The sequence below is a fragment of the Carcharhinus amblyrhynchos genome, chromosome 22 (assembly GCF_965287045.1).
Source record: "Carcharhinus amblyrhynchos chromosome 22, sCarAmb.v2.hapA, whole genome shotgun sequence".
In the NCBI taxonomy this organism is placed as follows: domain Eukaryota; kingdom Metazoa; phylum Chordata; class Chondrichthyes; order Carcharhiniformes; family Carcharhinidae; genus Carcharhinus; species Carcharhinus amblyrhynchos.
In genome coordinates this window covers 5,811,366-6,060,645 of record NC_137345.1, presented here as the reverse complement: position 1 = coordinate 6,060,645, position 249,280 = coordinate 5,811,366, and the positions used below count along the sequence as shown (strand labels likewise).

Sequence of the window (249,280 nt, the reverse complement as noted above, 5' to 3'; positions counted from 1 at the left end):
ACGTGCTGGTTGGGTGCATCAGCCATGTTAAGTTCTCCTTCAGTGTACCGAACAGGCGCCGGAGTGTTTTCACAGTAACTTCATTGCAGTAAGCTTTCTTGTGACAGTAATAAATAAACTTAAAGAGTCATTCACACTCCAAACCTGGCTGAATTTCCCTGACATGGCCTGCGGCTGGCATTATCCAGTCCCGTTGCTATGAATGGAGATTTGGCTGAGCGCCAAATTATTCTAGCTCTTATGTTTCTATAGCTCCAAGGGCTACCAGGATCAAAGGGTATGCAGGAAGGCAGAATCAGGGTAATGAATTTGATGATCTAAATGAATGGTGGAGCAGACTCAAAGGGCTGAATGGCCTACATTTGCTTCTAGTTTCACGGGCAGTGGTGGCAGGTTGTACGAGAGCAGAGAGTTCTAGCTATTGTCTCTATTCTCTCTCCACAGGTGCTGCCAAATCTGCTGAGATTTTCTGTTTGCATGTCTGATATATTTGTCCCTATTTGACCTGCTGTGCTGTCTTTATTTTCAGGCTAGCTGCTTTGGATTTATGGAACGGTTTCTATTTCACTGAACTCCGTTCCATTGCTGAGGTGGGATTTCCTCAATATTTTCTTATTAAGATGGATATTGATTATGGATCAGCACTCACATCTCACACGACGATGCATTTGAGGTCATGTAATTTGCCAAGTATTGATCAGGTTTATCTTTTTGTTCAGTATTCTGAATGTTCATTAACATCAAAAGTTGCAAATCATGCGTCATGGGGACATTTTTAAAAATTCATTCATAGGGTATGGACGTTGTTGGCTAGGCCAGCATTTACTACCCATCCCTAATTGTCCTTGACGCTTTTTTGAACTGCTGCTGTCCCTTGGTGTAGGTATAGCAATGTTGGGGACGGAGTTCCAGGAATTTGACCCAGCAACAGTGAAGGAACAGCGATATATTTCAGGATGGTGAGTGGCTCGGAGGGGAACTTGCAGTAGTATTAGTTGCAGGCATCTGGTGCCTTTGTCCTTCTAGGTGGTTTTGGGTTTGGAAGGTGCTTTCGAAGGAGCCTTGTTGACTTCCTCCAGTGAGTGCTGGTGGTGGTGGAAGGAGTGAATGTGGTGTCAATCAAGCAGACTGCTTTTTCCTGGATGGTGTCAAGCTTCTTGAACGTTGTTGGAACTGCATCCATCCGGGCAAGTGGAGAACATTCCATCACATTCTTGACTTGTGCCTTGCAGATAATGGACATGCTCTGGGGAGTCAGGAGGTGAATTACTTGGCACAGGATTTCTAAGTCCGAACTCTAATGCCTCGCTCACTCGAGAACACTCACCTGATAAAGGAGCAGCGCTCCAAAAGCTCGTGATTCCAAATAAACCTGTTGGACTTTAACCTGGTGTTGTGAGACTTCTTATTGTGCCCAACCCAGTCCAATAATGACATCTCCACATCATAAAATATAGGAGCAGAATTAGGCCATTTTTGGCCCATCGAATCTTCTCCACCATTCGAACAAGGCTGATATGTCCTCATCCCCAACCCATTACCATCTGTCCAATCTGTCCAACTCCTCCTTAAATTTACTCACTGTCCCAGCATCCACTGCATGTTAGACTGGTGAATTTTGTTTTTGTTTTACGCAATTGAAGCAAGATGTCACTACTCCTGTACTTAAACTCTCTAGTGATAAAGACCAACATTCCATTATTCTTCCTAACTGCATGCTGCACCTGCATGTTAGCCTTCTGTGACTTATTGACGAGGATCCCCAAGTCTTTTTGTACATCGACACTTTCTAATCTCTTACCGTTTAAGAATACTCTGTACATCTGTTCCCCATATCGGAGTGGATAATCTCAAATATTATATTCTTGACCACCCAGGTCTGTCCAAATCTTCTTGAAGCCACCTTGCATGTTCCTCACAACACACATTCCCACCTTGCTTTGTATCATCTGCCAGCTTGGAAATATTACATATTGCCCCACATCCAAATCATCGATATATATTGTCAACAGCTGGGGCCCAAGTACCGATCTTTGCAGTACCCCACTAGCCACAGCCTGCCAACATGAGAATGCCCCGTCTATTCCTACTCTGTTTTCTGCCTCTTGAATCTTGGGGCAGCACACTGGCAAAGTAGTCAGCCTCACAGCGCCAGGGACCTGGGTTCGATTCATGGCTTGGGTCACTGTCTGTGTGGCGTTTGCACATTCTCCCTGTGTCTGTGCAGGTTTCCTCTGGGCGCTCTGGTTTCCTCCGGGCACTCTGGTTTCCTCCCACATTCCAAGATGTACGGGTTAGATGGATTGGCCGTGCTAAATTGCCCAAGTGTCAGGGGACCTAAATACATAGGATTATGGAGATAGGGCCTGGGTGGAATCGTGGTCGGTGTAGAATCGATGGGTCGAATGGCCTCCTTCTGCACTGCAGGATTTTATGATTCTATCCTAGCAATGGAATTTCCTCACTGAGCTTCACGTTTCTTTGCTGTTTTAAGACCATCCTTAAAATGTACATTTTTGCTCAAGCTTTTATTCCTCTGCTTGAAAATCTCAGTGTCCTATTTTGTTTTATAACACTGAAGTGCCTTTCCTGTTCTGTTACATTAGAGGTGAAATATTTATAAACAAATTATTTGTTGTTAAAATGGATTGAGCTCGCTGCAGAAAGTTAGGCAGTACTTCAGAGAATCCCTATGGTGAAGAAAGTGGCCATTCAGCCCATTGAGTTTGCACTGATTCTCTGACAGAGTATTTCAACCAGGCCCAGCTTGCACCCCCCCACCCTATCCCATAACCCCAAGCATTTACCCTGCTAATCCACCTAACTGCACATCTTCGGGGCCACCAAGGAGCAATTTGGCATGGCCAATTCAGCTAACCTGCACATCTTTGAACTGTGGGAGGAAACTGGAACACCTGGAGGAAATCCACACAGACACAGGGAGAACGTGCAAACTCCACACAGACAGTCTTCCAATTGAACCTGGGTCCCTAGTGCTGACCACTGTGCTACTTAATGATATAAGAATCCTTTTAATTAAAATACTCTGTCAGAGAATGCAGAAAAGGTTTACCAGGATGTTGCCTGGAGCGGAGGGTATTAGAACATAGAACAGAACAGCGCAGTACAGGCCCTTCGGCCCTCAATGTTGCGCCGACCAGTGGAACCAATCTAATGACCCTCTAACCTAAACTATTCCAATGTTATCCATATGCCTATCCACTGACCATTTGAACGCCCTTAAAGTTGGCGAGTCCACAACTGCTGCAGGCAGGGCATTCCACGACCTTACTACCCTCTGAGTAAAGAACCTACCTCTGACATCCGTCCTATAATTACCACCCCTTAATTTAAAGCTATGTCCCCTTGTGTTAGCCATTACCACCCGAGGTAAAAGGCTCTCACTGTCCACCCTATCCAATCCTTTGATCATCTTGTACGCCTCAATCAGGTCACCTCGTAACCTTCTTCTCTCCATAACCTCAAGTCCCTCAGCTTTTCCTCATAAGGCCTTCCCACCATACCAGGCAACATCCTGGTAAACCTCCTCCGCACCCTTTCCAATGCCTCCACATCTTTCTTATAATGCGGCAACCAGAACTGTACACAATACTCCAAGTGCAGCCGCAGCAGAGTTTTGTACAGTTGTAACACGACCTCACGGCTCCGAAATTCAATCCCTCTACCAATAAAAGCTAACACACCGTACGCCTTCTTAACAACCTTATCAACCTGGGTGCCAACTTTCAGGGAGCTATGCACATGTACCCCGAGATCTCTCTGCTCGTCAACACTACTAAGAGTCCTTCCATTAGCCCTATATTCTGTACTCCTGTTATTCTTACCAAAGTGAATCACCTCACACTTTTCTGTATTAAACTCCATCTGCCACCTCTCGGCCCAGCTCTGCAGCTTATCTATGTCCCTCTGCAAACTGTAACATCCATCCTCACTGTCTACAACTCCTCCGACTTTGGTGTCATCAGCAAATTTACTAATCCATCCTTCTACACCCTCATCTAGGTCATTTATAAAAATGACAAACAGCAGTGGCCCCAGAACAGATCCTTGAGGTACACCTTTTGTAACTGCACTCCAGGTTGAATATTTCCCATCAACTACCACCCTCTGTCTTCTATCAGCTAGCCAATTCCTGATCCACACTGCTAAATCACCCTCAATCCCATGCATCTGCATTTTCTGCAATAGCCTACCATGGGGAACCTTATCAAACGCTTTGGTAAAATCCATATACACCACGTCAACTGCCTTACCCTTATCCACCTCTTTGGTCACCTTTTCAAAAAACTCGATAAGGTTTGTGAGGCACGACCTACCCTTCACAAAACCGTGTTGACTATCCCTAATCAATTTATTTCCCTCTAGATGATTATAAATCCTACCCAAAACTTTGCCCACAAAGAAGTAAGGCTCACTGGTCTATAATTCCCAGGATGGTCTCTACTCCCCTTCTTGAACAAGGGGACAACATTTGCTATCCTCCAGTCTTCCGGCACTATACCTGAAGCCAATGACGACATGAAGATCAAAGCCAAAGGCTCTGCAATCTCCTCCCTAGCCTCCCAGAGAATCCTAAGGTTAATCCCATCCGGCCCAGGGGATTTACCTATTTTCACACTCTCAAGAATTGCCAACACCTCCTCCTTATGTACCTCAATCCTGTCTAGTCTACTACCTGGTATCGCAGTATTCTCCTCGACTACACTGACTTTTTCCTGTGTGAATACTGTCGAAAAATACTCAGTGCCTCTCCTATCTCTTCAGGCTCCACACACAACTTCCCACTGCTGTCTCTGACTGGCCCTAACCAATCTTTTATTCTTGACATACCTGTAGAAAGCTTTAGGATTTTCCTTGATCCTATCCGCCAAAGTCTTCTCATGTCCTCTTCTAAACTCTCTCTTTAGCTCCTTCCTGGCTAATTTATAACTCTCCAGTGCCCTAACTGAGTCTTCACGTCTCATCTTTACATAAGCCAGAGATGCAACTTCCTTAGTACACCAGTGTTCCCTCGCTCGACAACTTCCTCCCTGCCAAACAGGTACATATTTATCAAGGACTCGCAGTAGCTGCTCCTTGAATAAGCTCCACATTTCAGATGTTCCCAGCCCCTGCAATTTCCTACTCCACCCTACGTATCCTAAATCTCGCCTAATAGCCTCATAATTACCTTTCCCCCAGCTATAACTTCTGCCCTTCGGTATATGCCTATCCCTTTCCATCACTAAGGTAAACGTAACCGAATTGTGGTCACCATCACCAAAGTGCTCACCTACCTTCAAGTCTAACACCTGGTCTGGTTCATTATCCAGTACCAAATCCAATGTAGCCTCACCTCTTGTTGGCCTATCTACATACTGTGTCATGAAACCTTCCTGCACACATTGGACAAAAACTGACCCCTCTAACGTGCTTGAACTATAGCTTTTCCAATCAATATTTGTAAAGTTAAAGTCCCCCATAACAACTATCCTGTTACGTTCGCACCTATCCAGGATCATCTTTGCAATCCTTTCCTCTACATCTCTGGAACTTTTTGGAGGCCTATAAAAAACTCCCAACAGTGTGATCTCTCCTTTCCTGTTTCTAATCTCAGCCCATACTACCCCAATAGACAGGTCCACATCAAATGTCCTTTCTGCCACCGTAATACTGTCCTTGACTAACAATACCACACCTCCCCCTCTTCTACCTTCTCTGCTCTGACTGAAACATCTGAACCCTGGAACCCGCAACAACCATTCCTGTCCCTGCTCTATCCATGTCTCTGTAATGGCCACAACATCGAAGTCCCAAGCACCAATCCAATAAGTTCGTCCACCTTATTGCGTATGCTCCTCGCATTAAAGTATATGCACTTCAAACCACCCTCCCGCCTGCCAATACACTGCTGTGACCTAGAAACCTTATCCATAACCTCCCTATTCTCATCCTCCTGTACATTGGAGCTACAGTTCAGGTTCCCATCCCCCCTCAGAATCAGTTTAAACCCCTCTGAATAGCATTGGCAAATTTTCCCCCCCCAAGACATTAGTACCCCTCTGGTTCAGGTGCAGACCATCCCTCTTGTAGAGGTCCCACCTACCCCAGAATGAGCCCCAATTGTCCAAGTATCTGAACCCTTCCCTCCTGCACCATCCCTTTAGCCACAGGTTCAAATGTTCTTTCTCTCTAATCTTCTCCATGCTATCCCGCGGCACAGGTAACAAACCAGTTATCTGTTAAGAGTTATTAGTTATGAGGAGAGATTGAATAAACTGGGATTGTTCTCCCTGGAAAGACGGAGGCTGAGGGGTGACCAGATAGAAGTTCGTAAAATTATGAGGGGCATAGATAGGGTGAACAGATGGAAGCTTTTTCCCAGGGCAGAAATGGTAATTGCAAGGGGGCACAAGTTCAAGATAAAGTGGGGGGGGGGGGGGGGGGGGGGGGGGGTGGTGGTAGCAGGGAGGGTCAGTGGAAAAGTTTTTTTTACCCAGAGGGTGGTGGGAGCCTGGAATGCACTGCCCAGTGAAGTGGTCGAAACAGACACGTTAGCCGCATATAAGACTTATCATGATAGGCACATGAACAAACGGGGAATACAGGGATGCAAACGGTTAATTTAGATGGAACAATGTGATCAGCGCACGAAGGGCCTTTCTTGTGCTGTACTGTTCTTTGTTCATTTTCTTTGTCCTTATTTTCCTGCAATGATACTCAACACAGACAGAAAACATTACAAACATTATAATCTCTTTTTGTAGGTAGTAAGTTGTTTGAAATGCGTTTTTAATTTCGCCTTTTTTTCTCTCTTCCAATCCAATATTTCTTTCCCTTTCTTTGTTTCTCTTTCTGTCCCTCATTTGACATCAATTTCCTTCTCCATTGTAGCTGTTTCTTTTCCTATCTTTTAATCTCACAGTAGCCCCCCGCCCCATGCCCTGAAATCCCAGATGCCCAGTTCGTTCCCCTTGCTGCTCTGTTACAAGTTCACGCTTGTTGCAATATCTAGAGTCGTGTTATGTTGAGCTGTAGGGGTGAGGGAAGAAATAGCCTAAGCAATGAGGCATGCAATGAGATGTACTGCTCCAGCAAATTCTGGGCCAATTGTTTTCACGATAGATGTAACAGAACTGTCTGAGTTCTGCTTTCGCCCACAAGATAAACTGTGACAAAAGTTTCTACAGAAAATACACAGTCCGTTTCACACACAACATATGATGTCACAAACCTTAATGTTACTCAACTGCACGGCTGCTCATTTTGTTTCAAAACTGAACGAATAACAAGTGTACGCAAAGACTTCAACTGGGGTAAGGAAAGGAGAGCTAGACGTTGTATAATTAAGATCTGTCTGCCTTCAGGCACAGCCGGATTGCAAAGAATGTCTAGCATAACAAATCAGTGCCCTTGAACTTGATCCCAGGAGATATTCACTGGCAAGAATCAGATTCACTTATATCCTCATACCATTAATAACTCAGTCAGTTCTGTGCTACGGGAGTGGGTAAAAAAATCATCACCAATTCTCAGAGAAAACACAAAATATTACTGTGTGAATATGACATTTGGAGCTGCGTTGGCGAAAAACAGCCAAGTGCAAATACACCATTTTACACATTTTATAAGGTTAGAGATAATGGAATTTATTATCCCTGTACAAACACTTCATGCCTTGTTGCTTTACTCACTAACAGACCTGTTCCATCAAATGAGTTTCTTTAATTAATGGATGAATTGATTTCATGGTGTTTGTTCATCAAAACACACAATGTGTACTCCAAGATCCATAAGCAACATGTTTTATATCGTGACTTAACAAGACAAGTAGGGATGAATGAGGCCACTCAGCCCATCTTAGTTAATAAATTCAGGTTGATGCTTAAACATTCCTCCAGCTGTTTCCCTTTCGTGAAGGACATTTGCTCAACAGTTGGAATTTTAACACAAATCCGATGTTAACCCACAAACGATCAAAATTACTAAATGAGGTTTCACAGCTTGTCACAGTGGGGGTATTACTTTGGAACTCCAGCTAGCTAGTTTATTCCTAGTGCCCAAACTATTAAACTACTTTAGACATTTTAACCCTTGCTTACTCCCTCTCTGTGACATCTTATCAGAAATAATGTGGCATATCTCCTCTTACCATTACCATTGTAAACCCATGATGTGGAGATGCCGGCATTGGACTGTGATAAGCACAGTAAGAAGTCTCTCAACACCAAGATAAAGTCCAACAGGATTATTTGGTAGCACAAGCTTTTGGAGCGCTGTTTCTTCATCAGATGAGTGAAGAATTGGTTCAAGAAGAGGGCAAATATAGGCACAGACTTAATTTACAAAATAATGGTTGGAACGCGATTACCATTACCATTGTCTAAGCCGTTATCTCTTCTACCCCAAATGCAAATATCTTGAATATCCTTAATTGAGGACCAGAAACATCATTGGTCTTTGCTAATGTGTCAGCATTCTATCACTTTGCTACATTTTAGAATTTTTAAAAAAACTTACAAAAACCTTTGAACTTAAAAAAAACTTGTTACAGTGCCACGTAATAAACTTGTGAGCAAAAATATATCTCGTGGAACAAAAGGAAATGTAGCAACTTGGGTATGAAATTGGCTGAGTAACAGGAAACAGAGGGCAGTGATTAATGGATGTTCTTTGGGCTGGAGGAAGGTTTGCAGTGCATGTTTCTCAGGATCAATAGTGGCAGCCTTGCTTTTTTTGACATATATCAACGATAGACCATAATGTATAGGACACAACTTCAAAATTTCTGGCTGATAAGGAACTTGGAAGTATTGCAAATTGCGAGGAGCAGCACAGTGACACAGTTGGTTAGCACTGCTGCCTCACAGGCCAAGGACCCAGGTTTTATTCTCGGCTTGGTTCACTGTCTGTGCGGAATTTGCACATTCTCCCCGTGTCTGTGTGGGTTTCCTCCGGGTGCTCCGATGTACAGTTAGGTCGATTGGCTATGCTGAAATTGCCACTTAGTGTCCCGGGGTGCATAGATTAGAGGGATTAATGGATAAATGTGTGGGGTTACGGGATAGGGCCTGGGTGGGATTGTTGTCAGTGCAGACTCGATGGGCCAAATGGCCTCATTCTGCACTGTAGGGATTCTATGATAGTGTTCAAAGCAACACAGACAGTTAGTGAAATAGACAGCTGAAATTCAATGCAAAGAAATGTGAAGTGAATAGTTTTGGTAGGAAGAACATGGAGAAACAAAGGAAAATAAAGAGTTCCATTCTGAAGGAGGTGCAGGAGTAGAAGGGACTTTGTGTATGTGTGCATAAATCACTGAAAATAGCAGAATAGGTTGAGAAAGCAGTTAATAAAGCATACAGTATCCTAGGCATTATTAGTAGGTGTATAGAGTACAAGATCAGGGAGGTTATTATAGAATCCCTGCAGTGCAGAAGGCAGCCATTTGGCCTATTGAATCTGCACCAACCGCAATCCCATGCAGGCCCTATTCTTGTAACTCCACGTATTTACCCTAGCTAATACCTCTGACAACAAGTATCAATTTAGCACGGCCAATCAACCTAACCCTCCAGGTGCTCCAATTTCCTCCCACAGTCTGAAGGACATGTTGGTTAGGTGAATTGGCCATGCTTAATTTTCCCTCAGTGTACCTGAATAGGTGCCAGAGTGTGGTGACTAGGGGATTTTCACACTAACTTCATTGCAGTGTTGATGTAAGCCAACTTATGACACTAATAAAACTTAAAAAAACAACGCTCAAGGAATTACTCATTTGGAGAGCCAGGGGTAGACAGGATGGTCCGAATGGCTTCCTTCTGTGCTGTTAAAATTTTATGATCTTGAGGGTGGAACACTGGTTAGCACTGCTGCCTCACAGTGTCAGGGACCTGGATTTAATTCCAATTCCAACCTCAGGTCACTGTCTGCACGTTCTTCCCATGTCTGCGTGGGTTTCCTCTGGGTGCTCCCACACTCCAAAGATGTGCAGATTAGGTGGATTGACCATGCTAAATTGCTCCTCTTGTAGATTAGAGAGAATAGCCAGGTAAATGCGTGAGATTACGTGGATAGAGCAAAGGGTTGGATGCTCTGTTGAAGAGTTGGTGCAAACTCAATGGCCTCTTCCCGCACTGAAGGGGTTCTATGATAAATCTATATCTTGGGTCTTGGATCCAGAATAAGAAAGCTCCTTTCTGACCCAACACACCTTCGGCTCTGCCAAGTGTGCCGTACTTCACATCACAGACTGTTCTAGCTGTGTGAATAACAAGAAATACTGTATTTATATTTTGTCTGACATTATTATCACATCGCACTGCCCACAAAGCTGCACAGCACAAAGGAAGCCCATTCTCCAGATCATGTACAAACCTCCAGAATGTTTGAGGATTTCCCTATACACCCTCAATCCAATATATCTGTCAGAAATAGGAACCAGAGAGCCTGGAAAGACCCAGAATGTCTGGAAAAATATGAAAAAAGAAACTGAAAGAAACCATAGGTGTTTCCCATAGAGGTAACTGACAATACTGATTCTTTATGCTTTTTCGTTGACATTTCTGGATTTGAAGACACATAAAAGTGATCGACACCTTATTACTGCACTGGGTCTTGTGGAAGTAGACCCATCCCTTACCCTCTTTAATGCAGGGTAGCACATTTCAGAAATAATCCTCCCCCTGCCCCACTGCAGAGAAAGAAAAAATGATATCACTACGTTTTTCCAGTTCTTACTGTGGCTAACACACAACCATATCCTCCCTCCCGTCAGTTCCATTAGTACATAGCACTACATCACTGCTGCCGGCTCCTTTACCACAAACAAAGGAGCAGAATTAGGCCCCTTGGCCCATCGAGTCTGCTCTGCCATTCAACCATGGCTGATATTTTTCTCAAGCTCATTCTCCTGCTTTTTCCCCATAACCCCTGATCCCCTTATTAATCAAGAACCTATCTATCTCTGTCTTAAAGACACTCAATGACCCGGCCTCCACAGCAAAGAGTTCCACAGATTCACCACTCTCTGGCTGAAGAAATTCCTCCTCATCTCTGTTTTAAAGGATTGTGCTTTCAGCCTGACGTTGTGTCCTTTGGTTCTAGTTTTTCCTATGAGTGGAAACATCCTCTTCAAGCCCACTCTATCCAGGTCTCGCAGTATTCTGCGAGTTTCAATAAGATCCCCCCTCATCCTTCTAAACTCCAATGAGTGCAGACCTGGAGTCCTCAACTATTCCTCATATGACAATCTCTTCATTCCAGGAATCATTCTTCTCTGGACCCTTTCCAAGACCAGCACATCCTTCCTTAGATATGGAGCCCAAAAATGCTCACAATGCTCCAAATGGGGTCTGACCAGAGCCTTGTACAGTCTCAGAAGTACACCCCTGCTCTTGTATTCTAGCCCTCCTGACATGAATGCTAACATTGCATTTGCCTTCCTAACTGCACTCCTCAGCAGGTGGGCCTGTATAATATGCCTGAATAGTATCTCCTTTCTCTTCTCTCCCCCTTTGCCAACATGTACACAATAACTTGTATTTATTTAGTATCCTTATATACAACAGCTCCGTTATGATTGTTATCGAATAAAATTGCAACAGAAAGGCATATTAGGACTGATGAGCAAAAAAGTGTGGTCAAGCAGGGCAGCATGGTGGCATAGTGGTTAGCACTGCTGCCTCTCAGCTCCAGGGACCTGGGTTCAATTCCCGGCTTGGGTCACTGTTTGTGCAGAGTTTGCACATTCTCCCCATGTTTGCACGGGTTTCCTCCCAGAGTCCAAAGATGTTGATTGGCTATGCTAAATTGCCCCTTAGAGTCCCAGGATGTGTATGTTAGAAGGATTAGCAGGGTAAATATGTGGGAGGCTAGGGATAGGGTGGGATTGTTGTCAGTGCAGACTCGATGGGCCAAATGGCCTCCTTCTGCCCTGTAGTCTATGAATCTAATAGGTCAGACTCTGAAAAAGGTCAACAGGAAACTGCTGTATTAGCAATGGTTAAGGTGCAGTATTGTGAGACACCCACATGAGGAGAAAAAAAATCATTCACTGCACTGTGTTCTCTGATGTTTGAGATGCAATGGCTAGAGAGTCCATAGCAGTCTTGTTTTGTGCAGTTTTCTTACTTTACAACAGCATCAACCAATTACATAGCAAGGACTCTGGACTTGTTGTGATAGCAGTGAGCTGTATTGCCACAGCTCCCAGAGCTTTGCTGGACACCAAAATAAGATTATGTTTGTAACATCAACCATCTGCGCTCAGTGATCCAACCGGTAAATCTAGATTTTGTACATCCACCCTATGAGGCATAGCATGGGCAGTGCAACATTTTCACACCACAAAACCACAAAGTGCAAGCTGCAAATTGCATTGAAAATCAGCTAAAGACTCTTTCACTGCCAAGGCAAACATATTAGACCATCATCTATTTCTCTCTCCTGGTGCCCGAGCAGAGGACATTCCTACATTTACAAACATTGAAATCAATTTGGAGGGAGAAACAGTAGGGACACTAGTCTGATGATGGCAAGTTCAGTATCTGCAATGTTGTAAATTATAAACTTTATTGAATTTAGAATTTGTGTCTTTTGTGAAAACTTTTCCAGCGGTGCTTTGTCCCACAGAATTGGAGGTGGTAGGAGGTTTAGTTTAATTATTAGTGTCATAAGTCAGCCTACATTAACACCGCAACAAAACTTCTGTTAAAATCCCCTAGTTGCTATACTTCGGCACTTGTTTGAAAACACAGAGAGAATTTAGCACAGCCAATGCACCTAACCAACTGTGGGAGGAAATCAGAGCACCCAGAGGAAACCCACGCAGACAAGGGGAGAATGTGAACATGCAGACTCCACACAGACAGTGGCCCAAGCTGGGAATCGAACCCAGGCCCCTCATGGTTTGTAAACTAACCATCCTGTGAAGAACCACAGCAAACCAAGATTGTCCCAAAATAAAACATGGAGATCTGTTCCATACAACCAGGACAGCTAGCCAGAATGGCTACAACGCTGAATCACCACATTAACACCAGCCAAGAAACAGTTAACTGTATTCTCCGGTTTGTAAACTAACCATCCTGTGAAGAACCACAGCAAACCAAGATTGTCCCAAAATAAAACATGGAGATCTGTTCCATACAGCCAGGACAGCTAGCCAGAATGGCTACAACGCTGAATCACCACATTAACACCAGCCAAGAAACAGTTAACTGTATTCTCCTTTGTTTTGTCTGTTTAAAAAAAAAAATCCCATAAACCTATCCACGCACTCTGCCAGCTGTACTCGTGCTTGTGTGGGCCCTTTGTGTGACTGTATGAATGGTGGTTGCATTTCAATTTTTTTTTGAGCTCGGGGAACAGTTTAAAAAACATATTTTTCTTTATTAAATCTAAGGAATTTTGTCTGAATAATTTTTCACAACCTCAAAGTGTGATTACTGGAATGTTTACAGAATTGGTGAACCACATCCTCGCTAAAGATTCAGTTATGGTCAAAGCTGGAGCGGGAGAACAGGGGAGTCATTTCACTCCTCCTCATGTGGTCATAACACCATATTGATGATGTTTGTTACAACAAATCTTAAAATGCAAAATATTGTACTTCAGTTGGTCGTTTAGGCAATTAATTTCTTTTCAGTAGTTATCCCTCAATATGGGGATCATAACAATTGGAAAATGCAGATTATTCAGAATCTATCAAGCAGTGATTAGAATTCACACAATATCTTGGAAAGGTCCATGTAAATACAAAAATTACTGAGACCAGCGTTATATGGAATTTCCCAATTTGTAGTTTAGACTACACACCTTCTAGCCCAAGCTGAGACTTTACGTCTGAATGGAAAACTTAAAATGCCAGACGACTTCTTTCAACTACCACCTTACACTCCAGAGTGCAGGAATGAGGTAGAGAATCTGGTGAACTGGTGCAGGAACAATAATGTCTTTCCCTCAAAGTCGACAAAATAAAGGAGATTGTCAGTGACTTTAAGAAGCATAGTGGAGAACATGCCCCTATCTACAACAACGTGGATGATGAAGTAGGAAGGGTCGAGAGCTTCAAGTTTTTAGGTGTCCAGATCACCAACAACCCCATGCTGACACTATAGTTAAGAAAGCCCACCAATGCCTCTACTTTCTCAGGAGACTAACGAAATTTGGCATGCCCACTATGACTCTCATTAACGTTTACAGATACACCATAGAAAGCATTCTTTCTGGTTGTATCACAGCTTGGTAGGGCTCCTGCTCTGCCCAGATTACAAGGAACTACAAAAAGTCGTGAATGTGTCCCAATCCATCACGCAAATCAGCCTCCCATCCATTGACTTTGTCTATACTTCTTGTTGCCTTGGCAAAGCAGCCAGCATAATTAAGGATTCCATGCACACTGGACATTCTCGTTACTCCGTCGGGAAAAAGATACAAAAGCTTGAGATCATGTACGAACCGACTCAAGAACAGCTTCTTCCCCGCTGCCATCAGACTTTTGACTGGACTTACCTTGCATTAAGTTGATCTTTCTCTACACCCTAGCTATGACTGTAACACTACATTCTGCACTCTCTCTCGTTTCCTCGTCTATGAATGGTATGCTTCATCTGTATAGCACACAAGAAACAATACTTTTCGTGGAAGGTTGATACATGTGACAATAATAAATCAAATCAAACATATACCAGGAATTACTTATGGGATAGGTAAAATAATTATTGCATTACCATTGAAAAGTTACATGAATTATTCTTCAATATTGGTTGAAGAATTCAGTTAACTTGGGAAGATACGGAAAAGTATTAGTTGCAATAGACCTACTAACACCATGTAACAATCTTTGCATCAAATCTATTATTGCAAACTAGCCTGTTTAGGAAGAGGAAAATGGTCATTAAACCCATCATTGATTTGGTAGAATGATGCTATTTATCTTCTCATCGTATCTATCCTCCCTTCCAATAGACACTGACCTGATCTGATTTATATTGCTGGCTTTAATAAATTTCCATAGTAACTCCTGAGTGAAAACATTTGAATTTTCTTTCTTACACTCAACTATCTAATTTTTTAAGATTACATCCTGTTTAAGTGATTAATTTATTATTCCTAGTCCTGGCTGAAGTTGCATTGTGATCAGGAAAGAAAAGGATTTCATGATGTGCATTACTGAAAATAAAGGTCAACGTTGAAATAACCTCAATTAAAAAAAACACTGAAATTACAATTAAGTATTTGTCATTGCAAACTTTACTAATTATAATTTGGCTGCAAATTTCTTCCATTCCCAGAGATACGCCTTACAGCAGTCACTGAGAATGAATTCAGCTTCAGGCTTGCTAAGAAGTCTCAAATCACTTACTAGTTTGATTAATCTTGGTCAGTGAGCTGGAGGTCATATTAAATACTTCCACTCAGGGGCCCATGCGATCTGGTGTCCAAGGAATAAAAACTTAAGTGAGTATTCACATCTTCACTTTTGCAAAGATTAATATTTCTACCTGATACAATTAGTTTGTAATCATATTTGCCCTTGCCCTGAACCATTAAGTTATACAACGAATTCTATACTTTAATCAACTTGAAGCCGAATGTATCTAGCTCTAGACTTCAAATAAAACTACACTTTAAGCACTCACCCATTTGCATCAAATTGTTATTGCCTGACCTTATGAAAAGGTTTCTTTTCTAGCCTCTGAAATCTGTTTGTGTTCTATTGTGGAATTGGCCCAATTACACAATCAATTCTCAATCTCACAGGAGTGAGAAGTGTGCTAGAATAAGATGAAGCTATGAATCTTGATGAGGATTGTTGTTAAATGAGTGTTAAGGATGTGTTGCACCAAGTGGTGTCTGAAGTTAGTCGTACAGTTAGTGGGATACAGCATTTGAAGTTTCATTCACAGACCGTGGTCACTCAACTTTTGCAGCATCAAATCCACATTCTTGGGACTTGACTCCTGGCATCGATAGTCAACCTCCTTGGAATCCCTACAGTACAGAAGGAGCCTGCACCAACTTTTACCCAGGACCGTGCTAGTCCCATAATCCTACACATTTACCAATCTACTTCACCTACAGATCTTTGGACATTAAGGGGAATTTAACATGGGCAATCCACCTAAGCCCCCACAGCTTTTGACTTGTCCCACTACATCTAGAGTCCTTTGAGGGTACATGGCATATCTCCTCAACCAAGACCCTTGGTGCAGTATCGGGAAATCTTCTACGTTGTGCCAATTTTGAATATTTCTCCAAATTGGAGAATGGCTTACAAAATCTGCTTCAACCACTGTGCACTTCCCCTTTAAGAGTTGCAGGATGGCTTTCAGCAGTGCTAGCTACCTTAAACTGGTGCTAGCCTCTCATGATTTCAGGACCACCCCAAGTAAAAAGCACAGCTTGGTTAGTGTGGATTGCGCGCTGCAATCATGCAGCATGAAGTTGACATACCACCTATTCCTGAAGCAATGGCTGGTTATCGCTTCTTGGACTTTTGGCTAAGATCAAGTGTAGTATCGACATGCTGCACTTGGTTGAAGTCATTAGGTTACACTTCAGCTTCATTTGAAGCAATTTTTTAAAGCAGCATCTGGGGCCTTTTGGCTAAGATGCAAATTAGATCAAGCCTTGGAGGTGGAGCTACACCTACTCCAAACAGCTTGGATCATGTAGGTCAAGCCCAAGACAGGAGGTGAGAGCCCTGTCTTGTCAGCTTGGATCTGGAATGTCCCAACTTGTTGGGACTCTGAATTGGCTTTAATTTGACTTGATTGGATTGGAATAAAGTTTAAAAAAAAAGGGTGGTTATCCCTCAAGATCTCTGTGCATATTTTCAGAGTCTGCCTAATTTAGCCCCCTTCTCTCCCAAAGATGCTGACCCCTTGTTGGGGGATAGCTCCATAGATACCAATCATCCTCCACTACGAAACCCACATCGACCTCCATTCATGTCTAAGCCTTAAGAGTGAGTGTTGGCAGGTCATACAACGATTGAGGTGCATCAGTCAAACTTGATTCTGTCCTGAACTAATACTTACACTCAGACACCTGCAGTATAGATTGCTGGATAGCGAGCAACTCTAGCTAATTATACCTTGCTTAACTCAAAATAGTGTGGGAGTCAACTACACTGCCTTTAAGTCAGGACGAAACATTTTTGCAAGTCAGAATTTGAATTTGAAAATACTATTAAACCTGACTCCGAACTTACCTTCAACTATAGCACATATGAATTTTTGTTCTTTTTCTTTGTTTGGTCTATACCATTCCTTGATTCAGTGCAGCAAGTGTGATTCAGTACGCGACACATTGAATGATTCAGGATTAAAATGTTAGATTACTGAAAAAGATAAACATTTAGCAAATAGCAGGCCCAGTTGCAAGTTCTTTCCACAAAACATACTTCCACCTCACAGCTTGCCAATTTTACAGTTTACTGATGAATTAAATATACTCTGCCTCATGACTGCTAGATTATAGACCTGCTAGTTCAATTTATTTTTCAGAGTAAGTTTGCATAATCACAGAACGCAATAGTTTATGGCTGTTGATTCACCTGAAACGGTAACATCCTTAATTTGATCTCTGTCCTGTGGAGATTTAGCTAACTTGTGCCTTGGAAAGAGTGTGGCTTGGAAGGAGAACAATGAAGCTTCCAAGATCATGCAAGCAGAAGATTGGAAATGCAACAGCAGGAAGCAGAAAAAAAAGGGATAGTACCAGTAGTATCCACAATTTCATTCCAAGTCAAAAGCCCACATAAACCAAGTTTGTCTTACTCAACGAACAAGTGTGTGCAACACAGCAAAGGCCAAGTTTGGGCAGAAGCATGGGATTCCTGGCATTCATTCTCCATGACCACAGACATTAAAAGAAACGGTCACTTGGAAAACACGAAAAGGCCACTGTTGTTTAAATCACAAATTTAGAAACACAATCATGTTTTGATTGTGAAAAGATGGACAGTTAAGATGCGACAGTGGAACTAAGACCTTCCGCTTGCGTGGTTTTGTTAGAAGACAACTCACATAACATGAGCAGTCTGGATAACCTAATCCTCCCTGTCTCGTTATACATACAAACATATATGCATAAAAAAATGAAGGCACACTTTAAATGTACAAAACTTTATTTAAATGTGGATAAGGAATTTTAATAAATAAGGCACAGTTAAGACAAGAGCTAGCATTTAAAGCATTTCAAAACACAGCACTTCATATAGAAACATCACCAAATGAGAAGGTATTTCACCAGGACCTAATTGTGAGCTTTGAAAGGAGATTAGCAAAACAGCTTCAATAGCAAATACACCCACTGAGCTACATTTAGAACAAGTCCACAAAGGTTTGTTTTCCCAATTATCCATCGGAACGAAAAGTAGGCGTCTTTTAGCTGCTGAAAGCAGTTTGGAAACCAGGAACAACTGCAGGAAATACTCAAAACAGGAAAAGTTTGTGTTTGGTAACAATTCTCCATTTTGGATGTAGACCAAACATGCTCAATGTGTCCAAAAAGCACACTTCAGAGTAGCAAGAATTAATCATTGCAACATTTTTTAAAAAATTTCTAGAATGCAAATCTGCATATTAAAGAGTGGAGGAGATACTTTCAAATCTGCAATTCACTGAAAAAAAAAATCAATTCTTATCTTAGTTTTACTCAAAGGCTACAGATGAAGATTTTTTTAAAAAAGTTGCAAACTTGCAACCATTTGGAGATTTTTCACTTCCGTAATTACATTCGTGCTGCGGGCTACAACAAAGTGTAGCCCAGTCTGCGCTCAGAATTTGGAATCTGTCTGCTCAACAAGCTGTGTAGTAAAGATCTTGCGGTCTTAATACTATTTAACGGAGTAGAGCTTGTTGGTGTGACACTGTGCGTCTAATTACATTAACTGTCGAGTTTCACCGATTAAACTAAAGACAAGTGATTTCTGCCAGAACTGTGTCTTTCACCAGTTGAGGATAGAATTGAAAACTGCACAAATTCTTACTGAGATTCAAAATCATTGAAAATTTATTCTTCCTTCTCCCCACTGCCCCAGAATAAAACAAAATATATAATATAAAATAATCATAGCGGCGTATCTTAACACAATGAGAAACTGAAACAGACCTGGATGGTTAACAAAGAAAATTCTGCTGCAATGAATCATATTTGCAGGAGTCAAAAAGTGTTTTTCCTCACTGGATCAGCTAATCTTTATCTAAATACACAAAGATAAAATGCTTTTACAATGAAGACTGAGCAGGGCTCATTGCAAAAAGAATGCCTACATTTATACACAGTAAAATCACGAAAAGGTATCAACAGGAGAACAGTATTTGTAATTCAAATATCCAGAGACTGAAGCTGCTGCTTACTCTAGATATAAAGCATTGTGCATTAGTAGGTGCAGTGTCCCAGTAGCATGGTTAATATTGATTTGGCATAAAGGTAAAACTTTTTGGTGCTACTCCCAGCAAAACATTTGTCTTTGGAGAAAGGAATACCAGAATATTAATGTCTTAAAAGATAATTTACAGGAAGCAAAGTTGTGTTCCAGTTAACTTTAAAAGGTAGATGTTCAGAAACTCAGGATGTTACTTTGGAACTCTGCTCTACTGTGCACGCTACAGCCTCGCTACAGATGTGGATGCAAGGAGCTATCGTAATTATGAAGATTATAGGTTATTTTGGAGTTGGAAGATCACCATGACTTGTGCTGGTTAAGTTTATCCATCTGTTACAGTAAATCGCACCCTCTAAAAAAGTTTAGCTGAAATGCTTACATTACAAAAGAGGGATAGTTATTTAAAAACTCAAAAATGCACAACAGAAATTTAATGGGTTTTAAAGTACATGTTTACTAAAACAGATCATGTAAACACTGCTTTCAAGAATTCCTCTCTGATTCTTCACAAGTTTATACTTTTAGCTTTTTAAAGAACAGGAACTGGCAGCATGTTGCCTTTGCAAGGTCATGAAAATATGGAGTATTAATAATAAATGCAGATTTTATTTAGTTAAAGAGGCCCATTTGTTTTGGTGGTCTATACAAGTTCCCATGCAATATAAAGAGAAGCAGAACAAATAAAATCCAAAACCATACAAGGTGTTCTCAACGTTCAGGGTACTCAGCTATATGTAACATTTGCGGGGGCGGGAGGAATACAAAACATTGGGGTTTTTTTTAACCCCGCCCCCCTCCCCCCCACCACCACCATATGTTGTAATAAAACTCCAATGATAAACATTCCAAAGATCTAGCTCACACTTTGCAGAGTCTCATGTCAGAGGAAAGCTTACAAGGAAATTGGTAGCAACAAACTGAGCCCATCAAGAAGACTGTTAAATTTCTGCTTTTCTTGATCCAACCTCCACACTAGAAGCAGAGTCTCTGAAAAAATTGTTGATAATATTTGAAATTCAAACTTAAAGCAGGGAGATATAGGTAAGCTAATAACATGAAAGATGTCCATTAATAAGACATGTGACATAGCATTACAAGAATTACAGCAATTCTTTTTCTAAAATAAAAACAAACACGAGTTTCTAAAATGTACAAAACTATTGGAGGCTGGACACTTGTCAATCTAACCAACATCCAAAAACCACATTTTAACTGGAAGAGCTTGACCGATGCATTTGTTGGTCATTTTTCTCTCCACATTCCTTGCTAGGTAGGAATGCTGCTTGGGCATCTACTGCTATGTAATCTGCTACTACAAAGGGGCAAGAACACACCTTGGGTAATTTGACCAGTTGGTTCCCTCTCTCAGAGGCAAAGAAGTTCCTACCTCATTGCTCTGGTACAATTAATACATCAATTATCAAACACACTGCATTAACATCCTTCCTGTACATTTCATCTATCTCAATAATGATCAATCCAAATATTGCAGGTTTTGAAACAATTTATAATGATCCTATTACACCAATCACGGATTTGATCATTGTCTTGACATGTATATGTAAACAATAAGGAACAGAGCAGTGGAAAGGAAGACCAAGATTTACAGCCTGAGAAATTATGACATTTTTTTCTTTACTAATTACGCACTGACAATAGCAACATATGGAAAAACTGCAAAATGAAAGCAAAATACTGAACTGGGATTGTACCACTCTTAAAAAAAACTGCAGCAATCGGATGATGGTTTGATGTGCCCAATAATATTAGATTAATGAAGAATATATACACTTCTGAATGCAAAGAATTTGAATTAAACCATGCAATAAATGCAACAAAATAGATGTGCGAATGATTATGAATAAAATTTAAGAAAATGGAATCTTTCAATAGTTTTGATGTTTATTTAATTGGGAGGGCTGACTTCCAAGATATATCAAAATGAACCTGGTTAAGATAATTCGACCCATAAATCTGACAACTTGGAACAATTTTCTGATTAAAAAAACAAAAACACTTTTGAAAGATTATTCTGAAGTTTCAATTATAACTTAACTCAGAACATTAAAAAAATCACTACAGATTTGAGTACATAATAAGCCAGTATTAACAGTAAGTTATATGTATCGTTGTCCCTATATATGACAGCACTGAAAAGCTTAACACTTGCAAAATCCATTTTTTTTTTAAAAAAAGCTATTCTAACCTCAAGATTTTCCCTCTGTCCAATATTAAAATGACCAAGACACCATGTTAGAAATTTGCAGTAATGTGTACATACTAAATGTCAGTGTGTAAATTTTATTTCATTATTGTGGGACTGGCACTACTAAAGAGTAAAATTACTAAAGAATGAAATTAGAAGGTCTGTTAGGGGTGGAGTGTTGACATTGTAACTTAGCCTACAATTTAAGACCGGTCAATAAGAAGATTAGGGCTATGGTGTCCTGTGAATCAGATGGTATTGAGACAGAAGTTGCACAACATATACATCTAAACCACCATTTTATCATTTTTCTTTCCAATTCAGTTTGAATAATTAGACAACAGCTTTCCGTACATTACAAATTTAACAGCCACTTCATGGTTTGAATCGGTGGTGGAAGAAAAGTTTTATTTTTTTTTAGACAGCAACTGGCATGTCTGGATATTACAATTTAACCCAAAATTTGGTTTAAAGCAGTGAAGTTCAACAATGCTTAACTACTTTAATACTTTAACCACTCAATTCTTAGACCATTGCTGTTTTGACATGTACACCTACTCTGGAGCCACCTGTGGATCTACGTCTGGTGTGGTTAGAGTATCCAGCTGCTCTGGCTGAGATGCTGCTTGGCTGTCTGATTTCTCCAGGAAGTATGCAAAAGGATTTTCTTGATTGCTTTCCATGGCTTGATAGACCAGGAAGAGGAGAAACACCACAAAGATGAACAGCAGGATCTGTAGCCATATCGGTACAAGACGTTGTGATGGCTTGTTCTCCTTTGTAACCAAATAGGTTTTTCTTTCTTTATAGTTCTGTCTCTCTGTGGCCCGTGTCAGCAGGTCATCAAAGTTGTACTGAATTGGTCGACCCGCTGCTCCTTTGATTGGTCGCCGCCGTGTTGCACTGTGCAGAGAAACAAAACATACACGTAGATTTACCAGTAGAGTTCTTTGCTCCTCACCTTATCCCTCCCAAACTATTGATATTTGAGATCTTTAGGCTTAACTAAGGATATGTCCTTACTTGATTCCTGATGGAGAATTCATTTCATCTGGAAACATCTGGGTCAACACATCTCCCATCTCCTTTGGCTGCAATTAAAAGATAAATTATTTCTAAAAATTACTTTAATCCTTGTGATGTGCTAGCTAAGTATAACTAGCTGAACTACAAATATTAAAATGTGTTCTGCCCTTTTCCCCCAGCCACATTCAGATGTCTGCAAAAAGAAATAATCACTTCACATCTAATGTGTAGATAAGAACTTGTATGATGGCTCCCTGAGGCACAGCTGAATAACAAATACCAACATTGCAGCAATAATTTCCTTTCATGAATGACTACAGTTTATTTAAACCAAATACCAAAACTCCAACAACACACTGAAAATACACAACGCTGACTAGACTGAAGCTTTAATTATTTTATAATAAACAAACTCTGACAGCCCTGCCAATTGTTTTTCCCTCCCTTGTAGGTACAGACTCATCCAAAGCCACTGATTGACAAATAGAGTCAGAGGTTTACAACATGGAAACAGGCCCTTTGGCCCAACTTGTCCATGCCACCTTTTTTTTAAAGCCCCTAAGCTAATCCCAATTGCCCGCATTTAACCCATATCCCTCTATATCCAACTTACTCATGTAACTGTCTAAATGCTTTTTAAAAAGACAACATTATACCCGCCTCCACTACTACCTCTGGCAGCTTGTTCCAGACACTCAACACCCACTGTGTGAAAAGATTGCCCCTCTGGACACTTCTGTATCTCTCCCCTCTCACCTTAAAACTTTGCCCTCTAGTTTTAGACTCCCCTACCTTTGGGAAAGGATATTGACTATCAAGCTGATCTGTGCCCCTCTTATTTTGTAGACCTCTATAAAAGATCAGCCCTCAGCCTTCTACACTCCAGAGAAAAAAGTCCCAATCTATCTAGCCTTTCCTTATAACTCAAACCATCAAGTCCGGGTAGCATCCTAGTAACTCTTTTTTGCACTGTTTCTTGTTTAACAATATCCTTTCTATAATAGGGTGACCAGGACTGTACACAGTATTCCAAGTGTAATCTTACCAATGTCTTGTACAAGTTTAACAATATGTCCCAACTCCTGTATTCAATGTTCTGACCGATGAAACCAAGCATGCTGAATGCCTTCTTCAGTACTCTGTCCACCTGTGACTCCACTTTCAAGGAGCTATGAATGTGTATCCCTAGATCTCTCTGTTCTGTAATTCTCCCCAATGCCCTACCATTAACTGAGTAAGTCCTGTCCTGGTTCAATCTACCAAAATGCATCACCTTGTGTTTCTTTAAAATTAAACTCCATCTTCCATTTGTCAGCCCACTGGCCCAAACGATCAAGATCCTGTTGCAATCGGAGATGACTTTTTTCACTGTCCACAATGCCACCAATCTTGGTATCACCTGCAAATGTAACTATGCCTCCTATATTCTCAGCCAAATCATCAATATAAGTGACAAAGTGGACCCAGCACTGATCCCTGAGGCACATCACTGGTCACAGGCCTCCAGTTTGAAAAGCAACTCTCTACAACCACCCTCTGGCTTCTGGCAAGAAGCCAATTTTGATACCTCACCCTGGATCCCATGAGATTTAACATTATGCAACAATCTACCATGCGGTACCTTAGCAAAGGCCTTGCTAAAGTCCACGCAGACAACATTAACTGCACTGCCTTCATCTACCTTCTTGGTTACCCCTTCGAAAAACTCAATCAAATTTGTGGGACATGATTTTCCACTCACAAAGCCATGCTGACTGTCCCTAATCAGTCCTTGCCTCTCAAATGCCTGAAGATCTTGTCTCTCAATATACCTTCCAAAAACTTACTTATCACAGATGTGAGGTCCACTGGCCTATAGTTCCCAGGCTTTTTCCTTCAGCCTTTTTTAAACAAAGGCACAACATTTGCCACTCTCCAACCTTCAGGCACCTCACCCGTGACTATTGATGATTCAAATATCTCGGTTAGGGGACATGCAATTTCCTCCCTAGCCTTCCACAATTGCATGACAGTTCTTCTTAAGAGGCTGGATGTACCAATGACCAAGCCAATTCCATTGTTTAGATTTTCTCTCCATCAATTCCCCAGCCAATTCCACTCAACTGGCAGAGGGGAAATTTAAAGGTTCTATGTTTGCCTTTAAATTAATAAACCATAGTAATTACAGGTAAGCAATAAATAATCACAACAGGTTTTGATTCCAGAAAAACTAGGAGCAATATTTACACATAGTACATTAAAACTGTTTCTCATCAGCCAAAAGTCATACTTGTCACACAAGTATATACAGTAAAGAAAATGCTTTTCTGGAAGCATTAATTCTTGCTAGGGAACAGTTCCTTGAACTGTAGAAGTCTTCCTGAATCTTGCTAAGTGAACATTATGAAATTGCAGCAGGCTATGTGACTAACAATGAACATTAAAGCTGTGTCATATTTAAACTATCACAAGAGAGGTCAAGAATCAGAAGCAGGACATCAAAGGTTATTCTTTCTGGTCAACGCCACCCCCTGTCAGGCAGAAATCAGTTAACAATAACCACCGCAATAAACATTTATTCCTATGCTCTTTAAAAAGTGCCCATAATATCTTACAGCACTTCACAGAAGGAGATTAGAATGGGTAACTAATGAGTGCTCACAGAAATTAATTTTAAGGAAGACATTAAAAGGACGAAGTTTAGATAGGATGGCACGGCCACTAACGGCAAGGTAGGATGCACAAGAGATTGAAGCCAGAAGAATGGACAGCTCTTAGGTGAGTTGGTAGGAGTGAACAGAGTGGCCATTTGGCCTATTGTGTCTGCGCTATTTCTTTGAAAGTTATCCAATTACTGCTATATCCCTAATCTTTCACCACAGCCCTTGGGATTTATCTTTTTCAAGTAAATGTCCTTCTGAATTACTATTGAATCAGCTTCCACTATTCTTTTTTGCAATGCATTCCAAATCATAACAACCTGCTCCATGAAAAACTCATATTTCCTCAGGGATGTTTTGCCAACTGTCTCAGATCTGTGTCCCTTGGTTACTGACCCTTCTGCCAGTGGAAATAGTTTTTCCCTATTGACTCTATACTTTTGAGCAACATTAAATCTCCCCTTAACCTTCAATGCTCATGCTGTACAGGGAAAGAGGCAAGGAAGAGAGAGTGGTGAATTTAAATAGAAGCGAAGAATTGAAAATTTATGGTGAGTCGGAATGGGAGGGTTAAGAGACATGTCAACAAGAACATGAAAGGACTCAATATGATGTGGTACAGGATACAAGAAGCAGCTTCAGATGAGGTCACTTTATGGAGGGGTGACAAGAGCACTTAAGCAAATCTAGACATGATAAAATGAATAAGTTAGATTAGGAATCAAGCCAGGGCACTTAGCACAGCAACTTGCATTTTTACTTTCATACTGGAACAATATCATCATTTTAGCACACTGAAAATGAAGACTACTGTGAAAAATACATGCCTCACATGATGCATGTACTAAAGGAAGAACAATATAGTCATGACAAAAATTCATTTTATTTGGCAAAAATAGTTACTAAGGTTAATTTCACAAAGATTAAAGTATTAAAATACAGAACTGAGTTCTTCAAAAAAAATTCAATAATGCAGAAGAGGAAGATTGGTAGGGAATAAATACTGTGTCAATAGTTGACTGTGAGCTATTTATAGGCTATCTGTAACTCCCTCAGACAACACTGAATACTGTAGAGTTTCCTCTGCTTATCAATGTTCTAAGGAAAACACGTATCAGCACCCTGCAGTCACTTCAATTTACATCTGCTAAAATATTAAACCAATATTTACCTATGAGCCCGACCAGTCAATAGCACAAATAAAGCAACGTGTGCTGGCTAACTGCTTTTTGTCACAAATGTGAAAAGCACAAGACAACTCTCAAACACCACACAATACTCTGGGATTTTTAGACTGCTTTCTGTACTTGGAAGGAGTACAATTCACATTAAAACAACAACATTTTGGGATCACATGATGTGAGTGTGGGAATAGCTGTGTTTCCATGAGCTCTGGCACTACTCATCCTTTAATCCTTTCGTTTATAACACTCATGCAGCCTACTTACCTATTCTAGAAGTGAAAACGCCATATTGTCCCTGGAAGATTTCTAGCTAAACACTGACAAAATGCCAAGTAGTATTTTAAAAATTGTCAAAAAAAAACAGTCAGAAGTGGGGTGGAGCCAACTTCTCAACAAGGCCACTTAGTCTACAAACAGGTTCTAGATCCGGCACTCTTGAAGGCAATACAGCTGATGACTGCTCATTGATGAGAAACTTCGCTTATTAGCACACAGTCTTATGCTGTAGAACTGCAGAATACAAAAGGTAAACGGCTTTTGATGAAGCTGAGGAGAATCTTTTCTGTCAAAAATGCAACTTTCTTGGTTGAGGCCCACTTAGAATCTTTGGAAAAGTAGCAACATGGTCTGTCAGAATACCTGGATGATCTGGAGAACCAAGGTCAGGGGAAAACTGTTCAGGTTGCAAGTTTACCAGAAGAAGCAGAGGGTAAGTTCCCAGTTCAATTCTTTTGAGAGCTGGCTACCACGTTTTCTTAATCTGGATTTGAAAGCTGGATGCATTAAATTAGAAAAGGTGCCACATATTCTGTCTCTGAGGCCTAGGGACAATTGGTGACCACAGCCCATAATTATGCATTTCCAAACTTCAGAGATTGCTAAAGAGTACTGCAGACAGCTAGACTGAAGGGATCTTGCTCTATGATGGGGCAAAGGTCTTTTTCTTGCAAGATTTCTCAGCAGCACCATAACAAAGATGCAAGAGTTTTGATGAAGTTAGAAAACAGCTGAAGGTTATCGGTGTGCCATATGCCTACTACATTTTGCTATATTGAGGGTGACATTCGACAACTTCAGCAAAGGCCATGGCTTTTCTAACCTTAATGGAAGGCAATAATTTGGAGAAGAATCCGCAGTTCACTGTGAATTTTGGACTCTCTTGTCATTGTAATTTCTTCTTGATTCTGTGTTGTTATTTATCAAGCTGTCAGGGGTGGTCTAGTAATTTGACACTACAATGAGTTTTTTTTATCCTGAAGAATACTAGGGACTTCCATTTGTCTTTAATGGAAAACATCCCTCTGTACGCTATTTCTAGTTAGAGAGTGCACTAGAAAGACTCTACTTAAAATATTACACCTGCATATTACAGCAAGCTTATGACACAGGATTATACTATACAACCACATGCTTCCTATGCCAAAAGTGCAAAGTAGTCAAGGGAAACTATATATATTCTGCTTGATCCTGTGTCAGAGTTAAATCCCACTGGTCTAGCATACTTAGAGTTTGAGAAGACATTTGATACAGTCTTATAATTTGTTCTGAAATAAATGGGGCACATATCTCAAATAAAAAGGTTCTGTAATGCCTGAGTTGATTCGCTCCTATAACGTTTTCCATACGCTATGTAGCGCTGCCTTTAAATGCTGTAGGTTAGGGTGTCCATCATTTTGCCAAGTTTTCATGGATTTATCTTCTTTTCCCCCATCCTTTTGCTGGTCTTTTCAATTTTCTTCCGTATAAATGGAGGTGCTGGGTATAATGAGCAAGCTGTGCTAACTACGTTGATGTTCTCCTGTCTTTTTCTGTATTCATATATGGAGAAATCATCACACTGCACTGTACCAGTTTTGAGGGCGTGTTGCGTTATTTGTAATAAATGGGAAAATCTCTAATAAAAGTATATTTTTTTTAAAAAAAGCAACATGCCTTGTTTTTTGGTAAAGTCATGCAACATTACACCAGGCTACTATAAATCTAAGTCAGTTCTGGTGGTGAGGGGATTAGGCAAAGGAAAAATGGAAGGAAAAAGAGTTGAAGGAAGAAAAAGGTGTGGTTCTCAGTTAGCTCTATAGATCTGATGCAAACTAAGTTTGTGAAATCTGCTGCCATCTTTGAATGACAAACAGAATTTGCTCAATTTCTTTCTTTACACCTCTCTCGTCGTCCTCCAAGATAAGCTTTCAGTTAACATTCATTATAGAGCTGATTAACAGCACACAGATTTAGCTCCTGGCCTGCTGAGAACTTTCAATCTTTTTTCAAAATCTTTGTTCCTGATGCATTAATCCATAAAATGAAAACTATAGATGAAGACTGGAACATCCACACAGCAACTGTAATTATGCATTTAATACTGATGAGGTATAATTAAAGGTAGAAGATTGTCATACTGTTACTAAAATACATGTAGGTTCATTTCTTGAATGAACTGATTAATTTGATCGGTGATTATATTCAGAGCAATGCAGTTCCCAAAGCCTAGACTATATATTAGTTGTACCATAAAAAACTGTTTACAATTGCATTAAAAAACAGAAAAATTACATAGAATTCACAGCACAGAAACAGGCCATTCGGCCCAGCTAGTTGATGCCAGCATTTATTGCCTTGCATGAGCCTCCTCCTTTATCTATCCCGATCAGCATAACTTTCTATTACTAACATTCATTTATATCTAGCTTCCCTTTGAATGCATCTGTTCTATTTGCTTTTATTACTTCTCGTAGCAGCAAGTTTCAATTTCTAACCACTCTTTGGGTAAACAGGTTTCTCTGGTTTCTCTTGAATTCGTCACTGGATTTAGTAGAAACTATATTATGTTCAAGGCTCCCAGGTTTGGTTTCTCCTATACCCGCCTCATCAAATCTTTAGATAATTTTAAAGGCTATTATTTGGGCACCTAGAGAAAAATCTTCAGCCTGTTCAGTTTCATTCTTGTAATTTGTTTCTTCTCCAGTACCTCTATGCTTTTTATTCATAGAAAAAGAACAGAACAATTTTCTGTACACTCTAAACCAGATTTGATACAAATTTGAAATAGCTTCACTGCTTCCCAATTTTATTCCTGTAGAAACAAAATCAAATGTTATGATTTTTAAGATGACCTTAACGACAGGCATTACTACTTCTGGTGAGTTGCTAACCTGTATCTCTACATTCCTTTGTCCATTTAAGACTTATTTTGCAAGCAAAATGTGGCCTCCTGTTCTTGCTACCAGAACGTAAAAGCTCACTTATTTATATTCAATTTGATAATAAACTTGCTAAATGGCTATGTAATTATCTTTTTTGTTGCAGTCTTAATTAACCATAGCTGCAATTTGAAATATTCAAATTACAAAATTGTATCCCCGATTCTACAATACAAATCATTTATGCAAATTGTGAACAGCAGCAGTCCCAACGGAACACCAGGTTATACCTTTTGACAGTTTGTGTGGCGAAGCACAAATAAATATTACACCAAGGTAAAGAATATATCCACATATCAGAAATTTGCAGTTAACATTATTTCCTTCTGCTACCATTCAGACATTTTCTTAATGGGGATAGCCCATTTTAGAAATTTAGTCAGGCAAAATTGACCAGTGTAGTAGAAAGGATCCACTAGTTGAGCTGATCATACGTTTGGTTAGACATTTGCATCAATTTTATACAGCCTTCGTTATTACCTGGATAGGTTCAGATTTGCTTGTACTACTTGCAGCTGTGGCAGTGACTTTCATTGTGCTTTGTCTTTGATATGACGAATCTGAAGAGAAATACATTGATAATAATGATTGTTACAATTTCCTAAATTCAGAGTACAGTACAGCCAGAACATAATTGGGGATTGATGCCATTAGCCATACTATTCTAAGTGGCAGTTTTATAATTCAGAATCAGTAGTTGTTGCTGTTATACCACAAGTCCACACTACATTATGTCCTGTCTCCCAAATCATTACACAATAAACGGTGCCCTAAAGTGAACTAGATTCCATTTTAAAGACCAAAAAATAATGTCGAGACATTAATTTAAACGGTTGATGCCCTAATTGACAGGAAATTCTAAAGCAGATATTACAGGCCAAGGTGATTCAAAGGGTGCCATTAGCCAGTTGGACAAAAGTAGGGAACAGTTAAAGGCATTGCCTTTATAATTCATTTTTATAAATTGTTTCAGTAGTTCAAAAGCAATGCAAATTAGTTAAAAGCTGTGGCAAAATTATCTTGATTACAAGTGAATGTTGATTAACTTGATTTCATCATTTCAAAATGCTAAGAAGGTGAACAAGATCACTAACACAAATTGCAATTAAAGCTTGAAATTTGCATGGGTTGCACAGAATTCATGCAAATAAAAAAAACCTGTGAAATTCTTAGAATCAAAAGCACAGAACGAAAACCATGTCAGTCTATAGCTAGCTACATTAAATGGTTATAATCAATCATTTGCCAGAGTGCAAAGCTTCACAGCGAAACACTGCTCTGTTTCATGTATATTTTGTACAAAAAAAAGTATAAAAAAGGTACAGGTTAACACAACAGGTACCAGAACCCAAAGTTGTTCCATCTCACAGGCTCAGTGAGTGGTGGCTATCTGCAGAAATGGGAGACGCAGACATCCCTCCGGATAGCTGAGGTAACGGTACAGTATCTCTTTCATTTGTTGTAATTATTAAAAATAAGTTCATGACCTTCAGGAAAAATCCTCAACTTTATTTTGAATAAGCAGAGTATGTTTGTTTTACCTTAGTCATTACTCATTTTTCTAATTGGCATTATCTGGCTACATTTATTTTTAAAAATTTGTACATAACTTCTTGTGAGTAGTTGAGATATAGGGGCAAATATTACCATTCCAGCTGCCATGGGAATCCCAACAGGTGAGGAGCGGACCATAAAAAGGTCTGTTGACCTCGGGTGGGATTTTCCGGTTTTGGGGCGAATGCAGTCAGAAAATCCCATTCATAGAATCACAAAAATTGCAGGACGAGAGTCAGTTATTTAGCTCCTATGGCTGAGGTTTTCACGTCAGGGTAATCTTCTCTTTTCCAATTTCTCTACATTTGCCCTGGACTTTTTAATAATTAGATTTCTTTCATTTTCAAATCCTAGCGTCCCACATCATTCATCACAAAACTACATACCCTCTGACACTGAAATACGATTATTCGCCAATTGCACTTGTATGGTTCAGATTTTCAGGTGCAACAGGACAGCATTACTCTTCTAGTGTCTTTTTTATCTGTTCTTAGAACGTGGACATGGCAGCAAGGAGTGCCAATCCTAAATGTCCTCAAGAAGGTGCTGGTGGTGAGCTGTCTCTTGATCTACTGTAGTCCGTATGGTGTACGTACACCCACTGTGCTGCTAGGGAGGGAGTTCTAGGATTTGGACTTGCTGACTAAGAAAGCATGGTGATATACTTCAAATCAGGAAGGCAAAGAACTTGGAGAAAAACATGCAGGTGATGATGTGCCTATGAGTTCACTGCTGATGTTAATATGGGATAAGTCGGATGCCAGAGTGAAACCCGGCTTGATAGATCTTCAACTTTATTTTTGTTTAAGAAACTGTGGGGATCAGTTATTGAAGATATTCACAAGCGAATGCCACTGCACTTTTAAACACAAAGAACAAAATGTTTATTAAACAAGAAAAATTAATTATATTTCACTAGACAAAAAGGTTGTAAAGTTTTTAATACCAAAAAAAGACTCAAATTCACGCTATTCCTTTTATCCTAGCAACACCCTTACAGACACAAAGCTCCAGTGAAGATTTACCACTATCTCATGACCAAGGCTTCTTGATTGCAAATGGATTTTCTTCCAGCAGATTCCCAAGCAGTCCATGGTCATTATAGGTAAAGGAGGCTCTGTCGAAGGGGCATTTGAAATATTTTTGGCACTTCCAAATGTTTCTTTGAGACTGGCTGTACATTTTCTGTTCATTTTAATGTATTTTATGGACTTGAATGATGATTAAATGAGTATGTAACTTAAATTTTCATATTTAAAGTAGAATATACGGTATGGATTTAGCTCTTTTTATGTTGACAGCTGGGCATAAATTCTGTGTCATTAGGATAACTGGCTGTATTTTTATTCCCATGAATTCTGTGCAACCCATGCAAATTTCAAGCTTTAATTGCGATTCGTGCTCGTGTAATGGGCATGACACTGGGTCCATTTTTGGGTCTAGAATCAAAGTGCTGAAAAGGCCTTTTGGCCCTTCAAGTCTGCACTGGCATATGGGAAACACTTGACCAACCAACCTACGCCCATTTACCTGTATCTGGCCCATAGCCTTGAATGTTATGACATGCCGAGGTGCTTACCAGCTTCTTTTCAAAGGACGTGAAGCAACCGCCTCCATCAGCCTCTCATGCAACGCATTCCAGACCGTTACCGCTCTCTAATTAAAAATGTTTTCCCTCAAATCTCCCCCTAAACCTCTTGCTGCCAATCAATGTTCAACTGAGCACAAAGGTTCAGCAGACCTGGCTGAGTCAGGCAGTGCCGTGCACTTGCCATCCTGAAAATTCAGGCCATGGGTTTGCTAACTGATTTTCCCAGCAGCCATGCAGGATTTAATTTACAGTTTAGAACTCCTGGTTTCACTCTTTTGCATACACACACTGATTGAACTGCCCTCCAACTTTCCCTATGTCTGTTTGTGTCCCTGGACTACTGTCGCTTAGCAACAGCAGCTTTCCTACTTTGTGTTTTTTTTTTGTAACTTACCTCTTCACGTAAAGGGTTCAAAAACCTTATTAAAAGTGTACGTATACAAACAAGGTCTCCAAGCGCTAAGCATAAAAAAACTCAAAATGAAACTAGAACCACATTGCACCTCTCAACAGACAAATACAAATTAAACTTAAAGTTATACATTGCTCTTAACACTAGTTTCAACTCACCAGTTATGGTCCGTGACGAGCCCTCAGGGGGAAAATCTACAAACCAGAATTATAATTTTATGAAGGTTACAATTTATAAGGATAAAAAAATCTATCCTAGCAGATATAAAATCTAGCAGACATAAAATATGATGTAACGTTGCTGGCGTTAGACTGGGGTAGGCACAGTAAGTAGTTTCACAACAACAGGTTAAAGTCCAACAGGTTTATTTGGTAGCATGAGCTTTCGGAGTGCTGCTGATGAAGGAGCGGTGCTCTGAAAGCTCGTGCTACCAAATAAACCTGTTGGACTTTAACCTGGTATTGAGAGGCTACTTACTGAAACAAAATATGATCTACTTAATAAATGATCAAAACACATATATTGGAAAACACAAAGCCACTGATAAATATTTGGGTACTTCAACCGAACATTTCGCAATCTCTACTCTAAACACAGGCAAAGATTATATGCCTTTATCTGAGGTCCTCAGAACTGAAATCTTGAGCACATGAACTGGAAGAAAATTTTCAGCCCTTTGAACCTGTACTGTCCTTCAATATGATTATGGATGATCCTCTACCTCAACACCATGCTCTCACGCTCCCCCATACTCCTCGACACCTTTGGAGTCTAGAAATCGATCGATTTCCTTCCTAAGTATATTCATTGACAGCCTCCAAAGCTTTGTGTGATAGAAAATTCCACAGGTTCACCAGCTTCTGAATGAAGAGGTTTCTCCTCATCTCAACCCTAAATGGTCTACCAAGTATCTCGCCCTTGTTCTAAACCACTGTGACATTAGTGAAACTGCAAGGGTATTGTTTTTAAAAATCATGTTCTCTGTAGCTGACAGTCTCAGCTGATGTCACTAATGCTGGGTTATCTGCTAAGAGCCCTCTTATTGCTCCTTAAGTAGCTTAAATGGGGGATTATTTGTTTTTACCCCGGGTTGTTTTATGGTCCTGCACTGTCAGAAGGAAGAATGTTTGCAGATCAGGTGACAGGAGTGCTTTCATTTTCAGTTCTGAGCTGCAGGCTTTAGTTTTAGGAGGGACATCAAGTTGGAAAGAAATGTCCCTCTCTCGCTCTCTTTTATTTGAAATTCTGCTGGTTATCTGAAAGCAAGATCTTGCCTTCCTGGAGGAAGGCAGTTGATGTTTGTGGCTTGCTTGTTCTGGGAATTTCAAGACTGAGGGGGTCAGGGTTTAAGTTTTCCAACCAAAGGACTCAGTTCCAATATCATGTGAGCATTAGTCTTTGCTGTTTTAAACCTGTGGAAAAGGTCTGCTTATGGGACTGATTTGATTGGGACAGCTTCTATATTCATTAAGGGTTATACTATATCATGATTGTTTGTTTCTGGTTTGTAATTGATAAAAACTACTACTAATTTTCTTTCCATACTTGTTAACTATATTCTTATATAAACTTTGTTTGATGAAAGCTCTCTCGTGGTCAGCTGAATCATATTTGAAGTGAAACATCTTATGCTTACCCTAGCCAAAATTCAAGGTGCAAAACTTATGATCCAGGCAGGCTCCATAAAACACTTTGGAGTTTCTGACCTGAACCATAACACCAGAGGAAACAACAGATTTATTGCTAAAGGATATTTGATTTGGAGTACAGATGTATTTAAGGGGAAGTTTAGTTAAGCGTTTGAGGGAGAAAGAATAGTTACAAAGGCAAATTTTGCTGAGAAAAAAGTTTTGAGTGAAGTATAAATACTACACGGACTGGTTGGCCAAATGGCCTGCTTCTGTGCTTTAGATTCAAAATAATGATAGTGATAGATTTCACAAAGGACAGACAGGCTGGTGGACTACACTGAAGATTAAATTTCACACACGATAATGAAATTACAACTTTTGGTAGGGGAGGCAGGTTCGATCCCATCATGGCATATAGTGAAATCTGAATCCAATTAAAAAAAATTGGAATTAAAAGCCTAAAGTTGTGAAAACCCACCTGGTTCACTAATATCCTTGAGGGAAGGAAACTTGCCATCCTCATCTGGTCTGACCTAATGTGACTCCAGAATCACAGCAATGTGGTTGACCCTTAAAATACCCTTTGAAATGGCCTAGCAAGCCACTCAGGTCAAGGACAATTAGGAATGGGCAATAAATGCTTGCACAGCCATTGGCATTTGCTATGGATTATTTTAAAAAAGGAAGGGGTAGAGGCAATATAAATAATAAGATACAAATCTAAAGGCAGTGTAAGAATGGAGAAATCCAGGGATGTACATGCACAAAATTGTTGAAGATGACAAGGCAGATTGAGAACGTTGTTAAAAAGATAAAATGGAATCCTGAATTTTATAAACTGAAGTTATTGAGTACAAAGTGAGGAAGTTAAGATGAACATTGATAAAACACTGGTTCGACCTCAACTGAGTGCTGCATCCAATTTTAGGCACCAGACTTTAGAATAAATATGAAAGCATTGGAGAAAGATATTAAAGACCTTTACGAGAGCAGTTCCCGGGATGAAGGACTTTAGTTACAAGGTCAGATTAGAAAAGATGAGATTATTTTCCTAATTGAGAGGAGATTTGATAGAAAACATACAAAAATCACTAAGAACTAGACAGAACTGATAGAGAACAAAATGCCACCTTTGGTACAGTCAAGAACCAGTAGCTACCAATGTAAGGTAATGGGCAAAAGAACTAAAGATGAAATGAGAAAACATTATTTTACCCAGTGAATAATTAGGATCTGAAAAGTACTGCCTGACGGTGTGACAGAGGTAGAGTCAAAAATGGTTTTAAAAAGGAAATGAGATAAGCACCCAAAAGTAAAAAATATGCATGGTAACGGGGAAGGGATTGGAACTAGACGACACAGACTCAATGAACCCTTTTGTGCAGTTAACATTCTATGATTCTACAGATGGACAAAATGCAAAATGTGTACTCTTGGACTGTATTTAATCATACATTTAAAACACTAAACTCAATAACCAAACAGCTAGATGACTCCGTATAGACATCATCTTTTTATTAGGATTAGTATAAGGATTCTGTAAATGTTACAAATTCAGGCCTATCACAGATATGCTCCTGAGTTCAATTTTGCCAGTTATTCCTGTAAGTAGTCAATGCAAAGTTGACTTACGTGGCTCTATGTTTATTTCTCACAGCATGGTTAGGGAAGTAAGTTGTAACTTAGGTTGGGTATGCATTTCTTCCACAGTTAATCATCAATAAGTGTCAGTACTGCCTCAATGGTGGCACCCTTGCTTGAGTCTGAAGGTTATATGGGATCAAATTTCACTCTGGAATCTGGATTGGCAACACGGAATACTTGTTTAGTTGTGTTTTTAAAACTGGAGCGCACTTTGCTATGAAAGAAAAGCCAGAATTTAAAATAACTTTTTCACCTGATACATGGCCACTCAGTAAAATGCGCTCTCTTCTTCCATGATCACTTCTTCGTGATCAAAAGATTCTTAAGTCTACAGACTGGCCAATTGCATGATGTAGCGAATGCAAATTACACTCAAATTCACTTAGAGTTAGAGAAACAAGCTTGCCAGAGGGGAGGCTGGAGGCAAAAGCAGTAGCAAGAGTTACTGAAGAAACTTGAGCTCTACTGAGGGGGTGACATTAGAGAAAATTACCTGTCCTTTTCTTTCATGCGCTGCCTGGTTTGCAGTGCTTTTCCAGTTTTAGACATTACTACTTGCATGGACTGTGACTTCGAAAACATGCAAGATACTAAACATGAAATATAAACACTAAATGATCAAAACACACAGTAGGTAAAGTAGCATCTTTTGAGAGAGAAACAGAGCTAACATTTCAGGTTAACCTAATTATGCTTCTAACTCAACAAATATTACCCAACCTGCTGCATATTTCTAGCAATTATAATACTCTGCTTTTATACTGAAAATGAAGTTGACTTTACCGTCTTCCTCTTCACTGTCCGAGTACTGGTCAACATCTCCTGTTCCATTTTGTTTGAGCGGGGGCACAGCAGGACCTTGTCCCATCAATTTTAGTAGCTTCTTCTCATAAACCATCCTTGTAGTGGCTACAAGAGGACAGAAAAGGGAGCAAGGTCAACAAAAATCAACAATGAGAAATGATTATTAAATATGAGTGGCACAGTGGTTAGCATTGCTGCCTCACAGCACCAGGGACCTGGGTTTGATTCCTGGCTTGGGGCACTGTCTGTGAAGTCTGCACTTTCTCCTTGTGTTTGCATGGGTTTCCTCTGGGTGCTCTGGTTTCCTCCCACAATCCAAAGGATGTGCTCGTTGGGTGCATTGGACATACTAAATTCTCCCTTAGCGTACCTGAATAGGCGCCCGAGTATGGCGACTAGGGGATTTTCACAGTAACTTCATTGCAATGTTAATGTAAGCCTACTTGTGACATGGATAAATAAATAAATAGAAGCACATTCAAGGAAACTGACAAAATCAAAGTGATTTTGTATGCCTGTTTAGAACATCGAACACTACAGCACAAACAGGTCCTTTGGCCCACAAGTTGTGCCGATCATATCCATACCTACCAGGTCATAGAACTATCTGTAACTCCCAATCCCATTAAATCCCATGTACTCATCCAGAAGTCTTTTAAAAGACTCCAGCAAGAAATAGGAGCAGGAGTAGGCCATCTAGCCCTTTGAGCCTGCCCTGCCATTCAATAAGATCATGGCTGATTTTTCCTGCTTTCTCCCCATAACCCTTAATTCCCTTGTCTATCAGAAACCTATCTACCCGTGACTTAAATATATTTAGCGAGGTAGCCTCCACCACTTCAACGGGCAGAGAATTCCACAGATTCACCACCCTGAGTGAAGAAGTTCCTCCTCAACTCTGATCTAAACTGTCCCCCCTCCTTATCTTGAGGCTGTGTCCTCTAGTCCTGCTGTCCTTTCTAAGCGGGAAGAATCTCTCTACCTCTACCCTATCCATCCCCTTCATTATCTTACAGAGACATACAAGATCCCCCCTCATCCTTCTAAACTCCAACGAGTACAGACCTAGTCTATTAAGTCTCTCTTCATAGGCCAACCCCCTCATCTCCGGTATCAGACGCCTCTACCACCACCGACGGCAGCCGATTCCACTCATTCACCACCCTCTGAGTGAAAAACTTACCCCTAACATCTCCTCTGTACTTGCTCCCCAGCACCTTAAACCTGTGTCCTCTCATAGCGACCATTTCAGCCCTGGGAAATAGCCTCCGAGAATCCACCCTATCTATTCCTCTCAACATTTTATAAACCTCTATCAGGTTGCCTCTCAACCTTTGTCTCTCCAGGGAGAGGAGACCTAGCTCCCTCAACCTAAGGCATGCCTCCCAATCCAGGCAACATCCTTGTAAATCTCCTCTGCACCCTCTCAACAGCTTTCACATTCTTCCTGTAGTGAGGCAACCAGAACTGCGCACAGTGCTCCAAGTGGGTCTGACAAGGGTCTTATAAAGTTGCAGCATTACCTCCCGACTCCTAAACTCAATCCCTTGATAAATGAAGGCCAGTACACCATACACCTTCTTGACCATACTAGGATCGTTCATTGTGGAAGGAGGAAAAATGGAAAGTTGAGAAGACAAAAACAAAGTGTAGCAAAATGGCAAGGGCTTATTTGTAGAAGTTGTATTTTTCTTTAGCTAACATAGACTCAAATGTGTGATAGGGGAATAAACTTCACCATCAACTAGCATTTCTGTAGGTAGAACAAGATAAAAATCGAGAACATACCATGGAGATAAAATTACAGTGAAAAAAGTTAAATCATTACAGTACTCAAATCAAGAACATTTGTACAGAAACAGAGCAATAACAATAGCTGACTTTTATAATCATAAAGCACCCAAATGCACTTCAACGATATAAAATCTGACAGAATTAGACACTGAACTAATGGAGGAAATATTTGGGCATGTGGCCAAAGCTCGGTCAAAAGATTTAGTTTTGAAGCAGTCTTGAATGAGTGAAAGTGGTGTGGTATGCCAAAACAGAGACCAAACAGCTATTAACAGTCAGCATGGAGGGGATAAAAGCAGGACATACACAAGTTGCAGTTGGAGGAACATAAGTTCTCAAGAGTTTTGTAGGGCTGAAGAAGTCTGCAGAGGTGATGGATGAGGCCCTGGTTAGATGTGAACAGATAGAAAAGCATTTTAAAATCAAAGCATTGATGTTGTGGGAGTCAACATAAGAGAAGCAATAATCTTTCAACTTGCTTGAAAATCTGTATCTTGTTAAAGTCACACCAACAGTCCTACCACCTTAATATAAACAGGGAAAACTAGAAATGCTCAGGCAGTATTTGTGATAAAATGCATTTTTTTGTGTCCCATGTGACATTGAGCTAGCATTCTGTGAAAGTAGTAACATTTCAATGCTTGTTACATTTGTTCTTGCCTATTAATAAGGGCCTCTCTGGAGGCATTTTGATACGTCACCCAAATCTGCAAGCGAAAAGGAGTTCAGAGGCAGTCAATTTTCTTTTTATCAGTCAGGGAAAGAATGGGTTCCAGGCAGAAACAGTGCTGTTAGCGGTCCATGGAGTTGGGATTCAGAAGATCTGAGAGCCATTTGACATAAAGTAGTCCTGGGAACAACTGATAGTTCAGCAAATGGGGTCAAGGAAGCCCACGGCAGTTAAGAATGATTGGTGGTCACAGAAACACAGCACCAGCTCAGTGAAGCTAGCTGCTTGCTAATAGCTGAAATTGTGCATGTAAACAGTTTCTGGAATCCGGGAGAACACATTCTCAGAAGAGACTGAACAACCAGCAGTAGGTAATTATTAAGACAGTCTGAATTAGTGCGCTTTGGGGAAATTCCAAGGCTAGATCTTCAAAAGTGCAAAATTGGAATGTTTTGTGAAGATAACTCACAGTGTCTCTGGCATCTGCATGTGTTGCTGAGGAATCCATGGGATCTATAATGTGCACTGAGAGATGCAGATCCACAGTTTGGCAGCTGATTCATTTGTTGCTCAAGCTGACTTGAATGTTCGAGTGTAAGCTGTACATTGCAGACTGTTTTACTTCTCTAACTTTGGAAAGTTTGTTTGTTCAAAACAGTGGAATTTTGTGACCTCATTCTCTTAGTTCGATCTCAAACTTTGTCTACTTTAAACAAGTCGTCACTGGTCTCTTATTGGATCAAACCAAACACTTGGGGGTCTGGTCCAGGATCACAATAGGAGAGAGAAACAGAGTTAACAGTTTTGATTTTCAAATGGCTGAGGGGTTGGAGCCTGGTGCAGGGACAATTTTAAAATCGTTCTCCCTCAGGCTATCTTGGGACCCCAATGCCTCCAAGATACATCAATTTCCAAAGAGCTGGTGAGGTATGGAAAACACACTTGCTGACAACTAATGACTCAGTAAACTTTTATGGACTTGTTAAGGGGCATGTGAGGTTGTGAATGGAATTATGTTTTTCTAGCAAACTTTAACAGCTGGGTGCACGTTACTGAATGGAAATGAGGTTTGCATCAGGACTGAAGAAAGTTTATTTGTCTTTGGGTTAAGTTTAAATTTGATGGGCTCAGTAGTGCCAGATCAAGTACTGTACCTTAATCTGCAGTCCTTGGCCACATTCCACCTATTTCACCTCCTTACCTTCAAAAGAACTGTCTACTCTATCCTGCAAGGAGGCTGCAGCCTGCCTTTGTCACTGCTGTCAGCCAGACAGCTCCCATCTCCTGGAGGTACCTGATGCCTCTAACTGCATACTAAGCTCGCCTCCTGCCCAAATAGGTTACTTAACAGGTGAGGACAGGACAAGGAATTTATCTGGCTTTGAAAATACAGACCAATGTTTCAGTTCTGTGACTTTTGGTCAGAACTGTCTGGTCAGACCAGAAATGTTAGCCATATTCCTTTCTTCACAGGTGCTGCCAGACTGGCTGACTTTCCCGCATTTATACTTCCAACATCCTGTGTTTTGCTTTGCTACTGTCTTAAATAATGTCACTCACAGGAGCTCCTTGTAATTAAAGACAGGTTTATAGAATCCCTACCATTCAGGAGGTCATTCAGCCCATCGAGTCTGCACTGACCCTCTGACAGAGTATCTTACACACACTACCCCTGTAACCCCACACATTGACCATGGCTAATCCATCTAAATTTACAGACCTAAGCGGCAATTCACCATGGCCAATCCACCTAACCTGCACATCTTTGGACTGTGGGAGGAAACTGGAGCACTTGGAGGAACCACACGCAGACATGGGGAGCACATGGGCAGACTCCTCACAGATAGTTACCAAGGGCTGGAAATGAACCCATGTCCCTGGTGCTACAAGACAGAAGTGCTAACCACTGTGCCACCATGCTGTTTGAATTTTAAACAGAAGTATTATCAGAACATAGTCTAGCTGCATTCAACAGAAGTAGTCTTTATCCTATTGAAGTCTACAAGTGGCCACTTACAAATAAAGCAAAAAAAAAACAAAAAAATAAAAATTTTTGAAATTCCCATTGTTTTTGTATTCAGAAACAATAGGCAGTGACTGAACAGTGTAGAAGAATACCTTTCAATTTTGTACCTACCCACAACAGGACCAGGTGTAACTCCATGTTTCATAAGTTGCTCTTTTAATTCATCATTGCTCAGTTGCGCGACATCCATTTTGTTTATATAATTATCTTCAATCTCTTTTAGTTTAGGCAGTTCCTTAGTCATAAAAATGTAAAAGAAAAATCAAATGTACAGTTTAATTGTAATTGCAACAAAGGCTGGAATATCACTAGCCTTTAACAGAGCAAAAATTGTTTTATAACACAAAAGGAAGCTGACGAGAGATTATGAAGTACAATACACATGCAAAAATGATTTTTCCAGGATGGATATGTAAAATCAGTCAAACACTGTATGGCAAAGATATAGCCACACATGCAAATTCACTCAGCAAGTAAAAATCTAATTGAATACACAGCAGTGCATGTGTCCAATTTATAAACAGCAGAATTTGCATAGTCCAGTTTAAGACAGTCCATACATTTTGAAATGCAGCCATTCTGTTCAAAAACATGCCAACACTCCAAGATAACTATATTTTAATTCCATTGGCTGAGGGTGTTTTATCTTTCTGGAAATTCCACACAAAAATGTGAAGCGTGTGAAATTTTGAGGGGACAAATGATTCAACATTACATCCTATTAAGTTTCAGTAATTAAACAAAACTATCAAATGGCTAACTTTATAAAACAACCAGGACCTCAATAAGTGGCAGGTAGAACTGAATTTTGTAGTGTTAAAGGCAATAATTAAAAAGATGGATTTTGCCCCAGTGAACAAAACTTCTTGATTCAGCGTAATGCATTAAAAGAGTTAACATTCCTCACTGCTAAAGCAACTCTCATTTCTAGTGAATATATGAAGACTTAGGACACATGATGCCAGAAATATCTTTTTAAAATTTTTGCCAACCAGACAAGTTTTGAAGTTGAAAATTAGGATCATTCGGGGACCTACTGAAGGGGAAAAGATTAAAAATAAATGCCAAATCATTGTTTGTACCACTGTCCCCCCACTTCCCACCCTACAACACGCACATACATACACACTACAACATATTTAGTTATTTTTTAAATTGGAATGAGATTTACTGTTGGGGCAGTTAAAGAAATTAAAATGAAAAGCATTTGTCGGCATGCTGTTTCCACAAACATCAAGCAGCATGTTCAGAGATCAAGTCAAAAATCCTAAAGAAGTGTTTTATACATTATCACATGTACTAATCAGCATCAACATCTTTTCCAATGATATTAACTACATTACATAACAAGTCATAAGATAATTCCACACCAAATGCAGCTTATCACTATAACATGAACAGATCAACAACTCCACTACTTGATATAAGGTTATGATACCATCTCTGAAAAAGATGAACACATTACCGTATGATCTATTTATGGTCTTCCCACTTTCACATTGACTCAGTGACCCTCAGTGACATCATCTGAAGTTTTCACCAGGTTCTCTTTTATGGTGATGATACCCATCTCTATGTCATCGCTAATTCTCTTGAGCCTCCCACTGCTTGTATCATCAACCAGCTTGTCTCATCATCCAATCTGGATGAGTAGCATGTTTTCCAATTAAGGTGTAGGAAGATCAAAGCCATTTCCTTCATCCACTGCAACAAACTGTCCTCTCACCAACAATTTTATCTGTTCCCAGTCACTTCTCAGTGATGGAGACCATTTGCGAGCTCAACCTTTACAGATGCACCATAGTAAGCATTCTTTCTGGTTGTATCACAGCTTGGTATGACTTCTGCTCTGCCCAAGACTGCAAGGAACTACAAAAGGTGGTGAATGTAGCCCAATCCATCATGCAAACCAGCCTCCCATCCACTGACTCTGTCTACACATTGCGCTGCCTCAGAAAAGCAGCCAGTATAATTAAGGACCCCATGCACCCCGGACATTCTCTCTTCCACCTTCTTCCATTGGGATAAAAGGTACAAAAGTCTATGATCACATACCAACCGACTCAAGAACAGTTTCTTTCTGCTGCTGTCAGATGTTTGAATGGATTTACCTTGCACTAAGCTAATCTTTCTCTATACCTTAGCTATGACTATAACACTACATTCTGCACTCACTTATTTCCTTTCCTATGAATGGTATGCTTTATCTGTATAGGGTGCAAGAAACAATACTTTTCACTGTATACTAATACACACACGTGACAATAATAAATCCAATAAAATCAAATCATCCTTTTTGACCCAAATTGAGCTTCCAACCTCATGCTTTTCCATGACAAAGACAACCTACTCCCAGCTCTAACTTCAGCACACCTGCTGCTGAAAACCTCATCCATGATTTTGTAGCTTCCAGGCTCAAATATTGGAATGATCTCTTAGCTGTCTTTCCAACTCCTATAAACTTGAGTTTAAACAAAAATGTGAAACTTGTATCTAAAATCCATGCAGTTCCACTCATCTATACCCCTATTTACTGATATGAATTTTAGCATAAGTCTACCAACAGCTCAAATTTAAAATGCTCACTCCATTGTCTCATCCCACCCTATCTCTTTATCCAAGAATAACAAACACCTTCAACTCTGGGCTCTTAAGCATCTTCTACTCTTTGTTCCATTATCGGTGGCCAAGCGTTGTCCCATATTGCCACCCTGGGCCTCAGAGTTACTTTCTAAAACTTGCAACTTCTCCCTCCTCCTTAAAAACATTTGACCAAGCTTTGAAAAACCTTCAAAATAATTTTTGAGTTGGTATCAATTTTTATCTGATCATGCTGTGGTGAAGCATCGTGGCACATTTCTTTTTAAGTTAAAAGGTGCTACATAAATGCAAATCATACTTCTACAATCTAGCTTTGTCTATGCACCAAAACTGGCAGAGATACAGGTAAATTTTACAGACATTTCAATACCAACTAATGACATCAGCCTGGGCTTCAAGTTAGCATTCTTTAATTTTTGTCTGAAGATTGTGGACTCAAGCCCCACTACAGAATTTCCACAGTCTAGGCTGACACTAGTCATTCAGTGCTGAGGAAATGCTGCACTGTGTGTGGTGTCATATTTCAGCTAAGATGTTAGAATGAAGCTTTGCCGCCCATGGCACTTTTTAAAATCAGAACAGGGGAGGTCTCTTAGTCTTTCAATCACAAAAAACTCTGGTTACATACTGCACTGCAATTTGTGGAAGTTTGTGGAAATTGGCAGCTACAGTACCTACACTGCAGCAGCAACCACATAACAAAAGTACTTTATCAATAAATTGCAGTCTTTTCCTTTCTAACATACACAATATTTTAAACGATTCTAAAAGCTTCCATCTAAAGCACAATGCCTCTTACAGCACAAGGCCCTCCAGAACATTGATTTTTTTCATTTGTTGTGGCTTTTGAGCAAATCTATTGTTCCTCTGTGTTGCAGACAGAGTGTGTGTTTCCAAGATCAGTATGTCCGTACATAAGAGATGGGTGTATTCTTACCTTCAGTGTCTGTATCCCAATTAAAACAATTCAGACAGCAAGTTTTTTGAGAGTTTAAAACTAAAGGAAGTTATTTATTATCAATGCTATGTTTCACTCACTCATCTCAAATGCAAAGATTGATACAGTTGAAGGTAATATCTCAGTTTCCATTTCATTTCACGACAGGCCTCTAGTTTGTTAAGTTGCAATTGTAAAGTATGGAACTCTCAGCAGGCTATGAGGTTCCTCGTAATCCAACTTCTAGGTTGTTTCTCAGGTAAATTTTAACTGGAACAGTTGGGAAAGATCTGGCAAGATCTCCCACTTCAAGGCATTGCTTTGTATTACCACGGTGCTTGGGTGACTTGCAGCTTGTTCGATCGCTTTTGGTGGAATTGTCTGCAAGCAACTTCTTGCTGCTTTTAAAAACAGACAACAAAATGGTTTCCTCGAGTTTAAGTCCTTTTTCCAAACAAAGTCAGGTGTCTATGTTGTTTCTAACCAACCAATCTGAACTGTTGTTTGAGGTTCACCGAGCCTAGTTAGGATGAGCAGAACCATCTAAATACTCTGGAAAGTTGACTGGATACATTCACATGAGCCTCAATGATCCTTTCTGTCCAAAATGAAACACAGTCAGGTGAGCTGCTTGTTTTAAGGATAGATCAACACAAAAGGACTAAAGCAAAGATCTGCAAATTCCCCAGCCAACTGTAAATGTCCATATTTAATTAGATATTCGCTTGAGAATTAGGACTGCCTGAGTTCAAAACAAAAAAGGTCACATGATTTGCCATTTTAATAGTCGCTGTCCACTTATAAAGTACTGTATTAACTGAAAGTTCATAATATATTGGGACATGATACTCTGGAAAATTAAACTGGCTTGATCTGAAGATGACATAAATATATTTCTGTAATTGATACTGGAAGTCACAGAACCTTGCTGATATTAGAGGTGATGTGGAGTTAGGATAAGCGTTGTAAGTAGTCTCAATACCAGATTAAAGACCAACAGGTTTACTTGGTAGCACGAGCTTTCAGAGTGCCATAAGAACATAAGAAATAGGAGCAGGAGTAGGCCATCCAGCCCTTCGAGCCTGCCCCGCCATTCAGTAAGATCATGGCTGATCTGTCGCTGCTCAGTTCCACTTTCCCGCCCTCTCCCCATAACCCTTAATCCCCTCTCCTATCAAAAACCCATCAACCCGCGTCTTAAAAATATTTAGCGAGGCAGCCTCCACCACTTCAACGGGCAGAGAATTCCAGAGATTCACCACCCTTTGAGTGAAGAAGTTCCTCCTCAACTCCGTTCTTAACCGCCCCCCTTTTATCTTGAGGCTGTGCCCCCTAGTCCTACTGTCTTTTTTGAGCGGGAAGAGTCTTTCCACCTCTATCCTATCCATCCCATTCATCATCTTATACGTCTCAATGAGATCTCCTCTCATTCTTCTAAACTCTAACGAATACAAGCCCAGTTTATTCAGCCTCTCCTCATAGCTCAACCCCCTCAACTCCGGTATCAGCCTCGTAAACCTCCTCTGCACTCCCTCCAAGGCCAAAATATCTTTGCGCAGGTGCGGCGCCCAAAAATGCACACAGTACTCCAGTTGCGGCCTCACCAATGCCCTACACAGCTGCAGCAAGACCTCCCTACTTTTATATTCAATCCCCCTCGCTATGAAGGCCAGCATCCCATTCGCCTTCCTGACCACCTGCTGCACCTGCAAGCTGGGTTTTTGTGACTCATGCACAAGGACCCCGAGGTCCCTCTGCACCGTCGCCTGCTGCAGTTTTTCGCCTCGTTAAGTAATAGTCCTTCCTACCATTTTTCCTACCAAAGTGGACCACCTCACACTTGCCAACATTAAATTCCATTTGCCATTTCCTGGCCCATTCGCCCAGCCTATCTAGATCCTTCTGCAGACTCTCCACACCCTCCGCACAATTTGCCGTTCCCCCAATCTTGGTGTCATCAGCAAATTTCGACACTCTACACTCGGTTCCCTCCTCCAGATCATCTATATAAATGGTAAAAAGCTGAGGCCCCAGCACCGACCCCTGGGGCACTCCACTAGTCACCATCCGCCAATCCGAATAGCACCCGTTGACCCCCACTCTCTGCCTCCTATTTGACAACCAATCCTCTATCCACGCTAACACCCTACCCCCAACTCCATGTCCCTCGACCTTCTGCAATAACCTCGTGAGGCACTTTGTCAAACGCCTTCTGAAAATCTAGAAAGACCACATCCACCGGCTCTCCTCTATCCACCGCCCTAGACACATCCTCATAGAACTCCAGTAAACAAAAAAACAGTAAACAAAACAAAAAAGTTATTCAATACCTTAGCCATATCCCCATCCCCTACCACTAGGTCCCTTTTCTCATCCTCTAAAGGACCAACATTCACCCTAGCCAGCCTCTTCCTTTTTATATATTTATAAAAACTCTTGCTATCCTTTTTTATATTAAGCGCTAGCCCAGCTTCATAGTTTCTCCTACCCTTCCTTATCAACTTCTTTGTCAATCTTTGTTGACATTTAAACATCTCCCAATCCTCTTCTCGCCCACTACTCTTAGCTACTCTAAATTCCTCCGCTTTTAGTTTAACACTTTCCTTCACCTCCTTCGTTATCCACGGCTTATTACCTCTCCTCCTACTATCCTTTTTGACCATCGGAATAAATTTCCGTTGAGCACCAAGAAAGATCTCCTTAAAGATCCTCCACTGCTCCTCAACAGACCCTCCCTCCAACGCGCTCTCCCAGTCCACATTCGCCAATTCTTCTCTCATCCTACCGTATTTCCCTCTATTCAAACAAAGGACGTGTGTCCGGGAACCCACTTTCTCCTTCTCCATCTGCACCAGAAACTCCACCATACAATGATCACTCTCCCCAAGAGGATCCTTCAACACAAGGTCCCTAATTCTACCCGCTTCATTACATAGCACCAGATCCAAGATAGCTCGCTCCCTCATCGGCTCCAACACACACTGTTCGAGGAAACTATCCCGGCAGCATTCCAAGAACTCTTCCTCGAGCCCCCCACGTCCAACATGGGTCGACCAATCAATATGCAGATTGAAATTCCCCATAACTACGGCCGTCCCATTCCTGCACGCCGCACTTATTTGCGCGTTAACAGCCCGCCCCATCTCCAGATCATTATTCGGGGGCCTATAGATAAGCTTTTCATACTCCCTCCCCAGATCCTCAGTCTGCATTTTGCTTACGTCGCCGGCACCCACATGTACCACAACGACCGGATTCTCACCCTCCCACTCCAGGTTCCTCTGCAGCCCAGCTGCGACATCCCGTACCCGAGCACCAGGCAGACAACACACCCTTCTGTACACTTTGTCATTGTGACAAAGGACAGTGTCAATACCCTTCACCCCACTATCCCCAATAACCACTACGTTCCTTTTCCCTTTCTCTTTGCCTATGTCCTTCTGCAGCACTGTACCGTGTGCAGCTTGCTCACCAACCTCACCTACCTCGTTCTCATCCAACTTGGAAGCAAGAACCTCAAACCTGTTATGCAGATTAAGAGGCTGAGGCCTCCGCTCCTCACCCCCCTTCCTCTTCCCAGTAGCCCCCTCTTGTCCCTGACCCTTAGAGTTAGCCAGTCTAGGGGGGGTGGATGTCAGGTGAGACTGATGAAGGAATGGTGCTCCGAAAGCTTGTGCCACCAAACAAACCTTTTGGGTATTAGAGGAACACGATGTCTTCTCATAAAACACACAGGGATAGTCGCTCAAAAAAGTATATATCACGAATTATTTACTCCCCATTCGTAAAGGTGATCTGTTGAAAGACCCATCTGCCATCTACAAACTGGCACTAAATTCCTAAATGTAAAGAAGTGAATGAGAAAAAAAGCGATTCCTTACAGATGTAAAACATTTTTTGGGAACTGGTGACACTCATATCAAATAGCTAGACTTTTAAAATTTCATTAGGTAAGGCAATACATGTGTTATTTTTATCTGCAAATAAACTACTACTGTGCTCTGAAAGGTCATGAGAATTTGACTAGGACCAAACTGTAATTAAACCCTCAGGTATGTGCATTGTGACGAATTCAGAGCTTGTTATTTTGATAGCAGAACACAAGGATTTTTAGCTATGCAAATTCTCTGCTGGCTGAAAAAAGTGTGAAAAAAGGTTTCAGTCAGTTTTCATCTAGAATTCTTCCCTCTCAAACTTTAGAATGGGTAGCACAAAAATAAGTGGCAGGAAAATAAAGTCACAGGTCAAATGTCATGTTAATTAATTCCATTCAAATTTTTACTTGCATGTGAATTAAATTTGCATCGAACCATTCTTATGCAGGCAGCAATTTCAGGGAGATGAAAATGAAAAGGCGCGGTTGGGGGGGGGGGTGCGGGTGGCGGCAGGAGATGGAAGAAATTAGATTACTCTTGCTTATAGGCCTTAAGAAAGTGTCTCATCAGCATATTTCTGATGCAACCTGTCACTTCTGGGCCAGCTGTCTTGACAGAACTGGTCCACAGGCAAATTCCAGGTATTCAGAGAGAGGGTAGAAAGAAAATGAATGGAGATGTAGCTACTGTTCAGGTGGCATGGTGGCACAGTGCTTAGCATACATGCTGAATTCTCCCTCAATATACCCCTACAGACACTAGAGTGTGACGACTAGGGAATTTTCACAGTAACTCCATTGCAGTGTTAATGTACGCCTACTTGTGACTAATAAATAAACTTGAATGTTGGCTGGCACGTGATTAACAGTTTCTTCTGGTTTTGAAACAAGGGGAATCATTATGCCCCTCCCGCCTCCACATGAAGCCAAGTTTATCTCACCTGGGAGGCTTCAAGTCAATCTGCATTATGATGATTCCTTGCTATTGATTTATTTTATGTTTCTATACAGGGTGTTTAAAGTTCAATTTAAGTCTGGCGGGAAAGCAGCAAATGTTGGAAAGCAGGATAATTATTCATTTTTGCCATGTGATACTAGAGTTTACTTAGAGTAGAGCTTTGACTAAAGTAATGGGAAGTAAGTTCAGTATACAGAATTGTATAATCATGTGATACTAGAAGTGAGAGGAACATAGAAGAGTGCAGTTTGTAGCACAGAAAAACAGCTATGTTCAGTGCTGGAGGGGGCTGTTAAAAGATAGAAGCCTTCAAGCTGTGCTCTCTCTCTGCAAAGATTCTCTGGAAACTTCATAGTTGTTACCAAGTCAAAGCAAGTATATGGCAAGTATATTTAAAGTGTGTTTTAAGTGTATGAGAAATACTGCTTTATGGGAACTGAAAGAGTGATAAGTTAGAAATTAGAATTATTTCTTTTCAAGTATTGTTCAACTGTTAAAAGTTAAGCTACTTCATTTTATTTGAGCTATATGTAAACTATGTTGTATATGAATAAAACTTGTTTTGATAAAAGAATTTGTTTGTACAATCACGCCTGAAACAAAGCATTCTATCCGAGTCTAATCTGATTTCATAACATACCTTGGGGTTTGGGTCAAGCACCTGAACAACATCCAATAACCTGCTCCGAAAACACTCAAAAATTGTAAAATAGTCAATTCACCATAACTCCTACCACTCTCAAATTCTTCAAAAAATTCCAAGATACTCATCTTCGCCAAAACCTAATTAGTTCTTCCCTGGCCATACTTTTATCTATATAGCAAGTTTGTTCGATATGCTGCTCATAGACAAACAGATTTTAACAAATGGGGGTGAAAACATTATTTTCAGTGATAGAAATAACCAAAAGAAGGAATTGTTCTACGAACCAAAATCCAGTCGACAGTTCAGATTACCTTGCTCTCTCTCACCTCAATATTAAACAACAGCTTACTACTTTATTCTGACAGAATATAGCATCATCTTACATTTAATGAGGGGCAATAAAATGAAGATTTATTATGCATGTTACGGCTCAAATCAGAAATTCTGAAGTGTTTCATGGAGCCCACCTGGATCATAAGTTTTGCATCTTGATTTTGGCTAGAATAAGCATGATATAGATATGGTTCAAATGATCCACTAGGGAACTTTGATCAAACAAAGTTGAATTAAGAATGTAGTTAACATATATGGAAAGAAAATTAGCAATAACTTTTATTAATTACAAACAAAAACAAAACATCCACAATAACGTATTCCCTTACAAATATATGTAAGGTGTTCCAATCAAACTAAAACCGTCCATAGACAAAGCCCTTTAAACAAGTTCAACACAGTAAGCCTAATGTTAATATGATACTGGAATTGAGTCCTTTGGTTGGAGAACTGAAAACTCTGTTTTTTAAAAGGTCTAGCAGTGCTCTTGACAAGGAATTACAAAAGATTGTGAATGTAGCCCAATACATCATGCAAACCACCCTCCCATCCACTGCCTCTGTCTACACGTCCCGCTACCTTAGCGGAGCAGCCAGCATAATTAAGGACCTCATGTACCCTGGACATTCACCCTGGGAAAAGCATACAAAAGTCTGAGGTCACGTACCAACTGACTCAAGAACAGTTTCTTCCCTGCTACTGTCAGGCTTTTGAACAGACTTACCTTGCATTAAGTTGATTTTTCTCTATGCCCTACCTACGACCGCAACACTACATTTTGCACTCTCTTGTTTCCTTCTCTGTGAACGGTATGTTTTGTCTGTGTAGTGCGCAAGAAACAATACTTTTCACTGTATGTTAATACATGTGACAATAATAAATCAAGTCAAATCAAAAACACCCAAATCAGAACAGCTTCTCAGAACCCCAGGTAGATTCTGGTCAAACGACCAACAGCAGATTGTGTACTTCAGGAAGGCTTTCAGATAACTTGCAAAATTTACAAAAACAGGAAGCGAAGAGACACTTTTCAGCTGCTGTCCCTTCTAAAACGCAAACTTGCAGCTTCAAACTGAAAATCAAACAGCTCCTGTCACCTGACTTGCCAACCAGTTTTCCTCCAAACAATGCAGAATCATGAACCTAATCTCAAAAGTACTTGAGGCACCCATTTAAGTCACTTAAGGAGCAACGGAAGGACAGCTCGGCAGCAATGAGAAACACTGAAGCTGTGAGACTCCAGAGATCATGATTTAAAAAAAAACCCTTTCTTAAAAAGGTACACTTACAATATAGCTAATATTCTGCAATAAAAGCAAAATACTGAACACTAGAAACCTGAAATAAAAACAGAAGATGCTAGAAAAACCTCAGCAAGTATGACAGCATCAGAAAAGAGTTAATTCTTGGAGACGCTGCCAGACCAGAGTTTTTCCAGCATTTTCTGTTGTTACTTACAATATTCTATCAGCTACCTTCATAAAAACAATGCAAATTGTGATTGAAATCAGTTTTATTCTCCTCCCCAACCTCGATTGAAATTTATCTCCTCCTCCAGAAGTGAAATGTTTTGAAATAATTTACTGGTGCCAAGTTGTACTTACTTAACACCTTTAAAAGTAGTAAAAAGTTGCCGATTTGCTTCAGAGAGTGTTCTAAAGCAAAATCTGACAGTAAGCCACACAAGGAGATATTTGGATACAGGACTTTAAGTTGGTTAGATGTTAAGCAGAAAGAGAGATTGAGAGCTAAAACAGTGCAGAGTTTCAAGGGGGAAAGTTTGAGTTTAAGGCAGCTGAAGGCATGGTCATCAGAGAGATTAAAACTGGGATGCTCAAGAGGCCAGTATTAGAGGAGTACAGAGACCTTGGAGGGTTTTGGTGTGGAGGAGCCTACAGGGATAGGGAGCAGCTAACTACGAAAGGATTTGAAAACAAGGATGAGACATTTAAAATTGAAACATTGCTTAAGTGGAAGTCAATGTAGGTCAGTAAGTATAGGTGACCTGGGATGAGAGTTAGGGTATGGCAGCTGAGTTTATGAAGGAAAGGGTAGAGCGTGGGAGGCCAACCAGAAGTGGGTTACAATATCAAAGGGGGCGATCTTACTGGCTTGTTATGCTGATCAGTGTGGTGAGCTAGTAAGATTGGACGGGAGGCAAAGAATTGGGTTCGAGTCTGATTTTCAGTCTCCTGTGATGTTGTGGTGGTAGTTATTTCATATCTATCACCTCAGACTACATGGGGTGTGCTTCCACAGTCACCAGTAAAATGTGGTTTTCCAGCGGCCCAGCAAAATCAACATGGATGCATTCCCAAGGTCCTTTCGACCACATACACGGTTGTAATGGCGACACTTATGATACTTCCTGAATTTGAGAGTGCGCTATACACACTCCTGTCTTCTATGCTAGTATCAATGTTCGGCCGCCAGACGCAACTCCTGGCAATCTCTTTCATCCGTACCACCCCTTGCTGCAGCTGCTCCAGCACCTTCCTTCTCAAGGTGGATGAAATAATGACCCGTAAATCCCACAACAGCCATTCTGTTCCAACATTTTCCACCGTCGGCCTAAATAGTGCCTCAACTTTATCACAGTATGGAGTCTTTGCTTGTAGCTTGTTTAACGCTCGCAGCTGTAGTTGGAACTTTATTCTCTTACGAAAAATATATTATCTTTACAGTTTCCTCAGAATCCTCCCTGTTCCCTGGCAAGAGCAATCTTGATAACATGTCTGTGTTGGCATATAGGTCCAACAGGCAATAACGGATCACATACAGGTATCCTGACAAGTACCATACAGGTATCATCTTTGCAACCATTGACAGAATTCCTGAAAAGGGGCCTAAAATTTTGATGAGTGGCCTGTGGTCTGTCAGTTGACAAATTTCTGGCCAGAAATTGGTGGAACTTCATAACTGTAAAATGAGTTAAATCTAGGACTCTTTTAATGCCGTCTTTGCTGCTTGGTACGCCTTCTCACATTCTGGCATCCACTGCCATGTCTGACCTGTCATCATTAGTTGGGTGAGAAGCTTCACCACCGTCACCAAATCTGACACAATAATTGAGTCCCAGAAAAGACCTCAACTGGGCCACATTTTCCAGCCTAGGCGCCTTCGTCATAGCTCCAAGTTGGTTTGGTGCCTTATGCAACACTTCACCGTCGATGATATGACCAAGGTACGCAAACGAATCCTTGAAATTTTCACAATTGTCTTTCCCAATCCTAATCTCTTCAATGTCACTTCCGGGTTTCGTAAATGTTCCTTGATGACACCTGTGATCAGTACGCCAACTAAGTAACATTGGATCCCTGGAAGACCACTTAGAATTTGGTCCATTACTCTTTGGAAAACGGCTGGAGCTGACGTCATTCCAAAGGGTAGTCGTTTGTAACGAAACAACACTTAATGTGTGATAATAGTTAATAGCAGTAGTGAATCTTTAGCCACTCTCATTTGCAGATACTCTTGGGAAAGATCTATTTATTTTCGTAATTTTTGTCCTCCCAGCCAGGCCACTAAAAGATCCACAATGAGGGGTAATGGATACTGTTCCATGCATAAGTTCGAGTTCACTGTGACCTTAGAGTCCCCACATAACTCCCACCTGATCTATCAGTCCCCATTACTAGGACTATGGGCATGACCCACTTATTCATGGCCATTGGTTCCAATACCCCCAACTCTACCACTCTCAAGTTCAGCCCTTCCCTTGGGTCTAATTGCATACAGTACTGCACAAGCTTTCAGGCTCCTGGGCCAAACTCCCAGTTTCAGTCATATATTCACCTTCACTCCTTTCATCTCAACAAGGGTTTCATTAAACACCTTCTGGTACTTCCCCAATATCTCATCCAGGCAAAAATGAGCTTTTGTTAGTCTGTTTACCACTTTCCAATTTAGTCTCAATTGTTTCATCCAAGATCTTCCAAACGGTGCAAGGTAATTAATTATCTTTTACGGCGACAAAGGTAGACGTGCACACTGGTCCCTCAGGTGTACCCTCGTGGACATAACCATTTAAAAGGACCGGCCTAATCCACATTTGTTCTCAGAACAATATTTGTGGGATTCAAGGGAAGAAGATTCAGCTTACCTTTATATAGGGACTCCGGAATCAATGACACCATCAGCCCCATGTCCACCTCCATCTTCGCTTCCAGTTTGACTGCTCACTTCACATTGGACCTGAAACCCATAAAGCTTAAATTTCCTTTTCTCTGTCAGATCCCTTTTGTCTGCGATCCTGCCGGCTCACTGTTCTCCTCAACAGTGGCTACTTGCCACTTTCCTCCTAGTTGTGGGCCCTTGCCGCTATGTTTCACCCCTTCCTGGGACAGCGGTGGTCTACAATTTCAGGTAACGTGACCTGTTTTCCAGTAGTTCTAACATTAAGCTTCTCTCATTCAGCAACCGTTCTCCATATGACCCCCTTTTGCCACACTGACAACCCACCTCAGGCCTTGATTGACTTCCTGGGGTGTCCACCATCTTGTGCACTGTTACTCTCATTGTTCTTGTGTCTAAGTGTGCTACATCAGTGTCAGCCCATTCTGTGGATCTATGATCGCAAAAGCCTTGTTGAAATTCAGTTGCGCCTGCATTCCCTGGATTTCTTCCTGTTGTAACCCACATATAAGCCAGGCCCAAAGTATTTCTTAAAGAAAAGCTTCTAAAATCACAAAATTTTGCCAACCTTTTGAGAGACATTACAACTTTTATAATGTTTTCATCCTCCAGCTGGTCCCGTTCATAAAACCTGTAGTGTCCCTTCAAAAACTTGAACAATTCTAAATGATTTATCAGTTGAATTGCTCTGGCTGCAGTAGGACTCTGAATGCTTTACTCCATACCATGCTCAAAAATGCCAGAATAGCAAGGCATCTATTTTGTTCGCTGTTACAAAGATATCGAATCTCTCTACGTAGGCCAAGCAATTCTCGGCCTCTTCATCGAACTCCCTGATGTCCCGAACTTTTCTGTCACTTCTCCTTGGTGACAAGGTTTCCTACGTTTGCTCAACTAGGTCCGAAGCCTGTTTCTCTCGCACTGACTCCTGGCTGCTAACCAGTCACTCGACGACTGCAGGAATCCTTCACTTGCCCCACAGTCCACCAGCGATCAGCAGCAGCTGTAGTGAACAGCCTCATAGCTGCACCCACCTCAAAGTTTCCCTGCCCCAATGTCAGTCGGACGTCTATCATTAACAGGCTCACAGTCCTGAACGACTTCCAAAGTAACGTATTTGCTGTGGATCCCTCAATGATCCGTGTTGAAAAAATCCTTGCTCCTTTCTCAAAGTCATAGAACCAAGGCACCACCCATTGCTGCCAGTGTTATTACAGAGGCTACCAGGGTGGACCTACTATATATTAAGCTGGTTATTCTCTACACTCTAGTGTAACACTATATTTTGCACTTTCTCCCTTCCAGCTCCCCTATATACTCTATGAATGGTACGTTTTGTTGGTATAGCACGCAAGAAAAAAATACTTTTCACGGTATCCCAATACTTGAGACAATAAATCAAAGGTCACTCCCCTGGGTCACCTGACCCATCCACTTAACGGAGCTACGTCCCAAATACATTACATATGCGGTCTCAAGTTCATTTTAGGGTCAAATATGACATGGATCTTGTGGTTCACCTCAGACAATTACTAGGAATAGAAATGGATTAATTGCTTGGGAATGGAGTTTGTGACAGGGGCCAAGGAAAGTGGCTTCAGTCTTTCTAATTTTAGTTGGAGGAAATCTTATGTTCATTTAGTACTGGATTTCAGACAAGACTGTATGAAAAACCTCTAGTTAATATCAATTAGTTACACTGCATCAAATTATGCAATACCCAATTTATTCAATCTACAAAGTGAAATGGATGGCACAATAGCTTATGACAACACTTGAATCTATGTCAGACCAAAAAAAAAATGAAAAATTTGCTCCCTTTGCTGGGAAAATGAAATGGATTTGAATTCAGTTTTGCCTCAGCTGTTATTGTAGTGGGTGCAAGCCCAAACATAGCAAATCCAAAAATTGCTATAATTAAGATACATTTCTGCATCAGTCAGAACACTTCTAGTCATGCTATACCTGGCACTGAAGGGAATGATGCTCAAAAATGCTTAATGACAAAATTCTTGTCCCAAAATGTACATTCTGTACCTTGATAAGCAAACAAAAACAACTCTTTCTGCAATTAGAACATTTTCCCCAGGTTTCAAATTCTTATGTTAGATCAAGTTTTCAGTGATACAATGATAACAGTCCAAACTTATAGTTTTGGTACTTTAACAAAAGTCAGGTAATGCAAAAGTCAGTTCAACCTCTCCACCAAAAGGATATGAGAAATTTCAAGTAGTTCCACTTCACATTTAGTTTTGATACTGCTCCACAATTTAGCCTCAAATTGTTTCATAAGTATGTAATACATTATAAGGGGGATTTTTTCAAAGGATACTTGATACTTTTTCTCCAAGCTCAAGTTTTTTTGCTTAAGTCCACGCAGGGGCCTGAAATGTCCAGTCCAATGATTCCTGCTTGATGTCTAATACCTCAAGCAGCATTCTCTAGAAACATACCACACACGCTAAGAAACAAACAGAAGTATGACCGATGGTTTGCTGTATTATTCTGCACACACTATCGCAGGTTATAATACAAAATAATAGCTTTAAAGAGAAAACTCAACCTTCTCCATTCCTTTCCATCAGTGACTCTGGGAAGAATCCTGGGATACATTTACAAAAATTATTGTTTTCTCCAGTTACACTTAGAATCTTTTAAAATGAACTTCATAATGCTTTGACGTTGATGCTGAATATTTCAATAAAACTATATTAACACTAACAGATTTCTTGATGTTCATGGTGTGTCACAGGATACACTTTGTTAGGCAGCAGCATATCATTTTACATACAAAGGAGGAATTGTGGGTAACACAATCTGTTCCTTTATACTATAAAACGCCCAATTGGTGCAAAAAGGAAGTTAATTCCTGATGGGTGCATTCTGAGTTCAAATCTAGCAACAGTTTCAGTAGATTGGCATGTTAATGGTTCCTTCAAAGCTTTGAAGAAACCAAGATCTTTAAAATCACATCTTGCAGACATACTTGCTGATGAAAATGCATACCTAAGTTTTACCCAAAGGCCCTGGAGGTTCAGCGAACAGTTGTAGTGTTTGGTATGAGCCAATTCTAAGCTGAAAGCACAGTGATGGGCTGGAGAGAAATGTGCAATGGGTGGGACAAAACAAACAATGGAACAAAACACAGCAGAAGTGGATGAAGAAAAACAGCACAGCTGTGAGAATACAGTGCAAGGGAAGAACAGAGTTGAGGCATGCAAACATATGTGCAAAAACTGATCTTTTAAAAAAGATCAAGGCAGGGACTTACATGTTTACATCACAGTATTTGTTCTAAAATTTCCTCTAAGCTTTTTAACCTAAAACTGTATGGCATAAAAACATTTCTGTTCTTTCAAATTATAGAATTGGATATCCTTTTATTAAATAAAATGAATGAGTAAGAGTCTATTTGTTTCTGGAATGAGCTACAACTTCGTGTTAAGTGAGTGTTAACTGAGGCCCTGTTCTATCCGGTGCATGTGAAAGTACTATTCAAAGATCATTATTCACCATGCAAAATTACGGAGTAGATTTTCTGCACATTATCAGCGATCTCCTCTCAAAGTCACAGCAGGGAGTGGAGGAATCCCTGTGGAATTTCCAGGCCCCAAATCCAAACCTAATGGGTCAACTTTCCTACATGGAACTAGAAGGTATATACGGAAACAGAGTTAGAATCATAGGAAGCTTACAGCGCAGAAATAGGCCATTTGGCATATTGTGTCTACACCTGCCAAGAGACGAGCCAGCTAGCCAAATTCCACTTTCTAACATTTGGTCTGCAGCCTTGCAAGTTACGGCACTTCAGCTTCACATGCAGACAGCATCTTTTAAGTGAGTTGTGTTTCTACTTCTATTATTTTCAGTAAGAAGTCTCATAGTACCAAGTTAAAATCCAACAGGTTTATTTGGAATCATGAGCTTTCAGAGCGCTGCTCTTTTATCACATGAGTGAAGAGACTCTACTCACCTGATGAAGGAGCAGCACTCTGAAAGCTTGTGATTCCAAACAAAACCTGTTGGATTTTAACCTGGAATTGAGAGACTTCTTACTGTGCCCACCCTAGTCCAACACCAGCAACTCCAATGTATTATTTTTAGGCAGTAATTTTCAGACCCCTGCAACCATCTGGGTGAAAAAGAAACCTCATCTTCCTTTTAACTATTCTACTTTAAATCCAGGCCTCCTGGTCACTGCTTATGTAAATGGGCTATTCTGACCCACTCTTTCCAAGTCCCTGACAATTTTGCACGTTATGATCAAACCTCCCCTCAACCATCTCTGTTCCAAGGAAAACAACCCTAGTCTATTCAATCATTCCTCATAACTACAACTTTCCAGTCCTGACAACATCCTCGTAAATTTCCTCTCCAACTAGAGAACTAGAACTGCACACAGTACTCAGGTTGTGTCCTAAAGTTTAAATCCCCTGCTCTATATTCTATGACTTGACTAATAAATGAAAGGATTCACCTCATCAACCTGAAGAACCCTTCAGCGATCTATGGACATTCACTCCAAGGTAATTCTTCCACACCTCTCACATTTATTGTGCATTACTTTTGTCTCTTTTGATTTCCCCAAATTCATCATTTGATTTGATTTATCATTGTAATATGTATTAACATAGTGAAAAGTATTGTTTCTTGCATGCTATATACAAAGCATACCATTCATAGAGAAGGAAACAAGATTGCAGAGTTACATTCATAGCTAGGGTGTAAATATTAGCTTAATGCAAGTTAAGTCCATTCAACAGTCTGACAGCGGCAGAGAAGAACCTATTCTCGAGCTGGCTGGTACTTGACCTCAGACTTTTGTATCTCTTTCCTGACAGAAGAGAGAACCCCCGGTGTTGGGGTCCTTAATTATGCTGGCTGTTTTGCCGAGGCAGCGGGAAGTGTAGACAGAATCAACGGATGGCAGGCTGGTTTGCGTGATGAATTGGGCTACATTCATGACCTTTTGTAGTTCCTTGCAGTCTGGGGCACAGCAAGAGCCATACCATGCTGTGACATATCCAGAAAGAAGGCTTTCTACGGTGCATCTGTAACAGTTAATCAGTCATAGTTGCCATGCATAATTTCCTTAGTTCTTCTGAGAAAGTAGAGGCGTTGGTGGGCTTTCTTAACTATAACATCATCTCTCCTGGTGTAGTCAGTCAACATTTATCTCTCCACCAAGATCAAAAACAGATTATCTGGTCATTTATCTCATTGTTGGTTGTGGGAATTTGTTGTGCATGAATTGTTTCCCAACACTGCGACAGTGACATTACAGGAAAATAATTACATTGGTTGCGAATTGTTTTTCGTTGTCTACAGATAGTGAAAGGATCTATCTATAGTTGCAAATTCTCATTTTTTTATGCCCTGGCACCGACTGAAGACAGCAGGAAGCTTTGGGGAACTTTAGCCTTTCAGAGTGACACTGCTTCATTCTTGGCTTCACTCAAGGGTTCAGCAAAATTGCACCTCAGCCTTCTTAAACAGTGCAAAGTCTCAGCAACACTCAAGAAATTCAAATACATACAGGTGGATCATATAGGGAAGTTTAAATATGTCATGAATTACTTTTGATATATTTTCTTTTGTTTAAAAACTTTACTTTCATTAGGTCCTGAAGTGACTGCCATCAAGATGGTCCCCAAAATAATTTAAGAATATAAAAGCAAAGAACTACAATGATTTTCTTTAAAAATGTTGACAGCATTTGCTTCAATGATCACTTTTAAATTAGCTAGATATTAGTGTAAGACATATATATTATTAATGATGACATTTTAATACAGGAAGCCAAACACTTGGATGCTATGTGGTGTTCCCTGACACCAGAACAAAATATTATAGAATATATGGCAATAAAATGCTGGAAATTTATTGCAAAACTACTGGATAGATTTTCTGTGCATTTTCCTGAACTTCAAAAAGTCACCAAGGGAAAATGATAAAACCCTTCCAGGGACCAAATCATTTAGCTTACACAAAGGGCCAACATTCATAGAAACATGGAAAATAAGATCAGGAGAGGGCCATTTGGCACTTAAAGCCTGTTCTGCCATTCAATATTATCATGACTGATCATCCAACTCAAATAGTTTGATCACACCTTTCCAACATATTCTTTGAGCCCTTTTGCCACAAGAGCTATTTATCATACACACAGTGCAGAAAGTGGCCATCTGGACCATTGAGTCTGCACTGAACATAATCCCACCCAGACCCTATCCCCATATATTTACCGTAGCTAGTCTCCCTGACATTAAGTCAATTTAACATGGCCAATCAACCTAATTCACACATCTTTGGAGAGTGGGAAGAAACCCACCAGGAACATCTTTCTGCATCTGCCCTGTCTAAACCTGCTGAATTTTATAGGCTTCCATGAGACTCTCCCCCACCACCCTTATTACTCTGAACTCGTGAATATAATCTTAACTGGCTCAATCGCTCCTCGTACATCAGCCCCACCACCCCGAGAATCAGTCTGGTAAACATTTGCTGCATTCTCTCTATAGCAAGAACATTTTTCATCAGATAAGAACAAAAAAACTGGCACAATCTTTCAAGCATGGTCTCATCAAGCCTCTGTATAATTACAGCTGTAATTGCTCCTGTACTTGAATTCTCTTGCTATTAAGGTCAACATACTATTTGCCTTTTTTAATCGCAAGCTGCACCTGCATGCTTACCTTTGGCAACTTGTGTACGAGGACACCCAGGTCTCAATGCACATTTCCCTCTCTCAATTTATAGCCGTTTAGCTAATAATCCTATTTTTGCTACTAAAATGGATAAATATTACACTGCATCTACCACATATTTGTCCACCCGCTCCACTTGTTAAAATCACACAAACATCTCCACACCCTCCTCACAGTTCACCCTCCCTTCCAGCTTTGTGTCATCTGGAAGAGACGTTGCATTTAATTCCTTCATCTAAACCACTAAAATATATTGTAAAATAGCTGGGTCTTAACACCTGATCTCAGCAGTAACCCACTTGTCATTGCCTACCATTTGGAAGAAGACCTGTTTATTTCTACTCTTTATTTCCAGTCAGCCAACCACTTTTCTCTCCACCCCAATACACCACTCTCAATCCCATACGCTTTAATTTTACATGCTAATCTCTTATATGGGATTTTGTTGAAAGCCTTCTGACAGTCCAAATAAACCACATCCACTGAACCTCCTTCATCAACTCTACTAGTTACATCCTCGAAGAATTCCAGTAGATACGTCAAGCATAATTACCCTATTATAAATCCATGCTGACTATGTCTGATTCTGTCAGTTTGCCAAGTGCTCTGCTATAAAATCCTTGGTAACAGACTCCAGAATTTTCCCCACTACAAGTGTCATGCTGCTTGGAACTTAAAGTTTATTTATTAGTGTCACAAGTAGGCTTACATTAACACTGCAACAAAGCTACTGTGAAAATCCCCAGTTACCACACTTTGGCATCTGTTCGGGTACACAGGGAGAACTTAGCATGGCCAGTGCACCCAGCCAGCATGTCTTTCAGATTGCAGGAGGAAACCAGAGCACCAGAGCCATGAAACCCTTGCAAACATGGCGAGAACGTACAGACTCCGTACAGATAGTGATCTAAGCCACGAATTGAACCCTTGTCCCTGGCACTGTGAAGCAATGCTAACCAGCGAGAAAACATATATACAAATGTAATAACTGAAGGCATTTCTAACTGCAAACAATTCAGCCCTGCAATATTTAGCACTGATATTTGAAAACAACTTATGAATGAAAGCCCTGACTCATTTCTCCAACATCCCAACTCACAGCCTGAGGTCGCTCACTGTGACCAAATGAATGCTTTAAACCCAATAATTCAGTGCTCAGTTCACCTGATGTTTGACACCCGTCATCTACGAATTCATGAAATTTAATTCAACCTGCTGGTAATTCAGCTTTTAGCATGCAATTAATGCTGTAGTAAACTGTATCATGCAATCAATGGTGAGATCCACTGCCAAAGTAAATCATACTAATATTATAAAGGGGACTGTCTGCCATGGTGGTTAGCATTTGGAATGCATTGGCTGACAGGATGGTGGTGGTGACTATAGCTCCAATAACATCTCTCAAAAGGAACTGAATAAATGAGAACAAAATGCAGGAATATGGGGATTGAGAAGAGGTAGAACTAAGAGAATTGTTTTGTGAAAGAGCTGGCACATATTCATTAGTCCCAAATGACCTCCTTCTGAGCTGTACTATTCCATAATTTTATGAAAATTACATGCAAACACTATAAATGGAAATTCCTGTTCTTTGTTATTCCTCTTCCACGTTTCGGTTTCTTGCTGGCATACAGTTCTATTGGTCCTCGGAAGCTTCCCTCAGATGATTAGTACATGTGTGAATTTGAGCAGAATTGCTGACAGTTGCTAAAGCATAATAGGCATCACAGCTGAATCTGATCCTGTATTAACTCTGTAGCACCACATGCGCACTTCAAGTGGCAATCACCATTTCGTAATCGAGAGTAGTCCCTGGCTAAGAAAATACTAGCTAATTCAGCATAGGTCACAAACGGATTCAGAGGCCTCGCTGGCATGCATATATGACTAAAAACCTTACTCTCGTTGTTCACCTCTCTTCTGCCATAAAGTTGACCCTGCTGAAAGCAACAAAGGCCAAAATTAACTGACTCACTTCTATGGCCCTTTCCAACAGAGATCTTAGTATTGGATTATAAATATCTGACAGGTCTCCCTGCATAGCACAGATGGCAAATGCAATACGTAGTTGAGCCATATGGGTCAGAGTTGCAGATTGAATTCCCAGTCTGTGCTGAGTTAGCCAATCTTAGCCAGCATCCTCAATACAGATAATTTCCAGCAGGTATCATAAGAAGGGACAGGCTGACACAGAGTGAAAGACAAAAAAAAGAAATTGAACAAAATAAAAAATAGAAATGGAGAGAATATAGCTTTTAAGTTTATACATACATAAAATGAAACATTACTATGAACTCATTATTTGTTAGAAGTAAAATACGGCAGATGCTGGGAATTGAAAATTAAAACAGAAAATGCAGGAAATACTCAGCAGATCTGGTAACACCTGTGGAGGGAAAAACAGTTATTATTTTGAGTTGCATATGACTCTTTTTCAAAGACTGAAGGAGGGTAGATGGATTTTATGTATTTGAAAGGGGAGAGGTGAAAGGAGAACTTTTGATTTGATTTATTATTGTTGCATGTTAATATACAGAGAAAAGTATTGTTTCCTGCATGCTATACAGACAAAGCATATCTTCATAGAGAAGCAAAGGAGAGGGTGCAAAATGTAGTGTTACAGTCATTGCTAGGGTGTGGAGAAAGATCAACTTAACACAAGGTAGGTCCATTCAAAAGTCTGATGGCAGCAGGGAAGAAGCTGTTCTTGAGTTGGTTGGTACATGACCTCTGACTTTTGTATCTTTTTCCCAATGCAAGGTGGTGGAAGGAAGTGTGTCCATGGTGCGTGGGGTCCTTAATTATGCTGGCTGATTCATATGCTGCCTCAGAAAAGCAATGAACGGAAGGCTGGTTTGCGTGATGGACTGGGCTTCATTCACAATCCTTTGTAGTTTCTTGCTCCTGTACAGCAGGAGACATAGTAAGCTGTCATACAGCCAGAAAGAATGCTTTCTATGCATATGTAAAAGTTGGTGAGAGTCAAGACAGACCTGCCAAATTTTCTGAGTCTTCTGCTGAGAAAGAGGAAGCACTGGAGAACAAAGGGGAAGGAAGGAAAGAAGGAAGGTTTGGAATAGGTTAGAGGGTGGGAGAAATTAAATGAAAAATACGCTGTATGAATGAAAGGCAAAGGGAGTGGTAATGGCTATGGTAAAGAGGCAAAGCATTTGTCCAAAACAAGTGTAAATATCAGAATAATAGCAGCTCTTGTACAGAAGAAAAACATGAAAACCAGATTCAAACCCACACATGGCATAAAAAGCAGAATTAAAATGGAGAACAGAAACCATGATCTGAAATTATTGAACTGAATGTTGAATCCATAAGGCTGCAAAGATTGCTCATTTATACCAAATTCATAAATACCATAAAAACTGCGCCATCACAAATCAGCCACCTAGAAAAGTCCTAAAATAATCCTTTTTCAGCACTGAATTACTTATTTTTTTCAAAATCCAGATGTGTGTCTCTGGACACATAAGAAATAGGAGCAGGAGTAGGCCATCTAGCCCTTCGAGCCTGTCCCGCCATTCAATAAAATCATGGCTGATCTGTTGTGGCTCAGTTCCACATTCCCGCCCTCTCCCCATAACCCTTAATCCCCTCGCTTATCAAAAACCCATCAACCCGCGTCTTAATATTTAGCGAGGCAGCCTCCACCACTTCAACGGGCAGAGAATTCCAGAGATTCACCACCCTTTGAGTGAAGAAGTTCCTCCTCAACTCCGTTCTAAACCGCCCCCCCCTTTATCTTGAGGCTGTGCCTCCTAGTCCTACTGTCCTTTATGAGCGGGAAGAGTCTCTCCACCTCTATTCTATCTATCCCATTCATCATCTTATATGTCTCAATGAGATCTCCCCTCATTCTTCTAAACTCTAACGAGTACAAGCCTAGTTTATTCAGCCTCTCCTCATAGCTCAACCCCCTCAACTCCGGTATCAGCCTAGTAAACCTCCTCTGCACTCCCTCCAAGGCCAAAATATCCTTGCGTAAGTGCGGCGACCAAAACTGCACACAGTACTCCAGCTGCGGCCTCACCAATGCCCTATACAGCTGCAGCAAGACCTCCCTACTTTTATATTCAATCCCCCTCGCTATGAAGGCCAGCATCCCATTAGCCTTCCTGACCACCTGCTGCACCTGCAGGCTGGGTTTTTGCGACTCATGCACAAGGACCCGAGGTCCCTCTGCACCGTTGCCTGCTGCAGTTTTTCGCCACGTAAGTAATAGTCCTTCCTACCATTATTCCTACCAAAGTGGACACCTAATTCATAAACTGATTGTATCCCTCAGAACATTTTTTAATGTGCTTAAGGAAACGAACATGAAACTACAAAAAAAAATTACAAGCCAAGGGAGGAGATGGAGAGAAACAATCCAGTGAAGAACCATAACAATGTTCCTCCAAGTGCTCTGGTTTCCTCCCACACGCCAAAGATGTGCAGATTGGGTAGATTAGGTATGCTAAATTGTCCCTTAATGTCCCAAGATGCGTAGGTTAGATAGATTAGTCACGTTAAATGTATGAGATTACAGGAATAAGGCAGGGCAGTTAAAATACTGTCAGAGAGTCGATGTAGGCACAACAGGTCAAATGGACTTTTCTGTACTGTAATTATTCTATGATTCTAAACACTATGGTCTATATCAGAAGTGTCCAAGTTTTGAAAATCATGAAGCCTCAAGGATCACACGCAAAATTTAAGTTCCCATTCCGATTAATTTAAAGATATTTCTTGCCAACTGACCTTGTTCTTTTAATTTATTCTTTCTCCATCAAATGAGTAAACTCTTCCAAAGCTCCAGATCCATAAAATTCAGATACGATAAGCCAGCAAATGAGAAATAAAACCACAATTAGGATAGAGTTCCTAGGTTTTGTGGGCCAGCTTGCCATGGTTTGGACACGTGATCTTTGGATCACAGTTTGAAAACATATTCTCCCAATGGCAAAGTATCAAAATCCAGATAACACAGTTAACATCAAAAGTTTATTTTGAAGAGAGTAGGGAGGGCAAAGTGGTTCAGTTGTTAATGAATGTTGAGAATATGGACCAAGAGACTGACTAACTATCAATGGATATTAATATAAGCATAGTTAACTGGAACAAATTACATTAATTTAGCAATTTCGCTCCTTACCCACCAAAAAATCTCAAGGTTATTACAAGTACTAGCTGTTAAATATAAATAAGTTCCAGCCCGAAGAGAAATCTAAAGTGCAGCGTGCCAACAAATTGAAAAAGTTTCTACACCGTATAGATTCTTACACACTAGAATCTGCTCCCAGTAGTAGCGGCCATTTTGTATCTTAAATAAGCTTTGCTATCAAGTTTGGAGCGTTATAAAATTCTTAGACAATGCGGTATCCTACATATGTGCTTTACTCCCACCATAGAAATATTATTTCAATTTATTGTACACAAAATAAATGCCATTTGAAAACCTAGATGAGAATAAAATCGAACAGAATTCAACAAACTAATTCCCTAAAGACTTAGCGAAATAAATGCAATAATACGCAAGACGCACAATAACGCAATTTTCAGTTTGTATACACAACAGCAAATCCAAATGCAACTCACACAGAGACAAGCTTAGAACAAACCTTCAAACAAGCAGTTGTGCGCACAAAGCCCATTAATAGGTATACCAACAGCGAGCCCGCCACCCGCGTTTAAAAAAGGATTCAAATCTTACAATTCGGCGCGCAATTAAAATTGACTGATTACTGACAACCATTGTCACACTCAAATACAAAAACATACACAAAACACATCGATTCCCCTAAACTCACGGTGCTTTTAACTTCTGAAGAATCCTCCTCGTCGCTTGAAAAATCCGCCCTTATTTCTGACTTATTCTTAGAAGCAATGTGTTTTAAATAGAGCTGCACATAAACCTCTTTCTTCTGCTCCCTCTGCGGTAAAGATACGTTATGAGCAATTAATTCACTCTTCAGTCTGCTTTTAGTTAAATGAGACGGATCCTGGTTCTCCCCAATAACTGACATATTCAGCATGAGTATGTTACTCTTTTGTTAATAAATTAAGGTTAAACACTAACCAAAGAAACAGGACACAATATCCCCCTGCACACACGCATGTACGAATTACAAACTGTACATGAAAACAAGTTGAAGGCGGATTGGACGCGATTGAAAAGGGAAACCCATTGGACAAACTTATTAACTCCTTCGAAGCCACATCAAAGGCTACAGATTCTTTATGTCAAATAGTTTAAAACACTAGCATTACACTGATTTTCGGTTTACCTAGATAATAATGCTGCCAACACAGACGTCAAAATTCAGACAATTGTGATATGAAGAAGTTTTAATTAATTTGTGAGTTTTGAGCGTCACTGGTGAAGTTGGCATTTATTGCCCATCCTTAATTCCCCTCAGAAAACGGTGGCAGTCACCTTCTTGAACCACTCTGTCCATGTGGCATATGTAAGAGACTAGTGGCAGCGGGATAATGCCACTACAGTTCCAACGTAGAAAGGCTACTTGTAGACGGTGGTGTTTTGCTACCCCTCTTCTGCATGGTAAAGGTCACAGGTTTGAAAGGTGCTGTCAAAGGAGGCATGGCAAATTCTGGGAGTGTACCGTATACACTGCTGTCACGGAGTGCTGTTGAAGGAGGAAATTATTATTTAAGGTGACGGATGGAGTGCCAATCAAGTGGGGTGTTTTGTCCTGGAATGTGCCAAACTTCTTGAATATTGTTGTACCTGTACTCATTTGAGCAGGTGAAAAGCATTCCTTTACATTCCTTACTTGCAGATATGGAATCAAGAAATTAGTTTTTTGCCACATAAGTCTCAGCCTCTGACCTGCTCTTGCAGCAACAGTATTTATACGGCTGGCCTAGAAATTTCTGGAAAATAAACCTTTTTCTTCTGCTCCCTCTGCAGTAAAGACACGTTATGAGCAATTAATTCACTCTTCAGTCTGCTTTTAGTTAAATGAGACGGATCCTGGTTCTCCCCAATAACTGACATATTCAGCACGAGGGTCAGGTTACTCTTTTATTTATAAATTAAGGTTAAACACAAACCAGGATGTGGATAGCGGGGTATTCAGTGACAGTAACGTTGTTGAACATCAAGGGGAGATGGTTAGATTCTCCCTTGTTGAAGATGGTCATTGCCTCATTTGTATGTGGCACAAATATTATTTGTCACTTATCAGCCCATGCCTAAATGTTGTCCATAGAGCATGGAAACAGGCCTTTCGGCCCAATTTGTCAATGCCGCCCCTTTTTTTAAACCCCTAAGCTAATCCCAATTGCCCATATCCCTCGATATCCACCTTACCCAAGTCTAAAGGTCTTCCCGCATGCAGGCATGGAATGTGTCAATAACTGAGGAGTTATGAATGGTAGTGAATACTGCAATCATCAGCGAATATCCCCATTTCTGATGTTATGCACTGAATAAATCAAAAGACATTGACACCATAACATAGGCAGCATGGTGACACAGTGGTTAGCACTGCGACATCTCAGCTCCAGGGACAAGAGTTCAATTTTGGCCTTCAATGACTGTTTGCACCTTCTCCCCATGTCTGCATAGGCTTCCGCTGGGTGCTCCAGCTTCCTCCCACAGATATGCAGGTGGATTGGATATGTTAAATTGCCTCTTAGTGTCGCAAGATTTTTTTTATCTACTTGTGTCACAAGTAGGCTTATATTAACACTACAATGAAGTTACTGTGAAAATCCCCCAGTTGCCGCACTCCAGCACCTGTTTGGGACCACTGAGGGAGAATTCAGCGTGGCCAATGCACCTAACCAGCATGTCTTTCGGACTGTGGGAGGAAACTGCAGTGCATGGAGGAAATCCATGCAGACACGGGGAGAACATGCAAACTCCACACAGACAGTGACCCAAGCCAGGAAACGAACACGGATCCCCAGTAAACTAGGCTTGTACTCGTTAGAGTTTAGAAGAATGAGGGGAGATCTCATTGAGACGTATAAGATGATGAATGGGATGGATAGGATAGAGGTGGAGAGACTCTTCCCGCTCAAAAAAGACAGTAGGACTAGGGGGCACAGCCTCAAGATAAAGGGGAGGCGGTTTAGAACGGAGTTGAGGAGGAACTTCTTCACTCAAAGGGTGGTGAATCTCTGGAATTCTCTGCCCGTTGAAGTGGTGGAGGCTGCCTCGCTAAATATTTTTAAGAAGCAGGTTGATGGGTTCTTGATAAGAGAGGGGATTAAGGGTTATGGGGAGAGGGCGGGAAAGTGGAACTGAGCCACGACAGATCAGCCATGATCTTATTGAATGGCGGGGCAGGCTCGAAGGGCTAGATGGCCTACTCCTGCTCCTATTTCTTATGTTCTTATGTAAGGCAGCAGTGGATTACAGGACAAAGCAGGGGAGAGAGCCTGGGTAAGATACTCTGTCAGAGAGTTGGTGCAGACCCAATGGGCTGGATGGCCTCTTCTGCAGTGGAGAGATTCTATGACCATCCTCGTTGCACTACTGAAACAACTTTTCTTTACAATTATGTTGCGCTGTTAACGTAATAAAATGTTCAAGGCACTTTACAGCAGTGTTAAACTTAAATTTGATGCCAAGCCATGAAAGGCGTTATTAGGATAGATGACAAAATATTAGCTCGAAATACATGGATTTAAAGAGTGTCTTAAAGGAGAAAAGTCAGGTGGAGAAGCAGAGAGATTAAAAGAAAGTTCAGAGTTTATGGCCTAGGCAGAAGGCATGACCATCACTGGCAGCAATTAGAATGGAGAATGCTTTATAGGCCAAAGTGGGGGGGGGGTGTGTGTGTGTGTGGTGGTGGTGGTGGTGGTGGTGGTGTTGGAGGAGGAGATGATATGTAGGGATATGTAGGGGTAAGGCCACAGAGGGATTTGAAGATAAGAATATGAAAAGAATATGAATATTAAAATTAAGGCTTTGCTGAACTGGGAGCTAATGTAAGTTAGTAAGTACATGGTGAAATGTGAACTGGACTTGATGTGAGTTGGGATGAGAACAGCACCGTATTTGGTGACTTCATGTTTATGAAAAGTAGGACATGGGAGACCAGCTAGGTGCATGTTAGAATTGTCAAGTCTTGAGGTAACAAAGGCATGGATTTATTGACTTCAGGAAAAGTAGTGGAGGACATGCCCCTGCCTGCATCAATGGGGACAAAGTAGAAATGGTCAAGAGCTTCAAGTAGATCATCAAGAATCTGTCCTGGTTCACCACCGCCCCCCCCCCTCCCTTTACAGCTGACACTACAGTTAAGAAAGCCCACCAACACCTCTACTTTCTCAGAAGACTAAGAAAATTTGATATGTCTACTACGATTCTCACCAACTTTTACAGGTGCGCCATAGAAAGCATTCTTTTTGGTTGTGTCACAGCTTGGTTTGGCTCCTGCTCTATCCAAGACTGCAAGAAATTACAAAGGGTTATGAATGAAGCCCAGTCCATCACTCAAACTAGCCTCCCACCCACTGAAACTGCCTACACTTCCCGTTGCCTCAGAAAAGCAGTCAACATAATTAAGGATCCCACACACCTGGGCGTACTCCCTTCCACCTTCTTCCATCGGGAAAAAGATACAAAAGTCTGAGGTCATGTACCAACCAACTCAAGAACAGCTTCTTCCCTGCTGCCATCAGACTTTTGAATGGACCTACCATGCATTAAGTTGGTCTTTCTCTGCACGCTAGCTATGACTGTAACATTACATTCTGCACTCTCTCCTTTTGTTGTCTATGAATGGTGTGCTTTGTCTGTATAGTGCGCAAAAAACAATACTTTTCACTGTGTACCGATACATGTAACAATAATAAATCAAATCACCCTTTCTGACAAGACATTGCATATTGCAATCACATTTAAATTTTAACCATAAAATAATCCAGATTGGATGGGGATTTATTTATATTGTACAAAGTGCTTCAAAAATATCTAAAACTGCACTAGTATATCAGAATTTTATTACAAGCATATGACTCTTGGCTGCCAATGCTCCTTAGATAAGCTTGATTTTAAGGCTAAGTTAGCAAGCACTGGATTGGCTTTGTCCCAATCAACAATTTTGTTTTTATCTGCAATCCTTCAAACTTTTCATTAGAACCTATGCTTGTCCAACATTCTATTCCCAGGGCTGAAATGGTCGCTACGAGAGGACACAGGTTTAAGGTGCTGGGGAGTAGGTACAGAGGAGATGTCAGGGGTAAGTTTTTCACTCAGAGTGTGGTGAGTGAGTGGAATCGGCTGCCGTCGGTGGTGGAGGCGAACTCGCTGGGGTCTTTTAAGAGACTTCTGAATGAGTACATGGGATTTAATGGGACTGAGGGTTATAGATAGGCCTGGTAGGTAGGGATACGATCGGCACAACTTGTGGGCCGAAGGGCCTGTTTGTGCTGTAGTGTTCTATGTTCTATTCCAAAAGGCAAAGTTTTGACTTCATTGGAACACAATTTTGAAAACAAAAACAGTCAGGACTTGGGAACATTTACAAAAAACCCAAATCCTGAAAACCACAGAAAGGAACTTTTTTACACACATTGTGCTTTATCTTCGTGAACTAAAATTATTGTGAACTGACATCACTTACAGGACATTGCATAAGAACTTTGTCTATCAATTCACTTGATCCTCCTTTGCCCCAGTTTCGGCAATAGCTCATAATTTCACAATCTGGATAATAAGTGGATAAATGATAGATAAACTGATAGAAAAGGACAAAACATTCCAGTTAATCAGAAGTTGCTGGAAATACTTGGGGAAATCTATTTTATTACCATTGCTAACATTATCCCTCACAATGTTCTGAAACAGATTGCAGCCCACAGGAACAGCACAAGGTGGTTGGGTTTACATGACTCTAATTTTTCACTGGACCTACTTGTTTTCTGTCCCTGCTCCATATTGCATTCACTTGCTACTGCCTCCTCCTGTTTCCCTGGAATTAAGTCTGAGATTAAGCCAACCTATTTACAACTTCTGCGTCACATCTGACCTTGAGATGAGTTTTCAACCTCGTATGCATACCATCCTATGACCAACTTTCTCCCCCTCTATAACATCATCCAATTTCTTCTGTCTCAGCTCATCTTCTGTTAAAGCCCTCAGTCATATATCTGGGCTTGAGCATTCCAAGGCAATCCTGAACAGTGTCCCACATTCTATCCTCTGTAAACTTGAGGCAATTCAAAACTTGGCTGCCCGTGTCTTAACTCGCACTAAGTCTCATTCCCTTATCACCTCTGTGTTCAGCGACCTGCATGGACAGCCAGTCAAGCATAATTTAAAATGTTTATCCCTGTTTTCAAATCTCTCCATGACCTTGCACCTCTTTATGCCTGTAATCTATTTCAGTCCCATAACCCTTTGAAGTATCTACACACCTCTAATTCTGGCTTCTTGTGCATTTTCAATTAACAATTATTCCACCACTGGTGATCATGCCTTCAGTTGCCTACAAAGCTCTGGCATTTCCTCACTACCTTGTTGTCCTCACTTAAGGCCCATGTTTTGACCATTTGATTTAATATTGCCGCATGTGGTCTGGTGTCCTATTTTGTTTCATAAAGATCATGTGAAGCACCATTAGCTGTTTTATTATATTAAAGGAGCTATATAAATATAAGTTGTAGTTTTTGTTGTAATATGTGGCTAATCCTATTTTTGTCAAGTGTAATTTTCAGCTTTTTGTCTTCATGTTCCTCTTGGCTTTCATTTCTGGCTGTGGGATGCTTATTGAGCTATAATTCTGTGTTGGTCCCATTTGGTTCTTGGTATCCAGCAAGAGAAACAAGGAAACACTGTGAGGAACCATGTTTATTCTGCAGCATATGATGTGAAACCATTCCTCCCAAACTTGTTTTCCCTTTTCATTATTCCTTCTACCTTTTATTTCTTATTGTGTAATGTTGATATCAAATTTGGCAATTGTCCACAATGGTATGACTGAAAATCTGGTGCTCGTTATGCAGGGAATTCATAGATGGGAGACCTGTGGCCAATTATTCTACAGAACAGGATGTTGCAATGCTCTATGTGTCATATTCAAACAAGAGTGTGAGAGATTATTACACAACAAAAACAATTATAATGATGATCTAGGTCCACGATCATATATTTAAAAGTTGCAAATTAGATAGTAAAGGAAAATTTAATTAAAATAAAATGAAGGCCTCCATGGAATAATCCAGCTTTCATTTTCAAATCATCATGCATTATGGATCATAGGACCATTTTATGTCTGTTCTCGTTGGCATGGCAGTATCTGCCCATCCATGCCTATGTACCTGACTGTAATCTAAAGGTCTGGCATATATAGGATTAACAGTAGACTAAATACTGTACTGCCTACATTGTGATGTAACGGAACATATGACTCACACCAAGGAGTCAGCCTAGTCCTGGACAAAGCCATGTGTACCTTTGAGCCCTTTATTACACATATGTACAGAGTTCCTGTGCTTAATAAAAACATTGAATTAAACTACTTAACACTACAAAGATTTCTGTAATAAGTCTGAAAGCCCGACTGGAAAGGAACATAATTTATTTACAGACTGCAAAGGAAAACCACTACCGTGATATACACACAACTGTCCCCGTTGGGGACAAGTTGTTTTGCAGGACCAGTCCTGGGCCTGCCTTATAAAAAGCATGAGCTCCAGCTGGGCAAGCCATTGCCTGTTACCAGGGGAACTCAAACTCAGCGAGCCCCCCAAAGAGATCAATCAGTGACCTCATGGGGACTATCACACCCCTACCCCTCCGAGTCTGAATGTGCCTCCGCATTTCCAAGACAACAAGGCCTCTCCATCTATTCACCAATGGCGTTGCTTCCAGCACTTGCAGGGTCCTTGCGGGAAGTGTATAAATGGGTTGGTTAATGCCTCTTTCGTGCAGAGCGCTGAAGAGCCACTGTAGGGTGCTCATCCTCGATGCCACCCTCTGACTGGGTTTTATCACTCCTGTCTCCATATCTAAGCCAGAATCATCTGTGTTTTGAGGACTGGCTCTTGAGGTTTTAGTGAGTGGAATGTCCAATCCAGAGACCAGGATGAAGGATGCAGACAGTGGCATATCCGTAGAACCTGATACCTCTGTGGAGGATTCCCTGTAAATCCATAAGTTTATTCCAGTAACTTGACTTAATGCTAATGAGGGTGTGTAAGTCATGATACCAAGATAAAAAAAAAGTACATCAAGAAGCAACAAGCAACTTGATATCTCACTAATTGCCCAAATCTTCTATTAAGATACTCATATGTGCTGATAATGTTTAGTCTGTAGAAAAGTGGAATGTAGATTAGACAAGTGGCCATCATGGTCAATAACCAGGTGATGGAAAACATGAGAAACATTATCCCAAAGCTGTACACTTCAGCTGGATTTCCAATAACTGTTATAGCAGACAAGAAACGAGAAGCCAACGAAAGAGCAATTGGGTATGCAGAGATCTGTCTGCTTCAAGAAGATGACCATCATCCCGGTACATTCTAGTTAATATTGTCAAGTTTAGAACTTGCATAGTGTTGTCACAGCTTTCAGGTCTTTTCTTGAGTTGTGATAATGGGCTTTGCAACTTGTTGTTTGTTTCTGGTATTAGCCGAGTTTGTTCATTTGTGAACATGAAGTTGTGAATCGTGTGTACTGGAGCAATTAGGGTAGGATCCAGATTTTCAGTTCCACCAGTTAACATACTAACTATTAATCCAACTAAAACAGTGCTCAGACAAGCAACTGGGCTGTAATAGAGATATGATAAGGAGTAGAAATTTTCTGCAATGCTGGGTCTTTCTTCCTGCTTTGCAGTTGTTATGATGGTTAGCAGTGATGTTACCATGATGGAATTTACCTCTGGACAACCTGATGTTGATGTTGCAAGTAACCTTGTAAATTTATCACTGGGTGGATAGATCTGAGCAGCAATTCCTACCCATATGGAAAGGGCCAATCCAAAAAAGAAACCGACAAATGCACCCTTGCCATTGTTGTTTGGAAACACTGCTGTTAAAGTGAATACACCCAGTATTGGTCCTTGAATTATTCCTGCAATACTTAGTGAAGCCTGAATTATATTTCCTTGTAAGAGAGAGGCTACCACAGCCAGGCCTATTGTAGCAAGTCTAAATATTATAGCTAGAGACCAGAGTCTTCTTTCCATTAGAAAGCTGTTCCCAAGGTTTCCAGATAGATTTTATAAAATCTTCCACAAGTACTCCAGCCATGGCACTGATGCCAGGAGAGATTGTGCTTAATGTGCCACCGTACGCACCAGCAACAAAGAGTCCAGCAACTCCAGGCGTCAGATTCAAAATTTCTACTACCAGTAAAGGCATCAACTGATTGGTATTACTAATTTTGTTTGCCTTTATTGGATCACAAGCCTTATAAGCAGGATTCCCTGTGACAGAGATGACTGATGTGTTTTTTGAAGGTCTTCTTCCTGGTTCGCACCTTATACATCACTGGTCCTGTTTTTCAAGAATAACTCTCCGAATCTATGGAGAGCTGTGACTGAAGTTCCTCATGTGAGTTGTATCTCTCAGCCTGAAGTCTCCACCTGGTCTTTGACCATAGTTCCCTTTAACTCAACTCTGCCACCCTAATTTGGGAACATCAGGCTAAGCCTAGTCTGAAGACGTCAGTTTTTCAGTAGCTCCACTGGGTCTATTCCCATTTTTGTATGTGTCATAGTCCAATGGTTGGAAAAAAAGCATGCAGACTTTGTTTCTCGAAAAACTGTGATTCATTTCTTCATGCCACTTTTGAATGTCTGGACTGCTTCTCAGCCACGCTGTTTGAAGATGGGTGGTAGGATGCCATGCAGAAATGCTTTGCTACATTTGTACTTTTGCTGGAACTCCTCGCTGGTAAATGATGTTCCGTTGTCTGTTACGAGAAGCTCGGTTTACCATGTGTACTGAAGGATTGTAAGAAGTCTCACAATACCAGGTAAAAGTCCAACAGGTTTATTTGGCAGCAAAAGCTTTCGAAGTCTCGCTTCTTCTTCAGGTGAGTGAGGAGTTGTGTTCACAAACAAAGCATATACAAACACAAACTCAATTTACAAGATAATGGTTGGAATATGTGTCTTTACAGGTAATCAAGTCTTAGAGGTACAGACAATGTGAGTGGAGAGAGGACAAAGCACAGGTTAAAGAGGTGTGTATTGTCTCCAGCCAGGACAGTTAGTGAGGTTTTGCAAGCCCAGGCAAGTCTTGGGGATTACAGACAGTGTGACATGAACCCAAGATCCCGGTTGAGGCTGTCCTCATGTGTGTGGAACTTGGCTATTAGTTTCTGCTCAACGATTCTGCATTGTTGTGTGTCGTGAAGGTCACTTTGGAGAATGCTTACCTGAAGATCAGAGGCTGAGTGCCCGTGACTGCTGAAGTGTTCCCAACTGGAAAGGAACACTCCTGTCTGGCAATTGTCGAGCAGTGTTCACACGTCCGTTGCCGTAGCGTCTGCATGGTCTCCCCAATGTACCATGCTTCGGGACATCCTTTCCAGTGCCATATCAGGTAGACAACGTTGGCTGAATCGCAAGAGTATGTACCGCATGTACCTGGTGGATGGTGTTCTCATGTGAAATGATGGCTTCCGTGTTGATGATCCGGTAGACCGTACATTTAGTAGAGTTGACGGGAGGTTACCCTTCTACAGTGAGGGATTGCGGGTGTTCCCCTTGTCTATCAGAGGTAGCAACATCTGTGGGGGATTGGGGTGAGGTGGGAGCTGGCACCGTATTCTGAGACTACGCTACCCTTTAAAAATGACACCCTGATCTCTGTGAAGTCAGGCTTGCCAGAGTGTATGACATGGGGAATATTTTTTCAGCCAAAATGGCTGAATCCCACTTGCTTACCACTGCCAGTGCCATTGGGAGACACACCATTTTCCCTACTGGCACTTTGATTTTATTTTCAGGAGAATTGTGGCCACAATTCTGCAAGCAATGGTTTTAAGCCAGTTCCTAGAAGTCAGAGCTTTCCCAAATTAGTAAGTCTCTGGTTTATTTTTTCCTTTTCTTTGGGGGAATATTTCCTGATGTGCACTTAGGAAAACAGACATATAATGACACAGGGCTTATTTTACCGTCTATTCCATTATCCATAATCAATTCCTAAATGGATTTGATGTCAGTTTCAGTTGCTTCTGTGAACTATCTCACTGTAGCCCAGCAATTTACTGATCTGAGCCCATCCAAGAACACAGATCAGAATTAAATTATGGAGCACAGCAGGACCAATGAGGCCAATGACAATTAACAAGGAAAGGAAAACTGGTGACAGTAAAGTTTCCCATTCATTAGATGCTCCACTGCTTGTAGGTGAAGAGTTTTTGATGAGGGAAAATCAAAGTAAAGTTAAAAAAAACCCACAATAGCAGCTGGTTTACGCAAACATATTGCTCAGAATGAGAGAAGGTGCACATGTCATGAACACTACTATCATATGCGCAAACAATTCCAAAATACTGGACCAAAATAAATGACAACATATTTCTGTCTCTTGTTTATATAATGGTTAAAAAGGGCATGTAACATAGAAACTAGATGAAGCTGTAGGCCATTCAAACCTGCTCCACCATTCATTTTGAGCTTGGCTGATCATCGAATTCAATATCCTGAGCCCCCCTTCTTCCAATATCCTTTGATCCTTTAGTCCCAACAGCAATACTTAATTTCTTCTTGAAATCAGACAACATTTTGACCTCAATTACATTCTGTGATACTGAATTCCATACATTCACCATCCCTTGGATGAAGAAATTTCTCGCCTCATTTCTAAAAGGTTATCCTTAAACTATGATCCCTAGTTCTGGACTACCCCACCATTCATAAACATCATAGAAATCTTACGGTGCAGGAAAAGGCCATTCAGCCCATCGAGTCTGCACTGACAACAATCCCACTTAGGCCCTACCCCCATTACCCCACACATCTACCCTGCAAATCTCTTTAATCTACACATTCCAGGACACTAAGGGGCAATTTTGCATGGCCAATCAACCTAGCCCGCACATCTTTGGACAATGGGAGGAAACTGGAGCACCCGGAAGAAACCCACGCAGACACAAGGAGAATGTGCAAACTCCACACAGACACTGACCCAAGCCGGGAATTAAACCCAGGTCCTTGGAGCTGTTAGGCAGCAGTGCTAACAACTGCGCCACCATACCACCAAACATTCTTTCTGAATCTACTGTCTAACCCTATTAGAATTTTATAAGTTTCTATGAGATCCCGTCTCACTCTTCTAAACTCCAATGAATATAATCCTAACCGACTTTATCTTTCCTCAAAAGGCATACCTGCCTTCCCAGGAATCAGCCGGGTAAACCTTTGCTGTACTCCATCAATAGCAAGGAAACCCTTCCTCAGATGAGGGCACTAAAACTGCACACAATGCTCAGGTGTGGCCTCACCAACGCCCTATACAATTGCAGCAAAACATCCCTACCCCTGTACTCAAGTCCTCTCACTATGAAGGCCAACACACCTTTTGCCTTCTTTATTGCTTGCTGTGCCTATGTGCTTACTTTCAGTGACTGATGCATGAGGACTCCAAGATCTTGTTGAGTTGAATCACAGAATCTCTACAATGCAGAAGGGGGCCATTTGGCCCATTGAGTTTGCACTGACCACATTTCCACCCAGGCCCTATTCCCGTAACCCCACATATTTACCCTGCTGATCCCTCTGACACTAGGGTCAATTTAGCATGGCCAATCAATGTAACCCACACATCTTTAGAGTGTGGGAGGAAATCTATGCCGATATGGAGGGACCATAAGACATAGGAGCAGAATTAGGTCACTCAACCCATCGAGTCTGCTCTGCCATTCAATCATGGCTGATTTTCTTTTTCATCCCATTCTCCTGCCTTTTCCCCATAACTCCTGATCCCCTCATCAATCAAGTACCTAGCTATCTCAGTCTCAAAGACACTCAATGACCTGGCGTCCACAGCCTTCTACGGCAAAGAGTTAAACAGATTTGCCACACTTTGGCTGAAGAAATTCCTCCTTATCTCTGTTTTAAAGGATGATCTCTTCAGCCTGATGGCCTTTGTTGTGCCTTCGGGGTCTAGTTTTTCCAAATAGTGGATGCATCCTCTCCACATCCACTCTATCCAGGCCTCGCAGTATCTTGTAAGTTTCAATATGGCCCCCCTCATCCTTCTAAATTCCAAAAAGTACAGACCCTGAGTCCTCAACTGTTCCTCATGCGACAAGCAAACTTGCAAACGTGCAAAGAACATGCAAACTCCACACAGACACAGACAGGCCAGAATTGAACCCGAGTCCCTGGCACTGTGAGGCAGCAATGCTAACCACAGTGCTAGCATGCCACACTTAGCTCTGTATGCCCATTGGACACTTGGGTGGAGAAAGGACAATGCCCAAAAACCCCTCAGACAATGGTTGGCATCTTCATCAACAAAGTGCAGAATATTGACAAATATATTGCTGTACCTCCTCTGTACAAATGACATTGTCTCTGGAACAAGTTAAAGTTTATGTATTATTAGTCACAAGAAAGCCTTACATTAACAGTGCAATGAAAGTCCCCTAGTCTGGCACCTGTTCCAGTCAAAGCATCTAACCAGCCCCTCATATAAATACAGAAGTAGTGAGAAAACCTTAGATTTCAAAACAAAATTGATATGCATTTAAAATGGGACTGCATATTATACAGGACTATCAATGTAGAATAAATATAGAAGAGTGAGTTTCATGATCACACAGTCACTATTTATTTGTATGATGACAGATATCAAAGTAAACCACATTTTTAAACCCAAAAACTGGTTAGAATTGGTTTGATCTGTATCATAAGTTTTGAGAATGTAATTTATTTCCATTCTAATCTTAATGCACTTTACGAAATCCCACCTAAATGTGTTGAAATCTGAAGGTTAAATTCAGCAGAATGGAAGAAAGAGGGTTTTACGATTAAGACTTGCAAGTCTTCTAGTTTCATTTTTTGTTAAGTTTTTTAAAAGGCCAACCTGAAAAAGAACGGAAGTTTTCTTTGTCCCCAACACCAGGTGAATTTAAAATATTTTCTCCACGTTGCTCCACCCGCCATTTAAAACCGTCATTGACGGACAACCAGCAGTACCATTCGGCACAGAGGGAGGCTTTGTTCGCCAACCACTCTTACAATGTATCCTTGTATCAGATCATTGCATTTATCTTTTTTATTGGCCATGAAAGAAATTTATATACTGTTTAAAATCATTACCTGAAGAGATCTTTCAAAGCTATCCAGAATGTGAAGAATTGTTTTTATCACACCCTCCCATTATTTATGTGGTATCTCCCGATTTTTGACGCCATTTTAGTTAACCGCTTTTCGGTTTGAATATTTTGGCGGGATTTTGACTTGTGTTGGCGTTGTTAACCCAACTCCTCAAAATTATTCGTTAAATGATTGAATTCGTGCCTAATTTCTTGAAGGTACGATTTTTTTGAGTGTTCATAAATCTGCAATTTATTGTAGGAAAGTGAGTAGCACATTGTGTGAAAAGTTAGGCATAGTAGAAGATAAACAGAAAATGCTGGAAGTATTCAGCAGATCTGTCAACAATCAGAGGACCATTTTCAGATTGTGACTTTCCTCGCTCGGAATCATCTTTTTGTTGGTGTGGACAGTTGTGAGTTCCTCAAATTAATGACAGTTGATAAGGGGAGGCAATGCCCTAGTGTTATTACCATTGGACCATTAATCCAGAAACTCAGCTAATGTTCTGCAGACCCGTGTTTGAATCCCGCCACGGCAGATGGTGGAATTCAATAAAAAATATCAGGAGTTAAGAATCTGCTGATGACCCTGAAACCATTATCAATTGTCGGAAAAACCCATCTGGTTCACTGATGTCCTTGAGAGAAGGAAATCTGCTGTCCTTACCTGTCTTTGCTTACATGAGAGCCACAGCAATGTGGTTGACTCTTAACTGTCCTCTGAAATGGCCGAACAAACCATTCAGTTCAAGGGATGGGCAGTAAATGCTGGCCAGCCAGCAATACCCATGTCCCACGAATGAATAAAAAAAATCCAGCACTTGCCACAGAGATAGTTTACTTCTAAACTGCCAAATGCAGTGCCCACGATCCCGGGAATAACTCCCATACTCGTGCCACCTGAACTTTTATGTAACTCATCGTCACACTCTCAAGTGACCGTTTGGTCTACCTGTTTAGTTGGGACAACAGAGTGGCATGACTATGTGGGGTTGGGTGGGATTGTTGTTGGTGCAGGTTCAATGGGCCACCTTCTGCACTGTAGGGATTCTATGATCTGCCTGAACTATGGGGGTAAGAATGATCTGGAGAGAGCTTCAGCAAAGTACAGCTCCTTGCCATGCTTGTAGACAATGTTTATTAATGAATAAGCGATGCAGGAATTTCAGTATTGTCACCAAGTCAGCCACAAATTTGCCACAATAGTTTACAACTCCCAGCAAGGACCTCAACTGTTGACTGTAACACTGCATTCTCCACTCTCTCATTTCCTTCTCTATGAATGGTATGCTTTGTCTGTATAGCGCACAAGAAACAATACTTTTTACTATCTACTAATACACATGACAAAAATAAGTCAAATTAAATCAAGTAATTATGGATTAAGCCATAAGTACCTTACCTGATGAAGGTGCAGCGCTCTGAAAGCTTATGGCTTGTGCTGCCAAATAAACTTGTTGGACTTTAAGCTGGTGTTGTGAGACTTCTTACTGTACTAGATTTGGCTATCCAGACCAGATTGTAAGTGACAACGGTCCGCAGTTTGTGTCATGGGACTGCATGGAATTCGTCATGTAAAGTCTGAGCTCCACCATCCAGAGATGAATGACTTAGCGTAGCATTTTATACAGTCTGTTAAACACTCCTCGGAAGCTTCATGAGGGGAGGGGTCATTGATGCAAAGATTAAACCAGTTCTTAAGTGTGTACAGGAACACTCCCTATGCAACAACTAAATGCTCCTAGTGGTGTTGATGTTTGGGAGGCAGTTATTTACAATGTTTAACCTACTGAAGCGTAATGAGATAAGACAGGTGTTGGAGAGGAACCAGGATGCGCAGATGGGCCATCAAGTCGAAAATGCCAAGATGTGGGCATTTCAGAAGGACAAGTTGGTACTTGTTAGGAACTATTTTTCGGGGAAGAAGCGGAGGTACCAGGAGAAGGAGGCATGGAATGAATAGCTCCTCCTTCTACAGAGGAAACTGGGGAGCTGGCAATAGCCAAAGACAATGTGCAGGAAGCAGGGTCACTGATGGTGGCTTCGCCAAGACCACAATCACTGAGGATGAACCTAAGACTGGCCAGTTCTCAGAAAACAACCTCCACGGGACTGTCGTCCCCCTGATCATGTCAATGTAGTATGGACAATGTAGTGTGGACAATGTAATATGGACAATGTAGTATGGAAAATGTAGTATGAGGTAGCGGGGAGACTAAAGGAAGGAATGTATCATTTTAAAAAATGTTTTGTGGTTTCATCACAATGTATTGGAATATCATGTAAAAAAAAGTTATAATTGTATATAAATAGTTTAAAAAACTATTGTTGTTATGGGGAATTGTTGTTTTAAAAAAAACAAAGAATAAAGTACAGCATAGGAACAAGCCCTTCAGCTCTCCTAGGCTGTGCTGATCATGATGCCTTAACTAAAAAAAAACCTTCTGCTCTTACTCAGCCCGAATCCCTCTATTTCCTCCCTAAACATGTCCCCATCTAGATGCCTCTTAAATGTTGCTAATGTGCCTGCTTCCACCACATCCTCTGGCAGTGCATTCCAGGCAACGACCACTGTCTGAGTAAGACTTTCCCCGCACATCTCCCTTAAACTTTCCCCTCTCACCTTGAACCCGTGTCCCCTTGTAATTGACTCTTCCACCCTTGGAAAAAGTCTCTGACTAATCATCTGGTTTACGCCCTTCATTATTTTGTAGACCTCTATCAGGTGTCCTCTCAACTTCCATCTTTCCAGTGAAAACAATCCTAGTTTATTCAATTTCTCCTCATGTCCAACAGTCTCGAGACCAGGCAACATCCTAGTGAACTGTCTTTTCACTCTCTCCAAAGCTTCCATGTCCTTCTGACAACATGGTGACCAGCAATGCACGCAATACTCCAAATGCGGCCTAACCAAGGTTTTATATAGCTGCAACATGATTTCCCAATACCTGGACTCAGTGCCCCGCTGATGAAGGCAAGCATGCCATATGCCTTCTTAATCACCTTGGCCACCTGTGTTGCCACTTTTAGGGAACTGTGGACCTGCACGCCCAGATCCTTCTATATGCTAATTTCTTAAGGGTTCAGCCATTTACAGTATAATTCACACCTAAATTTGATCCTCCAAAATGCATCACCTTGCATTTGTCCGGATTAAACTCCGTCTGCCACTTCTGTGCCCAAGTCTCCAATCTATCTATATCCTGTTGTATCCTCTGACAATCCTCGGCACTATCAGCAATCTTTGTATCATCCACAAACTTACTATTTAGATCACCCACATTTCCTCCAGATCAGTTATATATTACAAACAACAGCAGTCCCACCACTGATCCCTGCGGAACATCACTAACCATTCTGAAAAACACCCATCTATTGTTACTCTTTATCTTCTATAGCCAAGCCAGCTTTGTATCCATCCAGCCAGCCCATCCTGAATCCCATGTGATTTTAGTTTCTGTACCAGTCTGTAATGTGGGACCTGGTCAAATGCCTAAACTCCTTACTAAAGTCGAAATAAATACAGTCCTTCCCTCATCAATTTTCTTTGTCACCTCTTCAAAAGGGGAGGAGTGTTATGTATGTTGGGGTGCGGACCCATTAAGGGAACGGATGTGGAGTGATCTGACCAAGAACCACACTTGGTCCTTGTATTAAGACCTACAATAAATACCAATGGTCTGACACCTGTCTGTGGAGTGAGTTCTTGAGGATACCCCTCAATAGTAATGAACGTAACATCAACAAAGATAGTTTATTCCAAAACTCAATAGTTACATGCAGTACTTATGCTCTGCCCATGATCCCAGGGATAACTCCAGTGCTCCCGTCCCGTAACCTCTTATGTAGTCGTGTCATCACATTCTCACATGACCACTTGGCCTACAGTTCACTGTAACTAAAATAAAAGCATTTTTTCCATAGGAAATTGACAAGAGGAGGCCATTCGGCCCTTTGTGTCATTGCTTGGATTTGTATGTTGCTTCCTCCCACACAGCCAATGATGTACATTTAATTGGTTTGACCACAAATGCAACAGCCAGTTTCCTCACAGAAATGCCTTATAAGCAGATAAATTACCAGCCAATCTTTTGATAATGTTGGTCAGGACACCAGAGAGGATTCCCTTGCTTTCCTTTTATGTTTCCCTGAGCAAAGAGTTTATCATTGAAGATGCAACATTGACACTTAAAAGCCATTGATATGTTTTGATTGCTCGACTCCTGTTTTGTGGACTTTAATAAGAACATAAGAACATAAGAAATAGGAGCAGGAGTAGGCCATCTAGCCCTTCGAGCCTGCCCCGCCATTCAATAAGATCATGGCTGATCTGTTGTGGCTCAGTTCCACTTTCCCGCCCTCTCCCCATAACCCTTAATCCCCTCTCTTATCAAGAACCCATCAACCCGCTTCTTAAAAATATTTAGCGAGGCAGCCTCCACCACTTCAACGGGCAGAGAATTCCAGAGATTCACCACCCTTTGAGTGAAGAAGTTCCTCCTCAACTCCGTTCTAAACCGCCTCCCCTTTGATTGAGAACAAGACAAAACTCAGCGATGTTGTGCCCTGTGTTCACGTGCCATTATGACTTATGCAAAAAAGTGCAGCCTTCTATCTCATCAGATGATCAGATTTGCATCATGGTGGTCAACTCTCGTAAGCATCACCCAGCAGTAGCATAGCCAGGTTCAAAGATTAGGGGGAGCGAGCATACACAAAAGGTGCCACGACATAAAAAATGACCGCTCTCTCATTACTATTCCACCAATCCCCACCTGCCCTGTCCAGGCCCCACCCCACGCTGACGTCACCACAGTCTGGCGTCATCACGTCACACGCAAAACAATATTCTTTTCTCAAAAATTTATTTTCTTTCCTTTAAAATAGCATTTATTTTTGAAAAGGGGCCACTTCTGAAAAATGACTACTGCTGAATCCCGATGTTCATCCGTAGACCCACTGATGGAGCAGGGATGAGGAGCCGTGTCTGGATTGGTGGAGCTTGTGAATGCACCGTGCTGTGATTGATAAATTCACCTGTCAGTCAGCACTAAGTGAGGTCCCATGTACCGGATTGGCGGAGCGGTTGGGGGGGGGGGGGGGGGGGGGGGGGGTGATGCACTGTCCTAGGATTGGCTTATCGAGCTGTCAGTCAGGTAGGTGGGTGTGGGTCTTCCCCATAAATGGCAATATATAATTCCCCATAACCCACAACATGTAACCACAAAATATACATTATTTAAACAAAAGCAATAATCACAGATAGGCTGTAATTAATGAATTCTGTGCACAAAGTTCGAAACGCATTCAAAATCCCCTTGTGTGGAAACTTGCAGACAGTAGGAAGGACAATGAATATTTCTCTCTGACACTAAAATCTCACGAGTGCTGTGAAATAGTTAATTTCAACAGAAGCATGGGACATTTCAACTTCATAACTTCTGGCTCAACTTTGTGACAGAATTAAAAGATACAGTGTAATTAACAAACGAGTACTGGTGTGTTTATCCACTCACCTCACTGCACTTTACATGAGTGTTTCTGCCATTCAGTTCCTAGGTTATGTACATCCCCAATACAGGTTCCGTAAACTTGTCAGTTAGTGGGTGAGGAGTCGTGCTCCCGATTGGTTTATCAAGCTATCAGTCAGGAGTCCCTTCTTGTTTGCCTTCAGAAAATTCATTACCTCACTCTACTCTGGATTTAATTCCATTTGTTATTTATTTTTGCCTGCTTGACCATTGATATCTTCCTGAGAGGGCACCAGGGTATGAGAGATTTTGGCCTAACAAAAGGAGGGTCAATTGGAGCAATTGCATTTGATGTAGTCTACATGGGTCTTAGCAAAATGTTTGCCATGTCCCACATGTCAGACTTATCACAGGATCCAAGGACATGTGACAAATTGGACCTTATCTGCTTCAAGAAAAAGACCATCATCCCAGAACCAAAGAAAAGCCAGTATGCTTAATGACTATCGTCCGATGACTCTGACATCCATCATTATGAAGTGCTTCGAAAGGCTAGTAATGGAACAAATCAATTCCAGCCTCCCTGACTGCTTGGATCGATCACAGTTTGCCTCCCTCCGCAACAGATCCATAGCAGACGCCATCTCCCTGGCCCTGCTCTCAACCCTGGAACACCTAAATAGCAAAGATACCTATGTCAGACTCCTATTTATTGACTACAGTTCACCATTCAAAACCATTATTCCCACGAAACACATCTCCAAACTCCATGGCCTGGACCTCAGCTCGTCCCTCTGTGACTGGATCCTGAACTTCCTAACCCACAGACCACAATCAGTAAGGATTGGCAACAACACCTCTTTCACAATCATCCTCAACACCAGTGCCCCACAAGGCTGTGTTCTCAGCCCCCTACTATACTCCTTATGCACCTAAGTTTGCAGACGATACCACCATAGTGGAGGGGATCTCAAACAATGACGAGACAGAATACAGGAATGAGCTGGAGAATCTGGTGAACTGGTGCGGCGACAATAACCTGTCCCTCAATGTCAATAAAATGAAGGAGATTGTTATCGACTTCAGGAAGCGTAGTGGAGAACATGCCCTTGTCTACGTCAATGGGAACAAAGTAGACATGGTCGAGAGCTTCAAGTTTTTAGATGTCCAGATGACAACGCCTGTCCTGGTCCCCCCATTCTGACAATATAGTTAAGAAAGCCCACCAATGCCTCTACTTTCTCAGAAGACTAAGGAAATTTGGCATGTCATCTACGACTCTCACCAACTTTTACAGATGCACCATAGAAAGCATTCTTTCTGATTGTATCACAGCTTGGTATGGCTCCTGCTCTGTTCAAGACTGCAAGAAACTACAAAAGGTTGTGAATGTAGCCCAACCCATCATGCAAGCTATCCATTGACTCTGTCTACACTTCTCACTGTATCGACAAAGCAGTCAGCATAATTAAGGACCTCATGCACACTCGACATTCTCTCTTCTATCTTCTAACGTCGGGAGAAAGATACAAAAGTCTGATGTCACATACCAGCGGACTCAAGAATAGCTCCTTCCCTGCTGCTGTCAGACCTTGCATTAATTTGATCTTTTTCCATACCCTAGCTATGACTGTTTCCTTCTCAATGAACAGTATGCTTTGTCTATACAGCGTGCAAGAAACAATACTTTTCACTGTATACTAATAATGTGACAATAATAAATCAAATCAAGTTCACAGCTTTCTTCCTCACTACGAACAATATACCCAAGTTTTGTATTATCAGGAAACTTATTAAGCATGCATCATGCAATTAAGTTGAATGACATATACCACAAGAAGCAAGGGATCTAGTAGTAAGTCTTGTGGAGCTTTATTGGAAACAGTCTTCCAGTCACAAAAACATGTGTGGATCATTGCCATTTGCATCCTCCCGCTGAGCCAATTTTGGATCCAATTTGTCACATGTCTTTGAATCCCATGGACTGTTAATTTCTGATCAGTCTGACATGTGGGACTTGTCAAAAATCTTGCTAAGATCCATGTCAACTCCATAAATTGCTCCAATTGACCATGCTTTTGTAAGGCCAAAATCTCTTGTCCCTGGTACCCTCCCATCCAATCCCTCATGCCTCTAATTTCTCATGATCTTAACAAAGTGCATCACAATGTACTTACGTCTACTCAAGCAGCTCACTCAGGAAAATCAATCATTTGATTTTATGACACCTTAATTGAAACATACATTATGTTTTAGACATGTTGAAAAGTTATTTTAAAGATGCATCATTAATGAGATTTGGACATTTCAGTTTAAAGTTTATTTATTAGTCACAAGTTAGGCTTACATTAACACTGCAATGAAAATACTGTGAAATTCCCCTAGTCACCACACTCCAGCCCCTGTCTGGATTAATGCACCTAACCTGCATGTCTTTCAGACTGTGGGAGGCAACCCACACAGACATGGGGAGAACATGCAAACTCCACAGACAGTAACCCAAGCCTGGAATCAAACCCGGGTCCCTGTCACTGTGAGGCAACAGTGCTCACCACTGTGCCACCATGCCGCCCTCTTGAAGAGCCTTATCTTCAGTTGGTCCTGCGCCCCTAATAACGCAGCTGAAATCATGAACTTCCTTTAAATAGAACTGCAAGAGTTAATATCAAGTGATGGCACAGCGTATCCTGTTCAATTCTGCTCTTCATTTTAGGAAATACAATTTATCTTGGAATTTAAATAGTTTCACTGAAGTATGTTGGTGGTGACACAATCATAATAATCACTTTCATACTGCCAACAATGCCAATTAAGGCTTAATTGTTGAAAAATGCGCATGTCTTATTTGTTCCAGATTAATGAATAGAAGCCAACATTTAAAATGTGGAAAAATCAAAGTATAAGTAGCAAAAAACTGCAACACAGCCAAAAAGAAACTGCAATGGAACCACTAGGGGGTGGTAGAATCCAATGAATAGTTGAAGTTAGCAACAAATGTGCAAATACTGAGCTATAGAAGACATAAAATCACCTTCCCTCACAAATGTTAATTTATCATCTTGCTGTGGGATTGGATGCATTAAGTTTTAATTGAGAAACCAAGAGGTCAAAATCTATAAATTGAGGGAAAAACCTATATTGAAGAACATCCCAGTAGCAGTAGGAGAGAGTCCATTGGGTCTTAATTTTAATTTCAGGTTTACTAAACAAAGAAAAATTGTGGTTTTTACATAGCACCTTTTTACATCTCCGAAATGTCTTAAAGCACTTCTCATGTCGATGCTTTTATTTTCAATGATTGGCATGACATATAAGCAAACATAGCAGCCATTTTGTACACAGGCAGATCCTGGCAACAAAATGATTTTGGTGGATGAGGGAGGGTTGTTGGCCACAACATTGGGAAAACACACTGTTATTCATTTAATGTCCCATAGGATCTTTAATGTCTTCTGTTACCTTGCCACTAAACAGGCAGCCAAGGACGTAGGGAGTGAGGGGCAGAGAACAAATGGGAAATGCTCCTCATGGGGAAGCAAAACTTATTCTCAAGAGCAGAAGAAAGGCAATGTAAGCAAGGAAAGGTAGCAACTATGATGACCTAGGACTACTAAAAAATAGTCTACACCTACCAAACCGTATGTCAGATCATAGAAGAAAGGAGAAGTTGGCCATTTGGCCCATTGGGCATGACCGTCCTCTAGATCAGAGCTGATCTTCAACTCAACACCATTTTCGCACACTATCCCAATACATGTCCATGTCATTTATACAATAGATTTTGTTTAAAAATACATACTTTCTGGCAGAGCTCACGATGGTTCTTCATGAAAAATACAAACATGTACTAGTTATACAGAAATATGGTGATGGGAGGGTATGTGTTTAACTGCCATAGGATGATAACTCCTATCTTCTTGGCAATAATTTTGATTTCTGCCCTGACTTGATAGTGCTTTTTTATTCATTAATGGCAAGGTCAATATTTATTGCCCTTTACTGCAGCCACTGTATGTCAGTGGAGGAGGGAGTGAATATTTAAAGTTTATTTATTAGTGTCACTAGGCTTACATCAACACTGCAATGAAGTTACTGTGAAAAATCCCCTAGTTGTCACACTCCGGCACTTGTTCGGGTCCACTAAGGGAGAATTTAGCATGGCCAATGCACCGAACCAGCACATCTTTGGAATGTGGGAGGAAACTGGAGCACCTGGAGGAAGCCCATGCAGAAACAGGGAGAATGTGCAAGCCCTGCACAGACAGCGACCCAAGCTGGGAATCAAACCCAGGTCTCTGGCACTGTGAGGCAGCAATGCTAACCACTGTGCTGTCCTCCGTGCCACCCCTCACCCCGTGCCACATTTAAGGCAGTAGATGGTGTGCTGTTTTGTCCTGGATGCTGTTAAGCTTGAGTGTTGTTGGAACTGTAGCCATTCAGAGAAGTGGAGGGTATTCCATCACACTCTTGATTTGTGTCTTACAAATAATGGAAAATATTTGGGGAATTTACTCAGAGTCATAGAGGTTTACAGCATGGAAACAGGCCCTACGGTCCAATTTGTCCACGCCACCCTCTTTTTTAAATCCCTAAACTAATCCCAATTGCTCGCATTTGGCCCATATCCCTCTATACCCATCGTACCATGTAACTACCTACTACTACCTTTGGCAACTTGTTCCAGACACTCATCATCCTCTGTGTGAAAAAATTGCCCCTCTGAACACTTTTGTATCTCTCCCCTCTCACCTTAAACCTACGTCCTCTAGTTTTAGGCTCCCCTACCTTTGGGAAAAGATATTGACTATCTACCTTGTCTATGCCCCTCATTATTTTATGGACCTTTATAAGGTCACCCCTCAGCCTCCTATGCTCCAGAGAGAGAAGTCCCAGTCTATTCAGCCTCCCCTTATAACTCAATCCATTAAGTCTCAGTAGCATTCTAGTAAATCTTTTCTGCACTCTTTCTAGCTTAATAATATCTCTTCTATAATAGGGTGACCAGAATTGCACACAGTATTCCAAGTGTGGCCTTACCAATGTTTTGTACAACTTCAACAAGATGCCCCAACTCCTGTATTCAATGTTCTGACTGATGAAACCAAGCATGCCGAATGCCTTCTCCACCACGCTGTCCACCTGTGATTCCACTTTCAAGGAACTATGAACATGTATCCCTAGATGTTTTTGCTCTGTAACTCTCATAAGAACATAAGAAATAGGAGCAGGAGTAGGCCATCTAGCCCTTCGAGCCTGCCCCGCCATTCAATAAGATCATGGCTGATCTGTCGTGGCTCAGTTCCACATTCCCGCCCTCTCCCCATAACCCTTAATCCCCTTGCCTATCAAAAACCTATCAATCCGCGGGTTAAATATATTTAGCGAGGCAGCCTCCACCACTTCAACGGGCAGAGAATTCCAGAGATTCACCACCCTTTGAGTGAAGAAGTTCCTCCTCAACTCCATTCTATCCTGAGGCTGTGCCCTCTAGTCCTACTGTCCTTTCTGAGCGGGAAGAGCCTCTCCACCTCTATCCTATCCATCCCATCTCCCCAACGCTCTACCATTAACTGAGTAAGTCCTGCCCTGGTTCAGTCTACCAAAATGCATCACCTTGCATTTGTCTAAATTAAATGCCATCTGCCATTCGTCAGTCCACTGGCCCAATTAACATAGAACACAGAACATAGAGCACTACGGCACAAACAGGCCCTTCAGCCCACAAGTTGTGCCCATCACATCCATACCTACCAGGCCACAGAACTATCTATAACTCCCAATCCCATTAAATCCCATGTACTCATCCAGAAGTTTTTTAAAAGACCTCAGCAAGTTCGCCTCTATCACCACCGACAGCAGCTGATTCCACTCACTCACCACCCTCTGAGTGAAAAACTTACCCCTGACATCTCCTCTGTACCTGCTCCCCAGCACCTTAAACCTCTCGTAGTGACCATTTCAGCCCTGGGAAATAGCCTCCGAGAGTCCACCCCATCTATGCCTGTCAACGTTTTATAAACCTCTATCAGGTCACATCTCAACCTTCATCTCTCCAGGGAGAAGAGACCTAGCTCCCTCAACCTACCTTCATAAAGCATGCCTCCCAATCCAGGCAACATCCTTGTAAATCTCCTCTGCATGCTCTCAATGGCTTCCACATCCTTCCTGTAGTGAGGCGACCAGAACTTCACACAGTACTCCAAGCGGGGTCTGACAAGGGTCTTATACCTCCCAACTCCTAAACTCAATCCCTCAATTAATGAAGGCTAGCACACCATATGCCTTCTTGACCACATCCTCCACCTGCGAGGCCGATTTAAGAGTCCTATGGACCCGGACCCAAAGGTCCTTCTGCTCCTCAACACTGCTAAGAGTCCTACCCTTCATATTGTACTTCTTCATCCCATGGACCTGCCAAAACGGACCACTACATATTTATCCGCGTTGAAGTCCATCTGCCACTTCTCCGCCCAGTCTTGCATCCTATCTATGTCACGCTGCAACTTCCAGACTATCCACAATTGATCAAGATCCGGTTGCAATTGGAGATAACTTTCTTCACTGTCCATTATGCCACCAGTCTTGGTGTCATCTGCAAACTTACTAACCATGTCCCCTATATTCTCATCCAAATCATTAATATACATAACAAATAACAGTGGACCCAACACTGATCCCTGAGGCACACTCCTGGTCACAGGCCTCCGGTTTGAAAAACAACTCTCTCCAAGAACCATCTGGCTTCTATCAAGAAGCCAATTTTGTATCCAATTAGATACCTCACCCTGGATCCCGTGAAATTTAACTTTATGCAACAACCTACCATGCGGTACCTCGTCAAAGGCCTTGCTGAAGTCCATGTAGACAATATCAACTGTACTGCCCTCATCTACCTTCTTGGTAACTTTAATTAAAAAATTCAATTAAATTTGTGAGACATGATTTTCCACTCACAAAGCCATGCTGACTGTCCCTAATAAGTCCTTGCATCTCTAAGTGCCTGTAGATCCTGTCTCTCAAAATACCTTCCAATAATTTACCCACCACAGATGTGAAACTTATTGGCCTGTAATTCCCAGGCTTTTCCCCTTTTAAACAAAGGCACAAAATTTGCCACGCTTCAATCTTCAGTAACATCATCCGCGACTATCGATGATTCAAGTATCTCAGGTAAGGGACCCACAATTTCCTCCTTGACCTCCTACAACATCCTGGGATATACTTCAACAGGTCCCAGGGATTTATCTACCTTGCCACAGAATATCCACCTGTTCTTATAGCCACAGTTTATAATAAATGGAAATAGATTCCACAGGAAGCTATAGAAGCCAGGACATTGAGTGTATTTAAGAGGTAGATAGATTCTTCATTGGTAAAGGGATCAAAGATTACATAAAAAAGATGGGAGAATAGGGTTGAGAAATTTATTAGCCGTGATTGAATGGTGGAACAGACTCGATGGGTCAAATGGCCTAATTCTGCTCCTATATCTTATGATCTTATATGTGGCTTATCCAGTTGACTTTCTCATCAATGTTAACCCCGAGAATGTTGATGATGAGCAATTCAGTGACAGCACCACCATTGAAAATCAAGGTTAGGTGGCTGAACTTTCATTTGTTGGAGATGGTTATTTGTGTGGCATAGAGCTAGCTGTCACTTATCTGACCAAACCTGAATGTTGTCCAGGTCAAACAGCAAAGACTGTTCCATTACTTGAGGAGTTGCAAACAAAACTCAACAGTATACATCAGTTCCCATTTCTGACTTTGTGATGGAGGGAAGGCTATTGGTGAAGGAGCTGAGGAACTTCTGCAACGATAATGTAACTTTTCACACAACTGCCAGAAGGGGAAAAAAATCAATTTGGTTGCAGGTTTCATAAATGTGGAATTGTATTAAAAGTAGAATAAAAGATATCTGAGAATGATTATGAAGTTGTAATCCTATCAAGGAGCAGAGGCAATTTACATATAAAATAATGGATTCTAGGTGAGATTACAAGGAGGTAATCTATTCAAGTGGTTCAGGTGATGATAAAACTGAATTCTGATCATTTGAATTCAGAATGGGACTACATTCTTTTTTTTCAACTTGTCTTGTCTCCTGCCAAATGCAGATACGTGTTTCATTTCCTGACAATTACATTTCTTACCTTGATGAACCTAAAAATTAAGCTGCGGATGCACAATTTGGTAATACTCCAGGGGGGATTATTGTCACTACAATTAATGCATAGTATGAAGTATTTATAAACTTTTATTAATCCCACCTGATTCAAATTAGAAAAAGGAAAAGTTCTTTTGCAATATTATTTTTCCAAATTATCCATCTTTAATACTTACTTGAAAATAACACTTTCAATCAACAACTGGTAATTCATGAGGGTTGCTAGGTAACAAAACACAATACCAGTTGCCTAGAGGATACATTTTCCATTTTGTGAAAATGCTGAAATGTGACGACTATCACTATTGCTTTTCTGCAAAATACCCTGCCCCCTGGGATGACTAACATTGAGTGCGAGGGGACAGCAGTATCCCTGAAGGCACTTTAAGTTACTCAATCATAAAACTATTGTAAGGGCAACCATATTGATTATAGCATATCCAGTACAGGCTGCCACTAACTCACACTTAATATTTGTTAAAATTATAGAACAATTTGAGGGGGGGGGGGAGGGTGCTGGGGGTGCTAAGATTAACTCAGTTGCCCCCTTTCTCTATCCTTGAGAGTGGAAGGCATTGGCAAACCATCATTGACAATAACTGCCATCAACTTGGCTCAGAATGATGTGTTAGCAGACAAATGAGCCAAGGAGTTGCCTTTAGGCACAGCGCACATACTATCCCATAGAAGAGACACTTTATTCTGTATTCATGACAAGAAATAAATACATGACTGCTTTAATAAACAGATGCATTATTTCTTACAGCAATTTTTTTGTAGTACTTGGAAAGTGAGGAGTGGTGTGCAGGGCTTATCAACAGATCCTTTTGTGAATGTCCAACTTGTCAATCGTAAACATTTCAAAGTCATAATTTACATTGAGCAAAAGCCCCAAATTATTTTAAAGTAAAAGTATATGTCTATGATGCAAAGTTTATACATGGAATTAGGAGAATCAGGTGCTGACCTAATGTCACCATTTTGTCAGCTGTCTGGTAAAGCAGGAATCCCCTGAAGAAACCTTGATATTGTTATGGACTCTTTTTCTCCAAACCAGAACAAAGGAAAATTGGATGGATCTCTTTGACAATTAAGTAAAGTTGTCAATCATAATAGGTTTTGGAGACTGCCTGCCTGCCAAGTTGCCAGGCAAGGGATCCTTCCAACCCTGAGCCGGGCTGTGAGAAACTTGCTCGCAATACTGCTGGTATAGCAATTGGAAAGGGAGTGGGCTAGGGATTAATCTTAAATTTCTATCAACTGCCCAGCATGGCACCTGTTTAGTCAGATTGTGCCTGCTAGTAACTGATTATCTTTTTCTACTCAAGAACTTTAGAAACACGAACAGCAGGTTCTCCCTCAGCATAAAAAAACTACCCAAAAATATATAAAAACTCTATTTTTATGAAGTTTTATTGAAGTGGTGGAGGCTGCCTCGCTAAATATTTTTAAGACGCGGGTTGATGGGTTTTTGATAGGAGAGGGGATTAAGGGTTATGGGAAGAGGGCGGGAAAGTGGAACTGAGCAGCGACAGATCAGCCATGATCTTATTGAATGGCGGGGCAGGCTCGAAGGGCTGGATGGCCTACTCCTGCTCCTATTTCTTATGTTCTTATGTTCTTATGTAAGTTCAACAGGATAGACAGATCTTCAGTCTGCACCATCTATATGTGCACATATATGTAGGGCCATAATTTCCTGACTCCTCAACATGGATTTGGGTGTACCCCAAAGATGCGCTGGGGAATCTCTCTTGGAAATTTCCATGTAAAAGTTTATTCCAGAGGGGCTAACGTCCCTGAACAATTATGTTGGGCTGGGAACCAACCAATGTTATTTAAATTAGTAACTTGAAGTTAGTAATTGCCCTCATAGTTACAATGAAGATCTTCTAACTTCAGAATAACTATTTTAAACACCTAGCCCAAGTCCTGCACGGTACATCCCACACAGTACATCCCATACAGCCCTGACCTCCCAGAGGACACCCCCCACCCCTCCCCGCAATCAAGCAGCCCACCTACCACAATATTCTCCACTCCCCCAAATCCACAATTCAACCTCTCTGACTTGAACACACCCCCTCCCCCACCAATGTCTGGGTCACCCCATTGCCAGATTCCCCACTCACCCACCCCCATGTCTGGATCTACCCATGTCCACATCCCACCACCATGTCCAGATTCACCCACACCACCACTGCACCCCCCCCCCCCCCCCCACACCCATGTCTGGATTACACTGTAATGCCAGGATCCCCTCCTGTCCAGCTTTCCCCATGTTTGAATCCTTTTCCCATGTCTAGATTCCCCCCAATTTCCGGATTCCCCTCCCTGCCTGTTCAGACTCCCCCATGTCTGGATCCTCCACCCATATCGTATTTCCCATATGTCTGGATTCCTCACTCCCACCCCCCGACCCACCACCACCCACCATGCCCAGGTTCCACTCCATTCTCAGATTCCCCCACGTCTAGATTCCTAGATCCCACTCCCACATGGTCAGATTCCACTCCCCCACTCTGCCGAGTCCAGGTCCCTCTCCTGTCCAGATTCCCGACCCTGTGTCCACATCCACCCCCTCTCACCGATATCTGATTCCCCATCCCCACATCCCATTCACTTTGCTTAGAACCCGACCTTCTCCATTTCAATGAGACCTTTAAATTCGCATGGTCCTTCACTCTGCTCCTTTTGTACTTCACCACTGGAGCCGGGGACATGCTTTGCTTTTTCAATCTCACCTGGCCTGAATCAGGAAAGCCGGGTGATATAGGTGCCTTCCATCCTAAGCATAGATAAGTCTGCTGCTGACTGCCACTTTGAGGGAGTTACAATGGCGTCAAACGGGGCTTTGTGCTCGCACCCACACTGTTCAGCATGATGTTTACTGCCATGCTGACTGATGCCTTCCAGGACAGTGTTACCGGAATCAGCCTCAAGTACAGAGTGGATGGGAAGCTCTTCAACCTGAGGAGACTTGGCAGAGTGGGGGAGTGGAATCTGACCATGTGGGAGTGGGATCTAGGAATCTAGACGTGGGGGGATCTGGGAATGGAGTGGAACCTGGGCATGGTGGGTGGTGGTGGGTCGGGGGGTATTACCAAAGTGAAGGAGACTGTTCTGAGAGACTTCCTCTTTGCCAATGATTGCACCCTGTATACTGGCTCAGACACAGTGAAAAGTCTGACAACACCAGGTTTTAGTCCAACCTATTTATTTGATAATATACTCACAAGCTTTTGGAGTTAGCCCCTTCGTCAGGTGAATGGAGAGTTCTGGCCTCAGACAGAGCATATAAAGCACAGTCTGTCTGAGGCCAGAACTCTCCATTCACCTGACGAAGGGGCTAACCCCGAAAGCTTGTGAGTATATTATCAAATAAATAGGTTGGACTAAAACCTGGTGTGTTCAGACTTTTCACTGTGTTTACGCCAGTCCAACGCCGGCATACCCACATACTGGCTCAGAGCCAGAGATGCAAGTCAGCATGGACAAATTTTCCACAGCTTGTGACATTTTGGACTCACCATCAACATTAAAAAGACCGAAGTCATGCACCAGCCTGCTCCTCATGCACTGTACACAGAATCCATAATCATAATCAAAGGACAGAAATTACAGGCAATGGACCAGTTCACTTAACTTGGCAGCACCCTCTCCCAAGCAGTGACTATTGATACAGAAGTTAACTGTAGAATAGCAAAGGCAAGTTCTGCTTTCGGTAGACTGCGATCCACTGTATGGGAACATCAAAGAATCAGCCCAGCAACAAAACCGAAGGTCTACAGCACCGTGGTACTCACTACCCTTCTGTATGCCTGTGAAATGTGGACTGTGTATCGAAGGCATGCAAGACAGCTTAATCATTTCCACATGACATGCCTTCGCAGAGTATTACATATCAGATGGCAAGACAAAGTACCAGACACTGAAGTTCTGTCTAGAGCAAGTCTACCATCAGTCCACACACTGCTGATGAGAGCACAGACCTGGTGGGCAGGTCATGTCATCCATATGCCAGATGAGCGCATACCCAAGTAGTTCCTTTTTGGGGAACTCGCTGCTGGAAGATGCTTGCATGGAGGGCAGAATAAACATTACAAAGACACACTCAAGGTCTCCCTGAAGTCGCCTGACATAGACACGACCACCTGGGAAATACAGGCACAAAACCGCCCTACTTGGCGCTGCCTCAATCACAACGGCTGTCAAGTTTACGAAGCAAGGTGCATTGCTGAAGCACAACTTAAGTGTGAGTTGCACAAGTCCAGAGCCACCACTGCAACAACTACAGTGCCTACACCAGTTGTCCAATATGTGCCAGGACATTCCATGCCCGAATTGGCCTGATCAGTCACCTTCGGACACACCGAATCCAGCCTCAAAATGACTAATGGTGTCGAGGTCCTCATCAATGACGATGGACGAACAATAACAACAGATAAGTCTGCTGCTGACTGCCACTTTAAGGGAGTTACAGGCCATATATTTAAACCCTTACACATGATATACACTTTCTGTAAATTATATAATTTTTTTCCTCGCACTGTTTCTGTTTGCCCCCTTTGATGTTGTTTTCATGTCATGTTTGAACTTATTTATTTTCTTCACTTGAATCCTACCCAGTAAGAACCTTTATTATCACTGAGTGACACCTTGCTCCTCCAATATCTTATCCACATTAATGGAAACAAAAATTGAATGAGATGCAGAACAGTCACCAATTGAATAACACCTGTTCTACACTATTGCCGAATGACAACATTGCTCCCCCCGCCACCAAAAATTTAGCAGCAGTGCAATCTCTGTTTTTAGATGCTTTTTTTACTGTTCTGTATCCCTGGGGGCTCATTCCAGCTTTCTCCTCTACCATTGTATTAGGGTGGAATAGATTTATTTTCGGAATTAATTTCCTCAAGTTAATTGGAGACTTTAGAATTGATTGGTGAAGGCTTAAATAAAATATATGTGCCAAATGGCATGTGAGAGAACTTTTTAAGGATACATAAACATTAGTTTGTTTTAGTTAGTACACAACTTCAAATTTATGGGGTAATTTTCTGCATTCCTTTCTCTTCTCCCCCTGCTGATGTGACAGGCAGAGAATAAGACCTCTGCCAAGTCTCCCTGCAGTTGAGTACTGGTAGCAGCAGAAGACAAAATTTGAACAGCTGGTGTGACTGATTTAGCTGTCGATCCTGCCTGCAGGGAGGTTTTAAGCCCCCTGGGCCACACTGACAATGTTCATGTCAGTAAATGCAAATTCTTGACCTAGTATGCCATGGTACAGCACATGAAGAGTTTGTCAGTGTATGGACAACTGCCCATTTCATACACATTTTTAAAATTGCCTATAGCTACCAGAAATCAGCAAAATATTATAGCCTTTAGCTGACAGCAAGACGGGCTATAACTATCTAATTGCAGCAGCGATTCACTAAAATACTTCATAGCATAATAGAATCAAGTAATTAACAGACGACACATGATCCATCAGTACATAGATTTATTGGACATGCTGAAAATTCTACCAAAAGTGCTCACTCACACTGCATAGATTTGTCATTGAAGTACATTACATAATAAATAATAATTACATTCAATAGACAGCAGCAATTTATATGTTCAGTCCTTCATTTACCAGGACAGAATATGAAAATATTTGTATGCCAAACACAGTGTAAAACAAATGACTCAATAAGCTTCAGATAATTACAAAGGTGATTAGTTTTCCGGGACGACTTCCAAAATTCTTAACACCAGTAACAATTCTGGTAAATATTAATTATTATAGTTTTTTTTAAGTCAACTTCATTATGACATTGCATATTAACCATTTGGCTAGATTTTGCTCTCAAACTAACTGAGCTAATGGCACAGCAAATCATGTCTGGCTATATACCAAATCCAAAAATTGCTGACCAAACTGCATTGCTCCAAAATTAGCTTCAGGCAAATGCCTTTTTTGTGGTCTACCTCGTCATTGAATATTGTGGAATTACTGTATTTGCACAGTAGATACAAATTAAGCTCACCACAGAAAGTTGAAGTTCTGTCATTACAATCACATGTATCTTTTTAACAATGTGATAACTGCTAATTGCTGCCAATCAACCTCTGGTGCTGAAAATCAAGTGAAATTTAAATACAAGCAGAAAGACTAGGCAACCACTTCAGGTCCAACCACATCCAAAACAAAATTCTGATGTTAAGTCCCACTGGAACATCTGCTCTGTCTTTTATCTTAGCGATGTGGACAGAAATGCAGTATAGTTCCATCAATTTACTTTAGTAGTAGTTAGATTTTTTTATTCAGACTTTTCCTTCTTATTTAACTAGGTTGACACCAGAGGGTAGGGTGTGGCATAGTGGTTAGCACTTCTGCCTCACAGCGCCAGGGATTCAAGTTCGAGTCCAGCCTTGGGTGAGTGCATGTGTGGAGTTTGCATGTTCTCCCCTTGCCTGCATAGGTTTTCATTGGGTCCTCCGCTTTCTTCCCACAGTCCAAAGATGGCAGATTGGCTATGCTAAATTGGCCCTTAGTTTAGTTTGATGGGATTAGCAAGGTAAATGCATGGGGTTATTGGGATAGGGTGGGTTGTGGGCCTACGTAAGATCCCCTCTGTTGGAGAGTAGACTCATTGCAGACTCATTGGGCTGAATGGCCTCCTTCTGCACTGTAGGGATTCAGTGAATGCAATCTTACCTGCTGTTCACGCCACGCTCCTGCTGCAGCAAGGTTGAAGAATTTGGAAGCCAGACAAATCTCCATTCACTGCAGTGGGATGGGAAAACCCACCAGTGCGAACGGTGGTGAGAATCCAGCTTATGATTCTATGATCTCCCTCTGCTTGGCAGAAAAGGGGCAGTGATGGAGTTGAAGTCCAGGTGGTCAACTCACTGACTTGTTCCTGCTCTGCTATATTTTTTCCCATGGCCTCTGCTTAGATTCAGGCAGGCACCATGTTAACTTGTGCAGGTCAGAATGCTTTAGGCTATGGTGCTATTGGCATTGCCTATTGAGCAGAGCATGCACTATGGTTACTCTCCTCAATAAAACCTGGTGGTAGAAGATGCTCCAAAAAAAAGTCAAAAATTATTTATGTGGGGCCAGAAGGAATAAGAGTAAATAATGCAGGATGCTGGCCTGATAAGCTCGTTTGCTCTGCGCACCCTCAACATCGGCAATTTCTTCTGCCGCTTCTTGTTTCCACTTTTCTGCTGGCTGGGTCAGCCTCCAAGTTACTTGATATTGTGAGAGGTCACTGCTGCATGTTTCTGAGGCCTGGTCCTCAAAATAGGTCAGCCTATTCCTGGGGGGATTAGACAGGTGGTCAATACTTAAAATCTTCCTCCTTTATCACACCAATGAGTTCTAATGGGTCAGTTGGTAATGCACTTGCCTCTCTGAGTAATGTTATGAGGTTCAGTGGGATATTTAAACACATAACCTAGACTAATACTTCCAGTTGAACACTGAGGGAGTGCTGCATTGTCAGAAGTGGCATCTTTCAATTAAGATGTTAAACTGAGGCCCCATCTATCCTCTCGTTGACTTAAAAGACCCCATGGCACAATTCATTTAAGAGCAAGGAGTCTTTTCTGATGTCCTGGTCACCATTTATCCCTTAGCTATCATCATTAGGACAGATTATCTGGTGATATTCACATTACAGTTAGTAGAAAATTGCTGTGCAAAAATTGGCTGTTGTGTTACTTGGATTACAACAGTGACTATATTTTGAAAGTACTTCATTGACTGTAGTGTTTTGAGTATAAAATGCAAGTGTCCCTGTAATCACTCTTCCGTTGAACTAATTAGGAACTAAGTAAACTACCTAAGGATTAACTTCTAACATGTAAGTAAGTGCCTGGCAATTATCCATTTTTTATATAAATAAGCCACCCAATCTTTAGATTAGCTTAAAGCCTGTAACTCACTTCCATCCTTTGTTCTTTATATAAAACTAATTGAACCCTCAGAATAGATGCAATCTGTAACATGTTCTTGAATATCCATCATTTTATATGACTGAATCCATAGATTACAATACGTAATTCCATTCTAGATAATCAGTAGTACTTGTCTCCTGTGGTGTGGATTACACAGTGCAGAAGGAGTCCATTTGGCCCACTGGCCTTTTGAAAGTGCTCCAATTAGACCTCCTGTTGTCTCCCTATTATAAAATTCCAAACAAATTTGCTTCCATCATTCTGTCAGGCAGTACATTTCAGATCACAATAGCTCATTGCATGAAGAATTTTCTTCTCTTCTCTCTTCTTGTTGTTTTCAATATATTTACTTTTGGGAAAACTGAAGTAATGTACAGTCTGCTCCAGGAAAACCCTATCTTGAGCCCAAGGTTACAGTCTATGACTAAATCTGTCTTCAGTGGAAAAGTTCACCTATCATTCAGTACACTCCTTCAATCTGTCTATATTGATGATGGTACACATGCAAAAATTTCCAAAGCTAGTGTAGCTTTTGGTGTGAGAATGAAGAGGAATAAATTTGCCTATAGAGCTATAGTCGTGTTCACTCTGCCCTCCGACAATCTTGGACTGTGCACCAGTGTCATGCCAAGAAGCTCAACCACTTTCATTTGTGTTGAACATAAGAACATGAGAAATAGGAGCAGGAGTAGGCCATCTAGCCCTTCAAGCCTGCCCCGCCATTCAACAAGATCATGGCTGATCTGAAGTGGCTCAGTTCCACTTTCCTTTGGAAGCTTCTGAAGATCAGATGGCAAGACTAAATACCAGACACAGAGATGCTCACCAGAGCTGGCATCTATCGTACTCCAAGATCCATACCACATTGAGATCATTACAACTGAGTAGGACTGGTCATGTAGCCAGAATGCCTGACACTTGCTTACCAAAGCAATCTTCTATGAAAAGTTTGAGTCAGGAGCATGCTCTCATGGTGATCAGTGAAAATGCTACAAGGACACTATGGAGGCTTAGGAGTTTTGATATTGACTCGAAGCTTGCTAGGATTGCTGCATCTGGTGCAATAAAATAAAAAATGCTGCAGCATTAAACACATATCAGAAACAGGGAGAAAATGCATGCAAAGGAAATCCCAAGCCAACAACTCATCTTAAACTCAATTCCCTGTGGTATCCTGTCCTAATTGCACAGAATCTTTCAGGTGCAGCTCAGTCTTACTGACATACCCACTCAAACCCTAGCAAGCGCTGCAAATGATGAACAAGATCATCTTCACCTTGAAGGACAAACAAAAAGACTTTGGGAAAAATTATAGAATGTTATTGAACAGAAACTCAAGGAAAGACTTGAATGATAATGTTGAAAGCTGGATATTTCAGCAATTAAAAATGGGTAGCTGAACAGATCCTGGATAATTAGGCCAATTATTAACATCTTACATACAGGTTTAGAGTGTGACATTCAGGTTGGAAGGATGACATTCAGATTTAGCACACTGTGCACACAACTTAAAGCTTAGCTATATAATGGGAGCTAACATCCACATTGGCTAGATTCTAGTATTAAACTCTCCTGAATCGATTCTGTCACTTACAATGTTATTCAGGTTTCTTACTTGTGGTACAAAACATATTAAGTAGCATCACTCCCTTTGCGGAATAAACGCTGCTCTCAACTCTAATCTAACCCAAGTGTAATGGTGAAAAATAATCCTTCCATCCTCTCCCCATCACTCCCACCCCCCCATCTCCAGCTAACACTAAATGAAAATGGGAAGGGAGAAAAGTTAAGTCTTTGAGCTAATGTGTAGTTTTGTCTTGCCATTTTAATAACCTGCCTGCATAACTCAAGATACTTGACGTAGATTACACTTCAGAGGCAGCACCATCCTGAATGACATTCAGCGGAGGTCACGGGCTGAATTGATTCTGTGGAAATAATCAGTTTAATGAGGCTCTGATGCTGACAAAACTGTCACCATTTGAATTATGCAACACAGGAGGCCATTCAGCCCTTCCTGCCCAAGTCAGCTGTTTCGTAGAACTATCCATTCACTCACTTTCTCAATTGTCCTGTAATCATTTTTCTTTCGAGTATTTATCCAATTCTTTTTTGCATGTTACTGCTAAAGCTGCTCCACCACCCATTCTTGATCCGAACAGCTTGCTTTGTTTAAAACAAAATTTCCTCATATTGCCCACATTCTGTAGCCAGTCAACTTAAATCTGGGTCCACTGGTGAAGACAAATGTAAGAAGCGTAGTCAAATTTGTTGGGATACTCACTGGTTGCTTTAACCTCGACTCTTAATTAAATAACAGCAGAAAATGCTGGAAATACTCAGCAGAAATGGCAGGATCTGTAGTGAGAGAAACAGAGGTTTTTAGGCCAATAACTGTTCATCAGAAACAGCTTTATTTTGTTGATGTACCAGCAAACCATGTAAATTTATTTGAAAGCTGCTTAAATGTAAAAGCTAAATACTGTGGATGATGGCAATCTGATAAGAAAACAGAGAATGTTGCAAATACTCAGCAGGTCTAGCAATATCTGTGAAGAGAGAAATAGTTTCAGGTCTTTGATCTTGCATCAAAGCTGAAAAAAGTTCAGAATTTAGTTGGTTTTGAACAACTAACAGTGGGATGTAGGAAAAAAGAACACAAAGGAAGTTCTGTGATGGAGGGCAAGGGAAATTGAATGGCAAAATATCTCATCATGCAAGGCCAAAGTGATTGATAATGGGACAAGGGAACAAAGAAAAGATACGTGTGAGGAGATATGAATGGCAGAACAGTTGCTGTCTGATTGCAAAGTAAATGAATAAGAGGAAAATAATGATGAAGAAACATAAAATAAAATAGGGTCAGAGGTCATGATCTGAAACGGTTGTACTCAATGTTGAGTCCAGAAAGTTGTAAAGTGCCCAATTAGAAGATGAAGTGTTGTTCCTTGAGCTTGTGTTGAGCTTTATTGGATCACTGTAGGGTGGCCAAAAGGTCAAGTGTGGGAGTAAGGTGGAAAATTAAAACAGTAAGAAACTGGAAGCTCGGGATTATGCTTGTGGACTGGAACAAAGTTGTTCCACAAAGTGCTCTTCCAGCCTGTATTTGGTCTCTCTGACCTAGAAGGGAACACATTGTGAGCATTGATGACAGCTTATTAAGTTGAAAAGACGAACAAGTGAAATCACTGTGTCACTTGGAAAGTTTCCAAGGTCTTGGGTGTCGGAATGGGATGAATTAAAAAGGCACATGGAAAAGGTGTTGTAGGAAAGGGAGGGAGTGTTGGCGGTACTAAAATGGAGTGGATCTGAGTGTTGAGGAGGGAGGATTCCATCAGAAAGTTGAAAGGGAGGAGAGGGGAAGATGCCTTTGATGGTGGCAGCACAATGAAGGTGGCGGAAATCATGGAATCCCTACAGTGCAGACGGAGGCCATTTAGCCCATCGAGTCTGCACCAATCACAATCCTGCCTAGGCCCTAACCTCATGCATTTACCCTAGCTACTCTCCCTGACACTAAGGAACAATTTACCATGGCCTATCCACCTAACCCACACATTTTTGGACTATGGGAGGAAACTGAAGCACCCAGAAGAAACCCACACAGACAAGGGAGAACGTGCAAACTCCACACAGATAGTGACCCACAGGAACCTGGGTCCCTGGCACTGTGAGACAGCAGTGCCAACCACTGTGCCACCAAGCCACCCATTGCAAATGGCAGAAGATGATCTGTTAAATACAAGGCAGGTGTAGTGGAAAGTGAGGACTAATACTGCATTCAGACATTGTCACAAGGAGTAGCACAAATAGGAGGGAATCAAGACTACATCCTTGAAAATATCAGAGGTGATGGTGCAGGAGCATGAAGAGAAACAATTGCAAGTGACTCTTTGGGTATGGTTAGAAAGATAAGAATGGAACCAGGTGAGAGTATTCCCACCAAGCTGCACAATAGAAGATAGATGTCAGAGGAGGATGGTGAAATCAACGCATGAAATAAGATGAACATGGTTGAGGGTCTTGTCAACTAAGGTTGAGAGAGTTCTCAATGGAGGAAAAATAAAGACATATCAGAAATGTGAGCATGGAAGGTTGTACTGACCGAACCAATGTGACAGAGGTGAAAAAACTAGGAGAATAGAATAGAGCCCCAACAGGAAATGGAGTTTGAGGAAGTGTAGACAAGCTAGTATGGGAATCAGTTGGCTTATATTGAATGTTGCTTATTGCTTATTCCCAGAAATGGAGAAAGTCAAGGGAAGAGATGTGTCAGAGATGGATCATGCCTCATCCAATATGTCTTTCTTTCCCTCAGCTAAGGATTTTCTACTCTCAACCCTGGTGGATAGACCTCTCTGCCATGTCCATACTATTTCATGCCCTTCTGTTCTACCCCTCTCCTTCTTCCCAGAACTCCCGGCAGGTTTTTTTTTCCCTGGTTTCCATTTTTTTAACCCTGTTGGGGAAAATTCCAACATAGGAAATAAAACAGTGAGAAAGCCCAAGATGTTAATCTATTTAAATGAAGGCTGAGATTCGCATAAAAACTGGAGCAACTTTCGCTGTTTTGTTTTAAGTGGGTTTTTGAAAATGAATCTCCCACATTCTGTGCACTGCAGAGTGTCTCTGGGAGATTCATGCTGAAAATCCAGAGGCAGGACCTAATCCCACTGAAGAAGCTGGCAGCAGAGCACTGAGTGGGCCACTGCTCATATGCCAATCTATCACAGTGAAGATCAGTGCCTGTGCTGTAGCCCCACACTGCTGGCCTTCCGACTTCTGGCCAACTTCATTGCTGGCCAGCCCAATGAATCCACAATGCTGCCTCTCTGATCCCCCCATGCCCTGATCACTGACCTCCCGGACCTATCCAGGTCTGCACCTGGCCTTCTTTGATCTCCCTCCCACAAACAACGCCCCCCCACCGCCAGCAGCCTCAAACTCCCCAACCTCCCACCCACCCAGATGACTGGCCCCGATCACTGTCCTCTTTTCATCTGCCATTTCAAGTGCAGAGCGGCAGTGAGACCCCTGCCCATCCCCAATGATTTCCCCCCACAGGCTCCGCTTCCTCTGACCCCACCTCCTTGGCATTGCCCATTGCCAGTGGGCAGTGTCAAGGTGCCCCTTGGGCATTGCCACTTTGACCCTTGGGCAGTGCCAGGGGGTCAAGCTGGCAATGCCCAGGTGGTGCCCCCCCACCCCCCCTACGTTACCCTTGATCTCCTGGGGGCCCTCAATGATCTCCCTTCACTCCAGCAGGGTCAGGTTGCCAGCTCCCTGTTAGTGGGGAGCTGTTGAAACCTCACTGGAGTGAAACACTCCTGCCAGGGGAGGGAAGGGGGGTTAGATGCGAATGAGCCCAGAGGCTTCAGTCCTGGGCCCACTAATAAGATTACCTTTGCCCCCATTTTCTTTCATGTTTCTTTGTTGGATTTTTTTGTTTGTTTTTCTCTTATTTTCTTTACGTTCGGACAGCAGCTGTCCTGCTATTTGCACCGCTTACACTTGTCCCATTTCCATTCCTTTTCATCTTGCACCCTCCACCTATGGGAGACCTCCCCTTTTGCTCTTCTTCCAACCCTTGCCCCTTTCATTTGATTAGAACCAGTTAAGAGGGATTAGAAAGGATATACAGCACAGAAATGGCCCATTTGGGTTGAATCAGCTTATGTCAATGTTTACGCTTCAGTCGAGCCAACTCCTGATTACATTTCGAACTTTTCCCACTCCTGATGAACGCTCGCAGACCTGAAATGTTAATGCTGTTTCTGTTTCCACAGGTGTTGCCAGACCTGCTGAATATTTTCAGCATTTGCTGTTACACTAAATCAGGCTGAGATGGAAAGCTGTTCAGAGATGAAAGTTTCATTTCAAAAAACTGTTTTGACTGAGACCTTGTTGAAATTTAGACTCCAACTCACACAACCTGTAATACCCAATGAAATTAAAAACTTCTTTCACACAAAAGCCTTCAGGGACAAGCCTATTGTATCTAGTAATGCAATTTTTAGTGACTAAAAAGGGCACCTTGACACTGCCCACTGGGCAATGGGCAGTGCCAAGGAGGTGGGGTCAGAGGAAGCGGGGCCTGTGGGGGGAAATCATTGGGGATGGGCAGAGGTCTCACTGCCGCTCTGCACTTGAAGTCAGTGGCAGATGAAAATTTCTAGTCACTACACAGCCTACCCTGAATTGTAATAATCCTGCTGCATATTGCATTCTAGTTAAGCATAAACTTCCTCACTCAGGCTTACATTACTTGCACAGGCAAGAATATTTTCTGGTACTGGACCTTCTTGGAAAGATCAATGTTACTTCGGGCAAACAGATCTTGTCCCCACACAGGCCCATACCACACAATATCCCCACACAAGCCCATACCAGGCAATATCCCCACACAAGCCCATACCAGACAATATCCCCACTCAAGCCCATACCACATAATATCCTCAGACAAGCCCATACCACACGATATCCCCACACAAGCACATACCACACAATATCCTCACACAAGTCCATACCACACAATATCCCCACACAAGCCCATACCGCCCAGGAAAGCAGATCACTTGCTCACACCCCCAAAAGAGAGAATGCACAAAGCTGGTTACTGACTTGCAGCCAATTCAATTTCCCTCATTACAAAAAGTAACTGATTTCTGTTGTTTGCCAAACATGTGTAAAGTGAAAGGGCACACAAGAACATTTGGATAAATCATGAAAAAATTATTTTAAAACTTACTTAATTGTTATAAGATAGTATAATCTTTTCACAACTTCTTCCGCACCCAATCCTCATTTTATAGCACTTGTATTATCTCTGTTACATATTCCACTATTAATATAATCCTGTTTGTATAATGATCCCCATTGTCAATACAAGGCTATCAATTAAAAAGTTTCCCCATCCTCAGTAAAAGTCTCTCAGCCAAACATGCTTCCTATTACCCAAAGAATTGGATAAATATTTTCAGGGAATAAAATTGCAGGGATCAACGGATTGGGATTAACTGGATTACTCTTCAAAAAAAGCAGTGCAGATTTAATGGCTTTCTTCTGTGCTGGATTATTCTATGATCTTGTAACCTGCTTCTCATTATAACTCTATTTTAAACCCTACCATTACCAAGGCTTTGTATTATAGAACATTATTGACTACAGATGTATCTCCATACATAATCTTTAGTTATAGAGCAATTTCTGTCACTCATTTTCCCTTAGCAAAAGATTATTAATTATTGGAACCCTATTACATGCAATACCTTATGTAAGGCTTTTAGTTCTTCACTACACATTCCACCCTGAATTGTAATGATCCTGCTGCATATTGTACTCGCAGTGTAAATTCCCCAATCATAAAAGCAGCTGGAAAGGGTGCAAAAAAGAATTACAAGGATGTTACTGGGATTGGAAGGTTTCAATTATAAGAAGAGATTGGATGCCCTGATATTATTCTATTTCATCCTCTGGCTGAGTGCAACACTTCATTTAAAAGAACAGCCTCTGTTATAACTGTAGTATATGCCTTTTGCCTCAGAAGATCATACTCTAACACAAATTCTACCTCAGTACAAAGCTTTTGGACTTAAAACAATCCTTGGACTCCACTCTACTTCATTACAAGAATCTTAGAACCCCAGAGTGCCAGGAATCTCAGGAAGCCATTCGGCTCATTGGGTCTGCACCGACTCCCCAGAAGAGCATTCCACCAGGGCCCTATCCCTGTAACCCCACATATTTACCCTGGTACTCCTGCTCACTGACACATACAGTCATGGAAATATACAGCACAGAAACAGGCCCTTCAGCTCAACTTGTCCATGCAGACCAGATTTCCTAAACTGAACTAGTCCCATTTGCCTACATTTGGCCCATATTCCTTTAACCTTTCCTATTATGGCTTTAAATTAAGGGGGGGTAGCTACAGGACGGATGTCAGGGGTAGGTTCTTTACCCAGCGGGTGGTGAGGGATTGGAATGCCCTGCCTGCTGCAGTTGTAAATGCGTCTAGTTTGGGGGCGTTTAAGAGATCTCTGGATAGGTTTATGGACGAAAAGGGATTGGTATAGGCTAGTGGGTCATTGTTTTTGTAACTGGTCGGCGCAACATCGTGGGCCGAAGGGCCTGTTCTGTGCTGTAATGTTCTATGTTCTATGTTCTATTCAAGTACCTGTCAAAGTATCTTTTAAATGTTGTAATTGAACCCACCTCTATCATCTCCTCTGGCAGCTCATATCAGAAAGGCACCACCGCCTGTGTGAAAAAGTTGCCCCTCAGGTCCCATTTAAATCTTTCCCCTCTCACCTGAAACCTAAGTACTCTAGTTTTGGGCTTCCCTATCCTTGGGAAAAGACCTCGGCTATTCACTTTATCTATTCCCCTCATGATTTTATAAACATCTGTAAGATCATTCCTCATCCTCCTACTCTTCAGGGAAAAAAATCCCAGCCTATCCAGTCTTTCCCCATAATTCAAATCTTCCAGTCCCTGTAACATCCTTGTAAATTTTTTTTGCACTCTTTCCAGTTTAATAACATCCTTCCTAAAGCAGACCAGAATTGTGTGCAGTACTTCAAATATGGTGTCACGAATGTCTTATATAGTTGTAACATAACGTCCCTATTGCTGTACTCAATGCTCTGACCAATGAAGGCAGGTTTGCCAAACATCTCCTTCACCACCTTATCTACCTGTGATGCCACTTTCAAGGGACTATGTTCCTGTGCCCTGAGGTCTCTCTGTTCAACAACACTCCCTAAGGCCGTAACATTAACTGTGTAAGTTCTGCGCTGGTTTATCTTGGCAAAATGCAGCACCTTGCATTTATCTGAATTATACTCCATCTGTCATTTCTTGGCCCACTGGCCAGTTGATCAAGATCATGTTGCAATCTTAGATAACCTTCTTTGCTGTCTACTATGCCACCAATTTTGGTATCATCTGTAAACTTATTAACCATGCCTCTATGTTCTCATCCAAATTATTTATATAAATGACAAACAACAGTGGACCCAGCACTGATCCGGGAGGCACAGTGCTGGTCACAGGCCTCCAATCTGAAAAACAACCCCCCACCACCACCCTCTGTCTCCTACCAGCAAACCAATTTTGTATCCAATTGGCTAGTTCACCCTGGATCCCATATGATCTAACCTTACTGACCAGTCTATCATGTTGTACCTTGTTGAAGGCCTTGTTGAAGGCCTTGCTAAAGTCCCCGTGGACAACATCTACTGTACTGTCCTCATCTATTTTTTTGGTCACCATTCAAAAAACTCAATCAAATTTGTTGGACATGATTTCCCACACATAAACATAAGAACATAAGAACATAAGAAATAGGAGCAGGAGTAGGCCATCTAGCCCTTCGAGCCTGCCCCGCCATTCAATAAGATCATGGCTGATCTGTTGTGGCTCAGTTCCACTTTCCCGCCCTCTCCCCATAACCCTTAATCCCCTCTCTTACCAAGAACCCATCAACCCGCTTCTTAAAAATATTTAGCGAGGCAGCCTCCACCACTTCAACGGGCAGAGAATTCCAGAGATTCACCACCCTTTGAGTGAAGAAGTTCCTCCTCAACTCCGTTCTAAACCGCCTCCCCTTTATCTTGAGGCTGTGCCCCCTAGTCCTACTGTCTTTTTTGAGCGGGAAGAGTCTCTCCACCTCTATCCTATCCATCCCATTCATCATCTTATACGTCTCAATGAGATCTCCCCTCATTCTTCTAAACTCTAACGAGTACAAGCCTAGTTTATTCAGCCTCTCCTCATAGCTCAATCCCCTCAACTCCGGTATCAGCCTAGTAAACCTCCTCTGCACTCCCTCCAGGGCCAAAATATCCTTGCGCAGGTGCGGCGCCCAAAACTGCACACAGTACTCCAGCTGCGGCCTCACCAATGCCCTATACAGCTGCAGCAAGACCTCCCTACTTTTATATTCAATCCCCCTCGCTATGAAGGCCAGCATCCCATTTGCCTTCCTGACCACCTGCTGCACCTGCAAGCTGGGTTTTTGCGACTCATGCACAAGGACCCCGAGGTCCCTCTGCACCGTCGCCTGCTGCAGTTTTTCGCCCCGTAAGTAATAGTCCTTCCTACCATTCTTCCTACCAAAGTGGACCACCTCACACTTGCCAACATTAAATTCCATTTGCCATTTCCTGGCCCATTCGCCCAGCCTATCTAGATCCTTCTGCAGACTCTCCACACCCTCCGCACAATTTGCCTTTCCCCCAATCTTGGTGTCATCAGCAAATTTCGACACCCTACACTCGGTTCCCTCCTCCAGATCATCTATATAAATGGTAAATAGCTGAGGCCCCAGCACCGACCCCTGGGGCACCCCACTAGTCACCAACCGCCAATCCGAATAGCACCCATTGACCCCCACTCTCTGCCTCCTATTTGACAACCAATCCTCTATCCACGCTAACACCCTACCCCCAACTCCATGTCCCCTGACCTTCTGCAATAACCTCTTGTGAGGTACCTTGTCAAACGCCTTCTGAAAATCCAGAAAGACCACATCCACCGGCTCTCCTCTATCCACTGCCCTAGACACATCCTCATAGAACTCCAGTAAATTTGTCAGACACGACTTCCCTTTAATGAAACCGTGTTGCGTCCGCCCTATCAAGCAATTCCCTTCAAGATGCCTCGCAATTTCCTCCTTAATGACGGATTCTAACATTTTACCTACCACAGACGTTAAACTAACCGGCCTATAATTCCCCGCCTTTTGCCTGGCACCCTTCTTAAACAACGGCGTAACATTAGCCGTTTTCCAATCTTCCGGCACTTCCCCGGAATCCAGCGACGTCTGGAAAATAACCACCAAGGCATCCACTATCACCTCCGCCATTTCTTTCAGAACCCTCGGATGCATTCCATCCGGTCCTGGGGACTTGTCCACAATCAGCCCCTCCAGTCTGTCGAGCACCACCTCTCTAGTAACAGTAATTAAAGCTGTATTGATTATTCTTAAACAGTCCTTGCCTTTCCAAATGCATGTAGATCCTGTCTCTCAGAATCCCCTCTAACAACTTATCCACCAGTGACATTAGGCTTACTGGTATGCAGTTTCCTGGTTTTTCCCTGCTGCCTTTCTTAAATAACGGTACAACATTTACCCTCCTCCAGTTTTTCGGCACCTCATCCATGTCGATGATACAAATATCTTGGCTAGAGGCCCCGTAATTTCTTCCCTAGCCTCCCACAATGTCTTGGGATATATTTGATCAGGTCGAGGGGATTTATTAACCTGTATGTGTTTTAAGACCCCAACACCTCCTTTTCTGAAATTCAAGACATTACTATTTACTTCCCCAAGTTCACTAGCTTCCATAACTTTCTCCAGAAATATTAGTTTAGGATCTCATCCATCTACTGTGGCTCCATGCATTGATGACCTCATTGATCTTTAAGAGGTCTTATTCTCTCCCTTGTTACTCTTTTGCCCTTAATATACTTATAGAATATCTTTGAATTCTCCTTTACCTTATCTGACAAAGTTATCTCATGTCCCCTTTTTGCCTTCCTGAATTCCCTTTGAAGTGTATTCCTACACACTTGTACTCCTCAGGGGATTCACCTGACTTCAGCTGTCTATATCTGACATATGCTTCATGCTTTTTACTGACCAGAGTCTCAATGTCTTTAGTGTTCCCTACTCCTGCCAGACTTGTTCTTTGCACTAACAGAAACATGCATGCCCAGAACTCTCATTATCTCGCCTTTGAAAGCTTCCTACTTGACATTTTGGGACATTATGAAGCAACCTAGTATGGCCAATTCACATAACCTACACATCTTCGGACTGTTGAACTTTGGTTCGGTTATGGAATAATCTCTATTACGCACCCTACCTATATACTGGTTTTGGTTGTAACAATCTGTATAATGCACTCAAACTGAAGTTTTTGGTTACACAATGATTCCTCTTCCACACTTATGTTTGATGTTAGTTATTTTTAAAAACTCAAACATACTCTACATTAGTATTTCTATTGAAGGACACCCCTTCCTTGATAAAGACTTTTAGGCAAGAACACATTCTAAGAACATATTTAGCGTGTCATGATGGCACAATGGTTAGCACTGCTGCCTTTCAGCACTGGGAACCTGGGTAAAATTCCACCCTCAGGTCGCTGTCTGTGTGGAGTTTGCACATTCTCCCCGTGTCTGCATGGGTTTTCTCCAGGTGTTCTGGTTTCCTCCTACACTCCAAAGATGGAGAGTGCAGGTTAGGTGGATTGGCCATGCTAAATTGACCCTAGTGTCAGGGGGATTAGCAGGGTAAATGGGGGTTATGGGAATAAGGCCTAGGGTGGGATTGTGGTCGGTACAGACTTGATGGGCTGAATGGCCTCCTTCTGTACTGTAGGGATTCTATGATTACATCTTTTACTTTAATCCCTAGTTGCTACAATATATAAGCCTATACTATACTGACAAGCTGGGGCTCAGTAGTAGCATATTTGCCCCTGGGGAAGAAAGTTGTGGATTCAAGTCCCACTTCAGGAACTTGGATGCATAACCTTGAATGGTCTATCTGCAAGGATGGAGAGAGTGGGTTCAATACAACTTTCAAAAGAGAACTGGATACATACTTCAAGGAGGAAGCATTTGAAAGACTGTAGGGAAGGAGGAGGGCAATGGGATTGATTGAACACCTTTTCAAAATGAGCTGACTCAATTCAATGGGCTGTACAATGACACTTTTGGTGCAGAACTGAGGGAGTGTTGCCCTTTTGGAAGTGCTGGCTTACAAATAAAAAAAAGGCACCATGTACCCTTCAGACGAACATAAAGATCTTACAGCACTATTCAAAGAAGAATAGGAGTGTTCTCCCAATTTCTTAGCTACTATTTTATTCCCAAACCCATAACATTAAAGCAGGTTGTCTTGTCTTTTGCCTCACTGTGAGAACTTATTGTGCACAATTTGACTATATTTCATTACATTAAACATTAAAAGTAATTAATTTTCTGTGAATTAGTTTGGAATACTGTGAAAGCAACTGTGTAAATTCTTTCTATTACTCTAAGTATAGGGTTATTTGTTATTCTTCTATTACACCCTTTACATTAGTATAAGACTTTTAATTATAGCAATCTATATTAAATATCCTGAGAATAAGGATCAGAGTATTCAAAATATCCCTGCAAACACTGCCCACATTCAAATATGGCTTTCTTATGTAAGTTGCCTATCCACTCCCATTATAAGGCTATTTTATTATGAAGCTATCTCTAATTCACATCAACCTGAATATAAGGCTGCAAGCTTGATTGACTGTTATACACATGCTGTAAAATGTTTAACTATTAAATCATTCCTATTGCTTTGCACTTTCACAAGACCATAATTATACACCTATCTTAGTCGTAAATTTGTTCCAAGAGCAAAGACCAATTCCACACAGAAAATGATGATTTGTGTGAAATTATGGAGTGTGGCTCCTGAATTCTACACGGTAGATTACAAATCTCATTTGTAGTATCCTACTTTGCTGGGATAAACCTGTAACACAAACTTTAAAGACTTTTTTTCCCCAAAAAGTTGCTGTGTCATGTTCTGAAAGTTTCATTCGCTGCACTGTGCATCATATGTGAAAGAAATCACTCTGAACAGGTGTGGAACATATGAAACAGTGGTCAGTGGCCTTCGTATCTGGTAAAGTTGTACTTTGTGTCTATATATATACCATCTGAAAGAGGATGTGGTAAAAACTAGTGCGCATTGAGTTCATTTTACAGGCGTATAACAGACACAGGGCATATCAGTTTAGCAATCAGATGGCTTGGAGCCAATGCACTAGTGATGGCTCCATTGCTAAATTAGTGTGGCCTTCTTTTTAGGTAATCTGAACATTTATCTGAAACATGCACTCAGCATCTTGACTAAATTAACTGGGGTACTGCTTAACTGGGGGACTTCTAGCTGAAATTGGTCAGTGATGTCTTGAGCTTGCCTAGCAGAGGATTGTTCAATGGATCCATGACTGCCAATGACAGGTAATCACTTAAAAATTATATTTTAAATAGACTGTTTTTTGGAACTAAGAGAAAGCAGGGAGTAGCTCTCCCACTAACTTCTCAGGAGGACCCCCCCCCTTCCTCTCACCACCTCCCCAACATATTACACCCTTCTCCCAGTACTTATCTATGGGGAGCTATGCTGCACTAACTGCGCTTGACAAATAATTCACAGAATGTGAATCATTTTTGGATGGTGCAAGCCTATAAAAGGTGTTATGTGGTGCGAGATTATTTTCCTGAAGCATGAGGCAGAGAAACTGCATTTTGATGAGGGAGTGATTAGATTTAGGTAATGAGTAGGATGATCAGCCATGATCGTAATGAATGGTGGAGCAGGCTCGAAGGGCCAAATGGCTTCCTCCTGCTCCTATCTTCTTCTATGTAAAGCTGCTCTTGAAATTAGGAGGTACACATTTGTCTCATAAATGGTTTGACACTATCTGCACATCACCCAAAAAATTAAGATGCATTAATGAGCAAGGTCAGAAAGAAATTTATCAAAAGTAAAACTGAACTATCAACAAATTGAGATCTACTCGAGCCTGACATGCATAAGCTAAACTTGATCCAGTGATTGGGGAATTCTAATCTTTGTATCACACTAAAATGCTCCTGTTATGTTAACTAAAAATACTGTAGGAATTCCTCCCAGCCTGAGGAGGGCACTGTCACAATATGCCATGCACATTATATATTTTCACCGCAATGGAGAGATCTATCAAATTAAATAAATAAATGAGTTCTTTGTACTAAATCTTCACCAATTTTTAAGTAAGTTAAATCCAGATAAATAAAAAATATGTATGCTATATTGGGTCACAGTGAAGAAAATGCACTTTTATTAAAAAGCACACCTGTAAGTGACTCAGAAATCCACAGATTACACTCGATGAGACTGTGAGATTGCACAGACTTTTTTTTTGAAGAGTAGATCGAGCTGATACTTTATTAGAAAAGTAACTAAAATTGTCATTTGTCTTAAAGTGACTTTCACTTGAAGATGATATTACTGCATAGAATTCAATTAATGTTAATATCTTCTATCACTGCTGATATTTTTGAACAGCAAAGCCAATGGCAACATTCATTCTTCAAACAATTCGATATTATTCCTTAGAGTATTTACAGTGTTGTATGGATATTTACTGTATGCATATTACTTTAGCATGGAGCTAAAATTCCTCTAAAAACTTTAGTTAAAAACAATATAAAATAGGAAACAACAAATTGGGAATACAACACTCTTGCCTCTCTTGTGTCCTAATAATTGTGATTAAACCCAAATTTGAACATGCCAAATCAAAAGCAAAATACTTCAGATGCTGGAAATCTGAAATAAAGGCAGAAAATGCTGGAAGTACTCAATCAGGCAGCATCTGTGGAAACAGAAACAGATTTAAATCAATAGCAAAAGATTATAATAAGAAGTCATCAACATGAAACCTGTGAACTCTGTTTTTCTCCAGAGATGCTGCCTGAGTATTTATTGAATTTTCTGTTAGAACTAGTTAAGTTTATGGATGCATGTGTTGCATTACCTGCCTCTGTCTTCTAGGTATCATTACTGGTCTTTGTAAATACAATTAAAAGCTAACTGGATCGGATTAACTACATTGGTAATAATGATTGTTTTAGATGATAATTTAGGTTTGTATTAAAGTCTCACTTGCACCTTTTTTTTCTCTTTGGTAATACAGATAGAGCAAAGCATTGAACACTGCTAAAACCAGATTGTTTCTGAGATTAGTTTAACAAAATTTTACAGAATGACACAAAATAATATGCCGGTAAACAGTATCTCTGACAGCATCAGAAAAGACAAAAGACAAATTTACGTTTTGAGTGTGAGCCTTAAATGGAAGCCAGTTAATGCTATTTATCTGGAACATCAAATCTGTTATTGAATAAATAACTTTGAGTTGTCAGTGGTGGACGGTCATAACTGGAAACCGGTAAATAAAGAGGCTCCTGTAGAGAACTAAAGAATAATTGTTAAGTCAGTAGTTATTTCCACTGACTATTTAAAGGGGCTTGCTTATCTTCCAGACCTGATAAAGGCCACATCCGAAACAGTAACCTTTTACTTTTTTAGTTGGATCACTAGAATTTTTAAAATTTTGATTTAATATCATTTGTACTTTTCTCTTATCATCAATAATATGCAACGTTGTGTTCAGAGTTCCCATCTCAGATTCTATATCCTGGCTTTGTAAGCAAATATCAATGATAACCCCCTACCATTGGACCGGCCAGATCCTGGATAAATCTCCGGTACTTACACAGCACCTTAATTGCAATGAAACAATATGTCACAACCATCCTGTCATTATTGGATAAAAAAGGTATGTATTTATTTCTTGTATTACTTGTACATTAATTTGTTAAAATATCCATTCACCTATTCAGTGACACAATAATAGTCAAAATGTTGCTGATTATTCTGAAAAATAAAACAGACAGCTAATGCACAATTTATCAGTCATAAAACTAGTGCATTTTACAGATAAGATTTTACATGGCACTTTCCCTTGGTACATAAAGGGATGGTAGACAGCGAGGATACTCAAGACCACCAGGATACATTTCTGCACACATGACAACTGAATACAACTGTATTCATTTAAGCATGGGTAAAGGATGAACAAATAGTGGTCAAATAACTTTCTTCGTCCAGAACTAATTTGCAACCAGGAAAAATAAAACAAACCTCCTTATTCCCTGTGCATTCCTCCCACTCCCCGCCTGGCAAGCCATCCAGTGTTAGTAAATGCAATGGGTTGTAATTGTTTGACCGAGTCTCCTCCAAATAAATAGGAATATACAGTCTGTCTGTTTTCTAGCAGGTATACGATCAATAATATATTTCTACTTTACAGTTATTTTGACATTCGTGGGGTTTCGATTTTCATTGATAATCAAATATCCCATCAGTCATAGAAGTTAATTACTAGTATGTATAAAAATATATTGTACACAGTTAAATAGAATTATGTGGACTATAGAGGTTATCTATATATTTAAATATATGCATTTATTCATTTTACACAGAAATTCATTTTTACATGATTAGATAATGTCTCATTATAACTGTATACTCCAGAGTAACCAGTTCTTCATCCTGAATATTTTTTCATTCAACTTTAAGCAGAACACAAATTAAGACTGTATTAAAAATCCTGAGACAAGTCATCTGGAAGTTCAAACAGTCGCCCCAGTTCAGGATAATTGAAGGGAAATGACTAAAATTACACGGAGTATTCCAAATGCAGTCAGGGTGCTTCAGTGACAAAACCCACAACAGTAACAAAATTATCTTCCATATCTATTGGTGAAACTGCAAATTTGTTGATCCTGAGTCTGCCTTGTCGCTGGTGTGAGGTGACATTCACACTTCATGAGTAACAACTGTGACGTTACTAGTTCAGGAAAAAAACCTGTGCAGATGATAACCAGGGAAGGCTAAATTCATGACATGCCATGCATGCATAACATAAGTATATTTATGTGATTATCTTTCCCCGATCCTTAAGTGTACCATCTTTTTTTTTGAATCCTATAAACACTGTAGAAAGAAGAACATTTATATTACATACTGCATTGCAATCAGTGATCACAGTGATCACAAGCATCAACGCCAACAATCGTGGTGACCACAAGCTCCATAATCAGTGATTATAGTGACCACAGGCATTTAAATCAGTGATCATACTGACCACAAGCCTTGATCAGCTTTTGTCCATATAAAATGAAACTTGACGTGTGCCTGACATAAAGCATAAACAGCTGTGGAATTCTTTAGCTTTAAATAAGTATTTTTGATGAAATTAGATATTTATTTGGAGTGTGGTTCTGAGTTCAATGAAGAGATTCTTTTTATTACACTCACGTATAAGAATTTTCTTTGCTTTAAAAGAAAGACTTTTGCTTGATGTTTAAAAGAAAATCCCAAGAATTAAATATTTATCTTAAACTTCGTCAGCGGAAAAATGTGGGACTAAATTTTCTAATCCTCTCAGGTTCAGAATGTGCCTGATTGGAAAATCCCACTATCTTCTATCCATTGAAGTCAACTTACACATTTTGTCTGGTCAACCAGCTGCTGCTTCTGAATAAATTAAATTTATGAGCCATGTACCAAAGTCATACATGACCACTGCGACAACTGTGACTGCAGACTCACTGCATTTCTTGTTTAGCCTAGGCTGGAGAAATCCAGGTCAGAATTCTCCAACCTCACCCATGACTGGGATTCTCTGGTTGCACTGCTGTAAACGGAGATTTGGCTGGCAGCAAGACTGGAGAATTCCAACCTTAGTTGACTTTCTCCGCAGTAAATATTTCTTGCTTTGAAATATTAAATTCAACTTTGTGTATTTACTTAATACTTCTGAATACTGGTAAGTTAAGAAATAAGAAAACTGGACATGCTGCAAAAGACTCAGCAGGCCTGGTAGCATCTGTGAAGAGTGAAATGGAGTAAATGTTCAGAGTCTATGGGCGCGGTTTTCTAGCCACGCTCGCCCCAAGTCCAGAAAATCTTGCCCAAAGTCAATTGACCTTTGCATGATCCATGTCCTGCCTGCTACAATTCCTATGTGGGTGGGATGGTAAAATTTCACCCTATCTGACTCTTCTTCCAAAGAAAAGTTGCCGCATTTTTCCAGCATTTCTGTTTTTATTTCAGATTTTCAACACTCCCTAGTATTTTGCATTTATTTTACTGATAAATTTAGTTTCATTTTATTAAATGTTCCACATTAAAGATTAAGCAATTGGATGAAGGGGAAAATCTTTTTATTTAATGAGTTATGATGAGCTGGAATACATTGCCTGAAAGGGTGGTGTCTGCAGATTCAGCACTAACTTTCAAAAATGAAACTAAGTAAATATTGGAAGGAGAAAAACTTAAAGAGCTATGGGGGAAGAGCAGGGAAATGGGATTAATTGGAAAGCTCTATCAAAGGACCGGCACAAGCCCAATGGGTGAATAACTTCCTGCTGTGTTGGGTAATTCTATGATTGTCTTATAATAATGGAGAAAACAAACCAAATTTTTGAACAAATATTTTTATAGGTTATCAATGATAACTGTCTTTGCAATAGTCTCTTCCCTCTCTTATTCTTTGGGATTAAATCACGTGTCCAGCTGGGAGGTAAGACCTGTGACTTTTTCCTAAACTTCCTGCAGTGCTCCTTTGAAAGTGGTCTGTAGGAGTGGAGATGGATCAGCCTTTTAAATTTGCCAGCTTTCCTTTCCTGCTGAGAAATCCCTTTTGCCCCGTTTGTCTTACTGCAAAAAGCAGTGTTATGTAATGTTAAACATACCATGTCATGTAGCGAAATGCTTTAGAATTCAGCAATACCACCTTAATCAGAATTTAACAAGAGAGGCAAGTGTTCTATTTAGGTGGATGAAAATGCTTGCTTGTTAGCTACTCAATCCTCAGCCAATATCAATTGGTGCATCCTATTTGGCTTCACTTCCCTTGAACCAAAGAGGCAAATTTCAATCATTGTTGCTAACTCTACCTGACAACTAAAGAAGCTGCACTGCTGTAGAACTGCTATCATTGCACAGTTACCATTTTCACAAGAATCTTTTAAAATGTAAACACTTATTTTCTTCTTGCACATATCTCTAGACATAAAGCTCAGGATAGATAGCCAATGGCCCTCACAGTTATTTAAATTTCTAACTTTAATAGCCGAGGAATTGAAATAGGAAAAGCTGCAAATACATAGCAGGTCAGTCAGCCTATAGAGAGAAAAAGAAAACAGATTATAATCCTTTCAGATGACTGCCTATCATACTGATTCTGACTCTTGTGCATTTATGGCAGTTTTTGCTTTTATTTCAGAGCTCCAGCACTTGCAGATTTTCATTTTACTCACTGTGCAGGCATTCATATGATGATTGGACACTTGACAGGGGTTACTTGAGATGGCTTGGGACCCATGGAGCTGTACCTAATGAAGAGCAATTGCTTCCAGGAGTGGAGGTAGAGAGGTAAGAAACATAACAGAAAGGAAGATAAAATGTTTATAAAAATAGCCAACTAAATTAAACAATGATAGTTTTAGATATATGAAAGTGAGAATTATATGAAATTAATTTAAGTGCTTCTTATTGGATCCTCTTAGAAGCTACTATATTCCATGGATTACATTTTGGGTTGTGACAAGTTGGTGGAGATAACAGCTCTGAGGTGGACCATTTGGCCCCACTAATTCATGTTCTGCACAAGCCTCCACCCATCCTTCTTTATCTAGCTCAACCTACCTCATCTAAGAAACATTTGCTACCACCAAAGGAGGGATAAAAAGATTTATAACTTTGACCTTTCTTAAGAAAACAAACTCATTTAAATAAATTTACCATTCAGTTTGACTGATTTCTCAGCTCTGCGGGTATCAGAGATGCTCCATGGCCTGTCACACTCATGAAGTATGGAAAGTGCAAGTGTAACTTCAGTCTGTTCCACTGCAGCACATGGTGTTTGCTGAACCTGACAAATAGTGATTTACCAAATCCCTTTCCTGTCTGTAGAAGCTGCTAGTCAGCAATAAATGACTTCCTTTACATTTCAAACACCCAGATGCAAGAGGAGGTAACTGTGGGAAACCAGGCATCACTCTCATCCCATTATCCTCTTCAAAATTAAAATAAAAGCTCATGTATTTTGGTAGGACTGTGTTGCAGAATGATATCCTGACGGTGAGAGTTCTAGATTGTATTGTAACCCCACTGACATCAAGCTAGAGCAGCTAATGAACAGCATTTGAACTCTAAGGTTGTGTCAAAAGCCTCAATACACAACAGCAATAATTGGTATTTAATGGCACAGTCTGATAATGGCTGCATTGCAGAGTTCCAATAGGGGACTCTCCAGGCATTAAAAATTCATCCGTTCGACATTACAACAAAATCATAAAGGTGTTTTAAAGCAAAATATGACATTTTCTTCCCATTTTCTTTGAACACCTTCATTTATTAGCTATGAAATATTAGAGTGAAGAGAAAAAAAGATGATTGGAGCCATGTACATGATGGAACCCCTAGCAATACAACCAATTAGAGTTGGCAGCTCTAATTTCCATTGAAAATGACAAGTTATAGTGCAGATAATAGCAGTTATTGGCAAGACTTCCTTCATTGTTTTGATAACAAGGAACAAGGTATAACTATGATACATCACAATTCTTCATTTTAGGGGGAGTAATCCAACTGAATTTCCTTTCTAGATCAGTGGCACTAGGACATTGCTAGTATAGGAATAATTGTAGTCCTTACAACTTCAATTGTCCCCAGTACTTTTTTTTAAAAAAAGAAAAGGTCATTGGATTTAAGACACTAACAGCTCCCCATTCCCAAATACCAAAGGAAATATCAAGTGAAATTGAACACTCAGTACAATCTGCACTCTTCAGAAAAATATTTGGATACTGCACACTGACATTTTTTTGAAATACATGGATCTGTAAAAAGAGAATAGATGCTAGATCCATTTTGTGTATGATTTGTAGTATTTTGCTTCTGAGTGGAACTGTCAATAAGTAAACCACGTGTTCATGTCTTAAGTTGTGATGACCTATTTCCTAGAGGATGCTAATGCAAAAGAGACATTAATATACACTCCCAACAGGTCAGGACCGAGGTCTTGCTCTCTAGAAGGACAATGTCAAATGCAGTCTATCTCATACCCCTGACGGTTAGTTCATTGCTATGAAGCAAGAGCATCACGTTGGATTCCAAGAGATACAGCTGGCCCCCTTTGTAAGTGGGGGCCCAGTTGAGTATACCATAATCCTTAGCCCATTTTTACACAGATGTTTCCCGTTCAGAGCCATGTTCTTCCTTCTTTTTCTTAGAATTGCAAAAGCCATGGAGTCCACAGAAGCAAGCAAAAGTGAACTGGGGCATCACCTATGAGAGTCAGTGCATGGCATCAAATAACCGTTGATCTGAAAAATAAATAAAAGTGTTTTCAGGATTTGAGAGAAACTGAGGGAAATGTTAAGAGCAGGATTACTAATGAAATTCTATAGATAATGGCCGGAATTTTACCGCCACGCCAAGCCCAGAATCGGAGTGGGCGAGGTTCACAGAACAGAAGTCTCCATTGGCCTTGGGTGGAATTTTACAAGCCTCACCTGAGCGAGGCCATAAAATAACAGCCAACAACTCTGGTTTTTCTGGATCATTATATGAGATCCGAGCAATTGCCAAAAAGGCCGCCCTCTCTCCCTTTGCAATTCGATATCACATTCTCTGCAAAACACAGTTCTGATTCAACAGGTCCTGAGTTGACAGTAACATTTTCCTTTTGGGGAATGGAAACAGATGTCAGAACTGTGTCAGAGGGTGGGGGTGGGGGTGGGGTTAGATTTTCCATTGACCCATCCAACCCCATCCCCACCCTCTGAGTAGGACAGGGTCTGGAAACAGTTCTGACATCTGTTTCCATTCCCCAAAAGGAAAATGTTACTGTCAAAAGGAAATCTGTCACTGGGGATGCCCCCTTAATTGGCTTAGAGACAGCTTTGGCAGCCAATTAGTGGCCATGGCAACTTGAATGGAGGTGTGACTATGCAAGCGTGGGCCTGATTTAAGCAGCCCATGGCAGCCTTTACTGTGGCTATGATTTAATTGCATTGCCTGCTGTTGGAAAGTTGTCCTTGGAGATGCAAAATCCTGGACTCCAAGCAGGGCTGCCCCTCGCTGCCTGAAGGCTTATCAACCATTCTGGCTAGTTGGAAATGTAAGCTGTGAGGAGGACACAAAGAGACTCAGCCAGGTTAACTGAGTGGAAAACACAATGATGGATGAAATAGAATGTGGGGAAGTGTGAGGTTATTCACTTTGGTGGAAACAATAGAAAAACAGAATATTTTTCAAAGGTGTGAAACAAGAACATAATAGGAGCAGTGTGCCTATTTAAGCTTGGTCGCCATTCAGTATGATCATGTTGATGTTCAGTGTACTTACATATGGTTCACAAACATTTAGTATGCAGGTTAATGAAGGCAAATGACATGCTAGCTTTAATTGCAAAGAGATTAGAGCACAAAAATAAAGAAGTCTCACCACAGTTGTTGAGAGATTTGGCAAAACCACACTCAGAATAGTGCATGCTGTTTTAGTCTCCATATTTAAGGAAGGATATGCTTGCATTGGAGGTGGTAAAAGCAGAGCACGGTTTCTGAATAAGGGACCAACCATTGAGGACTGTGATGAGGAGAAATTTCTTTATTTAAGGGGGTTGTGAATCTTTTGAATTCTCAACCTCAGAGGGTTAAGGTTATTCCATCATTGAATACATTTAAGGTTGAGATGGGCAGAACTTTAGAATCTCAGGGAATCGAGGGATATGAGGAATGCATGGAATATGGAGTTGAAGCCAAAAATCAGGCATGATCATATTGAATGGTGATCAGGCACACTGCTCCTATTTCTTATGTTCTTGTCTAACTGTGTGTCAATGGCTAAGTCCCCTTCTGTGTCATTCATCCTTTCATGCAGCCTACCGAGTTTCCCGGACTGGCCATGACTAGCTCCCAGCTACATGTTTGCCTTCGTGCATCTGGTTTGCCCCAGGAAGCCTGTGTGTCGTATATTTACCCTCAACATCTGAGCGTGCCCTTCACTGAGCTCTCAAAAGCTCTTTAACAATATTTATTGTGGTTAATGGATTGGACACAATCTCAGCATCATCACTCCCATAGCACTGGCCAAACGTGCTGGAATTGGAAATGGAATTGTGAATGTGGCAGTGGTATTTTTGTCTGCCTCCGCTCCCTACATGCCCAGTGGGACCTAAGAATTCAGCCTGATCTATTTGCACAATGTCCAGCCTCAAAATTAATTACTTAAAAGTGATGAAAAAGTAGCAAATTTTTATCTGAGTAAATTAAAGTGTCCTGAATGAATTTCAGCTTGCTCAATTTTTTCAATCTACAGCACAAAGAAGTTTTATTTGGTTTTAATTAATTTTATTTCACTTAAGACAAATGAGCTGAAGTATTTCTGGTCAGCATCCTCATTAATTTACCAAAGCAAGCTCAGCTGTGTTGGTTTTGAGTCTCGTGTCATCGTAGTTATATACTGGATTAGCAACCCGGATATAAGTGAGACCAACTCCAACTCATGCTCCCTGAGATCTGACTTTCCTTTGCAAGCGTGGGGCAACGCAAAATGAGCCAAATGATCCATTAGCTGTAAATCACTGTCAAGCAATTACAGAATTACAATCAATGAGGGAAGCATTGAAGACGTTCACCCAAAGAAGCTGCTTTATGAATGATCCTGTAGATGGTGTATGGCAGCTTGATGGTTATGGTAGCCTAATTGCTGTAATATTATCATGGAAAATTGTGAAACTGAATTGGATATTAGCAGTAGAGCATATGAATGATCACATACCTATTGGAGTGTAAATAAAAATTAGCTGGCTCATTAATGTGGTTTATAATTGACTGAAATATATAGGTTTACATGCATTTTCACACATAAAATGTAAATGTTGCAAGCATCTTTCTTCATACAGCTGTTTACACAAGTTAATATAATTTTAGCGATGGAAATAAGGAATATTAATTAACTTTAATGTAAGTAAACTGATTGTGATGCATCAGGTGGCAGTCACATCTTTAGCCATTTAAGGCCAGGCTCTGCAACTTCTACCAAATCCCTTCACCTCTCCACTTGTCTATCTTCTTTTGAGAGCTCTTTGACCTAAGATTTTGTCCATCTGTCCTAAAACCTCCTCCTTCTTCCAGTTTTTGATTACACATGTTTAGCTATGTTAAAGAAAATATATAAAAGACAAAAATATACTTGCATTTCTATAGTGCTTGACACTTCATACAGGGTGGTCTTACCAAAAATATTCTAAGTGCCTAACAAGCGTGAGAATGGGAGAGAATCACGCCTATTTTTTCAGTGAGCTTTCAGAACAATCCTGTGGCACTTAGTGCAAAAAAAGAGGCAAAGTATGATTCTCACCAGTAGGAGGAGTGGACAGAATCTATTAACAGAAAGCTGGCTGCTCACACTAGTGAGTGCTATCGTGCATGTGCAGATCTTCAGTATTCTGTGTAATAGAACACTGAAGATCTGTCAGTCCCTCCACACCTTTGGATATCGAAGCAAAGCTGGTCACACTGGAAATCCAGGGCCGGTAAAATTGTGAGAGGCAAGAAACAGGGCGCAAACCCAATTTTTTACCTCTCACGGATCTTACCAGCTCGCCATGCCAATCGCCCAGTGTGACAAGCCGGTAAGAAAGCCCCTATAATGTCAAAACAGTGATAGCCAATTTGCATGCAGCATGTTTCCCACAAACAACAATGTTAACATAACTGGGTGGGCCTTCTCAGTACTTACCAGCCCCCATGGCAACCATCTGCTTCTAGGGTTGAAGGGCCTGACTCAATCTGCCACCTTGATTCCCCAGGGTGCAAATTGGGTTTAACGGGGCTGTTTAAATCAAGAGTTGGGAGATTTCTTGACTCAAACTGTCTGCGTTCGTAGAGAAAATCCACTCCTGAGAGTAGCCCTCTCCTCCCCAATATAAGTGTATTAGGGAAAGAAAGATATAATTGCACTTCAAAAGACCAACTCAGTCGCAACTTTCTCTAAGAAATAAATATTGTTGAGATCTACTGCACACATTTCTTGTCAGCACCGGACACAACTCCTACCTAGCCTGCAAACACAGGACCTGTACATGACTGATTCTGAGATCAGTTCAGTCCTGCAATAATGACGTTCGCATCCTCTCCTTCAGAAAATAAGAGTTTGACAGTGTCACATCCGTAAATACCACCCAATCATTTCAGGTTCATTACGGTTTTTTGTATCTGAGACCTTTACAAATACCTTTGACCTGTTATAAATGAAAAATAATGTGCATGCTAATAGATGGCTGGAATAGATCCTTGAGAGAATTCTGGGGTAATTTCTCAAGCCTCAGTCATTCATAGTAACTCTAAACAACACACATGAATGAATTAATGATTTAAATAATGGATTAGAATTTAAAATGTGCAGCCTGACTGATGCAAGAGGAATACATTCAATGTATAATCAACTTCAAGAGCATAAGTTTGACAACAGGATGATTTTCTGAATACGTCTTATTCTCTTTTCTTTTACTTCATCGTTTCTGCACTTCTCTCCCCACATTTATTCTAAACTTTCTGTTGCTTCCGGTTCTTCACAAACCCCTGAATTCAGTTCAGGATCAGCTACAAGGCAGACTGGGATTAACTTTTTTTTAAAATACAGGTTGCACAGACAGAACCATTTCAGAAGTCTGTGGTGGGCTACATGATGGGAAGCCCTGTTACAACTAACTCTAGCAGCTCTGGGTTACAGAGAGAAAGGCTATGGCCAGGGTCCCCAGTGTTGTTCACCACAGAAATCTTCTTGCGGGTGCTTGCTGAATTTTTTTTTATTCATTCACGGGACATGGGCATTGCTAGCTGGCCAACATTTATTGCCAACCCTATTTGCCCGAGGGCAGTTGAAAGTCAACCACATTGCTGTGGCTCTGGAGTCACATGTAGGCGAGACCAGGTGAGACAGCAGATTTTCTTTCCTAAAAGACATTAATGAATCAGATGTGTTTTTCTGACAATTGACAATGGTTTCATGGTCATCAGTAGATTCTTAATTCCAGCTACTACTTATTGAATTCAAATCCCACTATTTGATATGATGGGATTCAAACCTGGGTCCCCAGAACATTAGGTGAGTTTGTAGATTAATAATCTCGTGATTATACCACTAGATCATCACCTTTCCTGAGAAGAGGATTAAAACAGGATCAGATTTAGCTTTGATATCTCTAACTGAATAACATATACCTACTGTACAGCAACAACATGCTTTTGCATGCATTATTATGAAGGATTATTCCATTTTAACAGAATGAAAAGGACCGGGTGTTAGAGAAATTCCAAATAATCAAGGATTTAAGACACTGATAAAACAACTAGCACTGAGTGAAATGATTCCAGATCAGATTTACAGACTAACAGGGGTACTGTCTACATAAACACACATATAATCACAGTAAGAGATTTAAAGAAGTAAGAGATTTGAACAAGTATTTCGGATTTAAACATGTATTTTGGACTTTAAAGGGCATTTTTAAATTAATCTGTATACTTTAGCCAAAAACAAGTTGCTCCAGAGCATGATGGGATGATGACTGAGTGAGAAGAACCATATTCTTTGGAACAATGAAAGCACAGAGTATATATATTCTTATCAGCATAAGTTACGGACAGTATTGGTTCATAAAGCCATAGTATGAATAGAACTGTTCAATTTGTCCTGATAAGACAGTGCTCCTCAGACATGTGAATATCAACTGTCTGACTCGACCGTTGACATAGTTGAGAGTTGGTGAAAACAGTACCTTTGAACTCTATAGCTAGGCATCAGGGGTTGCTTAGCAACAGGGGAAGAAGCATTTGGATTCTAAAGCCAATGAAATGGTGTCAGAAGGTAGAATGTAATTGTCTAAGACAATTGTTAACAAAGATTGATCTGTACTAATGATGACTGGTTTGTAACTAATGAGAAAGTGGGAAAAGCGAACTTGAAAATGTATAATTGTCCTATCTGATTATTGTAACTTCAGAGTGGTATCGGGATGCTCAGGGCCTTGTGAGATGTTGGACTGCCCAATGCTCTCCCAGTGATTGTCGGTCAAATTAAGATCCAACTTTAACCAGGATACTGACTTTGCGAGTCTTTATCTTAGCTGTAGTTCTTGGCAACATCTAATCTCTGAAAAAACCCTGCAACACCAGGATACTTAAATTTAAACTTTAAAATTTTATGAAGGTAGGAGTAGATGTTAGGCAGTTCTTTTCCTGGAGAGTAGTAAGTTTCTGCCCTTCTGTATCACCTTCAAAAGTGGACTTGACTGGAGCAAAAATTGCATCATTAGGTGTACTGGTAACTTTCTTTGTAGATAATACTCAGTTCACATGATCTCCTTAACAGTGTTTTGATCACGTGACAGGGCTGGAAAGCTATATTTCAGAGTACTTTTTCCCTTATCGCCTTGGGATTTTTCTTGGATTTGCTTCCACTCTTAGAAGATGATTTGGCTGTGGTATGAAGTATGAGGAGCCTGTTAAAATCTTGTGTGTCAGCTTTCATGGTGTATGGGCTAGGCTTGAGAGACTGAATGGTGTTTTCCTGTCCACTGACTTCATATCTTCATCCACTTGTCTGGGTGAGTGCTGCTCCAACATCACCCAAGAGGCCCAACACTATCCAGCCAGCTTGATTGATACTCCATCCACCTTAAACATTCACTTCCTCTACCACCGATGCACACCGACAGCAGTGCATACCATCTACAAGATGCACTGTAGAAACTCACCAAAGTTCCTTGGGCAGCATCTTCCAAACCCATGACCTCCACTAACTAGATGGACAAGGGCAGCAGGTGCATGGGAGCACCACCACATGGAAGTTCCCCTCCAAGTCACTCACCATCCTGACTTGGAAATACATCACCGTTCCTTCACAGTCACTGGATCAAAATCCTGGATTCCCTCCCTAACAGCACATTGGGTGTACCTACACCACATGGACCAAAGTGGCTCTAGAAGGTGACCAACCACCAGCTTCTAAGGGGCAATTAGGGATGGAAAACCAATGCTGGCAAAGCCAGCGAATCCCGCATCCAGTGGAAAAAAAAAAGAAAAAAATCTACATCTACACATATCTACATAGAAATTATATATATAGATATGTGTATGTATTTTTTTTCATTTATTTTGTGCGCATACATATATACACATATATATGTATGTGTGTATATACGCGCACACATCTAGATACATAAATACATGGAAATGTTGAGCCAGTTCACGAACAGTGGACACTAAACAAGGAAAAAAATAATTTAGGGAGTGGAAACATTGCTAAATAGAAAGATCTTAAGGAGACTTTTTGATGTTGAGGGTGATGTAATGAGGCAAAATGGGTTTGAAAGAGGGCAGGCACATCAAAGTTCTAGCTACAAAAGGGATGTTTTTTTTGGAGAGATGGGAAGACATGGAAAGGGGGTCTGCTGGGACAGACATTAATCCAATATCAAAAGGAATGGGGGTGGGTGCAGGCTAGAACATATGGCTGGAAAAGGCTTCTCAAACAAATTTGGATGAGAACTGGGATTCCAAAATGAGTTTGAGGATCTTGGAATTGACTCAGTGAAGTACAGAGAGTCAATGTATCATGGTAAGAACGGAGATCATGGGAGTGTGAGAGGTTTACATTGCATAGGAAATTCCTCGGTGAATTCTGGAGCTTTGTGTCCCCTTATCCAGACTCTGACTGAGGACAAGCTTGATTTCATCCTGCTAGCCCCTATGAGAAATCTATGCTTGAGCTGGTAAAAATGGGGATGAGGATTTTGATAAGGGTGGTGGTGGGTTGAATGGAGTTTGAGTGATTGAAGGTGGATGAATGAAGATGAAGAATGAACCATGATCACTGGGAACTTTGACTTCTGAATGCTGTCATCTGGCTGTAGACCAGTGAGGAGGAACTTCTTCACTCAAAGGGTGGTGAATCTTTGAGGCTGCCTCGCTAAATATTTTTAAGACGCGGGTTGATGGGTTTTTGATAGGAGAGGGGATTAAGGGTTATGGGGAGAGGGTGGGAAAGTGGAACTGAGCAGTGACAGATCAGCCATGATCTTATTGAATGGCGGGGCAGGCTCGAAGGGCTGGATGGCCTACTCCTGCTCCTATTTCTTATGTTCTATGAGCCTAAAATCAGTACTGGGGAAATTACTGGAGCCTATTATCAAAGATTTCATAACTCAGAATTTAGAATACAAATAAGAGGTAATAGCGTGGTCAGGTAGAAATGATGGGCCAGTGGTGGCACGGTGGTACAGTGGTTAGCACTGCTGTCTCATAGCACCAGGGATCTGTACTCGATTCCCAGCTTGGGTCACTGTCTGTGAGGTGTTTGCACATTCTCCCCATGTCTCTGTGGGTTTCCTCCAGGTGCTCCGGTTTCCTCCCACAGTTCAAACAATGTGCTGGTTAGGTGCATTGGCCATGCTAAATTCTCCCTTAGTGTATTCGAATAGACACTGGAGTGTGGCAACTGGGGAATTTTCACAGTAACTTCTTTGCAGCATTAATGTAAATTTACAGTAGCTACCCTCCAATCTGTAGGAACTTTTCCAGAGTCCAAGGAATTTTGGAAAATAACTCAATGGATCTACTAGTTCCAGGGCCACTTCTTTATGTACTCTGGGATGAAGATTATCAGGCCCTGGAGATTTATCCACCTTCAATCCCATCAATTTCCCCAAAACCATTTCTCTACAAATACAGATTTCCTTCAGCTCCTCACTAAAATATATTTCTCTCAGCACTCCTGGCACATTATTCATGTCTTCCTTTGTGAAGACTGAAGCAAAGTACAAGATTAATTCCTCAATCATTTCTTTATTTTATGCTGCGAGGTGGTTTCCCTGGCTGGAGAGTGGGGAACAGTGGGCCATAGTCTCAGGATAAAAGATTGGCTATTTTGCACTGAATAAGGAGAAACCACCGCACTCAAAGGATTATGAATCTTTAGCATTCTCCCTTCCACAGTAAGTCGATGAGTATGTGCAAGACTGAGATTAATTAAGGGCAGCGCAGTGGCACAGTGGTTAGCACTGCTGCCTCACAGCACCAGGGACCTGGATTTGATTTCTGACTTGGGTCACTGTCTGTGTGGAGTTTGCACATTCTTCCCATGTCTGTCTGGGTTTCCTTGGGTGCTCCATTTTCCCCCACATCATGAACAATGTGCTGGTTAGGTGCACTGGCTATGCTAACTTCTCCCTCAGTGTATCCAAACAGGTGCCGGAGTGTGGCGACTAGGGGATTATCACAGTAACCTCATTGCAGTGTTAATGTAAGCCTGCTTGTGACTAATAAATAAATAAATTTACTTTACTTTAAATTGATCTCTGGGCAGGAAGAAATTCAAGGAATAGGATGGGAAAGCAGATTGATGTAGAAAAATCTTATTGATGGGTGAAGCAGCTTAATGGGCTGTATGGCCTACTTTGCTCCAGTTCTCATGTTTTTTTCTCCGCCAATCTGTAACGCACCCTTTTTCTTCAAGCTTCTTTAATACATCAGCTCATAACTTCTGATCCTGAGGGTGGTGCCCTGGAAGATGGGCTGGGGGACCAGTTGGAAGTCCCCATGCAGGAATTGCACAGGAAGTTCAAATCTCTCATTACCCCCTGCACTGAGAATCATCCACAACTCTGATTTAAACTGCAGACTTCAGATAGTTCCAACTGTACTTCCAGAATAGCTACCCAGGGAAAGTTACACAAATTAAAACAACTTCTGGGTAATTAGAAGTTACCCAAGCAAAACACCCCTATCTCTAAACTCAAATCCTCTTGCTATGAAGGCCAACATACCATTTGCCATGATCAAGATGAATGGTGGAGCAAGCTCAAAGGGCTGAATGACCTACTCGTTCTAGTTTCTATGTAAACCCTCGAAGAATTTTAAACATTTCAGTGAGATCACCTTATTTTTCTAAATTCAAACCCAACTCAATCTTGTCTCAGAGGGTAGCCCTTTCACCTCCAGAAATCAGTCTAGTAAACCTTCATTGCAGTAAGCAGCTGCATGTTTAAGGAATGATCAATAAAGAGAGATTTTGGGAGGGGAAGGAGCAGTGCCTGAAAATCTGCTTAATGATTACGTGGTGAGATAATGGAGAGTGACTCATGCCTGTGGTAGAATACTGCACAAATTGGCCAGTGGCTCCAGTGATTTGAAGGAAATCGTCAACAAAAAAACAGAGATATACTTCCTCTGATGTGAAAGGGGGATAAATAAATGATCAAAGTTAAACACCATTTTTCAAAAATGTACAATCTTCCATATTATTTATTTCACAAGATGCAGAAAAGATACTTGAGGCAAATTTACATTCATTCCACTGCTCCCAAAGTCAATGGTGTTGAAAGATGGTGCTACACACGATGTTCTGACCGATATGCATAGGTAGGCAGAATGGTCTATTTTAGCATTCTGACACGGTTTCTCTGCATCACACTGTTTAGTGCGCACTTGCTGCAAAGCTACAAAAAAAAAACCCATTGCTGTTGTTGCCAGCAAAACACTGGAAGACAAAGCAGCTGACTGACAGGAGGTCTCTTCCCCACTCGCAAGCCCTCATGACCCTCTCCCGCATCACCCAGATAATCCCCAAACAGCTCAGTGCCCTTGTACGGTTTAGAAAACTCAGAAAAGTTGCAACACGTTTTAAAAACAAATCCCTCCTTTTCGTTAGTTTCAGGAATTGTTTTTCTCCCCTAGATCTATTTTGGTCGATCTCAGAAATTCGTCTCAGATGATATTGTTCAAGAAGTTATTATGCAATTCAGAGCTGGTGAGAATGTCTTGTTTCCAATGGGGTGTAAAGATGCACTTCTGCAATAATTAGAAGCTTTGAGAACATTGACAATCCTAAGGACGCGACGGATTTTGTAAATAGAACCATAATGTATTTATGACACAACAATACACTGGTTATATTACTGAAGGAAGCTATTCGGTCTGTCCTCTCCCTGCTAGCTCTTCACAAGAGCAGCTCAACTAATCCCACTTTGCCACCCTTTCCCCATTGCCCTGCAATTCTCTTCAGATAATTATTCGATTCCCTTTTGAAAGTGATGATCGAATCCTCCTTCATCATAATTTTTGGCGATGTGTTCCAGATCTTAACCACTCGCTGCTTAAAAATAGTTTTTCCTTGCATTCTCTTTGGTTCTTTTGCCCTCACCATAAATCTGGACCTCTCTCAGTATTTGAACTCGAATCTTCTCTCAAGCCTCTTTTCTCAAAATTTCTCTGATCTGATTAGATGGGGTGGAAAGGAATGGAGTGGTGGGGCAGCTGTGGAAGCGTAGATGTGGGTGAGGGGGCTGGGGAAAGAGAGAGATGCTGTTGGGGGAGAGGTGGTGGTTGTGGAATGGGTGAGTTAGTGTGCAGTGAGAAAAGCTATTGTGAATTAATAGTGTGCAGGTGTGAATAGATACTGGGGGGGTGGGGTGTGGTGGGGAGAGAAAGAGAGGTCAATGATGACTCCTGGGGGCATACTAAGGGAATTGTGCATAGCAAGGGATGGTGAGGGTTAAAGGGAGCTATGGGAGGTGGGAGGGTGGAGGGGATAGAGTTAGACAATGACAGGTGAAGGGATGCTGAGGGCTGTTGGAGGGAATATGGAGGTAAAAGTGGATTTGACGGAAAGGGGGGTGGGGGGAGACAGGTCAATTATCAAGACAGTGGGTTCCTTGGAAGGGTAGGGGACATGAATATTTATCTACATGGCATGAAGGGTGATGGAGGAGGATTGAAGGGTAACTGTGGGAAGGTCAAATGTTATGCTTGAGCAGGGAGTCAGTTGTTATGGGGGTCAGTTATTATGAGGTCATGGGGGGAGAGGTAAAGGTATTGGACTAGACATCAAAAGTAATGTGAACCACAGGCCATTCGCAACTACCTAGAGTCTCATGGTGGCGATCTCCAGATGATACATAGGAGCTGAATTACTGGGGGTGGGTGGAGACAGGGGTTAGTCCATCTGAATGGGACTTCCAGCATGTAGTACTGACAATGCTAGGGCACTGAGACAGGCAATGTCTTTGCCTCCTTGTGCATGCATGATTCTAGGAGACATAGAGGCAGTCTGATGTCCTTCTGTAGATGGTAGTGTGTAGGGGGGACGGGGTGGGCAAGGGATGCACAATATTAAGGACTACATCAGACAAGGATATTTTGGCCCTGGAGGGAGTGCAGAGGAGGTTTACTAGGCTGATACCGGAGTTGAGGGGATTGAGCTATGAGGAGAGGCTGAATAAACTAGGCTTGTACTCGTTAGAGTTTAGAAGAATGAGGGGAGATCTCATTGAGACGTATAAGATGATGAATGGGATGGATAGGATAGAGGTGGAGAGACTCTTCCCGCTCAGAAAGGACAGTAGGACTAGGGGGCACAGCCTCAAGATAAAGGGGAGGCGGTTTAGAACGGAGTTGAGGAGGAACTTCTTCACTCAAAGGGTGGTGAATCTCTGGAATTCTCTGCCCGTTGAAGTGGTGGAGGCTGCCTCGCTAAATATTTTTAAGAAGCGGGTTGATGGGTTTTTGATAAGAGAAGGGATTAAGGGTTATGGGGAGAGGGCGGGAAAGTGGAACTGAGCCACGACAGATCAGCCATGATCTTATTGAATGGCGGGGCAGGCTCGAAGGGCTAGATGGCCTACTCCTGCTCCTATTTCTTATGTTCTTATGTTCTTATGTTCTTATGTTCATTAAAGTGCATGCTGTATTTACAAAAGTGTAATAACATTAACAATCACAGTGCACCCATACAACCACATGTGAAATCGTAACATTTTAATCTTTCATTCCTTACCACTTCTTTTAGGTTCTCCCCCCCACATCTAGAGCCTGGGTGGAGGCAGCTTGCTGAGCAATTTGCCCTGTTGTTGTGGATGACCTTACTGACCATCCTCTGGAGAATCGAGACTTGGCGAGCACTGGCTTACTCTGGCTGGCCTGTTGTGGAGCAACTGCTCCCTCGGTGCTGACAGAGAGTAAAGCTAAAGGAGTCACATGCAAAGGGAAGTCTGAAGGGCGGTTTACCCTCAGAGACTCCTCAGTGGAGGTCCTAGTGGTGTCCAAACGTCCAAATGCCACTTACTCTCCCTTTGGGTGCCGATGGCCCCTGCCTGACTCCTTGAGGATGATGGGCACTGGAGGGAAGTTAAGGTGCCTAGTCTCCCTTTCATGTAGCCACTGCAAAAGCTCACCCATGGCTACAGTGATGGAATGCAGGTCTGTGTGCATCTCCGGCAGAAACCAGCCGTTCTGTTAGGTGAGGTCCTGCATGGTATCTGCCACTCCACCCCGCCATGGAGACTTTGAGGCAAACACATCAATATCACTTTCTCAGCCAGCAGGTGGGTGGGTAGCCTCTGTCTCATGTGCCATTTTGAGGAGGGCCTCCAGCATCTCTGCCTGACGTTCTCCTCTCACAGCATCATGGGCAGGGCTGATTCCAGCGACTCGCCGTCTGACATGGACGTCGCACATGCTCCTTCCCCAGCAAGTCACCCAAGTGTGCCAGCAGGCCTGCAGAGTGGCACAGTGGTTAGCACTGCTACCTCACAGCGCCAGGGACCCAGGTTCAATTGTGGTCACTGTCTGTGCGGAGTCTGCACGTTCTCCCCATGTCTGTATGGGTTTCCTCCGGATGTTCCGGTTTCCTCGCACAATCCGAAAGACGTGCTGGTTAGGGTGCATTGGCCGTGCTAAATTCTCCCTCAGTGTACCCAAACAGGCACCGTAGTGTGGCAACTAGGGGATTTTCACAGTAACTTAATTGCAATATTAATGTAAGCATACTTGTGACATTAGTAAGTAAACTTTAAAGTGTCAGTTTAAAGCTGGCTGACCCTGCAGACATGTGTCTGTGTGGTGATCACCGGAATGTGAGAACCTGGCTGAACTAGACCTAATACCCACCAGGCAGTGTGTCCCTGCGTCAGTGGAGGTTGCGGGTGATTGTGGTGACGCCTTTTCGGATGCACTATCTTCCTCCCCCTCAATGCCCTCAGCCTCTGAGGGCTGGCAGGACTGTTGGACAAGCTAGGGTTTCCTCTTCTGCCCTTCCCTTCTTTGTGCTGGCACCTGTACGTGAGAGGGGAGAGAGCGAGTGACTGCATGAGTTGCCTGCAACACAGAGGAATGTGTGACCTTTAGGCTTCTATGTGACTATATTATGCATGGATTCTTACTGGATGAAGGTCACCTTTGCATCTGCACAGGCCCGGTTCAGTTCCCCTCCTGCTAGCTGGGCTGCACGCTCCTCGGACTCAGTAAGATTCTTGTGGTCAAGCCAGCTCCCTCTCCTCTCTTACTTCCCTGCTGTGCCTCAACTCTTCCTGTGCAAAGATAGAAGACAGGGTTGAGAGTAATTGGGTTCCATGTATCTTTCCCATGCCTCCAGTGTTACAAATATCCCAAAGGATTGTGCGCCCATCTGATTGAGGCACTGCAGGCTGTCCACAAAGGCAGCACTCACCAGAGCAGCGAGCCCATGCAGATAGAAGGATAAAGCTCACAGGGGCATGTCATTACTCATACTTGTTGGTGCCCTCAATGACTGAGACTCTTCCACAATCCCACCCCTCCCCTCCCAGACAGCATCTGAGCTCTCTGTGTGGAAGGGTGAGGGACTCACAGTGGCCTCCCCACCTGTAGACCAGCTGGACTGCAGTGGGGCTATGAGGCATCATCTTATCACACTGTGTAGCCCTTTAATGCATGGACTGCATGGATGGTACCCTTGTCACTGAGGCCCGTGTCCCCTTTACCATTTAGTGAGGTGAGTGTGAGCACTTATTTTGGCGTCAGCAATGTGCTTCCTGTGCTGCAGGCAGTCCTCCGATGGAGGCCATGGGCACTGAACACCCTGGAGATTTCCCAAAAAACAGGGTTGGTCATACAGATCAGCCTCCTCCTCCCACGCTTGAGCTACTCTGCATCACTAACAATCCAGGATCCCATATACCCCATTAACTGATTTCTCAAACCATAGCCACCTTCAGTGATTTGTGCACAAAATGCCCACGGTTCCTCTGCCTCCCCTTCAGAGTTATATCATTTATTTTATATTTCCTTTCCTGTTTCTTCCTTCCAAAATTTATCACTTCACAATTCTCTGTGTTAAATTTCATTTGACACTTGTCCACCCATTCCACCAGCCTGCATATTTCTTTTGACGTATATTATTATCTTCCTCACGGTTCACAATTCTTCCCACTTTTGTGTCATCTGCAAATTCTGTAGTGTCATCAATCTGAAACTTTGGGCTGGATTTTTGTGTACCTCCTGCTGGGTGTGTTAGGGGAGTGCACCTGTTATGTCAGCTGGCTAGTCCACTATCTCCCTGCCCACCACCCCCCCACCTCCCCCCCCCCCCCCCCCCCCATAATACTGGAGATGGGTAAGGCACCCACTACTCTGAATTAGGCCTATTGAGGTTCTTAAGTGGCCAATTATTGCCCACTTGAGGCCCTCAATTCACTTCCGCCATTATAATACACTGACCAACAGAAGACAGGCTAGAGGAGGCAGGCTGTTTTTTTCACCAACTTTGGTGAAACGGGGGTAAGTAAGAGGTTACCTCCTTTATGGGGGTGCCCTCTGTGTAAGGGGGCATCTCCCCTGGGGCATTCAACCCCCCCCTCCAATTTTACTCTGCCTTTTGTACCTTCCCACCTGGCCTTCAGACACCTCCCCCACCCCAAACCTCCACACATCACTCCCCAGCCTGGTGGCAACATCCTCTTCATCTTTGGGATTGCTTGTAGTTACAGCAGCCACCACTATTCAGTTCTGGTGCCGCCGGCCAATCAGATTGGTGGCGGTCCTTCTTGCCCCAAGAGAAGTCTGAAACTCACCTAAAGGCCATCCAGAGTGTGTTAAGATTGCTGGTCAGCCTGGTTTAAAGTAGAGCAAAATCGTGGTATCACGAAACATCTCTTGCTTGCCTTCATTGACCGGCGCGTTGAGTATAAAAGTTGGCAAATTATGTTACATTTGTATAAAACGTTGGTTAGGCCACATTCGGAATACTGTATTCAATTCTGGCCACCACACTACCAGAAGGACATAGAGACTTTGGCGAGAGTACAGAAAAGGTTTACCAGGATGTTACCTGGTATGGAGGATATTAGCTATGAGGAGAGATTGAATAAACTGGGATTGTTCTCCCCGGAAAGACGGAGACTGAGGGGCGACTTGATAGAAGATTGTAAAATTATGAGGGTGAACAGATGGAAGATTTTTCCCAGGGCAGAAATGACAATTACAAGGGGACACAAATTCAAGGTTAAGGGGGGGAAAGGTTCAATGGAGATGTGTGGGGCAAGTTTTTTACGCAGAGGGTTGTTGGAATGCTCTGCCCAGTGAGGTGGTTGAGGCTGATATGTTAGCGACATTTAAGACTTGTCTGGATAGACACAAGAACAGACAGGGAATAGAGGGATATAGGTGGTTGGTCTAGATATCACAATGTGATCGGCGCAGACGTAGAGGGCCCAAGAGCCTGTTCCTGTGCTGTACTGTTCTTTGTTTACAGAAAAAGTAGGGGGGAATAAGGAATCAAGCAGGTAAGTGGAGACCTGCCATGATCGAACTAAATTGCAGAAAGTGCAGGAGGGGCTGAATGGCCTATTCATTTGCCCATGTTCCTGGACATATGTTTCCAGCCTTTATCATTTTCTTTGTTTATATTGAAATTAGTTTCCTGTACAACTATGAAACCACGGTGGTTTTCACATTATGCATCTCTGTTACACTCAAGTGGGCAGAATTACAATTAGCACAAATACTGATACTTTGTTTTTTACATCATGGATTAGCCAGCTCATTTATAAACCCTCCTTTGTAACAAGAGTGGGAAACGCATTATAAGGAAAACAAGGATGCATCATCAGCAAGTATAGTTGGAGCATACAGTTCCAAGCTACTCTGGTTTTCATGCATTGCTCAGTATCTTTCAAAGGTGGGTAGCTGTTAACTCAACTGTAGACTGACGAGGATCAGTTTCCCAACAACAACATCAATGCAACCTTCCACCCTGCATGGCTACCTAATATGCCGCTTCTGTAGGAATCATGAATTGGATTCAGTTTGATTTTGAACAAAGAACAAAGAAAATTACACTACAGGAGCAGGCCCTTCAGCCTTCCAAGCCCGCCCTGACCATGCTGCCCATCTGAATTAAAACCCCCTATCCTTCCATGGGCCATATGCCTCTATTCCCATCCTATTCATTATTTGTCCAATGTCCCTTAAAAGTCACGATTGTATCTGCTTCCACTACCTCCCCCGGCAGTGAGTTCCAGGCACCAGTCGCCCTCTGTGTAAAAAAAAAGTGCCTTGTACATCTCCTTTAAGCCTTCCCCCTCGTACCTTGCAATTTGAATTGGTTTTTGGAGCAAGCAAGGAAATAGATTAAGGGCTGACCCTGTTTCCCACTCCACCTCCCCGCGCATTGCCTTTGAAACTTTGAAAGAGGAATACATGTGTGGATGTTTAAAAAAAAATCCACACAGCGTTCTGGCTCGGTGTGTAGCACTTTCATATCTGAGGCAGAAAGTTGTAGGTCCTCTCTGGAGACAATCTGGCTGACACTTGAGTGTTCACTGAGGAACATTCAAAGTGCAGCTAGACATTAGGAATAGTAAGGTAAAGGATTCAAGTGGTCTGATTGGCCACTTATTGGCCATTACTGTCATATTCTTGTGTACTGCTTGTGACCTTTATTCTCTTCAGACTAACATTGGTAATTGCAGAGCAGATGGGCAGTGAGTATTTTAGCTCCTGCGCTTCTCATTAATGTAATGTGTTTGCAGCAATAACTACAAGCAGTTCAATCACTTTGTATTGTTCCTCCCTTACCTCCCCAACCCCAACTCACCTCCTCTGTATTATCCAGATAGTGACTCATCGCTGATCCATTTTCACCACATCATCGATTTCTCTGCGCAAACACTATTGTGGCAGTGAAATTCTACTATGGTCTACTACATCTGGGTAATCCAACTGTGGATGTGGTGCCTCAGCTCACAGAGTCCTTAGAGATGGAATTAATGGATTGAAAGCGAACAGATTTCAATCTAATGTTCCTTAGAGATGCATTATAAAGAAATCATTCACTTCAGTCTATCCATTTCACCCAATAGATGAAACCGGAGTTGTATTTTCACGAGCACTGAACTGCCCTTGGGGGGTTTAACAGATGCCCAATAACTCCTATTAGAGCAGCAATAAAATCATTGTGTTTCAAAGCAGTTGATTTTCTTTCTTTGAACCAAGAAAATACTTTTTTAAAAAATGTATACAGTGGAATGGATTAAGGTCACCACATTCTACAAAAAATAAACAATTACCTCAGTTAAAATAATATCTGCGGTTTGACAATAATGGGTACCTCATAACCCTCGACATGTAAGACAAATTCATACCAGCAAAAATAACCATGTTATTTTGATTGTAAAATGAAACTTAAGTTAGTATAAATCCTCTTATTTTGGCTAATTTTCATCCTTGCTTATCTTAAGATGATGATTCCCACTAAGCCTTAGCTCAGTAGGTGCTGCAAATCCTCCATTATCTAGCTCGAAGTGGTCACTTTTCATATGAGATTTGATTTGATTTATTCTTGTCACATCTATTAGTATACAGTGAAAAGTATTGTTTCTTGCGCGCTATACAGACAAAGCATACCATTCTTGAGAAGGAAAGAAGAGCTTGTGGAATGTAGTGTTACAGTCATAGCTAGGGTGTAAAGAAAGATCAACTTAATGCAAGGTAAGTCCACTCAAAAGTCAGCAGGGAAGAAGCTGTTTTTGTGTCGATTGATTCGTGACCTTAGACTTTTGTATCTTTTTCCCGACGGAAGAAGGTGGAAGAGATTATGTTTAGGGTGCGTGGGGTCCTTTGCCGAGGCAGCAGGAAGTGTAGACAGAGTCAATGGATGGGGGGCTGTTTGTGTGATGGATTGGGCTACATTCACGACATTTTGTAGTTTTTTTTGCAGCCTTGGGCAGAGCAGGAGCCATACCAAGCTGTGAGAATCTAGGCAATAACATTCAATGGGCTATTCCAGCACGAGGGCATCGTAGGTAGGTTCACAGCTGTCCATCCGTGTGTATTATCCAACACAGTAAGAAGTCTCAGGTTCAAGTCCAACAGGTTTATTTGGAATCACAAACTTTCAGTCAATTCACCTGATGAAGGAGCAGTGCACCAAAAGCTCGTGATTCCAACTAACTCTGTTGGGCTTTAACGTGGTGTTATGAGACTTCTTACTGTGTCCACCCTAGTCCAACGCTGGCAGCTCCACATCATCATTGTCCAGGAAGAATTAATGGGACATTGTCGTGGTATTCAAAGAATAATAACTCCTAAATCACCATCACCCAACCTCAAGTTTACAACATCTCAATTGCTCAGGGATGCATGTACTGTAAACCGCCTAAGGTTTTGCTTCTTTATTTTCTGCTTTCTGTTGTCCTGTTACCAGGGTTTGAAAATTGCAGCCAAGAGGAAAGATTGAACAGGCTGGAGTTGTTTTCCTCAGAACAGAGGCTAAGGGGTGACCTAATTAAAGGTACAAAATTATGAGCAGCCCAGACAGAGTCAGACCGAGCCTGTTTTTCAATTCTATCCCTCTAGAAATGGAGCCTGGAGCTTGGTTTACTTTTTTAATGATCTCTTGAAATCTGTTCAACAACTTTTAGCCATTGATTATTTAGACTTCAAGAACCCTTTATTCCTCTACCCCGTCCAGACTTGCACCTTCCAAGTAATAGGAGACCTCCTTATGCTTCCTACCAAAATGTATTGGCTCACGTTTATCAGTGTTGCACTTCAATTGCCAAATATTTTTCCACTCTGCAAGCATATTAATATCCTCCTGTAATTTGTTGCAGCCCTCCTCAGTATGACTATCCTCCCCATATCACCACCACCACTTTGGACATTTGCAAATTTAGAAATTGGGTACTTGATTCCAAATCCAAATCATTAATGTAAGTAGTGAACCACAGTGGGTTTCCTCTGGTGCTCCGGTTTCCTCCCACAGTCCAAAGATGTGTGGGTTAGATTGATTGGTCACGCTAAATTGACCCTAGTGTTAGTGGATTAGCTGGGTCAATATGTGGGGTTATGGAAATAGGACCTGGGTGGGATTGTGGGCTGTGCAGACTCGATGGGCCAAAGGGCCTCCTTCTGCACTGTAGGGAGTCTAAGATTCACAGTGGTCCCAACTCTCATCCTTGTGGAATGCCAGCTCCAACCTTCTGTCACACAGAAGAACTGCCCTTAATTTCCACCTTCTAGCTTGAAGCCAGCTCACAATCAATTCAGCTGCTTGTCTTCAGCCTCCACTTTCCCTGACCTTGCTCATTAGTCTTATCAAAGACCAAAAACCCAAACAAATTACAGTGACTGGGTTACTATTTTCTGTTAACTCCTCAAAACATTTAATAATTGGTCAAATAAGATTTTCCCTTTTGAAATGCGTGCTGACTATTCATTATTATATATCACATTTCTAGATTTTTTTTCTTTTTACCTTCAGCAAAGATTCCATCATTTTTCCTACTACTGGTCTATAGTTCAATGGACATGTTCTATTCCTCTTAAATATAGAAACAGAGGGATATGAGCCAAACGCGGGCAATTGGGACTAGCTTAATAGTTAAAAAAAGGACGGCATGGACAAGTTGGGCCAACAGGCCTGCTTCCGTGCTGTAAACCTCTATGATGCTATGATTCTGACACTCCCCCCTTTTATTTCGCATGTGCTCATCTCATTGCTCTTCTCATCTTTGAGTCATTTCTACTTGTTCTGTCTTCATGGCTAAATACCCAGTGCACAGTAGTTAGCACTGCTACCTCACAGTGCTAGGGACCTGGGTTCAATTCCTGGCTTGGGTTTGTATCTGTGTGGATTTTGCATTCTCCCTGTGTCTGCATGGGTATCCTCTGGTTTCCTCCCATAGTCCAAAGATGTGCGGCTTAGATGCATTGACCATGCTAAATTCTCCCTCAGCGTACCCAAACACCGGAATGTGATGACTAGGGGAATTTCACAGTAACTTCATTACATGCCTTACTTGTGACTAATGAATAAACTTTTACCGATGCAAAAAAATTATTTAATATTTTTGCTATCTCTATCATCAGTTGAATATTATCCTGCCCATCTCTTCATTGTTTCCTTTTATTGATGTGACTATTCAGTGGTTCTCCCAGTCTTTAGCAAGTTTTCCCTCCTCACCAATCAAGCTGGACATTAGGTATGAATGGCAGGGTGTTGGCGACCTGTTGTACTCTGGCAAAATAAAATTGAGGAAAATATCGTCACCGGCAGAAATGTTACTTTCATAGCAACTAGGACCCGAATGAACACCCAAACAGAACTTGAATCCTAGACCCTAAAAGCCTGATGGTCTACCGACTGAACTATCCAGGCCCCTGACTCACCTGATAAAGGAGCAGTGCTCTGCAAGCTTGTGATTACACGTAAATCTGTTGGACTAGGATCCAAATGATAAGAGAGCAGCAGCTAACTGCAAAGAAGCTGGTTAAGGCTATTATGTTTTCCACCTTTAAATATACTTGGATAAAAAATCTGACGCCAATTACTTGCCAATTTTAGGAAAATGAATTAGGAATGCAACATAAATACACGAAAACATTGTGAAAGAAGAATAAATAAGCTAAGTGGAGATAAAGAAAAGATTGGAGATGGAGGGATAAACACACAGAAAGATCAGAGACTTGGGGGTAGATAAACTGAAGCCCCACAGACAGAAAGGTAAATAGACATTACTTAAAAGCTGGAGAACTGTTTAATCTTGCTGCTTTACCTAAACTGGAAAAGTGGGTTGAATGTTCAAATCCTTTTATCTATCAGGTGTAACCACTGACCTTTCCGTGTTAACTTAGCTGTGCTTTCTTTGGGTGAGCAAATAAACAAAATCCACAAATTGATAGATAAATTAAAAGGCAGTCCCAGAAAGAGATACTGCATCAAAATAAACAGAATCTCTCAGGAAACTTGAAATGCCAAAACAAGATGTGATTGACGGGGTTGATAAAACACGTCAGTCCCTGCAGTGCTGTTTGGGCATTGATAACCTCGAAGATGTGGGTGGATACCACATACTCCCCTTGCGGGGACGCCTGGCAGCGAACATAGCTGCAGGAGAGGGTCAGAGAGTCGGCATGGATAACACAGTTATGCAGAGGTATTGATAAAGCTACCAGGCATCAGAATTCAAACAGCTTGAATCCTCCAGTGTGAGTACTTGCTCCTGCAATGACCCTAATCTAGCAGCAAGACAAGACAGGGAGTGATGTAATCCCATTGCCACCTCTGCGGCTCCAGGTTGACACTAGCTGTCACACTTACACTGATAAAATAGAAACTATTGAGAATGAGCTTTAGTGAGTATCCATAGAATCCCTACAGTGTAGAAGGAGACCATTTGGTCCATCGAGTCTGCATTGACCACAATCCCACCCAGGCCCTCTTCCTGTAACCCCATATATTTACCCTGCTAATACCCCTGACACTCAGGTCAACTTAGCATGGCCAGTCAACCTAACCCGCACATCTTTGGACTATGCGAAGAAACTGGAGCAAACCTATGCAGACACAGGGGAGAATGTGCAAACTTTACACAGTGACTCAAGCCAGGAATCGAACCCAGGTCCTTGGCACTGAAAGGCAGCAGTGCTAACAGTATGATTGAACAGGTTGGAAGGAGATCACATGGCTGCAATGCTTTGCGTCAGCATGGGCCAAAACCAACCCCAAACAGCGTAATTAGACCTGGTTCCAGCCCAACCTGCAAAGTTAGGCTCAACTCTAAACAGCAACAATTTGGAATTGTACTTTACCCAAATTAGTTGTGGGATGCATTAAGCAAATGCTCACTGTGTTGCAGAATTAACACAGAACCCCTTAGGGTAGTGACATTTCTGTAATTGTATGGATTATAAAACAAATCCATTGCTATCTGCAAGGTTCCAATTGCTAATACTGGTACCAGCTGGCACTGGGGCACAATTGCAGTATCATTCAATGGCATCTGGAGAATTCTGACTGCCAATACCTGATGCTATCTGGTACTGGGCAGGTGCCAGCTGTCACTCCATGGTATCTGGAGGGTTCAACTGCTAATTCTTGATACTACATTGCACTGGACAGATGCCAAGCATTATTCAGTGGTATCTGGAGGGGTTTAACTGGTAATATCTGACAGCAGCCAGCAGGTGTTTTGCTTGGGGTTGAAATCACAAATATTGTTTACTGAATATTTGGAGAATTTAGAGCAGCTGAAGTTAGAAATCTCAGTTCACTTTTTCTTAAATTGAGCGAGCTGTGTTGTCTGTGTCCATGGCGACTTTCCAACATAACAATCATGACACTTCCAACAAAAAATATGTAAAAAATTTGAAATATTTTGACTGAAAAGCTTTATATAAATGCTTATATTTGCATATGCTTATTTGCTTAATAAGTGCTTAAACGGCATGGTGGCACAGTGGTTGGCACTGCTGCCTCACAGTGCCAGGGACCTGGTTTAGGTCACTGTCTGAGTGGAGTTTGCAGTTCTCCCTGGGTCTGCGTGAGTTTTCTCCGGGTGCTCCGGTTTCCTCTCTCAGACCAAAGATGTGCAGGTTCGGTGGATTGGCCATGCAAAATTGCCCCTTTGTTCCAGGGGAACTAACTAAGGTAAATGCATGGGGCTATGGGGATAAGGGCTAGGTGAGATTGTGGTTGGTGCAGACTTGATGGCCTGACTGGCCTCCTTCTGCATTCTATAAGTTATTATCTGAAAGGTCAGCAAATGGCTTTTTAAAAATCAACTCTTGAGATATGGGCAATGGTGGCTGAGCCAGCATATATTGCTCAACTCCTATTTGCCCTTGAGAATGTGGTGGTGGCTGCCTTGTGGAACTATTTGACCATAGAAAAGTTACAGCATTGAAGGAGGCCATTTGGCCCATTTTATCCATATGAGCCTCAGGTGCGCTTTCTAATCCTATCTGTAGCTCATGTGAGAAATACTATTTGATTGGGCCAATGGTGAAGCAGCGGTGGTATATGCTCAAGTGAGTATAATGTGTGTCTTGTAAGGCAACTTGCTTTGCTGTTTCCATGCCCCTGCTGCCCTTGTCCTTCCAAGTCATGGATGTTACAGATATGGGAGGTGTTGTCAAAAATGTCCTGGAGAATTGCTGCAGTGCGACCAGGCAAATCCAGTCTTGGATGAAGCGGATGCTTAAAATGGTAGATGGGTGCCAATCAAGCTTTGTCCTGAATGGTGCTGAGCTTGTGTGTGTGTTGAGGCAAGTGGACAGTGCTTTGCAGGTGGTGGAGAGGTTTTGCAAGGGCCAGCTAAGCCACTCGTAACACAATGTGCTGGTTAGATGCATTGGCCGTGCTAAATTCACCCTCAGTGTACCCGAATGGGTGCCAGAATATGGCACCTAGGGGATTTTCACAGTAACTTCATTGCATTATTAATGGAAACCTACTTGTGATACTAATAAATCAACCTTAAACTTTAAGCAATACCCAGTCTCTGATCCATTCCAGTAGCCTCGATATTCACGTGGATAGTCCAGTTGAGTTTCTGCTCAATGATAGCCCTCAGAATTTTGATACATGGGACTCAGTGCATCGGTTGCCAATATTGGAAACAGTCTGCAACACATGATTATCCTTTCCTGCATTTCAACCGGATGGTGTTAACACAGGAAAACAATCTGAAATCACACAATCAACCTCCAAAGCTGCTTAATTAATTGTTTTAGTTACGCCACTCCCATTCTTCATTCCTCAGTTGTGATCAGCAATTCTTCCTGGTTCTTGTAGACTAGTCCACCATTTTGTACTTTGTAACCTCCATCTCAGATATTTTGAAAATGAAAAGAAAATTCTATTCTGTTCACATACTTTTCATTGACAATAATCAAACTGTGGTTCAGTGCTGAGAATGGAAGAATCAGATCAGAGGATTTTTTACAAAAAGGAGCCCAGTGGAAGGATCATTCAACGTGCAAACCTATTGGGTTGGATGAAATTGTGAAGCAAATCAGATCAGGGCTTGTGTTAGGCATTCCAAATCTAGTGAAGTTAAATATCGTAGATCAGTTTTATTTTATTGCCAGCAATTATCCTTCTATTTGAAAGATAAACAGGAATATTTGATCGGTGCTGTGATATTGTTGTATGCCTATAAATTGACATTTAATTCTTTTTCTGGAGACTGAGCTGTCGTATCATGCAGTGAGTTTGCCACACCTTTGCCCTAACACATAGCATCGCTGACACATGACTGGTGTCACACGACACACTGTTACTAACCCCTATTGTGACAGCGTAATGTTGTATGCCTTGTAAACCTGTCATATCCCAGCTACAGCACTCTGCACTCTTGCAAATCAATTGCGCATGGTCCATGGTCCATCTCCATGCATGCACTGTGAGGAACTGCACTCTGTGACCCTGAGCTGCACGTCCTCAACAATCTATTGGGCCCAATGGTATAAATTAAAATGTATTTCTATATCAATCACAAGCTCTTGATATTCTAATATAGCCAATGGAATACTTTTGCATTGTAGTTACTGTTGCAATCATAGATCCATAGAATCCCTACAGTGCAGTAGGAGGCTGTTCAGCCCATTAATTCTGCACCGATACTCCCACTGCTCCGCCTTATCCCCATAACCCCTCATATTCCCCCTAACCTATACAACTTTGGACACTAAGCGGCAATTTAGCATGGTCAATCCACCTACTCTGCACATCTTTGAACTGTGGGAGGAAACTGGAGCACCCAGAGGAAACCCACACAATTACCCAAGGCCAGAGTCGAACCCGTTTCCCAGGCACTTTGAGGCAGCAGTGCTACAAAAGATATGAGTGGAGCCCAATCCATCATGCAAACCAGCCTCCCATCCACTGAATCTGTCTACACTTCCCGCTGCCTTGGCAAAGTAGCCAGCATAATTAACGCACCCCGGACATTCTCTCTTTTATCTTCTTCCGTCAGAAAAAAGATCCAAAAGCCCGAGGCCATGTACCAACCGACAAGAACAGCTTCTTCCCTGTCAGACTTTTGAAAGGACCTACCTTGCATTAAGCTGATCCTTCCCTACACCCTAGCTATAACTGTAACACTACAGTAGGACTCTCTATAGCACCCTAACAGTGTAGCGCTGTCTCCTTTCCTTCTCTATGAATGGTATGCTTTGTATAGTGCGCAAAAAACAATACTTTTCACTGCATGTTAATGCGATAATATCAAATCAAATCAAAATTAAATCAAATAATGTCGGAAATGTGGCATTTAATTTTTGCACCATAAAAGCGACCCCCCCCTTCCCCACGCAAAAAGCAATAAAACAAATTTTAGGTCATGAATAAGGGATAAATATTGGGAGAACATCTCTGTTCTTTTTTGAATAGCAATCTTAATGCTCATTGGAGGATGAACAGAGCCTTAGTTTAATGTCTCATAATAAAGGCAGCATCTCCCAAAGTGCAGTGCTCCCTCAGTACTGCACGGACATAACAGTGTAGACATTGTGCTCCATGCCGTCACTGGGCTGGGAGCTGAACCATTCTGACTCAACGCTGAGAATACTACCCACTGAGGCACAGCTCACACTAAAACAAAATACAGCTCACAAATTGAGACTGACAAATGTTGGGTTTGTTTTTGTTTTGTGAGCCTCAGTCCTATTCCAATCTTCACGTGTCTTCTGTGTAATATGTGTGCGCCTTCTGTTATCAATCACTAATTGCGAAGCTATTGCTCAAATCCCCAATTGAGCAGGGTCTGCAGCAGCAGGCACTGAATAGCAGATTAGAGAAAGTAGCAGTAAATTCTTCTCCTGCTCTGTCCGTAATTAGAAGCCATATGGCATCATTAAAACCCTTCACACAGTAATGCACGTTCACATTTTATATCTCTTGGTTGTTTGGAGGGAGCCATTTCTCCTAAATTAAATGCTCTGCTTTACAGTTTGAAACTCAATGCCTCCAGCACGTAATAAATATCTGTGTTAATTCCCAGGCAAGTTGTGTATCGTAAGCTGCAACACTTCAAAAAGCATTTCATCTGCTGCAAAGCACACTGAGACATGTACAGAGACATTGGGTGGACTTTTATTGGCACGTCCGCCCAAGCTATGTATGGTCCCACCTGAGGCCAACAGAGAATGCCATTCTCTGAGCCTCGTCCACCCCTGGAATCAGGGCTGGTGCGCCAGTAAAATTCCGGCCACGATGTAAATGCAAGTCCTTTCTTCTTCTAAAGCAGCCATTTTGATTTGATTTATTATTGTTGCATGTATTAGTATACAGTGAAAAATATTGTTTCCTGCATGCTATACAGACAAAGCATACTGTTCATAGAGAAGGAAAGGAGAGAGTGCAGAATGTAGTGTTACAGTCATAGCTAGGGTGGAGGGAAAGATCAGCTTAGTGCAAGATAGGTCCATTCAAAAGCCTAATGGCAGCAGGAAAGAAGCTGTTCTTGAGTCGGTTGATACGTGACCTCAGACTTTTGTATCTTTTTCCTGACACAGGTGGAAGAGAGAATGTCCCAGGTGCGTGGGGTCCTTAATTATGCTGGCTGCTTTTGTGATGCGGTGGGATGTGCGGACAGAGTCAATGGATGGGGGCAGGTTTGTGTGATGCACTGGGCTTCATTAAGACCCTTTATAATTTCTTGCAATCTTGGGCAGAGCAGGAGCCATACCAAGCTGTGATACAACCAGAAAGAATGCTTCCTATGGTGCGTCTGTAAAAGTTGGTAGAAGTCGTAGCGACCATGCCAAATTTCTTTAGCCTCCTGAGAAAGTAGAGGTGTTGGTGAGCTTTCTTAACTGTAGTGTCAGCTTGGGGGGACCAGTACAGGTTGTTGGTGATCTGGACACCTAACAACTTGAAGGTCTCAACCATTCCTACTTCATCCCCATTAATGTAGACAGGGGCATGTTCTCCACTATGCTTCCTGGAGTCGATGACTATCTCCTTCATTTCGTTAACATTGAGAAAGAGATTATTGTCACTGCAGTTTACATGAATGTGAGAATATTTGCAAGTTATTCCACCTAAGGGGCACCACAGTCTAGTCTAATCTAATCCTTGCTGATACCACAGAGACATACTATCCGACAGCAGGCACTAGACGATGAAAGCACGCTGATTATCCTTCCCTTCTACTCCCAACTCTGGGCTGCTGAGATCGGTTGTAGGATCCTTACTCCCCCAGTCGCGATCAGCTACCTCATGACATGAATCTTTTACAATTATTTGCAAGTGATTTTAACTCTTCCCTCAAAGCATAATGTGGGCAGCTAAAAACCAACCAATTCTTCACTGGCCCACCAAGGACTCGCAGTAACTGAACCTTTTGGGGTTTTCACTCACTGAGGAGCAGCAAGGACATCTGCCCAATGCCACCATGGTACCCTATCGTTTGGACCCGTCTGCAGTATTTTCCAGGAGATCTGAGGGGGAAATAGCACAGGTTTCTTGCTAGGGCACCCCAACATGGAACTACATTAGGGCCAGAAGGAGCACTAAAAAGGCATGATGGAAATGACATGAAACTTTCTTGTGGAGCTCAGAGGCACAGAAGTGCAATACAACCCTCACGTCAAGCACAAAATGAATGAAGAAATTAATGATTAGATTGGGGGAAAGTGGAACTGCGCGTGCTTCTTTTCATTGGAATTCCATGAGATCTTATTGAAACATATAAGATAGAAGCAGGGAGGTTATTTCCAGTGGCAGGTGAAACTGGAACTAGAGAGCATGGCCTCAAAATAAGGGCAGGCAAATTTAAGACTAAGTTGAGGAGGAACTTCTTCACCCAAAGGATTGTGAATCTGTGGAATTCCCTGCCCAGTGAAGCAGTTGAGGCTACCTCATTGAATGTTTTTAAGGCAAAGATAGGTTTTTAAACAGTAAAGAAATTAAAGTTTATGGTAAGCAGGTGGGTGAGTGGAGCTGAGTCCATGAGAAGATCAGCCATGATCTTACTGAATGGCGGAGCCGACTCTAGGGGCCAAATTGCTTACTCCTGTTCCTAGTTCTTATGTTCTTAAGTTCTTATGTTCTTATTTACCATTCCATAACACATTGTGAGGCTCCAGCGCTTTCTCCACTTAACTAATATAGCCATTCCATAACATGAAGCCCCACAATAGAAATTCTACAATTGAAGAAAGTTGCACCTCAATTATTATTGCTCGCGGTTATGTTTTCCAGTAAAGAGAGAAAGTGCTGGAAAATGTCTGCAGGTCTGACAGCATCTGTGGAGCGAGAAACAGAGTTAATGCTTTAAATCCGCATGACTTCTTCAGAGTTAAAGAGAGGTAGAAGGGTGATGGGTTTTATACTTTTAAAGAAAGTGGGTGGAGCAGGTGGAACAAAATAGAAGGTCAGGGATGGGGGAGCTCAGAAGAGATTTGACAGAGATATCAAGGACACAAGACAAAGGGAGTTGCAATGATTGTATTAAAGACTGAGGCAGGTGCTAATGGTGGCATAAAGATCAGATAACAGCGTGTTAATAGCAGAACAAAGGTAAACACTCTCTGAAGGCAAAACATGAGAACAAGTCACAGACTGGCCCTTGTGGGGGAAGGGATTTGGAAAACAATATATCAAAATGGAAGACAAAGTTCGTGACTTGAAGTTGTTGAACTCAATGTTGAGTTCAGAAGTCTGTGAAGTGCCTAATTGGAATTTAGAAGAAAGAGGGGAAATCAAATTGAAGTGTACAAGATGGTAAAAGGTACGGATAAAGGAGATGTGGAGCGGATGCTTCCTTTTATGGGACATTCTAGGATGAGAAGTCGTAGTCTTAGGATAAGGGGTAGCAAATTTAAAACAGAGTTGAAGAGAAACCACTTCTCCAAAAGGGTTGTGAATCTGCGGAATTCACTGCCCCAAAGTGTGGTGGATGCTGGGACAGTGATTTAAGGAGGAGATTTTTAATTAGTAATGGGTTGAAGGATTATGGGGAGAAGGCAGGAAAATGGGGATGAAGAGCACATCAGCCATGATCGAATGGCAGAACGGATCCAATGGACCAAATGGCCTAATGCTGCTCCTATATCTTATGAACTGATGAGGTGCTGTTACTCCAGTTTGCGTTGGACTTCACTGAACATTGCAGCAGGCCGAAGGCAGAATGTGGGCATGAGAGCAGGGTGAACTGAAATGGCAAGTGACAGAAAGGTCAGGTTCATGCTTGCAGACTGAATGATTAGGCACATTACAGTTCTCCATTTTGATACATTCTTTATCCAATCTCTCCCTCACCACCTCCACAGGATTACTGTTGGCAAATGTGAGGTTGTACACTTTGGTCGGAATAATGGTAGGAAGGACTATTACTTACGTGGCGAAAAACTGCAGCAGGCGACGGTGCAGAGGGACCTCGGGGTCCTTGTGCATGAGTCGCAAAAACCCAGCCTGTAGGTGCAGCAGGTGGTCAGGAAGGCAAATGGGATGCTGGCCTTCATAGCGAGGGGGATTGAATATAAAAGTAGGGAGGTCTTGCTGCGGCTGTATAGGGCATTGGTGAGGCCGCAGCTGGAGTACTGTGTGCAGTTTTGGTCGCTGCACTTACGCAAGGATATTTTGGCCTTGGAGGGAGTGCAGAGGAGGTTTATTAGGCTGATTCCGGAGTTGAGGGGGTTGAACTATGAGGAGAGGCTGAATAAACTGGGCTTGTACTTGTTAGAGTTTAGAAGAATGAGGGGAGATCTCATTGAGACGTATAAGATGTTGAATGGGATGGATAGGATAGAGGTGGAGAGGCTCTTCCCGCTTAGAAAGGACAGTAGGACTAGAGGGCACAGCCTCAGGATAAAGGGGGGGCGGTTTAGAACGGAGTTGAGGAGGAACTTCTTCACTCAAAGGGTGGTGAATCTCTGGAATTCTCTGCCCGTTGAAGTGGTGGAGGCTGCCTCGCTAAATATTTTTAAGACGCGGGTTGATGGGTTTTTGATAAGCGAGGGGATTAAGGGTTATGGGGAGAGGGCGGGAATGTGGAACTGAGCCACGACAGATCAGCCATGATCTTATTGAATGGCGGGGCAGGCTCGAGGGGCTAGATGGCCTACTCCTGCTCCTATTTCTTATGTTCTTATGTAATTGTTATGCTTTGCTTATGGTCACATGGACTTGAAACTCGTTAATTCTGTTTCTCTCTCCGCAAGTGCTGCCAGAACTGTTGACTTTCCCCAGCATTTTCTGCTTTTATTTCAGATTTAAAATTAAAGTTCATTTATTAGTCACAAGCAAGGCTTACATTAGTATTGCAATAAAGTTACTGTGTAATTCCCCTAATCGCCACATTCAGGCGCCTGTTCAGGACAATGCTCCTAACCAGCACATCTTTTGGGCTGTGGAAGGAAACCGGAGCACCAAGAGGAAACCCACACAGATAGTGACCCAAGCCGGGAATTGAACCCACATTCCTGGTGCTGTGAGACAGCAGTGCTAACCACTGTGCCACCGTGCCGTCCAACAGCTGCACTAATTTGTTTATGTTTTCCAGTGTTTGGCGTCTTAAAGTAAAAATTGTATGAGTTATCACATGGGATGAAAAGTAGAGGTCACCGTGAAATTTCACAAGGAATCTTCGTATCTAGTGAAACAACAGAATGTGACTGCAACCTTCTGTGACCCAGATAGCTTATCATAAGTCACAGAACTTTACTGTACCTGATAATTACTACATTTTGAATGCATTGTTAAATCGGAAACTTTGATGGAACTATGTTACATGTGAGTATCATTAGCATGCATACAGCATCAATATATATATAAAAAAACCCTCTGTTTATCTTGTTCTTTTCATGAACTCAGGATGCCCCAACACATTTTTCAAATCAGTGAAATGATTCTAACTATGGTCACTGTTGTAAAATAGGGAACAGTGTTTTTCCCAGGTCTTTTAGCTTCAGGTAAATTTTCCTACTTTTCTCTTTTGCACATTACCAACCTGCCCCCAGCATTCTGCTCACTTCCATTCCAAGGGAAATGTTTTCTGAGTCTCTCCCAAATCCTGCTCCAGTTAGCCACAGGATGGTCTGAATTGCAGACGTCTCCAATGCCACCAGTGGAGCAATATAGTAACATAGAAACTAGAAGCAGGAGTAGGTTATTCGACCCTTCGAATCTGCTCCGCTATTCATTTTGATCATGGCTGATCATCGAATTCAAAATTCTGATCCTCCATCCCCCCATATCCCTTGATTCCTTTAGCCCCAAGAGCTATACCTAATTTCTTCTTGAAATCTGACAACATTTCGGTCTTAACAACTTTCTGTGGTAGTGAATTTTACACATTCACGACCCTCTGGGTGAAGAAATTTCTCCTCACCTCAATTCTAACTCAAACAATGACCCCTGGTTCTGGACTTCTCCATGGGAACATTTTTTCTGAATCTATTCTAACTTTAGAATTTTATAAATTTCTACAAGATCCCCTCTCACTCTTCTAAACTCCAGTGAATATGATCCTAATTGACTTGGTCTCTCCTCATATAACAGACCTGCCATCCCAGGAATCAGCTCGCTAATCCTTCGCTGTACTCCCTCTATAGCAAGGCATGCTTTCTCAGAGAATGACACCAAAACTGCACATAATACTCAAGGTGCGGCCTCACCAACACCCTATACAATTACAGCAAAATATCCCTATCCCTATACTCAAATTCTATCGCTATGAAGGCCAACATATCATTTGCCTTCTTTATTCCTTTTGTACTTGTGCACTGACTTTCAGTGACTGATGCATGAGGACTGCAAGGTCTCACTGAGTATCCGCCTCTCTCAAATTAACACCCATGCAAGTGATAATCTGTCTTCCGCTTATTGCTACCAAAGTGGATAACCTCACATTTATCCACATTATGCTGCATCTGCCATGAAGATGCCCACAAATTCAACCTATCCAAATCATACTGAAGCATCTCTGCATCCTCCTCACAGCTCACCCTCCCACCCAACTTTGTATCATCTGCAAATTTGGAGACAATACATTCAGTTCCCTCTTCCAACTGATTGATATATAATGTGAAGAGTTGGGGTCATAGCACAGATCCTGGGATATATAATTGATTCCGCTGAGTTGATTCCTATTGAACCAATTTTGATCTTAGTTCTAATCTCCCCCATTATTGGTTAGCAATTAATTGCACAAGTTCGAAATTGAATTTCAGTGATGGTTGACCTGAGCAGAAGTACGACTGATGAAGGTCATACTGGTACCAGCTGGCGCTGGGGCGCATCAGCAGTATCGTTCAATGGCATCTGGAGAATTCTGACTGCCAATAACCGCAATACAAGCAACCCTGGTACTCACTCAATAACAGTGACAACATATCAAGTATAGAGTCGCAGAGGTTTACAGCATGGAAACAGGCCCTTCGGCCCAACTTATCTTTGTCGCCTTTTTTTTTACAACCTCAAAGCTAGTCCCAATTGCCTGCATTTGGCCCACTTCCTTCTATTCCTATCTTACCATATGACTACCTAAACACTTTTTAAAAAACAAAATTGTACTTGGTTCTGGCAGCTCGTTCCAGACACTCACCACCCTCTATGGGAAAAAACTGCCCCTTTGGACAATTTTGTATCTCTCTTCTCTCACCTTAAACATATAAGAGCATAAGAACATAAGAACATAAGAAATAGGAGCAGGAGTAGGCCATCTAGCCCTTCCAGCCTGCCCTGCCACTCAATAAGATCATGGCTGATCTGTCGTGTCTCAGTTCCACATTCCCGCCCTCTCCCCATAACCCTTAATCCCCTCTCTTATCAGAAACCCATCAACCCGCGTCTTAAATATATTTAGCGAGGCAGCCTCTACCACTTCAACGGGCAGAGAATTCCAGAGATTCACCACCCTTTGAGTGAAGAAGTTCCTCCTCAACTCCGTTCTCAACCGCCCCCCCCTTTATCTTGAGGCTGTGCCCTCTAGTCCTACTATCCTTTCTGAGCGGGAAGAGCCTCTCCACCTCTATCCTATCCATCCCATTCATCATCTTATATGTCTCAATGAGATCTCCCCTCATTCTTCTAAACTCTAACGAGTACAAGCCTAGTTTATTCAGCCTCTCCTCATAGTTCAACCCCCTCAACTCCGGTATCAGCCTAGTAAACCTCCTCTGCACTCCCTCCAAGGCCAAAATATCCTTGAGTAAGTGCGGCGACCAAAACTGCACACAGTACTCCAGCTGCGGCCTCACCAGTGCCCTATACAGCTGCAGCAAGACCTCCCTACTTTTATATTCAATCCCCCGCACTATGAAGGCCAGCATCCCATTTGCCTTCCTGACCACCTGCTGCACCTGCAGGCTGGGTTTTTGCGACTCGTGCACAAGGACCCCGAGGTCCCTCTGCACCGTCGCATGCTGCAGTATATGCCCTCTAATTTTAGACTTCCTCCCACCTTTGGAAAAAAGATGTTGACTATCTAGCTGATTTATGCCCCTCATTATTTTATAGATCTCTATAACATCACCGCTCAGCCTCCTACGCTCTAGGGAAAAAAGTCCCAGTCTATCCAGCCTCTCCTTATAACTCAAACCATCAAGTCCCGGTAGCATCCTAGTAAATCTTTTCTGCACTCTTTCTAGTTTAATAATATCCTTTCCATAATAGGGTGACCAGAACTGTGTACAGTATTGTGGTTGACTCATAAATGCCCTTGGAGATCACAGAATCCTACAGTGCAGGAGGAGGCCATTCGGCCTATCGAGTCTGCACCAACCATAATCCCACCAAGGCACTACCTCCATAATCCCATGTATTTATCCAGCTAGTCCCCCTGACACTAAGGGTCAATTTAGCATGGCCAATCTACCTAACCCACACATCTTTCGGACTGTTGGAGGAAACCGGAGCACCCAGAGGAAAACACACGCAGACACTGGGAGAATGTACAGACTCCATACAGAAAGTGACCCAAGCTGGGAATCGAACCTGGGGCAGCAGTGCTAACTACTGTGCCACTGTGCCCCCCCAAGAGGTAGCCAAGAAAGCCAATCAAGTCAAGGGCAATTAGGGATGGGCAGCAAATGCTGGCCTTGTCAATGACATTCCATTAAAGAATTAACAAAAAAAACCCTTCACATGGCAATAAAAGATAGGAAAAAAATGTTGCTGACGTTGATCGCGATGTTCACTCGTAGCCTTACATTGAATTTGAAAAAGTACATGCAAGATAGCACGTTAGGAAGTACAAAAGAGGATAGTTTAGGGCCATTGGATTTAGTGGCATCAAGAGAGAAGAAAATCAATGGCGAAAGTTTGATTTGCAATCCCAAATTTGATGGAGTGAAATAACAAATGAAGACTACAAAGTATTCATAGAAGTTGTTTTTAGCGATGGTTAATGGACAATCTGAGATTTACAGCGCTGCTGTACATCAGTCAATGTGAAGGTGTTGGAATAGTAATACCAGACACCTTATTGATCCACATCAATAGTAAAGAAGCAGATGACACAGGCTCTCCCTGCTGCTCCTAATCAGTGTCAGTTTGATGGATATATTGTCTGCCTGAACCATCATGTCTGCTTTCGAAATGTTCTCTCAATATATTTATATATATAGTTTCATCCCAGAGGACAGGCACGATCTGCATTGCAATAAAAATGAGAAGCATCATTCTACAATACGTTTCATCTGACCTGGCCATTATCCATCTGAAAAGCTCCATGCGACCAGCCACATTCAGCTAAACATACACAGGTTAATAAGCTCTTAAGTAGAAATCAAATCATTAGCAGCAAAGGGGATTTATTAGAGTTGTACAAGGTTATGACAAGTTAGGAGAAGATAAGACAGAGAAAGTGCTGTTCTCATTAGCTGATGGTCTGAGGAGTAGGGGAGATAGGTTTAAGGTTATGACAAGAGATATGAGGGGGTATTTGTAAGGGAGAAGCTCTTGGTGCAGCAAGTAGCTATGGCCTGGCACTTGTTGTGCATGAGGATGGTGGAAGCAGAGAACACCAGTGATTCTCGCAGTCCAGTGATGTGCTAGTTAGGTTGGTTGCCATGATAAATTGCCCGTCAGGAGGGTATATATGTGGGGTTATGGTGAAAGGACCTGAGTGGGATTGTTGTCAGTGCAGGCTCGATGGGCCATTAGATGGATGAATATGCCCTCCATCTATTATGAAGGGCATAGATCCACCCTATCTATGCCCTTCATAATGTTATAAACTTCTATTAGGTTGCCCCTCAACCTCCATCTTTCCAGGGAGAACATTCCTAGTTTACTCAATCTCACCTCATAGCTAAGACCCTCCATACATGGCAACATCCTGGTAAACTTTTTTTGCACTCTCTCCATAGCCTCCATGTCCTTCTGGTAGTGTGGCGACCAGAACTAGATGCAGTATTCCAAATGTGCCCTAACCAACGTTCTATATAACTGCAACATCATATGCCAACTTTTATACTCTGTGCCCTGTCCAATAAAGGCAAGCATGCCATATGCCTTCTTCACCACCTTTTCCACCTGTGTTGCCACCTTTAAGGATCTGTGGACTTGCACACCCAGATCCCTCTGTGTGTCTATTCTCTTGATGGTTCTGCCATTTATTGTATAGCTTCCCCCTGCATTAGATCTACTAAAATGCATCACTTTGCATTTATCTGGATTAAATTCCATCTGTCGTTTCACAGCCCAATCCCTTAGAGAAACCCCCTGCTGCAATTCCTGTCAATGACAACTCAGCCATCCTCAAGGTTTTTTTTAGGTCTTTTTAAAATCCAGTATTTCTATGTATAATTCCTGGGTTTCTTTCTCTATCATCAAGGCAACGCAAATAACACGGTTAAAAGATTTTTTTTTAATTGTTTCGTGGGATGTGTGCATCGTTGGCCAGCATTTTTTGCCGGCCTTATATTGCCCTTGAACTGCGTGGCTTGCTAGGCCATTTCAGAGAGAGGTTAAGAATCAACCTCATTACTGTGAGACAGTAAGAAGTCTCACAACACCCGGTTAAAGTACAACAGGTTTATTTGGTAGCACGAGCTTTTGGAGCGCTGTCCTTCATCAGGCAAGTCACCAAATAAACCTTCATTATAAACATTACTATTGGATCTAGAACGAGGGAAAAGGAATCTTTGTCAACTTTGACAAAGTGTCATTTGGTCTTGAAATGTCAGCTCTTTTCTCTCCTTACAGATCCTGCCAGATCTGCTGAGATTTTTCAGCATTTTCTCTTTGGGAAAGGGAACCTTTTAGATGAAACTACCAGCAGGGGGTGGGTTGAATACAACATGGAGCCAGTCATGTTATAGAATCCCTACTGTGCAGAAACAGGCTATGAGTCTGTACCGATTCATCAAAACAACATCCCTCCCCACCCTGTATTCCAGCATATTTAGCACAGCTGATCCCCCTAACTAGCACATCTTTGAACTGTGGAAGGAAACCAGAGCACCCAGAGGAAACCCACACAGACACGTGGAGAATGTGCAAACTCTGCATAGTGACTCAAGGCTGGAATTGAATCCAGGTCCCTGGCACTGTGAGGCAGCAGTCCTAACCACTGTGTCACCGTTCCAACCCAAATCACCCGAGTTTGTAATAACTGATGGTGCCTGATGGCGACAAATCGAGGGGTCTTGCCCAGATCAACAGCTTTTGGGGAACGTCTCATGATGCAGCACTGTGCATAGAATTATATGGCATTTACAACTCAGAATTAGGCCTTTCTACAAGTCCACAGGTGTTTGACAACAGAAACTTCCTCCCACTCCACTAAACCATCATCAGAACATTCTCTTCCTTCCTGCTTCATGCACTATTCAGCTTCCTCTTAAATGCAACCATCCTATTTCTCTCAACTTTTCCAAGTCAAATTTCTCATTCTAACCACTGTCTGGATAAAGAATTATTTTGTTTACTCAATGTTGTTTAAATGTCAGCATTGCTGATCTTATAGAAATGGCTTGGCCAGTTCTGGAGATTGATGATGTGAGGGAGCTGGAGTAACCATCCTTAGAGATAGAATCACTTTGTTAGCTGGAGTGAATTACTCAGACTGATAGAGTAAAGGAGTTGTATCAATGCAACTGTCACTTAGATAACACCTTTACCACAGTAACATATCTCAAAGTGCTTCACAGGAGTGTGAAATCAAATACAAAAATATTTAGACACCCGACGACAGTTTGGTCCAAAAAGTATGGTTTAAGCAAGAAGAAAGATTCAGAAAAATAATTTTGATCTGTGTTTTTATGGGGTGTGGTGTCATTGGCCAGGCCAGCATTTATTGCCTATCCCTAATTGCCCTTGAGAAGGTAGTGGTGTGCTGCCTTCTTGAACCGCTGCAGTCCATGTGGGGTAGGGACTGTTAGGAAGGGAGTTCCCAGATTTTCACCCAGTGACAATGAAGGAACAGCGAGAACGTTCCAAATCAGGATGGCGTGTGGCTCAGTGGGGAACTTACAGGTGGTGGTGTTCCCATGAATCTGTTGCCCTTGTCCTTTTATATGGTAGAGGTCATGGGTTTGAAAGGTGCTGTCAAAGGAGCCTTGGTGAGTTGTTGCAGAGCATCTTGCGTTGGTGGTGGAGGGAGTGAATGAATTTTGAAAGTGGTGGATGGGGTGCCAATCAAAGGGGCTGCTTTGTCCTGGATCACCCAGGCATGTGGAGCGTATTCTATCACACCCTGACTTATGCCTTACAGATGGCAGACAGGGTTTGGGGAGTCAGGAGGGAGATGCTCACTGTAGAATTCCCAGCCTCTGACTGCTTTTGTAGCTACAGTACTTATATATCTGATCCAGTATCAATGGTCAATGGTAACCGTCAAGTGGGCATTTAGTATTGGTGATGCCTTTGAATGTCAAAGGTTAGATTCTCTGTTGTTTGAGATGATCATTTACTGGCACTTGCATGGCATAAATGTTACTTGCCACCTTTCAGCCCCAGCCCCCAATGGTGTCTATGCTTTGCTGCATATGGATAAGGACTGCTTCAGCATCTGGGGAGCTGCAAGTAGTGCTGAACATTGAGCAATCATCAATTAGCATCTTTCAGTCTGACTTTATAATGGAGTGAAGGTCATTGATGAAGCAGCTGAAGATGGTTGGGCCTAGGACACTACCTTGAGGAACTCCTTCAATGATGTCCCGGGACTGATTGACCTCCAAGAACCACAACCATCTTCTTTTGCGCCAAGTATGACTCCAACCAGTGGAAAGTTTTGCTAAGGCTCCTTAATGCCACATTTAATCAAATACTGCCTTAGTGTCTCATCTCCCCTCTTGAACTCAGCTCTCTTATCTGTAAAATTGTAACAAGGTCACCCAGGCAGAAACAACGTGAGCACCAGTTTATTACTAAATAAGTTCTGCATGATCGCACTGTCATGGACCCTTCCATTATTTTACTGATGATTGAGAGTATACTGATGGGGCGGTAATTGCCTGGGTTGGATTTGTCTTGTTTCTTGTGTACAGGACATAGCTGGCAACATTCCGGTAAATGACAAATGTTATAGTTGTCCTGGAACAATTTGGCCAGAGGCAATGGTAAGTTCTGGAGCACAAATTGTTAGTACTTTTGCTGGAATGTTGTCAGGGTCCATAACCTTTACAGTTTCCAGAGCCTTTAGCCATTTCTTGATGTCACTTGGAGTGAATTGAGTTGGCTGGAGACCAGCATCTGTGATGTCAGGGACCTCTGGAATGGGCTGAGGTTGATTATCTACTCGGTGCCACTGGTTGAAGATGGTTCGCGTAGGCCTAGCGTGTGAAACAGGAATGGCAATAGCCAGGATGACTAAGAGATTTGGAGGAAGGCAGAGATCTTGAAAGGTTACAGGGCTGGCAGAGGTTACAGATATTGCAAGTGGTGAGGCCGTGGGTTTAATTTAGCATTGTTGCACTCAGTAACTCTTTCCTGGTTATCAAAAATATATTTATAGACAGGAAGAAAAATAAAATTCAATAGGAATCTAGTTGTATTCGCTGTTCTTCATTTGATTTTACGCATGATTTTATTTCCCTTCCCTCTTTTGGTTTTCCATGGCCCATATATGATCGCACAACATTCCTGTCCCTACTTCCAAAGATGTGCGGGTTAGGTGGATTGGCCATGCTAAATTTCCCCTTAGTGTCAGGGGGACTAGCTAGGGTAAATGCATAGGATTAAGAACAAAGAACAAAGAACTGTACAGCACAGGAAACAGGCCCTTTGGCCCTCCAAGCCTGTGCCGCTCATTGGTCCAACTAGACCATTCGTTTGTATCCCTCCATTCCCAGTCTGCTCATGTGACTATCCAAGTAGGTCTTAAACGATCCCAGCGTGTCCGCCTCCACCACCCTACTTGGCAGCGCATTCCAGGCTCCCACCACCCTCTGTGTAAAAAATGTCTCTCTGATATCTGAGTTAAACCTCGCCCCTCTCACCTTGAGCCCGTGACCCCTCATGATTGTCACCTCCGATCTGGGAAAAAGCTTCCCACTGTTCACCCTATCTATACCCTTCACAATTTTGTACACCTCTATTAGGTCTCCCCTCATTCTCTGTCTTTCCAGGGAGAACAACCCCAGTCTACCCAATCTCTCCTCATAGCTAAGACCCTCCATACCAGGCAACATCCTGGTAAACCTCCTCTGCACTCTTTCCAAAGCCTCCACGTCCTTCTGGTAGTGTGGCAACTAGAACTGGATGCAGTACTCCAAATGTGGCCTAACCAATGTTCTATACGGCTTCAGCATCAGACTCTGTTCTTAAACTCTATACCCCGTCCTATAAAGGCAAGCATGCCATATGCCTTCTTCACCACCTTTTCCACCTGTGCTGCCACCTTCAAGGATTTGTGGACTTGCACACCTAGGTCCCTCTGTTTTTTTATACTCTTGATGGTTCTGCCATTTATTGTATAACTCTGCCCTACATTAGTTCTACCAAAATGCATCACTTCGCATTTATCTGGATTAAATTCCATCTGCCATTTCTCTGCCCAATTTTCCAGCCTATCTATGTCCCGCTGTATTGCCCAACAATGTTCATCGCTATCAGCAAGTCCAGCCATCTTTGTGTCATCCGCAAACTTACTGATCACACCAGTTACACCTTCTTCCAAATCATTTATGTACATCACAAATAGCAGAGGTCCCAGTACAGAGCCCTGCGGAACACCACTGGTCACAGACCTCCAGCCGGAAAAAGACCCTTCAACTGCTACCCTCTGTCTCCTGTGGCCAAGCCAGTTCTCTACCCATCTAGCCACCTCTCCTTGTATCCCATGAGCGTTAACCTTTCTCACCGACCTGCCATGAGGGACTTTGTCAAACGCCTTACTGAAATCCATATAGACGACTTCCACGGCCTTTCCTTCGTCAACCATTTTTGTCAGCTCCTCAAAGAACTCTACCAAATCTGTAAGGCATGACCTCCCTCTGACAAAACCATGCTGTCTGTCACTAACGAGATTGTTCTGTTCTAAATGTGCATACATCCTATTGCTAAGGATCCTCTCCAGCAACTTCCCTACCACGGATGTCAAGCTCACCGGCCTATAATTACCCGGGTTATTCATAAGGACATAAGAAATAGGAGCAGGAGTAGGCCATATAGCCCTTCGAGCCTACTATATTCCTACTACCCTTCTTAAATAACGGTACCACATTCGCTATCCTCCAATCCTCTGGGACCTCACCTGTATCCAATGAAGAGACAAAGGTTTCCATCAGAGGCCCAGCAATTTCATCTCTTGTCTCCCTGAGCAGTCTAGGATAGGATTATGGGGATTGTGCCTGGGTGGGATTGTGGCCAGTGCAGACTCGATGGCTGAATGGCCTCCTTCTGCGCTATAGGATGCTATAATTCTATACTGTGAGGACAAGCAGGGAGAGCTCCTATAGGGCATCTGGAAAATCACTTTGAGCTTACAGGTATTATTGTTGTGTCTTTTATTTTTATTGGTTCTCCTGTACAAGTCTTCAACTTGGCAGAAGTATTCTTCAAGTTCAGTTGTTTGACTCTGTCTCTTAGGTACTGAAATACATGCTCACCCATGGCCAATGCCCTTATATCCAGTTCCATCTCAACAGGCTTCCCATTTATCCACAGCATTACAGTAACAGGGTTTATCTTGGTTGTTTTTAGGTTAAACAGAGAGTGAGTGGCAGAATCACCAGTGCTAGGCTCTTCCACATTGTATACCTGTAACATCTTGGTTGATCAATTTTTTTTAGTCAGTCATGGAACGTGGGCAAGGCTGGCTGGCCAGCATTTACTGCCCATCTCTAGTTGCCCTTGAGAAGGTGGTGGTGAGCTGCCTTCTTGAATCGCTGCAGTCCATGTTCTGTGGGTTGACCCACAATGCCATTAGAGAGGGAATTCCAGGATTTTGACCCAGCAACTGCGAAGGAACAGTGATATATTTCCAAATCAGGACAGTGAGTAGCTTGGAGGGGAACTTGCTGGTGGTGGTGCTCCTATGTGTCTGCTGCTCTTGTCCTTTGAGATGGAAGTGGTCGTGGGTTTGGAAGGTGCTGCCTAAGGATCTTTGGTGAATTGCTGCGCTGCATCTTGTAGATAGTACACACTGCTGCTACTGAGCGTCGGTGGTGGAGGGAGTGGATGTTTGTAGATGTGGTGCCAATCAAGCAGGCTGCTTTGTCAAGCTTCTTCATTGATGTTGGATGGTGTCAAACTTCTTGAGTGATGTTGGAGCTGCACCCATCCAGGCAAGTGGGAAGTATTCCATCATTCCTGACTTGTGCCTTGTAGATGGTGGATAGGCTTTGGTCAGTCGGGAGGTGAGTTGATCGCCACAGTATCCCTAGCCTCTGACCTGTTCTTGTAGCCAATGTGTTTATGCGGTGAATCCAGTTAAGCTTCTGATCAATGGTCACCCCAAGGATGTTGACAGTAGAGAATTCAGTGACATCATTGAATGTCAAGGAGTGGTGGTTAGAGTATCTCTTATTGGTCATTGCCTGGCATTTGAGTGGCACGAATGTTACATACCACTTGTCAGCCCAAACCTGGATATTGTACAGATCTTGTTGCATTTGAACATGGACTGTTTCAGTGTCTGAGGAGTCACGAATGGTGCTGAACATTGCAAATTCATCTCAGTGTAATTCGATGTGATTTAACTCTTGTAATTATTTGCAATGAGAGGGAATGAGAATCGGTTTAATTCATTAATACTCTATGCATTAGCATTGAGTGTAAAAAGATTTCTCCGTACAATGAGATTGCATGGAAAGAAGTTTGATTGATTGAAATATTACCATCTAGAATGAATAGCAAGTCAGCTGTTTTGCCAGAATTTGATTAATGGCAGAGAATGAAAGAGGTTTCCATTAGAACTTGAGATAAAAGGGATTGAATGTGAAAGCCGAGATGGTGCATTACATTTCTCCAGACAGATTGCAAGGGACGTGTTTTTATACGGTTGGCTCAACTGCTTTTTTCTGGAAAACCATTAAAAACATAGATTGACAGTAAACTGAAAACAGTAACCAGCTTGAGTCATCCTGCAAGATGATACTTGTTTCCTTAACTGAACCTTGTTGATAAACAGAGCCATCACTGACAAGAACACAAGAAATAGGAGCAGGAGAGGACCAATTGGCCCTTCGAGCCTGCTCTGTTGCCCAGTACAATCATGGTTGATCTTGGGTTTCAAATCCATTTTCCAACCTGCTCTCCATATCCCTTAATTCTGAGATTCTGAAAAAATGTCCATCACAGCCTTCAATGTACTCAATGATGAAGCGTCCACAACCCAATGGGACAGAGAATTTTAAAGATTCACAACCCTTTGAGTGAAGCAATTTTTCTTTATCTCGGTCCTAAATGACCGGTCCCTTATAGAATCCCTACAGTGCAGAAGGAGGCCATTCAGCCCATCGAGTCTGCACCAACCACAATTCCACCTAGCCCCTATCCCCTTTGCCTGTTCTACCCGTGTCTGCGTGGGTTTCGTCCGGGTGCTCTGGTTTCCTCCCACACTCCAAAGATGTACGGGTTAGGCTGATTAGCCACGCTAAATTGACCCGAGTGTCAGGGGAATTGGCAGGGTAAATATGTGGGAATAGGGCTTGGGTGGGATTGTGGTCGGTGCAGATTCGATGGGTCGAATGGCCTCCTTTTATATTGTAAGGATTCTATGAAAACAATGACCACTCTAACATGCTAGACAGCTGTGGCAAAGTTGGTAGCCTCCAAATCAGAAGATTGGGTGTAAACTGTGTGCTGTCACACAGGAGAAAACAGGCAAACCTGTATTTATATAGCACCTTTCACAACCTCAGGGCATCTCAAAGCACATGACAACCAACGTAGCACTTTAAGAATGAATTTACTGCAATAATGTTAGAAACAGAGCACAGTAAGAAGTCTCACAACACCAGGTTAAAGTCCAACAGGTTTATTTGGTAGCAAACAGCACCAGCTTTTGGAGCATTGCTCCTTTGTCAGATGAGTGGGAAGTTCTGATCGCAAACAGGGCATGTAAAGGCACACACTCAGTTTACAGAATACTGATAAAAAAGCCAGCCTTTACAGCTAATCAAGTCTTAAAGGTGCAGACAATGTGAGTGGAGATAGCATTAAGCGTAAGTTAAAGAGATGTGTGTTGTCTCCAGACAGGACAGCAAGTGAGATGTTGCAAGCCCAGGCAAGTCACGGGGGTTACAAATAGTGTGACGTGAACCCAAGATCCCGGTTGAGGCTGTCCACATGTGTGCAGAATTTGGCAATCAGTCTCTGCTCAGTGTGAAGTGTTCACTAACAGGAAGATTCATTCAGGCATTCACGGGCATTCGGCCTCTGATCTTTGGGTAAATGTTCTCCAAGGCGGCCTTCATGACACACGACAGCACAGAGCCGCTGAGCAGAAACTGACAGCCAAGTTCTGCACACATGAGGATGGCATCAACTGGGATCTTGGGTTCATGTCACACTATCTGTAACCCCCTTGACTTGCCTGAACTTGCAACATCTTACTTACTGTCCTGTCTGGAGACAATACACATCTCTTTAACCTATGCTTAATGCTATCTCCACTCACGCTGTCTGCACCTTTAAGACTTGATTAGCTGTAAAGACTTGCATCTTAATAGTATTCTGTAAACTGTGTGCCTATATATGCCCTATTTGTGATCAGAAGTCCCCACTCACCTGATGAAGGAGCAGCGCTCCGAAAGCTAGTGGCATTTGCTACCAAATAAACCTGTTGGACTTTAACCTGATGTTGTGAGGCTTCTTACTGTGTTTACCCCAGTCCAACACCAGAATCTCCACATTACAGCTACCAGCAACAGAGCAGCCAGTTTACAAGGTTCCACAAATAGTGAAATGATAACACCCAGTTCTTTGTAGTTGGTTGAAGGATAAATATTCACTGGGTCAGCAAGAGAAACTGCCCTGCATTTCTTCGAACAGTGTTGTATTATCCTTTCCGTTCACACGAGATCAGATAGGGCCTTAGTTTAATGTCTAATTTGAAAGACAACACACCTTTGACAGTGCAGCATTTTCTCAGCACCGACTGCAGGACAGGAGCTGGGGGAGGGGGTGCGAAACAGGGAACGAAGTATCTTAAACAAAGCATGAAATGCTTTTACTTCTGGCAATGATTTAAAAGACACCTGTGGATCACTAATTTTAGCTTGGCATGGGGAAAACTTTGGCAATTGTTTACTCAAAGACGTGGTCCGTTTAAACTGCCTGTCGCAGGTCAAAGCTGCATTCACAGATTGCAGGTGCAGTGTTCTATATGAGTCACACATCTGCTACCTGCCAATGAATATTTGAGTGAGAGAGAGAGAGACAGCTCAAAGCCGTGAAACTGCCAGCGGGACGACTGCGGCGCAATCATGATTGTGCCTCTCATGGCAGGTTGTTTAGTTAGCTGTTTCTAAAGCCAGTGTAGCTATTCCTTAACCGATTCCACAATAAAACTCTCTAAATTGGCTAACCTGACAGCAAATGCGCACATGATGTTTTCTCTAGCTTCATGTTCTGCACCATTACCTACTCCCCCACAGCCCTGCCATTTGCAAATCGACTGGATGTAGCTAGACCTGTAAAATCATGCAGTTTTACAGTATTTGGCCCATTGTGCCTGTGTCAGCTCTTTCCTCATAGCCCATGCAAGTAGGAGCACCTCTTGTAGGGTGTTGCGATGGGACAGTGGTGAGCACAGTTGCCTCACAGCGCCAGGGTCCTGGGTTCAGTTCCCAGCTTGGGTCACTGTCTGTGTGGAGTGTGCACATTCTCCCCGTGTCTGCGTGGGTTTCCTCCCACAATCCAAAAGATGTGCAAGTTAGGTGAATTGGCCATGCTAAATTCTCCCTCTGTGTACCCAAACAGGTGCTGGTGTGTAGCGATGAGCAGATTTTCACAGTAACTTCATTGCAGTGTTAAAGTAAGACTACTTGTGACTAATAAATAAACTTTAACTTCATATCCAAATTGCTTTTGAAAGTTCCTCTTAAATCTTCTTTCATCACCCTTTCAAATTTTCCATTCTAGTTGAAAAAAAATCCTCTTTATCAACCCTCTGATCCTTTTGCTAATTGTCTCGGATCTGTATGCTCTGGCTATAGACCTTCTTTGCCAGTGGAAAGAGTGGATAAGGAGAACCAATCAAAACACATCATCAGTTTGAACACCTTGATGAACTCTGCCTTTAAATTTTCTCTGCTCCAAGGAGACCTATTGCAACTTCACTGGTCTCTCCACATAACTAAAGTTCTCCACCCACGAATATAACCTACTAAATCTCCCCTGCTACTCTCCAAGGCTTTGACATCCTTCCTAAAGTCTGATGCTTAGAATTGAACACAATGCAATGAAAATTCTAAACTGACTCATGTCATTATGTAACCAATGATACCATGATATGAGGATCAGCTGACCAATTGACCTAGTAGACAATGTAACCAATAGCAAAATTATGTTTTTGATTTAATTTATTATCAATTAGTATACAGTGAAAAGTACTGTTTGTTGCACGTCATAGAATCATCACAGAATCCTACAGGGTAGGAAGAGGCCCTTCGAGTCTGCACCAAACACAATCCTACCCAGGCCCTACCCCCATATAATACCCACTAATCCCCGCATCCCTGGACACTAAGGGCAATTTCTTAGCATGGCCAATTAACCAAATCCCATCTTTAGACTGTGGGAGGAAACCAGAGCACCTAGAGGAAACCCACGCAGACACAAGGGGAACATGCAAACTCCACACAGTGAGCCGAGCCAGGAATCGAACCCAGGACCCTGGAGCTATGAAGCAGCAGTGCTAACCACTGTGCTACCGTACCGCCCAAACACAAAACATAACACGTAACACAAAGCATACCATTCATAGAGAAGGAAAGGACAGAGTGCAGAAGGTAGTGTTACGGTGATAGCTATGTTGTAGAGAAAGATCAACTTAATGCAAGGTAAGCCCATTTAAAAGTCTGAAGGCAGCAGGGAAGAAGCTGTTCTTGAGTTGGTTGGTACATGACCTCAGACGCTTGGACCTTTTTCCCAATGGAATAAAGTGGAAGAGAGAATGTCCAGGATGTGTGGGGTCCTTAATTATGCTGCTTTGCTGAGGCAACGTGAAGTGTAGACAGAGTCAATGGATGGGAAGCTGGTTTGCGTGACGGATTGAGCTACATTCACGATCCTTTGTAGCTTTTTGCAGTCTTGGACAGAGCAGGAGACCTACCAAGCTGTAATACAACCGGAAAGGATGCTTTCTGATCAGTCAGTGGTCGTCAGTTGACTCCATACAAATAGAAAGCAGACAGGGATTGTTTTGAACACATATGGTCCAGGGCATGGCCTAAGTGGTAGTGTAATGAAGTTTCTTTATTAAACCTTTACTTTGTGAAGTTGGTTATTTTATTGCTTGCTGCTGGAGTATCCTTACTGCCAGATAAACAATTCACAGCCTTTTAGAGATTCCCTTCAGCCCTGGACAAAGTTCTTCCCTCTTCTATTGAAGGAGATAGTCACATTGGAATAGATAGAACATAGAACATTACAGCGCAGAACAGGCCCTTCGGCCCACGATGTTGCGCCGACCAGTTACAAAACAATGACCCACTAACCTAAACCAATCCCATATACTCAGTATATACTCAGTAGATGATTGCCAATCACTTGCAACAGGTTGCAAAAGGGTTTCAGACTGTCCTAAAAGGAGAGGGTGGTGAATGTATGGAATTCACTAAAACAGAAAGTGATTGAGACCAGAACATTGTCTGGTTTCAAGAAGAAATTAGATATAACTCTTGGGACTAAAGGGATCAAGGGATATGGAAGGTGATGGAAAGGGGGAATCAGGATACTGAATTCGATGATCAGCCATGATCAAAATGAATGGTGGAGCAGACTCGAAGGGCCTACTCCTGCTTCTAGTTTGTATGTTTCTATGAATGTGTGTGTTTTTTAATTCCCAGGTCTGTTTTTCAGCGTTCTGCTTTCATGGCAAAAAACAATCCAATTAAGCCAGGTGATGTAGTTGGGGGTTCACATGTTATCTGGGGGGCCCTGGCCACTGCCTGTCACGTGATGACAAAACCTTAAGCCAGCCACACAGTATAACTGAATCCACACGCAGTCAGTTGAAAGAATTATTAGGAAGTGTTAAGATACAAGCTTTAGAATCCCTACAGTACAGAAACAGGCCATTCAGCCCATCTAATCTGCACTGACCACAATCCCATCCAGACCCTACCCCATATCCCTACATATTTACCTACTAATCTCTCTAACCTACACATCCCAGGGCACTAAGGGTAATTTTTGACATGGCCAATCAACCTAACTCGCACATCTTTGGACTGAGAGAGGAAACTGGAGCACCCAGAGGAAACCCACGCAGACACGAGGAGAACATGCAAACTCCACACAGACAGTGACCCAAACCAGGAATCGAACCCAAGTCCCTGGAGCTGTGAAGTAGTAGTACTAACCACCGTGCTACCGTGCTGCCCAAGCTTGCCTACGCAACTAGCCCATGGTCATCTCCACCACCCCTGAGTCAAAAGGTCAGGTGAGATAGGAGGAATTGGGTTTCAAGGTAATAATTATCACCGGAATTGCAATCCAGCCCAGTTGCCGCTCCACCAGAGGGTATGGCATGAAACTGCTGTCTCTCATTGTACAAATCTGAATCATTGTGTAGAAGAACCATTCTGCCCAAACGGGCGATGCTAACATTTATGCCTCACATTGCGTCTCCACTCAGGATTTCTCAGCTTGACGTATGTATCTGACTGTATCCATGAGGGTAAACTCAGCAAATCTTCAACACTACTTTCTGACAGGAGCTTAGAGAGGTCCGAGAGCAGAGCATGGAGGCAACTCCCTCAAACCAACTTAAGAACAGGAGGCGTCCAACACTAAACTTGCAGTAAAGATTGAGCGTGCTGTGATTGTCAAAATGCTGCAGCCTCCAACACATTCGCACGCTAGTCCACTTGACTATTTTGTTGTATTCATTGCGTTCAGTCCAAATTTAACACCATTAATAATGGAAACAGCAGCAAGATAAGGTCATCAGACATAGCCCATGAAGACCACAGGCATCTCTCTGTGTTAGTCAACGGGAGAGACAATGGTTATAGTGCTTGAGGAGCAGCACTCCCCACATCAAACACAGGGCAAAGCAAAGAGACAGACCTTCAGGAACCAGTCAGTACAGCTTTGGGACCTGTGCCATTGGCATCATTCTGCAACACATTGCAAATAGCCAATCACGCTAGCTGACTCTCATGAGGGCCACTTTCAATGCATCACGCAATCAGGCAGCATCCAATGTAAACTGAGATACGAGCAAATTACTGCAGATGCTGGAATCTGAACCAGAAACAGAAAATGCTGGAAAATCTCAGCAGGTCTGACAGTTTCTGTGGAGGGAGAACAGAGCTAACACGCTGTGATGAAGAGACATTCAGACTCAAAACCGTAACTCTATTCTCTCTCTGATGTGGAGTTGCCAGTGTTGGACTGGAGTAGACACAGTAAGTAGTCTCACAACACCAGGTTAAAGTCCAACAGGTTTAAGTGGTAGCATGAGCTTTCGGAGCGCTGCTCCTTCATCAGGTGAGTCCAAAGATGTGCGGATTAGGTTGATTGGCCATGCTAAGAAATTGCCCCTTAGTGTCCAGGGATGTGTAGGTTAGAGGGATTAATGGGTATAATATGGGGGTAGGGCTTGGGTGGGATTGTGTTTGGTGCAAACTCGATGGGCTGAAGGGCCTCTTTCTGCACTGTAGGGTTCTATGATTACTTACTGTGTCTGTTCTCTCTCCACAGATGCTGTCAGACCTGCTGAGATTTTCCAGCATTTTTCTGTTTTTGAACAGCTGTTCACTAAACAGAGCAAAATGATAAGATTTGTTTGGATGACACAAAATCTAAAGCACAAAATAACTGACCTGAAACATTGACTTTTTTCTCCACAGCCAAATGCTTCACCATTTTCACTTATATTTCAGATTTACACAACCCTTTGCTCAGATATTTATTCCCATATGTTCTGAACTCACCCACCAGTGAAACAATTTCTCACGCCCATTCTATCGACCCTCTTCATAATTTTAAAATGGAAATATTGAAGTCTCTATCAGGTGCCCTTCTTTAGTCTTCTCTTTCCCAGAGAAAAGAGCGTGGCCTGCTCAATCTTTCACAATAGTTATATCCTCTGAATTCCAGCAACATGGGTGTAATTCTCTAAAATGTTTTTATTAGTCACAAGTTACATTAAAACTGCAATGTAGTTATTGTGAAAATCCCCTAGTTGCCACACTCTGGTGCCTGTTCGGGCCAATGCACCTAACCAGCATGTCTTTCAGGGGAGGAAACCGGAGCACCTAGAGGAAACCCATGCAGACATGGGGAGAATGTGCAAAGTCCACACAGACTGGGACACAGACCCCACCCAGGCCAGGAATCGAACCCAGGTCCCTGGTGCTGTGAGGCAGCAGTGTTAACCACTATGCCTCCCCACTCCTCCTGAACGGGTCAGCGCTAGGAAAGGTGTCGGGAAACTGCAGGCTCCCATCCCATTCCTGAACATTCTACCCTCACCCCCACAATGCCTCGGAACGTTTCATTGCATTAATGGGACTATATCACTGCTGCGTGTGTGTTGAATGTGATGTATTAAATCGGGGCATTGTGTTACAAATATGACAAAGGCTGCTTACACATCCATGGACCAAAAATGCTGCAGAGGCTGATTCCCACAGCAAGTCGAGTCAAGTAGCTCCACTTGCCAATCAGTGGAAAACTCAACACTCTTGGGAATGCAGAGATAAATAAGTAAAACAAGCACAGGGGATATTATCAAAGGCACAGTTTGCTGTTTGATTTTGTTGATGCAAATGAAGGCCCAGGGTAGTAGTTTCAAACACCCAGGGGTAATCACATTCTCCACTGAAATAACATTTCAATCGCGAGGTTATCTATTACCTATCCATTATCTCAAGAAGATAATTTTCTGGTTTGATGGACTCATTGGACCAAAGCCCCTGTTCCCAGTCCTCGCTGAACAGCACTTTTAAATAGCTGTATCGCCAAACCAGTCATATCGTAGAGTCACAGAATCCTACAGTGCAGGAGGAGGCCATTTGGCCCATTGAGTCTGCACTGACCATAGTCAGGTAAATTGGCTGTGCTAAATTGCCCCTTAATGTCAGGGGGGCCAGTTAGGGTAAATGCATGATGTAATGGGGAAAGGGCCTGGGTCGGATTGTGGTCCGTGCAGACTCGATGGGTCGAATGGCCTCCTTCCACACTGTAGGGATTCAATGATTCTATGATTGTATGATTCTATCACCTGTTAAGTAAACACATTATTATTATGTGATCATTTGTTCCACATCTTCCCCCTTTAAGACGGGGAAACCAGTGGCTGAGATGTAACTGTGTGCATGGACAGTCATTGTGTGTGCATTCCACTTTATAACAGACAGATTGAATAGGCTAATAAAACATACTATGCACATAGGGTGAAATATGGATTAAGCTGCTGCAGCTGGTGCATAGTCCATCTTGTCTCCTCCAACCCCCGGTTTGTTGTGTAAAGGAGAAAGCTGAAGGCTAATTGTAGACTAGTTTGTTACATAGGCCACATGTGTTTGGTTTGGGCATACAGTCTGAGCGTGCAGTTATGCCGTCTCATGATGCTGCAGATGTTCTTGAGCTGGTGTCACCAGTGTGGACAAACTGGGGCCCTTCATTGGGTGCAAGGCTTGTTGCACGGGCCTCTGGAGAGGCCTCCATTTCTATCGATGTAGAGCGCACGTGTTGGCTGAAAGGCTGGGGTACTGTGGCTTCTGGTGCTGATTCTGGGACCTGTAATAGGTGACATCAGTTTCGTACATAGTGAGTACCATCCAAGACTGCCACGTAACTGTCCGGTTGTGGGACATGGTTGTGTACCATTGCCAACTTGTCATGGCCATATTTGATTGATTTAATTTGATTTATTATTGTCACATGTATTAGTATACAGTGAAAAGTATTGTTTCTTGAGAGCTATACAGGCAAAGCATACAGTTCATAGGGAAGGAAAGGAGAGAGTGCAGAATGTAGTGTTATAGTCATAGCTAGAGTGTAGAGAAAGATCAACTTAACGAAAGGTAGGTCCATTCAAAAGTCTGCCAGCAGCAGGGAAGAGGAAGTTCTTGACGTGAACTCAGACTTTTCTTTCCCGACTGAAGAAGGTAGAAGAAAGAATGTCCGGGGTGCGTGGGATCTTAATCATGCTGGCTACTTTGCTGAGGCAGCAGGAAGTGTAGACAGAGTTAATGGATGATACGCTGGTTTGCATGATGGATTGGGCTACATTCACGACCTTTTGTAGTTCCTTGTGGTCTTGGTCAGAGCAGGAGCCATACCAAGCTGTGATACAACCAGAAAGAATGCTTTCTATGGTGCATTTGTTAAGGTTGGTGAGAGTTGTAGTGGACATGCCAGATTTCCTTAGTCTTCTGAGAAAGTAGAGGCAGGCATTGGTGGGCTTTCCGAATTATAATGTCAGCATGGGGATGACCAGGACAGGTTGTTGGTGATCTGGACACTTGAAGCTCTTGACCTATTCTATTTCGTCCCCGTTGATGTAGGCAGGGGCATGTTCTCCTTTATGCTTCCTGAAGTCGATGACGAGCTCCTTAGTTTTGTTGGCATTGAGGGAGAGATTATTGTTGCTGCACCAGTTCACCAGATTCTCTACCCCATTCCTGTACATCTAGTCTGGAACCTGACCGCTTGACAGATGTTATTGGACTGAGCCTGTGAGCTTTGTGATCAGAGGGCAGTTTCCCTCTGAACTGGTGTTCCATGAGGGCGCCACTTACAATGTTTTTGGGTTTGGGCTGCAAAAGAGCCTTGGTACTAGGAGCTGTGGTCCAAGTGCACCTGGGGAATTAGTCAATGTGCTGATGAGGGCAGACCCTGTCAAGGATGAGGATTGCAGGGTGCAGGATGAGGATTACTGCATTGAAATTCACGTGATCCCGTGAAGATTTCTGTAGAAGATGCTTAGCTGAGTGTACCGTCCTTTCCACCAATCCATTGGATGTGGGCCTTGGGGGCTAATCGTAATGTGCTCAAAGCCGTGTGTGTGTGTGCGCGTGTGCGCGAACGTGAAGTTTCTAAATTCAGTCGAGACAAATTGACGAGATTTGAGTCATGGGTTCCTGAGGGATGCCGTGTATGGCAAAGTATCTCTTGAGCTGGATGATGACTGTGTTACTCATCCTGTCTGGCAGGGTGTCAAGTTCAAACCACCTAGAAAACGAGTCGACGAAGCCCAAATGTTCTTTACCGTCACATTTGAAAATGCCAGAGACTGTGATTGGCCAATGGGAGGTCTGGGACGTCGTGTAGGTATAGCAGTTGTTTTGTATGGTGTGGCATGGTGTTTGGGGCGGCATGGTGGCACAGTGGTTAGCACTGCTGCCTCACAGCTCCAGGGATCCAGGTTCAATTCCCAGCTTGGATCACTGTCTGTGCGGAGTCTGCATGTTCTCCCCATGTCTGTGTGGGTTTCCTCCGGCTGTTCTGGTTTCCTCCCACTGTCCAAAGATGTGCGGGATAGATCGATTGGCCATGCTAAATTGACCCTTAGTGTCCTGGAATGTACAGGTTAGAAGGATTAGCGGGGTAAATATGGTCTGGGTGGGATTGTTGTTGGTGTAGACTTGATGGGCCCAGTGGCCTCCTTCTGCACTGTAAGGTTTCTATGGCTTGAATGCAATGAATGGTGCATATCTGGAGACTTACCTCTCCACATCAGTACACACTGGGGGCCTGTACAATGATTCCTGGACTTGTACGAAGTTGCTTTCAATCCAGGGTGACCCTGGTGAAGTTGTTTGGTGTAGTACCTTCTGAAGAGATGGAGGGATGACAAAACTCTGGCCACACAGCATCAGTCCATCATTTACTGTAAAGCAGGCTTGTCCATGGGGATGGCCATCTGTCCTATAAACATTGTCTTGCCTGGATCTGGCTCCACACCATCGCCTTTTAATAAGCAACCCACGTAAGGAGCCGTTGACCCTGAATCTGCATTTTGCAGGATGAAGCTTCACTAGTATGGTCTCAATTCTGTCGAGGATGAGATGTCCATAATGTTCTTGCATGACCCCAGACCAGGGTGTCAGCAACAATGATATCACAAAGTTGGATCTGTAAAAAGTTGTTCCATGCACGAGTAGAAGATCTCGCTGTCAGTGACAATCCCAATGGGCATACGAAGAAAATGATATCTGCCAATCGGAGACATTGGAGTTTCCAAGATTCTTCAGCTAGCAGGATCTGTCAGAGCCCACATTTCACATCCAGGATGTTGGATACCGAGGCGATGGACATTCCTGCTCTTTGTTCCACTGTCTTCATAGGGTGATGGGGTCTGAGCAGCGCCTTATTTAAATGCACTGGGTCAATGCATGTCCTGACTGTACTAACTTTATATTTTGGCATTTCGAGTCCATATGATCCTTTTACAGACCCTTCTGTAGAAGGGTCACTGCACTTGAAATGTAACTCTGTTTCTCTCTCCACAAATGTTGCCAGACCTATTGAGTTTATCCAGCATTTTCTGTTTTCATTTTGTTACTGGGAAGAATTCCCTAGATCTACTTTGAAATAGTGCCCTGGGCTTTTTTCTAACCGCTTGCTCAGAACTTACTCAGCTAATCAAAGGGCGTTGGGAGAGTTATAGAACAAACAGATCTCGGAGTATGGGTTCATAGTTCTTTGAAAATGGAATCACAGGTAGATAGAGTGGTGAATGTAACCAGTGACCAATGGTAACAAGCTGTAAGGTTAGCTGACCCAGTAAACCATGGAACGAATTACAGTTTGATGTGATGGTCAGCTGACCAACTGATACACTATAAATAAGAACCTGTTTGGAATTGTGTGGAGCTTGGATTGGCCCAGAGTGAGGCCCTAATTTTGGAGTAATGAAGTTTCTTTATTTGACTCCTTTCTTTGATTTATAAATTGGAGTAAGTTTCTTGTTATATTTTTATTATCTGCATTTGAAGAGTTCCTTATGAAGAAACAAAGAAGGCTTTCGGAATGCTCGGTTTCATTGGTCAGAACATTGAATATAGGAGTTGGGACATCTTGTTGAAGTTGTACAAGACATTGGGAAGGCCACATTTGGAATACTGTGTACAGTTCCGGTCATCCTATTATAGAAAAGATTATTAAACTAGAAAGAGTGCAGAAAAGATTTACTAGGATGCTATCGGGACTTGACAGTTTGTGTTATAAGGACAGGCTGGATAGACTGGGATGTTTTTCCCTAGAGTGTTGAAGGCTTAGGGGTGACTTTATAGAGGTCAATAAAATAATGAGGGGCATAGATCAGTTAGATAGTCAATATCTTTTCCCAAAGGTAAGGGAGTCTAAAACTAGAGGGGATAGATCTAAGGTGAGAGGGTAGAGATACAAAAGGGTCCAAAGGGGCATTTTTTCACACACAAGGTGGTGAGTGTCTGGAACAAGCTGCCAGAGGTAGTAGTAGAGGTGGGTACAATTTTGTCTTTTAAAAAGCATTTAGACAGTTACAGGGGCAAGATGGGTATAGAGGGATATGGGCCAAATGTGGGCAATTTGGACTAACTTAGTGGTTAAAAAGGGCGGGCATGGACAAGTTTGGCCGAAGGGCCTATTTTCATGCTGCAAACCTCTATGACTCTATGATGCTACATGGGGGATTAAAAGATGCGTAATTGCTGGTGTTGGGCTGGGGTAGGCACAGTAAGTCCAACCAACCAAGTTACGGTCCAATTAAATAAATCTGTTGGACTTTAACCTGGTGTTGTGAGACTACTTACTGGGGGATTAAATAGGGTGTCCCTGAAAAGGTGGCCTTTCCAACAGTGCAGCACTCCTTTACATGGGATTGTGAGTCTAGATTTTGTGCTCAAACCCTGGGGCGTTGACTGGCTGCTGGGGAAATGTGCGGAATGGATGGGCCGTCAAAACAAAGCCCCATTGCTTTTCCACCCACTGATTTAACAGGATGGAAAGTTGGACCCCAGAACCTCGTCTCTGACTTTCCACTAATCACCCCAACAGGCGATCAAATGGCTGTGCCGCCAGGAGAATCTGCCCTGGAATAATCTCTTTTGCAGGGATGTGTAATAGGTGCTGTCTACATTAATAAGTGTCATTGAGCTCAGACTGCTCAATAAACGCTTTGTCTTTTCTCCCTTCAAAAAAAAACCCCCTCTTGCCCAATACAATCTAAATTGAACTTCAAATCTAATTTCATCACCTAGGAGCTGGAAAATGAGACTGCAATTCAAGCTTCAAGAAAAGAGGAGGAAAGGTGGGCAGAGTGGGGCATCGAGAGACGTGTTACATCTTTAATGATGAGGCCAGTCCGAAACACTTGAACAAAAATCAGAATCTGCTGCCTGGCGTGACATAAGCACCCAGAAACAATATGCTATATGGAAACCAGTTACAATTTAACGCTCCGACAAGCATTTCAATAGCGCCCCAGTAAATTGAAATCTTTACAGCTACGAGGAATCGGCTCAGGCCACAGACAGCAATTTGTCAGAGGAGACTTATCCTTCTGATAGAAACTGTCAGCTTGTTTTGCTGCAATGACCAGTGATACATGGAAGATTCGTCTTCCATATGAATCACAGATGAGACACGATCAGAGCGACTTAATGGCATTAACACCTTCATTCTCTCAGTTCAAATACTTGTAATAAAAAGCCACGTCTTTTATGCAGTGATTTTCACAGCCTAAGAACATCCCAAAACCTTTCTCAGCCACTGAAGTACTTGGAAATGTGATCACTGATTACTGCGCAGCCCGTTTGTGCACAGTAAGCTTCCACAAACCTGCCATGAGATAATGATCAAATAGCTTCCCATCTTCGAGGGTCCTATCCAGGATATATCCAGAAGATCCCACCACAGCAGCTGATGCAATTTAAATTCCATTAATGAATCTCACAACACCAGGTTAAAGTACAACAGGTTTATTTGGAATCACAAGCTTTTGGAACTCTGCTCCACTCACCTGATGAAGGGGCAGTGCTCCGAAAGCTTGTGATTCCAAATAAATCTGTTGGGCTTTAACCTGGTGTTGTGAGACTTCTTGCTGTGCCCACCCCAGTCCAATGCTGGCATCTCCACATCATGGCTTCCATCAATAAAGTCTAGAATCAAATTTAGTCTCAATAATGGTGATGATGAAACTATTGTCAATTATTATAAAGACCCATCTGGTTCACTAATGCCCTTTTGGAGAGGAAATCTGCCATCCTTACCTGGTCTGGCTGACATGTGACTCCAGATCCACAGCTGTCAACTCTTAACTGCCTTCTTAAATGGCCTGGTAAGCCATTCAGGTCAAGGGCAATTAGGGATGGGCAACAAATGCTGGTCTTGCCAGTGACGCCCACATCCCATCAACAAATGTTTTTTGAAAAGATGAACTGCCCACTCTCCCCACTGCATGAAATTACCCGATTACCCGGATTAAATATCTGCTGGGCAACTACCCTGCACCTACCCTGGAACCATCTGAAACTCCAATTTATATCAGAAACTTTGGATAGTTCTCACTGTCTGACCAGAATAGTTACCAGAAGGTAGAAAAATTAAAACCATTTCTAATTCCTGGGTAACTTTGCTATCAATAATCCCCCTGCATCCCCAGTCACCTACTTGCACCATCTTGACAAGCCCACACACTCCCGACTACCATCCCAACCCCATCTGACAAACCTCTACGCCCCCCATGACTACTGTCCCAACCTTCTCTGACAAACCCCTACTCCCCTCATTGACTAATGTCCCAACCCCCTCTGGCAAACCCCTATGCCCCCAACTACAATTACAACCCTCTCTGACAAACTCCCAGTCCCCCGACAACTGGCCCATTCCCCCCTCTGACTAACGCGCCCCCACCCCCCCCCCCCCCCCCGCCCCCAACTTTTGTCCCATTCCCGCTCTGACAAAGATGTGGAGTTGCTCCGAAAGCTCGTGATTCCAAATAAACCTATTGGGCTTTAACCTGGTGTTGTGAGACCTCTGGCTGTGCCCACCCCAGTCCAACGCTGGCATCTCTATATCATTGCTTCCATCAATAAAGTTTAGAATCAAACTTAGTCTCAATAATGGTGATGATGAAACTATTGTCACCATAATATGACAACTATGGGGTGGGCACAATAAGCAGTCTCACAACACCAGATTAAAGTCCAAAGGTTTATTTGGTAGCACAAGCTTTCAGAGTGTTGCCCCTTCAGCACTCATCTGATGAAGGAGCAGTGCTCTGAAAGCTTGTGCTACCAAATAAACCTGTTGGACTTTAACCTGGTGTTGTGAGACTCCTTACTGTCCCTCTGATAAACACCCCCATCCACCCTGACTAGTGTCCCATTACCCCCTCTGAGTAACCCTCACCCTCCTGACTGCAATCCACATCCGTGATTAGCATCCCTCAGCTAGTCTTCCCTACCCTCTGACTTACCATCGGACCCATCCTACCCTTCCCACTGAGCCCACCCAGTTTTCCCCCCAACCCATTCTAACCCCCAACTGACCACCTGAGCCTCCTGATCCACCCGACCTCCTCCCCAGACCACCGGACACCCCCCTGCCCCCGAGGACATGGCTTCCTTTCACCTGCCTCTGCTGTACTCAAGTGTCTGTCTGGGGAATCTGCTGCATTCTAATATTCTCACCCAGGCCGAGGCAGAAAGTCAGGTGATTAATACTGCAGCTGCAATCTAGTGGAAGTAAAAAGGGGCAGAGTGGCACTCTGACTGTGAGCATCACTCAGAAGTTCTGATCCAATCTGTTTCAGTGATGTTGGTTGAGAGGTAAGTATGTGGAGAACTTCCTGGACCGTCCTCAAAACAGAGCCAGAGGATCATTTACATCCACCAAAAAAGTCAGACTGGGACTTGGCTCATCCAAAAGACAGTACCTCTGACAGTGCAGCCCTTGCTCAGTGCTGCACTGCGAGTGTCCACTTAGATTATGTACTTAAGTCCCATGAGTATATTTTGAACCAACACCTTCTAACTACATTAGGGGTTGGGGGGGGCGGATGGGGGGGTGCTGCTGGTTGATGTGGGGAGAGGTGAGAATGCTCTGAGCTAAGGTTGACATTATAGAACATGACTCATGGGGTTCGGTTTAGCTCTGTTGTCTGGATGACTGGTTTGTGATGCAGAACAACACCAACAGTGTGGGTTCAATTCCTGTGCTGGCTGAGGTTATTTATGAAGGTCCTGCTTTCTCAACCTTGCCCCTCACCTAAGGTGTGATGATCGCCTGGTCATCTGGGACCCTGTGCCTTTATAACTCGCTATTATGATTCACTGCAGGAAGGTTCCCTGATTTATTTTCACAATCGCAGATTCTTATTCATTGTCCACTTGCTCACATTGCATTTAATAAAATTTTTGCACTTTGCACAGTCGTCCAATTTAACCTGTTAAAATATCCCTTTTTTTTTATATATAGTACCAATTTATTAAAATGAATTTTGTTGACAGGATGTCTGTGACGTTGGCATTCATTGCTGATCTCTGATTTCCTGGAAAGGCTGCTACAGGATCTTTTCTTCGAACTGTTATAATCCTCGATCTGGTCTTGCTTTTTATTTATTCATATGTGGGACATGGACACCGCTGGTTGGCCAGCATTTATTGCCCATTCCTAGTTGCCCTTGGAGTGCAGTTGAGAATCAACCACATTGCTGTGGTTTTGGAGTCACACTAACTTCACAGTAACTGGAATTTTACAGTAACTTCATTGCAGTGTTAATGTAAAGCTTACTTGTGACTGATAAATAAACTTTATATTTTACTTTTTTTCAAATTTATTTATTAGCCACAAATAGGCTTACATTCACATTGTGAAAATCTCCTAATGGCCACACTCCAGTGCCTGTTTGGGTACACTGCGGGAAAATTTAGCATGGCCAATGCATCTAACTTGTAGCATGAAGACCAGACTAGGTAAGGATGGCAGATTTCTTTCCCTAAAGGACATTAATGAACCAGATGGGTTTTTCTGACAATTGACAATGGCTTCACGGTCATCGGTAGATTCTTAATTCCGGATTTGTTTTTATTGAATTCAAGTTCCACCATTTGCTGCGGTGGGATTCAAACCTAGGTCCCCAGAATGTCAGCTGAGTTTCTGGGTCAATAGTGTAGCAATAATCCCACTAGGCCATCGCCTCCATTACAGGACATTTCAGGATGTTAATCTTGGTGATACATGTCCAAGGCAGGTTGGTGTGTGTTGTGGAGGGGAACATGGAAATGATAGTGTTCCCATGATATTGCTGTTCCTCTCCACCCTGTTGGTAAAGGTTGGGGATGTGCATTGACATAAGCTTGCTGAACCACTGCGGTATCTATTTAAATCATACAACCTGCACCCACCGTGCACCGTGATATTGAAAGTTGTGAACATCAAACAGACTCCAGATGGTGTTAATCTCCTGAGTGTTGTTGCAGTCTCCATAGAATTGTAATCAAACAGGAAATGGTAAGGGGCCAAAGAAGGAGACACAGCACAGTGGTTAGCCACTGTCTGTGTGGAGTTTGCATGTTCTTCCCATGTCTGCATGGGTTTCCTCCAGGTGCTCCGGTTTCCTCCCACAGTCCAAAGATGTGAAGGTTCGATGGATTGGCCATGCTAGCACTGCTGCTTCACAGCTCCTGGGTCCTGGGTTTGATTCCCGGCTCAGGTCACTGTCTGTGTGGAGTTTGCACGTTCTCCTTGTGTCTGCGTGGGTTTCCTCCGGGTGCTCTGGTTTCCTTCCACAGTCCAAAGATGTGCGGGTTAGATTGATTGGCCATACTAAGAAATTGTCCCTTAGTGTCCAGGGGTGCGGAGGTTAGAGGGATTACTGGGTATAATATGTAGGGATATGGAGGTAGGGTCTGGGTGGGATTGTGTTCGGTGCAGACTCGATGGGCCGAAGGGCCTCTTTCTGCACTGAAGGGTTCTATAGTAGAGTTCTATGGTTCTAAATTGACTGTAGTGCCAGGAGGATTAGCAGGGTAGTTGTGTAGGATTACAGTGAGAGGCCCTGGGAGGGATTGTGGTCGGTAGAGACTTATTGGGCTCCCTCTGTAATGTAGGGATTCTATGAAGGAGACGGTAAGGCGGGTGATCAAAATCTCAGTCAATGAAACTGGTTTAGGTGAATGTCTGAGAGAAGGAGAGAGAGGTGGTGATGTCAAAACATAGAGAGGTAATTCCAGAACTTAGCACCTGAACAGCCATTGGAATGGAAACCAATGGTGGATTGAAGGAAATAATTGTGGAAAAAGGAATGTGCGAAAGAGGGCCAGAATTGGAAGAACGCTGAGACCTTGGATGGTTGTAATCCTGGAAGACATTGGAAAGGTTGGCAGGAGACAAAACCAGGAGAAATCTGAACATGAGGATGAGGATTTGAAAATGGAGGTGCTGGTGGACAGGGAACAAATGTTGACCAGTGAGCACAGAGGTCAGGGCTGGATAGAATTTGAATTTTGGCAACAGAGTTTTAGCTCAAGTTTACAGAGAGTGGGAGGAGGGAGGCCAAGCAAGAAAATGTTGGATGTAATCGAGTTTGGAGGTGACAAAAGAGTGGACGAGGGTTTGAGCAGGGTTGAAGCAGGGTGAAGATGATATTACAGAGCTGGGGCTTTTTACTATGTTAAAGGCACTATACAAATGCAACTTGTTGGGATGGTGATGTGCTGTTGGAGAGAATGTGAGTCAGAACTTCCAGTCAGTGTCAAATAGAGGCCGGATTTGCAAACCGCCTAGTTTGAGATGTTATATTCCATTGGCCAGAACGTAAATGCTTGAGCAGTCAGGCACCCGTCTATTGCATGTCTATAATGAGAAGATGCCAGCGTTGGACTGGGGTAAGCACAGTAAGAAGTCTCACAATACTAGGTTAAAGTTCACCAGGTTTATTTGGTAGTATGAGCTTTCACAACGCTGCTGTTGGACTTTAACCTGATGTCGTGAGACTTCTTACTGTCCCGTGTCTGATAGGAATGCATCCGAGGGTTCTGAAAGAAATGGCGGAGGTGATAGTGGATGCCTTGGTGGTTATTTTCCAGACGTCGCTGGATTCCGGGGAAATGCCGGAAGATTGGAAAGCGGCTAATGTTACGCCGTTGTTTAAGAAGGGTGCCAGGCAAAAGGCTGGGAATTATAGGCCGGTTAGTTTAACGTCTGTTGTAGGTAAAATGTTAGAATCCGTCATCAAGGAGGAAATTGCGAGGCATCTTGAGAGGAATTGCTTGATAGAGCAGACGCAGCCCGGTTTCGTTAAGGGGAAGTCGTGTCTGACAAATTTACTGGAGTTTTATGAGGATGTGTCTAGGGCAGTGGATAGAGGACAGCCGGTGGATGTGGTCTTTCTGGATTTTCAGAAGGCGTTTGACAAGGTACCTCACAGGAGGTTATTGCAGAAGGTCAGGAGACAGGGAGTTGGGGGTAGGGTGTTAGCGTGGATAGAGGATTGGTTGTCAAATAGGAGGCAGAGAGTGGGGGTCAATGGGTGCTATTCGGATTGGCGGATGGTGACTAGTGGAGTGCCCCAGGGGTCGGTGCTGGGGCCTCAGCTATTTACCATTTATATAGATGATCTGGAGGAGGGAACCGAGTGTAGGGTGTCGAAATTTGCTGATGACACCAAGATTGGAGGAAAGGCAAATTGTGCGGAGGGTGTGGAGAGTCTGCAGAAGGATCTAGATAGGCTGGGCGAATGGGCCAGGAAATGGCAAATGGAATTTAATGTTGGCAAGTGCGAGGTGGTCCACTTTGGTAGGAATAATGGTAGGAAGGATTATCACTTACATGGCGAAAAACTGCAGCAGGCAACGGTGCAGAGGGACCTTGGGGTCCTTGTGCATGAATCGCAAAAACCCAGCTTGCAGGTGCAGCAGGTGGTCAGGAAGGCGAATGGGATGCTGGCCTTCATAGCGAGGGGGATTGAATATAAAAGTAGGGAGGTCTTGCTGCGGCTGTATAGGGCATTGGTGAGGCCGCAGCTGGAGTACTGTGTGCAGTTTTGGGTGCCGTATTTACGCAAGGATATTTTGGCCTTGGAGGGAGTGCAGAGGAGGTTTACTAGGCTGATGCCGGAGTTGAGGGGGTTGAGCTATGAGGAGAGGCCGAATAAACTAGGCTTGTACTCGTTAGAATATAGAAGAATGAGGGGAGATCTCATTGAGACGTATAAGATGATGAATGGGATGGATAGGATAGAGGTGGAGAGGCTCTTCCTGCTCAGAAAGGATAATAGGACTAGGGGGCACAGCCTCAAGATAGAGGGAGGACGGTTTAGAACAGAGTTGAGGAGGAACTTCTTCACTCAAAGGGTGGTGAATCTCTGGAATTCTCTGCCCGTTGAAGTGGTGGAGGCTACCTCGCTAAATATTTTTAAGACGCGGGTTGATGGGTTTTTGATAAGAGAGGGGATTAAGGGTTATGGGGAGAGGGCGGGAATGTGGAACTGAGCCACAACAGATCAGCCATGATCTTATTGAATGGCGGGGCAGGCTCGAAGGGCTAGATGGCCCACTCCTGCTCCTATTTCTTATGTTCTTCTTATGTTCTTATAGTGGAACTAACACTGTTGTAAAGTCCAGGCTAAAACTAGCAACGCAAGGGCAGCAAGAATAATTTGCCAGGGTCCTAATCCTGATGGTTATCCAAGGAGCCATATGGAAAAACAGGAGCCAGCTCGGTTGTAATATGTCTGATAATTTATGGTCCATTTATACTTGTTGTCTGGGCTCATGTGAGGAGATGGTCTCTGGGGCTGAATACGGTTACAATCCGGCTGAGGGCTTGTGCCCCAGACGGGGCGTGGAATGTAGATGGGCAGAGTCAGTGTGAGATACGCCAATCAATGGCATGGGACAAGAACAAGACTATTATTGCGTTATTAGTCACAATTAGTGTCTCTTTACTTTGCTGTGGGCAGCGAGATGCTTAAAAACAAATTAGACTACGTCTCTGACAGGACTTAATTACATGAGGGACAGTGTCACCAGCTTATTGCGTAATTAATTTTTTGAACCTTTTTTTCCCTCTTTAAACGTTTGGGGCTGTGACTATTAAAGATGCAGCACATCATCTGACAGGGGCTTGTTCTAAAGCACAGACCAGCCAGCCAGAGGCTTAGTTTATCCATAGAACAAATGGCTCAGTGTCAGACAGCAGACGGATGGTGCAGTGTCACTCAAAGGTAAATTAGGGCCTGCAGGGCTCGTACAGGTTAGTCTCGATCGCTAGCCCAAAGACGCTGCAGAGCTCAGGAGGTACTCAGCTGTTCATGCTGTGTGTTACTGGGCTGGGGTAGGCTGCCTCTCGCTGCTCCCGTCTACATGACAACAACAGCTATGCTGCTGGTTTTGCTGCATGCTCCCAGGTCAGTAATCCAGATGCTGCCCATTAATAAACAGGAAATCATTTATTCTGGAAAGCTAAAATAAAATCTGGGAATGGAAAAGAAGAATAAGAGATGATCCCATTGAAACATGTAAGATTCTGAAGGGGCTTGTCAGGATTGAGGTTGTTTCCCCAGACTAGGGAATCCAGGGTAAAGGGCCATTCAGTTAAGACCATAAGACATTGGAGCAGAATTAGGCCACTCGGCCCATCGAGTCTGCTCTGCCATTCAATTATGACTGATTTTTTTCTCATCTCCATTCTCCTGCCTTTTCCCCATAACCTCTGATTCCTTTATTAATCAAGAACCTATTTATCTCTGTCTTAAAGACACTCAATGACTTGGTCTCCAAAGTCTTCCGTGGCAAAGAGTTCCACAGGTTCACCACTCCCTGGCTGAAGAAATTCCTCCTCATCTCTGTTTTAAAGGATCGTCCCTTTAGCCTGAGGTTGTGCCCTCTGGTTCTAGATTTCCCTACTTGTGGAAACATCCTCTCCACGTCCACCTATCCAGGTCTCGCAGTATCCTGTAAGTTTCTATAAGATCCCCCCCTCCCCCCCATTCCTTCTAAACGCCAACGAGCACAGACCCACAGTCCTCAACCATTCCTTGTACAACAAGCTCTTCACTTCAGGGATCATTCTTGAGAACCTCTTCTGGACCCTTTCCAAGGCCAGCACATCTTTCCTTAGATATAGAGCCCAAAACTGCTCACAATACTCCAAATGGGATCTGACCAAAGTCTTATATAGCCTCAGGAGTACATCCCTGCTTTTGTATTCTAGCCCTCTCGACATGAATGGTTACATTGTACTTGCCTTCCTAACTGCCAACTGAACCTGCACGCTAACCTTAAGACCTTAAGTTAATTTAGGACTGAGAGATTTGTTCACTCAGATTGTGAATATTTGGAACTCTTTACTCCAGAGAGCTCTAGATGCTCCATCATTGACGATACGTAGGGCTGAGGTGGGTGGGTTTTTGGCCTCTCTGTAAGTCAAGGGTTAGCGGAAGTTGAAGTAGAAAATCAGCCATGTTCCTACTGAGCAGCAGAACAGGAGTGAGGGGCCAAATGGTCTTCACCTGTTTCTCATTTCTTATTTCTTAGAAATCTGTGCCTGAAAAGAAAATCTTTTTATAGAAGTCCCTGCAAAATAAATTTGGCATAAATTTATAACCCTTAACTTTATTCTAGTTTTGTCTCTGTGAATCTCTCCTGCTGTATATTTGCAATATTTTCTATTTATATTTTAGCCAGTGCGTGGGTAGGTACATTAATTAAGAACATTGGGAATATTCTGCCATTCAAATCCATTTACCTGCCTTGCCTTGGCTCCCTCGATAGCCCTTGCCTAAGAAATATCTAATTATTTTAGATAGTCTTTACTCAGAGGGTAGTAAGGGTGTGGAATGCCCTGCCTGCAGCAATTGTGAAATCGCCAACTTTAAGGGCATTCAAATGGTCAGTGGATAGGCATATGGATAACATTGGAATAGTTTAGGTTAGAGGGTCATTAGATTGGTTCCACTGGTCGGCGCAACATCGAGGACTGAAAGGCCTGTACTGCGCTGTAATGTTCTATGTTCTATTTCTATTTTGGAAGTTTAAATTGACCCAACATCATGATGAGAAGGGGATTTCTCTTGTTCATTATTTGGAAAAAGTGTTTCTTAATTTCTCTCCTAAGTTACATCTTAAGATTCAGGCCCTTTGTTGTTGATTTCACCACCAATGTGAATAGTTTTTTTTGTATTGCCCTGTTGTCATGCCAAGTACATGCATGAAAATATTGTAAACTTTAAATTGATCCTTTTAAAAGTGGACACCAGAAGCTTTTCAAGATGGCTGCAGTTTGTCATGTGACTTGGCAGTGCTCAGCTCCAGGCACTCCAGAAACCCAAGCAAATACTTGATTAAAATATAGAGAAGACACAGTCACTTTGTGAGATCCACACGTTCCTTTGCTAAGGGTGGACCATCAACAGGGAAGACCAGAACACATCAGCTGACTTGCCCTCCTACTTCACCATGGACAATACAGACATTGAAACTCAATGGGTGCTGGAAGAATGTGGAATGGATCTCATCGACCCTTGGGATTTGGGATGGCTCCTCATCCCAAACATAAAGACCTTGGTAGTCTGAAACTCTCAGGGCGTGAAAAGCCACAACACAGGAAGCTGACTGATCTGACACACCATGTTATTTGGAGAAGTACTTTGGACTAGTAATAGGTCACAATGGGTAAGGTAGCCATGTTTGTTATCTGCTTTATAATAAAGTAGCAAAATCAGTTCTGAACCTGATGCCATCAGAAGTACTATTTATGCCATCGAACCCAGTTGCAAGTCAAGTCCGCAATCAAGGTAATATGAAGCTATGTCTTGAAAGTGGGAGAAGGACTCTCCCCCCACCTTGCCACACACACCATCCCCCATTTGCTCCCAACCTGCTCTAAATTTGAATTCACCGGACAGCTGGCCTCCTGGCAACAGAATGACAAGAAGTCTCACAGCTTACGGAGAACTCTCTGCTTTTAAAAGATTACACTCCAGCTAAAGCATCAAACCATCAAAGAAACTACAGGTCTGCCACAAAGGAGACTGAAATAATTACGAGCTGTAATCATATTGTTTTATCTTCAGTTTTATCTAATCTTTATATGGTGTGGATGTGTGTGCATGCGTGTGTGTGTGTGTGTGTGTGTGTGTGTGTGTGTGAATGAGATGTTGCGTCTTAAACCTTAAATGTATGATAAATAATTTTCTTTATTTTTAAATTCACGAAAACTTGCTGCTGGAAATAAGTTAATTGAGACCATTCACCCTGAGGGTAAGAAGACATACTAACCTCACACTTTAAAACACTTGGATCATAGACAACAATGAAAACTTAAACCCTGTCTATTACTCTTTCAAGCTCCTTTAATATTTTAACCGCTAGAACGTTTCCGTGGTGTCACATCAGAAGCTTTTAGCACATCAATCGTAACACAAGTTGTGTCCCCATATATGAAAACAAAGTTTCTTTTCGGGGCCATGCACTACAGTGAAGGTAAGTTTTAATAAAGCTTCGGAATAGACAGAAACAGACGTCTGGTCCAGTGTACCCTATACTGTTCTGCTCTTAATGCTCCACAATTAGTTTCCTGCCAATTATCTGTCACATCCTTCCCCCACGTGAATTGGCCAACTTCATGCTATCCTCACTGCCTCACTGGCCACTTACATATATATACATACTTGAATTGGGAGCTGGAGTAGGCCACTCGGCCCTTCAGGTTTGGTCTGTTATTCAATAAGATCATAGTTGATCTGATTGTAACTTCAACCCCGTGTTATTGCCCACCCCATCTCCAATAACTTATTAATCAACAATCTATTTTGCTCTGCTTTAAAAATAGTCGAAGATTCTGCTTCCAATGCCTTTTGGGAAGAGATTTCTGAAGACTCACAACATTCTTGAGAGAAAATAATTCTCTTCATCTCGGTCTTAAATGTGTGACTCCTTATTTTTAAACAGTGCTCCCGGGTTCTAGATTCTCAGCTAATCAGAAACATCCTTTCCACATCCACTCTGTCAATACTCCGAATCATCTGAAAGGTTTTGATCAAGTTGCCTCTTACTCTTCCAAACTCTGGTGGATACAAACCTAACCTCTTCTTTTCTCAGAAGACAACCCGCCCATTCCTGGTATTAGTTTGGTAAACCTTCTCTGAACTGCTTCCAGTGCACTTACGTATATTTTGAAATAAGGAGACCAATACAATGCACAATAATCCAGAAGTGGTCTCCCAAATGCCCTGTACAATTGCAGCAAAACCTCACTACCATTGGTATTCAATTCCCCTCACGATACACAGTAACATTCTCTTAGCTTTCCTAATTACTTGCTGCACCTATGTAATAGCTTTGTGTTTGATACACTGGGACACCCAGATTCCTCTGCACCTCAGAGCTCTGCAGTCTCTGTTTAGATAATAAGTTACTTTTTTATTCTCCATGCCTGCATAGAGAATTTCATTTTTGCCCACACGACACTCCAAATCTTTGCTCATTCACTTAACCTATCAACGTCTCTTTGTAGTCTCCTTCGATCTTCTTCACAATCCACTTTCCTATCTTTGTGTCATCAGCAAATTTAGCAACCACGCTTTCAGTCCCTACATCCAAGTCATTTATAAAAACTGTAAAAATCTGAGGTCCCAGCACTGATCCCTGTGGCACACCACTCGCCACATCCTGCCAACCAGAAAACAGACCCATTTATGCCAACTCTCCACTTCCTGTTAGCTAGCCAATGTTACCCACACACCATGAACTTTTACTTTCCACAATAACCTTTCATGTAGCACCTTACCAAATGCCTTCTGGGAATCTAAGTACGGTGCATCCATTGGTTCCTCTTTATCCACAACATATGCAGCTCCTTCTAATAAACGGGTTGAACGTGATTTCCCTTTCACATAACCATGTTGACTCTGCCTGATTGCCTTGAATTTTTCCAAATGCCCCACTCTAACATCTGTAACAACAGTTTCTAACATTTTCCCTATGATAACTGTTAGGCTAATTGGCCTATAGATTCCTGCCTTCTGTCTCCTTCCCCTTTTTGAATCCAGGAGTTACCTCTCTTACTCACGTAACTGTCTAACTGCTTTTTAAAAGACAAAATTGTACCCGCCTCTACTACTACCTCTGGCAGCTCGTTCTAGACACTCACCATCCTCTGTTCTACAAGATTAAGGAAGCTCACTTCAAATAAAGCAATAAATATAGTGAAACTATAGTTAAAAGCAGTTAATATTGCAGTTGCTGGTATGAAAAAATTAAGTTACAACAATTGTGGAAATTAAGTTATGACAAACAACTCGGTCAAGTAATAGAAAATAATTATTAGCCAACAAGACCTGCAGTGAGGCCAGCACTTATACACTCAGGATAAGCGACTAATGTAAGCCTTGTGTCAGTTTTATAAACAGTGTTCCCAGCCTTGGCCACAGGGTGAAAATAAGACCCTTTCAATAACAAAATTCGAAAGAGCAAAATATGGTGAACTATAACTGTAACATTTTCTGTCTGAATCAATAGAACACCTTGCAATGCTAGGAGATTTTTACAGTAACTTCATTGCAGTGTTAATGTAAGCCTATTTGTGACACTAATAAATAAGCTGTAAGCGTGACTCACACGTAAGAGTACATTGAGTGTTGGACAGAGTTGTGTGCGCAAGTAAGCATGGAGACAGCTCCTAGCCTGAACCTTGTACTATAGATGTCTATATATGCTATTGTAGTTAATAAATACATGCAATTAAATTGCACAATTACAATTGAATACTACAAAGACATCATTAAGACCTCCTGGACAGTATCTAACATCCTACAACAGTGTCCTGATCAATCTTTATCCCTCAACCAAAATCACTAAAATAGGTTATCCAATCATTATCACATTGCTGTTTGTGGAATCTTGCTGTGCACCAAAATGGCTTACATTACAACAGTGATTACACTTCAAAACTACTTGATTGTCTGTGAAGTACTTTTGGAGATCATGAGGTTGTGAGAGATTCAAGTCATGTTTAGGGACTCAATTTTAGACCAGTCATGGACAATTTTACAGAGTTAGCTCTTATTGTCTGTGATAATTGATATTTGAATGTGAGGTGTGGGTAGTCCTTGCCCTTGGTGGGTGAGTCAATTTTAATTAAACCAGCAAACGCTTTTTGGTTTTAAAAAGGAAAAGGTTTGTTTGTTTTTCACACCCTTGCTCTGGAGGTTACTAAAGAAATAATGTATTACTCACTCTCATACATAAACTAGGGACAGAGGAAGATACAGACAGTATTTATAAAAACTGATTGGGTCTCAAACACAATACAGGTCTGTTACTTTGTGGTTGTATTGTTAGGTTTTTGGAAGTGAAGTCTTTGAATTGTGAAGGCGTCTCTGCAGCTGCGATGGTACTCGTAGTTGATCAGCAGCCTATTGGTCTTCTTAGGTAAGCTTGAAGATGGAATCGGACAGTGTGGAGACAGGAGGTGCTTTATTCCCCTTCCAAGGAACAGTGACATGACCCTTCTTTAGCCGGGTTGATTTACAGCCTGTACTTGCTGCTCCCTCTATCCGTGTGTAATGAAATTCTGTGTTCGATTTCTGTCTGGAGTCCCGACTTGTAGCAGTAAACTCTATTCTTAAACAGGGAGAAAAGATGGCTGCTATACCATGTGACCCTGCAAATAAGGCCAAGTTATCTTTCAAATAAGGCCTTATGATCATTTCAATTACAGCCTGAATCCTTGTCCCACCAGCTTTTCATACTTTATCAGTCGGTATGTGCGTGATGGAAAACCTTCAAAGTCAATGGTGTCTACTAGCACTTGGTGAGGATTCCTTGAATCCAAAATGTCTAATATTGTCTGAGAATGTCTTCATGAGATAAGAGACAATGGTTGAAAGCCGCAGAAGTCATGTGATCTCAGAGTCCCCTTTTATTTACAGTCCATTTTTAAAATTGTAATCTTTAAATATAATTTTCACCAAAATCCCAGATGACCATAGATAAAAGCAGATTACTGCGGATGCTGGAATTCAGAAACCAAAAGAAAAAGTGTTGGAAAATCTCAGCAGAAAAAGCAGCATCTGTAAGGAGAGAAAAAAGACTAAATGACGCTTTGTCGAAGGGTCATCTGGACTCGAAACGTCAGCTCTTTCTCCTCTCCTTACAGATGCTGCCAGACCCAGATGACCATAAGCTGCTCTTCCCCTTGAGAGCGAGACCTGACGGGTGGTGATTTAACCTGAGGATCACCACACCTCAGGCAAGAGGCAACGCTGAGAAGGTGGGACCTTCATGGATTACCCCAGCCGGTACGGGAACTGAACCCGCAATGTTGGCAATACTCTGCATCACTAACCAGCTGCCCAGCCAATTGAGCTGAACCTTGTATTATACTGTGATTGACACTTCAAACTTTGATTTCATTTTTGGGAGGAAATGAGAAATGATATTCCCATTGAAATAGGAGACCTATTTATTAATCAAAAAACATATTACTTACGGTCCTTAATCTGAATTATTTATTCAAAAGGTAACGTTTTTATGTACATGATCAGTGCAGTATGGTGGAATGTCTGCCTGGGAGGATGGTGGAGGTGGGATGCCTCACATCTTTTTAAAAATACCTGGATGAGTACTTGGCACATCAAAACATTCAAGGCTATGGAGCATGTGCTGCAAATGGGATTAAGTGGGCAGGTCGGGATGTGATGACTTCAGGCAGGCTACTGAGGTTGGCTTGCTAGTTTGTCCATTCTGACTGTCTGCCCCTCTACTGCGGCTACATTCACAGCTGGGGTCCCTGGACAGGGAGCATGCGGTGTCCATGGGTGCCACTGACGCCTTCCACACCCGTTGGACGCCGCAGGGGCTGGGGTGTATTATGGACCCCGGCAATCACCTTTTGATTTAATGTTTTAAGTTTCCTTTTGTTCGGGCTGTCCGCCACTTCCTCTTGGGGAGCTGCCCCTTTTAATTTGTCCCTAAGTTAATTTGAGTTTGTTTATTTGTTTGGTGTTGAAAGAGATTCCTGATGAGTCCTAATTGATGGTTAAATCAGGGAGCCTCATGCTCCCTGTTTAAAGCAGGTGTGTCAGACTCCTAGCCTGCATTCAGCAGAGAGCGACTGGAGAGCTGGCTGTGTACAGATGTATGGTGTAAACAAAGTAACTTGGTGACGGGACTTTCACCTCCGTGGAGTTACTACAGAGGGCCTTTCATGCATCAGTGTGGACTTGACAGGGCTCTCCTGCACAGCAGTATTCTGTGATTCAGTGGTGGCCAATGCTAACTACCGTTGCCAACCCTGGTTGAATGAATTTCTGGACATGATGGACCAAAGGGCCTCTTTTTCTGCTATAAAGCTCTGGAGGTTTCATCACATGACCACCTGTCTTTCTCTGTTCTGCCAGATCACCCCGTGATCTATGCTCACAGTATCCCACCTTGCCACACCAACTGAAAATGCAGAAGATATCCTTCATTACTCAGATGGATGATTCTTGGTTGTCAAGCAGTATTTTTATTCTCCGCCTCCAGCATTTTTATAACCAGCAAATCGAATTGTTCCAAGAAAATGACAGAGAAAAGCCCCCGCCATTTTTCTTTCCACCATTTCTAAGGCTTTTCTCCAAGGTTGCATGGAGCATCAACCTGAATATTATCGTCAGTTCAATTTCTGAAGACTCAAGGCCAATCTCGAATGGTTGGCCATCCTCGGACTGCAGGGGATGTGTAACGTGACTCAGGCCTGCTACAGTAATTCAATATCTAAGCAGCAAGTTCTGAGCGTGCGCCAGGCTGGAAGACAAGACACTTCCTCCAAAGTGACGAGAAAGATAATTACAGGATGAGTCAGTCCGCACCCCCACATTCCTGAGTGTACTCCAGGGCAATAAAAAAAAGTACTTTGATTCTTGCTTATTAATTTAAAGATTGCATAATTTATTCAACATGTTCTAAAGGGACCAGGAGCGTTGAGCTGACATCACTGGATGAGTAATCCAAAGCCCTGCTCTCATTATTCCTTAGTGTATCGTTTCAAACACACACATACACACAACTTCTGGTCCAGAAGTCGGGACACTATCCACTGTGCCTCAAGCCCTCCTCCTGCTCTAATACACACCTGATGAAGGAGTAGCGCTCCAAAAGCTCGTGATACCAAATAAACCAGTTGGACTTTAACCTTGTGTTGTGAGACTTCTTACTCTGCTCTAACACGCCAAGACAGACAAGATCAAATTCCGTCATGGTGGCTGGGGTAATTTAAATTCAATTAAATTCAAACAAAGTCATCAAACTATTGGATTGCTTCAAAAGCTCACGGGGATCAATGATACTTCAGGTTCTCGAACACTCGACTTCAGGAAAGTGAGATTTGGAAAGAAATTGCCATCCTTGCCTGGCCTGGCCTGGCCTACAGGGGAGTCCAGGCAATGTTGCTGACTCTGACATGGCCTAAGTCACTCAGTTCAACTGAGCCACCATGTTCCCAAAAGCAATAACACAGGCTTTACTGATGACACCCATATCCTGTGAATGACTTCTTTCAAAAATGATGTTCCTAAGGGAATGTGAAAATGCTCTAAGGCTAATTATGTTGGCCCCTTCAAAAGACAAATGTCCAATGTTTCCACCAAGGGCTTTGCTCCACAAATTTAAACTCTGACATGAATAGCCTCTAAGTCCAGAAAGCAAAATTCAGACTATTCATCTTTTCTATTCAATAGTATTTTTTTTAGTTCATGGGATGTGGGTGTTGCTGGGTGGGCCAGCATTTGTCACCCACCCTAACTGCCCTTGAACTGAGTGGCTCGCTCTGCCATTTCAAAGGACAATTTTTTCTAAAGAGTCAACCCCATTGCTGTGGACCTGGAGTCACATGTAGGCCAGACTGGGTAAGGACAGCAGATTTCCTTCCCTGAAGGACATTAGTGAACCAGATGGGTTTTTGTGGACAATCCACACTATATGGACATTACCTTCTTGCTACCTTTCAGGATAAACCTACTTCACTCCAGGGGTGGCACAGTGGTTAGCACTGCTGCCTCACAGTGCCAGGGACCTGGATTCGATTACTGGCTTGGGTCACTGTCTGTGTGGAACTTACACGTTCTCCCTGTGTCGGTGTAAGTTTCCTTCCACAGTCAGAAAGACATGCTGGTTAGGTGAACTGGCCACGCTGAATTCTCCCTCAGTGTAACCCGAACAGGAGTGTGGCGACTAGGGGATTTTCACAGTAATTTCATTGCAGTGTTAATGTAAGCCTACTTGTGACGAATAAACTTTAAGCTCCTTATAGCAATCTGATTCAGCCAACAGTCCTTTTGATAAAAATGTCTAATATTTGCATTTATACACGTTGATAACTTCTCACTCCTGGCAGGCGTCTAACAAATGGTTAGACAGTGGGAATAATTACAATAGGAATCAGTAACTGCAGACGTGTTTCTCACTGTGTATCCCATGGCTTTCACCCCTATGTGAGACCAAAATACTATCACATAGGAATAAAAAGCCATAGGGCACAGCAGCGACTCTGTACACACCAGAACAGCAATTTGATCCACGTGTGTTTGCGCTCAATAATCAATATCCTCTGCTTGAACTGGGACCGAGGGGAAGGGTAGTGGCAGGAGTCTCTCTATTTTTCAAATGCAGAAGTTTCCAGACAAATGAATCTGTCTCAGTAATACCAGTCATGAACTCTCCAGATATGCAGTTACTTCTGATGAAGCACAGTGAGAGGGTTTTGTGGTTCCCCAGACGGATGCACTCAAGTCTTTTAACTTGAATAGAGGCACTGCGGAAATCTGTCTGTCTACGTACATAAAGAGTCTGGTCAAACAATTCTCTTCAAAATGCTGTTCCCTTCAGAAATTCACGAGTCCTAACTGTGTGTGGGCTCGGTCCCAAAGCCTCGAGCTTGCACTCACTTTTAATTAATGGCTGATCTGTATCTTTACTCCATCAACTTGCCTCGATTCCACAGTCCTTCATAACCTTTGATCTTGGCCACATTGCCCGATTGGTGATCTGAAGATGATAAGGGGGAATTGACAAAGAAAATGTGGAGAGGATGTTTCCTCTTGTGGGGCAACCTGGATCAAGAGGTTATAGTATTTGGATAAGGGGCAGATTTAAAACAAAGGTGAGGAGAAGTTACTTCTCTCAAAGGTCTGTGGAATTCACTACCCAGAGCACGGTGGATGCTGGAGCATTGAGTAAGTTTAAAGAAGAGGTGGACAGATTTTTAATTAGTACTGGTTTTTAAGGGCTATGGGTTACCGCACAGTGGCACAGTGGCTAGCACTGCTCCCTCACAGCTCCAGGGACACAGGCTCGATTCCCGCCTTGGGTGACTGTTTGCATGGGTTTCCTCCGGGTGTTCCAGTTTCCTCCCAAAGAAGTGCGGGTTAGGTGCATTGGCCATGCTAAATTGCCCTTACTTTCTCAGGATGTGTAGGTTAAAGGGATTAGGAGGATAAATGTGTGGAGTTAAGGGTATTGGTTCTGGGTGGGATTGTTGTCGGTATGGACTCAATGGGCTGAATGGCCTCCTTTTGCACTGTAAGGACTCTGTTTCTATGAATGGGGTGGGAAAGTGGAGTTGAGGTTGAGATGAGATCAGCCATGATTGTATTGAATGGCAGCTCAAGGGCATGAACTGCCCACTCCTGGTCCTGATTCCTATGGTCATTCTTTATGGTTGCACCTACACAGTAAATCTTTGCAGACCCAAAGACTATAAGTAACCATGGCAGCAGTGGCTGGTTTTGTTCTGAGCCGTTGTCCAGATCTGCAGCAGATACCAGTTAAAGAGCTAAATCCTCTTCCGTGTGCAGTGAACCAATATTAGCCTTTCAACCACCTCTCAATTACGTCAGTGAATCAAAGATCAGAATTTCTATTTTATATGGATCAGCTCCACATTCATCTACCCATTAACACATCAAGGAAGTAATGAAAGGGGTTGCTGGTTAATTCAGAAACTTTTAAAAGGGGTTCAGGTTGTATGCTGCAATAATAAATCACAGAACTAGTTGAAGAAAGAAAGACTTCCATTAAATACCTTCCAAGGTGATTTATAGTCAATTACTTGTAAAATGTAGTCACTGTTTTAAAAGAACATAAGCCAGGATTTTTAGGATTGGAGGGATTCCCTGCTGACTGTTCCCCAGACATTTACATTAATCCCAAACTTTACTGACCTGGAGGTTAGATTTCTCCCGTCTCACAGAGCTGCCAGGACCTGCAGTGGGCAGGACAGCGATAACAAGCAGTCCCCAGAGCCTAACTCCTGGGGGTTCAGGATCAGGTAAGTTTTGTGGGTAGAGAGGGGAGGCAAAGCCTCCATGTGACGGATGGAAGTGAGAGGAGGGAGTGGGAGGGTGTTGGCAGGTGGTAGACAGACAGGTATTGGGGTGAACTGTGATGGCTGGATGTTATAGCGGGGATGCTGCTCGATAATAAGAGGGCTGTAGATGGAGCTGCAACCCCCTCCCCCTCCCTAAAACAGCCCCCCCACTTCCACCCGCCCTTCCCACCCAAGGTCTGAACCTGATTTCCTTTTCGGTTTCCCCCAAACTCCGGAGCTTCTGCCGCCACACTACCAGAAGGAGGTGGAGGCTTTCGAGAGAGTGCAGAAAAGGTTTACCAGGATGTTGCCTGGTATGGAGGGTCTTAGCTATGAGGAGAGATTGGATAAACTGGGGTTGTATCCCTGGAAAGACAGAGTATGAGGGGAGACCTAATAGAGGTGTATAAAATTATGAAGGGCATAGATAGGGTGAACAGTGAGAAGCTTTTTCCCAGGTCGGAGGTGACGAACACGAGGGGTCACAGGTTCAAGGTGAGGGGGGTGAGGTTTAACTTAGAAATCAGAGGGATGTATTTTACACAGAGGGTGGTGGGGGCCTGGAATGCAGTGCCAAGCAGGGTGGTGGAGGCGGACACGCTGGATTGTTTAAGACTTGTCTGGATAGCCACATGAACCGACTGGGAATGGAGGGATACAAACAAATGGTCTAGTTGGACCAATGAGCGGTGCAGGCTTGGAGGGCCGAAGGGCCTGTTTCCTGTGCTGTATTGTTCTTTGTTCAGTCTAACTGAGGTAGGGAGGGAAAAGGCCCTGAGATGGTGAATAATTGGGAGTCTCAATGGGGGCAAGGGGTGGCTGACCAGACCAGGCTTCACCTGTCCTAGAAGAGGGAGAGAGGGTAGTCAGGAACCCCACCAAGAAAATTTACACTCCTCCCCCACCTACCAACCCCCTAACAGGGGAGCATAAAATTCTGCCTTATTGTGACCTAGTTACACACAAGATCCCGCACATCTGAAAGTTACCAATGAAATGTTATTTTAATATGTTGCCTGAGGGATAAATATGACCAGGATACTGGGGAGAGTCTTCCTAATCTTCTACAAAAGAGCCATCTTGGGGTCTTTTGTGTCCAAATGGGAAAAGAGATGGGTTTAACATATGTGAAGGACCTATGGCCTGGGGCTTGTGCTCAAGTCTCTGGTGTGGGTCTCACAAAGTTGATTTATTTATTAGTGTCACAAGTAAGGCTTACATTAACACTGCAATGAAGTTACTGTGAAAATCCCCTGGTCGCCACACTCTGGCGACTGTTCGGGTACACTGAGGGAGAATTTAGCATGGCTAATGCACCTAAGCAGAACACTTTTGAACTGTGGGAGGAAACCGGAGCACCCGAAGCAAACCCACACAGACAGTAGGAGAACGCACAAGCTCCACACAAATGGTGACCTGAGCCAGGAATCGAACTGGGATCCCTAGCACTGGGAGACAGCAGCACCAAACACTGTGCCACTGGTTCAAACTCCGAGGTCAGCAACTGAGCTATAGTTGGGGGTCAGCTGAAGATGCTGGTAGCAGATACTAACTGGCAGATTTCTCAGTCTCACCAGAGATTCGAGAAAATTCTAAAACCCGTCTACAATCCTGGATTCGTTGGCAGAATGCAGATGGGAATGTGAGTGAATAATGATTTTTCAAATCTGTCAACTGGGCTCTAATCGTGTCAAAATGAAACTGACATTATCGACTTCTCTCTGTCTCATTTTAGTCTATGATGAGGTGACAGATCCAGCTAGAAATTTCTGACCTTCTGATGATAGACGTTGGCTTTCTCAGTCTCTGAGAATGAAAGATGTGAGTCTGCATTTGGACGCGAGGGAGAAAACCAAGCGACTCATTAAGCCTGGCAGTGATAACACAAATCTGCACACCGCTCACAAAACGTTCACTCAATCAGCTTTGAGAGGCAAACAGCCAGAGGGAGAAAAAAAAATAATTGGTCTACTTTGGGACGAAAACAACCTTGGAAATTCCAGCCAGGCATTCTGAACCCATGATGTGGAGATGCTGGCGTTGGACTGGGGTAAACACAGTAAGAAGTCTCACAACACCCAGGTTAAAGTCGAACAGGTTTATTTGGTGGCCCAAGCCACTAGCTTTCCAAGTTCTGCTCCTTCATCGGAAAGCTAATGGCTTGTGCTACCAAATAAACCCGTTGGACTTTAACCTGGTGTTGTGAGACTTCTTACATTCTGAAACAATCCACAAATTGGGTTACAGATGCTGGAATCTGAAACCAAAACAGAAAATCTCAGCTGGTCTGACAGCACCTGTGGAGACAGAACACAGCCAACATTTCGAGTCTGGATGACCCTTTGTCAGAACTGGCCAGAGATTGGGTAACAAGACCCAATTGTTTTCTAGCTGTCAGTTTAGGCCTATACTCTCTGGAATTTAGAAGATGAGGGGAGATCAAATTGAGGTATACAAGATGATAGAAGGTATGGATAAAGTAGATGTGAAGTGGATGCTTCCTCTTGTGGGGCATTCTAGGACCATAGGTCACTGTCTTGGGATAAGGGATAGCAAATTTAAAACAGAATTGAGGAGAAACTACTCCTCCCAAAGGGTTGTGAATCTGTGGAATTCCCCCCCACCCTTCAAAAGTGCAGTGGATGCCAGGACAGTGAGTAAATTTAAGGAGGAGTTAGACAGATTTTTAATTGGTAATGGATTGAAGGGTTATGGGGAGAAGGCAGGAAAATGTGAATTAGGAGCATATCAGCCATGATCGAATGGCAGAGCGGACTTGATGGGACAAATGGCCTAATTCTACTCCTATATCTTATGAACTGCCAGTTTATTGGTCAGAGTCAGTGAAGACGGAACGTGTATTTGGATTTTTCCATAAGGTAACATTTAGCTTCCAATTTATTCACTGCTTCTTGTAAAAGCACAGCTCCAGGCTGGAACACCGATATTTAGCTTAAGTAGCCATTCTTCAAGTTGTAAGCTCAGGCTAGTGGGTGTGTGCAGGCTGGTTCACCCTGGGCATCATCAGAGCGAAGTTTAACCCAGTGCACAAGCAGCATCCCAGCATATGTACTTCCTATCAGAGATCACTGACAAGCCTGTTTCCTCCCCTTTGTCCGCAGCCTTATAGCAGGAGACCCAGAGGATGTCACATTCCAGCCTGGACTAGCTAACAATATCAGAGGGGGAAAGGCAGAAATTGTTTTTCAGGGAAACTCTCAAAAATGTAACTAAAATGTTAAAAAAAAGTCAGGTTGTAATGAAATGCTGAGATGTATACCCAGATCACATCCTGTGCTAATCACAGAATCCTATAGTGCAGAAGGAGGCCATTTGGCCCATCGAGTCTATGCTGACCACAATCCCACCCAGGCCCTATCCGCATAACCCCATGCGTTTAGCTAGTTTCCCTGACACTAAGGATAAATTTAATGCAGGTTATGTGGACATACATTTGCACAGCACCAGGGACTTGGGTTCAATTCTAATCTTGGGGATCACAGTCTGTGTGGAGTTTGCATGTTCTGAGTGGGTTTCTTCCTGTTTCCCCCCACAATCCAAAGATGTGTGGGTTAGATGGATTGGCCATGCCCGGCCAAGGGATAGCTGAGGAAATTGTGGAGGCATTGGTGGTGATCTTTCAGGAATCACTGGAAGTGGGGGCGGGCTACCAGAGGACTGGTAAGTAGCTAATGTAACACTGCTGTTTAAGAAAGGCAGAAGGCAGCAGGCAGGAAATACAATGTGGGAAAGTGTGAGGTTACACACTTTGGAAGGAGGAATGGAAGCATAAACTATTTTCTAAATAGGAAAATGCTTAGGAAATCAGAAACACAAAGGGACTTGGGGATAATTGTTCAAGATTCTCTTAAGGTTAATGTGCAGGTTCAGTCAGCAGTTAGGAAGGCAAATGCAATGTTAGCATTCATGTTGAGAAGGCTAGAAAACACAAGCAGGGATGTACTTCTGAGGCTGTATAAGGCTCTGGTCAGATCCCATTTGAGTATTGTGAGCAGTTTTGGGCCCCATACCTAAGGAAAGATGTGCTGGCCTTGGAAAGGGTCCAGAGGAGGTTCACAAGAATGATCTCTAAAATGAAGAGCTTGTGGTATGAGGAAAGGTTGAGGACTCTGGGTCTGTACTTCTGTGGGTTTAGAAGGTAGAGGGGGATTCTTATTGAAACTTACAGGATACTGTGAGGCCTAGATAGATATCTGTAGAACTCTTTGCACAGAAGGTTGTGGAGGCCAGGTCATTGAGTGTCTTTAAGATAGAGATAGATAGATTCTTGATTAATAAGAGGATCAAGGGTTATGGGGAAAAGGCAGGAGAAAGGGGATGAGAAAAATATCAGCCATGATTGTGTGGCAGAGCAGATTTGATGGGCCGAGTGGCCTAATTCTTATGTCTTATGATCTAAGGCTAAATTGTCCCTTAGTGTCCCAGGATGCATGGGTCAAGGGGATTAGTGACATAAAGATGTGCGGCTACCGGGACAGGCCCTGTTGGAGAGTTAGTGCAGTCACGATGGGCTGAATGGCCTCCTTCTGATCTGAGGGGATTCTATGAAATCTGATAGTTATTTGAGGACCTGCATTTGGTTCAAACTCACACTTTGCCACTTTCAGGTGCCAGACTTGCCTCGGTGGTAGAACTCTCACTCCTGAGTGGGTCAGGCATTCAAGGTCCACTCCAAATAATTTATTAGACAAGTTTGGAAATTGTCCCCGATGTTTCTGAATCAATACCCATGACAGAGTGATCTCATCACTTATTTCACTGGCAGTTTATTTGAGCTTGCTGTGCACAGATTAGGTGGTCTACAACAGTGACTATGCTACAAACACATTTCACTGTTTGCAAAAGTGCTTTGGGATGTCCCAAAGTGTGAATGGGGCTGTATGAAAGTGGATCTTTCCCCTGTCGCTGATGAAGGTGCATAGCGATGAACAAACACAAGCCAATAGGCCTGACCTGTAGGGAAGCATCAAGGCACTCAGTCCATTCTGACTGGTGGCCACAGGAGATAGCTGTGTGCAGCTCTTTGGATACTGTTGCTATGTTGGGGGAAGGGGCATGATGACAACAGGCAGGTCTCAGACAGCAATATTCCTTATCCACCTTCCTGACATTGAACCTGTTGCCATAGCCAGCAAGGCAGAGCCTTCCAACCGTTCCGAGCTTCAGACCCCTACTGACCTCCCAAGAACATCAGGGAACCCCAAACAATGCCAATGCCCCTTCTTTTGCTGTGAAATAGGTGCAAACATAGAAATCAAATAGAAACAAGTCTGTTCTATATATTGCTGTGCATACATTAGGAAGAGTCAAGAAGTCACACATACATCCACCAGCCCCCTAAACCAGGTTCTCTCCCAGGGACTCTCATCATTAACATGTAGTATCCACTTTAGGAGTGGGAAATATGGTAATAATTTAAGAAGTCTTTTTATTACAAAATTCTTAATTCTTACCTTTGGTCATTTCCACTGGAATGATGCTGATTCTCTTTATAGACAATCTCCCCCCTCCCCCACCCACACAGATACACACCCATACGTACACCTCTATCTCACACACATACACACAAGCACACACACACCCCCTATCACACACACATTGATGCTCATGCTTACACATTCTCACTGACACACACACACCCCTCCTCACACATGCACACACACACATTAACACCCTCCTCTCACTCACACACACACCTCTCTCTCTCACCCTTACATTCACTCCTCTCTCTCTCACATAAACACAATCTCTCACACATTCACCCCTTTCCTTCTCACACAGACTCACCCCCTCCCACACACACACGCCTCGTCATACACTCACCCTTCACACACACACACTCACCCCTCTCTCTCTCACACACACACACACACACAGTCTCACACACACACCCCTCCTCACACATACACACACACACATTAACACCCTCCTCTCACACACACACACACAGTCTCACACACACCCCTCCTCACACATACACACGCACACAAACACACACACATTAACACTCTCCTCACACGCGCACACACACACACACATACACACCTCCTCACACACATGCCTCTTCTTTCTGAAGAAACATGGATTTTTTTTTGTCTGTGATTTCCTCTGCCCCAGAGTTCACAATCTTAGCTCAGCCAATGGGTATCAGTCATGGGTCAGTGGGTAGCAACTCTTACCTCTGTGTGATCTGAAATCCAACTGCAGAGAATTAAGTACGTCACCTCAGCTAACACTCCCCTGTGCAGCATTCAGGGAGTGCTGCCTATCAGTGCTGCCATCTTCCAGCTGAGATGTCCCCATTTACTCACTCTGTTAGACATAACAGGCCCCAATAGCAACTTGTTGAAGAAGAGGAGGGCTTCGGGTTAGAGTTAGGGTTAGGGTTAGAGTTCTCTCCGCTGGCTGGGTTAATATCTAATCTCCCAATCAGCATCAGTAAAAACAGATTACCTGCGTCTTTATCAGATTGTTTGTGGGAATTGTGAGCAAGTTAATTGCTGCACTTCCCACATTCCAAGAGTCCTTCACTGGACGCAGAGTTCTTTGGTGTGATCTGAGGACATGAAAAATATTCCATAAATCCGACTCTTTCTTGCTTTTCCGGATGGGGAGGATAAAATCATGGCCAGGCAGAAACGGGGGAACGGGGCGTCAGTAATATCACTGGGATGAGGTCACCCAGCAACCCTACTGGCAACAGTCAATGGCCCAAGGTTACAAATAGAAATTGACCCATCGTGGAGAAGTTTGGACCGCTGGCAAGAACTAAATGCACACTGCTGAAAACAATCAACCTTAAACCTCTTGAAACGAATGAAATTAAAATGGAAAAATAAAGAGCCCAGCAGCCAATTTTGCCAATGATCTGAGGGCGATGGTTAAAAAGAAAAATTCCCTCTGTTGTAGCGTGGGCACCTCTGCTGGTCTCACACGTTTGATTTTAACCTACCCCAGTCTCTGCCAAGCCTCAGATTTTGTAAAGCCCGCAGAACAAAAGGATCTTTTGATTACAAAGCGTTTCTGGTCCGCGGAGCAGAAAACCCTTGTATATCCTTCAGTGGCTCTGCACGGACTGCTGGAGAGAGTATTGCAGAAGCATCCTGCTGGCACATTGATACTGGACTTCTGCAATAATGGCAGTTCCCTGAGATTAAATATAAACACTGCAGTGTAGGAGAGCTCCGTTATTAGTTGGCACACAGATCTATACTACCATCGTTCACAGTGACTGCACACATTCTCTTCCCCTTTCCTAATTAACCAAATCACTATTTATCTTCTCTGTATTTCTGGTCATGCAGAAACATTACAATGCCACACAAATTTAATCTTAACGTGATCCTGTTGCAGTGTGTCTTGACGAAGCTAATAGGCTTTACAAGACAGACTCGCCGCTTATTCATTTGTTTTCGTTCCCAGAGCCGGAGTGGCTGAGAGATCAGTTCGAGATGGATGACTAGTGTACATATTGACTCGCTCCCAAGTGACAGCGCATTCCTACTGAAGGTGGGGGTGGTGGGAGAAGCAGGGAGGGTTGAAGAGGTTTGGGAGGCGAGAGGGTCAAGCTTACTTATCAAAGTGAAGATTAACATTCCAGACACACACAAGCCGGAGGAAACATAGACCGTGTAAGCACAGCCAGCACTGAGTCACTCTCTTCTGGATAATTCCTTTCAAAATATTCTTTCACGGGATGTGGTGAGGAAGGCACTTCCCAACCCCAATTTCCCTCGTCCGAAAGGCAGCCAGAATCAGAGAAAGTCCACAGTGCAGAAAGAGGCCATTCAGCCCACTTGGGTCTGCACTAACTCTCCAAAAGAGCATCTTACCCAGGATCAACCCCACTGGCCCTCCCCACTGCCTCAGCCTATCTCTGTAACCTTGCACATTTCGCATGGCCAATCCACCTAACCTGTACATCTTTGGATCGTGGGAGGAAACTGGAACACCCGGAGGAAACCCATGCAGACACAGGGAGAATGTGCAAACTCCACACAGGCAGTCACCCGAGGTCGGAGTCGAACTCGGGCCCCCTGGCTCTGTGAGGCAGCAATACTAACCACTGTCCTGCCAGAAACAGTTACACACCCTCCCATTGTCCCTGATCAACATTCAAAAATTAAAATATTTTGCTTTGTCAAGTTTTCCTTATTTTTGGAATTTAGTTCATGCCCTCAGGAAGATGGCCGCTCAAGTCACTGGGGCAGATTCTCTGGGGTCCCCGTGGTGTGTTTCTCACGGCGGGGAAGCGGATGGAGCTCCTGGTCCTGCCCCATCTTTGTCAAAGGAATTTCCCATCGGTTCCACTCCATGCCATCAGGAAACTCCATGATGGAGGAAGACCCATCGATGGGACTGGAAGTGCCTACCAGCGGGAATAGCTGGAAATTTCCAGCCATTGTGGCTATGCCAGCTCTTTTGAAGAGCTATCCAGTTCGTCATAGGAGATCACATGAAGCCATTTGGCCCATCCGGTTTGTGCCAGCTCTTCCAATTGCATTTCAATTGGTCTTATTTGCCCCACTTTTACCCCATTCTGCTGCAATTATTCCCCCCTCTGCTTTCCCCGCTTTCCCCCACTGCCCTGTGAAGCGCCATATGATGTGACAGAGTTTCTCGAGAACAAGTAACTCTGGACTCTTGCCAGTTCTCCAGACAAATGTAATGTAGGTGATGGAGGTCGCACCTGTTGTTTGGAGAGCTTTACATTATATTCCACCCTGTGTCTCTCACATCTTTCCTGCTGATTCCCCACATCAAGGCCTTTGGTGTTTCCTGCAAAAATCGCTGCTGCTATTTCATCCTGAATTGCTTTGGGTGTACTGTCTCTTGTGAGACCATTTGTATTTGCCTGTCACATTAATGAATAGATGTGTATGTCTGAATGCGTACCTCCTCCATTCTGTTTTCCTTCATTCCCGGTTAATATTTTTCTGTTTGGCCAAAGATCCCTATTCCATTCTATTTAACGATGTGGCCTGACTCCACGAGACTTTCTCCTGTGAAAATGGGTCCAAAAAATCTGGAATGTTTACGTTCCATTTGCTGAGGGTCTCCACTAACCCCATGCATTTACCCTAACTAGTCCCCCTGACACTAAGGGGCAATTTAGCATGGGCCAATCAACCATAACTCACACATCTTTGGACTGTGGGAGGAAACCAGAGCACTCAGAGGAAACATAAGGAGAATCTGCACAGACAGTGACCCAAGCTGGGAATCGAATCTGGGTCCCTGATATTGTAAGGCAGCAGTGCTAACCATTGTGCCACCGTGTCACCCCAGAATGATGAAAAGGCAACATACTCTGTGAGAACAAGTTGCTTTTAATCTCTGAAGAGTTAAAAAAAAGTGAGGGATGATCGAATGTTAAAAGGATTTGACAGAGAGAAGCTATTTCATCTGTGGGTGGAGGGGGAGGGCTGGAAATCGAGAACAAGGGACTTAATCAGATGAAGGTACCACTCTTTTCACACACTGGCCATAGGTACAGAGCAGACTAGAGGGCTGAATAGAAAACCAGCATGACCTGCGGAGGTGTGCCATTGACTTTGTATTGACATCAAATCAATGGTCTCTGTCCAAGCTAAATGTTGAAGGACTCAGGCCCACCTGTCAGTCACCTGCCCCCTGCAGCTGGGTCTCTGCACTGCACCCAGGGGGCCCAATTGAGCGGTAGACAAAGCCAACCCTGAATGGGGGAGCATAGACGCTCTCCTCCTATCCAAACAAAAATAAATGCTAAGTCTACAATGAGCCTGGAGATTGCTGCTGTGTGCTGTTACAGGGTAATACTGGAAAGTGGAGCACCTGATTGTACAGTGCAAAGAGGAAGCTTTGTGCCTCTGTCACCGCAGTAAGAAGTGAATTATGTTTGAGATTTGCTGGAACAGAGCTCGTACTGTCTGAGTGTCCCTTTGTACCTGTTCAGACGGATTATGGGATTCCAGTATGCTGCATTTTTCCAGACAGGTACATTTCACAATACAGGATACTTAATGTCCTGCTGCACCCTTATCTTCCTGAAACAACAAGGACGACTTCAGAAATTCTTGGATCTCCACAGAGCTCTTGGTGAAAAGATGAATTCATCCCGTTCATCGGAACTCTGCCAGATTAGTTAATTCTGGTATTTGCTTGATGGGCACATAAAGAGCTGCCCCTTCTATTCTCCCCTGGCAGACACTAAAGCTGCTTTTAAATCAGGAGAGAGATAATTACAGCCCGATTCCTGACACATAGCTTTTGTGTAATGGGGTGCTAACCCTCAAATTAAACCGGCTGGGTTCAATAAGAAAAGCTGCTTGCCAAAAAAAGCCCAGTAAAACAGGGAAATAAGAACACTGATATGAGCTGGGCGGCATGGTGGCACAGTGGTTAGCACAGCTACCTCACAGCGCCAGAGACTCAGGTTCCGTTCCCGGCTTGGGTCACTGTCTGTGTGGAGTTTGGATGTTCTCCCCGTGTCTCTGTGGGTTTTATTCGGGTGCTCAGGTTTCCTCTCACAATCTGAAAGACGTGCTGGTTAGGTGCATTGACCTGAACAGGTGCCAAAATGTGGCAACAAGGTGAATCTCACAGTAACTTCATTGCAGTATCAATGTACACTTTATTTGTGACATTAATAACTTAATTTTATTTTTTATTTCTGTTCTTTTATTTTTACTTTTCCATGCTCCCCGTGTCCGTGTGGGTTTCCTCCGGGTGCTCCAGTTTCCTCCCACACTCCAAAGGTGTGCGGGTTAGGTTGATTGGCCATGGTAAATTGACCTTTAGTATCAGGGAGACTAGCTCAGGGAAATGCGTGGGGTTGTGGGGATGAGGACCTGGGTGGGATTGTGGTCAGTGCAGACACGATGGGCTGAATGGCCTTCCTTCTGCACTGTAGGATTCTATGATAAGAATACCTAAATGACCTGATACATACCGCCATAAATTAGTGGGGAGGCAGTGGCACTGGACTAGAGATCCAGGGCGAATGCTCTGGGGATCTGGGTTCAAATCCCACCACAGCAGATGGTGAAATCTGAATTCAATAAAAATCTGGAATTAAATCTGATGACCATGAAATCATTGTCAATTGCCAGAAAAACCTCTCTAGTTCACTAACGTCCTTTAGCGAATGAAATCTGCTGGTCTACATGTGAGTCCAGAGCCACAGCAATGAAATGGAGGGCAGTTGGGGATGGGCAATAAATCCTGCCCCAGCCAGCAATGTCTATATCCCATAAAATGAAAAAATAAATTTTTAAAAATGGACTTGAATACTTTAAAATGGAACACCAGTAAAATAGAGGAATGAGGATACTGGTCTGAAATATTTTGTCCTGCTGGGTGGGAAAGCTAATAGAAATGCATCTTTATGCTGGTTGGGCCTTCCAGATCCGATGAGTTTACTTGGGAGTTGCTGGTACTTAACATGGAATCCATGGTCAGTACAGACTTGATGGGCCAGATGGCCTCTTTCTGCACTGTAGGGTTTCTATGTCCCTTACCTCAGCCTCCGGTTGGATGTTATCCGTGGCTCAGAGTGAACCAGTCTCACCAGTCAAGGTCGTGAGTTCAAGTCCCACTCCAGGGGACTTGAGCGCGTAACCTCAATCAACAATGTACTGTCGCACAGTGGGAGTGCATTACCGTCATTTGTAAGAGAAATTGAACCAAGGCCCCAGTGCCCTTTCAGAGGGATGTGTAAAAGATCTCACATCACTGTTTCAAAGTAGATTTCTCCCCAGTGTGGTGGCTAATTGTAATAATTTCAATCAGGCCTTTGAGTTTGGCCTATTGGAATATGAACTCCCTGATTAAGGAGTCAATTGATGGTCCAATCAGGGAGTCTTTTTCTTGTATTTAACCGGGTGTGTTAGTTCCTCTGGCACTCCCAAAGGTGGACTGATAGAACCCGATGTACTGCTGTCGGAATTGTAAATAAAGGAAGTTCTACCTCCGAAAACTTATTACACTAATATCTATCCCTTAACCAACATCGCACAAATGGATTATCCAGTCATCACCACATTGTGGGATCTTGCTGTGCACAAATTTTGTTTAAAGCAGATTTAAAGTTTGATTAAACAAACTCAGCTTCTGACAAGGGGATTCGCTTTCCTACTGCCGGCACTGGGACAACCTAAACAAACAAGTGACCTTTAAAAGAAAAATGCATCTGCTTATGCTACCTTAAGGCAAGTTCAGTCCCTTCCCTGTATGGTCACGGTACTTTGAAGTTAATCAGTTACTTTCCCCTCAGTGCAGGCTGGTAGCGTTAGGTCCCACTGTCACTCATGGTGCTCTCTGTCCGAGCAAAGAGTGAGATCAGTTTTGTCAAAACATCCATGAAAGTAGCTGCTTCCATGACCAGTCAACCTTCCAAGAAAATTCCTTTTGAACACAGGTTTAATTAACCAATAAAATAAAAGCAAATTACTGTGGATGCTGGAATCTGAAATCCAAAGAGAAAACGCTGGAAAATCTCAGCAGGTCTGGCAGCATCCGTAAGGAGAGAAAAGAGCTGATGTTTTGAGTCCAGATGACCCCTTTGTCAAAGCTTTAACAAAGGGTCACCTGGACTCGAAACGTTAGCTTTTTCCTCTCCTCACAGATGCTGCCAGACCTGCTGAGATTTTCCAGCGCTTTCTCTTTTGGTTTAATTAACCAATCAGCCACTGCAATCAGGATATGTGCAGGTTTGATGTCAAAGAACACAATTCTGTCAGGGAAGCCATGATGTGGAGATGCTGGCGTTGGACTGGGATGGGCACAGTAAGTAGTCTCACAACAGCAGGTTAAAGTCCAACAGGTTTATTTGGAATCATGAGCTTTTGGAGCGCTGCTCCTTCATCAGGTAAGGGATGAAGTAAACTCCCAAATAGACTCATCTGATCTATTGTCCATTCCCTACATGAGAACGGTAACTACACCAAAAGGTACTTTATTGGGTCTTGTGGTTTGAGACATCTAGTGGTCATGAAAGGTGATAAATAAATGTAAGATCAATCTTTCTTTTATTATGTTATGTTTAGTCAACTATTCTTTTGCTTTGTTTAACCCATTTTTCCTAACATGTACTGTCAAAATAATCCTCTTTCCAACATTACATAGGGGAAAGGCCAAAGATGTGCGGGTTAGGTGGTCATACTAAATCTCAGCAGGTCTGACAGCATCTCTGGAGAGAGAATAGAGCCAATGTTCCGAGAACGGTATGCTATGAAGACCCCCAAGTGTGAAAAATGATTCAAAATTCAAACTAACCTTTATCTTCAGCTCTTTGGTCAGCTACACTTAGTATCAGGGGGATTAACAGGGTAAATATATGGGGTTACCGGGATAGGATGGGATTGTTGTCAGTACAGACTGGATGGGCTGAATGGTCTCCTTCTGCAATGTGGGATTTGGTCATTCTATGAAATGTTCCCATTTCCATTAAGTATTGTCTGCCAAACTCTTACATTACCTACTACTTATTACATACCCCACCTCTATGTGGCCGTTATTGCTTAGCACGTTACTGTATCCATTCTGTATGGTCTGCATTTCCCTCTTTATATATCCCGATTGCATTGTGCACCCAGCTCTCATTTACACCCTCTGAATAGCCACAGTTGCGCCCTTTACAAAACCATTGTACACCTTTCACTGTTTTGGAACTTCTATTTCATCTACTGTGCCTCATGTGTGCCCTGGGAGAATGGTGTTCGGGGACTTGTATCAGGATGACATCTGAGCCTCCCTGAAATCCCAGTGAACAAAAGCACCAGCCAACAAAATCCCAGATCAAACAGAACAGAGCTTTCATCCTCAAGTGATGTTAACCATTCCAATGCAGTTAGGGTGTCATATACATTGGCTACAGTGTTCCTGGCCTTAGGAGAAGAGGAGGTTAGGAGGACATAGGCATTGCTACATGGAAGAAGGTCTAGTGCACTATCTGGCACTCTTGAAGTCACATTATACAATGATAAAGGAGTGACTGACTATGTTGCTTAAGGCATTTGCAAACGGATATATGTATATAGGTGGAATGAATAGGTTTAAATCTGGCAGATGGAGTGTAATGCGGGTTAATCCAAAGTTGTTCGCTTTGGCAGGAAGAGTAAAGAAACAGAGTTATTATTTCAACCGAGAACGACTGCTGAATTTTGAGGTTCAGAGGGAGCTGGGTGTCCTACTGCATGAGTTACTAAAAGTTAGGATGCAGTTACAGCATGTAGCCAAGAAGCTAATGGTTTGTTATCCTTTATTAGGAGAGGAATTACACATAAAAGTAAGGGTCGCAAACAGAAAACGCTGGAAAATCTCAGCAGGTCTGACAGCATCTCTGGAGAGAATAGAGCCAGTGTTCTGAGTACGGTATGCTATGAAGACGCCCAAGTGTGAAAAATGATTCAAAATTCATCTAATTCAACTAAAACTAACTTTTATTTTCGGGTCAGCTACAAGACCCGGTGAATCTCAAGCCTCCCACACACGCGCAGTTTGGATTTTTAATGTTGGTCAGACCCAAACACATTGACCAATGGGACTTGGAGCTGAAAGTCCCCCATGCACCCGCACATAAAGCCAAAACTCAAAACAGGCGCAAAATCCCCGGGAGAAGCGAGAGAGAGAGAGACAGGGAGAGGTTAAAAAAAAACACAGGCAAGAGGACAGGAAGAAATTAAAAACAAAGTTCCCAGTAATGGAAGAAGGGAGAAAAAATAGGTGTGCCCTGAAGTTTTTTTTATAGAATCATTGGGCAGAATTTTACCAGCACGTCCGCATGATCCCGCCCGAGGGCAATGGAGAATGCTATTCTCCGAGCTTTGCCGGCCCCCAGAATCAGGCGGGCCTGCCGGTAAAATTCCGGCCATAGAATCTACAGTGCAGAAGGAAGGCCATTCGGCCCATCGAGTCTGCGCTGACAACAGTTCCACCCAGGTCCTATTCCTGTAACCCCATATATGTACCCTCCTAAATCCCCTGACACTAAGGGGCAATTTAGCACGGCCAACCAACCTAACCCGCACATCTTTGGACTGTGGAAGGAAACCCATGCAGACATGGGGAGACCGTGCAAACGCCACTCAGAAAGTCACCCGAGGTCGGAATTGAACCTGGGTCCCTGGCGCTGTGAGGCAGCAGTGCTAACCGTGAAGCCCCAACTTCCACCTGCAGCTCGGGAGGGAAAGTTGGGATGGAGCGGGGTGGCGGCTGGAGACACGAAACAATGAAATGCAATTTGGATCTTTCTCTCGTTGATGAAGGCAGGATTGTTCTCCTTTAGAGCAGCAGAGGAGATTATCAGAAGATACAATGGAGCTGTTCAAAATTAGGAAAGGGTTTGATGAAAGCAAATGAGGAGAAAATGTTCCCACTAGCAGCAGAACCAGAAGGTGCAGGTTTAAGATCATTGGTAAAAGAGCCAAGAGATGAGGAGAATTTTTTTTTCCCCCTCTCACACAGAGAGTTGTTATGATCTGGAATGCGCTCCCTGGAAGGGCTGTGCATGCTGGATTCAATAGCAACTTGCTGAAGAGAATTAGGTAAAAACTTGAAAGAGAAAATGCTGCAGAGCTCTGGGAAAAGAGCAGGGGGTGGGCGGGGGGGGCGGGGGGGTAGCGGGGGGTAGGATTGGGACTAATTGGATAGATCTTTCAAAGGCCCGGCACAGCTTCGCTGGGTCTGAATGGCCTCCTCACTCTCGGCAGAATTCTACGACTCCGTTCCACTCTCTTTCCTGGCGTCTCAAAACATCCATCAGCTGACAACTTGCCCTTTCTGGAGAAATCCTTGTGAATTTCTGAAGGAGCTTACTCACTGTCGTGGGTGACACATTCAGTTTGGACCAGGATTAGGCCTCCCAGTTACGTAACACACAAAGTGTAATTAAGTCAATTAATTAAAAGATTGGGTGGTGGGGGGGATGGGTTGGAGCATGGAAAGAAAGCGGAACTGTGGTTCTGGTTTGCTGCAATCATCTTGCATTCCTCTCACTTGACCTGATCTTTAAATGTATTTATCAAGCGCAAATTAATGCAGACTTTTAATAATTTTAATTGAATTGTCCATCTCATTTTCTTATTCATTATCTCTTAATTAGCTGCCCAAGTACACACACATCATTTTTTTTCAATGTTTAGGCATCAAGAGGCTCACTTTGTCTCGAAGCTTACTGACAGCAAGAAAACTGACCTCCCTGTCACAATGCTAAGCTGCCAACAAGCCTGTGGGTAATTTTCTCAATCTCACTGAAGCTATGGGTATCCAGACTCTGCTGCTCATTCTACAATGAATAAAGGAAGGCGAATTGCCATCAAAGGAATGCAGACCTCAACAGGCAAAACAAAAGTATGGCTTAGTTGGTAAACGTCACCTGGGTGATATTGTTAATGCATCTCATGGCTTAAACTCAATGGGCTGAATGGCCAACCTCTGCTCTTCATGTAGAGCTCTCTGAAGAGCTGATTTCTTCCGCGTCATTGTCATAGGAAGAAGGAGGTGCATTTATACAGCACCTTCCACTGCTCCAGGACTTCCCAAAGTGCTTTACATTCAGTGGATTACTCTTGAATTGCAGTTACTATGGTAACATGAGAAATGAAACAGCCAAGTTGCGCACAGCAAACTCCTACTAACGTCCAGCTAATGTATTTTCCTCTGACAATGCTGCATTGAAGTGTAAGCTGGGAGTATGTGCTTAAATCACTGCAGTGGCTCTTGTACCTTCTGACTCAGAAGGCAAGAGTGTTACCACTGAGCCACGTCTGACACTTGGGAGGTGTTGTGGTGAACAGCTATGACAGAGACACCTGATGTCATCAGCTGTTGTCTTTCGGTAAACTGAGTCAGGGTTCCGGAGCCAGAGATACAACCAAAAATCCACCCAGACTGCAGTCAGCGTACTGCCAGAATGAAACTTGTGAACAATTGCGCTCACTCAGTCATGGTGAAAAAAAGGCCTTTGACAAGGTCATTATCAGTCTCAACACAGGGGAACAGGAAATTGGGTGCAATGAAAAACCAATTCACAATTATATGTTTCGTTCAGTCACCCTCCTGATCCACAGTGGGCCTAGATCGACCAAAAGCAGGAGCTAAGAAATAACCATTAACTGGACTCACTAAAAATCTAGCAGATAAAAGCAAAATAGTGTGGATGCTGGAATCTGAAACTAAAACAGAAAACTGCTGGAAAACCTCAGCAGGTCTGACAGCATCTGTGGGGAGAGAATAAAGCCAATGTTTCGAGTCTAGTTGACCTTTCTGTAATGACTTTAATCAGGCCATTGAGGTTGGCCTATTGGAGTATGTACTCGCTGATTAAGGATCCAATTGATGGGCCAATCAGGGAGTCTCTACCTTGTACTTAACTGGGAGTGTCAGTTCCTCTGGTACCCCCGGAGGTAGACTGTTGACTGCGAGCACTCTGTGTACTGCTGTTAGAGTTTGTATATAAGGGGATTTGGTGAAGGGACTTCTACCTCCAAAGACTTAGTACACTTTTGTCAGAGCTAAGAGAATCAGCAGAGATTCACACTATGAGGGTGGGAATGGAATGAGACAAAGAGAATGTAAATGAGGATACTGAAGGCTGAGAAGGTGCTAAAAGTATCCATTAAGTGATCAGAATGTGTGAATGGCAGCACAGAGGTACAGATGGTTATGAGACTGCCTGGAGATCATAGAATCATAGAAACCCTACAGTGCAGAAAAAGGCCATTTGGCCCATCGAGTCTGCACCGACCACAATCCCGCCCAGGCCCGACTCCAATTCCCTACATATTTACCCACTAATCCCTCTAACCTACACATCTCAGGACACTAAGGGTCAATTTTAGCATGGCCAATCAACCTAACCCACACATCTTTGGACTGTGGGAGGAATCCGGAGCTAACTCATGCAGACACGAGAAGAATGTGCAAACGCCACACAGGCAGTGACCCAAGCTGGGAATCAAACCAAGGTTCCTGGAGCTGTGAAGCAGCAGTGCTAACCACTGTGCTACCGTGCCGCCCAATGATTATGGCAGTTGCCCAGAAGGGGAGAGTGGAGAAATGGAAGCGAGAAAGAAGGATGACAAGATGTTTGAATCGGATGAACCAGAATGAAATAAAATAAATGGAAGTGGGTGAAGGTGCAGGGAGAAGATTTCACGCTCTGAAGTTGGTGAACTCAGTGTTCAGTCCGAAGGCTGTAAAGTGCCTAATTGGAAGATGAGGTACTGCTCCTCCAGTTTGTGTTGGGGTTCACTAGAACACTGCAAAAGACCAAGGATGGACATGTTGTTAGAAGACCAGGGTGGTGTGTTGGAGTGGCAAGCGACAGGTAGGTCTGGGTCCGAAGATGTTCAACAAAGCGATCACCCAGTTTATGGTTGGTCCCTCCGATGTAGAGTAGACTACATTGGGCGTAGCGAATATAATAGACCAGACTGAAGGAGGTGCATGTGAAGCACTGCTTCACCTGAAAGGGGTATTTAGGCCCTGAGCTGGTGAGCAGGGAGGAGTTAAAGGGACAGGTGTTGCACCTTCTACGATTGCATGGGAAGGTGCTGTGAGGAGGGGCTGAAGTGTTGGGTGTGATGGAGGGCTAGGGTGGCTTTAGTGAGCAGGAATGGCTTTACAGAATAGTGATTATGCCAAATTCAATGCCACACAGAATCATAGAGTCACAAAGTGCAGAAAAAGCCCTTTGGCCCATCAGGTCTGCACCGACAATAGCTACCACTAAAATCACCCTAATCCCTATTTCCTGCACTTGTCCCATATCCTTGAATGTGGTGATATTTCAAGTGCTCATCGAAATATTTTTTAAAGCTTTCTGGCCTCCACCTTCCCAGGCAGCGCATTCCTGATTCTCACCACCCTCTGAGTGAATTTTCTTTTTCAAATTCCCTCCGAGTGGTTGAAATTGGTAATGTTGATGTATCTGAGGGAAGGTTAGGTGCGTACATAGCGCAGAAGAGAGTTGAGGGATACAGAGTGGGTAGGAAAAAGTAATAGGAGCAGAAGGAGACTCATGTAGATGCACTCACAGATTAAAGTCACTGAGCTATTAATAAGGTAACAATAATAGTGTTTAAATATAAGTCTAGAGGTTACAACCATCTGCAGTGAACCATCTGGCATGGGCCAGTTGAATTGAATGATTCTGTGTCTGTGTTGTTGATTCTGTGATATTCTGATGTCTGAGTGAAACCAGCCTATTCTCAATCTTGGTGGCATACTTGGCCCCAAGATGAGCTTCCTGTCATGTGTCTGCTCCATCAGCAAGACTGTCAGCTTCCACCTCTATTACATCCCCAATTCTGCCAGAGCCTTAGCTTATCCACCGCTGAAACTCTCATCCGTGCTATTGTTACCTCTCGATCTAACTATACAACGCACTCCTGGCTAGATTCTCACCTTCCAACTTAAGAACATAAGAACATAAGAAATAGGAGCAGGAGTAGGCCATCCAGCCCTTCGAGCCTGCCCCGCCATTCAATAAGATCATGGCTGATCTGTTGTAGCTCAGTTCCACTTTCCCGCCCTCTCCCCATAACCCTTAATCCCCTCTCTTATCAAGAACCCATCAACCCGCTTCTTAAAAATATTTAGCGAGGCAGCCTCCACCACTTCAACGGGCAGAGAATTCCAGAGATTCACCACCCTTTGAGTGAAGAAGTTCCTCCTCAACTCCGTTCTAAACCGCCTCCCCTTTATCTTGAGGCTGTGCCCCCTAGTCCTACTGTCTTTTTTGAGCGGGAAGAGTCTCTCCACCTCTATCCTATCCATCCCATTCATCATCTTATACGTCTCAATGAGATCTCCCCTCATTCTTCTAAACTCTAACGAGTACAAGCCTAGTTTATTCAGCCTCTCCTCATAGCTCAATCCCCTCAACTCCGGTATCAGCCTAGTAAACCTCCTCTGCACTCCCTCCAGGGCCAAAATATCCTTGCGCAGGTGCGGCGCCCAAAACTGCACACAGTACTCCAGCTGCGGCCTCACCAATGCCCTATACAGCTGCAGCAAGACCTCCCTACTTTTATATTCAATCCCCCTCGCTATGAAGGCCAGCATCCCATTTGCCTTCCTGACCACCTGCTGCACCTGCAAGCTGGGTTTTTGCGACTCATGCACAAGGACCCCGAGGTCCCTCTGCACCGTCGCCTGCTGCAGTTTTTCGCCACGTAAGTAATAGTCCTTCCTACCATTCAGAACTTCCAGAAATCAAACTCATTCAAAGCTCTGCTGCCCTGTCCCAACTTGCACCAAGTCTGGTTCATCCATCACCCCCATGCTTCCTCCTGGTTGAGTGGCGCCTTGTTTTTCAAATTCTCATGTTTGGCGAGAATCTTGGGTCTCAGTGTTACGTCACCTAGTGTCAGCCTCGAGTTTATGCTCCACTTTCTGGAATAGAATTTGGATTTAGAATTCAGGGGCAAGATTGTTAGCTAATGAGCCAGGAGTTACAGCTAAAGAAAAGTCTCTTAGAACCATAGAATCCTACAGTGCAGAAGGCAGCCATTTGGCCCATCGAGCCTGCACCGACCACAATCCCACCCACACCCTTATCCCCGTAACCCTATGCATTTACCCTATTTGGTCCCCCGAGACTAAGGGGCAATTTAGGATGGTCAATCCACCTAACCTGCATGAGTTTGTAGTGTGGGAGGAAACCGGAGCACCCGGAGGAACCCCACGCAGACACGGAGAGAATACGCAAACTTCACACAGACAGTGACCCAAGCCGGGAATCGAACCCAGATCCCTGGTGCTGTCAGGCAGCAGTGATAACCACTGTACCACTGTGCCACCCCAAAATCAAATTCCACCATCTACCATGGCGGGATTCGAATGCAGGTCCTCAGAACATTAGCTGAACTTCTGGATTAATTAGGCTAGCCACAATACCACTAGGCCATCACCTTCCTTTTTTAAGAAGGAGGAACATCCAGTGACTCATAGGACGGGGGTTTCCCATCCCATCTGCCACAGGAATCATAGCGGTTGAGACACAGAGCATGCAAAGATCCACTGACCTTGGGCGGGTCTTTTTGACCTTGGGGTAAGCAAGGCTGGAAGATCCCACTTATTCTGCTGTGTGCCATGACTCAGATCCTTCAGACGTCAAAGTGGGTGGCATGGTGGCACAGTGGTTAGCACTGCTGCCTCACAGCTCCGGGAACCCCGGTTCGATTCACGGCTTGGGTCATTGTCTGTGTGGAGTTTGCACATTCTCTCTGTGTCTGTGTAGGTTTCCTCTGGGTGCTCCGATTTCCTCCCACATTCCAAAGATGTGTGGTTTATGTGCATTGGCCATGCTAAATTGCCTCTTCGTGTCAAGGGGACTAGCAGGGTAAATGCATGGGGTTTTGGGTGTAGGGCCTGGGTGGGTTTGTGGTCGGTGCAGACTCAATGGGCCAAATGGCCTCCTTCTGCACTGTAAGATTCTATGATTCTAAATAAAGGAGTTGTGTTTATATAATATTCTTACAACCATTGGATATCTCAAAGCACTCTACAGCACCTACAAAGAGTAATCATTGTAGTAATGCATGAAATGTGGCACACAGCAAGATCCCACCAACAACATGATAATGAGCAGATCATCTGTTTCTTTGGTGATGTTGAATGAGGGATAAACATTGATCCCAGGGGAATTTCTATTCCCTCCCTTTGAAATGTTGCCGTTGGACCTTTTAACACCCACCCAAGATGGCAGGAGGTTTGAATTCAACATTCCAGCAGGGAGATGGCACCTCTGACAGTGTAGAACTGGAGTAACGGGATTGAACTCTGCGCTCATGTCCTGGAGTGGGACTTGAACCCTGAAGTTTCTGACTCAGAGGCAAGCCACGGGGCTGACGTGTGGAATATGAGTGGGGAAGATGGAACTTGTGGCACACATTCGAGATAAGTCATCCACGTGAAGGAGTGTGGCTCTGATGTGTATCATGCTGCGAAACTGTACTATCTTTTAAACACCTTCTGAATACCAAGTGGGAACTGTCTAAAAATTACTTCCCTGCAGATGGTTGTAACCTCTAGACTTACATAAACATTATTATTGTTACTTTATTAATAGCTCTTCCAGGGTTCAATCTGCAAGCTGCGCTGAGCTAGCTGATCCATGGATACCACCATTGGTCTCAGTTTAGGAAAGAAGGAAAGTCATTGAGAGTTACAACCTCTGGTCATAAGCCCTGCTGGAACTAAGCGTGGTGATGGATATGATGGATAATCTGATGAATAATCTGATATCGCTCATGGAAATTTGGCATGTCAGCTATAACTCTCACCAATCTTTATAGACGCACCATAGAAAGCATTCTTTCTGGTTGTATCACAGCTAGGTATGGCTCCTGCTCTGCGCAAGACCGCAACGAACTACAAAAGGTTGTGAATGATTCCCAATCCATCACGCAAACCAGCCTCCCATCCATTTGACTCTCTGTATACTTCCCTTTGCCTCGGAAAAGCAGCCAGCACAATTTAGGACCCCATGCATCCTGAATGTTCTCTTTTCCACCTTCTTCCATCAGGAAAAAGATACAAAAGTCTGAGGTCACGCACCAACCGACTCAAGAATAGCTTCTTCCCTGCCAGACTTTTGAATAGACCTACCTTGCATTAAGTTGATCTTTCTCTACACCCTAGATATGGCTGTAACACTACATTCTGCACTCGTGTTTCCTTCTCTATGAATGTCTGTAGAGCACGCAAGAAACAATACTTTTCACTGTATGTTAATACATGTAACAATAATAAACCAAATCAAATCAAATCATGAATAGCAGTCACCAAGGAGAGTTTATGGATGGTGCCTGCTACCTATGGAATTATACCTTAACACAACATCAATGCCTTTATTGGAATTATTTTAAAAAATCACTAATACATGCATTACTATTCCCATTCACAAAGGATATTGAATTTCAACAGGACATTGGGTTACGCTTGATAAGCTAAGTGGACCAAATAAAGGGTTATAAAGGGTTGGCACAATATCAATGGGCTGAATGGTGACTCCTTCTGGGCTCTATGATTTTATGATTGAATATTTACCAGCAGACAGAACTTAGGACATAACTAATAGAATAGATAAAGGTGAATTAGTAAATGTACCTTACTTGGATTTTCAGAAAGCTTTTGATGAAGTCTCACATAAGAGGTTAGTGTGGAAAATTAAAAGTATGGGGTTGGGAGCCATATATTTGGATGGATTAGAATTGTTTGGAAGCATAGAGAAGGAATAAGTGGGTCTTTTTCTAAGTGGCAGGCAGTAATTAGTGTGGTCCCACAGGAGCCCAGCTATTCACATTATACATCAATGATTTGGATGAGAAAACTAAAAGTAATATTTCCAAGTTTGATGATGACACAAAACCAGCTGGAATTGAGTGGTGAAAAGGATGTTAAGAGGCTTTAAGATGTTTTAGACAAGTTGAGTGAGTACATGATAAATACAGCATAACATGCATACGTGTGAAGTTATCCACTTCCGACAGAGAAACAGAATAGAAGGGTAGAGAGATTGGGAAATGTTGATGTACAAAGGGACCTGGGTACCCTGATACACCAGTCATTGAAAGCAAACGTGCAGGTGCAGCGAGCAGTTAGAAAGGCAAATGGTATGTTGGCCTTCATTGTAAGAGGATTAGTTTACAAGAGCAAGGATGTCTTAATGCAGCTATAGGGGGCCTTGGTGAGACCACACCTGGAGGACTGTGTGCAGTTTTGATCTCCTTATCTAAGAAAGGATAAACTTGCCACAGAGGGAGTGCAGCCAAGGTTCACCAGGCCGGTTCCTGGGATGTTGGAATTGTGGTAAAGAGAAATTGGGTCAACTTGGTCTGTATTCACTGGAGTTTAGAAGAATGAGAGGGGATTGAATTGGAATGTACAAAATTCTGACAGGGGTGGATGGACTGGATGCAGAGACACTGTTTTTTTCTGACTGGGAGGTTCTAGAACAAGGAGTCACAGTCTCAGGGAATGCACTAAGGACTGAGATGAGGGGAAACTTCTTCACTCAGAGGGTGATGAGCCACAGAAGGCTGTGGGGGCCAAATCACTGAATATATTTCAGAAGAACGTAGATTTCATGACTCCAAAGGTGTTAAGGGGTGTGGGGAGAGAGGAGGAGCTTGGTGTTGAAATTGAGGATCAGCTCTGATCATATTGAACGATGTAGCTAGCTCAAAGGGCCGAATGGCCTACTCCACGTCCTATCTTCTAAGATTTAATGTTTATACTTAGTGAGTTCTAGCAAGGCTTATAAAACTCATTCTATCAAGAACCTCAAGAACATTGTTCCCATGTTTGCAATATTTCATGAAGATAAAATGAACTGCATTTAGCCCCAGGCCTTACAGCTGAAAGGATAACCAAGTCTCTACTTTAAGATGGCAATTGTCAAATCCAGTACTAGATGTTTCTTATTCTTGCAGGAGTTTCAGGATTTTGACCCAGTGACGGTGAAGCAATTACGATATATTTCCAAAGATGAAGAAAGGCTTCCAGTTTTTCTGTCTGGCCCCAGTTTATATCTCATTACCAAAGGGCTGATGTGCTGGACTTTGTGGAGGTTTCAGCGGGGTGGTCACTTTACCTGTGCTGGACCTCATTTTATTATTTCCCAGCATTGCCACTTTCACACTAAAGCAATAACTTGGCTCTTAATCCTTCAGCAGCGCAAGTTGCTCCAACTCCCAGCATCCACAACAAAAGTCCAGTCATACAGCCCAAGTGTTCAGCAGAAACATCCTAGCTTAGGGGGGACAAAATTTGTAAGTACACTGCTGGATGCTTTTCGTTGTCCAAGGGAACGTGAAAGCACCAACATCTCCACAGACGGAGTGGTTTGCCTGGTTGAAATCTGAGTGCGAAACAGTTTTCTTTGTGTGCAATGCCTCCGCACAGTCGCCTGGGACCAAAGTGCACAAGGCATTGCAGTCTCTGTGGATCAGCGTAGACAAAATATTTGAACTAATTAAGTAGCTAAATAAACGATCCTCTCTGTTATATTGAGAGAATAGCTAATGCATGAAACACTATTTAACTTCCACTGAGGCAGTCCTATCTCACAAGTTGCAGCCTCCTTTAATCACCTGTCAGTTATGTAAGTTTCCCTCTTTAGTTAAATATAGCATTACACCCATCATGCGTTCTATTTATGTCCTGCATTTAAATACATTCCACTTCTCTGTCTGTTAACTTTCTCGTGCCCTGTAGGACTGCCTTACACACACACACTTATACATACACAGACACAGACACAGACGCACACACACTCATACATACACAGACACACACACAGACACGCACGCACTCATACATACACAGACACAGACACACACACAGACACACAAACACAGACACGCACGCACGCACTCTCTCTCTCTCTCTCTCTCTCCCAATGACTGCATGGGTTTCCTACGGGTGTTCCAGTTTCCCCCCACACTCCACAGATGTGTGAGTCAGGTTGGTTGACCATGGTAAATTGACCCTAGTGTCAGGGGAATTAGCAGGTGAAATGTGTGGGGTTACGGGAATAGGGCCTGGGTGGGATTGTGGTCAGTGCAGATTCAATGGGCCGAATGGCCTCCTTCTGCACTGTAGGATTGATGATAACAAAGGTGCTATCCTTCACATTGTGGGAGGCCCACTTCGCTAAGAAGCGAAGGAAATTGTCCCTGGTCAATATTTACCCTTAACTTAAGGTGACTAAAAAAAACTCATTACTGTTTGTGGGACCTTGCTGTGTGAAAACTGTATTTCCTACAACATACTTAAAAATTAGTTAACCAGCTAGTATCTGGTGGTTATTAAAGAGAGTACTTAAAGGCAAATCTCTTTTCTACAATGTTACATTAGAAAGGGTTAAACGGTCCAGCTTTAAGATGTATAAAAAGCTTTTCCTCCCTTGTTTCTGATGTCCCCCTTGAATTTTTTTGCATTGTGTTCTCACCCCGCAGTGGCCGCCTCCCTCTCCACTGCTGTTTAAAGAGCAGTGGACCTTTCACAGGACAGACAGAATAAACAGTGTGCAATGGGCAGGTGTTCATCAGAGCACTTCAGAATACTTCTGATTCCAGAAAGGAATACAGTCATAAAAGGGGGCCTTTCTAACATCACCCGGTGAGAACATTTGGTCCCCGGTGCAGCCATGCAGCCAGTGCAGTCTCACAGATCAATAAACTGAGTGTGAACTGGTTCAGCTTCAATTCCTGCCTTTGGAAGAGCTGCACATTTGTTTGTTAAAATGTAAAGTCAGCCCATTCTGCAAGGAGTGTATGTGGGGTGGTGGTGGTGGGGGTGGTGGTGGGGGGAGGCGAGAAATAGCCAGAAGTTGTGTTTGATGCTGGAGAGGGTGCAAAAAATAATACCCAGGTCCTTCAGGCAGAGTTTCAGGAGCTAGGCAAAAGCTCAAAAAATAGAATCTCTCAGAGGGAATTCCTCCCAGAGCCAGAGTGCATCGCTACAAGAGGTGAGTACAGCTAATTGTGTGATTGGAGGGGCGGTGGAGGAGGAAGGGTTGCAGATTCTTAGGAATGAGTTGGGAGGGAGAGGTGCGGATGAGTTGCCCACCTGGTGCCCAATTAAGGGTCACTTTCCTTCCTCGAGGACAATTTTACAAGTGAACCAGACTTGTCCTGAGTGGGATGCACTCTACCTGGTCCCACATTAACCCTATATATACCAGATCGTTACAGTCCATCTTCCCCAAAACTTTATCTAATATATTTCAAGGTATTCTAGTTTAGAGTACTCTGTATTACTATCCAATCTCACCTCCCCAAGTCTGAGTTCATAGGTTCAGGTGGTCTGGAGCCCTATAACACTTCCATAACACTATTTTGGAAGAGTGATAGGCTCTGTGGCTGCAAGTGAACTCTGTTGGTTGAAGGCTGTTCTTGCTCCTGGGTATATTTTTATTTGCTTTATTTTCTTGATATTGAACTGCTCTATGTCAATTCGGCAGTGATAGGTTGTTGATTTATCCTGTTTTCTCTCGAGTGGATGATCGCTGTATTTTTTTAAACATTTTTTTCATCGTGTGGCTTGCGGTGATGCATATTCAAGTTCATTTCAACAATGGAACCTTCATTCCCACTCGATGGACAATTTTCTTGATGACTTCCTTCTTTCCCGGTTGTTATCAGCACTTCTAAATCTTTTCATTCAGCTGAGCAGTGAGTTAAGTTGTTTGTGTTTCAGTTATCTGAGGATCTCTTGCATAAATTTAACTGGGGATTCAGTTATTTTTTTCGTATCTTCCTTCCATGGTCACTGTCTGCTTCTTAGATGTTTTCGATTCATTAATTAAATCTTTAACCCGTTCTGTAGAATTCACCTTGTCTCATTCTAGAGTCTGGACTGACTCTTCCATACTGGGCACGTCATTCCTCTTGTTGTTCAGATTGGACCGAGATTCATCCTTTTTTTGTTAATTCTGCTTTCTCGGCACCTCTCGGAACAGGTGGCACGGGGGCACAGTGGTTAGCGCCTGCTGCCTCACAATGCCAAGCTCGATTCCCAGCTTGGGTCACTGTCTGTGCGGAGTTTGCACATTCTCCCTGAGTCTGCATAGGTTTCCTCTGGGTGCTCTGGTTTCCTCCCAGTCTGAAAGGCGCTGGAGTGTGGCGACTAGGGGATTTTCACAGTAACTTCATTGCAGTGTTAATATAAGTCTTACTTGTTACTAATAAATAAATTTAACACTTCTGAGTCTTCAGAAATACCTTCTCCTGTCCCTGGCCTCTTGCACGATGATTACACGTTTGGAGTTTATCATTTAAGCGTTTCAAGTCCACTTTCAGGTGTTTTGCTTCATGTGATCAACATTCCAGTGTTCTCATGAGTTCTCCTTTTCCTTTACCAAATGCATCTTTCACTGTTGGTTCACTACACTGGTCACTTCTTCTTTGCCAGAGTGTAATTTCCTCCGTGCTATCGTTCAGGGCCACATTCTGTCATTGTGCCTCTGTGAATGGTTTTTGAGACTTGTCACACTGATGAGAACTTCTACTTTTCCTTGCCACATCATCTTTTCATCTTTTTCATTGACCTCCTTGAAAATATGGGGCGGGATTTTCCGGCCTCACTCGCCCCGAAACTGGAAAATCCCACCCGAGGTCAACGGACCTTTCCATGGTCTGCCCCTCGCTTGCTCCGATTCCCATGGCGGGAAGGTGAGATTCTGGTGGTAATGTTTCTCCAAATGCCCAACTTGTTTTCTTCCACTTTGTCATCTCTTTCTTTTACCTCTGTGGCACCTCGGAATTTTGTTTGCTCAGATCTTGAACAAATCACGGACAACTTTAGAGTCTTTTCAAGAGTATATCCTCAACTTGAATCTTGAGATCCAAATTTTTCAATTCAACTCTGACACGAACATTCTCCAACCTACTCAAACATTCAGGTGGCAACTTCAGAATCTGTTTTCTCTGAAGGAGTTTTTAAAAATGTCAATTTTTGGCCACTGAGCCGCCTAAACATTTCTCGCATCTTGCTGTATCTTAGAATTTAAACGTCACCCCTGTTAGATCTGCTGACTCTGCACTTTGAGAATTGAAGTCAGATTTCAAAGAGATTCTAGGGAGGCTTCTGTAGTGAGAAACTTTTAAATTCTGCCTTCAGCTTCCAAGTCTTTCTTTGAAGATTTCCCTGGCAATCCTCTTCGGTGCGTCAGCTTCTCGAGCTTTTCTTCAATTCAAAGGGCTCCTTCAAATTTAGGTTTCCTCTGCATTTTTTGTGAGGTTTAGATTTTTCCCATTCACTGTTGCTATGCTGTTATAATCTGGTAGGCCTTAATAAATAGTTTTAGGCTTTGTTAACTGTAAATATCTAATAACTACAAGAACTATGTACAGAGCGAAGAGTTCAAGCTTGGGGCTGTCTTCATGCTTGCTTGTGCACACAGCTCTGTCCAACACTGGACTGACTCCTAGGTGTGAATCATATGCTCTCTCCCATCACTATGGTGGTGGTACTGTACTCAGTCCTGTGTTAACCCTATATGTGCCAGGCCCTGATGGGATGGGATACAAATGCTGGCCTTGCCAGGGACACTTAAATTGTATGAATGAATAAAAAAAGTAGCGGAAAGGAGCAGTGAGGTCTGAGGAGAGAGAAATACAGAGAGCAACAAACTTAGAACAATCCCAAAAACTGTAGCAACTGGATTGATGAAAAGTAATGAAGGAGTTATTAAATTTTCCATACATCAAAGTCTGTATGTAACTAATAAGGTTGGTGGGTGAGCTACAGGCACCAGTTGCCACATGGAATTATGATGTGGCTGCATTAAGAGACAGGGTTCAAACTATCCCACAAATAGCTTCTTACTCGTAAAGAGAGCAAGGAGAGAACATGAAAAAGGGAATTCCAAGGTCTTCTAAAAGCATGTAAATAATAAAAGGGTGGCAAAAGAAAGAGTAGGACTGATTAAGGATAAAAAGTGGACTTGCACATAGAGGACGAAATAGGTGGAGGTATTAAATGAATACATTGCATCTGTTTTTACAAGGGAAGAACATGCTACCCAGGCCAAGGTGAGAGGAGGGCCTGTATTTTACATCCTCGCTCATTCAATGCTCGTAAATTCCTGCTCGAGGCCAACGGAGAATTCCATTCTGCGAGCCGTGGTAAAGTTCTGGCAGAGATAACTGGTAACTAGAACAATTTGCAATTGAGGTGGAGGAGGTGTTGGAAAGGCTTATCTTAAAACAGAAAAGGTACCAGGACCAGATGAGATGCATCCAAGGGTACTGAGGGAACTGAGAGTGGAGACTACAGGAGCACTAATGATAACCTTCGAGTCTTCTTTGAACACAAGGATAGTGTCAGAAGACTGGAGAATTGTGAATGCTACAGCCTTGTTATAAAGGGGCATAAGGATAAAGCCGGCAACTACAGACTGGTCAGCTTGACGTCAGAATCGGGAAATTTCTGGGAAATATAGTTCACAACAAAATCAACAGTCACTTCAACAAGTGCAGGATAATTAAGGAAATTCATCACAGATTAATTAAGGGAAAATCATATTTAATTAAGTTGCTGGAGTTTTTTTGAGGAGGTAACAGAGAAGGTTGATAAGGGCAATGCTGTTGATGTGGTGTAGAGGATTTTCAAATATATTTGATACAGTGCCACACAACCAACTTGTGAGCAAAATTCTAACTTATCGAAAAAGAAATTGGCTGGGTGGCAGAAGACAGAGGGTAGTGATAAGTAGTTGTTTTAGATTGGAGGAAAGTTTGTAGTGTAATTCCCCAGTGTAGGGACACTTGCTCTTCCTGATTTATATGTTCATGACCTAGGCTGTGGTTTTTGGGGCAAAATTTGCAGATGCCATGAAGATTGGAATCATCATCAACTGTGATGAGGATCGTCTTGAACTTCAGAAGGGCATCAGCATGTTGATGGATGGGGCAGAGAAGTGGCAGATGAAGTTCAGTGCAGAGGAATAAGAGGTGACTCACTTTGGCAGGAAGAATATGGAGAGACAGTCAAAAATAACGGGGAAAACTCATTAGGAGAACTGCTGAGGCCGTATAAGGCTCTGGTCAGACCCCACTTGGAATATTGTGAGTAGTTTTGGGCCCCATACCTAAAGAAGGATGTGCTGATCTTGGAGGGGGTCCAGAGGAGGTTCACAAGAATGATCCCAGGAATGAAGGGTTTGTCATATGAGGAGCGATGAAGGAGTTTGGGTCTATACTCGATGGTTTAGAAGAATGAGTTAGAAGAATGAGGGGTGAGCTAATTGAAACTTACAGAATATTGAGAGGCCTAGATAGAGTGGACGTGGAGAGGTGGTTTCCACTAATGGGACAGACTAAAACTAGAGGGCACAACCTCAGATTGAAGGGACATCCTTTGAAACTGAGATGAGAGGGTATTTTTTCAGCCAGAGGGTGGTGAATCTGTGGAACCCATTGCTACAAAGGGCTATGGAGGCCACGTTATTGAGTGCCTTTAAGACAGAAATAGTTATGTTCTTGATCAATAAGGCAATCAAGGGTTATAGGGAGAACCAGGAGAATGGGGATGAGAGTCACATCAGCCATGATTGAATGATGAAGCAGATTTGATGGGCCAAATGGCCTAATTATTCTCCTATACCTTATTGCTTATGGTCTTATGGACATCAGTGCATAAGTCATTGAAGATAGCAGGGCTTGTTGAAAGCAGTTAATAAAACATATAGGTTTTATTAATAGAAGTATTGAGTACAAGAGTAAAGAGGTAATGTTGAATTTGTATAAGATACTGCTTCATCTATGTACTATGTTCAATTCTGGGCATCATACTTGAGGAAGGCTGAGACGACATTGGACAGAGTACAGAGGAAATTCACAAAAATAATTCCAGCAATAAAGAACTGTACCTATGAGGATAGATTGGAGAAGTTAGAACAATTTTCTTGGAGAAAAGATTGAGTGGAAACTTGAGAGGTACTCCAAAATCCCGAACAGCACGGACAGGGTAAACAGTGAGAAACTGTTCCCTCTCAAGGGCGCACCAAGAAATAGAGGGCACAGATTCAAAATAATGATTTGATTTGATTTATTATTGTTACATCTATTAGAATGCATTGAAAAGTATTGTTTCTTGCACACTGTATAGACAAAGCATACCGTTCATAGACAAGGAAAGGAGAGAGAGCAGAATGTAGTGTTCCAGTCACAGCTAGGGTGTAGAGAATGGGCAAAAGGAGTAAAAATGATGTGAGGAAAATGTTTTTCATCCAGAGGGTAGTTGGAGTCTGGAATTAACTTCTTGAGAAGGTGGCAGAGGTAGGTTCAAACCAGGTATTCAAGAGTGAACTGGATTGCTACCTGAAGAGAGAGAACATGGCGAGATTGTGGGCAGAAGGGTTTGGAATAGAATGTTTGTTCTGAGAATCAGTGCAGACTCGATAGGCCAAACATTCTCTTCCTGCACTGTAAAAATGTGGTGATTCTGTTAATATTTCTGTCTGCCAAGTATTCCCAGTAACATGCGGCAGTATTGATTAAGGATGTTATTGCTCTAAAGGACATATTTGATTTTACTTGGAATGAAATTATTTGGCTTGAGTTCAAGGGGGAACAAAGGGGAAGCTGTGAGTGAGTTGCTGTGAGCTTTTCAATAAAGTTCCAAGCAGTGAGAAGGAGACCGATGAGCAAATTTATTGAAAAATTTCTAAGACTTGTAACAAAAACAGAATAGTAATATTACAGGAACTTAATATTGATTGGGAAACATTATAAGGTGAGGAAAAGGAGAGGGATTTCTGGTGCGTACAGAGAACTTTCTTGATCAATATATGTTCCCTCCAATAAAAAGGAAGGAGAACATAAGAACATAAGAAATAGGAGCAGGAGTAGGCCATCTAGCCCTTCGAGCCTGCCCCGCCATTCAATAAGATCATGGCTGATCTGTCGTGGCTCAGTTCCACATTCCCGCCCTCTCCCCATAACCCTTAATCCCCTCGCTTATCAAAAACCCGTCAACCCGCGTCTTAAAAATATTTAGCGAGGCAGCCTCCACCACTTCAACGGGCAGAGAATTCCAGAGATTCACCACCCTTTGAGTGAAGAAGTTCTTCCTCAACTCCGTTCTAAACCGCCCCCCCTTTATCTTGAGGCTGTGCCCCCTAGTCCTACTGTCCTTTCTGAGCGGGAAGAGTCTCTCCACCTCTATCCTATCCATCCCATTCATCATCTTATATGTCTCAATGAGATCTCCCCTCATTCTTCTAAACTCTAACGAGTACAAGCCTAGTTTATTCAGTCTCTCCTCATAGCTCAACCCCCTCAACTCCGGTATCAGCCTAGTAAACCTCCTCTGCACTCCCTCCAAGGCCAAAATATCCTTGCGTAAGTGCAGCGACCAAAACTGCACACAGTACTCCAGCTGCGGCCTCACCAATGCCCTATACAGCTGCAGCAAGACCTCCCTACTTTTATATTCAATCCCCCTCGCTATGAAGGCCAGCATCCCATTAGCCTTCCTGACCACCTGCTGCACCTGCAGGCTGGGTTTTTGCAACTCATGCACAAGGACCCCGAGGTCCCTCTGCACCGTTGCCTGCTGCAGTTTTTCGCCCCATAAATAATAGTCCTTCCTACCATTATTCCTACCAAAGTGGACCACCTCGCACTTGCCAACATTAAATTCCATTTGCCAGTTCCTGGCCCAAGGAGCTATGATCCGAAAGCTTGTGATTCCAAATAAACCTATTGGACTTTAACCTGGTGAGAGACTTCTTACAATAAGGAAGGAAGCAGTGTTGGAGCTGGTTCTGAGAAATGAAATCAGTCATGTGCAGTGCATCACAATACTATCACAGAATGTAGTTGAGGCCAAAACGTTGTCTGATTTCAAGAAGAAATTAGATATAGCTTTTGGGGCTAAAAGGATCAAAGGGTATGGGTGGGGGGTCAGAATATTCAATTTGAGCTAACAATGACTACAGCACAATTTGGTTTAGAATAATTATGGAAAGAGACCTGAAAACATCAAAGATAAGAACACTCAGTTGGAGAAGAGCTCACTTCAGTGATTGAGGCAGAAACCAAGCACAGGGAGGCTGCAAAAGGTTATTTGCAATAAAAAGGCTCAAGCAATAAAAGGAGCAATGGAAGGAAGAAATAGCTCTGATATAAAACAGGCAGAGGGGAAAGGGCAAGCGTCCAAAACAAAGGAAATAAAATTCAAAACAGAAAAAGGAGGCCTAGGATCAGCAGTGAGGTTCAGTTAATAACAAAGAGAAGTGCAGGAGGGAATTGTAAAAGTGAATTTTGGGGGGAAAAAAGAATTAGGAGAAAAGGTCAGCAGGCAACATTTTTAGCATTTATTAACAGGGGGTTTGAGTTTAAGAGCTGTGGGGTTGTGCTGCAACTATACAGGACCTTGGTGAGATCACATTTGGAATGTTGTGTGCAGTTCTGGTCACCTCACTATAAGAAGGATGTGGAAGCATTGGAGAGAGTGCAGAGGAGATTTACCAGAATGCTGCCACGTTTGGAGGGTAGGTCTTATGAGGAAAGGTTGAGGGAGCTGGGGCTTTTCTCTTTAGAATGGAGGAGGATGAGAGGTGACTTAATAGAGGTTTATAAGATGATGAGGGGGATAGAGTGAACACGTAGAGACTATTTCCTCGGGTGGATGTATCTGTTATTAGGGGGCCTAACTATAAGGTTCATGGTGGGAGATATAGGAGGACGTCCGAGGTAGATTCTTTACTCAGAGAGTCGTTGGGGTGTGGAATGGACTACCTGCTGTGATAGTGGGGTCGGACACTGTAGCAACTTTCAAATGGTTATTGGATAGGCACATGGAACACACCAGAATGATAGGGAATGGGATAGCTTGATATTGGGTTCAGACAAAGTTCGACACAACATCAAGGGCCGAAGGGCCTGTACTGTACTGTACTGATCTATGTTCTAACATTAAATTGATCACAAATACAGTTTCTAAAGGTACAAAGTCTATGTAGAATAGCTCGGAAAGAAGTTGAGCCTACCAAGGATCCAAAGGCAAGTCTTAAATCAAAACATAAAAACTAGAAGCAGCAATAGGCCATTTGGCCCTTTGAGTTTGCTCCACCACTCATTTTGATCATCGCTGATCATTGAATTCAATATCCTGATCCCTCCTTCCTTTGATCCCTTTAGCCCCAAGAGCTATATAAACAACAAAGAACAAAGAACAACCCAGCACGGGAAACAGGCCCTTCGGCCCAACGAGCCCGCGCTGCCGCATCCTCCTACACCTACCCTGCCCTGTGTGTATGTGAGTGGAACCCCTAACTTAGCTAGATTCAGGGGAGAATAGTGTCAATTTGGTAAACCAATCAGCCTAAGAGCACATCTTTGGGGTGTGGGAGGAAACCGGAGCGCCCGGAGGAAACCCATGCAACCACAGGGAGAATGCGCAAACTCCCACAGACACAGGCCCAAATCCATGTATCTGCACAGCTAGCAGTGCTAGTCACTAATTTTTTTCTTGAAATCAGACAGTGTTTTGGCCTCAACTACATTTTGTGGTAGTGAATCCCACACATTCACCACCGTCTTGGTGAAGAAATTTCTCCCCACTCAGTTCTAAATGGTTTACCCCTTATCCTCAAACAATGACCCTTAGTTCTGGACCCCCTCATTATTGAGAATGTTCTTTCTGAATCTCCCCTGTTAGACATGTAGAGACAGAGAACATGGCTCATGTATTAAATGAATATTTTCCACCATATCTTTACAACAGAAGCAGATGATGCAATCGTTACATTTAGGAGGAGGGGGAAGTTCTCAATAGGATTATAATAGATGGAGTAGACATACCAAAAAGTGCAGTATTAGTAGAAGAGGGCAAGTCAGCTGATTCAAATGGAATACCTCCTGGCTTAGAGAAAAAAAGCAGTGATTGAAATTGGTCACAATTCTTCCATCCTGATAGGAGGGTGGCTAATGTTATAAAATTATTCAAAGAACGGGAGAAGAGATAAAACTATCAGCCTAATATCAGTGCAAGTGACTGGAAATCGGCATCAGGGATAAAATAACCTTTAATTTGGAAAATCATGGGTTAATCAAGTATGGATTTGTTAAAGGTAAGTTGTGTCTAATTAACTTGATTCAATTCTTTGACAAATTGATGGAGAACATTGAACAAGGTACCCATGGGCTTGTGAAAGGTATTCAACAAACTACAACATGGAAAGCCACTTAAGACGATGGAAGTCCATGGAATTAAGGGGGAAATGGTGGTATGCACACAAAATTGGCTCATTGACGGGAAGGGAGGAAGATAGGTGGATGTTTTTTAGACAGAGAGGTGACTATCTCTTATGCTCCCCAAGTGTCAATTTGGGATCCACAGCTGTTCTCAATTTGTATAAATTGGATGCAAAGAACAGCATTATAAAGATGTACTAAATGTCATTGCTACGTTTTTGCAGCAGTCTGCAATCACCTTTTGCAATCTCTGTCCCTTCCTCGTCACTGCAATGAGCTCTTCCACAGTTGAGTGTTTTTCAATGCTTTCTGATCCCTTTCCACAATTACTCCAAATCAAATTATGCCATGTTAGCTCAATAATATTCCACTGTAACAAATTCTACTTGACCTAATTCATTTCCCAGAATGAGATCTAACATTGCTTCCTTCCTTGCAGATGGTTCAAAACTTGGCCAAGTAGCAGATTGCAATGAGGAGAGTTACAAAGCTCAGGTTTACATAGGCAAGATAGGGCAAAAGCATGGCAGATGAGAGTTCAATATGGAGAAGTGAGAAGTGATGCACTTTGACAGGACTAATATGGAAAGGTAGTACTTTATAAATGGCATGATGAATAAAGAGAACTATGCACAGTACTCTAACTTAGTATTAAAACCATCCATACGCTTTCTTCCGTTTTCCCCCAGAAAGTGGTGAGTCATTGCTGGACAAAGGTTTGACTGACCTTTCTTTGTACGTAAGCCTGGACTGTGTTAGTGGGATATCTGGCAATGGAAACACTGAACTCATCCCAATCCTCCCTTCATCCATGTCCATACAGAAACATTTCAGTTTGAATCTGGGAAATGGGGAACATTAGTTCATTTCCCTCTGCACATTACAACCCTTTCCAAGGCCAGCACACCCTTCCTTAGATATGGGGTCCAAACCTGCTTACAATACTCCAAAGATGGGGAGATCATGCAAACTCTGCACAGTTACCCCAACGCTGGAATTGAACCTGGGCTCCGGTTGCACAGTGGTTAGCACTGAGCTAACCACTGTGACACTGCGCCACCCCAAGAAAACAAGGAAATCTGTAACTTTGACATTAGGAATGAAATTCTGTCCTTTTAGCTTCAGCTGGAAACTGCATAAACGGAACATCTCATTCCAGTCTGGCTGTGGATAGATCAGGTCCATCCCTCAACCTAACCACCATGACACAGGGACACATTATCCCAGCTAAACCATTGGACAAAGCATTCAGTAAACAGGGGCTCACACCTTGGATCCATTAACCTTATAAAACAACCAGAGAAAATACTCAATGCCAGATTGATAAACACCCCCAAGAATAAAAGGTGTGTTTTCCCTTCCCCAGTGAGCTCCAACGGAATAGGATTTCACCTTCTGGCCTACCAAGTAATTTGAAAATATTAAATTTCACCCTTCTGCACTGTAACACCCACAAATATTACATTTATCTCCAATAATCCTTTGTGGCAATAATTTATGGATGCACCCAAAATGGAAAGTGTCCCCTTCTGCAGATCCACTTCAGATTCAAATCCAACTGTAACAGACCAACGTGACATGATGAAATTCTTAGCCAGATTAAACTTGCACATTTTCAACAGTTCAGTGTGTTGCTGCGAGCGTTGCTTTTAAGATTGGCATTTATCCTTAGTTTGGTACAAACTACCTGGATTGCTCAAACACTTCAGGGGGGCAGTTAAAGAGTCAATGCATCTTTGTGGGTTGGGGGTCACGTATGGGCCAGACAAGGTAAAGATAAGTTTTTTTCCGTTTAGGACAAGGATGAACCAGTCCAATTCAGGCCAAGGTGGATTTGCGGGTTAAGCTTATTTATTTATTAGTCACAAGTAAGGCTCACATTGACGCTGCAATAAAGTTACTGTGAAATTCTCCTAGTCACCACACTCCGGTGCCTGTTTGAGTCAATGCATCTAACCAGCACGTCTTTCAGAGTGTGGGAGGAAACTGGAGCACCCGGAGCAAACCCACACAGACACGGGGAGAACGTGCAAACTCCTCACAGGCAGCGACCCAAGCCGGGAATCGAACCCGGGTCCATGGAGCGATGAGGCAGCAGTGCTAACCACTGTGCCACCGCACTGCCCCTTCCAGCTGGTGCTGTGCAAACTGTGAGATGCAATCAGCTATTCTTAAATTAATATCTTATCAGCAAATGTTTAAGCAAAGTAAATAGGCATGAACAAAAAAAAATCAGAAACCATTCTTTGCTCAAGAATGCTTGAATGCTTCTCTTAACCAAATCATTTCAGCTGTTCAGAGGCTGTTGTGTTTTTTTTCCCCTAGATTACAGTTCTGACTCTGTTTACAACCCAAGTCTCAAACAGGCACCATCTGGATAGCATGCAGAAATCGTAACAGCTCTCCAACGTAGCAAACAAGATGAGCTAGAAAGAGGAGGCATTTTGTCTTCTTGTTCTGTTCCCAGCCCCCCACAACATCTCAGCATTACTTCCTCCCAGCTCTTCAAAGAACCAAAGCAAAACCTTGCGTCCTGGTCAAAAGGCTGTTCGTCCCTACCTTGCGCTACCTTCCCTCTCTCCTCCGTGTTCATCTTTCTACCTCCGATTTCACAGCCAGGTTCAGATCTACGCTGCATTTTCAAGGCAGCTGTCGTCACATACTCGATGTGATGTTTGGATTGCGTTAACTCCCTTTGTTTCCTGTTCTGCAGTTTGACCGTCGTGCTGCTAAATGCATTTGTTAACTTCTGAATTAAACACTTTAGACAAGGCTAAAAGCTGCCTCCTTCAAACCAAAAGAGAAAATGCTGGAAAATCTGGCAGCATCTGTAAGGAGAGAAAAGAACTGACGTTTTGAGTCCAGTTGACCTTTTCTTTGTCAAAGCTTTTTTTTTTGCCTCCTTCAAATATTTGTTTTGATTTTCAACTTCGAAATTCCCACTCCGTTAAAAAAAGGAAAACGGGTTAGTTATTCAGTTAACTGGTGAGTTATTTATTTTAAAAAGAAATTGACGGGAAACAGGAAGGAACACTGGATCATTCTCAGTTTCATCAATGGAAGCTCTCCGAGACCATGTTTGGTCCCAATCGATGGCCAGAATTGGGTTAATGGAGCTTTATTAGGGAGCAAGTCAAGGACATATAACAGACTCCAAGCATCTTGGATCAAGGAAGGGAAAAGCAGCAGGAATCCTACTCTGGACCACAATCCACGTCGGACTGACTGCATTTTAAATTAATTAAGGAATGGAATTAGACTTGGCCTTTCCCGATACTTGCATGTCCTGAACATAAGCTTTAGCTCTTCCAATTTACTGCTAAAGAATCTCATGCATCTCGGGTGGCACGGCAGAACAGTGGTTAGCACTGCTGCCTCACAGCTCCAGGGATCTGGGTTTGATTGCCAATTTAGGTCAGTGTCTCTGTGGAGTTTGCACATTCTTCCTGTGTCTGTGTGGGTTTCCCCCGGGTACCCCAGTTTCCTCCCACAGTCCAAAGATGCTCAGGTTAGGTGCATTGGTCATGCTAAATTGCCCTTTAATGTCTCAGGATGCATAGGTTAGATGGATTAGCGGGGTAAATATAGGGGTTATGGGGACAGGGCCTGGCTGGGATTGTCCTTGGTGCAGACTCAATGGGCCTAATGGCCTCCTTCTGCATTGCAGGGACTGTATGATTTTAAGTATCATTGGCACATTTCTGGTGACAGCTTAAAGTTTACTTATTAGTGTCACAAGTACGCTTACATTAACACTACAATGAAGTTACTGTGAAAATCCTTGAGTCGCCACACTCTGGCACCTGTTTGGGTACACTGAGGGGGAATTTAGCAATGGCCAATGCAACTAACCAGCATGTCTTTGGACTGTGGGAGGAAATGGGAGCACCCGGAGGAAACCCACAAAGACATAGGGAGAACATGCAGACTCCACACAGACAGTGACCCAAGCCAGAAATCAAACCCAGGTCCCTGACACTGTGAGGCAGCAGTGCTAACCATTGTGCCACTGTGCTACCTTAAATGTCTGCTCCAGGTGAGACGGTACTGCTCCAGGTCTGCTCTAGCAGTCTGTAAGCAGTGAGTGGGGTACTCAATGCTAGCAGTTACTGGGGATCTTACACTTCATTGTATAAAGTCACACAGTAAGGGTGCCCACTTGGGCAAGGCACTAAAAGGCTACACTATAACTGAACAAAAGCAAAAGCTGAATGCAAGTTTGAGGAACAACACTTTGGCAACTTGCAGTTTTCCGATTCAACCATAATCACCAATTTCAGACCAAAACCTCTGTCCCCGTTTTGTTCCCTTGTTCCTTTGTCGATTAACTCACTTTCAGACACTCATCCTTCTGCCATTCACACCTCCTCTGGACATATCCTGCACGGATCAGCTGATAGGGGTATTCGCAAACATCTTCAACCTCTCTTTACACCAATCCTAGGTCCCTATCTGCTTCAGGAAGATGACCATCATCCCAGTACTAAGGAAAAGCCAGTCAGTGTGCCTTAATGACTATTGTCCGGTAGCTCTGACATCCGTCATTACGAAGTGCTTCAAAAGGCCAGTCATGGCACGAATCAATTCCAGCCTCCCTGACTGCCTGGATCCATCACAGTTTGCCTACCTCCGCAACAGACCCACAGTAGACACCATCTCTCTGGCCCTGCACTCAAACCTGGAACACCTAGACAACAAAGACATCTATGTCAGATTCCTCATGATTGATTACAGCTCAGCCTTCAACACCATTATTCCCACAAAACTCATCTCCAAACTCCATGACCTAGGGCTCAGCTTCTCCCTCTGCGACTGGATCCTAGACTTCCTAACCTACAGACCACAATCAGTAAGGTTAGGCAACAGCACCTCCTCCATGATTATCCGCAACACTGCTGTTATATCCTCAGCCCCTTACTATACTACTTATAAACCTACTACTGTGTGGCCAAATTCTCCTCCAACTCAATTTTCAAGTTTGCTGATGACACCACGGTAGATCTCAAACAGTGATGAGATGGAGTACAGGAATGAGATAGGGAATCTGGTGAACTGGTACGATGACAATAATCTCTCCCTCAATGTCAACAAACAAAGAAGATGCTAATCGACTTCAGGAAGCATAATGGAGAATGTGCCCCGAGTACATTAACGGGGATGAAGTGGAAATGATCGAGAGCTTCAAGTTGTCTTGATCTCCCCCCATGCTGACGCTATAGTTAAGAAAGCCCACCAATGCCTCTACTTTCTCAGGAGGATAAGGAAATTCAGCATGCCCATTACGACTCTCACCAACTTCTACAGATGCACCATAGAAAGCACTCTTCCTGGTTGTATCACAGCTTGGTATGGCTCCTGCCTTGACCAAGACCTCAACAAACTACAAAGGGTTGTGAACAAAGACCAGTCCATCACGCAAACCAGTGTCCCACCGATTGACTCCGTCTACACTTCCTGCTGCCTTGACAAAGCAGCCAGCATAATTAAGGACCCCACGCACCCTGGACATTCTCTCTTCCACTTTCTTCTGTCGGGAAAAAGATACAAAAGTCCGACGTCACGTACCAACCGACTCAAGAACAGCTTCTTCCCTGCTGCCGTCAGATTTTTGAATAGATCTACCTTGCATTAAGTTGATCTTTCTCTACACCCTAGCTATGCCTGTAACACTACATTCTGCACTCTCTCCTTCTCTATGTATGGTATGCTTTGTCTGTATAGCACGCAAGAAACAATACTTCTCACTGTATACTAATGCATATTACAATAATAAATCAAATCAAATCAAACATCTTTTGTTTATTTACTGTTCCCATTCCCACTTCCTTTGGCCATGACCGTCAAACTATTTATCATTTTTTCTTAGTGCAGAAGGAGGCCATTCATCCCATCAAGTCTGCACCAAACACAATCCCACCCAGGCACTATTCCCATAACCGCATTCATTCACTCTAGCTACACCCCCTGACACTAAGAGGCAACTTAGCATGTCCAATCCACCTAACCTGCACATCTTTGAACTGTGGGAGGAAATCAGAGCACCCGGGGCGAAATCCATGCAGATACGGGGAGAATGTGCAAACTCCAAACAGACAGTGACCCTAGACAGGAATCGAATCCGGGTGCTGCTGTGCCGCCCCGTCCCTCCATTTCATGGACCACTTCAGTACCATTTCATCTCTCCTGTCTTCCTGCCACCCGTAAGACCATCAGACATAGGAGCAGAATTAGGCCACTCAGCCCACTGAGTCTGCTCCACCCTTCAATCATGGCTGATATTTATCTCATCCCCATTCTCCTGCCTTTTCCCCATAAACCCTGATCCTCTTATTAATCAAGAACCTATCTATCTCTGTCTTAAAGACACACAACGACCTGGCCTCCACAGTTTTCTGCAGCAATGAGTTTCATGATTCACCACTCTGACTGAAGAAATTCCTCCTCATCTCTGTTTTAAAGGATTGTCCCTTTAGCCTGAGGTTGTGCCCTCTGATTCACCCTATCACAAACCTTCGTTTTTGTCCTCACCCCCCCCACCTCCCCCCCACCCCCCGTTCCCTTTTCACCTGCTTAACGCCTATTACACATCTAACTTTTCCAGCTCCTGATGAAAGGTCATTGACCTGAAACGTTATACTTGATTTCCTGCCCCACAGATGCTGCCAGACCTGCTGAGTATTTCCTGCATTTATAACAACCCTATGCAACAGCGCCACATCAGAGATCTGTATCCCATCGGAGGCTTGTGCCTTCAGTAGAGATAGGGTGGGAAGACCGCAATGATCCAATACACCAGACGATGACTGGGATTTGCTTTTCTACGTACCAGTGCCCATTAACCATTTGAAGACAGCAACGTTGATGCAAATAACATTACTACATGAAAAACTGCATCTGAAGGATTAACTGAGCTATGTTATTCTGATGCTGAATAATCAGCTTTGTTGTTACAGCATTTTTTCATGTCAAATACATAATTCTTAAACATATTACATTTACAGACATGATGGCTGAAATTGTAAGATGATAAGACATTAAAGCAGACTTAGGCAACTCAACTCATTGAATCTGTTCCACCATTCAATCATGGCTGATATTTTTCCATCCCCATTCCCCTGCCTTTTCCCTATAACCCCTGATCCCCTTATTAATGAAGAATCTATCTATCTCTGCCTTAAAGACATTCAATGACCTGGCCTCCACAGCCTTTTGCGGCAAAGAGTTCCACAGATTCACCACTCTCTGGCTGCAGAAATTCCTCTTCATCATCCCTTTAGCCTGAGTTTGTGCCCTCTCGTTCTAGTTTTTTCTACTGGTGGAAACATCCTCTCCACGTCCACTCTATCCAGGCTTCGCAGTATCCTGTAAGTTTCAATAAGATTCCACACCCCCCATCCTTTTAAACTCCAACGAGTACAGACGCAGAGTCCTCAACCGTTCCTCATATGACAAGCTCCTCATTCCAGGGATCATTCTTGTGAAATTTTGTGGCCATCCACAGCAGTTGGATTCTCTGGTCCCGCCGCAGTGAGCGGAGATTTGACTGAGTGCCAAATTCTCCATCCTCACTTGCAGCAGCAGTGAGGCGTGAATGGCCAGAGAATTCCGGCCGATGATTTTGATCGAGTACATCGGGCAAAACCGTTTCCAATTACTGGAGGGTCAGAGAGGATACAGCTTTCACAAAATAACCTGCTGGAGGATGAGAATTTTTTCTTGTCCCCTTGCTAAGTTGTGGTGATGCATTGCTGCAAAGGACAGCGGAAGCAGATTCAATAGTAACTTTCAAAAGGGAATTGGATAATCACTTCTTAAAAATCCTAGGACTGTGGAGGGAGAGCAGAGGAGCGTGGCTGATTGGACAATCAAGAGCCCACACAGGCACGATGGGCGGAATGGCTTCCTTCTGTGCAATTCTACATATGTACATTCAGAAATGTACACAATGGTTAAATTGCAGGAACAGCACTTGATAAACTTGCAGTGATGAATTTGGGATTGTCAGTAATTTTAACATGAAGTCAACACAAAAAGACAAACAACATCATGTTGGGACACCTAGTACCAATTAAAACAGAAAACATGAAAATAAAACACCTCTTCCCTACCCCCAACCAGCAACACTGTGTATAGGATTACAAATATATATGACACAGATTTGGATACACGTGCACGCATAACACACACACAAATATATATATATATACACATGCATACAAAAATACACACATGTGTATATATATATACACACACATGTATACATATATTTATATATACACATATATATACACACACATACATATATACACATACATATATACATATACACACATATATAAATATACACACATACACATATATATATACACGCTTATATATAAATATACACACATACACACACACATATACACATACACACATACATATACATATAGACATCCTGGCAGTATATAGACACCCTGGCAGCTTGGATTTTTCACTTTATATTATTGGAAGCTCTTTTCAGACAGATTCTGACTACACTTCTCACGAGTATCTGCATCATTTTCCATCCATGTAGCTAGAATCAGGATTCGCAATTAATGCACATTAAATAAGCTCTACAACAGAAAAAGGGCGGCCTCCTATCGAAATCTCCAGATGCGTTTCAGTGCTGAGATATTCACAGTGGATTAAGAACGACAATATGCATTGAACATTCACAGTTTTAACACAGAACGCCACGACCCAGTGCAGCCGGAGCCAGGGAGCTGCTGAGGTTTAAAAAACAAGCTTCAGGGTTTCACATCACCAGGCGAACACAACTGACATTTCACGAGTGAAACACGCAGGTACAAAAGAAGCAAGCAATTCTTCACTGAAACCAGAAACGCGTTACTAAGAGCCACAGAACCGAAAAGCTGCAATCTGAATTCAAATATTTACACTCCAAGAATGGGCTTTCTCCCTTCACCCATCATTTTGTTTAACTGGGCAGTTTATTTATCGCTCTCGCTATATAATACAGATCCCTAGCTTCCTCCTCTCTCTTCTCTCTAGCCCTTTCCCCATTTCTCTTGTGTTCTGCAACCCACCCGTTGTAAAGGCGCTTTACTCACCCTTGGGTCGCACGGGTTTCTGCTGTGGGTGATTTCTATTTATCGTTCCGCCCCCTCCCCCAACCCCCCCCAAGTTCTGCATTGAATTATCACTTCTCTCTCCGCATACACACAGATACACACACACAGACACATAGATACACACACAGGCACATAGATACACACACACAGACACACACAAACACACACATAGATACAAACACAGACACACAGATACACAGGTACACACACACACAGACACGTAGACGCACACACAGGTACACACACAGAGACACATAGATACACACAGAGACACAGATACACGCACAGAAACATACACATAGATGCACAGATACACACAGACACATAGATGCAGACACAGATACACACAAATACACACACACATAGATACACAGACACAGAAACACACACAGACACATAGTTACACACACACAGATGCACGCAGGCATACACACAGACACACAAACACAGATACACATAACCACACACACAGACACACGCAGATATACACACACAGACACAGATACGCACACACACAGACATACACACAAGCACAGAGATACACACAGAGACACACACATACAGATATGCACACACAGATACACAACCACAGATATACACACACACGTACAGATACACACTGATACACACACACACACACACGCAGATAGATAGCCACACAGATACACACGCTCACACAAAGGTACACGGACACACAAAAGCCAAGACAACAAGCAGTCTAAGATTCAGACACCCAATCAATGTTCGGGAAATAACATCGCAATTTGACACATATCAATTCTCCCTTTAAAACAGTCTCTGGAATTAAAAAGAAAATAAAGACCCCCCCCCCCCTCCTCCCCAGGTTGGGCTGCAATGATTTGAAACGGCACGGTAAGACATTTTCCACCCTGCTCACTTTTAAATCTCTTTATGCTCTTCCCCTCTTGCCTTCAGTCGGTGCCGAGAGAGGATTTCAGGAACAGCCTCGCTCACATCACGGCTGCTACTGAGAAAGCGGGAATAAAGCTCAGATCTTGCGTCTCATGCGACTGGAATAAACAGGGATTTCTCTCTCCCTCTCCCCCCACCCCCCTCCCTCTCTCCCATAGAGTAGGTATTTGCGATGGAAATGCATTATAGACACTCCCACACCCGGAGAGGTAGGGGTTTGTTTTGTCACTAACACTGACTGCACACTGATTAAGAACCTGTTCCTTACAGATCCTGCAAACAAAAAAGACCCCATTCTTTTAAAGAAATCAGACTTTATTAACCCTAACCTCACACAATGAAACATGAAATTATTATGTAAAAAAAACTAACGCCTCTCAAATTATTTTCAAAATAATTTGCTGTTACCTCCCAGTGAGTCATGTGTAATAAAATCAGGAATATGTTATTTTAAAATTGGTTTCGAATTTAATTACAAAGGGAAATTTCCCAGCCCCGTCACAAACACACTGACACATACCCACAAGAAATTATATTGATTACTGCTTTGTACGTGCAGAATTAATCAGTCTCAATCTTTTCGGATACAGTGAATTGTAACCTGAGTTGCTTTTCTAGCACCTGAATCCAAACACAGGCTGAGCGCCCCCCCACCTACCCCCCCAGGCTGGCTCCTCCCCCCCGCAGGCTGATTTCCCCCCCTCCCCCAAGCTGGCTTCCCCACCTCCACCGCCCCCCCCCCACGCCCAGGCTAATTTCACCCCCCCCTTACCCCCCAACTCCCAGGCTGATTCCTCCCCCCTCCCCTGACTCCTCACTGCCCCCCCCCCCACAGGCTGATTTCCCCCCCCCCGAAGCAAATTCCCCCCACCCCCACCCTCAAGGCTGACTCCCTCAACCCCTCCTCCCCCCACCCAGGCTGACTACCCACCCCCCCCACTCCTCCCACACTGACTCCCCTGTCTTCAGGCTGACTCCCCCCACCCCCCCACACCTAGGCTAATTCCTTCCCCCCCACCACCACCGCCAGGCTGATTCCACCCCTCCCCTCACCCACTCTGACTCCTGCCACCTCCCTGCAGGCTGACCCCCCTCCCCATTCCTCCCAGGCTGACTCCCCCCACCCCCTGCCCAGGCTAATTCTCCCCCTCACCACTCCCCCCCCCGTCAAACTGACTCCTTGCCCCCATCCAGACTGACTCCCCCACACTGACTCCCACTTGCCCCCAGGCTGACTCCCCCACTCCCCCAGGCTGACTCCCTGCAATCCCCGCCCAGGCTGATTCCTCCCAGCCCCCCAGGCTGACTCCCCCCGAGGCTGAGTCCCCCCACCCCCAGGCTGATTCCCCCAATCCCCGCCCAGATTGACTCCCCCCCTGCCTCCAGACTGACTCCTAACCCACCGCTCCCCCTGCCAAGCTGACTTCCCCCACCCCACCCCACCCCAACTGTGTTGACTTCAAGAGTCTTTGATTTTTTTTTGGAATCCAATCAACTCAGCAAGCTGGAACAAATTGTTGCTTAGTTAATAATGGTGTTTGGAACTGTCAGTGATGGCAAAAAGATTGGCAAAAATGTGCTCATAAAATATCAGAGCAGAATTGGGCCATTCAGCCCATCAAGTGCTCCACCATTTGGACATGATCGATATGTTTCTCAACCCCATTCTCCTGCCTTTTCCCTGTAACCTTGATCAAGAACCTGTCTGTCTCTACATTAAATAGATTCTATGATAGGTGGCGCGGTGGCACAGTGGTTAGCACTGCTGCCTCACAGCACCTGGGACCCGAGTTCAATTCCAGTTTCGTGTCACTGTCTGTGTGAAGTTTGTATGTTCTCCCTGTGTCTGAGTGGGTTTCCTCCGGGGGCTATGCTTTCCTCTCACAATCCAAAGATGTGCTGTTAGGTGGATTGGCCATGCTAAATTGTCCATTAGTGTCAGGGGAGTTGCAGGGTAAATTTGGTCAGGAAGGCGAATGGGAAGCTGGCCTTCATAGCGAGGGGGATTGAATATAAAAGTAGGGAGGTCTTGCTGCAGCTGTATAGGGC

General features: G+C 42.7%; 2 protein-coding genes and 1 pseudogene across 3 annotated transcripts; all 3 read right to left on the bottom strand.

The window, feature by feature from the left end:
- Window positions 1-20,195: 20,195 nt before the first annotated feature.
- Window positions 20,196-68,135, bottom strand: LOC145356830 (lamina-associated polypeptide 2, isoforms beta/delta/epsilon/gamma-like). Of its 2 annotated transcripts, none has more exons than XM_080209743.1 (7): window positions 68,038-68,135; window positions 41,889-42,012; window positions 37,267-37,392; window positions 33,367-33,402; window positions 30,132-30,211; window positions 22,629-22,696; window positions 20,196-22,508 (listed from the first exon to the last, which is right to left on the bottom strand). In XM_080209743.1, exons 1-7 carry the CDS (start codon window positions 68,074-68,076, stop codon window positions 22,160-22,162), a joined length of 822 nt encoding a protein of 273 aa, XP_080065869.1. In that variant the 5' UTR covers window positions 68,077-68,135; the 3' UTR covers window positions 20,196-22,159. The 2 variants fall into 2 exon arrangements, with proteins under 2 accessions (XP_080065869.1, XP_080065868.1); XM_080209742.1 differs by lacking the exon at window positions 68,038-68,135 and adding an exon at window positions 67,769-68,031.
- A 7,232-nt stretch (window positions 68,136-75,367) lies between these two features.
- Window positions 75,368-86,046, bottom strand: LOC145357142 (sodium-coupled monocarboxylate transporter 1-like; annotated as a pseudogene).
- A 35,946-nt stretch (window positions 86,047-121,992) lies between these two features.
- blacat1 (BLACAT1 overlapping LEMD1 locus) lies at window positions 121,993-247,345 on the bottom strand. The gene is made up of 2 exons (XM_080209982.1): window positions 247,197-247,345; window positions 121,993-124,823 (listed from the first exon to the last, which is right to left on the bottom strand). Exon 2 carries the CDS (start codon window positions 124,780-124,782, stop codon window positions 124,681-124,683), a length of 102 nt encoding a protein of 33 aa, XP_080066108.1. The 5' UTR covers window positions 124,783-124,823; window positions 247,197-247,345; the 3' UTR covers window positions 121,993-124,680.
- Between the last annotated feature and the right edge of the window lie 1,935 nt (window positions 247,346-249,280).

What these genes read in the sequence shown, in the direction of transcription:
- LOC145356830 (XM_080209742.1), bottom strand. Translation starts at nt 67,993, where the DNA reads ATGCTGAATATGTCAGTTATTGGGGAGAACCAGGATCCGTCTCATTTA. An exon ending in TACACCTGGTCCTGTTGTGG is followed by an intron (nt 37,393 to 41,888) that starts GTAGGTACAAAA and finishes GTCCTCTTGTAG; the next exon opens with CCACTACAAGGATGGTTTAT. An exon ending in GGACAGTGAAGAGGAAGACG is followed by an intron (nt 33,403 to 37,266) that starts GTAAAGTCAACT and finishes TCTGGTTTGTAG; the next exon opens with ATTTTCCCCCTGAGGGCTCG.
- blacat1 (XM_080209982.1), bottom strand. Translation starts at nt 124,782, where the DNA reads ATGCCCCAGTTCACTTTTGCTTGCTTCTGTGGACTCCATGGCTTTTGC.